The sequence below is a fragment of the Chiloscyllium punctatum genome, chromosome 9 (assembly GCF_047496795.1).
Source record: "Chiloscyllium punctatum isolate Juve2018m chromosome 9, sChiPun1.3, whole genome shotgun sequence".
Lineage (NCBI taxonomy): Eukaryota > Metazoa > Chordata > Chondrichthyes > Orectolobiformes > Hemiscylliidae > Chiloscyllium > Chiloscyllium punctatum.
This window is the reverse complement of record NC_092747.1, coordinates 51,927,755-52,173,047: the sequence shown is the minus strand read 5'-3', so window position 1 is coordinate 52,173,047 and position 245,293 is coordinate 51,927,755. Positions and strand designations below refer to the sequence as shown.

Sequence of the window (245,293 nt, the reverse complement as noted above, 5' to 3'; positions counted from 1 at the left end):
GAATTATGCTACTGATAATGTAAAACAGTTTTACAAAATCATTTGCTCATGGCAACATATTTTGTCTGTACTGGTAATGTACAACTGGTAAAATTTACGTTGGACAACTTGTAAACAAAGACCTTCCAGTTGGTGACTCTGTCAAAAGGTAACTAAATTGTCATCTTACACAAAATATGCAGGGTTACGCAAAGGAGGTGGGGTGTGGCACTAGATGAATTTTTCACTCAGACAGCAAGTACAGACATGATTAGACAAATAGCTTTCTCTTGTTCTGTAATGATACTGTGATACTGTGCCAGTTTGCTAAGAACCATCATAACAAACTGTAACATATCCAAACTTCTGTCACTTACATTCTGAACATAAGAAAAGGAAACAATGGTAGGTCACTCAGCCCTTTGAGGCTGCTCTGCCATTCAATATTAATGGCTGATCTGATTTTAATTTCAATTGTATATCCCTGCATATCTTTGATAATCTTTCACCCCCTTGATAATCAAGAATCTATCTAGCTCTGCTTTAAAAATATTAAAAGATTCTGAATCCACTGCCTTTTGAAGAAGAGAATTCAAAAGACTCTTATCTCTGAGAGAAACATAAACAGAAATTGCTGGAGAAGCTTGAGTGGGCTGGCAATATCTGTTGAAAGAATGAAAAGTCAATGTTTCAGGACTTCATGCACTAGGACCCTTCTTCTGAAGAAAGATCACTGAACTCAAAATGTTAACTCTGCTTTCTCTCCCCAGATGCTGCCAGACTGTTGAGATTCTCCAGCAATTTTTGTTTTTGTTTCAAATCTTCAACATTGCTCTTTAAGCTATATCTTTCTTTTTGTTTCTTATTCTTAAAGCTATTCAAAATGGCACTGGATCATGGCAACAGTGGAAACGCTTTTCACTATATTCACAAGTGACAATAAAATCATCCATTCATCTTTGTTTTACTTCATTGAGAGAATTTTGTTCCCCTCATCTCTGTCTTATATGAATGTCCCCTTATTTTTATACTATGACCCCTAATTCTGGATTCTCCCACACAGTCAAGAGCCCTCAGAATCTTACATACTTGGATTAACTCACCTTTAACTTTTTTAAACTCTCAAGGATACAGGCCTAGCCTTTATTCCCTTTCCTCAGAAGGTAATCTGTTCATTCCAGATATTAGTCCATCATACCTCTCTAAACTACTTCCAACACATCAACATCCTTTTGTATGATGGACTAATATACATATACTACATATATGGGTCTTGCTAACATCCTGCATAACTGAAGCACAACCTCCCTAGCATTCAATTTCTTTCACAATACAGCATAACATTGTATTGGTTTTCCTGATTATTTGCTGTAATTGCATACTAAACTTTTGTGATTCATGCACTAACCCTATTCTAGGGCACCCAGATCTCTCTGCATCTCGGAATTTTGTAATCTCTCACCATTTAATGTGCTTCTTTTCTATTCTTTCTACCAAAATGGACAATTTCAAACTTTCAGTATCCCCTTGTGGGGTCCTCAGCCTCTTTACAACTCACTTTTTATCTAGTCTTCTGTCATCAGCAAATTTAGCTACCATCACTTCGGTCCCTTCATTTACAAAACTGTAAAGACTTGAAGTCGCAGCACTGACCCTGTGGCACACCACACATGACATCCTGCTGGTTAAAAAACATCCACTTATTCCATCTCACCGCTTGCTTCTCTGCCACCCCTTTCTGTCTTCATCAAAGCTAAAAATCTTTTCTTCATTTACAAATCCCTCTGTGGCATCACCTTTAAGATCAGTGACTTTGAGTGAAAGGTAGACAATGCAAAACTTGATACAGTGTATGACTTGTGTGTGTTCATGCCAGAAGTGTATTACCAACATTTCTGCAGGTGAGCTGTATAGTTGTGATGAAACCTAATGCTTACTTTAGGCCTCAATCACCACATGACTATGTCACACAGCAGTTCTGAAGGCTCCAACTGGTTAGAGTTTTTCACTGGACTGAACATGGAATCAAGAGAAGCAGGGGTTTTCCTGCCAAGTTCAAATTAAGATGACACATACTGACAGCCACCATGAATCTTCACGACTCCTCACTTCCCTGTCTCAGGTCAGCTGTTATCTCAGTCAGCTTAGTACTTTCTCAATGAGATCGGCTGATCAACTTTCTTTGATCTTGCTGTCATCCTCATTACACGAGCGTTGAACCTGCTACTCCAGTATTTCATCTTACTGGACTAAAGTTCATTTTCAAGGCTTTTCTTCCAAAAGCTATCTGACTCCCAGGTCTAGCTGCCTTTCACAGAAAGAAACTCCTGAGTGGTGATGACAAAGCAGTTCACTGCCTAGTGTATCTTGTATTATTAGTTGTGGGAGACATTTCAGTGACACAAAACATGCATAAAGGCTCAAAATAACGTCCTTTTTGAAAATTCATGTTAAATGCCAGCTTTCTCTTTATCCTAACTGCATTGCTTGGTAAAGCTTTTACTAATTATGGAAAATTGTCCAGGAAACAGCTTAGCAAATAAAGTTGAAAATTTTAGTTTATTTTATAACAAAAAATAATCCTCTACAATTCCCTTTCTCAAGCAATCTTTACATTCCATCAAGACAAAGAGCACATCATAATTCTAATTATAATAATACATACAAAAAAATTAAAATAAGCTGTTTGAAATGCTATATATATATTTAAAAATAAGTTGCATTAAAGTATAAGAACTGCACTTTAGGAAATTGTGTTCTTATTACACAAGAGCAACATCAATATCCCAGGATCCTGCAGAATTTTTCTAAAGACCATTAATCCTTGCAGTACTGAATGAATACTGTAGCACAGCATATTACTAAACAACCCATAGGAAAACAAATGATGTCTAATCTTAAGAAAAAACAAATATCATCTTAAGAAAATCACTTTTTGTTTCTTATTTATTAACTTCTAAACGTGAATATGAATGAAAAATCTCAGAAAAAGGTGCTTTTGGATATGAATTTGAAAGATAATATTGCATTAATTTATAAGGTGCAGACAGCTTCATAGGTACATGATCTTAAGCAGGCAGTAAGCTTGCATGTAAATTCTTTCTGTGCAACCGACTCCATCAACCAACTAATTTGTAATTACAGTGCTCAAAGTTGAACAAAAGTTTTCACCATTAATTCTAAAAACTTTGCGTGATTCTAAATGGAACAGTCAAAGTTCAATAGATTTTAAAGTTACTCATAATGGAGTCATTTCAAAGTCTTTGAATTTTACAGGATTTTCAAATATGATAGTCTGTCACTGCCAGAAAGAAATATCGTTTTTATTTTTAAAAAAGTTGCTTCTCCACATAGTATGCCTTAAAGGTAATTGGCATTAACAATGGCGAGTTACTGTTGTGAGCACAAAATGGCATAATTGCTACTTATTATATATCACAACCATTAAAATGGATGTAAGTACTGACCTTATAAAGTAGCTAAAGTAATTGTTTGCTTCCCTCAGATTAAGATTTGAGTTTAACAGGTGAGACATAAAGACGTGGTGCCTTTAATGGACAATCATTGATTTGGATGTCTATTACTTGAAGACTATTGTAATTATAAATGAGAATAGAAAATATTAGACTAATTATGTTTTCCTACAATGGAATGAAATGGAATGATTTCAATTTAAAACATTTTGCTTCAAGCATTGTTTCATATAGTTATTAGCCACATTGGAGTGTATTCTATTGATCCACGAGGCATTCACTCCTTCTATTGATGGATATTCTTCATATTCATAAAAAAAACTTGAAGATCAAGGTATGTTTTACAATCAGGCCTCTTTGAACCATGGTACATTGCCAGTACTTTAATTAAAACAAACTTCATTTAAAGAAACAGGCTTTACCTTTTATGAAGACGATTGTGAAGGTAAATCATCATGTGTTACACTATGTATTACAAACTGAAACAAAAGTGATGTAACAAACAATAACAAAAAATTAGTTTCCTTGGACAACAATAAATGAAAGACTTGTATTATATTTCAGTAGACTTGCAAAGGGTTGGAAGAAAAGCATTTAAATATCATTTACATGAAAGTAATTGAAAGAAATCCAAGCATTAACAAACATTGCCTGAGAAACTCTTTAACCCTAAATAAACTTAAAATAGTGCTTTGCTTAAAGCAGTTTCACATTTAATCTGAAATAGTTGTTAAAATGTGAAACTTTCAAGGTGCTTCTGAAAACAGCAAAGCCATATCTGTGGTTAACTTCCTTCTGCAACATTCAATAATTACTCTATCCAAAAACATTGCTTTATGATTGACATGCTCTCAGACTTCAATCCAATAAACTGATCGAGATGATATTCTGAACATTAAAAAAAGTTGAAGATTGTCTTTGCATTAAAGCTGGGTCGAATTAATAAAACTCAGTTTTATAATGTTCTGACTACAATAAGCAAGGCATTATGAAGAAAGTCTGGCTGACCCAATGCTAGTTAAAGAATATATTCAAGCGTAGCAGTTGATTACTTGCTGTAATGTTGAAAAATAGCATCTGCCAACAATCATCTGTACACAAATGCAATTTTGTTAAAAATAAAGGTCCTTAACAGCCTCTATCAGCAATCCAGTTCATAATTTATCGAGGTGGCCTGGAACTGCAGATGCAGTCACAGCGTTCATGATGCTCCAATTGGATGTTGACAAGGCCCATGTTCTTGTTTCTGCCCCTCCTGCGTGTTTGACCCGGCTCAGGAATAAATCTCAACACCTGAAATAAAATCATACGGACTTTCAGTAAATACGACTGTTTGATTGCTTTAACATATTCATGAGAAATATTGATCCTTACAGTGAAAGACTACAAAGGTAAGTATTAAACATACAAAATTGAAAATAAAGTCATATTCTATTCATGGCTAATCTGATTTGTCAATCATCCCTTTTACTCCCTTGCTTAACAAGAAAATATTCTTCTCTAGCTTAAAAATATTCTCACACTGCTTCCACCGCCTTTTTAGGATAAAAGGGTTCGAAAAGACTTTTAACACTGATAGAAAAGAGTACTCTCATCCCTGTGCTAAATAGGCTACTTCTTATTTTTATACAATGACCCTAATTATAGATCGTCCCTCAACAAAATCCTTTCCACAACCACTCTGTCAAGACCCTTCAGATTCTCATATACTTCCGTCATGTCACCTTTTGTTGTTCTAAAGTCTTGTGGATGCAAGCTTATCTTGTCCTTTCCTTTCCTCACACGATAACACAATCCTGGTGAGTCTATTAAACCTTCTCTCAATTGCTTCCATGTACTTGCATTATTCCATGAATCAGGTGACCAACACAAGGTCCAGAGGTTGGTCTCACCAGTACATTGCATGCCTTAAGTATAACCTCCCTACCTTTTATTATAAAATTACCCTTGCAATAAATGTTAACATTTTACTAAATTTCCTAATAACTTGCTAAACCTGCATACCAACCTTTTATAATTCATGCACTAGGGACCTCAGCTCCCTCTAACTCTCAGAGTACAGCATTCCCTCACCATATTTAGATAACATGCTTCTTTTTATTCTTTCAGCTAAAATGGACAGTTCCATACTTCCCACGTTATATTCCATTTGCTGCATTATTGAGCACTCACTTTCTACATCCTTTTGTAGCTCCCTTATGCAATTTTCACAATTTACTTCCCTCATATTCTTGTGTCATCAGCAAATTTAGCAACAATATCTTTGGTCCCTTCTTACAGAGAGGGAACTGGGTTGAATGCTTGAAAAGAGCATGCGAGGAGAGCAGTCTGAGAGACAGAAAACAGCACAAGAGTGGAGTCTGAACAGGGAGCTTTTTCCTGTAGTTGGCTCTTAGCTTTGGTACGGGGTGAATATTAATTGGTGAGTACTTGTATGTTTCTATACTATTTCTTGTATGTTTCCTCCAAAAGTCCATAGATGTGCTGGTTGGAGGATTGGCCGTGCTAAATAGTTCATAGTGTACAGGTTAGATGGATTTCCCTTGGGAAATGTAGGGTTATGGGTATGGTGTAGGTCTGGGTGGGATGCTCTTTGGTGGGTGGATGTGGGTTTGATAGGCTGAATGGCCTGCTTCACACTGTAGGGATTCTATGATGGGAATGAAATTGAACAGGCTGCTCACTGTAAGGAAATGAGGCAATGGACAGCTAAGTTAAACATGAAAAGGCCCTTTGCATTAATCTCCCCAACAAGTGAAGCAGCTACCAGATCAATATTGATACCCTTCTTGTGCCTCTATTTCAGCATCTAGTTGTTTACCCAATATTCTATACCCTATATGGAAATTCAATGTTTGAAAAGAGTAGACCTTGTGTGAATAAAGAAAATTGCTGATCGCTATCTTAAATTTGTTTTTCAGACATTTAAAACTTTTTTCCCCTTGATCAGATTACATAATTTAAATAACATATTACAAAAGGGTTCAGAAAAGATTTACAAAGCTGCTGCCAGGCTTGGAGGGTTTGAGCTATAGGGAGAGACTGAATAGACTGGGGTCATTTTCCCTGAAGCATCAAAGTCTGAGGGGTGACCTCATAGAGGTTTATAAAATCATGAAGGGCATTGATTGGTTGAATCATCAAGGTCTTTTCCCCAGGGTTTTGGAGTCCAAAATCAGAGGACATAGGCTTAAGGTGAGAGAGGAGAGATTTAAAAAGGACCTAAGGGGCAACGTTTTCATGCAGAGGGTGATGCGTGTATGGAATGAACTGCCAGATGAAGTGATGGAGGTTGGTACAATTACAACATTTAAAAGGCATCTGGATATGTATATGATTAGGAAGGATTTAGAGGAATATGGGCAAAATGCTGGCAAATGGGACTAGTTTAATTTACAAAACACACAACACCAGGTTATAGTCCAACAGGTTTATTTGGAAGCATTAGCACAATCACCTGATGAAGAAGCACCACTCCAAAAGCTAGTGCTTCCAAAAAAACCTTTTGGACTATAACCTGGTGTTGTGTGATTTTTAACTTTGTCCACACCAGGCCAACACTGGCTTTTCCAAATCATAGTTTAATTTAGGGTATCTGGTTGGCATGGATGAAATGGACCGAAAGGTCTGTTTCCGTGCTGGACATTGCCATGATTCTATGTTGCATAAATAACACCCTTAAATATCTTGTGCTCCTCTAAGACACAACCTACATCCTCATTGAAATTTGCAAATGTAACTGCTTCTCCTTTTCCTGTGAACAGAATGTATGTACTACATTGCAATAATAAAATGAAGCGTCTAATTAATGCCCATTGGCATTATTTCAGAGTTATAGCATCAGAGAGGTCTATACCACAGAAAAAAAGGCCCTTTGACCCATCGAGTCCACACTGGAAAACTATTAACTATTATAATCCCATGTTCCAGTCCTTGGTCCATAGCTGTGTATGCCTTGGCATTGCAAACATACATCTAAGTACTTATTGAGGGTTTCTGCCTCAACCACTCTTGTAAGTAGTGAGCTCCAGATTGCCACTACCCTCTGGGTGAAAACCATTTTCCTTACACCCCCTCTAAACCTTTCGCCCTGACCTTAAAACTATGTCATTAGCCATTGGTCCCTCCATCAAGAGAATTGTTCCTTCCTGTAAACTCTGTCTATGCCCCTCATAATTTTATGCATCGTATCCTGATCCCCTCAATCTCCTCTGCTCCAAGGAGAACAACCCTGATTCATCCAATCTCTCTTCCCAGGTAAAACTCTTCAGCCCAGGCAGCATCCTGGTAAATTTCTCCTTCTCCAGTGCAATCACATCCCTCCTATAATGTGGATTCTAGAACTGCACATAATACTCTAGTTGTTCACTAACCAACATTTTACACAGTTCCAGAATAACTTCCTGGCTCTTAAACTCTATGCCTCAATTAATAAAAGCATCTATCCCATATGCTTTCTTTACCACTTTACCTACTGTCCATTATTTTAAGGGACCAGTGGACAAACTCACCTAGGTCTCTCTGATCCTCGAGGCTTCCCAGGATCCTACCATTCATCATGTAATCTCTTGCCTTGTTTGTCTTTCCCAAGTGAATCACCTCATACTTATCTGGATTGAATTCCATTTGACACCGATTAGGGAATCTGAGCAGTCCACCTATATCCTTCTTTAATCTAAAGCTACCCTCCTGACCATTTATCATCCCAGCAATTTTCATACCATCCACAAACTTACTGATCCATTCTCCTACATGTAAGTCTAAATCATTTACAAACAGCAAGGGCTCCAACACTGATCCCCATGGAACCCAACTGGACCCAGTCTTTCAGTCACAAAACAACTCGACCATTACCCTTTGGTTCCTGCCTCTCAGTGAATTCTGGATCCAATTAGCCAAATTTTAAGCCTGCCAGACCACTCAGAGCCTCCTCTCTAACTATGCTAATTTCGTTAAGTGTATCGCTGTTCTTTTCCTTGATTTCTATACACCCATTGACCCTCTCATTTGTGAACACTGACACAAAATATTCATAAAGAACCCTACCTACATCCTCTGGCGCCATGCACAAATTAACAATGTGGCCCTTAATGGATCCTACTCTTTTCTTGGTTATCTTTTTAGCTTTAACGTACTTGTAAAATAACAAGATTTTTGTTTATTTTACCAATGTTATACCTTATTTTTGTTCTCCTAATTTCCTTTATAAATTTCTCCTTGCACATTCTCCTGTTGTTTTGAGCACTTGATATGTGCCATAAACCTCCCTTTTCTCTTTATCCAGTCCTATATATCCCTCAATGTCCAAAGTTTACTGGATTTAATGGTCCCACCCTTTATCTTTATTGAAACAAACAAAGCTGGGTTAATTGTCACATGGTTGGCATGGACAAGTTGGGCCAAAGGCCCTGTTTCCATGTTGTAAACCTTTGTGACTCTATGTTGGCCATACAAAGGCATATTTCCTTCTTGCATACATCCCACTGCTTTATCATAGATTTACCTAAAAACATCTGCTCCCAGTCCACTCTGGCCAAATCATGCTTGATCTTATTAAAATCAGCCTTTCCTGGTTTCAAACTTTGGTTTCAGGCTCATCCTTGACCTGAAATGTTGAAAGCCTTCCCTCCTACACAACTTCTCAGCTACATATTCATCTGGACTAGCCTCCAATTTCTACACTCACTGGAATATGTCAACAGAAGTGATCCAGAGATTACTCCCATTTAAAATCTACTTCTTAGCTCCCTAAATTCTGTGGTGTTTCTCTGTAAATCCTGCTGTACATTTGGTGATGATGGCAAAAATCTAAGAGAAATTGAATTATCACATGTTCCATCATATTCCTAGGGTTTCAACTTGTTTTCTGATAGAATTACAGTAGAATATTGAGGAACCCATGTGGAAATTCGACCTGTACACTTAATAGATCGTGTAAATCTTAGAAGGCCTGAGAGTGCAAGGCTGATACCAGTGCGATCAACTGCATGTAAGTAAACACATATAAAGAGTTTGAAGATCAAGGAAAGGATAATATCTATACCCACTGCAACCTATTCTGGAATGTTGTTTTCTTGTTTACAAAAAAGCCTAGAGAGAAGTTCAGGCACAAATTCTCAAAGTGCCATGAGCTAAATAACATTGAGACACAATGTATGATTAATAAAATACTACAGACAAAACTTTATCCTCATCTTGGAGGAGCGAGGTGTTGATTCAACCTTAAGTCATCTGTTTCCGAACTAACCTGACAAATAATGCAGATTGTAATACTGCAGCTGAAGCTAAACTATCACATAACTATTTGGGAAGATTTCAATAGTCTTGCAAATTAAGTCACAATGAAGGAAAGGTCACGTAAAGACACTGCCATCAAGAAACCATGTCACCATGGCATTAATTATAGTTTCTGCTGTTTTACAGATCTGTTTCTAGTGCAAGTGATGAATGAAGTACAATAGATAAGGGTCACAGGACTTGAAATGTTAACTGTGCTTCTTTTGCACAAATGCTACCAGATTTGTAGATATCCTCCAGCACTTTCTGTTTGTGTACAATAGGTTAGGGTTGTCCATTTTGCACTTTTGAATCTCATTTCATATGGGCAGTTTTATTTAATATAAAACTTAAAACAAAGTTGAATATATACAAACATGTAATGACCTTAATTAGACATATCTGCTAAAAATGAACTTAATAAACAAAGCTCAAATAACAATATGATTCATGCAATTTGGGGAATGTATAAATAAGAACATGAAGTGCTTATAAATAGTGCATTCATTTACCCAGCTGGACAATTTGAAAACATTCCACGTTACACATAGTTACAGAAGAATTTCAAGAATGCCAAACAAATGTGAGTGGATGGCTTTGTTGAGTTATGGCCAATTTAAGTCAACAAACATGTTTACTAAATCTTATTGATGCTTCATGTGTTATGACAGCTTGGAGATTGTACAAGTGTTCTTTCTCTGACTTCTTTGAGGGCTGCTAATGACCAAAGAAATTCACATTAGTGAACACAATACCAGACAATACTATTATCATTAGAAAAGTATGCTTCAGTGATGTTGTATGGCAATCAGATGTCGTCTGTTAATTGTGGTCCTATCTAGTGTATGTAAGTTATGTATTTCACAGGTATTTATGTTGCTGTTGGATATGTACTGAGTCACAGAGTTACTTAAACCAAGTGCATGGGTACTAAGTGGAGAGCTAATTCTTTTTCGGCACTTTTAGAGGTACTAGAGGTACTTTAACACAGATTTCAACACTTGTACATATACATCTGAAAAGCTTTTTCTTAAATGAAAAAAAGAATTGATTTAATTGTCACATTTCTCCCCTTGCCATTTCAATGCAAGGAAGCAGTGCATGACCCAGCTGCTACAATGCAATAAGAATTGAGATTACTTGTTAAAGTTCAGAGGTATGGAGGAAATAAAACACCAGAAATTATACTGGGGGAAGGTTTCAGTGTACCATATATTTTTAAAAAAAGCAAGGCTGTTTGTCAATTAAAGGTTTAAGATTTTTTGAAATAAATATTTGCATGTAGGAAACCTTTTGTGCTACTTAAGATAGTGCATAATTATACTACCCAATAATTTCACAGCTTTACGTAAATTACATGTTTTTGTGCATCAAATTATTTATGTCTATATAATTAAGACCAACAAAGCTACTGTCTAAATGTGGTTGAAGTTATGAGGCTAAACTAGCTTCCTGCCTATGGGCACTCTAAACGTTAAAATACTAATAGCCCATTTTCTGTGAAATTAAGTGGTGCAGAGTCCAGAGATTCTGTGGAATGAACAAAATGCATTTGTACACACTTCTTATTACTTTCTTATTTTAATTCTTGTTTTGTACAGGGTAGTTTGAAATTGTTAAAAGATTCATTGGTTGATTAATAATTTGACATGACACAAACTGAACACTCCATCAATAGTTGCAATTATTATAATAGATGTTGATAAAGTTTTGTTTTAACATGCAGGTCAGCATATTGCATGAAAATTGTCAAAAACATTTATTTTCTTGTATTCAAAGTTCAGTTGTGTCAGATAAAAATGTCGATGGCTGGAATGTGTGATCTCCGTTTTTATACTAACATAGAATGAGAAAATCTTACCTAAATTGTTGGTCATTATGAGATCAATGTACTTACATTGTTAAAATTAACTGAAATGGCAAAGCTAAACAACATCCAGGATTGGATTGATAAATTGCAAATGCTATTCACACCACACATAAGTGCCAGATGATGACCATCTCCAAAAACAGAGAATTCAATCATCTCCTCTTGACATTCAAGAAACTGAACTAGACTACTCATATAAATGCTCTGAATACAAGAGTAGGTGGGAGGCCAGGAATTCTGTAACAACTAACTCACCTCCTGACTCCCTGGTGCCTGTCCACCAAGCACAAGTTAGGAATGCAAGGAAACACTCCTACATGCCTGCACGAGTGCAACTTCAACAAATGTGAGAAACTTGACAACACCCAGAACAAAGCAGCCTGCTAGAATGGCACCTTTAATATATACTCATGTCAACACTGACACAGTAACAGCAATGTACACAACGAACAAGATGTAATGGAGCAACTATCACAGGCTCCTTCAATAGCAACTTTGAAACCACAAATTCTGACCATTATAAAGGATGCAGGTAGCAAATACATGGGAACACAGTCACACGTGAGGTCTCCTCCTAGACATACACTACCTGATTTGAAACTATATGGAAGTTCCTTTACTGTCAAAATAGGATCAAAATCCTGGAAATCCATTCCCAAAAGCCCTGCGGATGTCCCTACACTACAAAGGCTAGTATTTCAAGAAGGCAACACACCATTTGGGCAGTAAATGCTGCTCTAACAATAAACATTTTTTTAAAAATCATTTAAAAGACAGGAATATTTTATGTAGTGATTTGCAAACCTCAGAACCAAATGTTTTTTTTATCAATTCATTCATATATGTAAAACAGGGAATGTAATAGCTAATTACCAAAAATCAAGGTCCATAAACAGAAATAAATAATGACTAAATAACCCCTTTATGTAAAGTTTGTTAAAGAACAAATGTTGGCAAGGGCACAGAGAAGAACTCACTTAGTCTTTGTGTAATACCATAAAATATTTCATCTGAGATAGAAGATGAAACCTTGTACACCAAGTATAGCATTACACCACAACAGTCCCTCCATACTCCATTGAAGTATCAGTCTATATTATGAACAGGACTCTCTGGAGGGGAGTTTGAGCCTATACCTTTCTGACTCAGAGGTTAACAGTACTACCACTGAGCCATAGCTTCATAGATTACAAATTAGAACTCTTAAGAACTATTGTGAACAGTCATGCTAACACTGTTGGTAAGCCAGGATAATAGGGGGGAGTTAACTTTCTGAATTAATCCTGTCCTCAGTCACCTAACTGTTCATTGAATTTTTGATATGTTGAAAATTGAAGTTCTTTCAGTCTCTTGTATTTAGGGTTTCGCTATTCTGATCTGTAATCACCATCTTTCACATAGATTTTCTAGACAGCTACTTTACATTCTTCTTGCATGATTCAGCAGACCTGGAGAACTACTTCTGGGTACATTGACAATGTATTTTTTATATTAAATCCAGTAGGTAATAAAAGTCTGATTTAGATCATTGGTGCTAACGAGGTAATTATTTTCATTTTCCAAATAACTGAATTGATTGTAGGAAGCCAAATCTGGCTCTGATTTGTATTTAATTATATTATTTGATTGCAAGCTGTTCAATTAAAGAGAGTTAAATGTTTCTGTTGGTAAGACAGTTATCAATCGAATAGAGAGACAATAATGTCTAAAGGAGGTCTGATGGCACAAAGCTCTTGAACATTGCCAGTAATCATGTCTTATTCTAGCCAATTTGTTAAAGCCAAATTTTAAATAATGATAATTTATTCTTGCTTCTCACAGCAACTAAACCAAAAGTTGTTAATTTTCATTCACAATATCACATTTATAAAATCACAACTAGAATCCTGTCTGACAAATTTATAAGGGTTTTTCAAGCAAGTCTCAACCAGAGTGGATACAGGGGAACTGTAGTTTTTGCTGTATTTAGACTTCCAGAAATGTTCAGTAAGATAGTTCACAAAAGGTTACATCATAAAAAAAGAGTCTACAGTGTTGGAGGTAGTGTATTGTCCTGAATAGATAATTGACTAACAGGCAGGAAACAACTAGGAGGATAAGGGCTTCTTTTTCAGAATGGTGACCTGTAACCAGTGGGGTTCCATAGGGATCCACACGAGGACTGCATAGGTTTACAATATATATTAATGATTTGGAGGAAGGAAGTGAATGTACCATAGTCAAAGTTGCAAATGACAGGAAAATAGTGGAAAGGCAGTTTATGAGACAGATACAGTTAACAGATAGATATTGATAGGTTAAAAAAGTGGGCAAAAAGTTGGCAAATGGAATATATTATGAGAAAATATGAAGTTGTTCATTTTGGAAGGAAGAATAAAAGAATAAGTGTATTATTTAAGTGATGCAAAACTGCCAAAAGTTGTAACACAAGGGGTCGTGGGGGTACTTAAGAGTCATAGAATTGTACAGCATAGAAACAGACCATTTGGTCCAACTTGTCCATGCTGACCAGATATCCTTTATAAATCTAGTCCCATTTGCCAGCATTTGGCCCATATCCCTCCAAACCCTTCATATTCATGTACCCATCCAGAGGCCATTTAAATGTTGTATCAGTAATTGTAAGTAATTTTATCAGCCTCCACCATTTCTTCTGGCAGCTCATTCCATATACGACCAACCTCTAGGTGAAAAGGTTGCCCCTTAGGTCCCTTTTAAATTTTTCCTCTCTCACCTTAAACTTATGCCTTCTAGTTTTGGACTCACTTACCCTCGGAAAACAACCTTGGCTATTCACCCTATCTATGCCCCTCATGATTTTATAAACCTCTGTAAGGTCACTTCTCAGCCTCTGATGCTTCAGAGAAAATAGCCCAAGTCTATTCAGCCTCTCTCTGTTGCTCAAAATCTCCAACCCTAGCAACATCCTTGTTAATCATTTTTGCCCACTTTCGAATTTAATAGCATCTTTCCTATAGCAAGGAAACCACAACTGAATGCAGTATTCCAAAAGTGGCCTAAACAATATCCTGTACAGCCACAACATGACCTCCCAACTCCCATACTCAATACACTGATCAATAAAGGCAAGTGTACCAAACACTTTCTTTAACACCCTGTCTACTTGTGACTCCACCTTCAAGGAACTGTTTGTACACAGATCACAGAAAACTAGTTCACAGATGCAGCAGGTAATCAAGAAGGTGAATGGAATGTTGGCACTTATTTCAAGGGTTTGGTTTATAAGAGTAGGGAAGTCTTCCTGCAACTGTACAAGGTCCTAGTGAGACCACAGCTAGACTATGGTGAGCAGTTTTGGTCTCCTTATTAACTAAAGATGTCATTTGATTGGACGTAGTTCAGAGAAGGTTCTCTAGGATGAGCAAAGGTTAACAGATTGGTACTGTACTCACTACAATTTAGAAGAATGACAGGTGATCTCAGTAAAATGTATAGAATTCTTAAGGGACTTGACGGGGTGGATGCTGAGACAATGTTTTCTCTTATGGGAAAATTCCGACCAGACGGCATAGTTTCAGAATAAAGAGGAGTCAATTTAGGAAGGAGATGAAGAAGAATTTCTTCTTTCACAGGACTGAGAATCTTCGGAAGTCCTTGCCATGGAGTGGTGTGGGGCAGAGTCCTTGTGTCTATTTAAGGTTGAGATACACAGATTTTTGATCAGTCGGGGAATCAAGGCTTATGGAAAAGGGCAGGAAAGAGGATGTGAGGTGTGTGCCAGATCAACTATAATCCTATTGAATGGTGGAGCAGGCTCAAGGGTCTGAATGGCCTACTCCTGTTTTGATTCCTTATGGTCTTATTGCTATCAACCTATTCCAGATCAATTAAACTATGATGATGAAGGCAATATTTCACAATGTTTGAATAATCTCTGAAATGATTATTTTAAATTTAAGAAAAAAGGGAGAGTATGCTCATAATATATCTTTTAGTTGGTTGAATCACTTGATGTAAACTGCACTCTGAAAGGGATCATAAATGTAGTTATAGGGCTGTAGAGTCTTACAGCATGGAAATAGGCCTTTCAGCCCAACTCACCTATGCTGACCAGGCTTCCTAAACTGAACTCATCCCATTTTCCTGCACAATATATATGGCCCAAATTCCTCTAAACCTTTCCTATCCATGTACCTGTCCAAATGTCTTTTAAATGTTGTCATTGTACTCAACTCTACCACTTCCTCTGGCAGTTCATTTCATGGACACAACACTCTCTGCGTGAGAACGTTGCCCCTCGGGTCTCTTTTACGTCTCTCCCATCTCATCTTAAACCTATGTTGTCAAGTTTTGGACTCCCGCACCCTGGGAAAAGGGCCCTAGCTATTCACTTTATCTATGCCCCTCATGACTTTATAAACCTCTATAAGGTCACCACTCACTAGTTTATGCGTCTTTTCATATACTCGGAATATAAAGTAGTTTCCAAACTGTACATCAGGAATATAAAAAACTTCTTTCAACTGAATGCCTTCCAAATTCATTATGCATAAATAGCTTACAGCTTAACAAAAAGGGCTTTGATTGATCAGGACCAAGGCTGACGCAATAACTGCTGTCTTTCCAGATTTTAAAATTAATTTACTCTGTCTGAGCTGTTTCATAATTCAAGAATAATTGGCCTCATGAGTGACTATAGACCCTCATATTAAAAGTTAAGCTTTAAAAGCTGCAGTTGGGCTTCCAAGTGAAATGAAATACAAAAGGAAAGCAGCCTCTAGTTCGAATTTTTATTCTTCAACTTCACAGTAATTCATGAATATAAATTAGTTTAGAGGTTTACTATGGTCCTGATATGATTAGATCTATGAGAACTATTTATGGACAGCATTTGATGTTTCAAAATAAGTATTCAAGGATTTTGTCAATCAATGAGATTGCAAGGATATAGCATATCCATTAAAGAACTAGAATTCTCAAGCAGAAATGTATATTTAGCAAATGTTGCAATGCATTGTCTCCACAATTTTTGACTTCTTACTGAAAGACAATTGAAGCAAAGAACATTATCATCCACTTGTATGTCTGTGTGACTTTCAATGTCAAAGAGAGGCCCATTTCAAAGTTGTGACCTAAATGTCCTGATCTTGAGTGTTTCTTCAGGTACATGCCTGCAATGCTAATGACTTAAAATTGTTAAAGGAAGAGCCAATCTTCTAATTTATGAAAAGAAAGCAACAGTGCTGTGGCTGAGATCTTATTCATCAAGTGCACCTCACCCTGCTGTTTCTTGAGTCTGAACTCAAGTTGGAGCATGCTCACTGCTGAGAGATTATTAGTTGGATAATGTGAATGTATCATATTCACGACTAAATGTGACTGTGAATGAGATTTGAATTAAATTAATGCACCAATTCCTTGCAAGTTGCTTTGGTGCAAGGATCTACATACAAATAAGAAGTCTTGATTTAAATTTGAGGAAAATTAGTGTAAGTTCTTATTCTGCAACTTTAAACTATTTAATTTAACATATTCACTTTAAATCAAATCATAAAATGTCTTTAAAATAACTTTATGAAAATAAGCTTGATCTATATAAGACTAATCTTTTTAGTTTATATTTTGTATCACAAACTTGTTATAATCCATATCTAAAATATTGTGCAATTTGGTAATATCGAACACAAAGGATGTCTTTTTTTTATATAATAGCCAGTTATATAGAGATATTGTTTACGACTCGAAGTGATAGAGGGCAGTGTTCTTCAGAGTATTGGATAGTGCTTACTGATACGAAAGAAGGTGTTTATTTGAAGTTTGAAGCACTGATACTAATATAACCAATCTGCATGCTTGAGAAAATACTTATATTTTAGCATGAAGACATAATTAGTTTGATGCAGCCATTTCATATATAAAGAAGATGTAAAAAGGAATATGACAAGATCTTCATTTAAAGATGTGTTGGTTCAATTTTTCTCAGTTTTCCAGATTTTTATGTACTGCGCACTAAATTGGTTAAACAGAGAAACATCAGCAATTGTAGGAAATGTCCCCCGCGATGTGGTGAGTATGGACAAAATGAAACTCAAAGTTCACCTTCTACTATGTAACAGCTTCCTGTACAGGTACAGATAATAAGAGCAAAGATGTATTCCTCTCAAGGTTCACATGTACCTTCATCGTAAGACAAGCTGCTATAGTCATATCTGAAGTAAGTACTGGAAGAAGGAATAAAGCCATCTGTGCATTCATAGCTAAAGACATGTCTTTACAAATGTGTGTAGAAATGCAGCCCAAATACAATATTGCTTGTACTACATTGAGAATTGTTGCTAAATGTGTTATTGATATTGTGATGCGACACAAGAAGGTAATGTGTTTCAGCTGCAGTGCTCATTCCCCTGAGAATTCACCCAGACCAGATGGGCTACACTTGAGTTCTGAAGGAGATAGCTGAGGAGGCCGTACAGGCATTGGTGGTGATCTTCCATGAATCATTGGAGTTAAGGAGGATCCTAGAGCTAATGTAACACCCCTGTTTAAGAAGGGAGGGAGGCAGAAACAGGAAACTATAGGGTGGTTAGTCGGACCTCCGTCACTGGTGAGATTTTAGCATCCATTACTAAGGAAGAGATTGCAGAGTACTTGGAAGTGCACAGTAAAATAGGGCTGAGTCAGCATAGCTTCGTCAAGGGGAGGTCATGCCTGACACATCTGTTAGAATTCTTTGAGGAGGTAATGAGCAAGTTAGACAAAGGACGACCAGTGGATGTGATCTATTTGGATTTTAGAAGGCCTTTGATAAGGCATTGCACAGGAGACTGCTAAACAAGATTCCATGGTATTAGGAGCAAGGTGGAATGGATTGACTGACTGATAGAAGGCAGGGAGTGGCAATAAAGGAGTCTTTTTCACTTTGGCAGCCAGTGGTTAGTAGAGTTGTCAGGGTTCCATGTTGGGACCACACTTATTCACATTATTTGAGTAACTACAGGTGGTGGCGATTTGAAACAAAAATGGAAATTGCTCAGCAGGTCTGGTTGCATCTATGAAAAGAAAATTCAGTTAACATCTTGAAATGAATGACCCTCCTTCACAACTTCTTCAGGACTCTAAACATTAACTCTTAAGTTCTTATTCTGCAACTTAAGTTCTTATTCTGCAACAAATCAAATCATAAAAGCCAGTGGTTAGTAGAGTTGCCAGACTTGCTGAGTTCTCCAACAATTTCTGTTTTAGTTTGTTTGAGTAACAGTATTTTATCTTTCAGTTGGGCACTTTGCAGTTTTCTGGACTCAACATTGAGTCTAACGGAGATAGGAAACAGGAAAGGCTGGTGGAAGGATTATAATGGAGTTATCAGGGATCTGTATTGGGACCTTGGCTTTTTCTGATAGATAAACACATGGACTCCTAAATGATTTAGTGTGCAGGGGACAATTTCAAAATTAGCAGATATAAAGTGTGAGAAGGACAGTGTAGGACTTCAAAAGGACATTGACAAGTGGTGGAATGGACTGATTTATAGCAGATTACATTTAATGCAGAGACACTTGAGGTGATGCACTTTGGTACAAAGAACATGGAGACACCATAAAACAAAGGTTATCATTATTCAAAAGCATGGGCAGGAGCCGAGAGATCTGGATGAATATAGACTCAGATATTTCAAGCACAGAGGAGGCTATTCACCCCACTGTCACCATTTCAGTCAACAAAGATTTACAACACTAATCTAATTTTTAGTCTCTTGGTCTATAGCCCTGGAGGTGATGGAAATGCAAGTGAATATCTACATACAGGCATTTCTGGTATAAAGTGATGGCTGTGTTTCTGTGCAACCTCACGCGATAGAAAATTGTGCAGCAGAAGATCACTATAGAAAATCACTATACCTGTTTGCAATATTCAAACAGTGTCCACTTTTCACAGCCAAGTTACATTGATGAAACATGGGTTATGCCAGAAATTCCTGTCATATTTACATGTTATGAGAGTTTCTGACTCAACCACTCTTTCAGGCAGTGGGTTCAAGACTCCTATCCCAATAATATTTCTCACCAATATTATTGTGACATGGTGGCATAGGGGTTTAGCACTGTTGCCTCACAACATCAGGGACCTGGGTTTGATTGCACTCTTGGATGACTGTGGAGTTTGTATGTTCTCCCCGTGTCTGCATGGGTTTCCTCTCCCAGTCCAAAAACATGCAGGTTAGGTAGATCGGCCATGTTAAATTGCCCTGTAGTGTCAAGGGATGTGTAGGCTAGGTGGGCTAGACATGGGAAATGCAGGGGTACAGGGACAGGGTGGGTTTGTGGTGGGGGGGGGGGGGGGTGTGCTTGTCAGAAGATTGGGGCAGACTTGATTGGCTGAATGACCTCTTCCTGCACTGTGGGAAGTCTGTGCCTTAGCCTTCAACCTCTTACTCAAGTTTATGCTCCTGATTATTGACCCCCTCCACTAATGGGAGAAGTGCTTTCCTATTTACCTTGCGTGTACCCCCCATAATCTTATACATCTCTACCCGGTCCCTTCTCAACCTTCACTGCTCTAAGGGAAACAAATCTATTCAATCTTTCCTCAGGTCCTCACACACATCAACGTCTTGATAAACTTCCTCTGTGTCTTCACTAGTGCAACCACATCCTTCAAATAATGTGGTGACTATTTCAGCCATGAAGAGAAGCTGGATAGGCTCTGTTATTTTCTTTAGAGTTGAGAATGCTGAGAGGCAGCTGGGATTGAGATGTATATGATTATGAGAGGCACGGACAAGGTGAATAGGAAGCAGCTATTTCTCTTAGCCGAAGAGCCAATAACAAGAGGGCATAATTTTAAGGTGAAGGACAAGAGGTATGGGAAGAGAAAAGTTCTTCTGGATGCAGTTTAACGATTTTGCTCCCTCACTACCTTGGACGCTGAAATTATCCCAAATAATATTTAGGTAGTTAAAATCCCCAAATATTATTGTCTTATTATTCTTACATTTCTGCAAAATTTGAGTCCAGATTTGATCCTTTATCACTGCTTGACTGTTCAGGGCCTGTGGTATACTTGCTCAAATAGAGCACTGTGTTATAGTGCTGAGTGCCACACTTTAGCAAGGATGTCTTTGAGAGTGCACAGTAAAGGTTTATGAGAATGATTCCAGGCATGAGAGACTTCGGTTATGAGGATAGACTGGAGAGATTGGGACTGTTTACCTTGAAGAGGAGAAACATAAGAGGAGGCTTGACTGACGTTTTTGAAATCATGAGGGCTCCAGACAGACTGGATAGGGAGAAGCTGTGCCCACAAGTAAACAGATCAACAACCAGAGGACATATTTTTGAAGTGTTTTATAAGAGTTGCAAACGAGAGGTAAGAGAAAATCATTTCCCCAGAGACTAGTTATGGTCTGGAATGCATTGCCTGGAAATGAGGTGGAGGCATGTTCAATTGATATATTCAAGCAGATATTAAATTATTATTTAAATAAAAACAAAGTGCACAGTTATGTTAAAAAGGTAAGAGACTGACATAAAATCAAAATGCTCTGGGAACTGGTGCAGACATGAAGGGTTCAAAGGTCACCTTCTGCAAGGTGAACAATGTCAGATCCTAATCTTTGTGTAAACGATTGCACCACAGCTATAGCAGGTGATTCTCCTGTTTTCCACCTCCAACATCTTTAGTCGCATCATCTTTTTTATTTAACATATTTTCACTTGTACCATCATCCACATAGTTTTTAACATCTATTTCTCCTCCCTTACAAGTTATTTGACTTTCCCTATTGTTCCTGCCTCCCCTATCCCATCCTCTGTACTTGTATAAAATCTGCACATTTAACTCAGATGCCAAGTAATGTTGGCTGGGCTATTACAGGGTGTCAGGAAATATGGAGAGGGTAGGAGGGCGGGGTGGGGTGGGTCCCATCTAGCAGGCTGGGGAGACTTGCAGCTATGATTTGGACGTCTCCTGATCAGGGACTTGTGCATGGAGGGACCCCCCCAGCAGCAACGGCCACCCTTGTTGACCATGTGCCCCTGCTCTCACAGACCCTTCCCCTTCCTCGCGCTTCCCCTGCTGGTCTTGGTGGTTTTGACCCCACTTCCCTTGGTTCCTGAGCAGCATCCATGATGGAACATTCCCAGTGGTTGCCCCAGCACCAACAGTTTACCAGCCCTGCAATTGGCCAGCAGGACTTGGAAGCCAAATCTCCTCCCTTAAAGGGATGAGTCGCTCAGGTTGCCAGACAGTAATTACCTGGTCAGGGTAAAATCTGATTGGGGATCCCAACAATAGCCAAGGTGACACCGCCCCCAACAATCAGGCATGTGGACTGGGCCACCAATACCTCATTAGTCATTACTCTTGGTTCACAGATGCTACTTGACTTGCTGAATATTTTTCACATTTTGATTTTGGTTGAGCTATTTGAACCAGAATATTGTAGCTCCAACTGAAAGCTATTGGAGCTGATATACATCTGAAGATTCCTGGAACCATTATATTATATCATAATTTCAATTCAGGATAATTTAATTACAAATACCTCGTGATATTTCATAATGCTTTTGGCTGGCATGCAGTTGCAGGATCGCCAGTGTTCAGTACCGCAGGCACAGTTACCCCCACAACGTTGGACAAGGAGGCAGCGAGGGAAGAAGACTGCATTCGTCTGCTTAAGCTCTTCTCGAAGGTTAACAGAGTAGTTTCGTGGAGTACAGCTGTAGCGTTTAACATCATTATTCATTCTGTTCAGGTCAGCTATAAAAGAAGATTTAAAGAAAATAAGTTCTTCTTTGCTATTAGACATATCATCAGTGCTTGCTTTCTGGGTTCAGAAAGTGTTCATTTGCAAGCTTTTCAGACTTGTAAAACCAAATAATTTTTCCTGGCAAGCACATCACAATTTAATTCTATTATTTCAGCTATTATGTTAAACTGTTTATTATGCTATTACATTTCTTTTGTATCAAACTGTGTAATGATCATTTAAAGTTATGGATCATATATAATACACTATATTCAAAATCTATTATCCAACCCCAAGATCATTCTATTAGTTCTGCTCTAGATATTTATTCTACTCATGATTAAAACCTGCTTTGTACCTGGTACAAAAATACTGCAAGCACATATTCCCCTTATACCAATCATAATATGTACAGTATAAATTTAAAACAAGGTGTGGTATTTTTATAAAGTGTATCCTTTTGGGCTGTAGGCCCTGCTTAAAGCACTTTGTAAATCTTAAATGGGTTTCAGCAAATAACAATGATTTCAGCTACTAATTACGCAGGCATTTACAAATAGTTACTGTTATTATCTTACCACTGCTGTGGAATCTAGTTTCACTCTTATTGTGTTTGGCAGTAATTCAGTGTAACATGCAAGAAAATAAGAAAGTATAAAATCTGTAAAGGCTAATCATACAATAGTATAGGAAGACAAACCATGAAAGAATTTGGATCACTCTGAAATATCTCCAATTATTTTATGCAAATAAAATGATTGTGCTGTGAATAGGCATCAATCTAGCTAAGCAATAGTCAAAACTTATCAGGCTACCAGACTGAAAATAATAAACTTATGTTTTGTTCTTTCATGGGATGTGACTGTCATTGACAAGGTGCTACCCATCATAAATTGCCATTGACAAGGAGGTGGTGAAGTGTCTTCTTAAAGTGCTGCAGTCCATCTGATATGGGAACACTTTTAGTGCTGTTAGGAAGGGAGTTATAGAATTTTGACTTAGCAACTATGAAGCAACAGTGATACAATTCCAAGTCAGGATGGTTTAGGTCTTGGGTGGGAACCTGAAGGTGGTGGTGTTCCCACGTATCCACTGGCATTGTTCTTCTGGATGGTGCAGGGCATAAGTTTGGAAGGTGCATTTGAAGGCTTAGTGAATTGCTGCAATGCATTTGCAGTATGCTGTTGCATGTCAGTACTGGATGGACTGGGTGCCAAGCAAGCAGGCCGCTTTCATCTGGATGGTATTGAGTTTCTTGAATGTTGCACCCATGTCGGCAAGTGCAGAGTACTCCATCACACTCCTGACTTATACTTTGTGAATGGTGGACAGATCTCTGGGAGCAAAGAGGTGAGTTACCTTGGAATTCCTAGACATATTCTTGTAGCCACAATATTTATATGGCTGGACCAGTTCAATCTCTGGTCATAATCCCTTGGGTTGACAGGGTTTTAGTAATAATAATGCCACTGAATATTAAGGGGAAAGGTTAGATTCTCTCTTATTGGAGATAACTATTGCTGGCATTTATATAACACCACATACCACTTGACATCTTGCCCATGTCTTGCTGCATGTGGACCCGAACTACTTCAGTATCTGAGGCATTTAAAATCATTCTGATCCTTATGCAAATGATTATTGCACACATATTTGTAACAATATAGTGAAGGTAAGATATTTGATGAAGCAGCAGAAAATATCTGGGTCTCAGATACTGCCCTGCTTGCAGCAATGTCCTGGGACTAAAATAATTGGTCTTCAATAACCATAAGCATCTTTGTTAGTCTTGAGAAGGATTCTAACCTGTGGAGAGTTTTCCCCTGATTTCAACTACTATAGTTCTATGATGCAATGTTTAGTCAAGTTCTGCAATAACGTCAAGGGCAGCCACTCTCACCTCATCTTGAGTGTTCAACTCTTTTATCAACACTTGGACCAAAGCTGTAACGAAGTAAGAGTCAAGGCAAAACTCAAACTGAGCAGCTTATTGTTGGGTAAGAGCTGCCTGATATCACTGATGACCACTACTTCATCATTTTAGGGGTAAATTGGGAGTTGATCGATGAGACGGTAATTGTTGTGGTCAGATTTGTCTTGCTTTTTGCACAGGGTATATATGGGCAACTTTCCACAATGCTGGGTAAATGTCAATGCAATGGACCAGCTGGTCGAGGAGTGTGCACAATTCTGGAGCAAAAGCCTTTAGTACTAGATTTAAGATGCTGGCAGGCCTCAGTGCCAATGCAACATCCAGAATTTTTACAATTACTTCACATTACATGGAGACAACTAAACTGCATGATGACTGGCAACTGTGATATTGGAGATCTCAAGATGAAAGGGAACAAATTAAGACATGTATATTACCACAAATCAAAACAGCTCAAATAAACATAACATATGCAAACTACATATCAACTTAAAATCTTCAAATAGTATTTTGTTAGTTCATAATATGCTCAGATTAATAGATTTAGGATTCAAGCCAATTCTTCAGAACAGAACCATTTGAGTCAGAAGCACTGTTTGTTCAATTATTCAAGTTTCTACAGTAATGTGATTTATTACTGATTACAATGTGATGTATTTTGTAACATTGATAAAACTAGTTAAATACCTAAAGCAATTTTTAGATAAATACAATTGTTTTAAGTTGTGCTTATAATTAATGAGCCAATGAAAGTCAGGCACTTAAGACTTTTGTCTATTTTAGCTATTTAGTCTATTCACAACTCAGATTTAATTGTCATTTGTACTAAATAGAGTATTACAGACTAGTAGAGAATTCTAAATATGTAACAATAGTGAGTTTAAACCAGTATTCATGAAATTGTTGTTGGCATTATTGATGAGTCTTTGTTAGATTAATTGCAGTCCAAAGAAGATCTGATTCAAGAGATAGCCATTTAGAAGTAACAGAGACCAATTCTAAGGGTAAAAAGTTAAGTTTGGCACAGATCATCTTCAGAATCCATTTCTTACAGCACAGAACCAAAAGGGCATGTCACAAGCCAATGTAATGGACAGAACAAACTCTAGACAGTAAAAGTCCTTGCTAATGCTATCGAGTGAATAAGCCTCATGTGGCGCAAACAGTGCCTAACTATTAAAAGCAAATACTTTTATTGTAAAACTACCAAGTCACTTCCAGAAAATGTGATGAAGCAGGATACAGCCACAGAAAAGCCAAAGACCAAAGAAATGCTCAGATGGAGATAGAAAGTTGAACAATTTGAGCGGAGGATGAACACAAAATGCTTTCTGGGGGAGTCAGTGACCCAGATGAAACATTTGGGATTGCTGACATATGTATCAAAATGCATGTCAGAAAATCTAAGTTAGACTCACATGCAAATATTGCAGTATTATCAGATAGTGCACCTTTGTTGACATAATATTGTTTACCCAACTTAACCTCAATTATATGGTGCACAGGCATTTTAGTTAGTATTAATAAACATGCTCAAAGCAATTCTCCAACATAGGGGGCATCAAATACCAATGGAAAAAAAAATGCACTTCAGACCAGGAACACTCAGTCCTAGGTAAAAAGACCTGAAATGTATTGACCTCAATCTTATTCAATAGGAAGAGGTTAAAGAATAAACCAGGAGTTAAAGGAACAGCCTGTCAAAGAACAGATGGTGGAAGAGTTTACAGTTCTCTGCAAGCTCATGGTGGTACCCAAACATTATGTAATATCCCTGGGGATAAATATTATTATTGTTTCATTTTGGTGAGATAGAAAGGTGTAACCACACTTGATTGTTGGAAATGGGCACCACAAAGAAGAGACAAGCAATGTTTAAAAATTCAAGATTTGACAAAGAAGTCTGCTCAGGTAGGGGGTGAGATTAAGGTCTTCCAGAGAACTTCAAACTGTCAGGAAGAGAGTCTAATACAACTATTTTCTAACCAACAAAATATCTTCTACCCAACAAAACTATCTGAGTCTGAGTCTGAAGAAAAAGCATTCAGGGAGAATAGTGAAATGTAATGATATAATAAATGTATAACAATAATTTCAGAATTAATTGGACAAATGATCCATCTGGGTGGAGAGAGTCTGGATGCGTTAATACTCGAGTACAATAAGCACCATCTATTGTGATGATGTCACAAGGACTTGGTGGAAAGCAGAGAAGGGCCTTGTGGGAGATAGAACTAAGGCTAGATCCTATAGTCTTTGCAGCAATGCATAATCTTCTCTTATAACTGTACATAATTGCAGACATACAATCAACTATGTCTTGTTTACTCTATGACTTTTCTTACCAGACCGCAAGGTGGCTACCCTTACACATATTAGAACAAGTAGGCCCCTAAAGAACCTACACATTTAGAAAATACAGATAGCAGCACACGCAGTACAGTGCTACCTCAAATTCATATTAAAAATGTGAGATCAACATCACAATGAATTTCATTATCACAGAACTATGCTTCTTTCTGTGTTATTACAGCTTGTGCGAGTGCGAAGCACATTTAAGTGTCTGGAATTGTGGTTTTGTACTTGTGAAAAAATACAGAAACACAGATACTATGAATAGCTGTGAGGTAAGAATGTCATGGTGAGTTGGTGAATACCAGGGTGCAGGAGTAAGGGATTTAGCAAATCAGTAGATTGTTTCTGTATCAGTTGAAGCACTCTGACCAAAATATTGTTGGCAGCCACAAATGGTTTCCTTTAGCTTGACATGACATGACTGGGATAACCTCATAATACATCTACAAGAAAATAACTAAAAGAAGAAAAAAACAAAGGCATTGGTCCAACATCAACATATCCAAAATTAGACAAAAAACAAAAATGAGACAGGAAAGGTTGTAGTTATGATCTTAAGGTTGAAGAACCATGGTCTTTGATCTTTGAATGTTTGGCGCAGCCACTCATCTCCATCTCCTAAACATGTGATCAAACATGTTGATAGAGGAATTGCAACTGGCAACAGCAATTAATTAATGCTGGCATTTAATTTATTTCAGTTATCTTTTTCACTTGTTTGATTTTTCTCAAGGAATAACTGTCAAGCCAAATTTGAGGAGCACATTCATAACTCTACAGTTATGAACTCTACATAATTCTGCATATTAATGTTATGCACCACTTACTGTATAACTGCAGAGATGAATGTAAAAATTATACCCAAGAAACTTAGGTCCAACTTCAAAATATTTTGCTAGGCAGTAAAATGTTCAGTTATTGGATGGGTTAGAAAAAACTCAAACCATTTGTTGATTTGTAATGCAAATTACAGCACATTAAAGGGAACAGGAGGAGACGGCTGCATAAGGAAAACACCACAGCTGGTTGTTGGAACATAACTGTGGGCATTGGAGGTCTTTTGTTTAAAAATAAGAAATCCAATAACTGGCAATAACTGCTGGCTTGGAGGGGTTCTTATTTATTTGGTTTAATTGAAGTAAAGGCTGTTCACAACCAGCTGAGTTGAACATGTTACTCAGCTGATCACTCCCATTTCTGAAAAGAAAACTCTCTACAACAGCTGGAGTGAAATCTATTTATTCATTTGAAAGTGTATTGAAGGAATATTATGATTGTATTACCTGAGCAGTTTCTGCCTGCAGGATAATCCAGTGCATGATCAGTAATTTGTCCACACGTATCATAACATTAAGCTCACAGACTCCAGTGCATCCTACATTTTATCAGCTTGCCTTCAAGAATAATACATGGGTCATTGTTTTCTTTTACAGAAAGTCAATCTCTGTAAATGTTTAAATAGTTTTTCCTTGAAGTGTCTGTGTTGTGTGTATATTTTGGTACTATTTAGAGAGATAAGCATTTATATGTCAATATTATTGACTCTGTTAACCAAACGTTGTATCTTTACTGAATCAGTTTTATCTTAATATTAAATCCATCATTGCATTTGTTAAGAAACTTGTTATTTAAAATCTGATATTGAGATTGTATTTAATTTGTCATCTTGGAAACTGGAAGAAGTATTTCTGATTTGATGCTGTGACCTATAGAGTAGTGGGACTAGCGTGACAGTGTACTTCACCGGTCTCGGTCATAACATGTGGAATGACGGGCTGAGTTTCCTCATGTTGCAATGAAGGAGCTGTGCACTTCTGACAGGAGATTCCAATTAGGGATTCTTCAGAAGTGCAGAACTGTGCCTCTGTTCTGGCAGATCCACTGGTAGCATAGAACATTTGGGAGAAGGTATATTTCATTCCTTTTATTACATTAGTCAAAGGTCTTATACTGCAATTTAATGGGTAGGGTGTTGGGAAATAGTCAGGTCTGGAGGAGGAGGAAGGGTGTCAGGTGAAAGGAGGAAGAGTTGGAGATGAGGTCAAGGAGTTTCAGTGAGTCCACTAGCCTGTGTGAAATATAGCAGGGAATGTGAGAAGTAAATCAAAACTTACTCAGCAATTCACTGAAAATTGCCTAGAATTCTAGAATTTAGAAAATGTCTAAATTTTGCTGAGTAGCAATTTATTTAACAGCAACAAACTCTCTGAGCTCTTCAATTTAAATGGAGACCTTTAGAGAGTTCCAGTGTAGAGGTACGGTCCAGCAAAATCTGAAATTGTCTGGACAATTCTTTCAGAATCTGCTCTAGTGCAGATTGAGGAATAGTTCAGAATAGGCATGTAGGCAAGGCACTATTACAATAATCACAGAGCACTTCAACATGCAGGTGGACTGTGAAAGCAGGTTGGTAGCCAATCCCGAGGAATAGAATCCATGGAATGTCTATGAGATGATTTGTTTTGGAGCAGCTTGTGGTAGAGTCCACGAGGGAACAGCAAATTCTAGAAGTGATGATGTGTAATGAGACAGATTTGATTAGGGAATTTATAGATGAAGTAACCCAATGGGACAGTGACCATAATATGACAGAATTCAACTCCTCTGCAGTTTGAAAGTGAGAAGCTAGAATCAGATGTCACGGTATTACAAATGAGTAAAGGTAACGACAAAGACGTGAAGGAGAAGCTGGCCAGAATTGATTGGAAGGGGATGCTAGCAGAAAAGATGGCGGAGAAGTAATGGCAAAGGATGGGCACAGCAGAAATTCATTCCAAAGAAGAAGAAACAGACTAAGGGGAGAATTTTGCAAACGTGGCTGATGGGGAAATCTGGGATAGCATAAAAGCAAATGAAAAACAATGTAGTGAAGATTAGTGAGAAGCCAGAAGATTGGGAAGCCTTTAAAAACCAACCAAAAAAGCAAATAGTGGTGAAGAAAATGGAACATGAGAGCAAGCCAGCAAGTAATATAAAAGATGATTGCTGTAGTTTTTTGATATACAAAATGTTAAAGAGAGGCAAAAGAGACTGCTGGAAAATGAGACTGGAGAAGTAGTACTGGGGACCAAGGACATGGCAAAGAAAGTGAACAGGTACTTTACATCAGTTTTCATGGTGCAAGATACCAGTAGTATACCTGAACATCAAGAGATTTGGGGACAAAGGTGAGTGTAGTGGCCATCATTAAGGAGAAAGTGCTGGAGAAGCTGAAAGGTCTGAAAGTGGATAAATCACCTGGACTGGATGGACTGCATTACAAGGTTTTGAAGGAGATAGCTGAGAAAATTATGGGTGTATTATTGGTAATCTTTCATACATCATTGCAGTCAGGGAGGGTCCCAGAGAACTGGAAAGTGGCTAATGTAGCATTCCTGTTTAAGAATGGAGAGAGGCAGAAGGCTAGAAATTACAGAACACTTAGTCTGATCTCATTATTGCTAAAGATTTTACACTCCATTATTAAGGATGAGGGATTGTGTAGTACTTCGAAATGAATGGTAAAAGAGAGTTGAATCAGCAAGACTTCACTCAGTAAAGGACATGCCTGACAACTCTGTTAGAATTGTTTGAGGAAGTAACAAGCAAGTTAGACAAAGGAGAACCGGTGGACGTGATCTATTTGGATTTTCAGAAGGCCTTTGATAAGGCGCTGCACAGGAGGTTGCTAGATAAAGTAAGAACCCCTCATGTTACGGGCAAGGTACTAGCATGGATAAAGAATTGGCAAACTGGCAGAAGGCAGAGAGTGGGAATAAAGGGTCTTGTTTAAGATGGTAGCCGGTGACTAGTGGTGTTTCGCAGTGATCAATGTTGGAACCACGACTATTCATTTATACATTAATGATCTGGAACTAAGTTTGCAGATGACTCTAAGACAGGTGGAGGTATAGGTGGTGCTGAGGAAGTGGCGAGGTGCAGAGGACATGGACAGGCTTGGAGAATGGGTAAAGAAGTAGTTGATGGAATGCAAATTGTGAAGTTATGCTCTTTGGCAGCATGAATAGAGGCACAGACTATTTTCTAAACAGGGAAAGACTTTGGAAATCTGAACCACAAAGGGGCTTTGGAATCCTACTTCAGGATTCCCTTAATATTAACATGCAGGTTTAGTGACAGTTAGGAAGGCAAATGCAATGTTAACATTAATTTGGACAGGGTGAGAGTACAAGAGCATGGTTTTGAAGCAGAGGCTGTATCAGACCACATTTGGAATATTGTGAGCATTTTTGAGTCCTGTATCTAAGGAAAGACATGCTGACATTGGAGGGGGTCCAGACAGGGTTCACAAGAATGATCCTGGGGATGAAGGGTTGGTAACTCTGGGAATGTACTCAATAGAATTTAGAAAGATGAGTGGAGATCTGATTGGAACTTACAGCAAATTAAGAGGCTTGAGTTGAATGGATATGGGAACATGTTTCCACTAGCAGGAGAGACTAGGATCCGAGATCACACCCTCATAGTGAAGGGACGACCACTTAGAACTGAGCTGAGGAGGAATTTCTTCAGTCAGTGAATGTGTGAAAGTCATGGCCACACAAGGATGTGGAGGCCAAGTCATTGAATTCAACACAGAGATAGGTACGTTTTTCATTATTAAGGGGGTTCAATATTAAGGGCGAAGGAGTAAGATAGGGTTGATAAAACAGGTCAGCCATGATCAAATAGTAGAACAGACTAGATGGGCGAATGGCCTAAATTTGCTTCTAGATATTATTGTCTTATGGATTATCCAGTCATTGGAAAATCTGATAATTTTTATTTTTGTATTCAATAATTTCATTGAACATATTGTATCTGGGATTGAAAAATGGGGGAATATTTGCTTTTTTCATAATTAAGTAATAAATGATAGAATCCCTACATTGTGGAAACAGGCCGTTGGCCCTCCAAAGAATAACACACACAGACCCATTCCCCTACACTTACCCCTTACTAATGCACCTAAGCAATACATCCCTGAATACTATGGGCAATTTAGCATGGCCAATTCACCTAGCCTGCATATCTTTGGATAGCAGGAGGAAACAGACTGGAGGAGAATGTGCAAACTATTGCCTGAAGCTGGAATTGAACTCTGGTCCCTAGCACTATGAGACAGCAGCACTAACCACTGAGCCACCATGCCACCCAAATCAAACTGTAGGAGGACATAGCTTAGAAATGTACAGCTTGAAAATGCTGTATTGTAGCAACATTTTGGAAATAAAGGGTATTTTCATGGTAGAGTTTTCTCTTAATTTAGAATATGCCATGTGTTCATTGCAAAATGTCCTATAATTAAAACATGTAACAACAGAGGAAATAGGAAAATATGGACTGAATCTTCTCAGCTCCTGAACACCAGGCATCAGTGGGTCTGTTGGGAAAATATTGCCAGACTGAAAAAATGAAATTTCAATGTTAAGACAAAAAGTCTGATTCTGCAATCAGCTTTTGAACAGCAAGATGAGAATCTTTCTAATGAGTACTGAGACACCTATTTGCATACATTTACATGTCATTAGTATCTAACCTTAGTGCATTGAAATTCAGCTCATGAACAGAAACTCTCCTTGAAATGCCCCGAAATTGACATTTAATGGATTTTTGGTAACATTCAGCTCTTTGGTTAATTTTGAATGCACATTAAAATGTGGATAGATTTTAGTTTGAGCTGCTGACGCAAGCGGGGTTGAAATGGTGATCAAATATGATCATCACTTGCTGGCCACGCATGCTGGCACTCCTTTCATCCTATGTACTACTGGACTGTTTCAGGTATTAGACCTTTTAATACAAAACACAGGACGTCAATAGAGGAAGCTAGTGTTTGCGCTGATGAGGATCAATTTGGCAACATTGAAAATTATATGTGTGGGAAACTGAAGGAAATCAGATGCTTCTCTCAGTATCGAAGGATTGCATAAGCTATGCACGCTGCCATGGGCTCGCTCTCAAATGCATACCCCAGGACTTACCTTAATACTGCTGTTAATAAGCTTGGAAGACAACAAAACTGTTTGTACAATATCTTTACTTACCTGGCTATAAAGGAGTAAGTGGCTCATGATATGGGCCACTTCACTACAGAGGGCCAGCTCGTAGTATTTGACACAATTGCATTTATATCTCACACACCAGCGTGGTGATGGCCAATAGGTCTGAATTCAGTGAAGTGACAGACAACTTGCAAGTCCTGCTTAAATGTGGCTCAGGCCTCAAAACTTACATGCTCTTTAGATTTCTCACCCAAGATTTAAAACTAAACCCAAAGAATCTCAGCCTTGAAATGCTATCTTCTACTCATTACTTAATGTGACATCAACCTGCTCAGACATAAATGGCTTAAACAACAGACTAAGAAGGTTAACATAAATTTATTTGCACAATAGGTGCAACATATTCTTGGCGTATGTGTTTAAAACTTTTCTAAATGTTGTACAAACTACTGTCACTCTAAATATATATAGTTAAATCTTCTGAACCTCTGCTGAGAAATGGGCCCTATTTTCACCCAGAATCTGCACTGTGTCCCTTATTCTGAGATTGTGCTCTCTGGTCCCAGACTCTCCACAAGAAGAAGAAACTATTGCATCTTCCCCTAAGTATATTCCATGTTTCAATAAAGTTGCATCTCATTCTTCTGAATTCTAATGAGTACAGGCCCAACTGAAGCAAAGAGGTGCTTCTGCAGCTGTACAGGACCTTGGTGAGACCACACCGGGAGTACTGTGTGCAGTTCTGGTCTCCAAATTTGAGGAAAGACATTCTGGCTATTGAGGGAGTGCAGCGTAGGTTCACAAGGTCAATTCCTAGAATGGCGGGACTACCTTACACTGAAAGACTGGAGCGACTGGGCTTGTATACCCTTGAGTTTAGAAGACTGAGAGGGGATCTGATTGAGACATATAAGATTATTAAAGGATTGGACACTCTGGAGGCAGGAAACATGTTTCAGCTGATGGGTGAGTGCCGAACCAGAAAACACAGCTTAAAGATACGGGGTAGACCATTTAAGACAGAGATGAGGAGAAACTTCTTCACCCAGAGAGTGGTGGCTGTGTGGAATGCTCTGCCCCAGAGGGCAGTGGAGGCCCAGTCTCTGGATTCATTTAAGAAAGAGTTGGATAGAGTTCTCAAGGACAGTGGAATCAAGGGTTATGGAGATAAGGCAGGAATAGGATACTGATTAAGGATTTTCAAAGTTTGGGAGAAGATTTGTAGCTCGGGTGCTCGTTGTGGTTCTGTTCGCCGAGCTGGGAATTTGTCTTGCAAATGTTTCGTCCCCTGTCTAGGTGACATCCTCAGTGCTTGGGAGCCTCCTGTGAAGCGCTTCTGTGCTGTTTCCTCCGGCATTTATAGTGGCCTGTCTCTGCCGCTTTCGGTTGTCAGTTCGAGCTGTCCGCTGTAGTGGCCGGTATATTGGGTCCAGGTCGATGTGTTTGTTGATAGAGTTTGTGGATGAGTGCCATGCCTCTAGGAATTCCCTGGCTGTTCTCTGTTTGGCTTGCCCTATAATGGTACTGTTGTCTCAGTCGAGAATTCATGTTGCTTGTCGTCTGCGTGTGTGGCTACTAAGGATAGCTGGTCATGTCGTTTCGTGGCTAGTTGGTGTTCGTGTATACGGATCATTAACTGTCTTCCTGTTGTCCTATGTAGTGTTTTGTGCAGTCCTTGCATGGGATTTTGTACACTACATTAGTTTTGCTCATGCTGGGTATCGGGTCCTTTGTTCTGGTGAGTTGTTGTTGAGCGTGGCTGTTGGTTTGTGTGCTGTTATGAGTCCTAGTGGTCGCAGTAGTCTGGCTGTCAGTTCAGAAATGCTCCTGATGTATGGTAGTATGGCTAGTCCTTTGGATTGCGGCATGTCCTCGTTCCGTTGTCTCTCCCTTAGGCACCTGTTGATGAAATTGCGAGGGTATCCGTTTTTAGCGAATACCTTGTATAGGTGCTCTTCTTCCTCTTTTTGTAGTTCTGGTGTGCTGCAGTGTTTTGTGGCCCTTTTGAATAGTGTCCTGATGCAACTTTGTTTGTGTGTTGATCACACACCAGATCATCAATGGTGGTGCAGGCTCGAAGGGCAGAATGGCCTTCTCCTGTATCTATTGTCTATTGTCTATCGACTCCTCATAAGACAGTCCTTCCATACTAGGGATCAGTCTAGTGAACCTTCTCTGGACTGCATCCAATGCTGATGTGTCTTTCCTTAGAAGAGGGGCACAGCACTATTCACAGTATTCTAGCTGTCTGACTAGTGCCTTATATAGTTTTATCAAAACCTCCCTTCCCTTACAGTCCATCCCCTTTCAAGTAAATGCTAACATTTTATTTACCTCTCCAATGAACCTGCTAATTTGGATGCTAGCATTTTGCAATTCATGGACGAGGACTTCCATATCACTCTCTTTTTTTAAATTTATGTTTAAATTAATATTCAACTCCTTTATTCTTCCCACCAAAGTGCATACCCACACATTTTACATTATCTTCCATCTGCCAAGTTTTAGCCCGTTCCTGTCAGTCTTCCTCTGCAGATACTTTGCGTCATCCTCATCAATTGCCTTCCTCACATCGTTTCACACAAGTGTAATATTTCCATTTCTCTCAATGCCTAAGACTGGCTAATCTATTTGATATATTCCATTTAGCACTATTTAGTGTCACATCACATGCACAGCAAGAAATGAACTGACACTGTCAAAAATTACTGTGCAGAGGACTGTCACAGAGGTTGGTTCTGGGTTTGTTTCCACATTCCCATAACCTCAATCATTCTAACTATTGGATCATTTGTTGAGCTGAAGTACATACTCACTGCAGAATGAAATAAAAAGGCCCTCGTAATAATTTATATTTTGGCCAATACTAATCTTCACAAAGAACGATAACATTTTACAAACAAATTTCAACTTCCAATGACTAACTGAAAGGAACACTTGGCAAGATTATGGAGTTTACAACTTTCACTGGATAAATAACAAACCAAAAGCAACATAAACAAACCACTATTCAGACTACAGAACAGAACAATCCCCTTTTACTTTTAGCACAACTGGAAACCCCATTCCAAACTTAAACAATCTACCGTTCATTAAGGCGACAATCAATTCTCAGAGTCATAGAGATGTACAACATGGAAACAGACCCTTCAGTCCAACCCGTCCATGCTGACCAGTATCCCAACCTAATCTAGACCCACCTGCCAGCAACCGACCCATATCCCTCCAAACCCTTCCTATTCATATACCCATCCAAATGCCTCTTAAATGTTACAATTGTATGAGCCTCCACCACTTCCTCTGACAGCTCGTTCAATAAAAGTACCACCCTCTGCGAGAAAATGTTGCCTGTTAGGTCTCTTTCATATCTTTCCCCTCCCACCCTAAACTATGTCCTCTAGTTCTGGACTCCCCCACCCCAGGGGAAAAAAAAACTTTGTCTATTTAACCTATCTTCTGCAATCTGTGCAAAGTAATTCTCAAATTCCAAGCATTTACTTCCTTAAGTTTTCTTTTGCAGCTAGGCAACTTTTAACTCTCGAGCTATTGTTTTTTTGCTATAGGATTTTCCTGAAGATCCTCCCAGTAGCTCTGATTAGGTGAATCTTCTAGCCTAATTTTAAATCCTCACAAATCTGATCCTTTCGATCCAAATGTGAGCTCCAAACTGCAAGGTGAACCTTGGAATCTTTTTGTTGCCAGTTGCTCCACTTGTCATAGTTCCGATCAGACTGCCCTGTCTGTATACTTCTGGCATACTGTTTAGTAGAAACACATAATCCTATCCTACAATGGCTTCCATTCTTCTTAAGCCCATGGCAAAATGAATCCTATGGGCTTTGCAACCAGGTTGCTGTGTTGATTAGATTTCCTTTAGACTCCCACTTATTTACATAGTGATATTAAATAGACAGCTAAAATACAAAACCTGACATTTTTACCACTTTCCTGAGATTTGAGATGAACAGTTTTTACTATCAGCACAAATGCTTTGGCTATTGCTTACAAATCTAAATACCATGCAGCTTCTTGTGAGTGGAATAATCTAGGCTCCTTTAACAAGGAAGCCACACATGTTTACTATCAATAGAATTCTGAGCATGTCACCATTTTATCCTACATTGAGACACAATTCCAAAGATACAAAATATTGTGTCTATAATGATATATATTCACTAAATCAAACATCCTTCCTGCCTCAGTGAAACCACCTTGAAAATAATTGAGAAGTGTAGGAAATGTGACTTATAATTAGAACTAGATGTAAACCAATGACATTGAAATGTAAGTTGACAAGATTATCTAAGGGTTTCATCAATTGAATATTCTGTAACAGGGACCCAAGGAATATTTAAAACAAGCTCATCATATTTGTGATGTAAAAGAAACTTTCTTCTCCTGAAAACATTGACTCCAGTTGACATACAGTTCCATGTGCACTCTCCTCTGACATCTTAACTAGCCATTATTCATACTGTGTTTTGAGCGAGCCCACTTCTATTAATTGAATAATAAAGTTAAATTGTGAAATTTACTTCTCACCCCCCTTGATTCACAAGAGGCATTGAAATTCCTGAGAACATGGAATATGTGACGAAAGGTTAGCCATTACCAGTAGGGTTCACCTGGATGTTTTGATTTTCTTCTTTATCGATCCATTGCAAATGATATCAGCTGCCAAAAAATAAAGTCAGATTCCTTCACGTGAAAGGGTGTGATATGTGGTTTGCTAGTCCACAGGTCCCCCTTGTTTACCTTAATTTCTCCAAAGCTTTGCTCAAGAAAGACCCCTGCATCAATTCTCTCAATAATATACTGATTATTGCTCATTCACTCTCAAGAGCCAATTCAGAAACATCCATGATATAGTTGAGAGAGAGGAACACACATGAACCAGAACACAAGTAAACAGATGTCGCTGGATGATGGAGCATGAGAAGACACATTTTTCAAATAAAGGCTATTTGTTCATAGGAAATGGGTATCACAGGCTAGAACATCATTATTGTCCATCATGAATTTTCTTGGAAAGGGAGGTGGTAAGCTGCCTCCTTGAACCACTGTAGTCTTTTCGGAGTAGGTAGACCCATCATGCTGTTGGATGGAGATCCAGGATTCTGACTGAGTGACACAGGAAGAATGACGATTTAGTTCCAAGTCAGAGTGGTGAGTGGCTTGGATGGGAAATTGCAGTGGTGTTGCCAAGCACTTGCTACCCTTCGTCCTTCCAGGTTTGGAATGTGCAGTTAAGTGAGCCTTCGTGAGTTACTGGAGGACCTGAGTGACACTATTGCCTCTGTACATTGCCGGTGGAGAGCTTGAATGTCATGAGGTGCAATTACATGAATTGCTTTCTTCTGAATGATGTTGAGATTACTTTGTGGTGCTGGAGCAACACCCATCTAGGCAAATGGAGATAATTCCATCATACTTTTGACATGTGCTTTGTAGATGCTGGATAGGCTTTTGGAGTCCAGAGTCATAGAGTCATAGAGATGTGCAGCACAGAAACAGACCGTTCAGTCCAACTCGTCCATGCTGACCAGATATCCTAGCCTAATCTAGTCCCATTTGCCAGCACCTGGCCCATATCCCTCTAAACCTTTCCCATTCATATAGCCATCCAGATGCCTTTTAAATGTTGCAATTATATCAGCCTCCACCATTTCCTCTGGCAACTCATTCCATACACATACCACGTGCATGAAAAGGTTGCCCCTTAGATCCCTTTTATATTTTTTCCCTTTCACCCTACACCTATGCCCTCTAGTTCTGGACTCCCTCACCCCAGGGAAAAGACAATAGACAATAGACAATAGGTGCAGGAGTAGGCCATTCAGCCCTTCAAGCCTGCATCGCCATTCAATATGATCATGGCTGATCATTCCTAATCAGTATCCTCTTCCTGCCTTATCTCCATAACCCTTGATTCCACTGTCCTTGAGAGCTCTATCCAACTCTTTCTTAAATGAATCCAGAGACTTGGCCTCCACTGCCCTCTGGGGCAGAGCATTCCACACAGCCACCACTCTCTGGGTGAAGAACTCTCTGTCCTAAATGGTCTACCCCGTATTTTTAAGATGTGTCCTCTGGTTGGCACTCACCTATCAGTGGAAACATGTTTCTACCCCGTATTTTTAAGCTGTGTCCTCTGGTTCAGCACTCACCCATCAGCGGAAATATGTTTCCTGCTGCCAGAGTATCCAATCCTTTCATAATCTTCTATGTCTCAATCAGATCCCCTCTCAGTCTTCTAAACTCAAGGGTATATAAGCCCAGTTGCTTCAGTTTTTCAGTGTAAGGTAATCCCGCCATTCCAGGAATTGACCTTGTGAACCTATGCTGCACTCCCTCAATAGCCAGAATGTCTTTCCTCAAATCTGGAGACCAGAACTGCACACAGTACTCCAGGTGTGGTCTCACCAAGGCCCTGTACAGCTGCAGAAGCACCTCTTTGCTTCTATACTCAATCCTCTTGTTATGAAGGCCACCACGCTATTAGCCTTCTTCACTACCTGCTGTACCTGCATGCTTGCCTTCATTGACTGGTGTATAAGAACACCCAGATCTCTCTGTACTGCCCCTTTACCTAAATTGATTCCATTGAGGTAGTAATCTGCTTTCCTGTCCTTGCCACCAAAGTGGATAACCATACATTTATCCACATTAAACTGCATCTACCATGCATCTGCCCACTCACCTAACCTGTCGAGGTCACCCTGTAATCCCCTAACATCCTCATCACATTTCACCCTGCCACCCAGCTTTGTATCATCAGCAAATTTGCTAGTGTTATTGCTGATACCATCTTCCATATCATCAACATATATTGTAAAAAGCTGCAGTCCCAGCACGGATCCCTGCGGTACCCCACTGGTCACTGCCTGCCATTCCGAATTGGAGCCATTTATCACTATCCTTTGTTTCCTATCAGCCAACCAATTTTCAATCCAATCTAGTACTTTGCACCCAATACCATGCGCCCTAATTTTACTCATTAATCTCCTGTGTGGGACTTTATCAAAAGCTTTCTGAAAGTCCAGGTACACTACATCTACTGGATCTCCCTCGTCCATCTTCAGAGTTACATCCTCAAAAAATTCAAGAAGATTAGTCAAGCATGATTTCCCCTTCATAAATCCATGCTGACTCTGTCCTATCCTGTTACTACTATCCAGATGTGCCATAATTTCATCCTTTATAATAGACTCCAGCATCTTTCCCACCACTGAGGTCAGACTAACTGGTCTATAATTTCCTGCTTTCTCTCTCCCACCTTTCTTAAAAAGTGGTATAACATTTGCCACCCTCCAATCCTCAGGAACCGACCCCGAATCTATCGAACTCTGGAAAATAATCACCAACGCATCCACGATTTCCCGAGCCACCTCCTTCAGTACCCTGGGATGTAGACCGTCAGGCCTCGGAGACTTATCAACCTTCAGACCTAACAGTCTCTCCAACACCAAATCCTGGCAAATATAAATTCCCTTCAGTTCAGGTCCTTCAGCCACTGTTACCTCAGGGAGAGTGCTTGTGTCTTCCCCAGTGAACACAGATCTGAAGTACCCATTTAATTCTTCTGCCATTTTTTTGTTCCCTGTAATATATTCCCCTGTTTCTGTCTTCAAGGGCCCAATTTTAGTCCAAACCATTTTTTTGCCTTGCACATACCTAAAAAATCTTTTACTATCCTCCTTTATATTATTGGATAGTTTACCTTCATACCTCATTTTTTCTCTGCGTATTTCCTTCTTACTAATCCTCTGTTGTGCTTTAAAAGCTTCCCAGTCCTCAGTTTTCCCACTTATCTTTGCTATGTTATACTTTTTCTCTTTTAACTTTATATGTTTCTTAACTTCCCTCATCAGCCATGGCTGCCCATGCCTCCTCCTAGGATCTTTCTTCCTTTTAGGAATGTACTGATCCTGCAACTTCTGCATTATACACAGAAATATCTGCCATTGTTCCTCCACTGTCATCCCTGCTACGGTATTGCACCATTGAACTTTGGCCAGCTCCTCCCTCATAGCTCCATAGTTCCCTTTATTCAACAGAAATATTGTCACTTCCGATTGTACCCTCTCCCTCTCAAATTGCAGATTGAAGCTTAATGTATTATGGTCACTACTTCCCAATGGCTCCTTCACTTCGAGGTCTCTGATCAATTCTGGTTCGTTACACAACACCAGATCCAGAATTGCCTTCTTCCTGGTCGGTTCCAGCACCAGCTGCTCTAAGAATCCATCTCTGAGGCACTCCACAAAGTCTCTTTCTTGAGGTACAATACCATCCTGATTCTCCCAGTCTACCTGCATGTTAAAATCCCCCATAACAACTGTAGTAACATCTTTGCGACAGGCCAATTTCAGCTCCTGATTCAACTTACATCCGACATCCAGACTACTGTTTGGGGGCCTGTAGATGACTCCCAAGAGGGTCTTTTTACCCTTAGTATTTCACAGCTCTATCCACACTGACTCTACATCCCCTGACTCTAGGACCCCTGCGCAAGGGACTGAATATCATCCCTTAACAACATGGCCACCCCACCCCCTCTGCCCGTCAGTCTGTCCTTACGATAGTACATGTAGCCTTGAATATTCATTTCCCAGGCCCTGTCCACTTGAAGCCACGTCTCAGTTATCCCCACAATATCGTATCTGCCAATTTCCAAAAGAGCCTCAAGCTCATCCATCTTATTTCTAATGATTCGTGCATTCATGTATAGTATTTTTAATTTGTTACTGCTCTCACCCTTCCCATCAACCCCTATTTCACTCAACCTTACAGCATGATCCCTTTCCAAAAAGACTTTGTCTATTTATTCTATCCATGACCCTCATGATTTTATTAACCTCAATGAGGTCACCCCTCATCCTTCGATGCTCCAGGGAAAACAGCCCCAGCCTGTTCAGCCTTTGCCTATAGCTCAAATCCTCCAACCATGGCAACATCCTTGTAAATCTTTTCTGAACCCTTTTACGTTTCACAACATCCTTCTGATAGGAAGGAAGGAGACCAGAACTGCACACAATATTCCAAAAGTGGCCTAACAACATCCTGTACAGCTGCAACATGACCTCCCAACTCCTATACTCAATGCTCTGACCAAGAAAAGAAAGCATACCAAATGCCTTCTTCACTATAGCCTCTGACTGCTCTTGTGGCCACAGTATTTATGGAACTGGTCCAGTTCAATTTCTAGTTCATGAGATAATTGCAACTTGGATAATTAGTCTGATGGTCCAGATTTCACTTCTCCTGCTTGTAGATCAATGAAGCATTTGTCTAAGAGGTAGCATGTTCACTGGAGGACTACACTCGCTCAGGATTTCCATAACTTAAAGCGATAGTTTCCCAGCTCAGCAATCTATCTGGGGGTAATTAACTACTCCTTTCATAAATCTGGTCTTAGCATCTGCTTATAGAAATGTGATTGTTATGTGATACCTCACTCTAACATCATGGTTACCCCCGACCCACAATAAAATATACTTTTGATCAGTTCCTTCCCCATTATAACTCCACTCTCTCCTCAACTTTACGTAAAATAAACACAGGTCTCTGTAGAGACACAGCATGAACCAAGCAGATCACCCAATTCATGTTAAGTCTGGCTCAGGATACAGACCTGAGTTTACACACAGGCATCAAATGCAGAGTTGTGAAAATTTCCAGCTCCATAGAATTTTCAAACTGTCTGTCCAGTTGTTAGATTTTTGTTGATGAAGCATGGCGCTGGAAAAAGCACAGCAGGTACGGCAGTATCCAAGGAGCAAGAGAGTCGACAGGAGTGGGGAGTAGGAAGAGGGCTGAGTGATAAATTGGGGAGAGGTGGCTAAGGGGAAGGTAGGCAATAGGTAGGCGAAAATAGGAGGTGACAGTGATAGATTGGTGGGAAGGGTGGAGTGGATAAGTGGGAAGCAAGATGGACAGGTATGTCAGGTCAAAAGGTGGATCTGATTCAAAGGATTGGATCTGGGATGGGGTGGGCAGAGGGGAGATTTGGAAACTGGCGAATTCAATGTTCATGCAATGTGGTTGCAGGTTCCTGAGGCAGAAGATGAGGTGTTCCTTCTCCAGTTTGACGGTGGCCTTGTATAGGCAGTGGAGGAGGCTCAGAATGGATATGTCCTCGGGGGAGTGGGAGGGGGAGTTCAAGTGGATGGCCATGGTGGGGGTAGGTTTGTACGTATGGACCAGAGATGTTCCCTGAACCATTCAGTGAGTTTGCATTTGATCTCGCCGATGTTCAATTACTTCAGCAGCTTACCATTCTTGTTAAGGTTTTGAATGGCTTTCAGCAGTGCATTAATGTGCACAGTGGAAGATTGATAGTGGTTATTAGTAATAGAGATGTAGAGATCAAAAATATGGCTCCTACGTTCAGGGTGGCTTGTAACCAGGGACAGTTGTTCTTAACAATTCCTTCAGGCTGTTGCTCTTTCTCCTGGTCTGAATGTGATTCAAAATCCCTCTAATTACATTTTCAGTATTGAGTGCTATACATCCCAAGTGCAGCCTTACCACACTGCCTTCAATTATTCTTCCTCCTTCTCTTCCCAGGAGAAAAGGTAACAGGGAATCTCCAATTGAAATTAAGCCAATCTTAAATTATTCTTTGAAGATTGAAAATTTTGCACACTTCCGTACTTCACTGACAGTCAAAAGATAAGCTACAGCCAGTTGCAGTTCATTGCTGAAAACATTAGAGTTGAAAAGAAAGTTATTCTTGCCTTTTCTTCAACACACTGTCACTCATGAATATCATTCATGCTTTTTTTTTTCTCCAGATATCCTAGTCATCTTCCTCAAACTAAACAAATGAAAGTATTACCCAAATGCATGAATGCTTTGGCATTTCCTGACAGATCTTTATCTCATTGCTTTATAAATCAGACATTTCCTTCTCTCAATCCTCATTTAGCGAGTGACTGCCTCAGTCCCCAGTCCCCAGCTACTCTCATCATCCTGTGACATGTGACCATTATTGCATTGAAGATAAAAACAATCAAATTTGATCGGACAGAGATTTAAAATAGAAGTCACAATGGAAATAATACTGATCAGTTTTCATTCACATCCTTACGCTTTTAAAAAGTTAGAACACAGTTTAAAAGCAAGCTATTAGGGCAGTGAAAATTAGAGATCTTAGTTTGAAAGCATGTTAGCAGAAAAATTATTATTCTCTCACTTCTGCTTCTACTTACGGTAGTGCCAAATTATTGTATCCTGACAATTTATGATGCAGTTTTTCAAATGGTTAACAGTTTAGATAGCAAATATTTTTATATTTTGATTCATGTTTAGCTGCTGATTTTCCTCCAGTATGTCATCAAGTTGTAATTTTTCAAGAGTGACCTTTGCCAGCAAGTATTGGCAAGTTCTATAAATATAGCTCCATTGGATCCTGCCATTATCTGACTTTTAGTAAAAAAGGGCCGGATTGAAATAAGCAATGAGAAGTCTCACTGATTTTTCTCTTTACAGTCTGAATCACCAAGTTCAATTATTTTGGTCTAATGATGTCCTGACAAAATCAATTAATTCAGATTGGGGATTGAATGAGTATAATACCCAATTATGAGCCATCAGCAAATCTTAGAAGATACTTCTTAAAGAGATTTCTTGTGTGAGTATATAGAGTGATTGTTTAGGTGGGTCAATGGACTAAGGGAGAGATGGTGGAGGGTGTAATGGAAAAAGTATGGAACAGTGGGTGAGGATGGTGGAAAGAGAGGAGAGAGGGTTAGAAGAATAGTGCATGCCCAATAGGAGAGTTAGGAAAGTGGGTAAGATTGTGTCTTGTGAGGAGGATTCAGGAGGTTTCAAGTTGGTTTAAACGAGTTGAGTGAGTGTCTGGATTAGTAGTGCTGGAAGAGCACAGCAGTTCAGGCAGCATCCAAGGAGCAGCTGCTCCTTGGATGCTGCCTGAACTGCTGTGCTCTTCCAGCACCACTAATCCAGAATCTGGTTTCCAACATCTGCAGGCATTGTTTTTACCAAGTTGAGTGAGTGGACAAACTGTTGACAGATGAAGTACAGTGTGAGTAAGTGTGAAATTGTACACTTCAATATAAAAAACAGAAAGGAAGAGTATTATTTAAAGTGCGATATGTTGAGAAGCGTGGATGTACAAAGGCATCTGGGCATTCTTGTACACCAGTCAATACAAGTAGACAGAAAGATGCAGTAAGTCATTTGGAAGGCAAATGGATTATTGGCCTTCATTGCAAGACAATTTGAGTTCAGAAGTAAGGATAGCTTTCTGCAGCTATATAGGGCCTTGGTGAGACCAGATATGGAATATTACGTGCAGTTTTGGTTTCCATACCTAAGAAAGGATATATTCAGTTCACTAAGCTGATAGCGGGAAAGACAGACTGACCAATGAGGACAGATTTGTTTTACCTGGGCCTGTATTCACTGGAGTTTAGCTGGATAGGAGGGGAACTGACTGAAATGTATAAAATTTTAATAGTCTGGTCAGACTAAATGTAGAGAGGATGCTTTCCCTAGTTTGGGAGTCTAGAACCAGGGGACGAAGTCCCAGAATACAGGGTAGACTATTTAGGACTGAGATGAGGTAACGTTTCTTCACTTAAAGGACAGTGAACCTGTGGAATTCTCTACCATACAAGGTAGTGAAGGCCAAGACACTGAATAATTTTGAGGAAGAGATACATACAATTTTAGACTTTAAAGGCATCAAGGGGTATGAACAGAAAGTGTAAAAAAGGTATTCAGGTTGAGGATCAGCTATGATCATGTTAAATGGTCAAGAGGATCAAAGAATTGAATGGCCTACTTTTGCTTCTGGTCTGTACGTTTCTATGTTAAAGGACCGGGAGAAAGTGAGAGAGAGCATTGAGAGAAGGTAAGAGAGGAATTGAAAGGGTGGTGAAGTGATGTATTGGAGAGGGAGATGGTTAGAGGAAATAGCTGAGATAGGAAAGGGAAACATTAGGTAAATGTTGACATTTTAAATGGTTTTTATTACCATCCTGGCATATGCACTTTCAATACATTGAAATAGAATCTTACAATTATATTGATTCTAATGTGAAATAATATTTGTATTACTTTTATTTAATCATGAATTAATTTCTGACCTTTGGTTTTCCGTTGATGGTGAAAGGTTCTGCCACGAAACCCAGTTGTTGCCTGAAAGATATTGTTCAAGTCTTCTTCCCAGAATTCTGGATCTAAATGCCTCAGAAGCTCTTCTATTGTCTCAAATCCAGCAATTGCCTCATCCAAGGACTCCACAGTCAGTGGTGAGGCAGTAGATGCTGAGCCATGCCATTGTGGCCCCTGTATTGAGGAATACAATCAAAGAATATTAAAGTATACCAACATCATTATCTAGCTTCAAAACCGATAGCAGCATGTCTAGCTATAGAATACTCTCGTGTCAAAATGTCTCAGTGGTTCACACAATGATTTATTTTGAAGTTAGGCAAATGGTTGTTCCCTAACTCTAAATGTTCTAACATGCGAGATACACAATGCAGCAACAACATTTGTGTTCTGATAATTACTACCAATGTATTTATTGATCAGTTAATCACTGTTGGCAAAGTCTGTGGGCCAATACTCAGCGATGAACCATACTTACTTAAATCCATCTTTTCAAAAATATATCATCATAGTCATAAACTTACAGGTTTGCACTCAAGTAAAGAACAAAACACCAAAATGAACTCCTGTAAAATCTTGAAGAAGGATTGTTTGTATTTGTAATTTCATTAATACAATATTATGCCTCTAAATTGACTAGCAAGGTTAAGAGCAGTAAGAAAACATACATAATTAATTAGCGGGTGTTTTGGTCAGTCTTTTTTAATGATGTGGAGGTATCAGTGTTAGACTAGGGGGGACAAAGTTAAAAATCACCCAACACCAGGTTATAGTCCAACAGGTTTAGTTGGAAGTGTTAGCTTTTGGAGCACTGCTCCTTCATTAGGTAGCAATAGGAAAGCATGTACTTTCAAATAAACCTATTGAACTATAACCTGATGTGATTTTTAACTTAGTCGTTTTTTTAACCAGTAAAATATGCTGCCTGTGGAAAACTGTTAATGGTCCATTTTCTTGGAAAAACAAATAATTAGCAGTGTATTCTTATATCATAACCAGGGCTCATTGTACCAGTCCTGCATTTCTTTTTTGAAAATGTTAGAATAGGTAGTTCCCATTAAACCAGCAGTTTGAAGCCTGCAGCTATTTGTATGAAAACACGAACAATACTCTATCTGTAAATACCTTTGAATTTAGATTATTAATTCACAACAGCCTCATGGTGTGAGAAATTCCCAAATGTTTTGGACAGCTTCTCCACTTGACCTCACTCAATATTGGAATGATTTCACAATGATCGATGTTCAAAATGGCCTGCAATTTATTTCTACTTTGTACACGGATTGAGCTGATAATGCTTCAGTGAATCACGCTGTAAAACTGTCTTGTAAAAATCTACGTTACAAAGTGGATGAGATGAACAGCAGTGACTTTGCCACACATGTTGCAGTAGTTCAGTGTATGAATGGTGAAATACCGAATTAAGATCAATAATTCTTCCGCAGCTATATATGTGGATTGCATTCTTCATGAGCTCCATTATCTTGGATTTATATCTTAACCTTTTCTAGAAGGCATTTGTGTTGATATTATTCCTGAGTTAAAGGCTAGTTAAATACAATTTAAATTGTTAGCTACTCTGAAGGAAAGTATTCATTCAAATTAGTGCAAAATATTCAAAATAAATAGGGAGTACTACCCAGAACTAGGAAAGCTTTAGTTTAATTATATTTTCAAATTTCAATGAAGAATTTTAAAAATCTGAAAAACACATAGGTATTTTGATTTGGTCTATTTATTGTAACGTGTATTGTTGGAAAACTTCAGTGAAAAGTGTTGTATGGTGTCGCTATGTCATCCTGAAACACAAAAAATAAACCAAAACATAGAATATAACAGCAGAAAAGTTAGGAAATAAAGAAAACGTGTTCAACTTTCCAGTTCTTTTTGCTAAGTACTCTGCCATGACCACTGGAACAGAGTTCGCCATCTTCAGTGCCATCTCACCTCCACCAACACCCTCAACACAGTGAGTCCTCGCTGGGCCTCACCAATGTAAAACCGTTGATGCCGCCCAGTACCACCCCAACTCGATTCCACCACCTCCATGAGTCTGCTTCAGGTCCCACTTTGCCGACGCAGCACCTGTTGATGCTGCCGGGTCTTATACTCGGTGCAAATTCACCCCCACTGCCACCTCCATGATTCTGTGCTGGATGCAGAAGCTGTTGGGAACCCAAACCCTCCCATGGACGCCATTGCCATGAGTCCATGTTGCTAGGTCCACTCGCTGCTGATGCTATCACTGCAAGCAAGCTCTTCACCATCAGGCAAGTACAATAAAATGAAAGAGAAAAAAAAAGAGCGAGGAGAGTGAAAAAAGGAAAAGAATCGAAAAAGGAAGTGGACGAGTCCCGGGCTTGGAAGCCCTACTCCACCACCATCTTTTCAACATATTCTGAACTATAATGTTTTGTACAATAATCCTACAATTTTGTTGCTGTTTGAATGCAACATCATTCTTCTTGTGCATTCTGGGGAATGTATCATCGCTATGCTAGACTGTCCTTTATAAATGCTACAAAACCAAAGTTCTGTCGATGTGCCAACTCCATCACAGGCTTAATTGACATTAATAAAGTTAGAAGGTAGCATTTCATTTTCATTGAAATGACGTACACAACTTTGTTGCTCTCACTCTAGAAAACTAGGTTGTCTAGCAAAACGTAGCCTTTTTATGGGGTGTGAATGATAGCTGTGTTGGAAAGGTGGAAAATGGAAATTAGAGTGAAGAGTAGAGTAGCTATTAATTTGTTCCTCCAGGACCGAGGGTGCTACATGGACAGCACAATCTACACACTGGAACAAGGCATAAAGTGCATAAGAAGTGCAAGATATGCAAGTTACAATGTAATAGAAGAATGATAAATAACAGACATTTTTCTAGCAGCAATTTGAATTCGTGCAAAGAATTTCAGATGGGAAAGAGTCCGATCATACTGTGTTAAGGAGCCTGATGGCTTGGGGGAAGAAACTGTCACACAGTCTGGCCATGAGAGACTGAATGTTCTGCTATCTTCTGCCAAATGGCAGGAGGGAGAAGAATTTGAGTGAGTGGTGTGTGGGGTCTTCCACAGTACTCCTAGCCTCTTGGATGCAGCATGTGGTGTAATTCTGCAGTGGCCTTCTGTACTGGCGATGAGGGAGAGTCAAATAGCAAATTAAACTAGCCCTTTATTGCACTTAATGATGAGAAAATAGTGCATGGCATCTGCCTATTTTCTGAATGAATAATGCCTCATATGGGGAAAAGTTAAAAAGAAGAAACATGGTACAAAATGTAATAATGGTCTCTTAAAGGCTGGGATAAGAGAAATTATAATAAGCAATGGCAGACAAGTTCAACAAATATTTTGTATCTGTCTTCAAAGCAGAAGACACAAAAAGCTACCAAACATGGTGCCAATCCAAATGCTAATGAGATTGAGGAACTTGAAGCAGGGGAGGAAAGGCATTAGAGAAATTAATGGGACCTTAGTTGTAATAGTTTGTTTTCTATGTGATAAAAGACATGCTGGATAGTGCTTTTATGATCTCCCAAAATTTGCCAAATTCTAGAATTGCTCCCTATGGATTAAAATGCTCCAACAATAATCCTGTTATTCAAGAAAGACAGCTGCGAGAAAACCAGAAATTAGAAGCCCATTCGCCTGGTATCAGCCATTGGGAAAATGCTGTGATCTAATATTAGATAGGCATTAAGATTAAGCAAAATGCTTTGTGATTTTAAACAAGCATGGTGTTATGAAATAAAAATCATGCCTGACAATTCCATTAGAGTTTTCAGAGGAAGTAAATGGCAAGGTAAATAAAAGGCAACCAGTGCATGTCACATACTTGGGTTTTCAAAAGACATGGGATAAACTTGGATTCAGAATTATTTACTGCAAAATCTGTTTCAAATCTATTTTGTTTTATTGCCTTTGTATACCACAAATCAGCTTCAATGGGCAAATAGCCTCTCCTGACATAATTAACCTATGATGGAACATGCCTTCCATGTGAAGATGGGACTTTGCTTTCACAAGGTCTGTTTATTGGTCACTTCTAGCATAGACAGGTCCAATTACAACAGTTAAACTGGTGATAGTAAGGTCAAAATCAAATACAAAAACAGAAGTTGGTAGGGAAACTCAGCAGGTCTGGCAGCATCTGTGGAGAGAAAGCACAATTAATGTTTCAGGTCCAGTGACTCTTCTTCAGAACTTCAGAACAAGATCAAGTTTTTTTCCCTTTTATTGGTTCTCTCACTACTTGTCACAGGCCAATTGGTAAATAAAGACAGGGGATATATCAAGCTGGTCATTAGCAGAAGGTTTCCTTGTCCATTTCTGGCCCAATGCCATGAGACTTCTTGGGGTTCTGATCAATGTTGAGGGCCCCGGACCACTTCCTCCTGACTGTAGATCACTGTGCTACACCTCAGGGATGGCAATGGTGAAGGACGAGACTGGGGCATTGAATGTAATGGTTCAGTGAGAATAAAAGTGAAAGCAATTTTTGTAGCTTTTGGTGCTAACTGTTGGTGAGGAAGAATTTGCAGGTTAAATTTGACAGGATTGCCTTTGACATTTTTGATGTCTATGTTGATGTCATCCATTTTTGTTTCATCCAACCTTTTTATGGATATTTGATACAGCTAAATGTTTTGCTTGGCCATTTCAGAGGACTGTTAAGAATCACTCACATTGGTGCAGGCCTAAAGATAGCAGCAGGCTAAGAAAGATATAACAATCGGTTTAGAATTTACAAATGAAAATGCACTGAACACGGTGAGTAAAGTTGGTGAGCTATAAGTCCTGCGAGAATAACTTCATAATGGTGAAGGCTGGGCACTTAATATATGTAAATAAAAATAGGTAAAATGTGGAAAAAGGGAGGTGAGATGACAGCACTATTCAGGGAAAACATAATGGTGCTGGGTAAAAGGATACCCTTAGGGATTAAGAACAGAAATTATTTGGTTCATGTGGAGAAACAAAAATGATGTTATGCTACTAGGGATGGTTTGTATCCTGCAAATTGTGAGAATTATAATAGAGGAGAAAGTCAGCGGCAAGATTACAGATAGACAAGAACATAAAATGGTGATATTGAGAGACTTTAATGATTAAATCTTGACTGGAATAATGTTAGAGAAAAGGGATGGGGTGGGGGAAAGGTACTCTTGAACTGCGTTCAAGAGAACTTTCTTGACCAGCTAGGCTGGGGACATTTCTGGACCTAATGCTGGATACTGAGGTAGACTAAGTGAAGCAGATGTCTGTGGGAGACAACTTTGATAGCCTGATCATTGTACCATAAAGTTCAGGTTTGTAGTGAAAAAGAGCAAGGCACAATCTAAAAGTTGAATGTCTAAATTAGAAGAACCCATTAGATCAATGGGTTGAGAGCAATTCTGTCTGGGGTAAGATCAAACTGATGTTTGACAGGAAAATCTGCAATGGAGCAGCGGGAGAGGTTTAAGGAAGAGATATTTCAGTTTCAGTACATTGAAACAAGAGGGGATGGGAGGGAACCAAAGTCAAGGCTCCTTGCATGAAAAAGGAAGGAGACAAAATTGTAAATAAATAAAGAATGTCTGATGCATGTCAGGTGAAATTCAAGAAATAGGTCAAGTACAATAAATGAAGAGGGGAAGAAATGAAGCAGAAAATAAGAGAAAAGAAAGCATGCAAATAGAACATCAGTTAAAACAAAAGCAGCCCGTTTGTGGATTATGCAGGTGGTCGGCATTGCTAATCCTCCCCCTCATCAGATTCATCCTCAGTCTTCTCAACAAAGGATAGGGCTTGCTCCAAAACATTCTCTGATGCTTGTTCTCTCTGGAGCATGGGGTTGTATATAAGACAGCATGAGACGACTTGAGCCGGAGAGTACTGAAGGGTGCAATCTGACCGATACAAACATCAAACTCTCAGTTTGACCAGTCCGATAATCTGCTCAGTGATGGAGAGAAAGTGAGGATGCAGTTGGTGGAGATCAGAGTCGATACGTGTGGCGCTGGAAAAGCACAGCAGGGCAGGCAGCATCCTTTCCCCTTCCGCCCCTGCCCCAAAACATCGACTCTCCTGCTCCTCGGATGCTGCCTGACCTGTTGCGCTTTCTCAGCACCAAATGTTTCAACTTTGCTCAGTGATGGCACGGGTGGAAGCATGGCTCTTATTGTACCTCCATGCCATCTCAATGGATGGAGTTTGGATTGGCTTCATTATCCAGGGGCTATCCTTGTCACCCAGTATCCTGAACTTCTGGAGCCCTATCCAAAAATGATTATGGTCATGTGGCCATCAATCTCAGGATTCATACCAAAGTGCAGGAAATTCACTTTACACCAATCTCCAGATACCCTTCTCTGACAAATAGGCTCAAAATGCTAAATAAATTAAACTGCAAAACTAGCAGGCTCAAGCACTTTTTCTGCTAAAGTCAGCTACATTCCTACTTCCATCTTTTTATCTGCTCCTACAATGCCATGAAATACTTGGCATGATTCCCTCTGAAGGTTTTTCTAAATGCACCCACTGGAAAATGGCACGGGCAATGTAAAATACAAGTTTGTTGGCTGAATTGCCCTTTAATTAGTTTATTTTTGAATGACAAGTTCACTGCCAATTTCACAGTGTACCTTACCTCTATATTGTCAGAAACCAGCAATGATAACAGCAAATCATGACCTAATGTCATGTAAACACGGTTGGGGGACAAGGGGGCAGTGATCTTAATTTTCAAACATAAAATTGACCCTCTGTCTCACCAATTTCAAAGATTTAGGGACAACATGTAAACAGAACAAAACATTATAGTACAGAAAGTAATGAAAATGTAATGAGATGCAGTTTAGAATACAAGGATGCACTTGGACAAATACATGGATAGGAAAGGATTAGAAGGATAAGGGCCAAGTGCAGAGAAATGGGTTAACGTGGACAGAAATTTTGGTCGGCATGGAGCAGTTTGGGTGAAAGGGCCTGTCTCCATGCTGTACGACTGTATGGCTCTAAGTCATGTTTAAGTTAAACAAAACCCTCGTCAGATCCCATGTGATTACTTGTGCACAGCACCCTCCAGGAAGGTGACAGATCTTGGAGCATGTACAGTATAATGAAACTCAACTAAATTGCAAGGAGTGATTATGCAATATTTCCTTAGAATCTTCCCTAAGGTGCAGTTTGATCAGAAGTTGACAGGAAAAGATAGGGGAGATAGACAAAAGCTGTAACCATGAAAGCTAGGACATTGGACAGAGAGTGAAACTTATAGCCAGGCTTTAAAGTACTGGAATTAGGAAACACCTTTACACACAAAACATGGTGGAGTTTGGAACTTCCTTTTACAAACAGCAATAGATTCTTGATTAATTATTAAGTTTAAGTATGAGAAGAATAGACTCATATTATCTCAACGACATTAAGGAATAATGTAGCTTCATAACATTAGGTAAAAGAGTCGCCGTGATCTCATTGAATCGTGGAACAAAATTGAGTGACTAAATGGCCTTTCCCTGATCCTATCATTTAGGTACTTCTGAATTGTTAATTTATTAAGTACTTTGTCACAAAACAAAGGTTAAAAGTGACTTACCGAAACAGAACTTGTTACTGCCTCCCAGTTTGGTTTTGAGGGCTGCGGCTGTAAATCATCCTGAAACAAAATGAAACAATTCCCCATTGATCACCTTTCTTCTTTATGTTGTTTTTATATCCAGCAGCTTTACAATAATCATGTTCTTTGCAGGTTTCCTAATATGGGAGCCTATTCATAGCACAGAATGCTAGCATTAAATTCATTAATGTCCCTCTAATGCTGTGATTTTGAAGCAGTGATGGCAGCTTTCATAGGATAAAAGGAAAATGTACAGTATTGCTTGAAATGAGATCGAATTATAAAGAAAGGAGATCTACCTTTGGAATTTCTGAAACATTACATAAAATGTGATGCTCTCAATTTTCTGGTTGACAGCTGATATTTTGATATACTGCAAGGCTCAATATATTCATGTCAAAACCCTCCATATAACCACACTGAAGTGTTGCAAAACTAATGCTTAACAGTTTCATTTTAATAAAATTAGCTATGAAGGGATTCATTGTACCAATGTCAATATCGGCACATGGATCATTACATTTATTATTAGTCTCAAATCGGTGTAAAATCTGACCTACATGGACTATATTGGGCTGTCGCAGGAGTTTGGTTGCACTGAATGTGATGTTGGGTTACATTTCAGAGGAATAACCAGAATTCCCTGTGGGATTAGATGCCGATTAATGGAATGTTGTAATTTCCTCAATTTTCCTCAGAACATTTTCCCACTCTCTCATAGCTGTTCCTTTAAAGTTCAAATATTTCACGGTTTCTTTTTCCTTTTCACAGATTTGCTTCGTACCCACAGCCAAGACTAGCCTGTCACCTACACGTTTTTTTACCATGTTCAGACTCTCACTCATGAGTGCAATTCCTGTATAAGAAGATCTTCTTCCAGAACATGTCAATGTCTAGATCAAGAAAAGGCATGATGTGCTTGTAGAAGCCATAGCAAATGGATTTGTGTCATTGGTTATCCAGTTACTGAATTCTCCTCAGTTACTGGCAATTGCTATGGGCTGTTTTTGTGTATCTTCAAGGCAACAGAAAGAACTGGAGCCAGTCCAGTTGACTCTGTAAAGTCTTTGACTTCCTCATGGCCATCTAGAGGCTTATGAACGGTTCTGCAGATTATAGTCAAGAAGTAAGTAGACATAATATTGCACACCAAATCAGACCTTGTTGCTTATATCCCAAACTCATTCATTGTTAACCTAGGGTATTTTGTGTCCCACTGACTGGAAGACTCACTCGTGGTATCTAGTGGTATGGTAGTATCTAGTTGGAAGGCAACTTCTCAGAGTCCTGGACATTGATTCAGGTCCCATGAAGTCTCATCATTGGGCAAGGAAATGGGCAAGGAAACCTCCTGACGATTAACATTTCCTTAAATTAATGAATCAGTAGGCCTCTATATTGGACACCACTTGGAAGAAGTACTGACAGTAGAAAAGACATGAAATGTACTCTGAATGGGGAGTTCAATGTCTGTTACCAACAGTAACTTTGTAGGACTGTTACCTAATAAACTGGACAAGTTATGAATGGCATATTTGTCACACAGGACAAATGTATGGACTCCCAGTGGAAAGTGGTGGGAGAGCCAACAAGAGAGGAAAACCAATGAGAGGAATACCCACCCAAGCCTACAAGCCGCAGATGCATCTTTCCATAACTATATCAAAAGAAGTGATAACAATACAGCCCTTGCAGAGACAATATCCTGTCTTTACATGAGGGAGGGGGCCCTCAGTCTCATGGGACATGAGCCTCATGCTAACTGGGATATATTTAGAAGTGATCTGGTAGCTCAAAACTAGGCATTCATGAAGCATGGTGGCTAACTGAACAAGTGGAATTGTGCTGAAGCCAATTTGGAATCTCAAGATCCTACAGGTTCCACCCTTCATTACCATCAAGACAGAGGACTCTGCTTCAGTAAAGGGAATAGGAGAGCATATCAGGATCAGCACTAGGTTTCCTAAAAATGAAGTACCAATCAAATGAAGCTCCAACTCAGGTCGAACTGTATTCCAAACAGCATATGCAGCATGCTTAAAGGCAGGAGTAAATGATCCCACAACCACAGATGAGAGTGAAATTCTGCAGCTCTGCTCCATCCAGTCATGAATGGTGATGTACAATTAGATAACTAGCTGGGGGAGAAGATTCCACAAACATTCACGTCTTCATTGATGGAGCATCCCAGCTCAATAGACAAGGCTAAAACAATTGCACCCATCTTTAACTAGAAATGCTGAATGGGTGATCCATCTTGGCCATCTTCTGAGCTGCCAACCATCACAGATTCCAGTCTTCAGCCAACTTGATTCACACCATGCCATAATTGAGATATGGCTGAAGGCACTGGATACAAGAAAAACTATGGGCCTGGATAACTTCCTAGCCAATATGCTTAAAAATGGTGCTTCAGAATTAGGTTTACACTCAGTTAAGCTGCTCTAGTCCAGCTACAATGTTGGTAATTACCTGATCAAGTGGAAATTTACCTGTGTAGATCACATTTGACCCGATAAAGCTGGATAAAGCCAATTTAGCCAATTACTGCCCCGTTAGTCGACATTCAGTCATTGGCAAAGTGCTGGAAAGTGTGACCAACAGTGTATCAAGTGGAACTTAGACACCTGTTCACTAATGCTCAGTTTAACTTTTGACTGGGCCATCCAGGTCTTACTGAAGCCATTATAGACAACAGAGTTAAATTTCAGAGGTGAGGGAAGAACAATTAACTTTGACATGAAGGTAGCATCTATGTGGTACCAAGGAGTCCTAGAAAAAATGGACTCAGTGGAAAGCAGGAGTCAGGGTACTTCTTGTGTGCTGAAAGCAAGTTCCTTGAGATCCATGTATGGCTTCTTCTTCTGGTGGGTGACTGCTGGCACCACCCCATCTCTCTGAGAGGGAATGGCCTTCTCCTACACTCAGCTTATAATTGATGCCAAACAGTTATATTATACCAATCAAATACAAGTCTGTGAACATATCCAGTAGACACCGTGTGCACTGAACCTGGCTCTTCATGGCAGTTAATCTCTCCGTGGACACAGTCAGACACATGCACGCTGTAGTCAACACAGTACTGATTGGTGGATTCCTCATTCTTCAATGCAGTTTACTGGCTGCATCTGACAAACCTGCCTGTTGTCCCTGTGACATGTCTTCTGTCTGAGGCTAAGTGGGTGCCTGGTCTCCAGCTAAGTGCTAAGGGCCTCAACCGGTTGCAAGGTTACTGGTGATGTACTCAGTGGATTTAATATAGATAGAGAATTCACTGAGCTGAATGTCTCTGAGCTGGGGAAGGGTGCAGGTGAAAACCTTGCATCCTTGAAGGGTTGAGTGGCTTCCTCCTGAGTGGTTCAGGTGGAGCTGACCCTCTCTGGTATTGGCCTCTTGGGGCAGAGGTTCTCTGACCTCACTTGTGCAGGCATTAGCACCATTCAGAGGGTATTAGTTGTGCGAGAGAGATATATATTTTACAGGTTAAGGCTAAGATTTTATTGGTGATAATGGGACAGCAGCACAGCACAACACAAGTAAAGTCTCGATAGTTGGTTGCCTATAGAGGTCACAGTATCCCCAGATGAGAGAGTGTGTTGCTGAAAAAGCACAGCAGGTCAGGCAGCATCTGAGGAGCAAGAGAATCGGTGTTTTGGGCCGAAGCCCTTTATCAGGAATAATGAAGGGATCCGGCCCGAAATGTCGATTTTCCTGCTCCTTGGATGCTGCCTGACCTGCTGTGTTTTTCCAGCACCACACTCTCTCATCTGGGGACAACAAGACCTCCATAGGCAACTCTGATCTCCAGTATCTGCAGACCTCACTGTCCCCAAATCAGAGGCCAAGTTCTCTTCCAGCTAAATCCAGGATTAGTTCCACATGACACAAGAACTCTTATGTTTGCCCCCACCAATTTTGGGCCTGTGTTTCCTGCAATGAGACAAAGGGAGGGACTGAATATGACACAAACATTTGGAAGTGAGGTTTGTAGTGATGCAGAAGAGGGAAAGCTGCTGTTGTGCCTCAGTGAGCGAGTAGGCAGTGCAGTGAACAGGAGGGTTAGTAGTTTCAGAGTGAGTGTGAGTGAGAACCACCAAGTAGACATGAATATTGAGAGCTGAACTCTGTGAGTCTTATTGACAAGCATGTGCAGTGGCAGAATTAGAGTGATTGGTCTCTGTGTATATGTGAGGGAACAGAACAAAAGATAGAGGCACTCATTATGGACTGCAGAAGATCATTGAGCTTCTTTCTACACTGCTATATATAGTTTTTTTTTAACCTGGAAAGCTGCAATGGTTGCACTACATTTCTGTCTGGCTGGTTATCTTTGCCTCCTTTTTCAGTAGCGATTCCCTCCTCTCCCAAGACCCTGTCCATCTGCATCTTTGACTCCCTTTTGACAAACTGAGGACCTAGGGTCCATTTTCTGGCCACGTTTATTTTGACTGGAGGCCAACATTGTGAGAGTCAAGGGATCGGGGAGCACATCTGTCTCCCCTATCCACCCAATTCCACAGGAATGGTGCTGTACAGCCTGGCTGGATAATTGACGTGATGAAGAGTGGACGATTGTGTGAGAAAAGTCACAAATCACAAACACCATGAATCTTAAAAAAACTGACTAAAATGGGGAAATTCAGCTCACAATTTCAAAATTGATGGCTGACACCACACTTGAGGGTATCGCTGATTTTAAAGGGGGCTGTGAATACTTAAAAGGTGCCTTCTGGCGTGTGATTGTGTAATTCCACTTAGATAAATATGAGGCGGTGTATTCAGGTTGGATGAATAAGGAGATTACTGGATTAGTGGTGCTGGAAGAGCACAGCAGTTCAGGCAGCATCCAACGAGCAGCGAAATCGACGTTTCGGGCAAAAGCTCTGATGAAGGGCTTTTGCCCAAAACGTCGATTTCGCTGCTCGTTGGATGCTGCCTGAACTGCTGTGCTCTTCCAGCACCACTAATCCAGTATTTGCTTTCCAGCATCTGCAGTCATTGTTTTTACCTGAATAAGGAGATTGCTTAGTCCTTGGAAATAAAAATGAGACAGAGTGCAAGGGGATCTTGGAGTGCAGATACACAAAATCATTAAAGAAGCAACACAGCTTAATTCCAAATGAAAAGGCAAAGGTAGCACAAAGGATTATTTATATAAGGATTAAACTGAAAAGTGGGGAAGTTATTTTGAATTTGGTTAGACCTTGGTCAGATCACACGTGGAAGTACAGGGCACATTTCAAATGATGATTTCTTCAAGCAGAATTAGAAAATCTGGAGAAGATGCAAAAATTTTGCAAGTATGATACCAGAAGTCAGAGGTCATATCCAACAGGAAAGAGAGGCCAAATCTTTCTGGAAAAGCCTAAGGGGTGGCTTGTTAGAGGCCTTTAAAGTTACAAAAGCATTTCACAGATTGGATGTGGATGAAATATTTTTAGTAATGAGGGAGGTAAACAGAAGTGAGCATTCATGTAAGATATTCAGGAATAAATCCAATAGGGTGTTCAAGAAAAAATTTACTCAGAGAGTGACTCAAGTATGGAATCCGTTGTCACGAGGAGTGTTTGGAGTGAATAACATAGATGTATTTTAAAAAGTATAGAATTAAATGCTGATAGGATTGAACAAAGACAAGTGGTTAAATGCTTTTGTGAGGCGTGAACACTGGATTGAGTCATTTCAGCCAAATGTTGTGCATTCTATGTAATGTTTTCTCCTCTCAAGCTAGCACAAAAGTGCACTTCCTATCCATCAGTCATTTAGGTTATTATTTGTGCATCTGGTGAATGGATAAAATGAACTACAAACACATACCTTTATGTCAAGGTAACTGATAGGCAAATATGAAAGCTAAAGCTGAAAATAAAGCTAAAATACCCAAAATATTTTTAATAAGTTAAATTGCATGTACATCTGTTGCTTTGATAACAATGCTACATAGAACAGTATTTTACAAATGACCTTGAGTAATGCCAAAAGACATTTCCAGAAAATTACATGATGTGTTTTCCCACATCATTTTTCACATGATGAACTCCAGTCCAAGCTTGACCATCTGGAGCTGATGTGAAAACCTCCCACAGGGTGAAGGAAAGAAACTTGAGGGTATGTTGAGTCTATGACTGACAATGCAGGAATGGCATAATTCCTGAGAACAGATCATCTGCCTCCTCTCTCAGCCATAGGAAAGATGAGTCATCTGGGATGGAATGTAATTGGGGGAAGACACACAAGGTAGGGTGGGGTGGTGATGGACAGACGGTATTTACTCCAATATTAAACTAATTTTTATTCAGACTGAGATTAAAGGTTATCCACTTACACAATGAATTTTGGCAGACTGCTGGTGTATGGCTTCTCTCACTGCAGTACAGTTTAAGAATCATGCATGTGAATCAGTGTACCCTGTTCATGACACTCCCAGTTTCCTTATAGGTACTTGTTATGTCTTTAAAATGAGCATACTGCAAAATAACTTTCATGACCAATTCTCTAAATCCCACCCACATTGATTAAGATTCTATTCCAGGAGCATAAAGTTTATCTTGTGGTCTTTCTGTATCTGACATCTGGCCTGACTATAAACCATTTGAATAGAGTCTAATTAAGAAAGCTTGTTATGACATATATAGTAAACATTGTCAAATAGAAGGATGACCAGAATTTGATTAAAATAGGCATGAGAAAGTGTATATTATCCAATAAATGACATGGCACTGATGCTGGGTTTCTTTAAGGGTAAGTAACCTGAACAGGGGTGAAAGCAAATAAAAGCAATATCACTTGAACGGCCAAATAATGGAATACTTTAACATATGTATGCTGTTTTGTAATACTGATCCTCTCTGCTTTAGGTCAGTTGTCAGTACGAGCTGCTCCTCAAAACTTTAACTCTTTATGCAACATTTTCGCAAACTATCATCCCAGCTTCAACTCCACTTTCCTTTCCAGAGTCATTGGGCATGATGATACCTCCATGATCATCTTTCTCAGAACACCATTTTTGCATCTCAGCCCTGGTACTATTATCAATGGCTCTTATCAAAATCACAAATCTTATTCATTGGAATTGGGACAATGGTAAATGTTGTCTCTTTGACCTTCTCAGCTCATATGCCGCCTTTGGCACATGTGACCATGCTCCCCCTCCAATGTGTACCCCTGTCATCTAGCTAGGTGGCACGACATGCACCTGACTCAAGGTTTATATATGCACCCTGCTCCTCCATGTCCACCTCTTTCACAACATTGGTAACTTTGGTAACAAACAAAAATGAAAGCTTTCACTGTAAACTGAAGACACAGAGTTCTTCCTCACTATCACCTCTCTCGACCACTCCATCATTCATAGTTACTAATTTGCTTGTCACACATCCAGTGCAGGACAAACAGAAATGTTCTTCAATTAAATATTGGGATGACCTCAACCAATGTCTTTAGTGCTTGCTATGAACTCCATTCTTGAGTTACATCTGTCTCCCTCATAAGAGACTGAACCAGAGAGTTCTTTTTAATTAATTCGTGTGACGTAGACATTTTTGGCCATGTCTTCTCTTTTCTCCCCAGTACTAATTGCACTTGAGAAAATAGCAGTAGGTCTTCTTCTTGAACTACCTCAGTCCATGCTGTTAGGAAATAGGAAGTGGTAATGCAGCGGTAATGTCAATAGATTAGTGCTCCAGAGACCCAGGCTGATGCTCTGGTGTTATGTATTCAAATGGATTTAAATCTAACCATGGCAGATGGTAAAATTTGAATTCAGTAGAGCATCTGGAAATAAAAGTAAAGTATCTTAATGGCAACAATATAGCCATTGCTGAATGTCAATTAAAAAAGATTGCCCTTTAGGAAAGGAAATCTGTTGTCCTTACCTGTTCTGGCCTACATGAGACTGCAGACCTACAGCAATGTGGGTGATCCTCAAGTGAATGCATCTAGGAAGCTACTCAATTCAATGAGCAATTAGAGATAGGTAATAAATGCAGGTCCAGACAGTGACACCTATATCCCATGAAAAAATAAAGTAAAAGTTGCAGATATTGACCCAGTGTTAGTAAAGAGACAGTAATATAAGGATGAGACTTTGAGAGGAACTTGCAGGTTGCGATGTTCCTATGCACCTTTTGTCCTTATCCTTCTAGGTGGTGGATGCCATGAGTGTGGAAGGTGCTGCTGGAGGAGTTATAGTGAGTTGCTGCAGAGCATCTTAGAGGTGGTACACATTGCTGCCACTATTCGTCAGTGTTGGAGGGAATGAATGTTGCAGGTATGGATGGCTTATCGTCAAGTGAGCTGCTTTGTCCTGGATATGTTTAACTTTTTGAATGGCTTTGGAGCTGCATTCATCAAGGCTAGTGGAGAGTATTCCATCACATTCCTGATTTGTGCCTTGTAGGTGCTGGAGCACAGCTTCAGTAGCTGTGGTGCCTTGAGATGGGCTACCACATAGCCACACCATCATTAAAACTCTCTATTTCCACTTCTGTAATATTGATAGCCTCTCTCTTGCCTTTGAATATGCCTCTGAACATTTTTATTCTCACACAGGCCCAGCTTGCCTCCCATATTCAACCTTCCCGATTCTAATTTTTGCCAGTGCTAAGAGTTCCACAATTGCTGCCATTGCCTTCGGTGTCTAGGTCCTAAGCCCTGGATTGCCTAAATCCCTCCTCTTTTTCCTAAAATACTCCTAAATGTTTGACCAAGCATTTATCAAGTGTCCTAATACATGTCACCTTATGGATTCGGTGTTGAATTTTGTGCCCTGTGAAATGTCTTGGAACAACATCTAGTGTTCAAGACATGATATAAATAATTTGATAAGCAAATAAAATAAGTAAATTCTTCTCTGTAAACTCTAATAAATCAATCTTCTTACAGAGGAGAACGTCTATTATTTTAGCATTAGCATTTCCTTGTTACAACAAAATACCGCCTGCTTATTTCATGTGTCAGGATCAAATGAGAAAGCATAAACAAGCTGACAGCAGTTAATGCTAGTTGTAAACACTCTCACTGTATAAGTCACTGGTTTTGCTCACCCAAGACATGCTGTATGACATACATTCACCTTTCAAGGTAATTATTCTGAGGAACATGGATGGTATGTTTTACATTTTTTGTTGCTCTTTGCATGAGAAATGCATTTGATTAACATATTTTACTTTTCAAAAAGACCCATGGATATATCTATGAAGTGATTTAAACCTCTATATTTACAAAGCTAACCTTCTCCATAAATTCCTGTGTATTTCAAGAGATATTCTATGAGAAACCTTGATACCTTTTCTTCTGGAGAAGAACAAATCTTTTCCTGAAGTGCTTGGCATCCGTTATCCCGTAGGATTCTCATTTCTCAGGCTGTCAGCTCCATCCACTTGTCCTCTCATTAACTCACAATGGAGACTGTCAACTCAGACTTGTCTGCATCATACTTAGACAAGCCTGCATGGACGTCTGAAACCTTCACTACATGGTTCCCTGATTTACCCCAAAACCACATATTAACTCTCGATCTAGCCCATAAGAAAGAGGGGAATAAACAATTGCAGTTACCTCTCTCCTCATAAAAGGTGGAATATAGGTCTTATCTTTATTCCAGTTTTAAAAAATGATACTACTAATATCTGATAAATGTAGACCTGCTTTGTCAATTAATATTCTGATTTTCTATAAATTGCAGATAAAGTTGATAATCAATTTTTGTATCAATCAACAACACACATCTGTTTTGTGCCTTTAAAGTAATAAACCATTTTCTTTTCAAATCTACACAATAATACATAAAAGGCAGGGCACAGTTAGGCACGTTACAGAGATGATGTGATATAATTGAAAGCTCATCTTGGTGTCAATCATGATCTCGGGGTGAAAACAGTCTAATTTAATATCAGACATTTGTGATGGAGTTTAGATTGAGTAGGTCCCTACATATAGAGTTTGGAACAGGGAACAATAATAAAAGCTTTAGTCTTCATAATTATTTAATTATGCACCAAATTGCTGCTCATCCTGTACTGGTGTTGGCTGAGCGATCAGTTAATTTAGCAACAGATTAGGGGGTCAATGGAGAAGTTTATGCAGTAAAATTGTGCATCATTAACATGCCTTCAATGTTCTTTGAGGTCAAACTGGAGATGCAATGGGTCACACTTGCAGCTGGGGACCTATTCATTGAAATAGATTTGACACCTCTTCAGAGGACACCAGGACATAGATGTGATGGTCCATTTGTCTCTTACAGCAGCAATAACCACCTGTGCTGGTGTGACTGCTGCCCCTTACACTGACACAGATTCTAAAATGAGGTGGTGGATCAAAGGAACCCACTTGTCTTCCTCAATTAGATAGTACACCTGGAGATGGTTCTTAATTAGCTATCTCTGAGAAGATCTTGGTGGTCATGCCAGCAGCTAGAACAGGACCAGGACTGATCTTTAAAGAAGACACAATTCTGCCCAATGAGAACTTGATTGGTTTTGGGAATTACTGCCATAGAAAATCATGAGGTTTAAATGCTTTCAAGGTTAATTTTAACATTTGTTGTGAAGTGAAACATCACCAGTTAGCAGTGTTAGGACAACAGAAAGACAGAAATTTTCTATATTTCATATTTCTATTTCCTTCAAACAGTCCTTCTACCCCCCTTTCTTCACCCTCTTCGATCTGAATCCTTTAATTTTTCTCTGAGAAAATATTTCTATTTCCACTCTCTCAAACTTTACACCCAGGCTTCTGAAGACAGAATACTTCCAACTCATCAATTTTGTTTGATTTTCTTAAATGAAACACTTCCACACTTCGTATTACAGACAAAATAATTCCAAACCCCATCCTAGACAAATGCAATATTGTGATTTTTATGTATTGCCAAACAGATTCAGAAAGAATTAGGAGAGAATGGGTAATTTTTTTAACAGTATTGAGAACAGACAGAATATTTTGACTTGTAATGTTTTCTCTGGATGGTTTATATGGGATACTTTTGGATATGATATTACCATATGAAGCATTTGAGCATCAGACTGCAGTATAATAAAATTAACAGTGTCGCCACAGCATCCATCTCAACTATATCATGCAATCAAATTGTGAAGTGAAGGACTCACTGATGAAAATAAGATTCATAACTGTGATTTGAAGTAACAAATTTACTAATGGCTATTACTTACCACATCCACTGGAGAGTAATAAATGCGAAATCCAGGTTTGGCCACAAAGTATTCATCCGATTTAAAGGTTATCCTTAGTCTATTGCTTTTCGATATTAGTTTTGGGGGAACTTCTTTATTCCCACACCACCTTCCACGAATAATTCTGTTTGTGTCAGAGATGTCTTCCACCTCTACAAAGTCATACCTAAATAGCAGAAAGTGCAAAAACTAGTAGTTACTTTCCTAATTAATGAACTTCCTTGAAATATAAAAAGTATTTTCCCTTGTGGATTCTGTGGGTAAATAATACATTAAATACAGTACTGATTAATACAGCCAAAAATGATCCCACCTTTGATCACTGATCTATATTTAGCCCCCTGATCTTAGGTGGGTTAGCAATAGACTTTAGCAGTCCATTGAGTTAGAGAAAAGAAAGCAGCCAAATTTCCCATCCTGTCAAACTTGATGGTAAATTGGTTTGTGCCTATGTCAAGGAAGGATAGAGTTGGACTGAGTTATGATTGCTGCTTCCCATCACCCCCCCAAAACAAAGCTTGGGTTACAATGATTCACCAGCTCTTGCGTTTTTCAGGCTGCAGCATCCAGTGGAACGGAGATCTTGGAACATTGCTCTTCAGGTCTCACACACTTACCTGAAGGTCTCAGTCTAAGATCTGTGCAGCTGCAGGGAGGCCAGAATTCCTAAAGGTGATGGGAAGAGCAAAATGTCTCCAAAAAAATCAGATTTGGTGAAATAGACTAAGGAACTATGATTCCTCCATCCTGAAGAGGGTCCAGATTGTCAGGAGGATAGGACAGGTAATTCAGAGAACAAGTGCCAAATCCCATGCTCTGACTTCCTTAACATTGTCCATCAACCAATCCTCAGGGCAACACATCTGATAGTTCTGCTTATTCCTCTCTGTGAAGGCTCCTTGCAGAAATGTGGATCAGCACAGTTGGGATGGTGAGGGGATGGCCACAGGCTGGTGAAGCTGAAGGTGAGCAAATGCTAGATAGATTAAAAAAAAACCTCCAACAAGTTGGCAATCATCTGTATCATGGAAGGAGCTCTTCATTGTAACTGTTCAAAGCCATCTCGGTTTGTCAGATTGACGAAAGTAATCTTGGTGAATAGCTGTTGTATCACGGATCATAATCCCTGGCTGGGAAACCAAGCATTATGGATTAAAGGAGCTTTTTTAGGGATCTTAATTAGAATTAAATAGCTTTTTAGGGATCTTAATATCGCAATGAACAGGTCAATGTGGGTTCCCTGCTCGTCTTCAATTGGAAGGAACCTGAGAGCGGGTACGATGTTGAGAGGATCCTGACCAATCGTCAAATTCATGGGCTCCATACATGAATGTAAATCACTGTGAGTTTTTGTTAAGTACAGAAACCTGATCCTTGTTTACCATTAATCTGAGTTCATTAGACAGATACATTGGGGAAGTTGAGTACTTTGATTAAACCTTTCACTTTTGTGATGACTCCTGAAATAATGGAGTTTGAGAATCAGTGAATTTTCTCAAGTGGGTTATGTCAATTTGAAAGAAAAATCTTATATATTCTTAAATGGGAAATGCTTCTTACTAGAAATATAGGAAAAATACAGTGCACAGGAAAACACTTATGTCTGCAGCTGATAAGCAATGGACTTGGTGTAGGGGTAACATATTGGTATAGATAGAAAATTGACTGGTTCACAGGAAACATAGGATAATAAATCTTCTTTTAGTTGACCAGAAGCAATAAGTGGTGTGCACTCACACAAAAGGTGGTGAGTATGTGGAACATGCTGCCAGAGAAGTGGTGAACGCAGACATAATAGTAGCATTCGAGAAAAACCTGAACAAACACATAAATATGAAGGGAATAGAGAGAAAAGGATCCTGTAAGTGAAGATAGTTTTAGTATGGAAGGACAAAATGTATCGCACAGGCTTGGAGGGCTGAAGGACCTGTTCCTGTGCTGTATTGTTTGTTGTTCTCTTTGTTCTTTGTGCTTAAGAATCAGTATTGGGACCTCAATTGTTTAAAAATTATTTAAATAGCTTGGTTGAAGGGACTGCAGGTATGATTGCTAAATTTGCTGATGACACAAATGTAGGCAGGAAATTAAGTTGCAAAGATGGTATAAGGAGGTTAAGTGAATGCAGAAAGATCAAGCAAATGGAGTATATTGCAGGAAAATGTAGTAGTGTTCATTTTGCCAGGAATAAAAAAGCAGATTACCTAAATCATGAAAGACTGAGAGCTGTGAGATTCCAGGGACCTGGGTAGCCTAGTGCTTTAGTCACAAAATGATAGTGTGCAAGTACAGTAAGTAATTAGGAAAGCTAATAGTTAATATTCATTGTAAGGGGAATTTAATACATACGTTAGGACTGTTATGCCTCACTTATGTATGGTACTGCTGAGACCATATCTACAATACTGCAGACAGTATTGGTCACCTTATTAAAGAAATTATCGAAATTCATCTGTGGTTCCACAAAGGTTAACAAGATTAATACAAGAAATGGGTCTTGTGTTATGAGGAAAGGACAGGTTGGGCTGTATCAAATGGAGTTTAAAATAAGAGGCAAATTAATTGAAACATGCAAGATCCTGCAGATTACGTGAATGTGGAAAGGATGTTTCCTGGTCTGAATGAAACTTTCTTTCAACCTTCTCTGCTCCAGAAACAAACCTCAACCTATCCAATCTTCCTTTGAGCTATAATACCCCAGTGCAGCCAACTTCCTAAGAGTCTTCCTTATAAATTGTGTGTTGTTGGAGCTGCATTCATTCAGGCAAATGGGAAGTATTCCATTACACCCCTGACTTCTGTCTTTTAGGCTCTGGGCACTTAAGTCAGTGCAGGATTCCTAGCCTCTGGCCTGCTCTCTGGTAACTATAATGCCTGTAAGGCTATTCCAGTTCAATTTCTGGCCCCGTGGTGATAGTGGGTGATTCAGTGAGGGTAATGCCGTTGAATGTCATGGGGAGATGGTTCAATTCACCCTTGTTCATGATGGTAATTGCTTGAAACTGTGTGGTGTGAATAATACCTGCCACTTTTCAGACCAAACCTGGGAATTTTCCAGGTCTTGCAGCATTTGAACATGGACTTTTTCAGAATATCAAGGAGTCATGAACAGTGCTTAACATTGTACTTAACATAAAAAGTGAATATTCCCACTTCTGACTTTATGATGGAGAGAAGGTCATGGACCAAAGTAGTTGAAGATGGTTGGGCTTAGGACACTACCTGAGAAAGTCTAGCTCAGATATCCTGGAGCTGAGATGACTGACCTCCCACAATCACAAACATCTTCCTATGTGCTAGATATGATCCAGCAGAAAGTTTTTTCCCCTACGATACCCATTAACTCTATATCTGCTTGGGTTCCTTGGTACCACACTTGATTTGAATGCATCCTTGATGTCAAGGACTGTCACACCTCTGGATTTCAGCTTTTCTGTCCTGGTTTGAACCAGGAGCCTTGGCGATTCCCAAACTGGGTATCATCGAGCAGTTTATTGCTGAGCAGATACTGCTTGATAGCATTGTTGATGACACCTTCCATTTCTTTACTGATGGTCATGAGTAAACAGTGGTCAGTAATTAGCCACATTGTATGTGCCCTTTTTGTGTAGTGGACATCCAGGTCCATTTTCCATATTGTTGGGCAGATGCCAGTTGTTGTAATTGTACTGGAAGAACCTGTCCAGAGGAGTGGCAAGTTCTGGAACACAACCCTTCAGTACTATTGCCAGAATGTTGTCAGAGCCCATAGCTGTGCCTCCAGCCATTTCATGATATTGTGTGGAGTGAATTGAATTGGCTGAAGACTGGTATTTGTGATGCTGAGAATCTTTGGATGAGGCTGAGTTGGAAGATCTACTCAAACACTTCTGACCCGAATGCTTTAGCCTTATCTTTTGCACAGATGAGTTGGCCTTTCACTGTATTTGAGGATTGTAATACTTATGGGGACATGTCTTCCACTGAGTTGTTTAATTGCCTCCCACCATTCACAATTGGATGTTACAGGACTGGACAGCTTAGATCTCATCTGTGCAAGTAGTCCTGTCTTGTAATTTGACCAGGTTGACAACTCATTTTTGGGTATACATGGTGCTGCTCCTGATATGCCCTCCTGCACTTTTCATTGAACCAGGGTCGATCCTCTGGTTTGATTGTAATGGTTGAGTTGGGGATATATTGGACTATGAGGCTGCAGAGGTGTATGATTCTGCTGCTGCTGATGGCCCATAACACCTCATAAATGCCCAGTCCTATTGGATCCTGTCCCATTTAGCATGATGAAGGGCTTTTGCTCAAAACGTCGATTCTCCTGCTCCTCGGATGCTGTGCTTTTCCAGCACAACACTCTCCATTTTGATCTCCAGCATCTGCAGTCCTCACTTTCTCCCATTTAGCAAGGTGTTAGTGCCATACAATGTAAGGTACTCTCAATTTGAAGGCGGGACTTGATCTCTGCCAGTACTGTGCGATGACCAGTCTTACAGATGCTGTCTTGGACGGATGCATCTGAAAATAGCAGATTATAAGCATGAGGTCATATATGTTTTTTTCTTCTTGTTGGTTCCCCCACCACCTGCTGCAGGCCTAGTCTGGCAGCTATGTCCTTTAGGACCTGACCACTTGCCAAGCCACATTTGGTGATGGACAGTGAAATCCTGATACTCAAGAGTACATTTTGTGCCCTTGCCACCCTTAGTGCTTCCTCCAACACAGAGGAGTACTGATTCATCAGCTGTGGGAAGGTTACCTTGTGCATGTTTGACTTGTTGCTCTCAGATATCTATCCTGCCGGTGGGACAGCACATATCCAGGGATGGCGATGGTGTTGTCTGGGGCATTGTCTGTAGTGTATGATCCTGTAACCATGACCATGTCAAGCTGATGCTTGACTTGTCTGTGTGACAGTTCTGCTAATTTTGGCAGTATGTTGGTAAGGAATGCCTCTCAGTGTTGGCAGTGCCGTGTTTGTTGTTATTTCTGCAGCCTTAGTTGATGCCAAATAATCCATCCAGGTGCATCCCCTTCCAGCAGTTGATACAACTTAATGGCTTGCTTGGCCATTTCAAGGTTGTTTAAGAATTAATCACATTGGAATGGGTGTGAAGTTGCTTATTCTTCAATTGAATTGATCATTTTCTACCATCATCCTAAACCTTATGATAAAGTGATCAACGTCCACTAAATGATATCAACTGTCATTTGATCTGAACAGCCCACCTTATTCCCAAGAACCAGTGCTAGCAATGCCTACTATCTTGTTGGACTGAACACAAACTGCTGTGTGATACTGAGTCATAGAGTCATAGAGATGTACAGCAGGGAAACAGACCCTTCGGTCCAACTCGTCCATGCCGACCAGATCTCCCAACCCAATCTAGTATCACCTGTCAGCACCTGGCCCATATCCCTCCAAACCTTTCCCATCTAGATGCCTTTTAAATATTGCAATTGTACTAACTTCCATCATTTCCTCTGGCAGCTCATTCCATACATTTACCATCCTCTGAGTGAAAAGGTTGCCCCTTAAGTCTCTTTTATATCTTTCCCCTCTCACCTTAAAGCTAAGCCCTTTAGTTCTGGACTCTCCCACTCCAGGTAAAATACTTTGTCGATTTATCCTATCCATGCCTGTCATGATTTTATAAACCTCTATAATGTCACCCCTCAGCCTCTGATGCTCCAGGGAAAACATCCCTAGCCTATTCAACCTGTTCCTATAGCTCAAATCCTCCAACGCTGGCAACATCCTTGTAAATCTTTTCTGAACCCTTTCAAATTTCACAACATCTTTCCAATAGCAAGGAGACCAGAATTGCAGGCAATATTCCAATAGTGGCCTAACCAATGTCCTGTACAGCTGCAACATGACCTCCCAAGCTCCTGTATTCAATACTCTGACCAATAAAGGAAAGTGAACCAACGCATTCTTCACTATCCTGTCTACCTGCGACCCCACTTTCAAGGTGCTATGAACCTGCACTCCAAGGTCTCTTTGTTCAGCAACATTACTGAGGACCTTACCATTAAGTGTATAAGTCCTGCTAAGATTCGTTTTCCCAAAATTCAACATCTCACATTTATCTAAATTAAACTCCATTTGCCACTTCTCAGCCCATTGGCCCATCTGATCAAGATCCCATTGTAATCTGAGGTAATCGCTGTCCACTACACCTCCAATTTTGAGACTGGTACAGTTGAGAACAAAGGCGAGTCATACAGTCAGGGCAAGCAGGGACAAAGCAGAGAACAAGGTAGGACTGATAAATTAAACTGCATTGATATCAATGCAAGAGGCCTAACAGGGAAGGTAGATGAACTCAGGGCACGGTTAGGAACATGTGACTGGGATATCATAGCAATTACAGAAACATGGCTCAGGGATGGACAGGACTGGCAGCTTAATGTTCCAGGATACAAATGCTACAGGAAGGACAGAAAGGGAGGCAAGAGAGGAGGGGGAGTGGCATTTTTGATCAGGGATAGCATTACAGGTGTACTGAGGGAGGATATTCCCAGAAGTACATCCAGGGAAGTTATTTGTGTGGAACTGAGAAATAAGGAAGGGATGATCATCTTATTGGGAATGTATTATAAACCCCCTAATAGTCAGAGGGAAATTGAGAAACAAATATGTAAGGAGATTTTGGCTATCTGTAAGAATAATAGGGTGGTTATGGTAGGGGATTTTAACTTTCCAAACATAGACTGGCACTGCCATAGTGTTAAGGGTTTAGATGGAGAGCAATTTGTTAAGTGTGTATAAGACAATTTTCTGATTCAGTATGTGGATGTACCTACAAGAGAAGGTGCAAAGCTTGGGAAATAAGGCAGGGCAGGTGACTGAGGTGTCAGTGGGCACTTTGGGGCCAGTGACCATAATTCTGTTCGTTTTAAAATAGTGATGGAAAAGGATAGACCAGATCTAAAAGTTAAAGTTCTAAATTGGAGGAAGGCTAATTTTGATGGTATTAGACAAGAACTTTCAAAAGCTAATTGGGCGCAGATGTTCGCAGGTAAAGTGATGGCTGGAAAATGGGAACCTTCAGAAATGAGATAATGAGAATCCAGAAAAAGTATATTCCTGTCAGGGTGAAAGGAAGGGCTGGTAGGCATAGGGAATGCTGAATGACTAAAAAGATTGAGGTGTTGTTTAAGTGAAAGAAGGAAGCATGTGTCAGGTATAGACAGTATAGATTGAGTGACTCCTTAGAAGAGTATAAAGGCAATAGGAGTATACTTAAGAGACAGGGCAAAAAGGGGACATGAGATAGCTTTGACAAATAGAGTTAAAGAGATTCCAAAGGGTTTTTAAAAAATACATTAAGGACAAAAGGGTAACTAGGGAGAGAATAGGGCCCCTCAAAGATCAGCAAAGCAGCCTTTGTGTGGAGCCGCAGGAGATGGGGCAGAATACTTTGCATCAGTATTTACTGCAGAAAAGCACATGGAAGATACAGAATGTAGGGAAATAGATGGTGACATCTTGAAAATTGTCCATGTTACAGAGGAGGAAGTGCTGGATGTCTTGAAATGCATACAAGTGGATAAATCCCCAGGACCTGATCAGATGTTCCCTAGAACTCTGTGGGAAGCTAGGGAAGTGATTGCTGGCTCTTACTAGGATATTTGTATCATCAACAGTGAGATGCTGAAAGACTGGAGGTTGATTAACGTGTTGCCACTGCCCCTAATACTATCCCAGTTGATACACAGTTCATTAAAGTCTCCCATTATAAATAGTTTCCAATATTTACATCTCTCCATAATTTCTGAGCAGATTTGTTATTCTATTTCCTTTCTACCACTTGGTGGTCTCAGTATTGCATCGAGCATTGTAACTGCACCCTTCTTATTCCTTAGCTCTGTTCTTGAACCTTCTATGGCTCGGTGGCTCAGTGGTCAGCACTGCTGCCTCACAGCACCAGGAACCCGAGTTTGATTCCAGCCTTAGTGACTGTCTGTGTGGAGTTTGCATGTTCTCCCTGTGTCTGTGTGGGTTTCCTCCAGGGTGCTCCGGTTTCCTCCCACAATCCAAAGATGTGCAGGTTAGGTGAATTGGCCATGCTAAATTGTCCACAGTGTTCAGGGATGTGTACGTTTGGTGTATTAGTCAGGGGTAAATACAGGATAATAGGGCAGGGGAATGCGTCTGGCTGACTTACCCTTTGGAGGGTCGGTGCGGACCTGTTGGGCCGAAGGGCCTGTTTCCACACGGTCGGGATTCTATGCTGTCCTTAACTTAAAATACTGCTGCATCACTTCTTCTCCTTTCCAATCTTTTCTGAAAACTTTGTAGTCAGGAGTTTTAACACCCAGATGTGTTCTTCCTTAAGTCATGTCTTCATTATTACCACAACACCATGTTTCCACAACACAAATTGTGCCTATAGCTCCCTAAGGAAATTAAGTATTCTCTATGCATTCAATGTGCAATCTATCCTTAATTGAGACTTCATTTATTTGTCCTTTACTTCCACTCTACCAATTTACTTACTGTTCTCCAATTTAGTGCTACCTACATCTCCCAGAATTTCATACACCTGGTATTAAATTTCAATATTCTCTCCTGGTTCATACAGACCTGTTGAGTTAGTTTTAACCAATCATAACAGCACTAGAAAAACCCACAACTCCTCTCTGAATCTGCTGTCCACATAGTTCTCTGTGACATAGATACATTCAATGACTCTAGCCACTGCTAGAGCTCTCAAACCCAGACCCCAAGCTTGTGCAGTCTGTCACCTTTCCTGTTTACTGGTTTGTCGAGGTCACAAGAATTGTCCACAACTTCTCACGTGCCACAGGATTAGCATTCTGTGAGCTGAACTGTCCTGCCATACATTAACATTGGAAACCAAGTTACTTACTATGACTTTAATTACTTTAACCTCACTTTCGTACTATTAACTAAAACATGGAGATTAAAGCAAGTAAAAATTCTTCATCCTTAAATACAAATCAGGTCTACCTCCTGTGCATATAAATTCTTTCTCTCCCTACGCTAGTTGAGAAATGTATGTTTTTTGAAATTACAGTTGTTGAAACAGTCCTTAGCAGCTTCTCAACAACCAATGAATTGATGAATTTTCTGTAACGTCACTCTTAAACATTTTCCTTCTCCTCACACTTTTCTCTGGTGCCTGCTTCCAGTCTCTGCGGCCTGTTTCTTTAGGTGTCTCCTCCTCTCTCCTGCCTTCCCAAAGTGGGACCTTACACCACCAAACATCAAAGCAAGGTGTAATTTTAGAAGTTTAAGCAATAACTGTGTCTTTATTCTTTTTAAATGAAATTTCTATTGCGAATACTTATGCAATCTCAAATACAATCTCATTTTCTAAGTCTCTAATTTGATATGCTAAAAATGTGGATGTTAAATTGTTTTTGAAATAGATAGCAGATTCTATAAGCTTCAAACAATAAAATTAAGCTTTTTTCCAATGTGGACACCAATTACTCCATTCATTGATTTTATTGAATACAAGTCGAACCAGCAGTTGACTTAATGGAAGTTTGATGCTAGTTTGAGGCAATATAACTACTGTTAAAAATGAGGATGAAGGAGGGATACACATGCAATTTTCTGTCTTTAAATTAGTGCTGCATCTTACACTGTTAGTCTGGATGTCTGTAAAATAGTATATCGTCACCTAATAGTATTCACATCCAAATATATTCACTTTTAGCGACAGTGTCCTTCAGAGCAGCCTGTGACAATTAGCTGTCTTTAATGTCAAAGTACATTTCAAACAGCTTTTTAAACTTTAATTTTAAGCAGAATAAAATCAACATGCTTAAAAAATACATTGAAAGATTTAGGGATCAACTAATTGATAGTCAGAATGAATCCATCTAAATGGGGAATATAGGGGAATTATTTATTCAAATCTTAACTAATTACATTCATTTGTGGGTTTCTGTCCACCTTCAGATATTGGAAAAATGCACATGAATATTCATCCTGACTAATTTTAGCTAATGTTAAAATTAATTGGGATGAATATTCATCTGCACTTTCCCAATATCTGAAGGCAGTCAGGAACTCACAAATGAATATAATTTATGCATTGTCATATTTTCTCCTGTGTTGCCGTGCCTGAAGACCTTGTCATACTGAGCTGTCCACATGGGTCAAGAAGGCATTAGCAATGAATCTGCTTTCAAAGTCCAACCAGTCACAGCATAACTGCTGTCTGTTACTAGTGAAAAATTACAAGAAGCTTGCATGCCCATTCCCAAAGAAAAACATAAACATTAATAATAGCTTGTTGAAAAGTAGGCAGAGAATAAGTGACAGCATGTATAATCAGGCTATGGCAGATTGTATGGCACAAATAAATATTTAATGGCCCACCACAGGATAACATTCAAAGTGCATGAACATATTGCATTTCAAAAGACGGGGCAAAAGAAGAACATCTAATTATTGTCAGGAATCAAAGTTTTTTTTAAAAATTAAAACAGTATTTTCAATGAAATCAAAGAACTGCCTGCTTAAAATGTGCCCTATTTTATTTCTGTGATGTTGATGTGCATCTAAAGGTCACATTTAGCAATTAACTATATCAGAGTGATTAGTGGAGCAATTGAATGTGCCTGTATTTTCTCCTCCTGAAATCATATACTCAAATTTTAAAATATTTGTATAGATTATGAAATGCTACTGTAAGGACCTATATATTGAAACCAGTATGGATTGAGAATTGGTTCACAGACAAGAAACAGGGTGGTAATAACTGAGTCTTTTTTTGAAAGCTAGGCTGTGTCTAGTGCTGTGCCATAAGGTTCTGTTCTTGGACCCCATTTATAAATTACTTGAACGAGGGAACCAAATGAAATATTTCCAAGTTTGCTGATAACTCAAACTAGATGGGATTGTGAGTTGTGAGGATGATGCAAGGAGGCTTCAGGGTAATCTAAACATGGTCAGTGTGTGAGCAAACATCTGGCAAATGTAGTATAACATGGATAAATGTGAAGTTTAACACTTTGGTATGAAAACCAGAAAGGTTATCAATTAAAGGTTATCAACCAGAATATCAATTAAATGGTGATATAATAGAAGATGTGGGAAAATGTGGAAATAGAAACATGTCTTATTTCAGAGGGTGGTCAGTCTATAGAATTCACTATGACAGAAGGTTCTGGAGGCCAGGTCACTCAGTGTATTCAAGACAAAGAATGATACATTTTCAGATATTTAAAGGCATCAAGGAGTATGTAGATAAAGTGGGAATGTGGCGTTGTTCTAGAGGACCATGATCATATTGAATGGCGGAGCAGGCTTAAAGGGTTGAAGAGCTGATTCCTGCTCTTAGTTTTTATATTTTGATTGTTGTAATGGCATGTTTTGTATTTTCCTACAGTAAAATCATGTAGACACAGTGTTCTTAAGATGACGAATTTCCAGATTCTCTTCAGTTCTTTTCTTGTACTGTTTTCTGGCAGGCATCAATAACAGGAAATTATATTTGTTCGTAATTGTAGACAATTTAATGAATATGCTGAAAAGAGCAAACAGTGTGATTCTTGTTCTTTCTGTAAACAGGAAAATGGGGTCTATTGAAGTAAGCCAACATTCCATTGGAGAAAAGATAAAAGATCAGTAATTACATCATCAACCTTATTCCATTTCTGAAATAGTTTCTCAACATGTCCTGTCACTGCAGCTGAGATGTTGTGTGTTATCAGTTTGGAGAAAGTGAGGACTGCAGATGCTGGAGATCAGAGCTGAAAAATGTGTTGCTGGAAAAGCGCAGCAGGTCAGGCAGCATCAAAGGAACAGGAGAATCAACGTTTCGAGCATAAGCCCTTCTTCAGAAATGAGGAAGGTGTGTCCAGCAGGCTAAGATAAAAGGTAGGGAGGAGGGACTTGGGGGAGGGGCGTTGGGAATGCGATAGGTGGAAGGAGGTTAAGGTCAGGGTGATAGGCTGGAGAGGGGGTGGGGGAGGAGAGGTCGGGAAGAAGATTGCAGGTCAAGAAGGTCCGTTATCAGCTTGAGCCAATGCTCTTCAAACTAACTTCACTGCTTTCATCTTCTATGATTTTTAACTCACTTGGAATTTTTGAACGTTACTCAGGATAGCGAAATTTCTAAGGGAAAAGAAATGTCAATTTAACAGCAGTATGACCAATGAATACAATGATCACTCCATTGCAAACTCTGTAAAATGAGTTACCCATGAGTGTGTGAGCATATGTGGGTGTGTTAGCTTCAGAGGCATCTCACATTTCCATGGGAATACTATGGGTATTGCCACTTTGAGCTCCCCAATGTTCTTTTAGACTGATTGCCCTTTTGTGCCTCCTTGAAACTATGTCTTCCCGTTTTACACTTTCAGTTCACCATATGTATGCTAAAGAGGCTTGGTTCTCAATTGGACCAGGGTTGAGCATACAATAGTGAGGAAGGCATTCAATGCGCTTTGTTCATCAGTTAACTAATAAGTAAACTCTATACCCTAGACTTCACACTACAGAATGAAATGCTGATGACACAAAGTTAGGGAGGAAAGCAAGTTGTGTTGATGACATAAGGAATCTACAAACGGATATAGATAGATTTAATGAGTAGACAATCATTTGGCAGATGCAGTATAATGCAGAAACATGTGGAATTGTATATTTTGGCTGGAAGAATAGAAAAACTGCATTATTTAAATAGAGACAGATTTCAGAGCTCTGAGTGGGATATGTATGTTCTGGCACATGAATCACAACATTAGTACGCAGCTACCTCAACTAATTTGCAAGTCAAATGGAATATTGCCATTGATTGCAAGGGAATGGAATATAAAAAGAGGAATGTTTTATGGCAGTTGTATAGAATTCCGCTGAGGCCACATTCAATGTACTGTATATAGCTTTGGTCTCTTCATGTTAAAAAACAACGTAGATGTGTTAGAGGCAGTTCAGAGAAGTTTCACTCAACTGACACCTGGAAATGGGGGGTGGGGGGGAAGAGGGGAAATTATTTTATGAGGAAAGGATGGGCTGGTTGAGCTGAATCCATTGAAGTATAGAAGAATAAATAGTGGTCTTTTGAGACATGTCAGATTCTTTCAGAATCTTATCAGGTGATGTGAAATCAATGTTTCCCCTTAAATGCGAGTTAAAAACGAGAGCACACAGTTTAAAATGAAGGGTTCTTCTGTTTAAGAAGGAAAAGAGAACTTTTTTTCTCTCAGTAGGTTCTCAAGTCTTTGGATCTCTCAGATTTAATCTATTTTGAGGCAGGGTTGGATACTCTTGACTAATGAGGGGTTCAAAAATCACCGAGGTGACAATATGATGTTGCGGCCACAGTCACATCAACCTTGATCTTACTGAATGGCAGAGCAGGTTGGAGAGGGTCTTATGGCTGACCTCTGCCTCTAATTCATCTGTTCATTTGTTTTCCTGGCTAGTCATTCACTTTCAATGACTTGGGTTTCACCTTAGATAATGCTTACAGTCCCGATTGTAAAACAAATCAACAAATAAAAGAACAATTTGATACAATTTTCCCCAGTGTTTAGAACAATATGCCTTTTTTGTGAAGTGGTTAGCATAAACACAGAGATGGCCATCAAAATGCTCACCTGCACATGTGTGTATGGTCCTGATGATGTAAGTTATTGGCAACAGGCATCCTTAAATGTTAGTGCATCTGCAGATGACACCACATCCTAGTCACACTGGCTGCGGAAGCACAGACAGTGCTGAGGCCAAAGATTAAAGAATCAGCAACAGAGGCCATGGATGGGGACAAAGGTCACGAAACAGCACCGGCTGTTCAGTTGTGTAACTCCTCATTGTGGGTGAGAGAAAGATTGAAACATCAGGCCGAATGTGGGCCTCGGGCGAGGGTGAGGGGTGGTGGAGCATTAAACAGCACCAAGGACTTTACTTCCACTTTACTGAACACTGGAGGCTAGTTCAATACGTTAAAACTCTGATTGGAAGGGAATTGCTTCTGTCTCTAATATCCAACATTTCCTGTTTGCAGATGACACAAAACTGGGTGGGAGGGTGAACTGTGACGAGGGGGCAGGGGCGTTTCGGTGTGACTTAGAGCAGTTGAGTGAATGAGCAAATGAATGATAGATGGAGCATAATGTGGATAAACTTGAGTTTATCTACTTCGTTTGTAAAAACAGTAAGCACATTAGATTGGAAAAGGGGGAGCTGCAACAACACCAGGGTGCCCTTGTATATCAGTTGCTGAAAGTAAGCATACTGGTCTTCACAGTGAAAGGATTCAAGTGAAGGAATAAGGATGTCTTGCTTCAATTTTACAGCACCTTGGCCTGACCACACTTGGAATATGGTGTGTCGTTTTAGTCTCCTTATCTGAGGAAAGATGTTCTGGCTATGGAGGGAGTCTAACAAAGATTTACTAGACTGATTTCCTGGGGTGGCAGAACTGAGGATACTGGATCTTTACACTGGAGTCTAAAATAATGATAGGTAAATGCAGGAAGGATGCTCCCAATGACCAGGGAGTCCAGAACCAGGGGCCAGAGTCTAAGGATACAGAGTAGGCCATTTAAGACTGAGATAAGGAAACATTTCTTCATCCAGAGAATGGTAAGCCTATGGTCACAGAAAACAATTGGAGCCAAAACACTGAATATTTTCAAGAGGGAGTTTGATATAGTTCTTACGACTAAAGGGACCAATGGGCATGAGAAGAAAGCAGGATCAGGATGCTGAACTGAAAGATCAGTCATGAACTGGCTTTAAAGGCCAAATAATCACCTTCTGCTTCTATTTCCTGTTTCTTTGTTACGTGGTAGAAATACAGCCCTTTCAGATCGAGTTACTGTGTCCCTAACTGATCATCCAGTTCAGCATCCTGATCCTGCTTTCTTCTGGGTGGTGTTGTGACAGAACACACCCTTTATTTGTGATATGTGCCAGAAAAAAAAATCAAAAGATAGGGACAGAAGTAAGTCATTCAGTCTCTCGAGTCTGTTAGATTTTTGCAGGGGATTGTACCTCAACTCCACCTACTCAATCTTGTTCCACATTATTTGATACAGCTGCCTAACAAAAATCCATTGATCTGAGTCTGGAAAATTTCAATTGATCCACAATCCGCAAGCACAACCTTTTGTCAGAGGGAATTCTAAATTTCCATAACTCTCTATTTGAAAAGTGTTGCCTGGTTGAGTCGAGAGTGTGGTGCTGGAAAAGCACAGCAGGTCAGGCAGCATCCGAAGAGCAGGAGAATCGACATTTCAGGCATAAGCCTTTCATCAGGAATTAGGCTTGTGCACTGGGGGGGGTAGGGGGAGGTGAAAGGTTTTCATTCTTTTGACTCTTATCTTCAACATCTGCAGACCTCACTTTCTCCAAGTTGCCCGATTGTGTGTACAGCTTGACTCTAATTTTAACATTGCCCCAATTGTGTGGAATTCTCCCACCAGAGGCAGTAGTTTATTTGTATCTACTCTAACAAATCTCTTCATTATTTTAAAGATCTTAATTAGATTACCCTTCATTTTCTATATCAAGAAATTCAAACTGATTAGGCTCACCTCTACTTTGTCAAAATACTAATAGTATGGATGAAGGCAACAGCGGTTGCTTCTCATTATTGTAACATTAAAACAAGTGTCAGAAGATAGTAGCAGTTAAGGATAGTTGTGAAATAACCTTCCCTTACTGAGTGCTTTTGAATTTGAAGGATCTACTTAACAAAAGCTGATACAAAAAAGCAGAGATGAAAATTTGGATAATTTGTTTCACATTTACAACTGCACTTCCCAGATAATTTAGTCAATTATTCCCTTTAGATAAGCTATGTTGAGTACACCTGCTTTAGATACAGTAATAAATGCATATTCAGTCACTTTCATTTGAAATATCTAGCTTCTTAACATATAATGAACATTTATCATTAAGTTCACAGAGTATAAGAAACTAAAAATGCAGGTCTGTTCAATTAAACGTGAACCATTTGAAATTACTACCATATCATTTTGCTTTGAACAGTAGCATGTCATTATACAATTTTTTAATATAATTGTCCAAAATTCCTTTGTGCTATTTTAGTGCAATTTACATTGAATTAAAATATCCATTACATGAATGGAAAGACGGGAGTCAAAAGAGAGTATTATGTGTTCAGAAGTATGTAATTTCTAACCCATTTTTAAATTAGATTCCATTCTTTTTTATCTCTCAGTCAAATGACAATTGAATCTAGCCAAAAATGTTTGGCCATTTAAAAAAAAATTAAATTTTATTTACTTAATCTGATGTTTTGAAAAGAGTAATGAGGTCTGATTCTCATCTCTGTAGTCATCACTTTCGGAAGCATAAAGTTAAACACATGTCTGTAGAGATTTTCAAAGTCTGGCTTATGTACTTTTCAACATCATAATAGTCTAATGGTTACACCAATAACACTAGAAACATTTATTGACCATTTAATAAGGCACTTTCTGTAAAGTGTTGAATATCTTCAAATATTTGATGCAATAACATAATTGGAGTCCAAATGCATCAGTGTACACAATACAATGATAATGAAAAAGCCACTGCTCTTCGTTCTGAACAATTCCAGCAGTAGTTTCTGAACATACTCGTGAAGGGTGTTAGTGCTGAGAAATAGAGTTTGATGCTGAGCTGAGTTTACAATCCCACAGAGGGAACTTTTACTTTAAAGCACAAGTGTGTTTGGGAAATTGTAAGTGAGTAAAAGCACTGAAACTTACAGTGGGTTGGGGGCTGACACTAACCTGCTGACTACCACATTTAACAGCAGTGTGATTGACTGCCTATGAGTGACCACAAGAAGCAGGTTGTCAATTTAAGTACTGCATGTTGATAACTCAACAGCTATTTTAAGCAGGGAACATTTTCACTTTAACTGAGGCTGTAAGGGTTATCTTGTGTTTCCCAGCACTCTCCAGTGGAACAGACATGGAAGCACAGTAGCAACTGAGAAAACTGGAGAAATAAGGGGCCAAAAAAAAAGTCCAATCAGAGGTGAAATCTGTCATCTTCCTCCTTGCTTAAGTGATAGATTTTTACTAATGGCACTTATCTGCAGTGTGCCTCCACAACTTTGGAAGTGATTTCCATTACCAGAAGTAACTTTCTCTACATGGGAGGATTGCATTTCTGATCTCTGCTTTCTGCTTCTCATGTAGCAGTTTATCAGGGGTGCTGCTTAAGCTGCTTTACCTTGGACCTCAGATAAAAGGGCCAAAGATGAGTTGTAACAAGAACAGCAACAGTTGGGGAACAAGGGCAGCACCAACAACAGCCTTTCCTTCATTGATCCACTGTTCTACAGGAAAGTAATAAAGAGCACTGAGTGTAGCTCACAGGAAACTATACCCGTCACACAATAAAACAAATACAAGTAGAAGATCAACTTTCTCATGACGATGAATACCAGTACCTCAAGAGACTCAGGGAACTGTTAGGAGGTCACAGACATTTGTAGCCTGCTGCCAATTGTGTCTGGTGGCTATGATTTTCCACTGGCTATCAAGTTAGAATCATAAAATCACTACGATGTGGAAACAGGCTATTCAGCCCATCGAGTCCACACTGACCCTCCGATGAGAATCCCACCCAGACCCACCCCATCCATGCGTTTCCCATGGCTAATCCATCTATCCTGCACACTCTGGGCAATTTAGCATGGCCAATCCACCTAACCTGAACTTTGGGAGGAAATCCACATAGATATGGGAAGAATATATAAACTCCACATACACCATTGCCTGAGTGTGGAATTGAATGGGTCCCTGGCGCTATGAGGCAGCAATGCTAATAACTGAGCCACGGTGCTGCGTTCCTTTTGGCTCTTGTTCATTCCAGGTATCTGAGAGTGATACTTGTCAAATATCATTGTTAACTGTAAACAAATGCTTCACCTGATCACCAATGCCAAATTTGTACAATATTACTAGATAATGTACACTTTCCCACTGAAGAGGTCAGTCAGAATGATTGGGCACAGAGGTCTGTGGCTCTGATTGCCCTCCCACAGATACTGATCAACTGCACATGTTGTATTCAAGATTGTCCACATCACCCAGGAAGCTGTGTGAGGTCTTCCATTTCAAAGTGTAGCTGGTGAATAGTCAAAAAATATTGAGCAAGGTTTCCAGGGAATTGCCATGATTCAGTTGTCCAGCGCCTGAGCTTTTCAATATCAGGATAGACACAACCACTGGCAGAGAGAAGAAGGTTACCCACTTAAAATGTCCTTATGAAACTTGTGGGGAGCCTAAACAATGAGACATGAGAGGATAACTACCAAAATCACATGACAAAATGCAAACACAACAAGCTAGTGGCATGTTGAAGAATGTTTCAGATTGTGGGCAGCTCTGGAAATGTCCTTCAATGTCGTTTCTTTTTTGTGATATACACATTGCTAGCTTGGACAGTATTGTTCCCCAAACATAAATGCTGTCCAGAAGGTGTTAATGAGCCACCTCCTTAAACCATTGTAGTCCATGTGATACAGGTTGAGCCAATATGCTGTTGAGAAAGGAGTTCCAGAATTCTGACCCTGTGACAGTGAAGGAACATCAATATATTTCCAAGTCAGGATGGTGTGTGCCTTGAAAGCATCTTGCAGATTGTGCTGTTCCTTTATGCCATTTGCCTTTGCTCTTCTATTGAAGACATGGCAGAGGTTTAGAAGATGATGTTTCAAAAGTATTGGTAAAGTGCTGTTGTACACCTTGTACACAGCAGTCATTATGTGTGGTGATGGAGGTAGAGAACGTTCTAGGTGATAGATAAGGTGCCTTTGAAGCAGACTGCTTTCTTCTGTTGATCTTCAAGCTGAAGCAGCAATGATTGGGGCAAGAGGAGAGTATGGGTCATGTTCCTAATGTGAGTCTTGGAAATAGGAGGGAAGCTTTGGAAATCAGCAAACAATTCACTACAGAAATCCCAGTCTCCCATCTGCTCTTATAGCCACAGTTTTTCCATGGCTGATCCAGTTAGGTTTCTGTCACTAAAAACCCTGGGATGATGATGGAGGAGGATTCAATGATGGTAATGTCATTAAATGTCAAGATGAGGTTATTGGACTCTCTTGTTGGAGATGGCCATAGCCTGGTGCTTGTGTGGTGTGAATGTTACTTGCTCAAGTTTGCATGTTCTCCATGTCTCATTGCCATATCTTTTTTCTTGGTAAAAACAATGACTGCAGATGTTGGAAACCAGAGTCTAGATTAGAGAGGTGCTGAAAAAGCACAGCAGTACAGGCAGCATCCAATAGACATCCTTTTTCTTTCCAATAAGCCTTTTAAAGCAGATATGATTCCTCCTATTGTAAATCATTTGTTGATATCTATATCAAAGAAAAGCAGGGAGAAACTTCCTAAATTGGAAGCCCATCACTACGAGCATACAGATGTTCATTGCAATAAATACCAAGTTCAATGTTAGCAAAGGAGATTGAAGGTATCAACCATGCTCTCCCCTATAGCAAAAAAGTTATTTCCTGCATAAAGACATGGATGGCTTCATTACCAGTGGAATAATGAATAGAAGTGAGCACTACATAATCAGCGAACATCCCTATGTTTGACCCTATAATGGAGAGAAATCATTGATGAAACAACTGAAGATGTTTGTGCCTAGGATACCACCCTGACAAACACTTGCAGAGATGACCTGGACTGAGTTACACTTCTTTCAACAACCACAACTATTTCCTTTGCATTAGGTTTGACCCCAATCGGTGGCGAGTTTTCTCCAACTCCCCCATTTTCAGTTTTATTATGACTACTCAACGATATACTCAGTCAGATGCTTGCTTTCAAAGCAAGGAAATCAACTATACTTCCCTATGGAATTCAGCTCATTTCTGCATATTTAAACTGAGACTACTTTGGTAGCATTCCTACCTTTGATACAGTAGGTCTAGGTTCAGGTCCCACTGCACTGAAGATGTGCCACGAAATGTTTCAAAATGATGATTAGAAACATCCAGATGATGTGGTGTTTATGGAATCCCAAGTATCTCTGGGTCGATTATTGCAGTTTAAGTACTGCTTGCCAGCACTTTTGCTGACCCTTTCCCATCTTTTTGCTGTTGAATGAGAGCATACTAATGGGGCAGTGATCTGCTATATTGGATATTTCCTGTTCTTTTTGTGAACAGAACATAGCTGGCAATTTCTCTTCTTAGAGAGAGATGCTAGTGTTGTAGCTGAGAAGGCACACAAGTATTTCTGGAGCACTAGTCATCAATGCTTTTGCTGAATTATGTGGGAACCCATTGTCTGAACGCAAGACTCAAATCGAGGCAAAAACTGAAACTGCAGTGGTTAAGAGCTGAAAGGGAGATGCTCTTTCCCCCTAATGGGAAATAATAGCCGAGCTCAGACAGCAAGAAAGAAAGGCAGTTCTCACTGAAGGCGGTGTAATCTTGTATTTTTCACTCACGTGCTGAGCTCCTCAATTATCAATTGTAGAGATGTTCAATAAACTTTCTCTTCCTCTGTTTAATCATCCACTACCAATCCAGACAGGGTAACTTTGGACTGATCTGTTGGTTGTGAAATTGCTTCGATCTGTCTACAATAAGCTGCTTCTGCTGTCAGCATGAATATTGTTCTGTGCTGTGGCTTCACCTCAGATTGACACCACATTTTTTAGAGTAATTGACTGAAATATTAAACATGGAAGTTGCATGTGCTATTGAACCCATCATTCCCATTCAAATTTGGTCATTAACTTGTGCTGACACTGTATCCAGAAGAGCTGCTACATTTGTTACTGGTCTCCTAGCCATGCTTTTCTTTCTTGCTGTCTGAACTAGGCTTTTATTTCCCATTGGTGGGAAAGAGCATCTCTCTTTCAGTTCTTAACCACTGCAGTTTCTGGTCCAGGGAGACATCTCTGAATTGTGACGCAGTCTTCTTGTTTTGGGAATCCACAAATGCAGATTTTTTTTTTCTGTTCTGACAATTTTCTGATTCAGTATGTGGATGTACCTACTAGAGATGGTGCAGAACTTGACCTACTCTTGGGAAATAAGGCAGGGCAGGTGACTGAGGTGTCAGTGGGGGAGCACTTTGGGGCCAGTGACTATAATTCTATTCGTTTTAAAATTGTGATGGAAAAGGATAGACCAGATCTAAAAGTAGAAGTTCTAAATTGAAGAAAGGCCGATTTTGACGGTATTAGGCAAGAACTTTCAAAAGCTGATTGGAGGCAGATGTTCGCAGGTAAAGGGACGGCTGGAAAATGGGAAGCCTTCAGAAATGAGATAACAAGAATCCAGAGAAAGTATATTCCTGTCAGGGTGAAAGGGAAGGCTGGTAGGTATAGGGAATGCTGGATGACTAAAGAAATTGAGGGTTCGGTTAAGAAAAAGAAGGAAGCATATGTCAGGTACAGACAGGATAGATCGAGTGAATCCTTAGAAGAGTATAAAGATAGTAGGAGTATATTTAAGAGGGAAATCAGGAGGGCAAAATGGGGACATGAGATAGCTTTGGCAAATAGAATTAAGGAGAATCCAAAGGGGTTTTACAAATATATTAAGGACAAAAGGGTAACTAGGGAGAGAATAGGGCCCCTCAAAGATCAGCAAGGCAACCTTTGTGTGGAGCCACAGAAAATGGGGGAGATACTGCATGAATATTTTGTATCAGTATTTACTGTGGAAAAGGATAGGGAAGATATAGACTGAAGGGAAATAGATGGTGACATCTTGCAAAATGTCCAGATTACAGAGGAGGAAGTGCTGGATGTCTTGAAATGGTTAAAGGTGGATAAATCCCCAGGACCTGATCAGGTGTACCCTAGAACTCTGTGGGAAGCTAGAGAAATGATTGCTGGGCCTCTTGCTGAGATATTTGTATCATCGATAGTCACAGGTGAGGTGCCGGAAGACTGGAGGTTAGCAAACGTGGTGCCACTGTTTAAGAAGGATGGTAGGGACAAGCCAGGGAACTATAGACCAGTGAGCCTGACCTCGGTGGTGGGCAAGTTGTTGGAGGGAATCCTGAGGGACAGGATGTACATGTATTTGGAAAGTCAAGGACTGATTCGGGATAGTCAACATGGCTTTGTGCGTGGGAAATCATGTCTCACAAACTTGATTGAGTTTTTTGATGAAGTAACAAAGAAGATTGATGAGGGCAGAGCAGTAGATGTGATCTATATGGACTTTAGTAAGGCATTCGACAAGGTTCCCCATGGGAGACTGAATAGCAAGGTTAGATCTCATGGAATACAGGGAGAACTAGCTATTTGGGTACAAAACTGGCTCAAAGCTAGAAGGCAGTGGGTGATGGTAGAGGATTGTTTTTCCGATTGGAGGCCTGTGACCAGTGGAGTGCCACAAGGATCGGTGCTGCCCCCTCTACTTTTTGTCATTTACATAAATGATTTGGATGCGAGCATAGGAGGTACAATTAGTAAGTTTGCAGATGACACCAAGATTGGAGGTGTAGTGGACAGTGAAGAGGGTTACCTCAGATTCAACAGGATCTTGACCAGATGGGCCAATGGGCTGAGAAGTGGCAGATGGAGTTTAATTCAGATAAATGCGAGGTGCTGCATTCTGGGAAAGCAAGTCTTAACAGGACTTATACACTTAATGGTAAGGTCCTACGGAGTGTTGCTGAACAAAGAGACCTTGGAGTGCAGGTTCATAGCTCCTTGAAAGTGGAGTCACAGGTCGATAGGATAGTGAAGAAGGCGTTTGGTATGCTTTCCTTTATCGGTCAGAGTATTGAGTACAGGAGGTGGGAGGTCATGTTGCTGCCGTACAGGACATTGGTTAGGCCACTGTTGGAATATTGCATGCAATTCTGGTCTCCTTCCTATTGGAGAGATGTTATGAAACTTGAAAGGGTTCAGAAAAGATTTACAAGGATGTTGCCAGGGTTGGAGGATCTGAGCTACAGGGAGAGGCTGAATGAGCTGGGGCTGTTTTCCCTGGAGCGTCGGAGGCTGAGGGGTGACCTTATAGAGGTTTACAAAATTATGAGGGGCATGGATAGGATAAATAGGCAAAGTCTTTTCCCTGGGGTCGGGGAGCCCAGAACTAGAGGGCATAGGTTTAGGGTGAGAGGGGAAAGATATAAAAGAGACCTAAGGGGCAACGTTTTCACGCAGCGGGTGGTACATGTATGGAATGAGCTGCCAGAAGATGTGGTGTATACTGGTACAATTGCAACATTTAAGAGGCATTTGGATGGGTATATGAATAGGAAGGGTTTGGAGGGATATGGGCCGGGTGCTGGCAGGTGGGACTAAATTGGGTTGGGATGTCTGGTCGGCATGGACGGGTTGGACCGAAGGGTCTGTTTCCATGCTGTACATCTCTATGACTCTATGACCTGCACAATCCTTTAACTATAACCTATCCTCTTTCTGTGGTTCAGCTTAAAACAAGTTCCCATGGGGTGGTGTCATGCCCACTCACGCTAATTGATCAGGAAACTTGGAAATCAGATACAAAAGCAGTGGCTGGCTTTAAAAAAACACAGAGTCTTTGAGCTGTACAGTATGGAAACAGACCCTTCGACTCAACTATTTCCTGCTGACCAGGATTCCCAAACTAAACCAGTCCCATTTGCCCGCATTTGGCCCATATCCCTCTAAACCTTTCCTATCCATGTACCTCTCCAAATGTCTTTTAAATGCTGTAATTGTACCCACCTCTACCATTTTGGCAGCCCGTTCTATAGAAGCACCACCCTCTGTGTGAAGAAGCTGCCTCTCAGGCCCCTTTTAAATCTTTCCACTCTTAAACCTATGCCCTCTAGTTTTGGACTCCCCTACTCTGGGGAAAAGACCTTGACCTTATATACGCCCCTCATAATTTTATAAACCTTTCTGGGTTCCCCATTTGTTCTCCAGCTTTCAGAAGGGCCAAACAAGGACAAAGAAATAGGAGCAGGACTGGGCCAAATTACCATTCCAAAACACTCCACCATTTGGTATCATTATGTCTGATTTTTGGCCTTAACTCCATTTTCCTACTTACTGTCCATGAACCTTAATTCCACAAGAGGTCAAAATCTGTCCATTTCAATGATAAATATTTGTCCTGACATTTTGTCCTTGTGTTCTAGAGTCCCCAGCTGCGAAAATAATCTCTAAAACATTTACCTTGTTAGACACGCTAGCAATCTTTTATGTTTCAATACAATCACCCTTCTTTCTTCTGATGTTCAAAGTGAAAGCCTCATTAAACTTAATCTCTCCTCACAGACAGTCCTTTCATCACAGGAATCAATCCAGGAACTTTTGTTTTGCACCCCTCCCAAATATCTTTCTGATGTCCAAACTGCACACGTATTCCAGGTGTGGTCTCATCAGAGTCCAATACAATTCCTTGCTGTTGTCCTTTAATCATCTTTCAAAAAGGCCAACAAACCACTTGTCCTCCTAATTGCTTCTAATATCTACATGGCAACGTCCTCATTTCCATGTAGAAGGACACCCAAATCCATCTGCACACCAATATTGAATAGTTTCTCACTGTTTAAAACATATTCTTGCTACCAAAGTGAATAACCCTGTTAGTTCTTGCACAATGCATTTTATCTTATGGCTCATCCATTTATTATGTCTTCATCCCTTTGCTGACTTGTGTTTTCGCAGCTAACTTTCCCATGTAATTTTCATTTCCGGTCGTTGTAAATAGCTGAGCCTCCAGGCCTGGCTCTTGCAAGACTCCACTGGTAACTACCATTTTCTGTTTAAATCATCCATGGAATATGGGTGTCATTTGCTCTGCTAGCATTTATTGTCCATCCCTAATTGTCCTAGAGAAGGTTGTGGTGAGCTAACTTCTTATTCACTTGGGCAAGTGAATGTAAGTTCCTGGATTCTGTCCCATCAACGAACCCATGTCAATGAAACAACTCCAGTACATTCCTTTGACTGATGAGTCAAAGCTTGTCTCTCCTACACTACTCCCTGGTTGGTTTGATCATATATCAAACTGTGCATGATTCTAGGGACTAAACTAAGATCATTACTTTTGAGGTTCTGTTTATTACTTTTGACCATATCTCTTTATGATCCCTCAGCAGAATCTCCTTTTTATTCTACTTACATCTTTGGCCTAACTACCCTGCCAACTTTGCCTTCATTCATATGACATCAAGAACCTTGTAACTATTGCATTAGGGCATAGTCTGATGTTCCTCCATCTACAACTAAGCTGCAACTGGATGCCCATAATTGACTGACTCTCAGTCACACCCACCTTTTCATGAACACTAACTAGATTTATACAACTTCCTACTGTAAAGAATGTGATTACCTCCTGCACCAAAATGTTCAGGTACTTCTCCATCTCCCTGATGTTTACACCCGGGACTCTGACTTATCAACTCTTGAGCTGGACTTCCTTATGATGCAGACACCTACCATAAATGTGGTTGGCTATGGCTGCAATGCTCTCCACAAGCTCCCATCAATTGTAATTGTGGTGCATGACATGTATATATCATTCCTATATAGCCTTGTTTCATTTATTTAAGGTTTGTGTATTGAGTTATGAGCCAAATTGATTGAACCAATGATTTGATCAGGTTTAATTTATATATATAATATATATATATATATATATACATAGAATTAATGAAAATGTAGCTTTGAAACAAACCACAACCAGTATGGGAGGCAGGAAAAAGCATTTTTGCCCTCCGCATAGTTCAGTTTAAACACAATGAATGGGGTGGGTTCTTCATAGGAACGGAAATTAATTCCAATTCAGGATACAAATGTTTCTGGAGTGCTGGAGTTCTAGGACTGGAGTGCTGTACTTCTGCACTCTTGTCAGTCTTAGCATGTAAAATAGAAAATTCAGAGCTCCCATTTGCTATTGACAGCTGCAAAATGTGCAATGTCAAACATCTTATGCCATGCCAGTTTGGAGTTTATACCCATTTGAAGCCCTTCACCATCTGTGGTCATTTGATCTTGTAAATACATTTACAGCTGTACCATTCATATGCATAGTGATCTCAAGTCAATTTGACCCATAAACAGGCACCCTCCATATGACAATCAAGGATCATTCCAGGTTATCCTCCGAATATAAACCACAACACAAATGGTCAGTTTAAGCATAAATATTTCATAACTTACCCATTTACTCTGCTTACCTGCAAATATCATTTTCTGGTTCCTCCAGTCCAAAACGTGTATCGAACACCAACTGTATCCTTGTGTTTTCAGGAGACAGCAACTTCCACGTCAATAAAATACTCCTTGGATAGTTGAGAGGAAATCGTGGACTCTGTACAAATCCATTATTCACGACATTGATTGTATCTTCTTGCCGATAAATTGCTGTGAGGTGATTGCTCTCTGTTAGTAGTCACAACTTGTACAAATTAGTTAGCTGTTTAATTATTGAAGAACAATGCAAAATAAAAGCACCAAATATAACAGTGACTGATAAATCTTCAAACTTTTAATGCTTCCTGGAATTAATGATGTTGCATTAGAAACAAATGTTAGCAGTCAAAGCTGTTAGCTTTTAATGATGCCTTTTAGGTACCGATACATCAGGCTCATGTCATCAGCTGCTACTCAGAATTGTGGCTTAGGTTTCAAACATAAATACATTAAAGGGCCTGTGGGGACTGGAAAGAGTTAACTGTTCATTATTTGAAGTAAAACAAAATCATGGTTATGCATGGCTTAATAATAAGTACTTCATGCCTGACAAATCAGAAGGCTACTGTGCAGAAGTAGCTGAAATTCTATCACAGTAGATGCTGTGACTTCCTCACATTGAATCCTTACAGTGTGGAAGCAGGCCATTCAGCTCATCAAATCCACATCAACCCTCTATGAAGCATCCCACCCACACCCAGAACCGTGCATTTCCAATGGCAAGCATTCCTAACCCACACATCCCCAGACACTACGGGCAATTTAGCAAGGCCAATCCACCATACCTACACAACGGGTGGAAACCAGAACACCTGGAGAAGATCCACGCAGACACCGGGAGAATGTGCAAATTCCCACACAGTTACCCAAAGCTGGAATTGAACCTGGGTACCTGGTGCTGTGAAGCAATAGTGCTGACCACTAAGCCACTGTAATATCTTTACAATGTGTTTTCTATTTATGTTGATTCTTTGATAAAATTTGAAAGTATACAGTGATGTTGGTCATGGCATAATCAAAACAATGAATTGCATAAGTATTTGAAATGCAAGAGTGAAAATAAAATATGGGACTAGGGCAGGAACTGAGATTCAAGAAGACAGCTGCAATTGAACAGCTAGTATTGGCTCAGGTATGATGAAAGTGAGGACTGCAGCTGCTGGAGATCAGAGCTGAAAAATGTGTTGCTGGAAAAGCGCAGCAGGTCAGGCAGCATCCAAGGAACAGGAGAATTGAATTTTTCTGGTATAAGCCCTTCTTCAGGAATGAGGAGGGTGTGCCAACCAGGCTAAGATAAAAGGTAGGGAGGAATCTCAACCTGTCCACCCCTCTCACCACTCCAACCTCTCACCCTTGCAATGTGCAGCCCTCCACTCCCTCCGCTCCAAACCCAACTTCACTATCAAACCGGCAGACAAGGGAGGCACGGTGGTAGTTTGGCGCACCGATCGTGATATTGCTGAGGCTAAACGCCAGCTCGTGGACACCTCCTCCTACTGCCCCCTTAACCATGACCCCACCTCCCACTACCAAACCATCATCTCCTAAACCACCTATATCCTCATCACCTCAGGGGATCTCCCATCCACCATCTCCAACCTCTTAGTCCCACAACCCCGCACCGCCCGTTTCTACCTCCTGCCCAAAATCCATGAACCTGACTGCCCCGGCCGACCCACTGTCTCAGCCTGCTCCTGCCCCACCAAACTCATGTCTGCATACCTTGACACGGTCCTGTCCCCCTTAATCCAAGAACTCCCCACCTACGTTTGGGACACCACCCACACCCTCCACCTCCTCCATGATTTTTGCTTCCCCAGCCTTATCTTCACTATGGACATCCAGTCCCTATACACCTCCATCCCCATCACGAAGACCTCAAAGCCCTCCGCTTCTTCCTTTCCCGCCGTACCAAACAGTACCTTTCCACTGACACCCTCCTTCGACCGACTGAACTGGTCCTCACTCTGCACAACTTCTCTTTCCAACCCTCCCACTTCCTCCAAACCAAAGGAGTAGCCATGGGCACCCGCATGGGCCCCAGCTATGCCTGCCTCTTCGTTGGATATGTGGAACAGTCCATCTTCTGCAGCTACACTGGCACCAACCCCCACCTTTTCCTCAGCTACATCGATGACTGTATCGGCGCTACCTCATGCTCCCATGAAGAGGTTGAACAGTTCATCCACTTTACTAACACCTTCCACCCCGACCTCAAATTTACCTGGACCATCTCAGACTCCTCCCTCCCCTTCCTAGACCTCTCCATTTCTATCTCGGACGACTGACTCAACACGGACATTGACTATAAACCGACTGACTCCCACAGCTACCTAGATTACACCTCCTCCCACCCTGCCCCCTGTAAAAACGCCATCCCATATTCCCAATTCCTTCGCCTTCACCGCATCTGCTCCCAGGAGGACCAATTCCAATACCTAACAACCCAGATGGCCTCCTTCTTCAAAGACCGCAATTTCCCCTCAGACGTGGTTGACGATGCTCTCCACCACATCCCCCCCCAACTCCCGCTCCTCCGCCCTTGAACCCCGCCCCTCCAATCGCCACCAGGACAGAACCCCACTGGTCCTGACCTACCACCCCACCAACCTCCAGATACATCGTGTCATCCTTCGTCAATTCCACCACCTCCAAACAGACCTCACCACCAAGGATATATTTTCCTCCCCACCCCTATCAGTGTTCCAGAAAGACCACACCCTCCGTGACTTCCTCGTCAGATCCACACCCCCCACCAATCCAACCTCCACTCCCGGCACCTTCCCCTGCAACCGCAAGAAATGCAAAACTTGCGCCCACACCTCCCCCTCACTTCCCTCCAAGGCCCCAAGGGATCCTCCCATATCTGTCAGAAATTCACCTGCACCTCCACACACATCATTTACTGCATCCGCTGCACCCGATGTGGCCTCCTAAACATTGGGGAGACAGGCTGCCTACTTGCGGAACGTGTCAGAGAACACCTCTGGGACACCCAACCAACCCAACCGCCCCGTGGCTGAACACTTTAACTCCCCCTCCCACTCCGCAGGTCCTTGGCCTCCTCCATCGCCAGACCATGGCAACATGACGCCTGGAGGAAGAGTACCTCATCTTCCACCTAGGAACCCTCCAACCACAAGGGATGAATGCAAATTTCTCCAGCTTTCTCATTTCCCCTCCCCCCACCTTTTCTCAGTCCCAACCCTCAGACTCAGCACCGCCTTCTTGACCTGCAATCTTCTTCCCGACCTCTCCGCCACACCCCCTCTCCGGCCAATTACCCTCACCTTAACCTCCTTCCACCTATTGTAATCCCAACATCCCTCCCCCCAAGTCCCTCCTCCCTACCTTTTATCTTAGCCTGCTTGGCACACCCTCCTCATTCCTAAAGAAGGGCTTATGCCCGAAACGTCGATTTTCCTGTACCTTTGATGCTGCCTGACCTGCTGCACTTTTCCAGCAACACATTTTTAAGCTAAGGTATGATGAGACAAATCATTTCTATACTGCAGTTCCTAATAATTCTACACATAATGGTGAGGCAATTATCTTGCCCTCATTTCACTCCTTTATTTACAAAACTGCAATTGCGAAGTATTTTAGACAGCTTCAATCTGTTTTGGTATTTATTATACTGCAACTGAGGCTGAATGTGTGAGGAACAGTCCACGAGTAATTGACCTGAGCTCAGCAAATTGATACAATTTACTATTTTACATCAGATCACTGTAATTGTACAACGGCAGAGATTCTCCTTCAGATCAAACCTAACCAGACAGAGCCTGACCTCCATTTGTCTTCATAACAGAAACTGTTGGCTTGGTTTTTTTTCCCTCCATCATCAGTGAAGGTTGTTTCCACTAGTAACAAATAGGAATTCAAACTAAAGCCAGATGAAAAAGTGCAGGTTGGAAATTTGGGTTTAATATGAGCCTTGCTCGAAAACATTAGTGGTTTGAATGCAACGCTGCAAATTCCATCAACACTTTGCTGCTCTGATGACTTTGAGTTCAGGATGTTCAGGAATGTGCACAATCAACCTTATGGAAACTGTGACAATGTTTTTGTGCTCTGATTGCGATAACAGAGTTATTTTTCCTCATAGCGACAGCAGAAAAGCTCGCTTTGTGCAAGCTTCATGATTGTTTTTCAAAATGTTTTGGTCTTTGTCTTTCTTTATGACTGATCAAAGTGAGTTCTGGAATGCGGGCCATTTTTCTTTTTAGACACGCAGTTTTAACCTTAAGCAACCTCAAATCAAGTGAAACAATAATTGGAATTTAACTTGTGTTTTCCATGTTGGAAAGATATGTTACAATGTGAGAAAGGACTCTGAACAGGAAGGTAGAATAGGTACACAGAATTGGTATTGGGACCAAAAGAATGTTTGAATAAAAGATTGATGTGCTTCAGGAGGGACAGTTAGGCAGAAGAATTAATGAGGTACTGTAGCGTGGCATGGTTGCTGAAATAGCAGCTCTTATTTCATGGCATGGAGGTATTGTTATTATAAGTTGATATTTCTGAAGGAGTTAATGTTCGTGTTAACATTAGCTTCACCTATTCTACAGTCCCTGGGTAGAGACAAGGAACTGTACTCTAGCTTTTGGAAGGAACAGATATGTCTATACCAGCTTCACAGGTTCAAAATTTGGAGATGCCGGTGTTGGACTGGGGTGTACAAAGTTAAAAATCACACAACACCAGGTTATAGTCCAACAGGTTTAATTGGAAGCACACTAGCTTTCGGAGCGACGCTCCTTCATCAGGTGATAGTGGAGGGCTCAATTCTAACACACAGAATTTATAGCAAAAATTTACAGTGTGATGTAACTGAAATTATACATTGAAAAATTGATTGTCTGTTAAGTCTTTCATCTTTTAGAATACAGTGCAAGTGAAACTATCACTGTATTCTAACAGATGAAAGGCTTAACAGACAATCAATTTTTCAATGTATAATTTCAGTTACATCACACTGCAAAATTTTGCTATAAATTCTGTGTGTTAGAATTGAGCCCTCCACTATCACCTGATGAAGGAGCGTCGCTCCGAAAGCTAGTGTGCTTCCAATTAAACCTGTTGGACTATAACCTGGTGTCGTGTGATTTTTAACTTCACAGATTCAAGTTATTCAACCTGATCAAATGTAGTTGTACTTATTGCTATCATGTGAAAAATCTACTTGTTATCTCAGAACAGTGTCTCTTCTGCAGATTCTCTGTGGTGGTGTATCCTTGACTACTAATAAATTAATAGGCCAAGGCAAAGCAAACAGACAGGAAGGTGAGGCACAGAACTATCTCAAACAATGCTTACCCAGTACCACATAGCAGTCGAGATGGAAAATACCACAAGGCACAAGAAGTAGCCATTTAGGAAAAAGAAAACACAGGTTATTGCCAGCAAGGACAGCATGTATTGTCCATCCCAAATTGTCCTTGAGAAGACAGTGGTGAGTCATCTTGTTGGACAACTGCAGTCCATCTCTGTAGTGGTTTGGTACAACCAAATGGCCTGCTAGGCCATTTCAGAGGGCAGCTAGGAATCAACCAGATTGCTATTGATCTGGAATCCCATATAGGACAGCAGATTTCCTTCTCCAAAGAACATTAGCAGACCATTTTTTAATCATTACTGAAACTGGCTTTCATTTCAGATTTATGAATTCACTTTAAATTCAACCAGGTGCAATGGAGCAATTTGAAGCTTCTCCCAGAAGCCTGGGCCTCTTCTTGGATTACTGATCGAGTGACATTAACATTGCATCACTGTCTCTTATGTATCTTTGCATCTTTCTGTTTTGCTCTTATTTTGAAGTTTAAACTATTACACATCTCCCTTGCTTCTGCCTTCATACTCTATTGTCAAACACATATAGGTAATTTGAACTTTAAGTTGTTTGATTTATTTTGGTTTGACACATGATTTTACAAACTGCCTTGGGTAGAATTTAAAGTGGGGAATACGAAGACCTGTCACCTACTATGAACTTTGGTGATCACCCACTGACCCAATCACTGGAAGCCCTGATGAAATAGAATTCCAAATTGGCAGCGAAAGTACCCCAGGTTGCTAGTCATTTAATTGCTGCATTGCCCTCTCTTGGACAAATATTGTGCTATCTAATCTGGGGGGAGGGGGCTGTCAGAATGAAATTCCCAGGGCAGGGCTGTAGAATAGTGGTGCAGGAGTGGTAGAGGAAGAGTCAACAAGTTTTTGTAGGACCTCTCTTCCCAATGCTGGGTCCCTTTATTAGACAAACTGACAACTGCCAATCTCCACATGAACTTCTTTGCCAGCCTCACCTCTGAAGGCTGAACAGCCTCCCCAGGTGGTAAAACCTTCTGAACACTTGTCATCTTACCACCAATAGAAATTCTTTGCCCTGACTATCTTTTTTGTAAAATTCATTTGTTGGACATGGGCATTGCTGGCTTGACCAGCATTTATTGCCCGTCCTGAGTTGCCCTAGAGAAGGTGCCTTCTTGAGCTGCCTTCTTGAACAGCTTGTGTTATTGGTAGACCCACAATATCTTTAGGGAAGGACTTCAAGGATTTTGACCCAGCACTAGTGAAGGAACAGTGACATATTTCCAAGTCAGGATGATGCATGATTTGAAGGGGAGCTTGCAGTTGGTGGTGTTTCCATGTATCTGCTGCCCTTATCCTTCTAAAAGGAAGTTTGAAAGGTTCAGCCTGAGGACCTTTGGTGAAATTCTGTAACGTGTAGCTAGTACACACTGCAAATAGTGTCGGTGGTGTAGGGAGCGAATGCTTGCAGATGAAGTGCCAATCAAGCTGGCTGACTTTTCCTGGATGATGTCAAGCATCTTGAGTATTGTGAGAGCTGCACCCATCCAGGCAAGTGGGGAGTATTCCATCACACTTCTGACTTGTGCTTTGTAGCTGGTGGACAGACTCTGGGGAGTCAACCTGCTTTTGTAGCCACTTTATTTGATGGGTCTAGTTGAGTTTATGGTGAATGGTCACCTTGAGTATGTTGATCATGAGGGATTAGGTGACGGTAACACTATTGGATGTCAAGGGGTGGTGGTTAGTTTGTCTCTTATTAGTGATAGTCATTGCCTAGCATTTGTGTAGTGCGAATGTTACTTGCCACTTGCCAGTCCAAGCCTGGATATTCTCCAGATCTTGTTGCATTTGAACACGGACCGCATCAGCATCTGAGGAGTCACAAATTGTGCTGAACATTGTGCAATCATCAGCGAACATCCCCTCTTCTGACCTTATAATGGAGAGAAAGTCATTGATGAAGCAGTTGAATATAGTTGGGCCTAGGGCAACTATTTGAAGGAGTTCCTTCTGAACTGCCTGACCGCCATCAACCACAATTATCTTCCTATGTGCCAGGTATGACTCCAACTAGCAGATGTTTGCCTCTGATACCCATTGAATTCAGTTTTGCTAGAGCTCCTTATTGCCACACTCAGTCAAATGCAACCTGGATGTCAAGGGCTATCACCCTTACCTCACCTCTTGAATTCAGCTCTTTTGCCTATGTTTGAACCAATGAGGTCAGGAGTGAGTGACCTTGGCATGCCACGGCATGCATTTGCAGAAGTTGTAACTCACTGTCAAAGGGCCCAGATGAAGCAGTGATTGATTTGTATTTCTTTCAATGTAGTCTAATGTGTTCACTGTTCAACAACACGGTCCCCTTTGAATATTCAAACACAGACTGGGTGACTGTTTTGTAGAACTCCTCATCTCTATCTGTAGGATTGACCCCAAACTTCCAGTTGTTTGCCATTTCAATATACCAGCTGGCTTTCAGATTAATATTTCCAACCTGAGCCTGTTGCATTGTTTAAATGAAACTCAACACAGACATAAGGAGGAGCACCACCTGATTTTCCATTAGGCACATTACAGACTCTAGAACTCAATATTGAGAGCAACAACTTCAGAGACTCTGTCCTGCACTTTACTTACATCCCTCAATCCCTTGGCTGAGTCTTGTTTGTGTTTTGTTGACTTTGCTGTCAGCAGAGTGACCCACTTTCTCCTTTGTGCACCTATCACTTTCATCCATTTTATATCTCTATCCCTTAAACATTACCAACATTAGCACTCACTTTGTCTTTTCCTCTGGGCACCCTCATCATATGTTCTACCCTCTCTTACATTTCTCTCTCTGCAGCATTTTTAAAAATCCATTTTCCAAACCCTTTCAGCTTAGATGAAACATCATATTAGAGTTGAAATGCAAACTCCGTTTCCCTCTTCACAGGTGTAGCCAGATCTTTTGAGTTCTTGCAAAACAAAATTACCAAGTTCTGACCATATAGTCACTGTTGAATATTGCAAAGACCTATCTGGTTCACTTTGGGGAAGGAAATCAGTTTTCCTTATCTTGTCTGGCCTACATATGACTCTAGATGCATGGGAATGTAGTTGACTCATAACTGCCTTCTAGGTAATTAGGGATGAGCAATGAATATTGGCCTAGCCAGTGAAATCCACATTTCACAGATACATAAGAAAAATTCCTTTTATCTTCCAATGTACTTGCTGAACCTGCATACTAACATTGTGGCAGGCTACCCAGGTTTTAAAAAATATCTCACAGGTCTCCAAACTCTCTTCACTTAAGTAATCCACTGCTTTTTTATTTTTCCTCCCAAAGTGGAGAAGTTGATAATTTCCTACACTTACATTCACATTGGCAAAATTTTGATGACTCATTTAACCCATGTGTATCCCTTTGCAGACTCCTTGTGACCTCTTCACAACATATTCTTCTTCCAAGCCTTGTGCCATAAGCATTTCACTCACTTGTGTAGGGTCTAGGGTAGACACTTTCACGATCAGATGCCTATCAAGCACAACACATTGACTGCTAAAGCAGTCCTTGTCCATTTTGAGGACCAAGCTTTATTAATACACATGTAGTGGACTGCAAGCACCATGAAGGCAATATCAGGAGGCACAGAAGGATTATCAATTGGATAATGAAGGGTGGGGAGCTCAAAGTGGTAACACCCACAGGTCTTTTGTACAGCTTGAAGATGCTTCTGAAGCTAGCACACCCAATGACGCCTCCACACTCATGGATTTCTCACTATGTAGAAGCCTTCATGAGTTTGCAATGGGACCAAAGCCAGTGTAAATTGGCCATCCCACTCTTAAATTGGCATATTTTTAACCTGAGAAATAGGCACACTTCAAACCAATTTCTATATCCTGATTTCCATTCAACAAGTTCAAATGACTTTAAATTCATTGAGGATGAGAGCAGTGAGGTTAGTTTGGAGAATAAAATATCAGACTCAAAGTGATGAACACATAAGATCTCAGCATGATGGAAGGGTAAATTGATGGTTGATGTCAAAGAAAGTAAATTCCCAATTAAACAACACCTGAGAGTCTTTATCACTAAGGTGGAACTGGGCAAGCTCATGAAATCAATAGGAGAGACACAAAGGGGTTGACAGAAACTGAAAAGAGATAGCTTATGTTTTTTCTGCATTGAGGAAATTTTCCAAAATTTGTTGGACAGGCAATTGATTAAACAACAGCCAGGGAATAAAGGAGAGACAGAAAGGTAAAATAGAAAATAAGCCAAATGCATATGGAAACTAATCCACCATTTTCAGATTATGTTGCCAACAGCAGCCTATTGACAATAAAGAGGACAATATAAGAGACTTGAATTACGAAAGATGGAGGTTATATTGATCCCATTTAGGATACTAGATCTTAACTCATTTATTGTGTACAATTCTCAGTGCAGCACCTCAGGGAGGATGCTAATGCGTTGCAGATAATGTAGAAGGGATAATGGTTTCAGGAATTAGAAACTTCAGTTGTGAAAATCGACTGGAGAAGTTGGGGCTGCTCTTTTTAGAGAGAAGAAGGCCATGGTGAGATTTGATATAAATGTTCAAATAATATGGCCTCCAGACTAAGTAGGCAGGAAGAAAATAATCATGCTCAGAAATGGATCGTGGATCAGAGGGAACAGCTTTAAAGTGCTTTGGAAACAAAGTAAGTGTGAGGTGAGAGAATTTGATTTTCATACAGCAAGTGGTTAATATATATTATGTGTTACCCTGAGGTAACCGTGGCTGAAGGACCTGAACTTAAGGGAATTTATATTTGCCAGGAATTGGTGTTGGAGATACTGTTAAGTCTGAAGGTTGATAAGTCCCCGGGGCCTGATGGTCTACATCCCAGGGTACTGAAGGAGGTGGCTCGAGAAATCGTGGATGCGTTGGTGATTATTTTCCAGAGTTCGATAGATTCAGAATCAGTTCCTGCGGATTGGAGGGTGGCTAATGTTGTACCACTTTTTAAGAAAGGTGGGAGAGAGAAAGCAGGAAATTATAGACCAGTTAGTCTGACCTCAGTGGTGGGAAAGATGCTGGAGTCTATTATAAAGGATGAAATTATGACACATCTTGATAGTAGTAACAGGATAGGTCAGAGTCAGCATGGATTTATGAAGGGGAAATCATGCTTGACTAATCTTCTGGAATTTTTTTAGGATATAACTCTAAAGATGGACAAGGGAGATCCAGTAGATGTAGTGTACCTGGGCTTTCAGAAAGCTTTTGATAAAGTCCCATATAGGAGGTTAGTGAGCAAAATTAGGGTGCATGGTATTGGGGGCAAAGTACTAACTTGGATTGAAAGTTGGTTGGCTGATAGGAAACAAAGAGTAGTGATAAACAGCTCCATTTCGGAATGGCAGGCAGTGACCAGTGGGGTACCGCAGGGATCAGTACTGGGACCGCAGCTTTTTACAATATATGTTAATGATATAGAAGATGGTATTAGCAATAACGTTAGCAAACTTGCTGATGATACTAAGCTGGGTGGCAGGGTGAAATGTGATGAGGATGTTAGTAGATTACAGGGTGACCTGGACAAGTTAGGTGTGTGGTCAGATGCATGGCAGATGCAGTTTAATGTAGATAAATGTATGGTTATCCACTTTGGTGGCAAGAATAGGAAGGCAGATTACTACCTCAATGGAATCAATTTTGATAAAGGGGCAGTACAGAGAGATCTGGGTGTTCTTGTACACCAGTCAACGAAGATAAGCATGCAGGTATAGCAGATAGTGAAGAAGGCTAATAGCATACTGTCTTCATAACAAGAGGGATTGAAAAGCAAAGAGGTTCTTCTGCAGCTGTACAGGGCCCTGGTGAGACCACACCTGGAGTACTGTGTGCAGTTCTGGTCTCCAAATTTGAGGAAAGACATTCTGGCTATTGATGAAGTGCAACGTAGGTTCACGAGGTCAATTCCTGGAATGGCGGGATTACCTTACACTGAAAGACTGGAGCGACTGGGCTTGTATACCCTTGAGTTTAGAAGACTGAGAGCGGATCTGATTGAGACCTATAAGATTATTAAAGGATTGGACACTCTGGAGGCAGAAAACATGTTTCCGCTGATGGGTGAGTGCTGAACCAGAGGACACAGCTTAAAAATATGGGGTAGACCATTTAGGACAGAGATGAGGAGAAAGTTCTTCACCCAGAGAGTGGTGGCTGTGTGGAATGCTCTGCCCCAGAGGACAGTGGAGGCCCAGTCTCTGAATTCATTTAGGAAAGAGTTGGATAGAGCTCTCAAAGGTAGTGGACTCAAGGGTTATGGAGATAAAACAGGATTAAGGATGATCAGCCATGATCATATTGAATGATGATGCAGGCTTGAAGGGCAGAATGGCCTACTCCTGCACCTATTGTCTATTGTCTATTGTTACCTGGACATATGGTGGAGGAAGGTTCACTGGGGCATTCAAGAGATTAATGAGTGATTATTTAAAAAGAAACATTATGTAGGGTTATGGGGAAAAGGCAGCAAGTCAAAATGGTCAGACAGCTGGTGCGGACATGATGGGCCAAAGAGCCTTCTTCCATACCTAAACAGTTCTGTGATTCTGGCAAGATAATGAGGGTTAAAGCATTGAGCTGTATAGATAACCATTGTTCTTTATTCTTGTTATAGCAGCAGGGAGGAGAATTGAAAACATTCTATATTTGGGAAAAATACAAATAAATGTGAGGCACAGCAGGTGGAGTATTGAGGAGACAATTTAGAAGAGGGTAGAATGAATCATGGTATCAAGAGATATCAGAGAGATCGAAAATGCTAAGGATGGGCAGTGAACCACAGTCACAATAATAGAATGTATTATCAGTTTCTTTGTCAAATCACTCATTTGCCTGTTTTATGAATGTGTTACTTAAAGACTTTGTTTGCTGCCCTGCACATCTGAAAATTGGTGCACTGCTCACAATTTATCATCATCTGTTAAAATTAATGGGCAAAAAAAAACATAGGGAATGCCCATGGGTAAAACTACTTGCTGGTGACTTGCATTCACAGAATTGTCAGACTGCATGATCTGAATCATGGGGAGTGCAATTTTGCAACATTACCACATCGGAACTTTAAGAAGGAGTGAAAACTGGGCAGAGTAGAACTTTCTAGCCTTCTTGAGGAGATGATGATGATGACTGTTTTGATGGAATTTGAGTTGAAGCCAAAGGTTAGTGGTCAGTTGTTGAAGGCTGAAGCGAGGAATTCGGGTGGTTATGTCTCTCAGAGAGGAGAAATTCAAAGGAGCTTGACATTGGAGACATATTGCAAGTTCTCTTTATGTAGTCCCAATACATGCCTTACCCCTAAATTTAAAAATAAATCACCATATACTATACTTTTTTGGTATTTACATTATTCATTCTAGCAGCTGTGACTTTTCTGATGTTGTGCCAGTTTTGTTATTCTAATCACTGAATACAAAAGGGATGAATATAAAATGGTAAATTCTCCAATATTGTTATATTGCTCATATATGGTTTTCAATTGTTTTGTAAATTTATCTTAACTGAAATTATCATACTTTGGTTCGCTTCTTTTCAAAGTAAAATAATAATCTTGATACACAAATAGGATGTGGAAAAATGTTGAACCATCCCAACAAGGATCTGAAAACGTACCATCCTTTGGACAACATATATGATGCTGACAGGGAATTCTTTTAAAAATTGATAGTGCCAAGGTTGTATAGATGTGTTAAAATATAAATACGCAATAGTGTAAGCATATAGGTACCTTCTGAATATATTGACTGAGGTTATTCCTAAAACCCCACATCTTACAACAATTACATTTGTTGCTTGCATTCATTCTACCACTTATCACTTCAGATCAGTGAAGTGATTATAAACAAAGTACATCACTATTATACAAGCAGAACCTTTTAATAGTGACTCTAAAATAAAATAAGATTTAGCCAAGAACGATGTTGTGAAACTTGAAAGGGTTCAGAAAAAATTTACAAGGATGTTGCCAGGGTTGGAGGATATGAGCTATAGGGAGAGGTTGAACAGGCTGGGGCTTTTTTCCCTGGAGCGTCGGAGGCTGAGGGATGACCTTATAGAGGTTTACAAAATTATGTGGGGCATGGAGAGGATAAATAGGCAGTCTTTTCCCTGGGGCTGGGGAGTCCAAAACTAGAGGGCATAGGTTAAGGGGAGAGGGGAAAGATATAAAAGAGACCTAAGGGGCAACTTTTTCACACAGAGGGTGGTACGTGTATGGAATGAGCTGCCAGTGGAAGTGGTGGAGGCTGGTACAATTGCAACATTTAAGAGGCAGTGGGATGGGTATATAATAGGAAGGTCTTGGAGGGATGTGGGCCAGGTGCTGGCAGGTGGGTCTAGATTGGATTGGGATATCTGGTCGGCATGGATGAGTTGGACCGAAGGGTCTGCTTCCATGCTGTACATCTCTATGACTCTATATAAATCGTAAAGCGTAGTGCACACAATTGCACTCATAATCTGGTAAAATAGTTATTCAGGCAACATTCTCTTTATTCCTGGAACTAAACCACAGTAATACCTTTATTAAAGTGATTTTTTTTGCTAATTAAAGATGTTATCGTGGAAACGTACTGCTTACACCAGTTACAAATATGCAACAAATGCCCTGGTAGTAATGTGTTAAATTGTAACTCCATGACTAACAGTGTGTTTCAAATTTATACTTTTCCAATTACATTTGACCCTCCACCCACCCCTCCTTTTAAAATCTGTCCATTTATATTCATGTCACAGACTAAGAGGAAGGGATTACATTTTGACTGCCAGCAGAAAGAGATCCATTCACTTGCTTCATCTATGATCTTAAACCCCCATTGGAGGTACAAGTCACTGGTCAACCTCTCAAAGAGGGAGAATTGGTTAAAATTTGGAGCTCGCTGGAATGGATCTTGAATGTATGAAATACTGTAAAACAGATTTAACAGTTTAATAGAATCAGAGAATCCCTACAGTGTGGAAGCTGGTTATTCAGTCCATTAAGTTCACACTGACCCTCCAAACAGTATCCCACCCAGACCCACCCCATTCCTACATTTCTCATGGCTAACCCAACTAGCCTGCAAATTCTCAAACACTATGGACCAATCTATCTAATCTGCACATTTTTGGACCATGGGAGGAAACTGAAGCGCCATACAGACATGGGGAGAATGTGCAAACTCTACACAGTTAGTTGCCTGAAGGTGGAATTGAACCCAGGCCCCTGGCGTTGTGAGGTGGCAGTGCTCAACACTGAGCCACCATGCCCCAAAGTTTGGCAGAATTTTACATCTCTTGATTTTTTTTTCCACTGGACATTTTACATGATATAAATTATATCACCTTGTCATAAGAACACATTGAAGAATACAAGGAAAACGAATTAGTCTGTAGGGCACACATTCATATAGAAAGCCTAACATTTTTTAGTATGTAGTCAATTATATGTTTTAAATTTAGCCATAACATCATGGATTTGGTAAAACTCTAAAAGTCACAGATAATAAAATTGTATTAATTTGGCGCTATTTTTCCAATTTTTAATGTTAATCTGTGTAAGTACTGAGATGAAACCACATTTATTTAAAAAATGCATTTTTTCCAGTTTAATTCTGCAGGTTGATTAGAATGCAAACAGAGGGATCATTTAAAAGATCAATCCACCTCACCACTCCACAATGACCTAATTTTATCCTACAACCTCTCTGCATTTTGATATCACCTGGAAGCAGCTTTATTTAGATTGCTGCATAATCGACCAACACTAGTCTAACCAAAGGTTGTTGGAAATTGTTATAGTGAGAGTAGTAATGTTGAGAAAGACAAATTCATGGTTGTGCCATGTGCAACATGGTCTGAAAAGAGCAGTTGTTGTTGTAAAATACTTCCTTGGGAAAAAGAATTTCATAGGTCTCAATCTTTCAAACAGTATGTTCTGCCCTTCACCTGGAGGAAGGATTGGAACATGTGGAAGAGTCTGTATTCGAGTCCAATCTGTCATGGAAGTGTCCTTTAATGTGGGAGAACAGATTGATTAAAAATCATTTATTGTGCGGAAGGTGAGAATGTGTGTGGGATCTTACTGCTAATTGGTCAGGCCATTGTATTTGTGATAGATCACTTCTTGTTAATGTCCTTGCTGCTGATAGGTCAATTGCTTAAAATTGTGGCTATTGTGCAAGGGTACACATGACACCGACAAGAATGTGTCTTGGGGAATTGTGTGGCGACGATAGATAGCTAAAGCCTTCCTGATGTGTCTTGTATGTTGATGTGTGATGGGTGAGTTAAGTTTAGAGTCAGACCTTTAGTTATCATGGTTACAATATTCAATGTGTTTGATATGATTCATGCAACACATCACCCACTCTGAACATTTTATTTAGAAGATGCAGCAAACCACTATAGATGTTATGACTTTGAGTTCACCAATGTGCCAATCCAAATAGTTTTTCTCATCAAATAACATTTGGATGAAGAGGTCTCCTTATCCAACTGAACTTTCATCTGATCAAACTTATAGCCTTCTGCTGATGTGCCTGAAATCAAAATAATTCAAATTTCAAGACTCCTATTTCAAACAGACAAATAATGCTGCTGTGGGATCTTCATTGTCACCAATCATCACTGAGACTTTTATGGAAGAGTTCAAACAAGCAGCTCTTCAACCAGCTTATTTTAATCCGAAACTTTGGCTTCCATATTTTTGACAACACTTTTATGCAAGTTTTAAGGAGACGACAGGAGGAAACTTCCTGGTTTCCTACAATGCCTTAACAAACAACATCTGAAAATTGATTTACAATGGAGAGAGAATCAGAATGTTCTATACAATTTCTTGATATTTTTGATAGACGTTTCATGGTGGCACACCATTACATTTAGTATAATCCACTCATGCTGACAGATATCTGACTATCAATCTTTCCACCATCCCTCCATTGATCAATGGGTTTTCAACAGCCTCATTAAAATAGCTTACTCCATCAGTAACAAAAACATCCATAGCCATAATTTGCCATGCATTTCAACTCAGTGAATTTCTTTAAATAAGACTTGACACATGGCCAGCTGTACACACATTATAACAACAACATCCACTGAGACTGGGGTCAGTCTCCCATACATTAGATCCATCTCAGACAGATTGCTAAATATAGTCAGCAAATACAGAAGTTCAACACATCATCTAAGAAGCTCCATTTCATTCTTCATACTCACAAGTTACCAAATCATTTATAATAAAGTATAGCCTGCAGTTGTGAGTTCATATATATTGAGGAAAAGGCTACAAATTACAAACTGCATGAGGCTCAGGAAACCTACTTAAACCTACTTGAATGGGACGTGTCAGCTTTCATCGAACACGCTTAATTTCGTAGCCACCACATCCAATGATCCAGCTCAAAACCTCTCTTCCATTACAAACTGGCTTTCAATAATTTCATGTGGGCTGAACCCCCCTGACTCTTTCGCCTCCCCACTCATGCTTGAACCATATCCGATGGTTAAATTTTGGCTCAGTTCTGGAGCTGGTTACTTTATCGCAACTATGGGAAAAATACACTGTAAATCCAGTTACAACGCCAGAAAATTCAGCTAGTTCTTCAAGAAGGAACTAGACATAGTTTTTAGGGTTAAAAGAATCAAAGGCTATGGGGAGAAAGCATGAACAGGATACTGAATTGGACAAACAATGATGATCATATTGAATGGTGGAAAAGGTTCGAAGGGCCAAATGGCTAACCCCTGCTCCTGGTTTCCATGTTTCTATGTTATATAATTTAATAGCAAGATTAAGGGATTTTATGGACCCCACAGTGGGGTTTGGGGAGAAACTGACATGCGTGGCAGCAGTGACTTAATTAGGCAGGATTAGAAATGTTGCTTTCCCAAAGAGATGCAGAGATAAAATCAGCAGGCTGTTTATTATTCCAACTATTATGCATGTCCTGTGGTGGGTATATACTTGTAATACATTTCCATGCCGTGAATATCATTAGTCTAAAACTCTTCAAATTACATCTTTCAAGATAAAGTCAGTGACACATAAGAATCCCTTGGCAGTTCATTCACAATTGTTTAAAAGTAATGTGCGCCTGTTGGCTTTTTGCAGTTTTATGCAAGTGCTGTGCTGTTTCTTGTTTAATTTCATAGCACAGAGAGATGAGCAAGAACAAGGTGTGGCAAGGGTATTTTTTTGTGGTGAGGGAGGTTCTGAATTGGGGTCAGGGGTATGGAGGAGTGGAATGGGAACAGCGTTGTGTATTTGGTAGGAGGTGGTGGGAAAAGTCAGTTAGGCAGGTTAAGAAAATGATGGGTCTAAACAGCGATGCTGGTACCACCCAAATGTGTTTCTATTTCAGGTTACTGGCTGGCTGGAATCCTTGCAGGGCTTTAGGTTCACCGACAACATTTGAATTATACCCCATGATCGTGATCTTGGATAATGTTCTTTACAATGTTTATAAAGGAGGGCCAGCTGACACTACAAGTTCAACCATGCCCTCAGAGGATGGTGAGTACAACACTGGGAATTAAGATAAACATTTAACAAAGAGTGAACAGAACAAAATACAACATTGTTTCTTTCACAATAACGAAAATGATGCTAGCACTTCTATAACCATTGATGCCTGCCAACAATGAGCCGTGCCAGTGCATTTCACATTCATACTAAGCTAGTCTCAACAAGTAATGAGTATACATGCATGAATAACGTGAAACAAACTTGAAGTGAAATATTTACAAGTGAAATCTAATTTAAGAACACCTATACCAGCTTTGAACCCTCAAGTCTTATATTAATGGCAATGCAATTTGGGCAGGAAATTTGTGATTGAGACGCAGACCCTCTGTTTGACAGCAGACGTTTTAGTTGGCCTCAGGTAGATACAGTATTGCGAGCTGATGGCAGGTTTCAACAATAAAAACTTCCCTCCAATTGCTGAACTGAACATGTCAAGCCCCTGGAAGAATTATGATTATAATTGAACGGGAAACAGCAAAGAGAGACAAAGTGGAAGAGGCACATGGTTCTTGTTATGATGACAGAAGTGGCACATTATTGACATCATCCCAGCCAAGTTCCTGAAATCTATTTAGAGTGCATAGATAACAATGATATAATTTAAAGATCTGCCCTAAGGGTAGATAATGGCCTAGTGGTATTATTGCTTCGCTATAAATCCAGAAACCCAGGTAATTTCCTGGGGACCCTGATTTGAGTCCTGTCACAGCAGATGATGGGAATTTGAATTCACTAAAAATTTGGAATTAAGACTCTAATGATGACTGTGAATCCTTTGCTGATTGTCAGAAAAAACCCATCCGGTTCACTAATGCCCGCCAGGAAGCAATGAAGAAGTCCTTACATCCCATCTGACTGTACTCCAAAATGGCAGTCAAACTCCTCAGTGTATCTCAGAACTCTAATTTGCATTTTATGGGTTATCTTTTCTAGTCATCCATGTTAGTGCCCTACTCCAGGTGGCAGCAGTTGAACGCCAGCTTAAAATAAAGTGGTAATTGATCTAACACTATTTTCAAGTATTGCAGTCCCTTTTATGACGGAAGCGGGCATTTAAAATCCATCCCAGTGACTATGTTTGTCAGCCAGCACTCTTTATGTTTGTGTGAATTGGGAGATAAGGTAATCTTACCTCATTCATCTAAGATCATGAGCATATATCTGCACTATGTAGCTGTTAGTCAATCACAGTGGGTGAATATTATCTTTAAAAGAAAGCTGTGTTCAGATAATAAGTGGTGTTTCTTAATGTTGGCCCATTTTTTTATCAAACATATGATGCAACAAGAATGGAGAAACTAAGGACTGCAGAGGCTGGAGATCAGAGTCGAGAGTGTGTGGTGCTGGAAAAGCACAGCAGGTCAGGCAGCATCTGAGGAGCAGGAGAATCAACATTTCGGGCAGGAGCCTTCATCTTTCCTGATGAAGGTCTCCTGCCCGAAATGTCAATTCTCTTCCTCAGATCCTGCTGCACTTTTCCAGCACCACATGCTCTCGACTCTGATGCAACAAGAATGTTCACTCTTGGGGAAAAAAGACTCATTGTCATCTCAATATGACCAGAATCTTCTCAGATTCAAAATCCATAATTCATGTCTCCCTGTGTTAATTATTACTACAGCATTTGATCACTTTTAATGACAGGGAAAAGATTATGCAGAGAAATTTAAAATCAAGACACTGTGTGATTGCTGTGCTGATAACATATAGCTGTTTAAACTTCTAGCTTTAGCTGAATTGTGGTTAATTGATGATTATCATGGTTTAAATCTGGAAAAGCACAGCAGGTCAGACAGCATCCGAGGAGCAGGAGAGTCAATGTTTCAGGCATAAGGTCTTCATGAAGAATTGGGTGGCGGGGGTGTTGGGGGGGGGGGGGGAGGGGCATGCAGCTGAGAGATAAATAGTTGGGAGGGTGGAGCTGGGGGCAAACATTGTTTGGAAGACGATAGGGAGTTACAAGTGGGAGTGATGGTGATGCAAGTGGGGGTGATGGTGATAGTCCGGAACGGAGAGTGGAGCAGATAGGTGGGAAAGAAGATGGACCAGTTGGACTGTTCAAGAGGGCGGTGTCGAGTTGGAGGGCTAGATCTGGGATGAGGTGAGGGGCGGGTTGTTCTAGGACAAGGTGGGGGGAGGGGAGACCAGGAAATTGTGAAATCATAACCTTCAGTTCTGACCTATCACCATCATCTCCACCTGCATCTACCTATCGCCTTCCAAGCTACCTTGCCCCCCAGCTCCACCTTGCTCTTATTTATCTCTCAGTCTCCTCGTCCCCCGGCCCCACCTTCCTGATGAAGGGCTTATGTCCGAAACATCGATTCTCCTGCTCCTCGGATGCTGCCTGACCTGCTGTGCTTTTCCAGTGCCAAACTTTTCAACTCTGATCTCCAGCATCTGCAGTCCTCACTTTCTCCATGGTTTAAACCTGCCAAGAAGTGTTAAAGTGCATGGTTGAGGGCTTTTGTGATTTAGTGGTATTGCTTCTGCCTATCGGTCAGTGTTGTCAGTGCCTGTATGTTTAATAACATATCTGAACACTTTGATTAAAGATATCTAAAATTGGTATCTGCATGTTTGGGTATCTGCATGTTTAACACATTGTAATATTTCTGGAGAGGGATATGAAGATTTCATACATTTAAGCCCACTGAATGTATGGAGCACCCTTGCTGACTCAGGCACTGAGGAGTGCTCTCACAAATTGACAGATGTAGCCCTGGAGTTCTGCACGGAGGTAAGGAATTACCTGCACCTGCAAGGGCAGGAGGGAAGAGAGCTACATAATGCACTGCATGTGGAAGAGTTCAAGGAGCTATTTCACTTTTAGCTGCCTTGCCCCCAACACTCCAATGTCACAGTGCATTTAACTATTTGACTTGAAGGACCAAGTTAGGATTTCCATTAAACCAACACTAGCATCAAACCATAGCACGTTTTACACACCATCAACTTTATACGAACATTCAAAAGTCCCATTCTGCTGCATCCTTCACTAGCAATATTCAAACTTCAGATACACTTCATTGCTCTTCAATACTGTGAAACATTATACAAGGCCACACATACAAACAGCTGTTAATACACACATACACAATTGCCATTCTGTCTTCCAGAGCAATATTGCACATCACAGATACAAGAAGGAACTGACAAGGATGAGGCATGAAGTCTGCATGAAATGAATTCTTTAAGAAGGCAGTGCCATGGTGACTGGGCACAGAGGTGCTCTGAACACTGTTTGCATACAGGAAATATCACTTACAGGTACGTGGACACTTTGGTGACACATACTGATAAAAGCTCTGTACACTGTTATCACCAATGCATCTTCTTACAGTGACTGCATGCACTATACTTTGAGCCTATGCTTCTCAAATGTATTCCTACTGTGACTCCATTTCAAGGCTTAAAAGTCATTGTGACTCCTCAGGGAGACCTGTAAGAGTGGAGGTGGGGTGGGAGGGAATCTTTGGAGAGTGGGTGAGATGGACACGTTGGGAATTGGCAATCTACCTGTTAAAGCAGAAGCACAGCCATTTGAACTCAGTCAGCGCTTTACCACAGCCATTGCTGCTGTGGAACTCTCAACCCCAAAATCTCAAGTCATGACAACACTTGGGGGATTCAACTCCTGCTTTGGGAAGCAGTGCTCTAACCCTTTATCTTTTCAGCTTCCAGGAACAATCACCACACTGGAGGAAGTGAAGGAAAGTCAGGGTGACAGTAGGACATCAGTCACTATCATTGGCACAGGCACTAGCTTGAGGATCTACCATGGGAGGCCAACAGCATAGCAAAATGGCTCTTGAGAGTGTATTTACAATGTAAACTGGTCTTTCTGATTTTTGTCCTGTTGTTGGTAAAATCCCCCAAAGGTTGGGGAGTTGACCAGACATAGCACTCCAGCTCCCTTCCTGTCTAACATGTCATGATCCAATTCTGCCTGTGTGAAGGGGAAAGCTAGAACTTTTCACATTCATTAAAACAAACTCCTTTAATAAATTTTCTGGATTACGCTTTGTTACATTGTTATAATATTAAGATTGCCAGTTTATAGTTTTCAAGCTAGTATAATTTTATCAATTTACTGCATTTCTCCAATGTTGAATTAGGAAAAAGCATGTGAAAAGCCAGACCTTGTTCTGCAGAATCCCAGATTATATTGTTACTCTGGAAATAAACAAAGGCCATATTGTTTTGTGTTGAAGCTAAAAAAGCATATAAGGGAGAAAGAAGGTCCGCACATGACCAAGGAGCTTCTTGTGATTGGATCAGTTTGCACACCATCTTGAATTTGCATATAACCTATGACATTTAGGTCAGTTTGGTGTTGAAAAGCCAGGTAGAACACCACTGAAGTAAAGTGGCAATAACACAATGACAAAATGATTATAATATAATTGGTAATTATAGTTCTAAATTACTTGAGCATTGTCATGTATTAAATTTCATTTATGCTGAAATAATATCATAATTATTCCCAACATGGAGTCAATTTTGATTGGCTGAGCAGTCCAAATCTTTTCTGACAATAGAGATTCAGTTAGTAGTTGATAACCATTATGGGCATAATTCGATGCATGTGGGGTCTTCGGGCTGGTGTGATTAGTGCAGCTTAAGACAATTAAAAGAAAATTCTAGAGTCATGGGGGCAGGGGTGAGTATAGTGGCCATTGCTAAGAAGATACCAGGGAAGTTGGAAGGTCTGAAGAAGGATAAATCTCCCAGACCAGATGGACTGCACCTCAGAGTTCTGAAGGAGATAGCTAACGAGATTGTAGAGACACTGTTGTTGATCTTTCAGGAATCACTGGAGTCCCAGAGTGTCCCAAAAGCCTGCAAAATAGCTAGTGAAACATCCTGTTTAAGACAGGAAAAGGGCAGAAGACAGGAAGCTATAGTTTGGTTAACCTGACCTTGGTCATTGGTAAAATTTTAGAGTCTGTTAATAAGAATGAGATTGTAGAATACTTCAAAGCGTATGATAAAATAGGGCTGAGTCAGCATGGCTTCATCAAGGCGATGTTATGTTTGACAAATCTGTTCCAATTCTTTGAGGAGATAACAAGCAAGTTAGACAAAGGAGAGCCAGTGGACATGATCTATTTGGATTTCCAGATGGCCTTTGACAAGATGCTGCACAGTAGGCTGCTAAGTAAGATAGAAGCACAGTAGGCTGCACAGTAGGCTGCTAAGTAAGATGTCAGGGTCAAGGAACTGGCATAGATACAGGATTGGCTGACTGGCAGAAGGCAGAGAGTAGGGATAAAGGGATCTTTTTCATGAAGGCAGGTGGTGACTACTGAAGTTCTGCAGGAGTCTGTATTGGAACAACAACTATTCATATTAAAAATTAATGATCTGGATGAAGGAACTGACGGCATTGTTGTTAAGTTTGCAGATGACACAAAGATAGCTGAGGGACAGGTTATGTTGAGAAAGTGGAAAGCTGCAGGGTGAGCAAGCAAATAGCAGATGAAATACAATGTGAGAAATGTAATGTTCTGCACATTGATAGGAAGACTAGAGGTATAGTCTGTTTTCTAAATGGGAAAGATTTTGAAAATCTGAAGCACAAAGGGACTTAGAGGTCTTGGTTTGGGAATTCCCTTAAGGTAATGTGCAAGTTCTGTTGACAGTTAGGAAGGCAAATGCAATGTTAGCATTCATTGCAAGAGGGCTAGAATGCAAGAGTAGAAATGTACTGCTGAGGTTATATAATGCTCTGGTCAGACCACTTTTGGAATATCGTGAGCAATTTTGGCTCCCTATCTAAGGGAGGAAGTTCTGGCATTGGAGGGTGTCCAGAGAAAGTTTACAAGAATGATACCGGGGATGCAGGGCTTGTTATATGAGAAGCAGTTGAGGTCTGTATTTCATAAGAGTTTAGAAGCATGAGGGACGCTCTGTTGAAACTTACAGAATACTGAAAGGTTTAGATAGTGTGGATGTGGAGTGATTCCACTAGTAGAAGACACTAGGACCTGATGGCACAGCCTCAGAGTGAAGTGAAGACCCTTTAGTATTGAGATGAGGAATTTATTCAGCCAGATGGTAGTGAATCTGTGGAACTCATTCCTGCAGAAGGCTATAGAGGCCAAGTCATTGAGTTTATTTATGATAGAGATAGATAGGTTCTTGATTGGTAAGGGGATCAAGGGTTATGGGGAGAAAGCAGGAGGAGATGATTGAGAAATGTATTAGCCATGATCGAAAGGCAGAGCAGACACAATGGGCCAATAGCCTATTCTGCTCCTATATCTTAGAGTCTAATGTTAGTCCAACTGCGGTAGGAATTGCACAGAACTTCGCAAATGAAGGAAAAATAAGTAAGTAGTTAGAAACCATAGGAAGTTCCAGAAATTACGTTTAAAAAGACATCAACAAAACATAAAATTGAAACAGGCACAAAAACCAACAGCTTCTGTGCTGATAAAAATGAAACATAAAAATTATGGAGTGAAATGAAACATAAAAGCTGGTGAAATAAGAGGTGACAACATTTCTTTGTTTGTCTTACTAAAAAGGCTCTGAGTTTGACTTTACTGTCAGTGCTAATTGGCCAAAGCCATTTAACCCTCTATTGTCTTGCTTTTGATGGAAGGACTTGAAACATTTTAATCTTCAACTTTTCTGAAGACCATATGCTGCTTTAAGGGTATTAGTTGTTTTCTTAATGTATTTGTACTGCATCGTGCAGTATTTGTGAGATACCTAAGGCATTTAGTTAGGTTGGAAGTGATTTAAATCATGAGAATATTTCCTGGACTTGTGGCCTGGGAATATCCCAAATGTTTGCCATTGAGTTCAATATTTCCAAGTTGTAAGATAGCGTGAATGTGATAATTAAGTGTGCTAATCTCAAGTTAAGATTTGTGCATCTGGAGTTTGATAAACCTTTTGAATCTACTTTAAGGGTTGGTTTGCAATTATTTTGATTAACTCGCTTGACCGTGAGAAATACGATTTTAGATCAATGTCAATGTCACAAAGCACTTTGATTTTGCTGGAGTTCCGATAAAAGCTGTTATTGATTTATACAGTTTCTTGTGCGTTTTGCCTCCCAAAAGGATGTTTTACCTGATACAGCTATGCTTGTATTATTCCTTGTAACACAAGAGACATTGATAATGTGGTATTTAAAACTCCAACACATTCATTGCAGCCTAATGAACTCAAAACAGTAGCAGTATTTTCTCTCTAGTGGTGCTGTCAGACCTGTTACTCCAGCACTCTGCTTTTACTTAGAGTTTAGGTTGGACCAAGTCCCTGCGAATGGCAAGGCAGATGGGTTTGTTAAAAGTCTGGGTTTGTTCAAGAACTGTGAGACCCACTATCAAGCGTGATCAGTGAAACAATATTAAAAGCATAACACCGCCTTAAATGTTTGAGGACAGGGTAAGATCTTCGATTATATCAGATCGGGTGACCATCAAATTTGAAGATTCATGGCCCAAAGATACTTCAACAGATAATTTTTTGTTTAAACAGAGAAAAGGGAAATCAGTGTTTTATCATGATAACTGTGTGGCCCCACTTTGTAATGACGTGATCTATTGAGCCACACTTTCAGTGAGCAGTACAAGAGGTGACAGAAGGCCATGAACTCCAGTGAATACAAGCTGTTTCTTTGGACACAACTATTAAAGAAGAATACAAAAATTATAAAATAATTTAAGATCAATCTAAATTGCTGTCTTCCTTGGTATATTTTTAAAATTAATAAGATTTTAAAGGTTTTTTGCTGTTTTAATAGACCTTCACATTTGATGTTAGAAACATCAAAACTAGGGGCCTGAGCGGGCTGCTCAAACCTTCAAGCCTGCTCCATATGCTCAATATGATCATGGTCAATCACCTCACTCAGTATCCTGTTCCTACTTTCTCCCCACACACTTTGATCCCTTTAGTCCTAAGAACTTTACCTGACTCCTTGAAAACATTCACTGTTTTGGCCTCAAAAACAGGCTCATCACTGCTTAGGTGAAGAAATTTCTCATTTCAATCATAAATGACCTACTCTGGTATCCTTAAACTGTGATCCCTGGTTCTGCTCTTCCCAGTCATTGGGAACATCCTCCCTGCACTTAGCCTGACTAAATTATTGAGTTTTAAAAGATGCAAGGACTTGTGGGGGACAGACGTAAAATGGTATTTAATCGTTAATTGAGAAAATTATTTTTAAATTTATATCAATTGATGCAATTGTGTCTGACAATAATTTCTTTATATGTTTACAAGATTACCCTGTCAGTTTGGTTTTCAATTCACCAAGGAATAATGTTTGTTTTGCTGATTACAAATTCAGACAGATGGTTTTATTAAATGGTAAATTTATAAATTGACTGGAAATTGAGTTGACAATTTAGGCTGTTCAGCAGCGCAACAATCGATTCTGTTTACCTTTCAAATATGTGACCGTGGCTTTCTGGACCCTATGAATATTGATGATCTAGCAAGAGGGCGCAAGTTTTAATAATTTAATTGTTCCTTGGAGACATTGGCAGAGATCAACTGTGAAGAAAGTACGGTGATGATTTGAATTTAGCATTTTGCCTTTTTAAAACTTGACCTCAAACCATTCAGAATCATTTATTATCTTCCAAGACAGAATGCTTGAAACAAAGATATATGGAAGATTTCGAAACCACCCATCTCTAAAATGTCTAGGTATTTTTAAACAATGAAAGAGGGAAATTTTACCTGAAGTTTAAGATGGGAATCAATTTTTCATCGAAATAAATTGGTGGAGAGTTAGCTAGGTGGTTGTGCCAATTCCAATGCTTTAAAGGAAGTTGTTTTTGAGGGACAATATGATTAAACATGAACAAATCCTGTCAGTCAACAAATAAAGATATGGAGTCCATGTAAGGGAAAAATAACTGGACAGTTGCCAGTCACTTGATAAAATCATGTGAAAGTTGAAGAATGTGCATAATATTGAAGCAATACTACATATGCAATTACATGGTGAAATTTAATGGAAGAATAGGTCTCCCAGTTTCATGAAGAAGATATATTATCATAGACTTAAACATACTAGTGCCTGTTAAAGGAATTAAAATCAAAGAGATAGACATAATATTTGAATTGGGACAATTAAGGTCTACTGGGAAATAATACTGAACAAAGAAAATAACCACAAAGTAAGAGGGGAGGGGGGGGTGGGGTGGGGGGGGGGGGGGGGGGTGGAGGGAGAGAGAGAGAGAGAGAGAGAGAGAGAAACCGCCCAAATCCATGATTTTTTGAAAACTGTAGCTTTCTTTACAACGGCATTATGAGTAATTTTTCCAAGATCTATTCATGAAAATATATGTCAATTGGGGGAATTACTCTCATCTTAGGCCTCCTACAAAGGAATCAGGAATAAAATTGAACAAGTTCATCAAACGGTTTGTCTCACTCATGTCTGTTAAGAATATGAGCTTTTGAGAACATTGAGGAACAGACATGTCAATAGCTAAATTACACTAAATTTTTCTCAAAATCTATACCCATTTGGCATTTCTGTTACCATGAGTAATTGGACACTTTTAGTCATCATTCACCTCCTGAGTTATTTTCACTAACTTCTGTATCACTGAGATGACAATGTTTGTTTAGTTAGTACCAATGGCAATCTTCCTTGGACCAACATTTGACACACCAACCTGTTCACTCCACATGCATCACATGTGTATGAAGGAATGATTACCAATTAAATATAGCTGAATTTGAAAAGCCATTCTTCATGTATTGCCCACTCAAATGTCATAATGTCCAGTAGAAGTGGACCCCACACTTCTCTCATTACAGAATGTCTCCCAAAACCACTTTTCAGTTTAATAGTCAGAAGCATACCTCCCAGGTTATCTACATGAAAGTTTCATCCCTAGTTCCTGTTCAATTTCCTACTCCTCAAATTTAACTTTATCTGCCTTCCTCCTCATTCCTCATGTGCCAGAAGGTCAAACTCAAGAACCGCAATTGTATTGTCTTTCTGGGTATCAAAAATTCTTTTCATATATGACGTAGTCAGCCAATCCCAGCAGCAAAGGACAGTCACAGCTGAGTCTGCCTTGAAGTGGAACCTTCAATTCTCCTGGCAGATTTCTTTCCTCCTGTTCAACTGCTTGCTGTATTAGGCATAATCATTAAATACAGCACTAGCCAGAAAGTTGACATTCAGTCTCTTTAATTTAATTTGGGAGTTAATTTAATTGATTGTCAGCTTCTTAACCATTCTTCAGTTGGTTGATTTTATTGCACACTTCAATTCCTTTTCAAAGGTAGAGTCTTATACAAAAGGAGGGCTCCAAAACCTGCACATATTTTCATTGTTGTTGGTGACTAACATTCATAAACTATGAGATAAGATTTTTTACACTTCAACTCAATTTTCATCTCAATACTTTTCTGACCTTCTGGATATTTTTCTAGTTTGTCATGATCTGTACTGACTTGTTCAACTTCCTCAAATATGCTTCATTGTCTGATAATGATTGTTAATTGAATAGAAGAGCATTTTGTCCTGTTTATGGCTGTATAATACAGTCTGCACTTTCTATTTTTCCCAACCCATCAATCCCTGTTATTTTAAAAAGGCTCCTACCCTAACAGACCATTAAATGCAGGAGCAGAATTCGGGTATTTGGCCAACTGAGTCTGCTCTGCCAGTCAATCATAACCAGTATGTTTCTCAACCCCATTCTCTTAGCTTCTCCCAGTATTCTTTAATCCCCTTACTAATCAAGAACCTATCTATCTCTGTCACAATGACTTTGCATAACCTTCTGTGGCAATGAGTTCCACAAATCACCACCCTCTAGCTGAAGAAATTCCTCCTCATCTCAGTTCTAAAGGTTCATCCCTTCACTCTCAGTTTGTGCCCTTGGACCTTAGTCTCTTACTACTGGAAGCATCATCTTCATATCCACGCCTCTTAGTATTCTGTAAAGTGCAGCATGATTTTCCCCCTTATCCTTTAAAATTAATGGAACACAGACCCAGAGTCCTCAATTGCTTCTCATATGACAAGGCCTTCATTGTTGACATCGTTCTTGTGAACTTCCTCTGGACCCCCTCCAATGTCAGTGCACCCTTCCTGAGATAGGGCGCCCAAAACTGCTTTGTGCTTCAAATTTCGGATGTCTCTCCCCACTTAGAAAACTGTGTACACTTATATTCTTCTCAACAAACTGCATAACTCACACTTTTCCATATTGTATTCCATCTCTCATTTCTTTGCCCACTTTCCAAGCCTGTTTATGTCCTTATGGATCCCCATTTCGTCTATACTACCTGTCCGTCCACCTATCCTTCTGTCAGCTACAAACCTAGCAACAATGTCTTCGTGTAGATCATTAATGTGTAACATGAATAGTTGTAGTCCCAACACCAATCCCTGTGGGCTCACTCTCTGCCTTCTGCCAGTCAGCCAATCCTCTATCCATGCCAGTACCTTGCCCCTATCACCATAGGCTCTTATTTTATTTAGCAGACTCCTATGTGGCTCCTCATCAAAGACTTCAGGAAATTCAAACAGATCACATCCACTGGCTTTCCTTTGTCTAACTTGCTTGTTACTTCCTCAAAAAGTTCAAACAAATTTGCTTACTCAGCCCTATTTTACCATGTGCTTCCCAATATACTGCAATATCACTCTTCTGCCTCTCGTCCTTCTTAAATAAAGGTGTTTCATTAGCCATTTTACAGACTTCTGGGACCTGCCCTGATTCCACTGATTCCTGAAAAATACCACCAATACTTCAACAATCTCCTCAGCTATCTCCTTCAGAAATCTGGTGTGTAGGCCATCTGTTCCAGGTAATTTATCTACCTTCAGACTTTTCAGTTTCCGCAGCACCTTCTCCTTGGCAATGGCCACTACACTCACCTCTGCTTTCTGACCCTCTTGAAGCTCTGGTATACTGCTGGTGTCTCCCACTGAGAAGACTGATGAAAAGTACAAATTAAGTACTTTCGCCATTTCTTAGTTCCCCATTACTGCTTCTCTAGCCTCATTTTTCCAGCTGTCCAATGTCTACTTTTGCCTCTCTCTTACTTTTTATATATCTAAAAAGAATCCTCTTGTAATCTCCTTTTACATTAACAGCACATGCTAAACTCTTTCAATAAGTGTCCTTGAATCATTCAGTACCTCCAAGTGGTACTGCAGCCTTCAGCTACTCCTCAATACATATTTTGGAAGATTTTACTAACTGAAAAGGGAACATTAAATTATCATTATTTTGAAAGATAACACAAGCTAAACATCTTCCCATGGCAAATGGACAGTGTCAGTGGCTGAAGAAAGACTGGCACTTAGCACCATTATTTGAGTCTCATCTTACAATGTGCTCCGTTGAGTAGCTTCCAATCTGACTTGCCAAGCTTGGCTCAGAAATAAGTTGCAAAATGGATCAGCCATTTTCATCCGTGAAGATTATACAATAACCTTGATTTATTTTTATTGTTGTGAATTATCTTAGCCAACTGAGCAACATGAGGCATTAGTGGCATCAACAAGGCAGATTTCAGCCATGAGGGAAGGAGTGTTTCTTCAGACTAATTCCAAGTGATCATGCTGACATCTACATTTTGTCACTTGATAATGCTCTTGAAACAGCCAAGAACCTACAGCCTGAACACAAGTAAAACAGCAACACATTGATGTTGCACGAAGCAAGTGCTGAAAAAAAATTGCCAGAAACGTCACCTTTCACAATATATCATGTTAGAGCAGTAGAGCTGAAATGTGATGGTAGGTTAATTTATCCACCCCAACAGTAAACATGCATTGCACCGTCGGTATTTTCATAAAAACATGAGACATTGCCTTCAACTTTGCACTTTTTACTTTTGCATATAATTGTTCCCATGTAAATGCCAGCCCATTAAAAAAAAATTATATGGGAAAGATCCAAGGAATCAAAGTTAGGAATCAAATAATCTTTCAGAGCCTGACAACCCATATAGCTCCACCTAGCCATTGCTATGCATGTGATATGTTCTTGCTATTTTTCAGATCGTCTGCCTCTTGACATGCCAACACTTGATGCTGTTGATATTCCACAAATATTTCTGTGCCTTTATTTGATCACTATGCTGTGCGATACAGAGCAAACCTTTGCCACTCGATCAACTCTTTCTAGAGCACATTATTGTGGGTTCCTTTCAGGCATTTTGTAAATCTCATGTCAGAAGCATTTTAGGTAAATGCTCAGTGTGTGCTGAATTATGAGTTGGAACCTTACCAGCTCTGAACAACGTGGACATTGAGTCAACTGGGAAAATAGAGGGAGGTCAGGAGAAATTAGACTCTCAAAATCAAGAGTAAAAGGTCAGATCCTCCCACTAGGTTTTGAATGATGAGGCAAGAATCAGGTTATCGAGCGGTGAAAGGCCTACTTGCATTATTACTCGATATTCTCTCATTGATATGTGGTTTCCAATTCTCCTATCTGCTGGATAACAGTTTAATAATGATCATGCCCATCATAAAAATCAGAGCGGATACCTAGTAACTCTAGCTTGCTGCTTGCTCCTTCAAGCCAATATATTACCCCAGAATCTCAGGGCATGCTCCATGGGTAGCGACTGCTGCACTCCCCTTGAGGGACATTGCCTTGTCTTCAGTGAGGGAATACAGTGCAGTATACTGGCTGACATAACAAATCTGTACTGAAAATGTGTTGCTGGAAAAGCGCAGCAGGTCAGGCAGCAGCCAAGGAGCAGGAGAATCGACGTTTCGGGCATGAGCCCTTCTTCAGGAATTTTCTTTTTAATCGACGTTTCTTCAGGAAGGGCTCATGCCCGAAACGTCTATTCTCCTGCTCCTTGGATGCTGCCTGACCTGCTGCACTTTTCCAGCAACACATTTTCAGCACTGATCTCCAGCATCTGCAGTCCTCACTTTCTCCAAATCTGTAAGATACGCTGAACACTAGGGGAAGGGTAGCACTTCCTTAGACAGAGTTCCTAACTGGAATGATACAAAGTACAGGAGACCTGTTAGTCTGGCTCTTAAATAGCAATGCATTTACAAATGTGCACAGGTATCGGCAATGGTTAGCCATGCCACCTATGGGCCCCGAAATTGTTAGTCTTTGGTGCCCTTCCGGCGATTTGCAGAGTGAAGGGCAACTCTTGGATGGTTGCACTTAACCTGGTGCATGGCTAGGCTTTGAAAATAGCCCCAGGGATCTTGGGAAGTCTTGGCAGCTGAGGGCACTGTCATTTCCATTAAAAAGGAAAATACGATGGGCAGAATGCCATAGATGCATGAGACAAAGGTGATCAGACACGTTTCAATAGCATGAGAAATCACACTAGGGCTTACTGAGGGAAACCTTCCATGACATTTGCCAGAATTGACACTTAGCCAAATAAAAGTCAGCCTAAGATCTTCAAATATACATTCACGCTGATAGAATGTGCATTGTGCATTGTTATTGTGAATCACGTTTTGTCAACCATTTCTTTTACAAGCTAACTGTGTTCCTCACTCCTTCCAGAATAAGAGGGGAATCTTTAATGTCCTCATGCTGTACATACATTGTGGGCAGTTGTTACCACTCATCCTGTGGGTGATATGTTGCTCAACAAATTCTGGGGACAAATTGGATCAGCAATCTATTTCACAGTTGATGTTTATCTTCCACTGGCTTCTGTAAAAGGGTGCACTTTCCAGTTCCATTAATTTTCCAACATACAGAATAGTCTCCATATTAATTCTCATCTCTTTCCCCTTGTTGCAATCATGTACTAAAAGTATTTTGATGTATTTGCTAACATCCTGAAATGGCATCTATGCCCTGTGTTTAACCTGATGCCTTCTACAGTGATCACAAAACGCCTGTAGCAAAGCAACTGTGTGTGCCACTTTCATTTTTAATACTTCTTGTCAAAGTGCTTTTTGGTTGCAAGTTTAGTTTCAGGATTTGTCACAATATATTATAGCTAGTTGATAAAATGTAGCAATCTCCTACATTTCTCCTTGAGGTTCGGTAACTTGTCACTGGTGATAACAAAAGAGAGCTTTCATTTGTGGAGTTTATCATGTCCTCAGACTTTTATCTTGTGGTTTGATGCCACACTTTAAGTTTGAGTTCTTTACAGACTAGTAAAGGAGAAGTCAAAGTCAAGAACTGTCTTTAGGCTTACACTTATGTTACACAATTGATTATACATTAAGACTAAATACCACTGTAAACGGTATTCATAAATATATCAGACTCTGATTTATTATTACATAAGATAAGAATTCTTCTGTCTTCCTCATGTATTCATGTCGATGTTGCAGTCCACTTCCAGAATGTCTAAAGTATGACCATGTTCTAACTTAGCCCATACTGTGATATTTATACTCAGTGATGTCTAGCTCCACATTATCATATGGTTGCTCCAGGGTATCGAAAGTCCCTTCACAACACTTGAGATGTCCCAAAGCATTCCAAGGGCTATATACAGCTGTTAATATATAGCCATTACTGTCAAGTAAGTAACACAGCAAACAAAAAAGAAGCTAATTAGGTTAGCAACCACTTAATCTGTTTCCCAACGGCATTCTTTGAGCGACAGATATTTTTAGGGTGTCAGGCGAACCCCTATTCTTTAAACAGTTTCATGAGGCCTTTTCACAGTTTGCCTCACTGTGATGTTGACTATAGATGACTCTATCCATTCTGTCTCATTGCAATGCTGACTACAAACCACTCTTCCTACTCTATCACACTGCAATTCTGACAGCAGACCACTCTTCCCAGTCTGTCTCACTGTGATGCTGACTACAGGCCACTCTTCCCAGTCTGTCTCACTGTGATGCTGACTACAGGCCACTCTACCCAGTCTGTCTCATTGCGATGCTGACTACAGGCCACTCTTCCCAGTCTGTCTCACTGTATTGCTGACTGCAGGCCACTCTTCTCAGTCTGTCTCATTGTGATGCTGACTATAGGCCACTCTTCCCAGTCTGTCTCACTTTGATGCTGACTACAGGTCACTCTTCCCAGTCTGTCTCACTGTGATGCTGACTACAGGTCACTCTTCCCAGTCTGTCTCACTGTGATGCTGACTACAGGCCACTCTTCCCAGTCTGTCTCATTGTGATGCTGACTACAGGCCACTCTACCCAGTCTGTCTCATTGCGATGCTGACTACAGGCCACTCTTCCCAGTCTGTCTCATTGTGATGATGACTACAGGCCACTCTTCCCAGTCTGTCTCACTGAACTAAAAGATAGTATAATTGAAGATAGGTTTGCATTTGATATAAGAGATCTCACATTGAGGATATTGACAGAGAGGAGAAATTTACTGTCAGGACAGAAACCAAATTTGCAGGAAGATCAGACCAGGCCTTGCATTATGCTTGCAAACACTCCAGGCCACAAAGACCAGAATAGTCATGGATAAATGATAGGATGCAAATAATCCACACAAATGAAAAGGTGGCATTCCAGTAAAGGGAAAGTGACAGGGTAACACAACAAGCAGTAGAGGTGGCAACTGAAGAGAAACCACCTGAATGTTATAACAAATCACTCTACACCACACAACAGATTGGTTCAGTCAGGTCAATAGGTGTTAAATACTGTGGCAGTCAGAATATTGACTGCAGAAGGAGGACAGCATAATAGTCCTCCTTCTGCAGGACTATTATGCTGTTGGTGATTCATGCAACATGTGACCTTCACAGACCTGTGTGAAGTTACTCAAAATGGCAATTCAAAACTGAAGCCTTCGAAAGTAAAGCTGACTAAGTTTGTGCCAGGATTAAACCCTATGCTAATTGAAGGAATTTTGCTACAACTTGCAAAGGCAAAAAGCTTTACTCCCTTTGATGTGAAGGATGGTTCTTAGCAAATGAAGGTGGGTGAAAACACTCGCTTTCTAACGACATTTTGAATGCTATTCAGGTGATACAGATAGCTTGCATGTCATTTGGCATTTCCATGGCTATAGAAGAATATCAATGCTGACAATATGAGACAGTTGGCGATCTTTCTGGAAGAAAGCTATGGCGGATCATCTGCTACTCTGTGGTCAGCAATAATCATAATCTAGTGTCATTGTGAGACAGAAATTAGCAGATAAACCAAGTATACCCTGCAATTAAAGATACCCAGTGCCAAGTAGATTGATTTTGTATCGACAGCAAAAAATTCTAAAATACTGAGAGCTATAACAGTGACGTACAATCAATGGATGTAAAACAGTATTGGAATTTGTTGGATTTATCAACTACTTAGTGAAAATCTTGCTCAATTTGCTGTTGGGAGTGGTGCCATTACTCAAATTCTCTGCTAAGGATGAGCAGTGTTGTTAGGGCACAGAAAAAAAGCACAACATTGATTAAGTTGAACAATTAATCATGGAAATGCCAGTGCTAATATTCAATGAAATAAGTAACATAACACCAACAAGTCAGGACTTGGAGCATTCCCAGTGCAGTAAGAGTAATTGTCTGTATTTACATCCAGGGTGGTAAAGAAAATAGAATAACCCTCTGCTCAGAGTGGGAAAGTCTGGTCATTGTACCTTTGTGAAAATTTTCCTCAATACTTACTTGGAAGAGATAGAGTGACAGTCAAGTCAGTCCACAAGTAACTTCAAAGTGTCTTTCTCAAGCCGTTGTTATCTGCAAGTAAGTACCTGGAAAGAATGTGATCCCAGTTACAAAGTTGCCACCCGCATGTTAAAAAAAAGGGAGAGACAGCAGCATCCACTATGAAGAAAGCAGAGGACACTACAACAGAGTGTCAAATCTTCCAGATACAACGCAAAGCAGTAGCCGTGTGTTCTGAAAGCAATCAATCCAGCAGAAACATTCAATTTAACAGACAGGCATTTTGCTCAAAGCAAATAAATTACCCCAAAAGATTCAACTGTCCAACTGTTGCAGAAAGAAGTGATGAAAGAATGGCCTGAAAGCTTAGGACACTCCTTTGGTCACAAGTGTGCATGGACAAACTGATAAACTGACAGCTCAAATGGCATCACGCACAAGTGAAGCAGAGTCATTATCCTGAAGGAGCTGGGGGAAGAGAAGCTAAAATGCATCCATACAGGCCTCTGAAAATTGAGTTAAGACAGCGGAAGGCAAGGGATGTATTCTTCTGACCAAACACAAGTAACATAATCAAGGACCACATCAGCCTGTGCAGTGTTTGTAACAAATACAATGTTAATCAATGCAGAGAGCTGCCAATTACACATGACATCCCAGACAGACCATAGATGAAGCTGGAAGTAGATTCCTTCACTCTTGCAGGAACTGATTATCTTGTCATTGCAGCATCCTATCCTGACTACTGCGATATAGATTATCTGACTTCAACCACTGCTGGTAAGATCGCAGAATGCCTGAATGCACACTTAAGTCATTATGGCATTCCAGACATTGCAATGAGTGACAGTGGCCCTTAGTTCATAGGTGAAGCATTCAACTGTTTTATAAAGGATTGAGAAATTCAATACCATACATCATTCCCACACCATTCACAGTCATATGGAAAGACTGAGGCAATGTTGAAAATTGCCAAAGAAATCATAAATAAATCAAGCAAATCCAACACAGATGTATAGAAGGCAATCTTGAGTGTAAAAACATGCCTCCTGAAGGCATGGAAAGTACTCCAGCGCAAAGACTAATTCCACATTGCATGCAAGCCATTCTCTAATAGCAAAAATGCTACGGAAAGCAGACATGGTAATCTGCATGAGCGACAAAATCAAGGTGAAATGACAAGAAGTCAAAGTTTATTTTGACAAAACTGCCAAATCATTACTATAATTCAGCATTGGAGAGCCTGTCAAAGAGTCATAGAGTCATAGAGATGTACAGCATGGAAACAGACCCTTCAGTCCAACCTGTCCATGCCGACCAGATATCCCAACCCAAATCTAGTCCTACCTGCCAGCACCTGGCCCATATCCCTCCAAACCTTTCCTATTCATATACCTTTTCAATATTGCAATTGTACCAGCCTCCACCACTTCCTCTGGCAACTCATTCCATACATGTACCACCCTCTGCGTGAAAAGGTTGACCCTTAGGTCTCTTTTATATCTTTCCCCTCTCACCTTAAACCTATGCCGTCTAGTTCTGGACTCCCCGACCCCAGGGAAAAGACTTTGTCCATTCATCCTATCCTTGCTCCTCATAATTTTGTAAACCTCTATAAGGTCACCCCTCAGCCTCTAATGCTCCAGGGAAAACAGCCCCAGCCTGTTCAGCCTCTCCCTGTAGCTCAAATCCTCCAACCCTGGCAACATCCTTGTAAATCTTTTCTGAACCCTTTAAAGTTTCACAATATCTTTTCGATCAGAAGGAGACTAGAATTGCACGCAACATTCCAACAGTGGTCTAACCACTTCTCAGCCCATTGGCCCATCTGATCAATATCCTCTTGTAATCTGAGGTAACCTTCTTCGCTGTCCACTACATCTCCAATTTTGGTGCCATCTGTAACTTACTAACTGTACCTCTTATGCTCACATCCAAATCATTTATATAAATGACGAAAGTTAGTGGACCCAGCACAGATCCTTGTGGCACTCCAGTGGTCACAGGCCTCCAAATGACTAGTTCTCTCTGTATTCCATGAGATCTAAACCTTGCTCACCAGTCTCCCATGGGGAATCTTATCGAACGCCTTACTGAAGTCCATATAGATCATATCTACTGCTCTGCCCTCATCAATCTCTTTGTTACTTCTTCAAAAAACTCAATCAAGTTTGTGAGGCATGATTTCCCATGCACAAAGCCATGTTGACTATCCCTAATCAGTCCTTGCCTTTCCAAAAACATGTACATCCTGTCCCTCAGGATTCTTTCCGACAACTTGCTCACCATCGACGTCAGGCTCACTGGTCTATAGTTCCCTGGCTTGTCCTTACCACCCTTCTTAAACAGTGGCACCACGTTAACCAACCTTCAGTCTTCTGGCACCTCACCTGTGACTATCGATGATACAAATATCTCAGCAAGAGGCCCAGCAATCACTTCCCTAGCTTCCCACAGAGTTCTTGGGTACACCTGATCAGGTCCCGTCAAGGTACAAACATGCAATACTCTTAACAAAAGACATTCAAAGTGGCAACTTGGTGACAACTGCTCCACACAGGTCAATGTACGACACATAGTGAATGGCCAAGTATGTCATCACAACTGCTACTGTGCAAACTAGAGAAGCTGTTTCTTCACTGTGGGCTGTGGATCTGGAAGATGAGAACTCTCATTGCCACAAGCCATCGATCACCTGTCAATCCCAGAAGTCCACAGCACTCCAACAGCAGAATTGCAACAACAGTTACCATGGCAACAACAAGTGACACAGATGTGATACTTCCCATAGAAGGAAAATCAAACAGATGAAGAGCCAATGACAATGCTGGCATGATGTAACGACTTTGGGGACTTTATTCCCAGCTGTTGAATGATGTGCACAAGTCGACTTGTACAATTTAGCAAATTCAGAAAAATAAGATTTTTGATCCTAAGAAAAAAACTTCCATTATCCACCCAAGTTCCACCCCAGAATAGCAAGAAGCCTACTTGCATGCGTTATCATTTCTTTGTTACCTAATCTCACTTCATTGAGATACAGTTTCTTATTCTCCCTTGCAGTGGGGTGAAACTACACAGTTACAATTCCAGACATGAAAATCAGAGCAGGTATCTGGCAAGTCACCACTTATTGCTCCATTGCTCCATCTCAGCTAACACTCCCTAATATCACAGGGCATGTCCATGGCCAGTGACTGCCTGCACATCTGACCACAGAATTTGGCATCAGACATGCACCACGCACATCACATCATCACCTCATATCTCTTATTTAGAATATAGTTATCCAATTTAATGCCACACTTTAGTGCACATTGACCCCTTTCACTGTAATGCTGCTGCCAGGAACACTGCACACAAGGGTAGGCATCCATCTCATGCAATAAGCAAGATGCATTTCAAGGCTTTTTGCATTTAGTCACTTCACACCTACTTGAATACTCACAATATCTCTGCCTTGCCTTCTTTGCCTTTGTGTGCTTTGACATGATTTATTATTGTCACATGCACTGAGATACAGTGAAAAGTATTGTTTGTGTGATAACCAGACAAATCACACCATAGGTAAGTACATCAGAGTAATGGAACAGAATGCAGAATGTAGTGTTACAGCTACAGATAAGGTGCAGAGAGAAAGATCTACTTTAGTATATGAGAGGTCTGTTCAAAAGTTTGATAACAGCAGGGAAGAAGCTGTTCTTGAATCTGTTGGTAAGTGTTTTCATGTCCATCTTCTGCCCAATGGAACAATTGGAAAAAAGTATTATCAGGGTGGGAGGGGTCTCTGATTATAGTGGCTGTCTTCCTGAGGTAGCAGGAAGTATAGATGGAATCAATAGAAGGAAGGCTGGTTTGTGGACTGGCTTGTGCTGTGTGCACAACTCTCTATAATTTCTTGCAGTCTTGCAGCCTCATTCAGAACTTGCGAGCTTGAAGTATCTCTGCCTTTTTGCACAGATAGAGAGCCAGGGAGTTTGTCATAGCTGTCAGTAGGATTCAGTCAAAGGTATAGACATGTTTCTGTATGGCACCATGCTATATCAATCTTACACTTACATCATGTGTCAGCAGCTTCCAGCAACACACTGCTTGTGCTTCAACCAAACAGACATGTCTCAAATGTCCAAGAGGGGTAGTAGTCCTTAGTCAAGCCAAGGGTACTGCCATCTGATCTCAGAATAAGAGTTTGACATGGTCACTTGGCTAATAGAATGATCAGGGTCAGGAATTTTCCATAATTAGAATCATAGAACCCCTACAGTGTGAAAGCGGGCTGTCGAGTCCACACTGATCCTCCAACCAGCATTCCATCCAGGCTCACCTCTGTACTAAAACCCTATAATCTTGCATTTCCCATGGCTAATCCACTTACCTGCACATCCCTGGACACTATGGACAATTTAGCACGGCCAATCCACCTAACCTGCACATATTTGGAGTGTGGGAGGAATCTGGAGCACCCAGAGGAAATCCACGCAGACATAGAGAGAATGTGCAAACTGCACACAGACAGTCATTCAAGACTGAAATCAAACTGGGTCCCTGGTGCTGTGAGGCAGCAGTGCTATCTACTGAGCCGCCATGCTAACCCTGTCCAGTGAGTGGGCTACAGTCAGTCCTACAAGTCGAGTTAGGGAATCAGCAGGAAGTCAGTTAGGAAGATACAAGGATTGGTCAAGTCTGGTGAATCATAATCAAATCAGATCTTCCAAGCTGGTCAGTGGGTTGGACCATGATCATGTGGGTTATTAGGATCTGCTGTTATGGTAGGCAAGTTGATGAAATGAATTGTGGGGATTGGAAGCAGTGTTCTGGGATGCAAAGGGGACAATAATTTTAATGGGCAAACTTGACATATAAGAATGTGAGATGAGAGTACATTGGAGCACATGGGTTACTGCAGGAGAACTCATTGGTTACCATCACTCTGACTTTAAGAAAGGGTCAGTACATCACAATGACTAAGCTGTAGACCAATGGCTCAAGGGGAAGTGCTGGGAGATGACACAGTATTTCAATGATAAGTGTGGAGGGGGGTGGCAAAGCTTAGAATTGTTGTGGAAAGGAACACAAAGGTTGACAGGGTCTTGCAGTTTGCCAGGCTGAGCCTGCAACTCACTCTGTCAAGTGCAACCTGGGTTACATTCTGTCCTCATCAGAATCACAAATGCATGGTTGGAAATAAAAGATGCCACCATACCCAGAGAAGATGGAATAAGTGTTTCTTATCTGTCCGGGTGGTGGAAATATGGGATGTTGCCGGCAGTGGTGAGTAATTCAGCTGCTGGTGAGTGTACCACAGTGTGAGCTTATTGCCACAGATGCATAGTATATGTATAATGAGGTGAGCAGCAGATAATTGCGTGAGATAACTCACAAAATTGACAGTTAACCATTTTTTTGATTTAAAAATCCGCTTGTGCACAATTCATGTGCAGAAACTGATGAGAGTAACCAACTGCTAATGCATGAGAACTCTGCATTGTGGATAACTTGGGTAACTCAGTGTAAACAATAATGCATGCAAATTATCATTTTTTTGTATGAAAAGAGGAACATTTGGGATAGAAATTCATTACTGTACTAAAGTGCCGTGTTGCTTGCTGCAACCATGTGACCTGTCATGAAGCACTCAATGCAGATATCCATCTTCAGCCAGTTCAGTCCCGTGAGCTTAATATATTGCTTCTCCATTTCTTAAGCTTTCTGTCAATACTTTTTGTTGCCTTTGAACAAGCTTCAAACCAACATAATTAAAGAATGTTTGCAGCAAGGTGGGAATTTACAAGTTTGCATGTTTTCTTTTAATAAACTTTATTTGTGACTTGGTGCACTAATGTATACTAAATTGCTTCCGTCTTGGCTGGAATTTTTAGAATATGGCCAAAAATTTGCAAATGTGCTATGAGTGCGAATGTACCAAGTTACTACACCTTGAGTGTAAGTTAATCAAGAGTTTAACAGGCAGTTGGGAAACAGATAAATGTGTGGACATTTGCTAATTTTTATTTATGCACTGTCTTAAGATGTTTAGCCTAACGAAAAACCTGGGGAATTCTCCATCTGCTTCAGTACTGACTGGAGAGCTGATTTTCATAGATGGAGAGAAAATATCCATCAAAACATCAATGCCTAAGTAAAACAGTCCTTCATTAAAATAAAATTGCATAACTAATATATACAAAATTGTTTCTGAGCCCTTCTAGACTATTATAATGTTCTTAGTTTTGGAATGCACTATTCAAAGCACAACATTACTTTTAGCTTTAAGTTGGTCCAACAGCATGACAATTCTCTTATTTTCCAAGAGTTTTGGGATAAGTTATGGCTTCCAATCAGATCTCCAGTGTTTTGGGATGATAGACGTGGCCTAATGATAATCTTCAAGCCTGCTATGCAAGACCTAGCACAAAAACAAGAGAAAGTTTCAGAAAATGCTCCAAAACATTTGGGCCTCACGAAGCTGGAAAAAACCTCAAAGTAAACTTGCTGGATTTGCCAAGTCTGGCTGCCAGGAAGACTCAGTTTAAATAAATGTATTTGGGTGGCTGGCCTTAGCAAAACTAGTAAGCTTTTAATTTAGATTACTGCTTGATGTCTGAGACTGGCATATCGCAACCCCATGTACTCTCCCTCATCATTCTGAAAATTCCTTGTGATTTGTAAGATTCCACTCGAACAATCACACTGGAGTATATCCAATTAGAGGAATTGTTGTTTAAAGGTTGTCAGTAACCTGTTTGATTCAGGCTCCAGCTGTAATGCAGTTTGGTCACTGAAAATGGTTTCTCAAAACATGGAATAGTTCTTGCCATTAAATAGCTGTGCTGGGGCAGAATAGGGAGGTGAAGTCTTAGGATAATACAATTGCAACTGTTAGGAATATCAGTAACTTCATAGCATGCTACTGGTAATCTGTCAAACACATTAATGGAATTAAAGTTCTTGCAATTCTTGAAGTTGGACTCATATCAAAATCCCTACAGGACGACGCAGAAACAGTCAATGATTCCATGGAGCCTGTAACTCCTGTGGCTTCTATTATGCTGTTTCTTGTTATCCACTGGGAAAGTGATGAAAGTATCCAAGTAAACAATCAAGTGAAGTTCACAAGATCTGAAACCAAATGCTGTATGCACAATTAATGTTTGCACTGCTTAGAGTCAAAGAGTCATCGAGATATATAGCACGGAAACAGACCCTTTGGTCCAACTTGCCCATGTTGATCAGATATCCTAACCTAATTTAGCCCCATTTTCCAGCACTTGACCCATATCTGTCCAAATCCTTCCTATTTATGCACCCATTCAGATGTCCTTTAAATGTTGCAATTGTATCAGTCTCCACCACTTCCTCTAGCAGCTCATTCCATACACGTACCACCCTTTGTGTGAAAATGTTGCTCTTAGGTCCCTTTTAAGATTAGATTACTTACAGTGTGGAAACAGGCCCTTCGGCCCAACAAGTCCACACCGCCCCGCCGAAGCGCAACCCACCCATACCCCTACATTTACCCCTTACCTAACACTACTGGCAACTTAGCATTGCCAATTCACCTGACCTGCACATCTTTGGACTGTGGGAGGAAACCGGAGCACCCAAAGAAAACCCACACAGACACGGGGAGAACATGCAAACTCCACACAGTCAGTCGCCTGAGGTGGGAAATGAACCCGGGTCTCTGGCGCTGTGAGGTAGCAGTGCTAACCACTGTGCCACCATGCCGCCATAAATCTTTCCCTTCTCACCCTAAACCTATACCCTCGAGTTCTGGACTCCCCGAACTCAAGAAAAAGACCTTGTCTATTTATCCTATCTATGCCTCTCATCATTTTATAAACCTCTATTAGATCACCCCTCAGTCTCCAACGCTTCAAAGAAAATAGTCCCAGCCTATTCAGTGTCTCCCTATAGCTCAAACCCTCCAACCCTGGCAACATCCTTGTAAATCTTTTCTGAATCCTTTCAAGTTTCACAACATCCTTCTGATAGGAAGGAAACCAGAATTGCATGCAATATTCCAAAAGTGGCCTAACCAATGTCCTGTATAGCCACAATATGACCTCCCAACTCCCATACTCAATGCTCTGTCCAATAAAGGAAAGCATAGTAAATGCCTTCTTTGCTATCCTATCTACTTGCAACTTTACTTTCAAGGAACTATGAACCTGAACACCATGGTCTCTTCATTCAGCAAAACACCCTAGGACCTTACAATTGTTCATATAAATGATAGCGGCCATATTTTGAGTGGCTGCCCACCGAGGCTGGAGCCTCAATATTGGGAGAGATGAGTGTCATGACATAGTGTGATTTTAGATCTTCAGATGACCAAAATTGGCATGTCACGGATGTGTTCTCTGGAATTGTCTAGAATGCATAGAATCATTGAGCCATACAGCATGGAAACAGACCCATCAGTCCAACAAGTCCACACCGACCATGTTCCAAAACTAAACTAGTCCCACCTGCCTGTGTTTGGCCCATATTCCTCCAAATCTTTCCTATTCATGTGCTTATCCAAATGTCTTTTAAACATTGTTACTGACTTGCATCCACCACTTCCTCTGGCAGTTCATTCCACTCTCTGTGTCAAAAAGTTGCCCCTCATGTCCTTTTTAAATCTTTCTCCTCTCATCTTAAAAGTATGCTCCCTACTTTTGAACTCCCTCACCTTAGGGATAAGATCTTTGCTATTCACCTTATCCATGTTCTTCATGATTTTATAAACCTCTGTAAGGCCACCCCTCAACCTCCTATATTCCATTGAAAAACGTCCCAGCCGATCCAGCCTATTTTTATAACTCAACCCCTCCATTCCTGGCAGTATCCTAGTAAATCTTTTCTGAACCCTCTTCAGTTTAATAATATCCTTTCTATAAGAGGGTGACCAGAACTACACACAGTATTCTAGAAGAGGCCTCTCTAATGTCCTGTACAACCTCAGCATGACACCCCAACTCCGAGACTCAGTGGTCTGAGCAATAAAGGCAAGTGTGCTAAGTGCCTTCTAAACCACCCTGTCTCCCTGTGGTGCAAATTTCAAAGAATTATGCATTTGGTCCCCTTGGTCTCTTTATTCTACAACACTACCCACTACCTATCATTAATTGTATAAGTTCTGCCCTTGTTTGTTTCACTGAAATGCAATTCCTCACATTTATTCAAATTAAACTCCATGTGCCACTCCTCAGCCCAATGATCCAATTGATCAAGATTTCTTTGTAATCTCAGATAAACTTCTGCATTGTCCACTATACCACCAATTTTGGTGTCATCCACAAACTTACTAACCATGCTTCCTATATTCTCATCCAAATCATTTGTATAAATGACTAACAAAAGTGGACCCAGTACCATTCCCTATAGAACACCACTGATCACAGGCCTCCAGTCCAAAAACCATCCCTTCACCACCACCCAAAATACCTGGGTAGATTCACTATCACCAATCCTTCTTCTTGGAGTTAGTCTACATTATTATGACCAAATGGGGAAGGTCGTCCACAGAAATTCTTCAGTAGAAGATAGACAATGTTGATGAAACAAGTTTATCATACAGTTCTTCATAGCTAACGATGTTAATTGTGAGAAACTTGGTAGTCCCTTGAGGGATTTCAAACTCATCTTAAAAATAAATGCACATTACTGTTTCGGACCCTTTCTTAGAGACAACTAAATGACTGGACTCAAAGTACACACTGTAAACTAGTTAGCTTCTCCCAGGATCAGTCCTTTATATCCTGATGATTAGAGATTATCAAGTGATGTTAATTGGTTAGTACTAATTGCCTCATACAACAATGAGCATTACTAACTCGAATAGAATGCGCAGATGAAAGTATGATACAGATGGCAGAGGACAGGCTTCAAGATTTACTTAGGTTTTAGATTTAGATCACTTATAGTGTGGAAACAGGCCCTTTGGCCCAACAAGTCCACACCAACCCACCGAAGCGCAACCCACCCAGACCCATTCCCCTACATTTACCCCTTCACCTAACACTACGGGCAATTTAGCATGGCCAATTCACCTAACCTGCACATTTTTGGATTGTGGGAGGAAACCGGAAGAAACCCTCGCAGACACGGGGAGAGTGTGCAAACTCCACACAGTCAGTCGCTTGAGGCAGGAAATGAACCCGGGTCTCTGGCGCTGTGAGGCAGCGGTGCTAACCACTGTGCCACCGTGCCGCCCATTTGATAACACTGGAGCCCTTGGTCAAGGAGTTACAGAGGGAGAGAGATGTGATCTATCCAGAGGGAATGGGGTCCTCCAGATAAATTCTCAGAAGGCATTGGGATTAGGCTGTTATAGTGATCAATGGCAGGAGTTCAGTCTCAAAGAAGTGCATGCAGAACCATAAGACATTCAATGGCCACGTACAAGTAATCAAGATAATTAAATGCATCTTAAAATTGCATAAACAATCAATTGCAACATTAGCCTCAAAGACTACTCAATGCATCATTTACCATCACTCATCATCAGAAGTTATCAGTAGGGTTAAAATCAACGAGGTAAAAACAATGACTGCAGATGCAATCATGATTCACAAAAGTCATAGCCTCAACTCCTCACACAAAGCTGCTTAACTCATACTCACATTACCCAAACATATTACGTCACATCACTAACACACATTCTTCACTCTCACACAAGACAAAGTGGTGAATAAGTACAGGCAGTATGTAACCCATAGGGTCAGGCTTAGCCACATTTCCCCACTGGGATGGGAGGAGGCAGTGCTTATTGTCACCAAAATAGCCATGACTGAGGCTGTGAACAACAGTAGGGCTAGAACCATTGAAAACGATGATACCCTTTCCTGCTTCTCAAATTCTATATCCCTCCCAATGTGACCAGCAAATCTTTCAAATGGCTTAGTGTCAAACCAGAAATGCAATTAAGAGCAAAATATTGTGAATACTGAAAATCTAAAATCATAAACACCAAATGCTGGAGAAACTCAGCACGTTTGGGATCATCTGTGGAGAGAGAAACAGAGTTAATGTTTCAAATCCATTATGATTCACACTGGGCTCAAAACATTAATTCGGTTTCTCTCTCCACAGATGCTGCCAGATCTTCTGAGTTTCTCCAGCACTTTGTTTTATTCCAATAGATGCAAATTTGAGTCTGAAAGCATTAATGCTAAAGAGTTATCTGGGGCACCACTCACAATGATTACATGACACGGATTTGAGAGAAAAATGTCTTAGGATCTTGAAGTAGTAACAGCTACCATCTGCATCTTCTTTGTTGTCTCTATAGCAATATCTATCACATCAGTGTAGCCCATAACATAGTTGCTGCCACGGAAAACAAACTACATCTTGTTTAAGACAAGAGACTTTTCTCATTAGACTATTAAGTGGTTTTGCTCTCCCACACTCGACCAAGCGGGACCTGTAAATCTCTTCCAGGAAAGACGACAGTGACAGGAAATCTACCAAAGAGCTTGGCCAGTTTAGTAGTTTTGAGTATGTACCTGGATGGAATCCAGAATAGAGGGCATAGGTTTAGGGTGAGAGGGGAAAAATATAAAAGGGACCTAAGGGGCCATTTTTCACACAGAGGGTAGTACATGTATGAACTGAGCTGCCAGAAAATGCGGTGGAGTCTGGTACAATTACAGCATTTAAAAGGCATCTGAATGGGTATATGAATATGAAGGGTTTGGAGGGATATGGGCCAAGTGCTGGCAAATGGGACTAGATTAGGTTGGGATATCTGGTTAGCATGGACGAATTGGACCAAAGGGTCTGTTTCCATGCTGTACATCTCTATGACTCTATGGCCTTCTTATCTACTGTTACTCTGTTCTCTGCTTTGCACCTCTCACAGCCCAGTTCCAGTTTTGAGCATTTGCTTTTTGTCACCTCTGGCATCTGGCACCAATTATAATGGCCCTACTCCCTCAAAGTTCCAATTCTGTCTCTTTGCCCTGGCTGCTTGTTTCCACTCCTCTCATCCCAACTCCAGGCCTGACACTTTGTTCTTTCCAGTGTGAACTATTCAGCTGTTTTACTTCTGGTCCTATTATGCGAATCCAGCCCAGGCGTCCCACCTACCCTGTTCGTAAAACTCTTGACTTGTAGATCCTACTCCCACTTCTTTCCTGATCACCTGTTAACTTCAGTCTCTGGTTTCTTCCTGGATGCTGCAACCCTATGGCAATATCTCTCTTGCCCCTAAAATCAGATGATCAAACTCTTTAACCATTCACCTTTAGCCGCAACTGCAACCTACAGTGTCCACCAGTATCTACCTTCTGAGTTGTTGTGTGCTCTCACACTTGCAGCACTTTACTTGCATCCTGGCAGTTAAGATGTTCCTTGCAGGCACATCTAGTTGCTATCTTAAGCTTTATAAGTACTAGTTCAAGGCAGATCAGGAACAAAATTGCCTTTGAGATGTCCTGATGTTTTACCCTGTAACTAAAGGGTAACTGTAGAAAAATAAAATTAACATTTTGGATTAGTTTGTCTACATAATTGATTGACTGTAGTTTCTTAATGGAATTAACAAATGAAGATGGGTGATAACAAGACAAGATGGTAAATAATCAATCAAGGTGGCTAAATACAATAGGGATATCCAAATCAAATCTCTTCAGTTTTTGATTGGATGGAATTGGTAGGAATTGTCTCAAAATGGAGTCAGCTGCTTCCATTTTGAAGGTGGACTTCTCCTGGGTGGCTAGAATGCCTTTTTCTATGATTCCATGATTCCTGTGATTTTGCCAACACTCCGTCATAACTTTGAGGTACCTGGATGGACTTGGTGAGCCCAAGCAGCGGTATTTACTGAGACTAGAATGGCAAGAGTGGTAGGCAATTTTAGATGGCAATGTGTGGTGTTCATAAAGCGTTGCAGATATTGGATCTGCTGCCTGCTTAAATATCACTCGATTTCCTCACCCAATGTCTGCAGTTGAAGTATGAGTTTACCATTTGGTATCAGATAAAACCACCTCCAGGAGGCGGTCTCACACCATAGTGGCTTTGCATAGAATGTACCAGTCAAAGCAAAAGCAATTATATTGACAGATTCCTCCTTTCTCGACTTGAGAGTGATCGGAGTGGGCATTCTAACTTAGTGCTGACAGATTAGATCACTCCGAAATCAGATAGTACTGTCAAATACTCTCTTTAAAAGCACATGCGTTTATTTAAAGGTTCGAAAGAAAACAAGTGTAACTTTAAAACTAAAATGTGCTCATACTACACAGTATTTTGAAGTATCTGAAAGTAAATAATTGCAGTCTGTGACACTGGAAATGTGTGAAGTGAAAGAAAATCTTATTCTTCGTGTGTAATACTCAATGCAGTTAACAAATTAAAAGCAACAAATCCCAGACACTTCTCATTGTCACTGCTCGTGTGACAGCATTCTTTTCTTCAATATTTTGAGTCATCAATTAGTCATAAGTTAGAACATCAAATTTTATTTTTATTTTGGTAAAGGCTACTGTATCTCCAGACCTACATACAAGTTTGATTAAAGTCCAATATCCAGATGTATAAAGTGATAAAAACATTTCTGTAATCTGTCAGTAAAATCTAATGGTGGACTGCAGAATATCTGCTGCATTTCTTGTCAATAAGATATTTGGAGCGTATTACAACACTGTGACTTACGCTATGCAGCACATTCCTGCAAGGAAACAGGAATGAACAGTCAGCTTTTTTTTAAAAAACCTCATTCATTATTTATTGCTTGAGCTAATATAAATGGTAAAGAATGTCGGGATTGTTTTAAAATATTTAGGAAAATAAGAGGCAACCTTTGAATTCCATTTGTTGGAACACATTAAGCAGCCAACACTTGTTTTTACACCCTCCTTGTAAAAACAGTGTGTAATAACTGCACATATTTGACTAAAATTAGTCTCAGTTGGTCTGTTCTTCATGAAGAATGCAGTCTGTGGCACCTTAACACACTCTCCCACTGTCTAGCAGGATCTATAGAACCTTGTGTCAATGTTTCATCCAAGGAGTTTTATTCAGCTCTGTACAATATTCTTGGCACATATGATATTGTTCCTGTAGAGATAGAGATCCCACTGTACCAGACATGGTTTCCGGGACCATGACATAAATCCCATAGGACAGCAAAAAACAAGAATATCTTCTGAATGTTCCACCAGAAATTTGTCAATTGCAAAGGACATCACTTGGTTTGAAACTGAGCTTAACAGGCGAGAGACGTCCAGGTTTGAAGCATAGGTTTGCTTAGATCAGCAGGAACAGTAAAACTGATTCCGGGGCTGGGCAGTCATAAAAATCCAGCTTAAACCAAGTTGTGAAGTACTTCCACAAATGGTTAGCCTGCCAACGCTCACTATCTAGACTCACTCCTGAAGAATGATGATTTAGTAGAGTAGCACACACTGAAATAACTCCACAGAGGCTGGTATCCCATCACCAAATCACCCTTTATTTACATGTGGACAGTCCTTGACACTGATCCAGTTCCCTCAGAGCCAGCTCTTAGAGTGAACAGAGCCACTGACACTCCTGTTTATATCTGTCAGCCAGGACTCCCTGATCAGGTTAAAATCCCAATAAGGGAACTCATATTTTCTGAGGTCTGCCTGGCTGACCTCCTTACAATCACTACATACACTTTGGAACCAATCCTCAGCATGAATCAGCATCTTCATGAGTGATTAGTAAAACCTTCATATCAGCATGTATTCTGAATAAGGAATAGCCTGACTTCTGATTGGGTACTCATTGAGTTTTAACTAAATCCTTCTGAAGAAATTTCACCCAATTAAGGCTTTGTTCTAAATTAGCACATAAACTATATGAGATATGCACTGGTTGCAATGATTGTCCCTCTTCCCGGCCACTAATATCAATTTACAAAGCCAGTCTGTCCAAATCTATTTCCATACATTAGATATTAGGTCATATTTATTCTCAATAATTCTTGTGAAGCTGTTTTGAAATAGAAACTTGCCAATTGGAAATCAATTGGAAACACCAATGTTTCCAAGAGGTAGGAGCTGCCTGGCACCAGTAGCAAAGGCACACAACTACCATACTGGAGGATGAAGCAGCCTGTGAAGCAGTCTGGGAAGGGTGTCCTGCAGTCAGCATTGCAGTAAAGCAGTCTGGGAAGGGTGTCCTGCAGTCAGTGAAGCAGTGTGGGAAAGTTGCCCTGCAGTTAGTGTCACAGTGAAGCAGTGTGTGAAGGATGTCCTGCAGTCAGTGTTGCAGTGAAACAGCCTGGGAAGAGTGTCCTGTAGTCAGTGTAACAGTGAAGCAGTGTGGGAAGAGTGTCATGCAGTCAGTGTTGCAGTGAAGCAGTCTGGGAAGGATGTCCTGTAGTCAGTGTAACAGTGAAGCAGTCTGGGAAGGATGTCCTGCAGTCAGCAACAATAAAGCAGTCCAGGAATAGTGTCCTGCCATCAGTTCTTGTTGCAAAAACACAACTAGAGTGACAGAAAATATAGAAGTTATTGACAGGTAGGAAACTGCTATTAAGGACTATTTGTACATTGTTACAAATTAGAAAACTCTTTTTTAACCATCAGAAATAAGTGAAAGTAAGAAGCAGGGCAGCGATGCACAGGTCGAATCACATCATCAAGTTCGCTGATGATACAACTGTCATGGGTCTCAACAGGACGAACGAGAGTCTGCATACAGAGAGGAGGTGCAGCGACTAACAGACTGGCGCAGAGCCAACAACCTTGTCTCTGAACATGGACAAAATGAAAGAAATAGTTGTTGACTTCAGGAGGGCACGGCGTGACCACTCCCTGCTGGATATCGATGGCTCCCTGTGGATATCGTGAAAAGCACCAAATCTCTGGGCATACACTTGGCGGGGAATCTCACCTGGACCCTCAACACCAGCTCCATAGCCAAGAAATAGCAGTGTGTATTTTCTGCACAGGCTGAGGAAAGTCCACCTCCCAACCCCCATCCTCACCACATTCTACACAGGGTTCATTGGAAGTACCCTGAGCTGTTACATTAGTGCCTGGTTTGGAAATGGCACAGTTTCGGATCGTAAGACCCTACAACGGATAGTGAGGACAGCTGAGAAGATCACCGGGGTCTCTATCCCCTCCATTACAGACATTTACACCACATGCTGCATCCAAAAGGCTAAGAACATTGTGAAAGACATCACACACCCCTCACTCAAACTCTTCTCCCACCTGCCATCTGACAGAAGATAACGGAGCATTTGCTCTCTCATGGCCAGACTGTGAAACAGTTTCTTCCCCAATGCCATCAGGCTCCTTAACACTATATGATTGGACTCTTTCCCATCTGAAATTACTTTGCACAACTTTGAATTGCTGCAAGAAATATGTCTATTATTTATCATTCTTCTATTACACTGTAACTTGAGTGTTTTGCACTTCTCATGCACCTTATGCCGTGTACAAGTGTGTAGTTTGTGCTGTCCATGTAGCACCCTCAGTCCTGGAGGAACAGTGTCTTGTTTTTAATGCATCATAGACATAGAACAATACAGCGCAGAACAGGCTCTTCGGCCCTCGATGTTGTGCCAACCTGTGAACTATTCTCAGCTCGTCCCCCTACACTCTTCTATCATCATCCACGTGCTTATCTAAGGATTGTTTAATCTCCCTAATGTGACTGAGTTAACTACATTAGCAGGTAGGACATTCCACGCCCTTACCACTCTCTAAGTAAAGAACTTGCCTCTGACATCTGTCTTAAATCTATCACCCCTTAATTTGTAGTTATACCCCCTCATACAAGCTGATGTCATCATCCTAGGAAAAAGACTTTCACTGTCTACCCTTTCTAATCCTCTGATCATATTGTATGTCTCTATCAAATCCCCTCTTAGCCTTCTTCTTTCCAATAAGAACAGACCCAAGTCTCTCAGCCTTTCTTCTAAGACCTTCCCTTCAGATCAGGCAACATCTTGGTAAATCTCCTCTGCACCCTTTCCAATGCTTCTACATCCTTCCTGAAATATGGTGACCAGAACCATACACAATATTCCAAGTGTGGCCGCACTAGTGTCTTGTATAGTTGCAGCACAATATTGTGGCTCCAGAACTCAATTCCTCTACCAATGAAACCTAACACACCGTATGCCTTCTTAACACCACCACCTATCCACCTTGGTGGCAAATTTCAGGGATCTATGTACATGAACTCCAAGATCCCTCGGCATATCCACACCACCAAGAATCTTTCTATTGACCCAGTACTCTGCCTTCCTGTTATTCTTCCCAAAGTGCATCACCTCACATTTAGCTGCGTTGAACTCCATTTGCCACCTCTCAGCCCAATTCTGCAGTTTATCCAAGTCCCCCTGCAACCTGTAACATTCTTCCAAACTGTCCACTACTCCACCAACTTTAGTGTCATCTGCAAATTTACTAATCCATCCACCTATGCCTGCATCTAAGTCATTTATAAAAATGACAAACTGCAGTGGTCCCAAAACAGATCCTTGTGGCACACCACTACTAACTGGACTCCAGACCGAATATTTTCCATCAACCACCACTCACTGGCTTCAGAAAGCCAGTTTATAATCCAAACTTCTAAATAACCCTCAATTCCATGCCTCTGTATTTTCTGCAACAGCCAACCATGTGGAACCTTATCAAAGTCTTTACTGAAGTCCATGTATACCACATCAACTGCCCTACCCTCATCTACTCACCTTCTCAAAAAACTCAATAAGTTTTGTGAGACACAACCTGCCCTTGACAAAACCATGCTGACAATCTGAAATCAATATCAGTTGTAAATGGTAGAAATGACAAATAAAAAGCTACCCTATTCTAAATATGATAAGGGAAGGAGAGTAAAATTAACCTAAGGGAAGTATGTTTAAGATGAAGATAAGGTACAGCTGGGGTCCTCAATCCCATGGATTGCTTGACCTGCAGTGTTTGGGGAAGCTTTGGATGCTCCTGGCAGTCTGAATGACCACCTCTGCAAGAAGTGAATCTGGTTTAAACAGGCTTGAGAACAGGGTTTAGGAGCCTGAGTATTGGCTGGAGGCACAGCAGTGTAGCCACGAGGTTGAGAGTTACATGGAGTGCATATATTTCGATGTGATCATCCCATAGTTTAAGGAAGCGCTGTCTGAGAGGGAATGGATGACCATTAGACAGAAGAAGACTGCAACTCAGTCAAGAGTAGATTTTCTGTGTTGGGAAACAGTGAGATTGTTAGTTGCTCTGGAGGGTGCAGCCTGGACCAGTTGCGCAACAGCAGGAACTGGAGAAAGAGACAGACGACAAAAATTGGAGACGATTCAATATTGAAAGGTACAGATAGGAGTTCCTGTTGTCTCCCTCGGGCCAGGATCAAGGATGGCATTGAATGGCTGCAGGGCAATTGGTGGCGGAAGATGAACAGTCGAAGATCCTGGTTCACATTGGGACAAACAACATATGTAGTGAGAGGGTTGAGATCCTGCAACAAGAATTTAGGAAGTAAATTTAAAAGCAGGACCTCAAAGGTTGTTTTCTCTGGATTAATCCCAGTACCACATCCTAATGAGTATAGGGATAAGTGGGTAGAGTAGAAAAATGTGTGGCTGAAGAGTCAAAGTGATAGTCAGTCACTTCAAAACATGTCTAATTGAAGTATACAAGATAATGAGAGGCATAGATAGAGTCGATAGTCACAGACTATTTCCCAGGGCAGAAATGACTAACACGAGGGGTCATAGTTTAAAGCTGGTTGGAGGAAAGTATAGAGGGGATGTTAGAGGCGGGTTCTTTACACAGTTGTGAGAGCATGGAATGCGTTGCCAGCAGCAGTTGTGGAAGCAAGGTCATTGGGGACATTTAAGAGACTGCTGCACATGCACATGGTCACAGAAATTTGAGGGTGCATACATGAGGATCAGTGGTCGGCACAACATCGTGGGCTGAAGGGCCTGTTCTGTGCTGTACTGTTCTATGTTCTATGTTCTATGTTCTATTTTTCTCAATCTGCTACTTCCTGCTCCATAGCATCTGCTGTAGGGTGACTTCATCACTTTGTCATAGTATTCCAGCAGTGGCATTGTTATCACTAGTTGTTTGATTTTTGAAAATGTTTATTCTAGTTCTGCACCCAATACCACTGCATGTCCTTATTCTAACACAATCACCAATCATGTCATACTTATTGACATGACTTAATCAACCTGTTATAAGGTATCGAAATGATTTGTCAGAATTTTCAGTTGCTATCTCTCCAGCGGCTGGCTGTGTCTTGTTGTGCTTTGTTTTAGCCAGTCATTGGTCTGAAAAATGAGACAGAATGAGAATACTGGTTTCCTGATGCAGGTCAAGCCATCTTCTCTTCTGCATGATGTCTTCTACAGTATTTGCAGCCTGCCCTTGGTCTATGATTGTTCAGCCCTATGACCTTGGTGTATTAGTCAGCACAGTGCGAAACCTGTTAATTCACAACCTTGGCACTTCTGCACAGGCTAATTGCTCTCCTTAGTATAAGCTTGTCTTTTCTCCGTACTTTCACTTCTGAGTCTCCCAAATGTCCAAAACAATCCTGTCTCGAATTAATTCATCCTTTAATTGTGCAAATTCACAAGTTTCTATAAGTTGAGTTAATGGTGTTACATATTGATCAACAAAATCTATTTCATCTTGTTCCCTAATATTGAACGCACTGTTCAAAATTAATGTTCACATGGGGATGAAAGCAAGCCTTCAAAACAATTCAAATTTCAGCCATGGGCTTTCTTCAGCTTTTTGAGGAAAATTAGGTTGGAATTATTTTGAAACAGATTTGAAACTTTGATAAAAGTAGAACAATTTGTACTTATTTTAATTTGTCCAACAAATCTATAGCTATTGCATAATTCTGCCAGTGTTCATGGAAGAATTCTGAGTTTAACTTCAGAGAGACCCAGTAATTTCAACAGGGGCTGGTAGAGGAAACACTGCAATCGTTTTCACTTAAATCAGTGTTTTCATTGTGAACTCCACATTTTGCTTTTTCAATAGCACCTCACAGCTCCGCGGCTGTGCTTTTTATTTCACCTCTGGATAGTCTCCACTTCTGGCACCAAGTATATAATATAGCAAAGTGTTCAACACAAGGACTTTATTGAAGTGAAGCTTAAGATGTCCACCGACAGGGTGTATGCCTCATGGTAGAGGTCATATGAATACAGCAGACTTGGGTCGACATTTGTAAATGATTGTGTGTCAATCCAAACAGGCTTGAAGATATTTAACTGTAGGACTTCCAAAGTTAATACTGTCTTAATCCCAATATTTCCATGCTGTGGCACAGGAAAACAAGTTTTTTTTTGTAAAAGCAAGTTATGTTTTCATTTTTTCCAGGTTCCTTGTTAGAAGTGTTCCTCCTGACTACAGACTTTCTCCTCCCCCAGTCTGCATTAATTCCCAGCTCATGCATGTTCTTAGGAATCATTTCTGTGAATCACCCATCGGAACTTGAGTCTAAACTTCTCGTTGACCTTCCAATCCCACCAGCTCCCACTCTCCTGATTCTCACATCAAATTAAAATTGACACCAAAGTATCATTTGTTCAGAAACTGAACAAGTTGTCTGATTCCTGAAATGGCCTTATAGACGTTGAAGAGTCCCAGCAGCTTTAAATTTGAGACCAATTGTGATCACACTGTTAATTTATTCCAGGTGACTGACTCTTCCCTGACAGGACATCATCAGTTAGCATGAGCTTGAAAATCCAAGTAGCGTGTGAATATGTGCCTTTATCAAACCAATGTAGCTAGCTGCTTTTTTTTGGAATAAACTGACTTCCTGAGATAACATCTGCTAGACATTTATGGCTGAAAAGTGACAAGTAGTACGTTTGCCACAAAAATGCCAGGCAATGACCATCACTAATAAGAGACAAACTGTTCTCTGCCATTCAATGGGATTACCATTACTAAATCCCTCACTATGAATATGGGATTATCATTGACTAGAAACTGAACTGGATTGGTCATATAAATACCGTGGCTACAAAAGCAGGCCAGAGGCTTGGAATACTGCAGTGAGTAATTTACCTTCTGACTCCCAAAACCTGTCTACCATCTACAAGGGACAAATCAGGAGTGTGATGAAATACGGCCCCTTTACCTGGATGGATGCAGCTGAAACAACATTCAAGAAATTTGACACCATCCACGATAAAACAGCCCATTTAGGATCAAAGCATTCCTACTGTGTGGAAGTAGGCTATTTGGCTCCTATGTTATCCCTGTAATCCTGCATTCCCCATGCCTAATCCACCTAGCCTGCACACCCCAGACAGTATGGGCAATTTAGCATGGCCAATCCACCTAATCTTCACATCTTTGGACTGTGGGAGGAAACTGGAGCATCTGAAGGAAACCACACAGACACCAGGACAATGTTCAAACTCCACACAGATGGTCACTTGAGGGTGGAATCAAGCATGGGTCCCTGACACTGTGAGGCAGCAGTGCTAACCACTCAGCTACCATGCCACTTGATTGGCATCACAACCAAAAAATCGACTCTCTCCACCAATGACACTTGGTAGCAGTAATGTTTAACATCTACAAGATGCACTGCAGAAATTAACTAAATTGCTTGGGAAGCTTAGAGTGGCATGTTGGCTCAGTGGTTTGCACAGCTGCTTCACAGCACCAGGGAGTTTGATTCCACCTTCAGGTGACTATCTGTGTGGAGTTTGCATATTCTCCATGTCCATATAGACTTCCTCTGAATGCTCCTATTTCCTCCTACAGTCCAAAGCTGTGCAGGTTAAGTGGATTGCCCATGCTAAATTATCCATAGTGTCCTGCGATGTGCAGGCTAGGGAGTTAGCCATGATAAGTTTGGAGAGGGGCTAAGTCTGGGAGGGATGCTCTTCCGAGGGTCAGCGTGGACTCGATGGGCTGAATGGCCTCTTTTTGCACTGTAGGCATTCTATAAGCACCTTCAGTTCCCAAAATAAAAAGTAAACATGTGTATTGATGCTTTCTCCTGCCATCTCTTTTTTTGCCAACAAACTTCTGACCCGAGGTTATTAAATCTGTTTGACAAAACTTCGATCTGCAAAATTGTAATGACAGCCATTGTGGGATTGCATCACTGGGGAGAAACTGCTCCTGTGGCATGGCTCACCAAGGATGGTAAGACTGGAACTTCCTCCTGAGTGCAGTAGGTTGTCAGAACTTGGAAATGGGTGCTGGGAAGAAGAACCAACATTTGTCAATACTACAAAAATAACTGGTAATAATGCCAGCCATCACATCACATCACATCACATCATAACAGCTTAATGCCAAGGAAAGGTTATAGGTTGTCGGGGGTGAATGCGACTATATACTTTCGTCAAAACAAATGTGATTTCTCAATTTCTCTCAGAACAGACATGGGACTTTCCAGAGTCTAATGACAGCAGGCCACATCAATGGGCTACTGAATTCCCTATTTGATTTGGACATCAGGAGAACTAGAGGCACAGGTCACCAAAACAACACGGGCTTCTTTGTGAGAATTCATTAATACAACTGCTCCTTGGCAACAGAATTGACGCTGGCTGGCAGCACAGCGTCTCCTTGTCCATCTTGCTTAACTGCTGTAAAGAGCACCACTCATCCATTTGGGCATGCACTCAAAATCTCAATCTATCATCACTCACATTTCCTGTATGCAAAATATCCAAGGTGCACAGTAACATTTCTTTACTTGAAGTATGTTCCCATCGATTCTTACTTATTAATATTACATCATCTCCCTTACACTCAATGTAGATAATATATAATTAAACATTAAGTCGGTTAAAAAAGATTTTGTTCAAAATAAGCATATAAATATGCTCAGCTATCACGTCAATGTGGCAATAACATATTCAAGTTTCTTACTAGCAGCTGAAGTAACCTAAACCGCTTGTTTGAATTACTGGTTTGTCTCTCATATCTGCTATCTTTAGAGACATCATTTTCTCAAATTAAATTATTTATATTTTTATGTAGAATCAAGCATGACTGAAGATGCAAGGTTCAATAATCCAAGACAATAATTTAAAATACTTTATCTACAATCTGTATTTTCATTACTTTACTCATGTTCTTAGATTATTAACAAGTTTATACTAATAATCAGTCAACTTTTCTAACAATTATGAGTTACAACAATTAATGTGTCAAACACCTTACCTTTATTGTTATTCAGTTGACGAAAACTTGCTCTCCTTATTGGGTCCTCATCTATCATTCAAGTTGTACAAATTTCTTTTTACTACAAATCTTCATGTACATTTCAGAACTCTAACAGCCTTTCCACAAGCATTTTACAAATTCACCTCAGTAAGTGTCATTGATGATCATTGTGCAAGTTTATTTGGAGGTTTGTCTGAATTCTGATTGTTCTAGCCATGCAGTTTGATGTGTTGCTATATCACACAATGTGGAAATTTAGTTATACTGCATGTCAAGAAACTTTATGGACATAAAATGTATGGTGTGAGCATTCTGAGACAAAATCTCACATATCTCCGTAAACAGGTTTTTACACTTGGGTTCACAAGAACAAAATGATAGGAGCAGGAGTAGGCTATTCAGTGCTTCAAGGCTACCCTGCCATTTAACTAATACATGACCCTGGCCCTTGGCCTGAACTCCTCTTTCATGCTCACTTTACACAACCCTTAATTCCTCAATATTGCAAAAATCTACCTCCTTTAAATAATTTCAATGATCTAGCCTCCAAACCTCTCTGGAAAGAGAATTTCAGATATTCAAGACTGTCAGAAAAGACGTTCCTTTGCATCTCAGTTAGAAATAGGTGTCCCCTTATTCTGTAATTATGATGGTTAGTTTGAAAGTCCCCCAATTCTTCTCAACATCGACCCTGTCAAGCCCGCTCAGAATTTAATGTGTTTCAATAAGAAATATTCAATAATTCATCTAAACTCAAAAGCATAAAGGCTGAATCCATTTAGGCAATGCTTCACCTCAGGAATCGGCCTAGAGGATCTTTCAAGCAGCCTCTAATGCCTATATATCATTTTTTAAAACACAGGGACCAAAACAGGCGTACCTTCACCAGCACCCTATACAGATGTAATAAGACATCCTTATTTTTTAAGTTCCAACCCCCTCTAAATAAAGCCCAAAATCCAACTGCCTTCTTAATTACTTGCTGTGACTGCGTGCCAACATTTTGTGTTTTATGCACAAGAAAACCCATATCCGTATGTGCTGAATGCTTTGAAATGTTTCCCTATATAAATTAAGGTTTGCATTTTGATTTGGAGGTGATGTAGACAGCGTCTTTGAAGAAGAGAAAAGCTTCAATTTTCATTATGATGTAGAGGGTCCCCAACTTAGCCAAACTGCTACTGGGCACCTGAATCTGGATTTCCACCCCTTCAAGGGACACACACCTTTTTTCACCATGGAGGGCAGAAAGTGGGGTGTAGTTTGCATATCCCATGCAAAAATGCAGCTACCTTCAATCTCTCCAAAATTTGCTAAAAACAAAGCATGACTTCTACATTTTAAACATATCAAGAGAAAGATTAAAGTTTGCAGAGTTCTTGGGAGGGGTGAGGTACCCTTTTGGACAATTCCTGCATTATCTTTGGGAGAGGCAAGTTGCCCTTTGTGATTGTTAAAAGTATATGAATGCGCATAAAAAGAACAGATAACCTCAAAGCTGTCAAACTGTGAAGGGAGTTGCCATTATATTTAAATCTTTGACCTTTATGTTTTTGTAAAAACCATCTCCAGTATGTTTTCAAAAAAATATCTGTCCTTACTATGTCACACTATCCATTGCTTTCATCTTGAAGATTAAAAGGTTTGTGCTGCATGACCTACTTCATAAGTTACCATGTCAGTTCACAGGCAGTGTAAGTCCTGTCTGAGATTGATTGGCAGCTCCAAGTATTTATAAAATCTTTGATTTTGATAAAATCTAGGAATACAAATGCTTGTTCTAAGTGTAATTGAACAAAATTAAGTTTGGTGGATATTACATTTAAAATCACTGAGATTTTTTTGAACATAGTGAATCAATAGACAAGTATTTCATACTGAGGTTGGTTTGCGGACAGTTGATACTGGACAAGTTGACATGTAGGGATTGACAACATAGGGTGGATGGGAAGCTTGGGGGGTATGTGAAATGACTTGACTTAGGCTGGTATCCTGTCATCAAGACAAGCATTATTTACATGTGAAAAGTCCTTGACTCTGGCATAGTCTCAACAGAGCCAGCACCTGGAGTGTCAGAATCTGTGACACTTTTTTAAAATCTGTCAGCTAGGGCTTTCTGATTGGCCCAGATTAACAACCCCAATCAGGGAACTCATATTCTGAGTTCCATCTGACTGACCTCATTACAATCACGACAGCATGCATTAGAAGTAAATTAGCATAAGGAGCATAAAGGGCCAGAAGTGAGGCGTGTGGTGGATGGACATGAGGTAACATGACAGTCATGGATGGGAATTAGGGTGTAGGTGTGGGCTGAGGGGTGCAAGATATGAGAGATGTGATATGAAAGTGTGGTTTTTTTCTTTTTTATATATATGTGCAGCTGGAGAAAGTGTCGGATAACCAAGGTAGGCATTTTCTGGCAGCCCGCCTTGAGACTTGTAACCCCCCCTCCCTACCCTGACTACAAAAAACTGACTGTTCAGGAGGACACTTCTTTTGGAATTTTCTTGACTCTGTTCCAGGCCAAATTAGAAAAGATCCAGGTGGCTTCTGGCACAATCACAGACAAGCAGGACAAATGGCACGTAAGGACATGTATCACCTTTCTGAGTCAAAAAGAAACATTTGAAAATATCTCAAGTCATGTCAGCAACAGATTGCTGATGCTGATACAAAAATAATTCCCTTGGCTTGCATGCACTTGGCCACAATACCAGAGTTTATCGCTTGTTTTGCTTTTTAAAATTCTTTTCCTTTACCAAGTCCAACTCAAAAGCAATCTCACTCACCGATCTCAAACTGAAACACTGCCTGGGAAACATTCCAGGACATGCACCACACTGAGTTCGAACTTAATTTTGTTTTGCAGGGGGCAAGTTATCTTGTAAATATTTTTGTTTCCTGTCTCTTCTTCCAATGCAACATACCACACCTTTCTGGGAAAATAACCAGTTTAAAAGAGGTGGCTTTACTTCCAATCTTCCCTCCTTGCCTCTCTGTGGGTAAGGTTATTCCTGTTGCTTGGCGTTTTGCCGTAATGGGACAATTCTAAATATAAACCATGAAGCTAAATTGCCTATTCATGTAATTCTCATACTCAATAAATTATGCTTCAAATCATCCCAGCTCTGAAAATTAAATTCAATGAAGCAGTTGAAATTCTTTGCTGTTGTACTGCACTGGCTAATCTGGAAGTTGCTGTATTATGGTGCAGGGTATAATGATATTGTTATGTTCTGATTGCTCAGATAAAGATGATGACAAAATTATTAAAGCATTTCTGAAACTCATACAGGACATTGGTTCAGCCACTTTTGGAATACTGCAGGCAATTCTGGTCACTAAAGGAAAGCTGTTGTGAAACTTGAAAGGATTCAGAGGAGTTATACAAGGCTTTTGATTAGATTCCTTACAGTGTGGAAAAGAAGGCCTTCAGCCCAATCCATCCACACAGACCCTCCAAAGAACAACCCACCCAGACCCATTTCCCCTTTGACCAATGCACCTAACAGTATGGACAATTTAGCATGGCCAATTCACCTGCCCTACACATCTTTTGACTGTGGGAGGAAACCCACGGGAGAATGTGTAAACTCCACACAGACAGTCGCCCAAGGCTGGAATCGAACCTGGGACCCTGGTGCTGTGAGGCAGCAGTGCTAACCACTATTGCAGGGATTGGGGGCTTTGAGCTATAGAGAGAGGCTGGGGCTATTTTCCTTGGAGTTTTGAAGGCTGAGGGATGACCTTGTCGAGGTTTATAAAATTATGAAGGTCATGGATAGAGTGAATAGACAAGGTCTTTTTCCTGTGATGGGGAGCCCATAATTAGAGGGCATAGGTCTAGGGTGAGAGGGGAAAGATTTAAAAGGGACCTAAGGGGCAACGTTTTAAAGCAGAGGGCGCAATGTGTATGGAATAAGCTGCCAGAGGAAGTGGGGGGGGGGCCCTGGTACTATTACGACATTTAAAAGGCATCAGGATGGGTATATGAACAGGAAGGGTTTAAAGGGACATGGGCGAAGTACTGGCAAATGGGACTAGATTAATTTAGAATATCTGGTTGGCATGGATGAGTGGGCCAAATGGTCTGTAACCATGCTGCACAGCTCAATGACTCTATATTTCCTCTTCCCCCAGCAAATTGCTTTTCTACATCCCAAAATGAAAACAGTGTCTTTCCACCCCACTTATATTCTGTGCCAAATTATATCTCCAAGTTTAATTTAAGGACAAGTATATCTTCTATTAATTATTCTAAACGCTCCTTTTGTAAACTGAAAATATGATGGAAATTGCTTACTTCATAATAAGGTAAAAACAATGACTGCAGATGCTGAAAATCAAATACTGGATTAGTGGTGCTGGAAGAGCACAGCAGTTCAGGCAGCATCCAACGAGCAGCGAAATCAACGTTTCGGCCAAAAGCCCTTCATCAGGAATAAAGGCAGTGAGCCTGAAGCATGGAGAGATAAGCTAGAGGAGGGTGGGGGTGGGGAGAGAGTAGCATAGAGTACAATGGGTGAGTGGGGGAGGAGATGAAGGTGATAGGTCAAGGAGGAGAGGGTGGAGTGAATAGGTGGAAAAGAAGATAGGCAGGTCGGACAAGTCAAGGAGACAGTAACTGAGCTGCAAGTTTGAAACTAGGATGAGGTGGGGGAAGGGGAAATGAGGAAGCTGTTGAAGTCCACATTGATGCCCTGGGGTTGAAGTGTTCCGAGGCGGAAGATGAGGCGTTCTTCCTCCAGGCGTCGGGTGGTGAGGGAGCGGCGGTGAAGGAGGCCCAGGACCTCCATGTCCTCGGCAGAGTGGGAGGGGGAGTTGAAATGTTGGGCCACGGGGCGGTTTGGTTGATTGGTGCGGGTGTCTCGGAGATGTTCCCTAAAGCGCTGTGCTAGGAGGCGCCCAGTCTCCCCAATGTAGAGGAGACCACATCGGGAGAATTCGTTTAACATTAATCTGAGTTAATGTTTTGCGATCCATAATCAGAAAAACAAAATCAACAGGCACTTGGCAAAGTTTGAGTTTAAGATAGCCAGTACAAATTTGGAAAATGAAGATTATGCTCATCTGATGGAGTTTGGAATGTAACGTAAAATATCAAAATTTGTCAGTAATACTAAACTTGTATCAGTGGCTAACTGTGAGGCTGATACAAGTTGCCTGAAACTGTGCCTGATGATACACATACATCATTTTTTGAAGGTGACAGGACATACTGAGAGAGATTTGTTAGCAAAGCAAATAAAATCCCGGAATTCATAAAGAGGCATTGCAGTACCTCTACAAGCTCTGGTTTGGCTCTAATTGATCTTCATGCTTTAGGAAGGATGTGAAGAGCCTTGAAGTGCACAAAAGTTGTTTACCAGAATGGTTCCAGGGACCAGAGGGATTTCATTGCAAGGTTAGATAGCGGCAAAGAAAATTGACAGAAGATTTGATAGAGGTTTACAACTAATAATTGTCTTAGATCAGACACAAGGAAAATGTCTTTCCATTAACTGATGGTACAAAGTCCGGGTGGGGGGTGGTGGAGTTGGTTGTGGTTGTGGGGTGGGGTGGGGTGGGGGGGGGGTCGGGGCTGGTTGTGGAACAGATTTAAGGAGCATAACCTTATTGGAATCTGAATACCATGGTGTGAAATGCAGCAGATTTATGTCAGAAGGCTTATCTCAATGTCAAGAACAACTCGCTGCATTTTTGCACTAGGTTCTGGGCATTCAGGTGAGCTTCTCACTCAGCAGCAGTGAGTGCCTTTTACTCACTGTAATAAGTGATAACAATGGTAATAATGGGTGATTATTACTTGCTAACGACCTCATTAACATCTCGCCATATTAATATGAAGTTTCTTCTACGACCCACTGCAAACAACCAAAATATTGAAAATTCTCAAAATGGTACTCAGAGTGGTGTCTGGCAACATCAGCACACCACTGGCTGTGAAGAGGTTCTGTGTTGCTCAGCACAACAGCATCTCAGGGTATGATCACTGGGCACCAGCCACACATCCCGTGTTCACTGACATTGATATCTGAAAATTGACATCCCTCAAGGTTCTCATAACCCCTCTCTGAACATTTTGCAAATCTCTCTCAATATGGCCTGTCACCTTCAACAAATGATTTATGTGTATTATCAGGATGCTTAGGAAGTACAGACCTGCAATGCATGGTGTGTCAGAAACTGCATCGAAAGACTGCAGCAAGAACATTTTTCAATAACGGACAGGCACACAGTTCTCAGATTGGACCAGGCTGCTTGCTTGCACTCTTAACATTCACTCAATTAGCACCTACTTCCATGTTTGCAGCATCCATACCTTACCTTTCCTTGCCTATTGGAGCACTTACATTCCTGAAGAAGGGCTCATGCCCGAAACGTCGATTCTCCTGCTCCTTGGATGCTCCCTGACCTGCTGCGCTTTTCCAGCAACACATTTTCAGCACTTAATGTCAGTCAGAGTTTAAGGGATGTCAGCATTGCTGTACTTGTTTTGCACTCTCACAGAAAAACTGCTCATTATGCTTGTCAATGGGGCTCTGTCCATATTTGACAGGATTTTTTGATGTACAGCTAGCAAGTGGCCAATCTAAACCCTAGAGCATGTCCCAGCTGTTTGCATGGCAAACACGCTGTTCATTTACTCAAGCAAATGTCCAAACGTGGGTGGGGAATGGTCCTCAGTCCAGAAAAGGTTTGGGGGGATTGGTCAGGGGGTCCGAGTATTGTTGGTCGTAAGCACACTTTGAGGGGGCTTTGGGGTGTGGTGAGGCCAATAGCCTCATGATATTATCACCTGGATTGTTAATCCAGAGACCCAGATGTTATTCTGGGGACCTGGGTTCAAAATTCCACCATTTTACAAAATCTGGAATTAAGAGTATAATGATGTCCATGAATCCATTGTCCATTTGTTGGAAAAACTTCATCTGGTTCACGAATGCCCTTTAGGGAGGGAAACTGCCATCCTTACCTGGTCAGGCCTACATATGACTTCACACCCACAGCAATGGTGTTGACTCTTAACTGCCTTCTGGGCAATAAATGCTGCCTAGTGAACGATGCCCTTATCCCATATAGAATAAAGAAAACAGTCTGCATACAGAGAAGGGACTTGGTCACAGTCCATCACCTGCTCGGTCTGTTCATGGTCAGAGAATAATTCTAACTACAATGCAGAGTGTGGGCAATAGTCAGTTCTAAAGGGCCATCATAAGCCATCAGGGAACTTACATATCGTCAGTTGAGGGAGCTGCAAAAACAACGGATAGTGGTTTGGTCAGTCATGTCTATTGGCTATTCTTTAAAGTTAGTCAAAGTTCTGGGTCTGTGATTTAATTATTGAGGTGTGTGCTCGAGGGGACCTGTAGGGAAAGAGACAAAAAGGCGGTGTAGCATTCAAGGCTGATTTTGGTGGAAAGCTGCAGTATGTGTTGAGGTAAGGCCCAGGACAGTGATGGGAAGGGGAGTGGAGAAATGGGGGGTTTACTGACAAAAGTGAGCACCACTGTGGTCTGCACAGGGTAGGACGTAGAGTATCAGGCTGGGGAACAATACATTGTAATGTCAAGAGGCAGGGAGGAGAATTGGAGGCAAAGTTCAATGTCGTGAGGATTAAGTGGAAATGGGCTGCATGGTAAAAGGTGACATGGAGGTTGTTGTGTTGAGGTGGAGTAAGGGGTTAAGTGGGATCACATGGAGCAGAGTCAGAATGGTGCCCACCATGAGCTGTGTTCCCGGGGACCATTTGCTATTCTCTAGATGTTAAGTGCAACTGGAAGGTGGCTGGCACAATGCTAAGGGTGGGTGGAGTCAGTGTCAGTTTGATGAGCAAAATAACAGGATCCATGTTTACTGGATGCTTGGACAGTGAAGAAGCAAAAACATGAAACAAGTGTTTGCAAACTGTAGCTACGTTTGATTTGCCATCATTATCGAGTTGCGTGAAGTGAAAAGCTGGTCAAAGGTGTTTTGCATAATGCCATACTGGTCAAAAATTGAATACTGGCAGCTCAATGCTGCTGAAGTTAGCAGCAATGGCTTAGAAAGGGGAAAAAGCTTGCAAAAAGTGACCCATAACTTGTGAAACTTCTAAGCATACTGTGAGAAGTGGAGACAGTCACTTCATCATCTGTCTTGTGAGTATAGCAATGGACCCTACTAAATCCAATGCTACGTTTCATGGTTAATATGGGTCTGGGATGGGAAGAGTGTTGAAACACAGCAGACACTACTTTTTTGATGTAATACGTTTGTCATTCAGCTGGCACAGCACCTTCACCCAGTTGCTTCATACACTGTGCTTGAAGCTGAATCATGGAGACATGACCCTTAATGTCGAGGCATTGCAGTGCCGCACTGTATGGAGGAGTGTGTGCTGCCTTCATCTGGAGGGCATGCCACCACCTACTATTTTCAGAGCTAAGAATCTGTTTTTTCCTGATGTTCCCAACACAGATGATGTCCAGTAAGAGTCATACACTCAGCCTCTGGTGAGATGTTGGTCATTGTGGCTGCCTTCCAGAGATGGCAGGGCAGGTGAGGGCAAAAAGATAGTGAGTAGATGTAGGCAATAAATTGACAGATGTGTATCAGGGACAATGGCAGTGGATTATGGGCATTAGGTTGGCATAGGTTGGGTATGAGGAATAATGGGGGGGGGGATGTTAGTGAGGGCTGGAGGAATGTTTTACACTTCTTCCCTTTCATTGCAGTTTGCCAAAACTGCTTGTTGAATTAAAACATACTGGCTTAGGAAGCAGTCTGGATGAACACTGTAGTTCCACATGTTTTTATTTCAATGAGTGCGGGAGGTTTCAAACCAACCAAAACTGTCATATTTTCCTTATGGTCTTGGAATTGACTGTAGACCTCCATTAGTATCTCAGCCCTGTCATTTAATGGCTGGGAATGTTACTCTTTGCCTCCATAGTTCTTAATTCTTTCAAATGTGAGGGTATCCATCCTTGAGTATACCTTGACTTTTCTTTTTGTTTTAGCATTGTGTCACGATCTTTCACCAGTCCCTAAGCCTTTTACTCCCATTGCTCCTAAAAATATCTAACTGCTGACTATCTAAAGTACAAAATGAGGAAACATCTATTTAGCGTTTTACTGAGTCAGAAACATTGTACTGTGCTCTCAGACAATTAATTACATTGAAGTGCTCTCATTGTTTCAGTGGACAGAATTACATTTGAAGTTATTTTCAGTTTTCAGTTTGTATCCTGGCGGTGGAGGGGATTAAACTTGGGTTGAAAAATCTAAAACCATAGCTTTAATTTGGGCAGAGGAACGAGTGTGGGACTGATGGTCATTTTCAGTCCTTAGCCTTATTTAAATAAACCAAGCTTAATTCCTGTCCTGACTTGCCCAGTTGGCATCAGGCCACTAAAAGAGGAGACTACAGCCAAGGACTTGTAGGAACAGTTCCAATAAGATAAGTGAATGGACAGGGAGGTGCTGGTGTTACGGGTGGTAAGGGTAGATTTCTGATGGAATTGTAGGAAACTGGATACTGGGGAGATTCCAAGATTCCTGTGGAGTGCCCCTGCACTTCCTGACCCCTGGGGATAATAAAAATTAAGAAAAAACAAAATTAATAAACTGTTACAAGTCCACTTCCTCTGGGCTTGCTGATCCTCAGCAGTGGGTTTCACTGACGAGTCTGACTAAACTCAGTTCAGATGGTTGAAGTGTGATTAGGCTCTAGTATAATCATCACATCCCAACTTTTTGAGTTCAGTGTGATCCTCATTGGAACTTGGCCTCATCTGCTTAGCATAACTGTTACTTAAAAGTTAGCCCAAGATTTAAAAAAAAATGTAAACAGTACAACCCTGAGGAAGTTCCATACTGCCAATAGTGTAACTTGTCTGCTACCACCAACCACTGCCATTCCACCACGCCCTGTTTGCATAGAATATGGGTGATAAAATTGGAAATTAAATCCTCATTGAACTTGTAAGTCAAAACGAAGCTTCCATTTACCCATTACCGCAATACAATTGGAAGTGGTCTCAAGGGCACAATTGTGTAGGGGCCTTAACAACATGGACTATGGAGCAGAATGTGGCAGTATCAAACTTGCTGCATGTTTGAACTAAGTTCCAGGCTTCCAGATTCCCAGTCAAGGTTCTTGTAGGGTAGTGGTGAGTTACCTATTAGGGAAGTTTATTGCTTATTAACAACCGTATTAACTGCAGATCTCATTAATATGCACCTTTCTATTGTACCACCACCATGAGCAAACTAGGTGCTGAAATTTCTCAACAGGGATGTCAGAGCAGATACCAGGTAACTTCAGCTTGCCGCTTGCTCCAAAATGTCTTGTATGTTGGATAGCAAGCATCAATGTGTCAGACATGTTCCACAGGCACTGGTCATACTCCAACAATGTCCATGGACACTGGCAATAAAACCTTCTTGATGCATCTCCTATCCTCTTATAGTACGCTTAATGCACCTCAGGGTTCAATGGCAATTATCATCGTAATGCTACCTTAAGAATACTTTGTGCTCAGGGATACGTGCCCAACTCATGAACTTGACCAGATGGTCTCTCCAGTCTGCTTGCTTGCTCTCTTAGTGCACATTCACTTTGACCCAACCTGGATGCTTACAGAATCCCTGCCTAGCTGTTTTCCCATCTGTGTGGCTACTTTCCCAACATATTTCAAAGGTTGAATTGAGTAAAAAAAGGCTCCTAAAGTCTGCTTTTTACTTTTCCCTTGAAAGTCCTAGAGAATTGCTTGCAAAGTCTATGACCTACATTTCCCACAATTACAGTAGATCCATCCATTCACTTAACATTTGAACTTGGAGATCAGAAGGATTTAATCTGGCAGCTGCCAGTTGGGAACTCCACCACCTTATGATCTCTCTCCTGATTAACTCCAGAGCAGGAAGGTACATGGACATCCTGCCTGGCTACCAAGCTGAGGCCCTTAAATGGGAAATTAATTCATTACAAAGGATTGCAACATTCTGATCCATTGTGTGCAGGAAATTGGTCCACCTTCTCATCACCGGGAAGTCTCCCTCCTATTAGTCTGGCAAATCAGAATGGAAGAAAACATAAAAACATTCACTTAAACACAAGGTTTAGTCATTGCTTTAATTATATCAGTACTTCAAAGACCCATTAGCCCAACAATGGGAAACATTCTTCAGGATAAAGACAGAATGCATTGCTTATATTTGACAGGCATTCTATTTTTCTACTCAGGGGTGTTGCCAGTTTGTTTTGTGAAAGGGAGAGGCCATACCTGAGTTCTTCAAATCAAGCCAAGTTTGGCTACATAGTGCAGTAACTCACACTGACCCCCATTCAGCTTGTTCAGATTGGACAGAGTGTAATTTGGCACACAAAACTGCAATATAGTTTTGTTTATTTTTTTACAAACTGTATTTATTTTGCACACATGTAAAGCCTCACACACATAACTCTTTCTTCATCTGGAATAGAAACTGGAGTTGTATTATGTGTATGTATAAGGTGTACTGATTGGTGGTCCATTAGTAAAAGAATGAACAAAATCCATTTGTTCCTGGAAAGCTGTCATTTTCTTTAAGAAAGTTTGGTCAAGTTGTTATTGTCTGTCATGGTGAAATGGGGTATGCTTTGAGGCAGAAGTCTATTCTTTAGAAATCTACAATTTGCAAAACCTGATGTCTCACATTGTGTTAAGAAAAGAAAACATTGTACTTCTATAGCATCATTTATAACAGCAGGATGTTTAAAAGTACTTTATGTTTCATTAGGTACCTTTAAAATGTAATCATATATCAAACACAACCAATTTTTGCATGACAAGTTCTCACAACTAGCAATAAAGGAGATGCCCGGGTAATTTTTGTTTTGGAAGTGTCAGCTGATGAATAAATATTGTTCAAGTGTTCAGAGAACTGTCCCTGCCTTTGTTAAATAGTGCTGTGGAATCTTTGATATCTATTTGATGTTAAAACAAAGCCTTATGTTCTATCTGAAAGGCAGCACTTTCATTCATGCAGCATTCCCTCAGTATGGTACTAAAGTTCAGATGGAAATCTAATTGTTTTCTTTTCTGATTCATTCGAGAGATGTGGGCATCACTGATTCCAACTGAATGGTTAACTAGGGGCACTTCAGAAGGCAGTGAAAGAGTCAGTCTCATTGTTTTAGTTTTGGAATCACAACATACTAGGTAAGGAAGACAGATTATAAGTGAACCAGATGAACTTCTATGAAAATCTGATAGTTTTATGGACATCATTACTGATCCTAGTTTATTTTTATTTGCAAATTCATTTAATGAGGTCAAGTTAATTTCTCTAGTGCTGTGAAATTTGAACTCATGTGGGATTTTTCCCAGACAAGAGGCAGCAGTTTGCATGTATACAGACAGCTAAATCCCCTGAAGTTAACATTGGGTTAGGATCCAAAATCATTCCATCCTCTTCTGGCATTCTGTTGGGCAAATCTAAAAGTGAGCAGGGAACTCTTTGGACATTTTGAGTAGGTGATTCAAAACTATTTTAGCCCACAACTCTGGATTTCTCAACCAGGGCATCTGTTTATTGACCTGCCAACAACTCACCAGTGTCCCTGAGGTAAGTGCACAACAGGAAGAGCTTTTTCAGTGAAACTAGCAAGCTGTGCAGGTTTTCATCAGTTGTATTGAAGAGCTCCAGTCACAGCCATTGAGACTCTTCAGAACAGTTCTCTCTGCATGTGTTTTCACTGTTTAACAGGTAAGTGCCAACTTCGTGGTAGGCACTTTCAAGACTTCCAGTCTAGCACTTTACTGATGTTCAGCAAGACTTCTCTGCTGAATGCTTTCACCTACAGCATGCCACCAGCTTTTTCAGCTCCATCTTCTACCTCTGATGAAGAACAACAGCAGAAACAACATTGTCAATTACTTCAGCAACAGCAGCAGCAACTCTAACAACAGCACCTTTTCCTTCTCCTCAGTCACATGTCCCTCCACTAGCCAAAGGGGATGGACACAGCTTGAAAGAGGGAAAATCTTCAACATAGAGTCCATAGGCAGCAATTCAACTCCCTCAACATGTGAACACAAGTGCCTCAGGATGCTCAGGCAGATCAATGCTGACAAATGCAGCCTCCTATAATAATCTCTTTTCCTGTGGAGCAGGTGGGCTCACATTGTCAGTAGCCAATAAGGTGCCTGTCATTTCATCACTATCTCTGCCCCTTTCCAGATATGTGTTCTCTCTTTCTTTCCTCCTGCAAAGAGTCGAAACACAATTATGAGTATTTACAATAGCATATATGAAGAGAAGGAAAAGACAACAAGAGAAAGCAAGGTGGGTGACAGTGAGATATGGGTGTGAGAGGGCAATAGGCTAGATGTAAGTGTTCAGATGGGAATGTGAGGTACTTGGAAAGAATGGAAAGTGTGTTGACTTGATTAGTGTAGTGCAGGGAATGCTGGGTAAGTCAGACAATGGGGCCTGGCAGGTCATCTGGTTATATCACTAACTTGTCATGCCCTCCTGAGATGGATTAGTGGTGCTGGAAGAGCACAGCAGTTCAGGCAGCATCCAACGAGCAGCGAAATCGACGTTTCGGGCAAAAGCCCTTCATCAGGAATAAAGCTAGATCCTCTTGGGTGCACTGTCTCTCCAATTGGATAAACCACACTCCTGATAACTTTGCTGACCACTTCCATCAATGCCTGCTTATTTGGAAAAGTTGTCCTCTTCCTCTCATCCTTGATAAAGATCACTTCACTGCAGCCCTCTGTTCATTCAGCAGGAGTTCCAGCTAAGAGTGAAACATGTGGAGAGCAATCTATGCAGGTCTGAATTCCATTCCTCGGCTTTTTTCCCAGTCCAGGAATCCATGTACTGGTGAGCACTTATAACTCATGTGGTCCCTTTGACTGAATCCCTTCCTTTGAAGCAATAGGCACATTGTCCTGCCTGCCATCCTTGAATGGTGCAAACTTAATACTGTGACTCTGGGAAGGAGATCACTTAAGTGTTTCCTTCACCATTTAGGTCTCAATTTTCAACATGTTTTGACAAGGATTGTGCACCAAAAATTATATTCAATATTTCAGGCGTCTGAATTGCGAGTCGAGTAACGTAATTATTTTGCTACCTTTCCTCCTTGACCCTAAACTCTGTAGTAATCTGTACAGCAGAATTGTTTTAAGGTGAAAATAAAACTGAACAAAACAATAGAAAATCTTGGACATGCACAACAAGTCACCGAGATCTGAAAGGAAAAGATAGCTTAGCCTCAAGGCACATATTCACTCTGCTGGAAAGTCATTTCTGAAACACTGATTTTTATTTACTTATTGACAACACTATTGTCATTTCCAGCATTCTCCACTTGGACTCCAAGCAAGACTGAAATATGTTGTCTCATATTCAGCTTTGGCTTTGACCAAAGTCACTCTTTATTATAAGTGATAAAATGTTCCATTATGTGGTGTTAGAATCTCCCACTTCAACAAATGCCAATGAAAGACTTTGATGTTGAGTGCAAAATTCCAGAGTTGACAGCTATGCACACTTGGGTCATTATAACATTGCCATCTCATTGGTTCTATTAGTTAATTGTATGACCCATCATAATGATACATTTCAGTAAGTTGACTTTTAAGAGCAGGCCAGTAAATCCACATTTAAGACATCTGCTTGACAATTCTCATTGAAAATGTCAACATTTGATTTAAAATGTTAAGAGTCTTTAGTCAAATTGGTGATGAGTTTAACCTTGATTCTAAAAACAAATTAAGGATGGAGATGAGAATTTTTAGAATTCAGTTATCTCCATAAATCAATGCTTAAATAAAAGCTGCATTGTCACCATTAAACACAACATAATTCTGATGTGAGACTAAGCCATGAAAGCACAAAAGGTGCATTCATTGATCTTTAATGCTTTTATTGCTCTCAACCATGACAATGGTGGGACATCTCATTGTTTGTCATGATTCACTCGATACCTGCTGAAAACATGCACAAATGAATGTGGGCTCAGCTATAGGATTAAATAATTAAATAGCTCATCCAGACTCATTCATGAAAAGAGGGGCAGCAGAAGAGCTTCCTGCCCAGACCCGTCCCATCCCCATAACCCTACATTTACAATGGCTAACCCACATATCAGAGCCTATAGAAATGTACCCCAACATGACTTATAACCTTTAAGTAGGGGAGGTATAAAGAGCGGGGATGTGATGTGGAACAGAACTGTATAACACCATAATTGACAATACTATCTTGTCATACTTGAACAAACTTATATTTTATAAGCTCTGAGTTGATGAACATAGCTACAATCTTATTTGCAGTTCTTTGTGAGCAAACAATACAGGAGATTATGGGTATCTAAAATTTTTAGATTGATTGTAAGCAAGCTTTTTCATGATCTGTAATCAAAGTGCGCATGGAAACAAATGGAAAACAAATTTCTGTGTGCATTCAGACAGTGGACAAGAATTATTTCAAAATTTTGATGAAACATCCTTTTCTTGTCATTGACTATTCAGATTCCAGGGGCGCAAACACATCCATTTCTAATATTGGGAGAAAACATTCCGTTTGTCACAAGCAGCTTGGCAGAAAGCCTTGTGATGTTTCTGAATTTGTCTGTGAAAGGTGGGCTGAAACCAGTCCAAAAGGGATAGGCTTGTTGAACCAAATGACCCTTTCCTGTTTCTAAACTTTCCTGTCTCCCTACACAAGCATCACTGGAGAAAACAACCAGCAAATTGTGCGGATTACATCATTTTATAATAATGTCTGCTTTGAGAGTGTAAGAAAAAGCTTGAGTGGTCAACAGAGTCAAGCACATGTTCATGAGAAAAGTGCTTGGATAATCTTAATCTAGTCTATGGTGACACGGTGGCTAGCACAACTGTCTCACTGTGTCACGGACCCGGGTGTGATTCCACCCTCCGGTGACTGTCTGTGAGGAGTTTGCACACTCTCCTCGTGTTTGCATTAGTTTCCTCTGGGTGCTTGGGTTTCCTTCCACAGTCCAAAGATGTGTGGGTTAGCCATTGTAAATGTAGGGTTATGGGGATGGGGCGGGTCTGGGCAGGAAGGTCTTCAGAGGATCAGTGTAGACTTGATGGGCCAAATGGCCTGTTTCCACACTGCAGGATTCTATGATTCTTATCCCGAGCACAAAATTGGCTCATGGTAGTTCATAAACTCACAATCTCATAAAGGATAATTAATGAAGGGAATTGGTCAGTATTTATATATATCTAAGTATGTCACTAATTTGATTACTGGAAGAGAGTTCAGAGGTTTTTGGCTGTGTTCCTGATTGGTGTTATTTCAGCACAAGGTTCTACTTTATGTCACCTCTGCTCATTTTTCCTGTTATCCTGCCAACCAGAGGGAATGCAAGTTACTGCACCCATTCTCTGGGAGTATGTTGTCAGTGTAGAATCTGAAAACATGAAAACTGCAAAGCTGTTGTACACTTTGGTGATCAGCAAAGAGTGACATTGTTGAAGTCTTAGCATCAAACCACCTGCAAAATTGTTTCTCAGTGCTGAGGGTATCATTCTGCCACCACCATGGCATGCATTCACTCCTCTAGTGCCCGCTCCACTGGATACCATTTCGATGAGGATTTTATGAGGTAGCATCTAAAGTATGTCCAAGTGAGAACACCATGATGTCAATCAGTGTTGATTGGAAAAATTAAAGTCAGCATGGCCATTTTGGGGCTGAAAACTCCATGCAGCTGAACATGTATTTAGTGACAGGAAAGAACCATGCTATTTTAAAAGGGATCAACCCTGTTAATTGCTGATTGCACTCTGCTGGTACTTGCTGGGTTTTTAGAAATATTGGTGGTTTTCAGTGTTGATTTCTGACGGTGAAATTTACAAGAAGTGATGTGAAGAAACATGTTGGAGGATTAAATCCTGCCTTCAAGGATTCTACACTGACAACATACTCCCAGAGAATGGGTGCAGTAACTTGCATTCCCTCTGGTTGGCAGGATAACAGGAAAAATGAGCAGAGGTGACATAAAGTAGAACAAACTGCTGGAAAGAGAGGGAGGAAGTCGTATCTGCAGTGTTCAGGGAATAATTCTGCGACCTAAACGTTAGCATGGGACAATGAATCAGATGCTCATAAAGAATGTCCTCACTGAAATACCCTATCTGTTGCAGCCACATCTGCAGTCTCAGAACAGGGCAGGAACGGCACTACCAGTGGCTGAGGAGGTGATAATGACAATGCATCTGATTTCTCTCAGGCTGAAGCTGGTGACCTTTGCAAAATCTCCCAATTCACCCTCCACTATTGTGCTGAGGCTGTATAGGCAAAGAAGCTGTACATGCAAAGAGTGATGAACACAAGCTGCTCTCTGTTACCCTAAAGAATAAGGCACAGCATGTCGCTTTGAAGGGATGGCTGGCTTCATCCAGGCTGCAGCGTGCACAAACACTGCTCTTAGCATTGCATATTTACACCCCAAATGGGACTTAATTCACTCAGCATGCAGCTGGTGGCAGCTTGAATGTAGGGCATTACCCAGCTCAATTGTAGTATAACAGCAATTATCATGTCCTCCTTCCACCATGGTCCATTGTGCTATCTGCATTTCAGACACAGTAACAAATGAGGTGGCAGCTACTGGGCAACAGTGATGTTGTGAGGCCATTGCAAAGTTACATTTACTTGGTGGGAAATGGCAATTTGACAGACTTTGTTCATTCACGCATGGTCATTGAATTTCACTACATTCAGTTCCTCAGTTAAATTCCTGCCACTGACTGCCAGGGCTATCTGATGCAGTTCCATTTTGCAAAATTAGTCTGATGGGTCTCCCAGCATCCTGGAGATAGATGACATTTTTTGTACATTCCATCTGCTACACCGAGACCACCAGCACGGGCATGGAAAGTTGCTGAACTTGCTTACTGCCATGTTTTTTTTAGATTAGATTAGATTACTTACAGTGTGGAAACAGGCCCTTTGGCCCAACAAGTCCACACCGCCCCGCCGAAGCGCAACCCACCCATACCCCTAACCTAACACTACGGGCAATTTAGCATGGCCAATTCACCTGACCTGCACATCTTTGGAGTGTGGGAGAAAACCGGAGCACCCGCAGACACGGGGAGAATGTGCAAACTCCACACAGAGAGTCGCCTGAGGCGGGAATTGAACTCGGGTCTCTGGCACTGTGAGGCAGCAGTGCTAACCACTGTGCCACCGTGCCGCCCACCATTCTCATGTCCTTTCCAATCAAACATGTTGAAAGTGTTTTCCAGTACTTTCTTCAAGCAAAAGGCACATTATCTTCAAGAGATGCATGCTAACATTAAGTAGCGCAGGAAATTTTCAATTTCAATTTATGCTAGCGTTTCATGATTTTATGTCCCTCCTCAGCATGCAGCCACTCAACAGTGCATTTAACATTCGCAGCACACCACAATCATTTAAAGGAACAGGCTGCATACAGGTTTCCCCATGCCTGCATTAGTTGCAATAAACATAGGTTAATCAGAAACTGGGATCCCTATGTCCATTTTCAGCCATTACCAAAATTTGTAGTATGCCTTCTTAACTGCAAATGGTATGTATAAAAGCAAAACCATAGTGAAGGAAAATTACACAAAAATAAACTTCAAGTTGAAGCGTACCATTATCTAAGGATTGGACCACACTTATGTCCAGATTAGAACATAATTTATTAATTATAATTATAATTAAAATTAATAGAGTCATAGAGTCATAGAGGTGTACAGCATGGAAACAGACCCTTTGGTTCAACTTGTCCATGCCGACCAGATATCCCACCCCAAACTAGTCCCACCTGCCAACACCGGCCCAAATCCCTCCAAACCCTTCCTATTCATATACCCATCCAGATGCCTTTTAAATGTTGCAATTGTACCAGCCTCCACCACTTCCTCTGGCAGCTCATTCCATACATGTAGCATCCTCTATGTGAAAATGTTGCCCTTAAGTCTCTTTTATATCTTTTCCCTCTCACCCTAAACCTATGCCCTGTAGTTCTGGACTCCCCCACCCCAGGGAAGAGACTTTGTCTGTTTATCCTATCCATGCCCCTCATGATTTTATAAACCTCTTTTAGGTCACCCCTCAGCCTCCAACACTCCAGGAAAAACAGCCCCAGACGATTCAACCCCTCCCCATTGCTCAAATCCTCCAACCCTGGCAACATCCTTGTAAATATTTTCAAACTTTCAAGTTTCACAACATCGTTCCGATTGGATGGACACCAGAATTGCGCGCAATATTCCAAAATATCTGACTTCAGTTTGACAAATGAAGGGGTAAGAGTTACTCTCCAAACAAATTTGGTCATCTTATCTGATGCAGTCAATGCTGCCACTCAAAGATAGTTGAACATTTTGAATGCAAGTATTACTGTCATTTACTACTGCTTGTAATTTACTAAAATGGACCAAACTAGTATCTGTTCTGAAATTAGAGTAATTACATAAATAAAGCTCCTTTTTTCCTCTTGTGGTTCTTTAAAATATATAAAATTGAACAAATAAAATTTTAGTACAATTTTATGTTCTTTTTTAGAAAATCAAACAGTTGAATGACAACTAATTATTGCAGGTAATCTTTAAAGCAGAACATTGTTGCTTACAATTAATAGTCAGAAATCAGGGGTTAAAAATTCCAGATTTCTTTGAACACTGGAAACATTGAATCAGCGAATTAGTCTGCCATTATTGCTGCATTCCTCGTCTAAGCCTTGGATGAATGATTCTCTGCTGGCCGCTCTACTGAGGTGGAACTACTACTTGGAACCATCTTGAAGAAGATCCTAGAGTCGATTCCCAGACTATTATAATTTCCACAGGGAAGAGTGAGGAATAGCAATTTTAAAATGTTAATTTCAAAGGCAAGATTTTCTGCCCATGTTGACAAGTATTCCATGTTGGAAACAGCCATACTTGTGTTGCAGTGGGCAGGATCAGACATGATTATGATGATTGACAGACCAAATGTTTTCCAATGTTCCAGACCTAAGAATCCACAGAAAATCCAAAGTGCTAAGAAGTGGTGATGCAATAGTATTGTCAGTGGATTAATAATCCAGTGGCCATTGGTAATTTTCTGGGTACATGGGTTTGAATCCCATCATTGCAGATAATGAAATTTGAATTAATAAATTTGGATTTAAACAGGGGTAAAGAAGTCACCTGCTGATTATCACCAACCCAACCACCCCGTAGCTCAACACTTCAACTCCCCCTCCCACTCCATCAAGGACATGCAGGTCCTTGGACTCCTCCATCGCCAGACCATAGCAACACGACGGTTGGAGGAAGAGCACCTCATCTTCCGCCTAGGAACCCTCCAACCACAAGGGATGAACTCAGATTTCTCCAGTTTCTTCATTTCCCCTCCCCCCACCTTGTCTCAGTCAAATCCCTCGAACTCAGCACCGCCTTCCTAACCTGCAATCTTCTTCCTGACCTCTCCGCCCCCACCCCACTCTGGCCTATCACCCTCACCTTGACCTCCTTCCCGTTTCGCATTTCCAACGCCCCTCCCCCAAGTCCCTCCTCCCTACCTTTTATCTTAGCCTGCTGGACACACTTTCCTCATTCCTGAAGAAGGGCTTATGCCCGAAACGTCGATTCTCCTGTTCCTTGGATGCTGCCTGACCTGCTGCGCTTTTCCAGCAACACATTTTCAGCTCTGATCTCCAGCATCTGCAGTCCTCACTTTCTTCTCTCTCCCCAATCCTCAGCTGATGAATCAGTGCTCTTCCATCTTGAACATTACTCAAGGTAGCACTGAGGGTACTGAATATTCTTTGTGTAGGGCAGCTTAAATGCACATTGCTAACAGTGATTTGGTAGCACTGCTACTGACTGAGCTATCTAAGCCCTAAGGACTGAATGACACACTCTGTCTTTGACAAGTGATGAAGAAAAACATACTTGACCTCATAACTGCCATGACCATTGTGGTGAATGGGGCAGATTTCAAATAGATCTAGCAAATCAAGACTGGGCACCCATATGATGCTGTAGGCAATCAGCAGCAAATACATTCTGGAGCCTCATGACCACAGATTACAACGGGATCTTGATCAGATGTGTCAATGGGATGAGGAGTGGCAGATGGTCTGTTTCCATGCTGTACATCTCTATGACTTTCTGACTCAATGACTCTAAACTCCCACATTCTGCATTCTTGCTATCAAGCCAGGAGATCAATGTTTCTTCAGGGAGGAATGCAGAAGGGCATGTCAGGAGCAGCACCAGTACCAAAAAAAAGGTTCAATGTGGTGATGTTACACCAGAGAATTATTAGGATACCAAACAGTATAAATTACAGATCTAAGCTCAGTAATCCTACTGTATCCAATCACGAATATATGCCCATTCCCAATGATGGGGAGCCCAGCATATCATTGTGAAAGACAAGGCTCCATCAATTGCAAGCATCTTCAAGTCATAAGTGCTGAATGGATTATATAACTTCATCTCCTTTTCAAGACTCCAACAATCATTGGTATCTGCATTCAGCCTGGTTCACTCCCAGTGATATCAAGAAATGACTGAAGGAAATCAATACTACAAAGGCTGTGGGCCCTGACGGCATTAAAGAAACAGAGAAGTTATATCTCATGTACAGAGAACTTTTGTTGGACCAGCTGTTTGGAGTGCTGAATATGGATCTGTCTCTATATTATTGAAAAGATATGCAGGGATTGAAGAAGGTGAAATGAAATTTCTATGATAAAAGGACTGAAAGGGTCTTCTCATCAGGATATACTGATCAAGCTGGGGATTTGATTCTGTTGGAAAAAAGGCTGAGAGGTTGACAGCTCTTCAAGGTAACTAAAAGTACAGTAGAGCGAATAGGAGAAATATTTATACTTGTCAAGGAATCTAAATTAGAGGCTGTAACTGTAAGATAGTCACTAGCAAGTCTAAGAGGTAATTTTTACCCAGTAGAACATGGAATGTGGTGCCACAAAGAATAGTTGAGATAACTAGCTTAGAAAACAAGCTATTTATGTGCATGAGGGAAGAAAGGAAGAGAATGATAGGCTGATAGAGTTTGGTAAGGTACACTGGATGGTCAACTGAAAATACACAGAGCTGCTGGACGAATCCACCTCAAAGTTCTCAAAATGCCCAGGACAATTCACTCACATGAACAACCAAAGAGAAGTCCGACTTGCAAGTTGATTGGAAAGAAATGTGGAAGGAGCTGCCCGATGCATCAAGGTCTGATACTTCCCATGCTTTCCGTGGGGACCATGAGCTAGGGGTTGTGTGCCAGGAGTGGTCGGAGGTGGTGGCCAAGGTTTGGGAGCTCGCAGCCATTTTCTGAAGGTAGCTTGGGGAACTCAGGCTGACAGCTATTTTAGTTAGTCAGTCATGCTGCCTGCTCGCTGGGAAGAAGATTGGGGTGGGGAAGAAACTGGTTGGTTGCAAGGGTAGCTCTTGAGAAATTTTCAAGGGAAACCTTCAGGTGAGAAACACATTTTGTGCCTGACAGGTGAATACATAAAATTTCCTGTTAGGCCAAATAACCTGGTTAGGGTCAACATTACTCATGTAAACCTGGTGCCCTAAGTAGTCTTCAGTTCTCTGTTCTCATAATATATCTACTTCCAATTTATTTTTCCTCCCTCAATCCTGGAATGTATGATTTTCCCTTCTATATCATTTTTTTATTAATGGGTGGTATCAAGGGTTTTGACCCAATGGACCCAATGCACAGATCTGTCATGATCTAGTTGAGTGGCAAAGCAGGCATGAGGGGCTTGAAACTCATGTTTCAAATCTGCATTTGCAAAATTACCTTAATTTAAGTTAGAAATCACATCATAAATGACATTATATTGTCACTGCTTGCCCACTGCAGTCTTTGACATAGTTTAAATCCCTATCTAGCTTCAACCTTGTTGTCCAGTTTGCTGGGACTACCCTTCCATGGTTCCATTCTAGTCTCAATGATTCTCTTCTTGCCTTTGCAGGTTACCACCAAAACTTTCCCAAGTTCTATTGTTGAATTTCCAACCCCTCCAAGATAGGCAGTTACCCTTTGATTACAATATCTCATACAAAGTCAACTTTCTCAAGTATGTAAACAGTATCCAACTCTTTCACCATTAACTCATTGGATTTTTCTTTGCATTTGAGTTGGCATGTTCTTTGTTCAAAAGTAGCCATGCATTTGTCATACTTTTTTCCAGTTACTTAAATATCAGTAAGACTGAATCGCCGCAGTTCCAACACAGACACTGTGCATTTTCCACTGATTTTGCAGCCTTCTTGCTCATTCAGGTTGAACCAGGAATTTTGGAACCTGATTTAATCTCAAGCAGGACTTCCAAAATCATTTCCTTTTCATTGTAAATAACTCCCACTTCCCTGGCACTGTTCCCACCCCTATCACTCACTACCTCTCATCTCTGTCTTTTTTACTTTTTAACTTGCGCTGTTCCAATAGACCTTTGGTTGATCTTTCAACCACCACCTTTCAAGACTTCTGCTTGTGGATCGTCCTCTAGGTTATTGGTAGCACCATCACCACATTCTGAAGACTGTGTGTTCACACCAAAGTCCCGAATCTCGAACATGTAATTTAGACCAAAACATACCATACTTCAGTGCTGTGAATGGAGATGCTACTTTCAGATGAGATATGAAACAATATTTATTTGCTCTCTCAAGCTTATAAAATTCAGTATAAATTTAGACTATGGTTATTCTTTGAAAATGTGACTGAAATAAAACATTCAGGGGCATAAAGCAGAGATAGCGCCTCAGATCATACTTACATTTATTTATATTTTAATACTGCTGATAATAGAATATAGGAGCAGCATCTACTTATAATAGTTGATGGTGCAGAAAAGTGTCAAAGGGATAGTTTTGGTTTTGTACCTGCTGTAGTTTAACTCGGTATGAAGGGAACGATTTTTATTTATGTTTAAGTTTCAAATGTTCCTTTATGTGTTGCCTTTACATTTTCCAGTCATCTGTTCACCAAAGTGAACATTTCACTGACATTGAAGTGTCAATTTATCATCCAGCCTAAACGTATTTAAGTATCATGCATAGTAACCTTTGATGTAGTTATCTTACAGTATTAAGAAGTCAACTCACTACTGCTGCATTGAAGCAAATATCAAACTGAAACAGATAGCTGCAGTATAATAGCAGCACATTACATCAGTTACTGCAGTGCTTCAATCTACAGAAAATTACAGAGGACTGCTTGTGAGCTTATATCTTATTGAGACATTTCATCAACAATTAGATACCACTAATTTTCTCTTCAGCATGAATATACTTAATCAGGTATCTATAATGCTCCACCTATGGTATTATTATTTGATAAACTACAAATTGCATACTGTGCAACAAGCTCACATAAGTTGTGTATTAGATTTTGTTGAAGCACATCCTGCAGTGGTTTGGCAGGCGTTTTCAACACATGGCAACAATCTGTAATCTCAAAATGAATTGGAACTCTGCCGAAACAGGCACGTGTTTGGTGTCAATGCAACGTGGTGAGGGTAAGTGATCCATTTTGCAACACTGGGTCATGTTTGTGTTTCTAATTTCCTGATTCATGGTGTTCTCAGGACTTATTCTTCAACATGTTTGTGAACAACAGTAGGGAGTGCAATAAGATGATAATAATTGGATTAGTAAAGCATGATTCAAGGTGGTGCCATTTCATAAAGCTGCTCTGACAATCTAGACAAAGCAAATAGTCTTGAAAGGAATTAATATTTGTGAAGAATGCTTGCCAGCTATTGCCACCAGCTTGATCCTGATAAAATATGCATTTAGTATATAGAGTTATTTAATAATTCAAAATATTCCATTCAGTTCTTGAGTCATTTGACCATGTCCACATGTGCACTGTTGAATCTCTGGGATTGATTCATTTAAATAGAAAATGGTGAACAGCTGATAAAGATTCACCAGTCTTAGATCTAAGTGGTGCGAGACCTTGTATTGCTGCAGGATTTTTTTTTTTAAATGGCTTTAACCTGAAATCTATAGAGAAGAAAGAAGAAGGAAGTCAAAATGCCTGTAGGTCATCATTGCGCAAACCTTCAACAGAGTATTGAAGTAGAGATTCTACGTTTCTATGATTCTATTTGTTTCAAGGGGCTCGAAGGAAAAGGGAGAGCTTTATAATATGTTTGAACAAGTACTAGGGAACTTCAATTCTGTTTAAATATTCCTTTGGAAACTTCTGAGGTCAGAGATGTTTCCATCCAGTGCCAATGGTTTTAGTGAGTCTTTCAGTTAAGATTCTCACTTGGGCCCCATTAGGAAAGTTGAGATTCACAAGATCCTTTGAATGGGAGAGTGAAGTGGAAACAAAAGCAGAAGCTGTTCAAACATACCCAAAAAATCAGGCAGAAAAAGTTTAAGAAACCATTTGTAACCAGCAGCATATAGATTGCAGTAATACAGATATGCAATAATGTATAACAACAGCAGAAACTGCACCTAAAGTAATAAATTAGTTGTGGTGCTCTGCAGGACCTTCTGAAGGTATTACATTAATATAAGTCGATTCTTTTACTTCTTTCTCTTTCTGTCCAATTCCATTTAAAAAGTGTAAATGGATATGAGATTGGAATTGGCAGGCTGGGCATTTACACATCTTGAAAAAGTGGATTATACGGAATGGGATTGTCACTATAGATGGAGATGGACCAATATCAATGTGGCCAGCATTGAAGTTCCTTCATTTCTAGAGATATCGTACAGGTTTTCAGATTAGTATATAGCAATGCTCACTCTCACACAATTAATTTTCACCTCTTCCCCAATTTAATCTTCCCTCAATCATTTTTACGCCTCAAAACAACTCATTCAGTATCCACTTTATAAACAGAACTCTGAAACCTAGAACAACAATTAGAAGCAATTGAACATGAACCTTCCAAAATAAACAAAAATTACTTAAATAGGTATATAAAAATGATCCTCTTCATAAGTTTGTAAACTTTTCAAACTAACTAACATCATTTAAGTAGGTACTTGAAAACCATTTGCTCTGGCAGCATCAGTGGGGAAAGAAACAGAATTAATGTTGAATTGAAAGAATGAATCATACTTGACTTGAACTGTTAACTCTGTTTCTGTCTCCTCAGTTGCTCCTGGACCTGCTGAGCTTCTCCACTATTCTGTGTTTGTTTCAGATTTCCTGTATCCACAGCATTTTGGTTTTATTTGAAAACCACTGTCCTCTTTAGAATCTGAAAATGTTGTTGATGCCATAAGCTCACATTGCTAGAACAGTAGAATAAGGGAATTCTGCATTTTTAAAACCAAATGCATTACTATTTTGGAAGGCAGCCACACCATCACACCCCTATTCCCTGGTTTAATTGAATGTACAGACTTATGCTTGTAAAGGCAATCAAAACTTTAAACAGCTAAACAAATGGCTGAGCTATTCTGCAACAAAGGAATGAAAGCACATACATTTGTCAAAATTTTAAAACAAGCAAACTATTTTTCCAGGAATAAATAAGAGCAATGGAGACAATTGAAACAATTAATTCTGGACCACACACTAGACTAGTCTTTCAATATTGTGCAATGCAAAATAGTGATTTATTCATCAAATCATAAATTCTCATGCACTTGAAGACCTTTCTATTCTTTCCATGCTGTTCTTTCACTTGACAGCTGTCAGAAGTAACAAGCTGGACATTAACCTTTTCAATCAGTGCACTGTCATCACTTACCTTAGCTAACATAATATAACTCAGGCTACAGCATTTAAGGGTGGGATGGGAGTTAACATCATTTTTATTCACTTCCTATCATGAACAGTGCTGACAACATTCACATCACAGCACATAGGGTCTCCACCTCACTGCTTTTCCTGTGCCAGTGAAAATGGCAGCCATGGGAGTGAGGGCTGAACTTCTGGCTTCATGCCCTGCTGTCATTACCATTTCCTGCTTGATTCTATTCAGCCCCACTTTGGATCCTTAAATCCAGCCTCATGTTATTGAATCAAGGCTAATAACAAACCTGAAAATTTCTCGTATCCTCTGTTTCTTGTTTCCATGTTTTCCTGATCTATAATTTAAGCAGGTGAAAGAACAACAATCTCTCTTAACTGCTCTATTTGTTCAGTCAACACATTTAATCTAACTTTGAATCAATTTTGGCACATTGTTATCTAGCCATCATAGTGTTCCAAGCATTTCTAAACCAAGGAGAGAAAGCTTCAATAAAGTTTGCTTAAAATGTTCAAGTGACATTAAAGTAGGTCAGATAAACATCTAAATTCCAAATTCTATCTTGTTTTTCTCTTTTAGATACTGAACAACCTGTTGTTCATTGCCAAAATTCAGCATTCTTTTACCTCAATTAAAATATCCCGAGGCTTCTGAAATCCTGTGCATTCTAGCACTGAGTCTCTGAGTCATTTTTTCCAGTTATTCTTTCAAAAAGAAACAAAATATCTTTTGCTGTAACATACTGAAATACATGGGTGCAATTACTATATTTCTATTTTCTTAAACATGCCTTGAAATTATGTCAAACAGGGTGTGGTTCATTTGAAAGCTATCAACAGCTGTCACAGTTGTATCCACAATTGTATCCTTATATATCAAATTGTGTATTTTTTGTTATGATCTCATTGAAAGTTGGGCGAGATCGGCTAGAAACAGCATAGACATTCAAGTGGAGAAGTATCTTGCTCTTTCAGGTATTTCCCCTACTTCCACCTGATTCTACTGATTATGCCTTGCCCCAATCTCGTGCTAATGCATTGGAGTCAAACCTGTGAAAGTACAGCGTGAAACTAGAGTGTCTAGATATTAATAATTGTTTCCCTGCAGCACTAAATGCAGAGAGGATAGATCTGCATTTGGTCATAATACTGATATTGCAGGGCAACCACTCATTGATTTCAGTGGGAACTTTAAAATAATCGTTCAATTGTGATTTTCAGTACAGAATGGGGATGGCCATTTTGCAAAGCCAGCTCCAAACCTGGGAAATAAGAAGAAATTCTGCTGAAGAGGGGCAAAAGCAAGGGCTGAATTCTATCAGAAATTAGCTGTGTCAAATTTGGGATTTGAAGATGCCGGTGTTGGACTGGGGTGTACAAAGTTAAAAATCACACAACACGAGGTTATAGTCCAACAGGTTTAATTGGAAGCACTAGCTTTTGAAGCATTGCCCCTTCAGCCACCTGATGAAAAAGCAGCTCTCTGATAGCTAGTGTGTCCAATTAAACCTGTTGGACTCTAACCTTGTGTTGCGTGATTTTCAAATTTGAGAGAGTTTCACGAAGGGTTTCTCCCTATAGGTCCCATCAGATTTTCCTCATGCCCCCTTCCTAACTGGTTCCATTACCTATGCACCATACTCCTATGGCACCAGCACACATTTCATTCTCCCACTCACCATGCAGAGAAATACTGGCCACTGTGGGACCTCTTGGTATGGCACTGATGCCATTTTAACACCCAGTCAAGTGTAGTCCATCCGCAGTTGCCCTGCATCGTCTCTCTCAATTGCCCCAGACATGTCAGACATGGAGATATTGACACCCAATTTTGGCCATAAGACCATAAGACATCGGAGTGGAAGTAAGGCCATTCGGCCCATCGAGTCCACTCCACCATTCAATCATGGCTGCTGGGCACTTCAACTCCACTTACCCGCATTCTCCCCGTAGCCCTTAATTCCCCGAGACAACAAGAATCTATCAATCTCTGCCTTGAAGACATTTAGCGTCCCGGCCTCCACTGCACTCTGTGGCAATGAATTCCAAGGCCCACCACTCTCTGGCTGAAGAAATGTCTCTGCATTTCTGTTCTGAATTTACCCCCTCTAATTCTAAGGCTGTGTCCACGAGTCCTAGTCTCCTCACCCAACGGAAACAATTTCCTAGCATCCACCCTTTCCAAGCCATGTATTATCTTGTACATCTCTATTAAGTCTCCCCTTAATCTTCTAAACTCCAATGAATACAATCCCAAGATCCTCAGCCGTTCCTCATATGTTAGACCTACCATTCCAGGGATCATCCGTGTGAATCTCTGCTGGACACGTTCCAGTGCCAGTATGTCCTTCCTGAGGTATGGGGACCAAAACTGGACACAGTACTCCAAATGGGGCATAACCAGAGCTTTATAAAGTCTCAGTAGCACAATGATGCTTTTATATTCCAACCCTCTTGAGATAAGTGACAACATCGCATTCACTTTCTTAATCACAGACTCAACCTGCATGTTGACCTTTAGAGAATCCTCGACTAGCACTCCCAGATCCCTTTGTACTTTGGCTTTACGAATTTTCTCACCGTTTAGAAAGTAGTCCATGCTTGTATTCTTTTTGCGCAAGTGCAAGACTTCGCATTTGTTCACGTTGAATTCCATCAGCCATTTCCTGGACCACTCTCCCAAACTGTCTAGATCCTTCTGCAGCCTCCCCACTTCCTCAGTACTACCTGCCTGTCCACCTATCTTTGTATCATTGGCAAACTTCGCTAGAATGCCCCCAGTCCCTTCATCCAGATCATTAATATATAATGCGAACAGCTGTGGCCCTAACACTGAACCCTGCGGGACACCGCTCGTCACCGGCTGCCATTCTGAAAAAGAACCTTTTATCCCAACTCTCTGCCTTCTATCAGACAGCCAATCCTCAATCCATCCCAGTAGCTCACCTCGAACACCATGGGCCCTCACCTTGCTCAGCAGCCTCCCGTGCGGCACCTTATCAAAGGCCTTTTGGAAGTCTAGATAGACCACATCCACTGGGTTTCCCTGGTCTAACCTGCTTGTCACCTCTTCAAAGAATACCAGCAGGTTTGTCAGGCATGACCTCCCCTTAGTAAATCCATGTTGACTTGTTCTAATCAGACTCTGCTCTTCTAAGAATTTAGAAACCTCATCCTTAATGATGGATTCTAGAATTTTACCAACAACCGAGGTTAGGCTAATTGGCCTATAATTTTCCATATTTTGTCTTGATCCTTTCTTGAACAATGGGGTTACAACCGCGATCTTCCAATCATCCGGGACTTTCCGTGACTCCAGTGACTCTTGAAAGATCTCAACCAATGCCTCCGCTATTTCCTCAGCCACCTCTCTCAGAACTCTAGGATGTATCCCATCGGGGCCAGGAGATTTATCAATTTTAAGACTTTTTAGCTTTTCTAGCACTATCTCTTTTGTAATGACAACCATACTCAACTCAGCCTCCTGACTCCCTTTAATTGTTGGGATATTACTCCTGTCTTTCACTGTGAAAACTTACGCAAAGTACCTATGGCGACTATGATGTGGAAGGAAGGGCTATGAGTAGCTGTTGCTCATGGGGGTGGGGGGAGGTTGGGGAGGAGAGTGTGCCCTGAGATTTTGGTGCTTAGTATCCATCATCACATTCTGGAAGACTAAACAGTGAGCTGGAGTCTCCAGGTTATCGCTCTGACTTTCATGCCAGGAATTGTCACTGTCTGGTTTCTATGTGGGGGCTAGGAAAATAGGAAATTGCACAACAAAGCCACATGGTAACACAGTAATGAGGATGTTAATGCATGCAAATAGGCCTCTCACCACTCACTACAGAGATTCTTGTCTTGCCGTTCATCACTTGGTTGGAAAATGGAATGTTTTGTTCTTGATGTCAGGAATTTCCTTACTGCCCATTTCCTACGATTCTCCCAACTTTTCCGCCAATGCCCATCTCATTCATTGACTGAAAAGGTCTTTGCCCCAGGTGTTATCTTCAGGTTAAGCGAGGTCAGAAAGTTGAAGAATTGGGTTGGGAATACCAAAATAATTCAGACCCAAGAGTAAAGTCATCCAATATGTTTTTATTGTAAATTCTTGTCTTTTATATTTTTAAAAATTAAAAAATACTAAATTGACAGCAATTTGGTCAGCAGAGAAGTAGAACTTATTGGAGCATGGATGCTTTTTCATCATGCTACTCAAGTACTGAAAACAAGACTATTATTATGATGGGAGAATATGAGCATACTGAATATCTGTATAGGCAATTTTAGTTTTAAACATATTCAGGAAATTATATTGAAAAGAGATGACAGACAAATGCAACAAATATGGCAAAAGTAATTAAAGTTCTAGCATGGATTGCATGTTCAGGTGTAAGTTTTTTGATATACTATTAAAGAGATAAATTGTTGACTGAATCTTGCAGGGTTAGTGAATGCAATGTTTTATTTGAAAGGTAAAATCCTAAATCTATCATTTAGTCAGAATGTAATTTAAATAAATTTAAATACCATTTGTCTGCCTTATTAAAATATATTAAGTACAAAATATAATTGTTCAAATTTATTTTGCATAAGATACTTCTGTTACTACCACCACTCAGCCTGAGGAAAATAGCTTGATCAATTTAAAAGGAAAGCAAGATCCGCCAAAATTATTCAAACTTCCATCAGAGCTTTACCAAGTACAATAAGGCAATTTAAGCCATAAAGCTTCAGCTTTTTTCACTGTCAGAAGGGATTCTTTTTATAATTAAATATTGACTTAAGAGTCTAAAGGTCATATCCAACAGGGACAAGAATATATGTTTTCACAATATACAATATGTGACAATAATAGGGTTGATGTTATGGGACAAACGTAAACATTTTGCACACTGGTGCTGAAGTGATATTGGCTGCACTCTCTATCATTTGCTTTGGGAGACCATGTACTGCCAGATACCTTTCCATCAACTACCTCCAGACCAATGTCAGAAAATAATGCCAGCTGGCTCACAACTTCAAGTTGACTCAAGTCTTTTCTAGTCCAAGTAAAGTATTCTCCACCCTGGTAAGAAAAAATAATCAGCTGTTTAACAAGTGCTTGAGTGTCTGTTGTTAGGTCAAGAAAATATCTGAACCTTTGTTGCAATCAAAGCAACACTTCAAGATGACCTTCTGAGGGGCAATGAGAGATGCACAATAAATGCTGACCCAGCCAGCAATACCATCATCCCACAAATGGGAAAAAAAAGATATCCATCCTTCCGGTAGTATTTACTCGAAGTGGAAGGTTAGATTCCCTTAGTGACATTTTAGTCAGCATCCCATTTTTAAAAGTTTATTCAGAGGATGACGGTGTTGTGGGCAGGGCATGGTGAACATGCAGTCTATTTGATATGGGTTGACCCACAATGCCATTAGGAAGGGAGTTGTAGTATTTTGAACCAGAATCAATGAAGGAACAGTGATATAATTCCAAGTCAGGATGGTGAGTGGCTTGGATGGGAACCTGAAAATGCTGGCATTCCCATGTATCTCTTTCTAGATGGTAGTGGTTGTGGATTTGGAAGGTGCTATCCAAGGAGCCTTGAGTCTGCGGTGCATCTTGCAGACAGAACACACTACTGCTACTGAGCGTTGGTGGAGATACTGGCTGAATGTTTGTGATTGTGCTGCCAATCAAGTGAGCTACTTTGTCTTGGATGGTGTAGGAGCTGCACACCATCCATGGAAGTAGGGAACGTTTCACTTCTGAATTGCACCTTGCAAATGGTGGACAGATATGGGGGAATTGGGAGATGTAGGATTCCTAGCCTCAGACCTGCTGTTGCAGTGATGGTAATTATGTCGTTAGTCCAATTCAGTTTTTGGTTAATAGTAACTCCCCATGAAGTTGATTTATCACAAGAGGGCCTGCATCCACTTCAGTGCAGCCAGCATTTAATTGAATTGAACATTGTGCTTGCAAGCACTAACATAAAGTAGACGTGTGTGTGGTACATATGGGTTTTTGGTATGTGACCAGTCAAGGACATAGAAAAGAACATTTATCATGCTTATAGCTTTCCTAAAATCATACATATACATATTTATCATGGATAAATTATTTTGATGGCTTGTTATTATACATTGGAATATGTATTAATTGTATATTGAAAGTGCTATGAAACTTTGATAGACTGTTATAATAATGTCAGGCTTACCGAAACCCAGGAATATGCAGTGAAATAATAACAGCTGATTGTGGCTTTCTTGGTGTATTTATTTGGCTTGCAATTTGAATAATTTTTTTAATGATAGAATATGGGTGTATTTAAAAGGGTCAAGGGAATGTTTAGAGTAACATGGCAACAGAAAAATTAGTAACAAAGTAATTTATGAGGCATGCTATTAAATTTAACATCTGAGGTCTCAAGTTTAAAAGTTTTCATTGCAATGAGTGCATCAATAGAATGACATTGGATGTTTTCCATGCTCAATATAATGTTTACTTTATTCTGCAACAAATAGTTCTCATGCTCCAGTTATGGACCAGTGGGTGTGGAGCAGAAAACACGGCCAGCAACACTCAAGTTTTGCTCAAACTTTGAATTAAACTCCAATTGCTATGACAGAGTTGCATGTGGAAACATCAATTTTCTTCTACAATAAAATATTCTGCTTAAATGTATTATAAGTGTCCAATAGGTTTAAGTAATTTTTAAATCAACTTTGGTACCACACTGGAAACATTTTACAGTAATGATCATGGCACATGAACATCCTTTTGTTGAGCATAGAAATATTATCCAGACTGCATAGTGGTGATTTTGTAGTTAGGAATTCTTCCATCCAATGCCCTGTAAAATTGTAAGTGATGCTAATCTACACAAAGAACATTAAAGACTGCCACTGTCTACTACACTTTGTAAAGACTAGAAAAAAATACTTTATGCATCAAACCATCACTTGATTTTAAAAATCGGCATCTATATGAATTATTCTGGCATGATTCAAAAACAAAACACTTCTTCCTGGATTATCTGAATGATATGTGAGCATGATCCAAGAAAGTTGACTGAGTTTCAGTTTTACCAATTCATTGGACTGAATTTTCTGTGGTACTGATCAATGTGGACAACATGTCAATTACATATTAGTTGAAGAACAGAGTTCCTTATTCCTTTGTGCATATGACATTGATTTTAAACAGGGGATTGTGTGAGTGAAAGTATAGAGGATCAGGAAGTTTGATATCTACAGACACATTAATTGAATGGGAAAATCTGCTGGTTTGGAGCTCAATGTGAGGAAGTGTGAAGTCATCCAATTTGATCCAAGCAAAAAGCCAAATAAGCATATATTCTTAATATTGAGAGGTGAGAAACTGTGGAGGAACAAAATAACTTTTTTCACAAATCGCCAAAATGTTTGTGTGCAGGTGCAAATGTACTACAAAAAAAGGCTTTTAGATTAGATTCCCTAGAGTATGGAAACAGGCCCTTTGGCCCAACAAGTCCACACCAACCCGCTGAACAGGAACCCACCCGACCCATTCCCCTATCCCATGTTTAGCTCTGACTAATGCACCAAACACTGTGGTCAATTTAGTATGACCAATTCACCTGACCTGCATGTCTTTTGGATTGTGGGAGGAAACTGGAGCACCCGGAGGAAACCCGCACAGATACAGAAAGAATGTGCAAATTCCATGGAGACAGTTGGCTGAGGAGGAATTGACCCCGGCTTCCTGGCGCTGTGAGGCAGCAGTGCTAACCACTGAGCCAACATGCCACCTGACATTTAAAGTTTTGCTTTTTCCACAAGCAGACTGGAAGACATTTGCAAAGAAGTGATGCTTCAGTTGTAAAGAGCATTGGTCAAAGCCTATCTGGTGTACTGAATTTAATTTTGGGTAACATGCATCAGGTTGGAGTCAGCTTCTGAATTCAGTTAGATCATCGTTAACCAATATATCTGTGTTAACACTATTTCCCTGGCTTGCATCCATAATTGATACCCATAGCTTCAAAACAATCAAGCACTTTCTGTGTTGAATATCTCAATTGACCTGGCATGCAGCTGTAATTCAAATTCAGTAAAATGGCACAGAAGTGTAAAGGATTATATTACAAGGACAGATTATGTAAACATGACTTGAATTCCATTTCCATGGTTGCACAGCAACCCAGTTATATAATCTTACAAGATATTGTAAATATGAACTGATCTACTATGAATGCAGAACATGGGATGCAAAGGAGATGTTTGTTGATGGCTAGTCATCTCAGCCCCAGGCCATAGCCACAGGACATCCTAGAGTTGGGTCATAGTTCCAAGCATCTTTATCCGCCTTAGCACAGACTTACCCTCCATCATAAAGGTCCAACATGAGATGTTCAATGATGATTTCACAATGTTCAATACCATTCTTAAAGCAATCTTTATGCAATAAGATTTGATAAACATTCAGACTTGGGCTGATAAGTGGGAAGCAATGTTCTTATGCACAAGCTTCAGGCAAATACCATCTCCAAAAAATAAGAATCTAATCATCTCTCCTTGATATTGATGGCTTTGCCATGGCTAAATCTCCCAATATCAAAAATCTGGCAGTTATCCTTGACCCAAAATCTGAACTGGACTGGACTGGCTATATAACTCCTTAATGGCCTTAAGAACAGGTCAGACTTTGAGAATTCTGTTGTGGGTAATCCACTCCTTGTGTGTCCAAACCCTGTCCACCATCTTGAAGGCTGAAGTCAGGAGTATGATGGTATACTCTCCATTTGCCGAGAAAAATCCAGCTACAGCAACTCATATTCATGGATGCCATCAAGGGTAAAGCAGCCACCAGACTGGCATCCTATCCACTACATTAAACATTCACTTTCGCCACCACTGACACACAGCAGCAAGAGGAATTGCATCAAATCACTAATTCTCTTTTGACAGCACTTTCCAAATCCATGGTCACTACCAGCTAGAAAAAGACAAAGGTAGCAGATGCATGGAAGTCCCTTCCCATCCAAACACCATCCTGATTTGGAATATCGCTGTTGAATCACGGTAGCTAGGTCAAATTCCTGAAACTCCCTTCCTAACATCATTGTGGACATACCTACATCACTGACTGTAGTGATACAAGAAGAAAGCTTGCCAGCTTTTTCTCAAAGGCTTTTGAAGATGCATTTCAGATTCTGGCCTATCCAATGACACCTACCTCTCATGAAAGAATATGCTTTTTAAAAAAGTCTTGAAGAGAGAGCTAGACTATTCTGGATTTTATAAAAAAGAAACATTTTCACAAACACTCATGCAAATTTATGATTCTATCCAAGATCAATTAAGATCTCCAATACAGACGTCATTAAACATTACTGACAAATGGTGTCAAAAGTGGTGAAAGGCAGGTAAATGGAATTTACAGGTACAGATGACCCATGGCATACATTAATGTGGGAACAGAGTCCTAATTCTGAGTACATGCCTTTATCAGTGAAAGAAACAAATGCATAATTACACTTGCATTTCTCTAAGATACTGTACCATTCAATTGAATCTTACAGTCATTTGAGTAGGTAATACAGAGTTTGAGTACTGTTGTATAAAGACACAATTTGTCAAAGTTTTTTGACTTGCAGTCATTAAGACAATAGGCAAGAAATACCAAAACAAAGGGAAATTATTTAAACTGTATGAGAGCAATATGTTATTTGGCAGACAAATGGATTGACAGATGTTGCCATGGAAAATGCACCAGTTAATAATGACTAACAGTCAACTGCTAAGCCAGATACGTTATTCTGATTGCTTAAACTATTGTCCTGTTAAATGAGCCAGAGAATGGGTGTCACATGTCATTGGGTTGAAACAGGCACAGTTCGTGCACATGTTCTGTCTGCCAGGAACAGGGCTCTTTGTATGATTATTTGTAACTTCCACTAACTCATGTACCACATTGCAAGTCACACTAACAATCTTAAATTGGTCGTCATTGTAATTCTTTCTTTATTTGGGATTATTTAGCAAGAATCACATCTAATGTTGGGCACGTGTTATGAGTTTTACATGTTCAGCTTAGTAGTATTGTCAGTACCTAACTTGTTGCAAACAGCCAAAGAGATATGCTGTTTATGAATGATCCACTAGAGTATGGTGTACTGTATGATTCTATATATGAGCTACATATCCAACATCACATCATCACTGAAATTTACATAGCAAAATTACTCATTTGTAATTATAGGCAAAACATATTTCTGACTTGATAGCAGCTTTTCAGGACCAAAAGTGATGTCCATAGTTTGTTCATGAACCTGTCTGATGTACAGCAATAAGTTATCTCATCACAGTAGCCAGTATGCCACAGAATGGCTTTGATATGTTCTATTTCAGCATTATGTTTGCATGGTGAACAATTAGCACAGGACCTACTTATAAGGTTGTCAATATGGCCAATCTTATTCCCACATAAATTCCAACATACATATTGCCCAGCGAAGATTATAGTTTGTGGTAAACCATAGTAGAGAACCCCAGCCATCAAGGCAAGGGAGCTCATTTGATTGTTCTACGTCAAAGGTGAATTTGAGTGTAGAATGGAACCCACTAAGACATGGAAAGAAATGTTTACAAGCAGCTGCAGATTCAAAGGTAGTAATCAAGTATTGTCGTATGTAAATTTATTGCCGAGGTGATGTTAGGTATGTAGGCAAACATACCAAGGTTTGCTGTGTAATTTCAAACAGCATATCTTGTTGATTGTCTGCAATAAACAAATTATTGACTCTATCAAACTAGTCTGTTTTTGTAAAATTCACAATAAAGTGCCTAAATTAGATGTAATCTGTAGCTGGACAACACTTACTACAGAATCCTGACTCTGCAACAATGATATTGAAAATCAATTTGAAATTGTTAGTACAACTTGCAATGTGACAAGTTACTGGATACTACAAATATTTGCATGCAGAAAGAAAACTTACTGCACATATGTGATACTCATTCACTGGCAATTTCTGAGGTAAGTGCCATGAACAATCAAAGTCAATCTGCTTCAATTAAAAATTAAACAAAGCTTGGTAGTTAACTGTCAGTTATCGTTGACTGTTACATTCTCTATGACAACATCTTTGCCATTCAGAGTTTACTTATCAGGAGAAAGAGAGGACTGCTGATGCTGGAGAGTCAGAGTCGAAAAATGTTGTGCTGGAAAAGCACAGCATGTCAGGCAGCAACCGAGGAGCAGGACAGTCAATATTTTGGGCATAAACCCGACATCGGAGTTTACTTATCAGTCAATCAATCAATCAATCAGCACTTTCCTCCTATACAGTATAATTTTTGTTCTCCCTTTCGCAAATTATCCTGATGAATGCAAGATGAAAAGCTATAAAAACATTGCCATTATCATCAATACTAAAATGTATCTTTCTGAAAGGGCTTAATATTTGGAGGGTAATGGCTGAACATATGAGGATATGGGGGAGCTGCTGGCAGTTTGTGAGGAAATCGCTTGCAGTAATCTTTTTGGCAGTAATTTTTGGCTTTGTTGGCACTGTGGGCACTTGGATGGCACGATGGCTTAGTGGTAGCACTGCTGTCTGACAGCACCAGGGACCTGGGTTTGATTCCACCTTTATGTTACTATCTGTGTGAAACTTGCATATTCCCCCTGTGTCTGCATGGATTTCCTCCAGGTGCCCCAGTTTCCTCTCACAGTCCAAAGATGATAACTGCCACTTCTGGTTAGGTAGATTAGCCATGCTAAATTGCCCTTAGTGTCCAGGGGGATGCAGGCTATGTGGGTTTGCCATGGGAAATACAGGGATATAGCAGGGTGTGGGGGATGATAGCAAGGGCGTCTGGGTAGCATGCTCTGTGGAGGGTTGGTATGGACTTTGGACCAAATGGTCAGCTTCCACACCATAGAAATTCTACTTTTTCCAACTCACTAAATGTTAATTGTGTGAACACAGAAAAAACTCACATTTTTAAAAAGTTTTCCCACATTTCTAGCCTTCGCCATACATTATGTGTACAATGCATTGGTACTCTAACAAATGTGCCCCAACAACTACCGTGGTCTAGCTTAATGCACATTTGGCTGCTGGTCCAGCAATACGTAAATTTTAGTATCTTCATCGTTTGTTTTGTATTCCTCTGAAATCTGGGCATTTAATTTCCCAGTAACCTCCTCTAGCCCTATAATCTTCCAAAATAGCTACACATCTCTGAGTCTGACCTCTAATACATTCTAGATTTTCTTTTCTCCACTATAGACAATAGTGCCTTCAGCTGGCTCAGCCCTAAGCTTGTCAATTCCCTCGTTCAAACTCTCTACCTCATATTTTTCCACCTTCCTTAAAGAAGAATCTTCCTTCAAAATCCATGTTTTTCACAAAACATTTATCACTAATATCGGCTGAAGAGGTTTGGTGTTAAATTCGATGATCCTCAAGTGCCTTCGGATAATGTGATCTGTTAGAGGTGTTCTATAAAATCAATAGAAGCAAAGAAAACTAAGACTGTGTAACACATCGCACAGCATCTGTGGTGATAAACAAGAGTTAATCTTAGAAGTTTGTGACCGTGAAATGTTAACTTGGTTTCTCTCCACAACATACTTCCAGCAGTTTTCTGTTACTACTGCAGAAACTGGACATCTGAACTATGTTGCTTTTTTATTGTGTAAATGCAAGTTGTTGTGGCAAGCAGCCAAATTTCACTTCGACACAGGTTCAATCTTTCACATTACTTATTTCCCAATCTCTCCTGTGAGACAGGGTACAGCAGTGGTAGTGGGCAGTGCTAAGTAAAATGAAATGTATACTCCTCACTGAACTGCTCTCATACTTGTTTGAGCAGTTGCCCAAAAGCAGCATTAGTGTAGGGTTTAGGAACAGAATTCCATTCCTGTTTTGACAAATTCAGGAGATCTGTGGCAAAGGAAGGAAATTAGTAAAGCAAAATAATTAGAAGAAATAAAGTCATCTGTTTATTTGCCTGGATTTTTTTTCTTCCTTTACAATTTTTAACTAGAATTAGTTGCATTTTATGATAGCTTTTCTTAAAGATTTTCTTCCAGTACATTGAAAAGTAGGTCCAGTAACTAAAAGCTATTGATATGGAGACTCAGAAGGTTACCAGCAAACTTATTTGCTCTCATTGAACTTCAAAATTAATTCTAAACCACCAAATAGATTTTCTTCTAGTGAGTAATTCCCAATTATCTCACAAAAATTCTCAATTTAAATGAAGGCAAGCCACTTAAGTTAAAAATTACTTTGATAGCAGGTGGTACAATTTAGGATATGTTGGTTAAATGGAAGGCACAGCTCGACTTTAATTAAATCATAGATTAATAAAGAATGTTTTTAATGTTGGAATTCAATTTACAAGCATTTGAATAAATAAGATTAAATTAATTTAAACAAATTGGTGACGACAGCTGTGAATCAACTCAAAATGGTAATATTTGTAACAAATATTCTTTATAATTATCTTTCTGCATTGGGAAAAATGAAACATTTTTGACCATATAAGCAACCAACTAAGCAATGTCTGATGTTTATGGTAACAGCACTAAGATTTTAGTTACCGGACCAACGACTACATAGCACTGCAAGATTTCAGAACAGGATCTTCAGTCATGAAGATTTCACCCACAGTCTGAAGTTAGATTCTTCCCTTGTTTTGAATCATAGAATTTTACAGTACTGGAGGCTATTCAACCCATCATTTCAGTGTGGTCACCCAAAAGAGCTACCCAGCTAGTCCCACTCTCCAGCCCTATTTCTGTAGCCCTCTTTTTTTACCCATTTCAAATATATATCCAGCTCTCTTTTGAAGCCTCCGATGGAATCTGCCTCCATCAGTCTCCCAGGCAATGCATTCAAATGCTGACAACTCTCTGAACAGAGGTTTCTCCTCATCTTACTTCTCGCCTCCTTTGCTGACAATCTTGAATTTCTGGAAGGCATTTATTTTCTTTCTTCATTTCCCTTTCCTTTCCATCACCCTCATTCAGCACATCCTGTAGGCATTAAGGTTAGGACAGGAATTTCCTGCGCCACAAATGCTTATTTGTAAACTTTTTTTTTCAAAATAGAAGTGCAAGCAGCTTGAGAAATCTGCTTGCAGCAAGGCCTGAGAAAGGCGCTTGGCAAATGCAGCAACTCCGAGGCAGAATGCAGAGAGAAAGGGGTCCGCAGCATCCTGACGTCTCAATCCGCATGACGTCACAAAGGGTTGGAGCCCCGCCCCCTCCCCAGTCGATTTCCAACCGGGGCAAATGGAAGGACAGCGGAGCGCGGCGCCTTTAAGACAGATTGGCGCAGTTTATTGCACTCTTTGCAAATGAGAGTATGGCCTTGAAGGAGACAGATCCTCCCTCTCTCGCTGTAATTTGTACAATGGTACTGATGAGGTCATGCTTTGCTCCTTCCAAATCTGACAGCCGAGTAATGTGTCTTCCCGCAGAATAATAAATCCTGCTGCCTCCAATAAAGCTGACACATTCTTCTGGCTGCTGGAAGACAGCGTGCTCTGAAACCAGAGTCCTGCACAGTGGACACGCATCTGTCAGCATTAACACGACAGGCCAAGGCAGCAAACCGCCCTCAGGCAAAACAACGCCAGCCGCTCTTACAGTTTATTCCACCGCTGAAATTTCATAAGCTAGAGCACAATAATTCATTGGGGTGGAGGGGGAGTGGAAGAAGGCAAATTTAGTAAGCGGGAGGCTGGTGTCTTCTTTGTCCAGTGAAGACTAATTTTTAAAAACGTTTAAAATATGTGAATTTGAGAAAGTCGTGTCCTGCTGAAACTGACTACTCTGCCGAAACTGACTAACATTAAAATGCATGAATGTACTAATTGTTCATAGTTCTTTATGATCACATATAGATCGTGATTTCTTATTCTTAGAGATATCGGGTGTATGGTAAATCAGTTATACATCTTTCAATATATCCTGAAAAAAAAATATGCTGCCTTGCTGTAAACTGTAATGAACGAATAAGGCCCGAATAAATATGCCAAAAAAAAGCCGAAGCACTAAATATAAAATGTTTTAAAAATGGAAGAGTTGGAACGTTTCAGCGAGATAAACTAAATGTTCGGCCAAGATCTTAAAATGCTGCTGTATGTACTTTGGGGAAACAGAAAGTTTTGTAGGTTTTTTTTTGGATTTTCTTCACCATACTGAGCCCAACAGGAGTCGCTAAACAACCCAAACTTACCCAATTAGCTGGAAAACATCAACGCTCCAACTTTTAATGCTAACATTTGAAAGGAAAACTGCAACTTACCATCTCTCTGTACAGTAGAGGATCGCAACGCTTTAATTGATCCACCTTGAGCTTTGATGCCATGAAGGCGAAAGTCTCCAAATACTGTAACCAATATAAATAGCAATAACATTGGGATTTATTACCAAACTCCACTGCTTATTTAATACCGAATCCACTGAGGCGACTTGTACTCTTCACCTACAAAGCGTTCTCGAAAGTTTAAAGTGTTTTTTTTCCCCTTTTAACAAACTTTCTGCATCATTAATGCGGCAACAGAGAGTGACTTGTCCGTCTAAAACCGGCAGGAAAAGAAACCCCGTGACTTGAAATATGTAACAGGTTGATTCTTCGAGTCCCCGATCAGGAATAACCAAGCGTCCGGATTTCACCCAAAGACTGTGTCCTGTGGCGATCTCATCTTCAAAGAGCGCGAATGCATCATCAAAGCTTTCAAAACGCAATAAAAACAGAATCCCTGTAAGTGTCTCCTGGCAGTGCGACCATGTGTGTGGTTTATAAATGCAGAGGCAGTGATCGGTGTAAACCGCGCGTGTACTCCCACAGTCCTGGTGAGGAAATACGCCGGCTGAAGCATAAGGAAACAGCAGTGTAAACAAAAGGCAAACGCATTGCAAGCTACAGCTGAAGCTTTCACGTTTAAAGGAAAAAGTCTACACGTAGCAGTTTCTGTTTGACGCTGGGAATGTCATCCACAGTGCACAGTCCTTATATGACTCAGACTTGGCAACAAGTTCAAGTTTTTTTTTCACTTTATAGGATATGGAACCAGTTGTAGGATGCAGCTCTTATGTTGCACCAACAATCCGTGAACTATTTAATGTAGGTCAGTTGCTATGCACTATCCAGTTTTACAGCTATCAGATTAGCAGTGTGTTTGAATTAGCCAAGCTGGTTATCTTTGCATCCTCACCGCATACACTTTCCTCTTTCTCAGAGTGAACGCCCGGGGCACCTAGATACACCGGGACTTCTCTGCATCGGTTTTAACAATTCAACACCCTGAAATAATGATGGTTGGCGTTTTATTCTCTCTGCAAAAACCCTCTCTGCCCAGTGGTAGTGTCCCTAATTCTGAGCCAAGAGGCCTGGGTTCAAGTCCTATCTTCTCCACTGGCTTGTAACAACATTCTCTCTACAAAGTAGTGTTGGCGCTGCCTCTGTGCCAGCGAGGCTGCTCCCATACCGTAGGGATGCTGCGATTCTGTGATTCAAGTTCCCAGCTGTTCCAGAGGTATGGCAGAACATCTCTGAACAGATTGATTAGAAAACTAGGTTAAATACAAAAAAACTCTCTGCAAGCGCCTTGTATCCCTAACTCTTAGCCATGAGGCCTTGCTTCAAGTCTCACCTCCTCTGGAAGTGTGTCATACCATTTCTGAACAGATTGATCAGAAAATATCTCTATTTTCTCTGCCATAAGCTTTTGACTTATTGTTTCTGAAACCTTATTGCATAACATACAGTCCACTAATGACTTGGGTGGAGGAGAGGTGTGTAATAATTGCATGAAGTAGTGTAATTATAAGTGGCAGTTATCTCTAACTACTCTGAGTTGAAATTATTAGAAGGTATAGCAAGAAAGAGATCATTTGGCCATCACACCTGACTTGCCTTTTCAAGACAGCATAAGGTCTAGGAGAAGAAGGCTATTTTGCCCATTGAGACTGCTACCATTCAATGACATCATGGCTAATCTGACAAACCTCAATAACAACAACAAAAACAGAAATTGCTGGAAAAGCTCAGCAGATCTGGTAGCATCTGTGCAAAGAAATCAGAGTTAACACTCCAGTTCCAGTGACCCTCAGAACTAAATCCTCAACTTCACTTTCCTCCCTCATCTCGATAATCCTTGATTCCCTTAATGACTCAACATCTATAGCCCACTGTGGTAAAGCATTCCACATATTCTCTAGCCTCTGAGAGAAGAGATTCCTCCTCATCACTGATTTAAATGGACACCCCCCATTTTGAGATTTTGCCCTCTGGTCCTAGATTCTTCCACAAAGGTAAATATTAACCATGTCAAGCCCTTGAAGAGTCTTGAATGCTTCAATCAGTTTGCTGCTCATTTTTTCTAAATTCCGATGCAAATAGGCAAAGCTACTCAAAATAATCTCTCAAAAGAAAGTCCCTTCATTTCCAGTCAACCAAGTGAAAACTGAAAGAATTGCCGAGTGAACCTTCCTGATACTGCCTCCAATCCTAGTACATCTTTCCTTTGATATGGGGGCCAAAACTGTCCACAGTATTCCGAATGTGGTTTGACTAGTGCTTTGTATAGTTTTAACAAGACATCCCTATTTCCTGTTTTCGGAAGAAGAAATGTTAACTCTGTTTTCTCCCCAAAGAATTGATAAAGCGTGGTGCTGGAAAAAGGACAACCGGTCAGGTAGCATCCAAGGGGCAAGAGAGCTGACAATTCAGGATTGGGGAGGGGGAAGGGGACTGAGAAATAAATGGGGGAAAGAGGGTGGGGCTAGGGGAAAGGTAGGCGATAGGTGGGTGAAGGTGATGGTGATAGGTCGGTGGGAAGGGTGGAACGGATAATTGGGAAGGAAGACAGACAGGTATAAAACTTTCAGACTCCATCTTACAGAGCTCAACCCTCTTGAAGCATGACATGCTGAGGGAAACCTGATACTCTACATCTGAATTACTTAGCTTGTGCCCAGATAAGAAAATACCTATGACTGTAGTGTAGATATATAACAATATATATAGAACATGTAAAAAAATTCATTGAATTCTTCAGTACTATGTTATCTATATCTCATATATATGTTGCGGGAGCTTACTTAAGTATCATTGTATGAATTACAAGCCACTGGATATTATAGCTGGCCATAGAATTATACAAGTACAGAAGATGGCCATTCCACCAATTATATGTGTACCAACTCTAAATGAGCACCTCAGTGGGTTCCACTCTCCTATCTTTTTGAAACTCTATAGCCATGCAAGTTAATTCACTTTAGATAATAAATTTTCTTTTCAGAGCTTCTATTGAAACATATATTCAGGGAGGGCATTCACATTAAAAAAAAATTCCTCATCTTGGAGAAATAAGCCAGGGAAGGTGACTGAGGTGTCAGTGGGGGAGCTCTTTGGGGCCAGCGACCATAATTTTATTAAATTTAAAATAGTGATTGAAAAAGATAGACCAGATCTAAAAATTGAAGTTCTAAATTGGTGAAAGGCCAATTTTGGTGGTATTAGGCAAGACCTTTCGAAAGCTGATTGGGAGCTGATGTTCACAGGTAAAGGGACGGCTGGAAAATGGGAAGCCTTCAGAAATGAGATAACAAGAATCCAGAGAAAGTATATTCCTGTCAGGGTGAAAGGGAAGGCTGGTAGGTACAGGGAATGCTGGATGACTAAAGAAATTGAGGATTTGGTTAAGAAAAAGAAGGAAGCATATATCAGGTATAGATAGGATAGATTGAGTGAATCCTTAGAAGAGTATAAAGAAAGTAGGAGTATACTTAAGAGGGAAATCAGGAGGGCAAAACGGGGACATGAGATAGCTTTGGCAAATAGAATTCAGGAGAATCCAAAGGGTTTTTACAAACACATTAAGGGCAAAAGGGCAACTTGGGAAAGAATAGGGCCCCTCAAAGATCAGCAAGGCGGCCTTTGCGTGGAGCCACAGAAAATGGGGGAGATACTAAATTAGTATTTTGTATCAGTATTTACTGTGGAAAAGGATATGGAAGATACAGAATTTAGGGAAATAGATGGTGACATCTTGCAAAATGTTCATACTACAGAGAGGAAATGCTGGATGTCTTGAAACTGGTAAAGGTGGATAAATCCCCAGGTCCTAATCAGGTGTACCCGAGAACTCTGTGGGAAGCTAGAGAAATGATTGCTGGGCCTCTTGCTGAGATATTTGTATCATTGATAGTCACAGGTGAGGTGCCGGAAGACTGGAGGTTGGCTAATGTGGTGCCACTGTTTAAGAAGGATGGTAGGGACAAGCCAGGGAACTAAAGAACAGTGAGCCTGATGTCAGTGATGGGCAAGTTGTTGGAGGGAATCCTGAGGGACAGGATGTACATGTATTTGGAAAGGCAAGGACTAATTAGGGATAGTCAACATGGCCTTGTGCGTGGGAAATCATGTCTCACAAACTTGATTGAGGTTTTTGAAAAAGTAACAAAGAGGATTGATGAGGGCAGAGTGGTAGATGTGATCTATATGGACTTCAGTCAGGCATTCGACAAGATGCCCCATGGGAGACTAGTTTGCAAGGTTAGATCTCATTGAATACAGGGAGAACTAGCCATTTGGATACAGAACTGGCTCAAAGGTAGAAGGCAGTGGGTGATGGTAGAGGATTGTTTTTCAGACTGAAGGCCTGTGACCAGTAGAGTGCTACAAGGATCGATGCTGGGCTCTCTACTTTTCATCATTTATATAAATGGTTTAGATGTGAGCATAAAAGGTAGAGTTAGTAAGTTTTCAGATGACACCAAAATTGGAGGTGTAGTGGACAGCGAAGAAAGTTACCTCAGGTTACAATGGGATCTTGATCAGATGGGCTAATGGGCTGAGAAGTGACAGATAGAATTTAATTCAGCTAAATGCGAGGTGCTGAATTTTGGGAAAGCAAATCTTAGCAGGACTTATACACTTAATGGTAAGGTCCTAATGAGTGTTGCTGAACAAAGAGACCTTGTAGTGTAGGTTCATAGCTCCTTGAAAGTGGAGTCACAGGTAGATAGGATAGTGAAGGCGGCGTTTGGTATGTTTTCCTTTATTGGTCAGAGTATTGAATACAGGAGTTGGGAGGTCATGTTGCGGCTGTACAGGACATTGGTTAGGCCACTGTTGGAATATTGCATGCAATTCTGGTTTCCTTCCTATCAGAAAGATGTTGTGAAACTTGAACTGGTTCAGAAAAGATTTACAAGGATGTTGCCAGGGTTGGAGGATTTGAGTTATAGGGAGAGGCCGAACAGGCTGGGGCTGTTTTCCCTGGAGCATCGGAGGCTGAGGAGTGACCTTATAGAGGTTTACAAAATTATGAGGGGCATGGATAGGATAAATAGACAAAGTCTTTTCCCTGGGTTGGAGGAGTCCAGAACTAGAGGGCATAGGTTTAGGGTGAGAGGGGAAAGATATAAAAGGGACTTAAGGGCAACTTTTTCACGCAGAGGGTGGTACATGTATGGAATGAGCTGCCAGAGGAAGTGGTGGAGGCTGGTACAATTGCAACATTTAAAAGGCATTTGGATGGGTATATGAATAGGAAGGGTTTGGAGGGATATGGGCCGGGTGCTGGCAGGTGGGACTAGATTGGGTTGGGATAACTGGTTGGCATGGATGGGTTGGACCGAAGGGTCTGTTTCCGTGCTGTATATCTCTATGAGTCTATCTCGCATTTCTTCTTGAAATCAGTTCCTCTAATTTTTGAAAGTTCTGACAATGTGAACAATTTTAGACTAGCACGGACACGATGGACCAAACAGCCTTTTCTCTGTGCTATAGATCACTATGGCTCTATGACTCTTCTCTCTGTCTGCTCTTTCCACTTCTTTTGGAACTGCAAGGCTCATGGGATTCTTATACTTTGGGTCTGTAGTTTTCAATTTAAAGTTAATTAAGATGTCATACGACCTGTTCTGGTGCCTGCCTGACGTAAGCCTGGACAGTTTGAGTGTCAGAAATCAAAGAAAAGTTCAGATTCTTTTATTAGGAAGAAGGTGCAAGGTATTTATGACTGGAAACAAAAGGTAGGCTGTTAAAGTACCAGAAAGGTACTCGGTCATACAGAGTTATATAGTGTACTATCCATTTCCTTCTAAGATAAAAGAGAGTTTGGATCTAGGGTATCTAATCAACATTCCTCTCTGGATTCAAGGATCTGGGGTATCTAATCAACATTCCTCTCTGGTTCCACATTGCCATGGAGAAAAGAGCAGAGGCAGCCATTTTGAAGTCACATTTCAGACTTCCTGACAAATCAATGATTATCATAAACAGAGAGCTGCAGTTCTGTATATTCAGTGGAGAAAAGTCTTCGTGATCTGCACAGTTGGATGCAAGAAGGAGATGGTCTCTAGTCAAAGAACCATATTCTGCAGTCTTCTAAGAATTCTGAGAGATTATTCCCAGTATGGTCATGGGAAGAATTGTTGGAACAAGTTGTACAGTTGATGGGGAATTTTAGAAACACTTAGAAAACTGAAGAAAATGCTTGAAAACAGATTGTACTTTGATGGAGAGTGTGATGGATGATAAGTATAGAAGGAGACTGTAGTTTAAAGATTCTCTTTAAAGAAATTTGAAATCTAGTCATTCTTTCAGATAGTAACGGACGTCTGAATTTCTTCTAAAAGACATTGGTCTCTTTTAGATTACTTACAATGTGGAAACAGGCCCTTCGGCCCAACAAGTCCACACCGCCCCGCCGAAGCATAACCCACCCATACCCCTACATCTACGTCTACGTCTACCCCTTACCTAACACTACGGGCAATTTAGCATGGCCAATTCACCTAACCTGCACATCTTTGGACTGTGGGAGGAAACCCACGCAGACACAGGGAGAACGTGCAAACTCCACACAGTCAGTCGCCTGAGGTGGGAATTGAACCCGGGTCTCCGGCGCTGCGAGGCAGCAGTGCTAACCACTGTGCCACCGTGCCGCCCATCAAAGATCTTTGTATAGCCATGGGTAGAAGAATTGTAGGAACAGGTTTTACTGTTTGTTAACAAACTTCTGGACAACTGAGGAAAATATCTGGAAAGAAAACCTTGTGGTGTCTTGTTGCACGCTTCATTTTCACCTTTGCAGGGAATCAATAATATTGTATTGCGTGGCAATTGGTGCTGCCCAATATAAAATGTGCAAAATAATTGCAGTGTTAATTGTGATAGTGTGTTCCTGGTGGGAAAGAGATAATTATCCCACAATGTGAATTAGGTAATTTAACCTCAGGATAGATACAGTCAATTAATCTCTCTGTTTTAGCATAATTGTGAAAATTAATTAATTCCGTCAAACAACTGTGCGCTGTACCTTCTAATTACTGATATCTCCCTGACCTGTGTTTAAGAACATGTATTTCCAAATGCCAAGTTAAATTCAGAACCAGTCATTTATAATTCTTCATTATTTGAAAAACATATTGATGGTGACTTTTCCACTTTGAGCAATCATGATTAATGCAGTTGTTTTGGACGGGGAAGAAATGCTGAGATTAGTTTTCCTCTCCTCCAACAGTCGGTGTATTTTCTGAGGTAAAGTCCTTCATTCTTAACAATGGTGAGGCATGCGCTGTCCTGAAACAGGTCAGAATGGGTACCTGGTGATTTCAGCTCTCTGCCTGCTCCATAGACTTCCTGGCAAATCAATGATTGTCACAAATAGACTGCTACAATTCTGTACATTCAGCGGAGAAAAGGCTTTGTGGGCTACACAGTTGGATGCAAGAAGGAAATGGTCTCTAATCAAAGACAGCCATGGGAAGACAAATTGTTGGAGCAGGTTTTACGGTTGACAGGGAATTTAAGAACCTTCAAAGTCAACAACTTTGCAGAAAATACTCTATGGACACCAACCACATGCAACCCACATCCAAAATGTGACAGCCTCCAAGAATCCTCATGGTGCACTTCTAATCCGCTTACCGAACACATCTGAACTTCAATGTTGCACCTTAGGCTACACCTTATGCTGCTGCAGGGACACTGTGCTCAGGGACATGCACCCCGTTCATGGACTAGATCAGGCTACCTCTCTGGCCTCTTCACTTGTTCTTATAGTGCTCACTCACTCTGAGCCTGCCAGGATACTCATTGAATCCCTAACATGCATTGTGTTGTTTTGCTTGACTGTGCTTCACCCCCTCAGTGCAGACGCAAAGTCTGTAATGGATGTCAGCAGACCTTGGTCAAGTCAAGATTGCTGGCCTTTGGTCAGTGGGTCCTTTGGTACCAGTGCAAGGCCATGGACACAGTCAGTCAGCCACTTAAGGTGGTCAGGGATATTCTCCAAGGAAAGGGTGAGAAACTGACTGTTGAAAGGCTTATTCCTGAAATGTCCATTGTCCAGCTCCTTGGATACTGTCCCATCTGCTGTGCTTTTCCAGCACCACACTTTTGACTTCTCCTGACTGTTGTGCAGCTCAACACTCATCTCCTTGCTCACTACCCAAACATGGGCTTTTTCCTTCTTGGAATTAGAGAGAGACAGGTATTAAGGAAGATGAAAGTGGGTGGCACAGTTGTTACTTTTGGAAGAGAGGAGGGCCCTGGACAGTGCAGAGGGGATGTAGGGTTAGTGGTATGGGGGTTGGGATGGGACACAGCAAGAGGGGAAGATGTTGCAGCCTGTATTGAGAGTGGTAGAGCATCAATCATTGATGTGCTTCCCACAGAGCTGTGCATTCCTCCAGATGGCTGAGACTGTTTTATCATAGGTGGAAACCTTGGACAAGCTGGGATGGTCAGGTGTGTCCTCCACAAATGGCCCTGGGGAAAGGGGGCATCCTGTGTCTGCACTAGCCTATCCAGTAAGACCTCCAGGTCCTTGTCCACAAAGAAGAATACCATTTCCCCTTAACTGTCATGGAACCATGTAGAGCAGCTCCAGACTGACAGTGATTGTCTGGGTGCACATTAGGCTTTTAAAGATGGTGTGAGTGCAAGGGATCCTGGTCTTTTGGCAGATGTCTGTTGAGTGGCAAACTGTTCCACAAATGGTGCATGGTAAAATGGGGATAGATTCAGATTGAGAGATATCGTAGGGACATGTAGGTAGTTATTGAGATGATGTTGGTAAGATAAGGGGTAAATGTAGGGGAATGGGTTTGGATGGGTTGCGCTTCGGCGGGACAGTGTGGACTTGTTGGGCCGAAGGGCCTGTTTCCACATTGTAAGTAATCTAATAAGGCAAGAAATCCTGACAGGCCTCTGTGACAAAAATCCTATCAATTTGCAATTAGCAAAATAAGTAAGATTCAGCACTTAATCTTGTAACATCAAACAGTTCAAAGCACTTGAGTACTGAAAGAAACAGTGTGCTGTCATCTTTGCAAATTTAATGGTCGCAAAGCATACAATGACTAAAATTTCCTTGGAATTTTTGAGTTTAACTATACTTCTACTCTGCTGTAAATTGCTATAATTAGCCTGTAATTATAGCACGGAAACAGACTCTTCAGTCCAGCATCTTGGGTATCCAAGATGCATCTCGTCCTATTTGCCAGCATTTGGCCCAGATCCCTCTAAACCCTTACTATTCATATACCATCCAGATGCCTTTTAAATGTTGTAATTGTTTCAGCCTCCATCACTTCCTTTGGCAGCTCATTCCTTATGCGCACCACCATCTGCATGAAAATGTTGCCCCTGAGGTCCCTTTTAAATCTTTCCCCTCTCACCTTAAACCCCTTTGGCTTCTTGGTTTGAATTCCCTCACCCCAGGGAAAAAGACCTTGTCTATTTACCCTATCCATGCCCCTCATGATTTTATGAACTTCTATTAGGTCACCCCTCAGCTTCTGATGCTCCAGGGAAAACAGGCCCAGCCAGCTCAGCCTCTCCTGAGAGCTCAAACCTTCCAACCCTGGCAGTATCCTTGTAAATATTTTCTGAACCCTGTCAAGTTTCACAACATCCTTCCTATTGCAGGGAGCCCAGAATTGCGCATAGTATTCCAAAAGTGACCTAACCAATGTCCTGTACAGCTGCAACATAACGTCTCAACTCCTGTACTCAATGCTCTGACTAATAAAGTAAAGCATACCAAATGCATTCTTCACTATCCTATCTACCTGTGACTCCACTTTCAAGAAACTATGAGTCTGCACTCCAAGGTTTCTTTGTTCAGCAACACTCCCCACCTTACCATTAAGTGTATAAGTCCTGCTCTGATTTAGTTTTCCAAAATACCTAAATTAAACTCCATCTGCCATTCCCCGGCCCATTAGCTCATCTGATCAAGATCCCGTTGTACTCTGAGGTATCTTCTTCGCTGTCCTAACATCTCCAACGTTGGCGGCATCTGCAAACTTATAAGCCATACCTTTTATGTTCACATCCAAATCATTTATATAAATGATGAAAAGCAGTGGACCCAACACTGATCTTTGTGGCACACCACTGGTCACAGGCCTCCAGTCTGAAAATCAACCCTCCTCCACCTCCCTCTGTCTTGTACCTACACGTTGATGCAAAATTCTTCATTGTTATTTTGACAGTAAATTATGAACTATTCTGTTTCTAAGTTCATGACTAGGTTTCTGATAGATTCAATGTAGGATCATAGTTGAATTTTCTCATTGGTTGAGAGCAAATTTATTGTTCTTCAGGAACAAATCTGGTACCTCATTCCAGAATAATTCAGCCAATGATACACAGTTAAAGAAATAGTTCTTAATTGTTGGTCTTCTCTTCCTCTTCCAACCTCCTACTAAACCCAATCCTTCTAACCTCCTCATCATTTTCTCACGAATCCCACCCTAAAGTTGCTATTCATTCCTTGCTCTTCTACAGTTCCATCATTTCACTTATTTCCAGACATTTACATCCACTACAATTATCCAAGCTTTATACATATTCCAGTCTTAATGCTGCAGGAAATTATAAGAGTTACAGGCACTTTTTCCTACCTTTAATTTCCCTAAAGATTATAACTTCTTAGCGATTTTTGAGAAGATTTGTTGGAGCAGCTATTCAGTACTTTGCCAAAGTGGTCATTTCACTATGTGAACTGTGCTTTGGAAAACAGTATTGGCACTAATGAGTACCAGGCTCAATCTTGTCTTTTTCATGTTTAATGTCTTAATATGAGTACTTTAAGCAATGGTGATTGGAGAGCAGTCTCTAGTAAAACTGAGTTTCTTGGACTCAGAATTTTAAAAGCCCTCATTATTGCCCCAACAGAGACCAGGTAACCCAACTCAGCTAAAGAAACCTTACTGGTTTCTGGATTTCTAGTCCGTATGATCATGCCGTGCTAACACAGAAAAATGAATAGAAAATGAAAGATTATAAAGTAGAATTTTCCTCCTTCAGCAATATTGAGAAATTATGTATGAATTGAGGGGGTTCAGTTACAAGTATCCAACAAAATCAATTTGCATCATCAACAGAATAGTGCATTTGGGCTGTGTGATAGGATCTAACTTGTTTTTTTCTCAAGTGTTAAACTGCTGACCATCCAAATTTCTGTCGTAGCTGTCATATTAGTTAATGATTTCTACAGGTTCTCCCTCCAGCTTTTTCAAAACTGCATCATTACCCTCTCTTCAAAAAAGAAATATATTTGACCTTTCTCATTCTTCACAAACTATCCTCCTCCTTTCTTGTTCATTTACTTTGATGCCCTTGTATTCAATAATCTTCCATCTCTGTTTTTCCTACATTTATGTCTTTGTTACATTACAACAATGACTGCACTTCAGAAGTATTTCAACAGTTGCAGGACTTTTTGAGACAGGCTTTGGAAATCAAATTATCAATCATGCTCGTGGTGTGATTCAGCTACATTTACTCAAGTGCAGAGGCCTATTTTTTGTGAGCAAGTGCAATATATCCACCTATTGCTCAAGGAACAGCTATGGAAGCAGCTAGTTCTGTGCATCCCTAGGACAATGTCCTAATTGATCAGAGTTTAAACTTTCTTGATTTGAATTTAAGATTGTCAGTTAACATTTGCTGTTGCATCTTCATGTCAATCATTGTCTAACCAACAGCACTCTCTTCTCATGCACGTATAAATTATTTCTTTCATAAAGTTGCTGTTCTTGCTTTTCAATCCTGATGAGTCCAAAACGGAAAGCTGAAATCAGATGTTTCTTTAGAAAAATGTGATGTGTTTATTCCTGACAACATTGATGAATCTGAACTTTTACTAATGCAAATGTGAAATCTCATTTCTTCAGATTTTAATTGTTGCCAGAGATTTTGAAAACATAACTTTTTTCCTTTCTTTTGTTATTTTTCCCTCTTTTAATCCAAATACTCTCCCCCTCCCGTTGATCTTCCTGAGCCTGATTTGACATTGACTTCATCCATTCTAACATACGTTTTTCTTAGTTCTTGTGTTGTTAATCACACAATCCTTCAATTTAAGAACATAAGACTGAAGAGCTGAAGCAGGCCATCTAGCCTCCGATCATGGCTGATCTTTTCATGGAATCAGCTCCACTTACACGCAATCTCACCATATCCCTTAAATCCTTTATTGTTCAAAAAAACTATCTTAGCTTTAAAAACGTTTGCTGATCAAAAGTCAACTACTTCCCTGGGCAAGGAATTCCATAGATTTACAACTCTCTGGGTGAAGAAGGTCTTTCTCAATTCAGTCCTAAATCTGCTCGCCCTAATTTTGAGGCTATGCCCTCTTGTCCTAGTTTCACCTGCCAGTGGAAACATCCTCTCTGCTTCTATCTAATCTGTTCCCTTCATAATTTTTTCATGTTTCTATAAGATTCCCCCCCACTTCTAAATTCCAACAAATATAATCCGAATCTACTCACTCTGTCCTCATAAGCCAACCCTTTCAACTCTGGAATCAACCTAGTGAACCTCCTGTGCACCCCCTCTAGTGCCAGTGCATCCTATCTCAAGTGAGGAGACCAAAACTGCATGCAGTACTCCAGGTGCAGTCTCACCAACATCCTATACAGCTGCAACACAATCTCCCTGCTTTTATACTCAATGCCATAAGCAATGAGGGACAAAATTCCATTTCCCTTCCTAATGACTTGTTGTACCTGCAGACACAGGTCCCTCTGCGTAACAGCATGCTGCAACTTTTTACCATTCAAGTAATCATCATTTTTACTGTTATTCTTACCAAAATGGATGACTTCACATTCATTAACATTGTATTCCATCTGCCAGACCTATGTTCCTCTGCAAAGTTTCACATCCTCTGCACACTTTGCTCTGCCATTCATCTTAGTATCATCTGCAAACTTCAACACACTACATGTGGTCCCCAACTCCAAATCATCTGTGTAAATTGTGAATAATTGCGGTCCCAACACTGATATCTGAGGCACACCATTAGTTACTGATTGCCAACCAGAATAGCACTCATTTATCCCGATTCTTTGCTTCCTGTTAGTCAACCAATCCTCAGTCCACACTAATACTTTATCTGTAACACCATCTATCTTTATCTTATGCAGCAGCCTCTTGTGTGGCGTCTTGTAGAAGGCCTTTTGGAAATCTAAGTTCACTGCATGCACTGGGTCCCCGTTGTCCACCATGCTCGTAATAGAATTCCAAAAGATTTGTTACGCATGACCTGCCCTTCATGAACCCTTGCTGTGTCTGCCCAATGGGACAGTTTTTAATCTAGATGTCTTGCTATTTCTTCCTTGATAATAGACTCGTGCATCTTCACCACTTCAGAGATTAGCCTAACCAGTCTATAGTTCCTGATCTTTTATCTATCTCCCTTTTTAAATGGTACTGTCACATTTGCTGTTTTCCAATCTGCTGAAACTGACCCAGACTCCAACAATTTTTGGAAAATTACCACAAGTGCACTTGCTATTTTTCCACCAACATCAATTTGATTGATGAAAGGACACAGAATAGTTGGCTCTATTCAGTCAGGTCCCAAATACCCAGTTTCTCTTGTTGTAATGTGATCAGCTCTCTCTTTCAGTCACTTATCAGGCAAATGTTTTCAATATCTAAACAGGCAAGTCTGGCTAATTGCAGATATTGCTAGGTGGCAGGCTATAGAAAATTCAAATCATAATTTATAATTATATTATTTTGTAGTTTTCTTTATCTAAATGATGATATCGTGTGTTATTGGCTGGGGGCACCTTAATAAATGCAGTAATAAATTAATCAATAGACAATAGACAATAGGTGCAGGAGTAGGCCATTCTGCCCTTCGAGCCTGCACCACCATTCAATATGATCATGGCTGATTATCCTTAATCAGTATCCTGTTCCTGCCTTATCTCCATAACCCTTGATTCCACTATCTTTGAGAGCTCTATCCAACTCTTTCTTAATCCTTGAATAGATATGGAAATGCCACAAGTTGATGTCACTCTTCCTTTGACATATACATTGTTCCATGTTCCATGGAACTGAGAATAGAGCAATTTAATATCTGTTCATAAAAGGAGAGGATAAATCTGTATTCATAAACACACCTTAGGTGAACATTAATTAGGGGTAAGTTTTAGAATTCAAGAATAAAATTTGTTGGGGGTGTAAATTGTATGATAGCAGATTGGCTGCTCAATGTACTCCCTATTTGCTTTTGGGTTCCATTGCCAAAGTTGATCTCTACCTGCAAAGGAGCACAATCAATGACAACCAAAATGAATGTGATAAGGGTGAGTCATGACTGAAAAATATAATTTATTTTTTGAAAATGTTTTCAATTTCTTAGCAATGAAGCATACTTCAGATACAGAATCTTTGCAAGTCCATATTAGGAACCTCACAGTAAGCTGGTGAAAATAAAATCCAGCTGTAAGGATATAAGAGAGAATATAGCAGCACAGGTCAAAAATTGAATAACATACAGGGAACAGAGAACACTGGATGGAAGGTTTTCAAAAACATAATACACATTTCTATAATTTCTACCATTGTATACAGTTCAATATTGCTAGGTGGCAGGCTATAGAAAATTCAAATCATAATTTATAATTATATTATTTTGTAGTTTTCTTTATCTAAATGATGATATTGTTAGCTTCGAGTTAAAACACAGACAGAAATCAAACCATTCAACTTCATACATCCGCACCCCATCTTAGAATTGTAACTCACAATTGTCAAGAACTGCCAAACAAACTACAATTCTAAATATATAAACTGCATTGTTCGCAAACTAACTGTTGTCATCTGAAGCGTATATCCATACAATAGCTGGAGACCAATTAAAGAATAGATCAAATGATCAATAGAGGGCCACCTAATTTCTGACACAATAGATACTTTAAAAAGCAGTCACGCTCACCTTCAGCCTGTGAACTGAAATTCATGGATAAGGAAGCTAATTTATAGAAAGATAAAAAATGCAGTGATGCAAACTACAGACTTTATTTTAGTGAGGATAAATTTATGCATATGGAAGGCATTACAATTCTTGAAAATTTGGCAATTGTTGTCATGACCTAATGGTTTGAAAAGATTTTTACTGCACATCTAAATAGCAGTCTGAGGAACATGCCTGCAGAATTTTTGAATTAAAACTTCTCAAAATTCTCTAAATAGGTAGGTGTTCAATTTTTAAATTCTGTCTAAACAAATATTAGCTTTCTGCTGAGAACAGTATGTATGACAAATATTATAGGGTGTTGAAGGACTTCCCAGATATCTTGCCATATCCTCAAAATTCATCATGGACACCCAATCCCTATACATCTACATCCCCTGTGATGAAAGTCTAAAAGCCCTCTGGTTCTTCATCTCCTGTTGACCCAACCAGTTCCCCCTCTACCAACGCTCTCATTTGATTGGTTATACTGGTCCTCACTCTCAACAACTTCTCCTTTAAAACCTCCCACTTCCTACAAACAACACGGGCAGCCATGGGCACCCGCATCGGTCCCAGCTAAGCCTGCCTCTTTGTAGGATATGTGGAACTGTCCATTTTTTGGAGCAACACCTGCACCACTCCCCCACCCTTCCCACCGCTACATTGATGACTGTATCGGCGCCATCTTATGCTCCCATCTGGAGGTTGAACAGTTCATCAACTTCAGCAAACATTCCACCCTGACCTCAAATTCACCTGGATCATCTCCAACACTTCCTTCCCCTTCCTGGACCTCTCTGTCACCATTAACTGATGCAACATGGATATTTATTTCAAACCTGCTAGACAGCTACCTTGACTACACTTCCTCTCACCTTGTCCTCCCTGTGAAAACATGATCCATAACTCCCAATTCCTCACCCTCTGCTGTATTTGCTCCCAAGAGGAACAATTCCACTCTAGGACATCCCAAATATCCTCCTACTTCTAGAACCACAATTTCACCTCCCAGGTGATTAACAATGCCCTCCATCATATTTCCTCCACTTCCTGCACCTCCACCCTCAAGTCCCACCCCCCACCAACCTCAACAAGAATAGAACTTCCCTGGTCCTCATATTCCACCCCACTAATCTTCAGATACAGTGCATCATCCTGTGCCATGTCCACCAGCTATAACCAGACCCCACCACCAAAAATATATCTCTCGCCATCCTTATCTATGTTCTGCAGAGCCCATTCCTTCTGTTAGGTCCATGCTCCACACCAACCCACCCTCCACACCCGTCACCTTTCTCTGTCTCTCCAAGAGATATAAAACCTACGCTCACACCTTCGCGCTCACCTCGGTCCAAGGCCCCAAAAGGATCATTTTAAATCTGGCAGAGATTCACCTGCATATCCTCCCACCTCATTTACTGCATCGGTTGCTCTCGCTGTGCACTTTTTCTTTATTTAGCTGGCTTCCTCCAGGGATCCACTGAGGACTTCTCAATCTTCAACTGCAAATGTATAAACACTGCTGTTGATGCAATTGTTTAGCAATGTTACCACATTCTGGAAGCTGCCATAAAGCATATATCCTTGAAAGTTCTCATGTTCAAGCTTCATTTCAGGGACTGAATGCCTGACAAAGATGGTTACTAGAAGGCAAGAGGAGGCAATGCAATGACGGGTTGGACTGAAGGGTCTGTTTCCATGCTGTACATCTCTATGACTCTATGACTCCATTACAAAACCCCAGTTATGACCAAGTATAGATACAATGCAGTCCATTCTTCCACCAATGCCACAGTGGAGCAAATGCTATGTCTTTTGAAGATATGGTGTGGTGTGTGCAGGCTGGGGGAGGGGAGGTAGTTGGTAGTTTTGGTAATGAGACAGTCCGGACAGATTGTGCTATGTAATCCTTGCATGCTGTTTTTGATACAAGTGGAACAGGCAAAGATGGGATGTGATGAATGAGGAAGAGTTGGGAGAACAGCAGCAATTGTCTAAGGAGGAAGATGAAGCAGGAGAAACAGCACCATCATCGTAACAGAATGGCACATCATTTGACATAATAAAGCAGGCAGGACCTAAAGGAAACCTAGTTCTAATAGATATAAGCTGGGTGAAATGAGGATTTATTCACTACAATTCTTTATTGCTCAAAAGGCAAGCAGCTCCTGAATGCTCCCAGAAGCAAATACAATTTCTGCTGTTTATTTCACCCTTGGTTATCTTGTTGTTCGATAAAAGCTAGCATTTTTAATTGTTTGAACTCTTTGTGCTACACGATGTTCCCACATTGAACAATGACATGAGGTTGTGCTATGTTGGGCATTATGGAAAAGGTAGGATTCCCTTAGATAGATTTGAGCATTGTGTGGTGGTAGGGACAGGGTATTTATGTAAAAACATAAGAACACATGAAATAAAAGCAGGATTAGGCCATTCAGCCCATTGAGTCTGGTCCATCGTTATATGAAATCATGGAAGATCTGTCCAGACTGAACTCGCCTTTCATGCAGGCTTGGAAAAGGCTTCAACTCTTGGGTATTTCAAAAAAAAACTCTACCAACCTCCTCTGTAAATATTTCAGTGATTTAGCTTGCACAACTCTCCAAGGTAGAGAATTTCAGACATTCACCGCTGTCTAAGAGAAAAATCTCCTTTGCATCTCAATTATAAATGACTGTCCTCTTGTTCTGCAATTATGTCCCCCAGTTCGAGATTTCCCAAGCAGAGGAGATATCTTCCCAACATCTACCCTGTTAAGTCCCATCCAAATCATATATGTTTGTATAAGATCCACCCCTCATTTTCTAAACTCTAATGAGTAAAGGCCTGACTTGTTTAGCTGTTTTTGATAAAGCAAGTCCTTCATCCCAGGTATTGAATCTCTTTTGAACTGCTGCCAATGCCAATATATCCTTTTATTCATTAGCAGGGACCAAAGCTGTAGGTTTACTCTAGGTGCAGCCTCACGAGCATCCTGTATGGTTGGAACAAGAATTCTCTGTGTTTAAGCTCCTACCACCTAGCAATAAAGGCCAAAATGTCATTTTCCTGCTTAATAATTTATTGAACCTGCACACTAACATTTTGTTTCATGCACAAGAACACCCAGATCCTCCTGCACTGTACATTTTAGAAAATTCTCTCCATTTAATTAATTGTCTACCTTTGATTCTTCATGAACTCACCATTTCCTTCATTAAACTCCACCTGCCAAGGTTTTGCCCATTAACTCAATTTACTAATCCCCTCTCAGATTCCCAACATCCTCTTCACAACATGTCCCCTGTATAATCAGAAAATTTGAATACATTACTTTGTCCCTCCTTTAATAAAAAAAGATAACTAATTGAGTCTCAAGAACTGATCTTTGTGGCATTCTACTAGTTACATCTTTCAAACCTAAAAAAAGGCCTATTAATCCTACCTCAGTATTATATGTGCTATTGAATCCTCAACTTATGCTAATATATAACAAGATTGTGCTACTATGTGGCACCTTATCGAATGCTGTATGGTTCATTCCCGGTAGTTTGTCAAATGCTTCGCCCCTTCTTACAGAGACTGTGATGAGATCTTTACTCCCATTAGCATCTTGCTTATCTGATACCTTTGAGATGTTTACAAGGCCCTTCACCATGAAGACCAATTCAAAATTTTGATTTATCTGCATTTCCTTTGTCCCCAAGATCAATTCCCTGGTTGCTCTTCTTCAAGGGTCCAACACTTAAGCTATTTTACTTTTATATACCCGTAGAAGCTCTTGCTATTTTTATATTTTGTGTTAGCATACTTTCATAATCAATCTTCTCCCTTTAATTAACTTGTTAGCCATCCACTGCTGCTTCCTAAAACAAACTTTCAAATCTTTGGCCTACCACTACTTTTTGCCACTTTCTATGTCGTTGTTTTTGATTGGATAGTCTCCTTGACCATCTTCTCATGGAGTCCTTCCTTTTGACCAGAATAAGCTTTTGATGTGTATCATGAAATATCTGCTTAAATGTCTGCCACTGCTCAAGTAGTGACCTTCGCCTTAGTCTATTTTTCCACCCCTTTATAGACAGTTAGCATGATTCTTATAGCTGCAGTTACAATGATGGTTGACTGGATAGGTGACAGGAAGAAGCAACACATTTACAAATGTCCACTTCTATTTCTAAATGGAGTCACGAGAGCCACCTATGTGCCCTCAGAAGCTGTTCTTGTCTATTTTCCTCCGTCTATGTACACTTTTCATGGTTGGCAGCAATTGACCTGGTGCATGTCTGGGCTTTAAATATGGCACTGGCAGTGGAAATTGGTGAGAATATCTGCCATTAGTGACGACATGATGGAGCAAGCACCAAAGAAACATGATGCATAGATAATGAAGTGAGCAGCAGAGAATTATGTGAGATAACTTGCTGGAACTTAGAAAGTGAAACCCTTCACGCAAGTCCACAAAATTGGCACGTAGCCATGTCTTGGTAAAATTCAACCCAGTCTCTGTACACTGTCTGTTTAGACGGTCTCTAGCCTCTTATTAATGGAGAAGCTCTTATCTCCCATATACTTTCTACACTGAGGCCTGCAGTACAGATTCTCTTCCATTCATTGTTCCATTCTTGTGTCTTTGTCAGGTATAGTTTAATTTTGAAATGACTTCCAGAACCTGCTTCAGTCAATTCACACCTCTCTTTAAACAGTACAATCTGGAGTCTGTTTCTCTCTACAGATGCTGCCAAACTTGCTTAGTTTCTCTAGCATTTTCTGTTTTTATTTTTGATTTCCAGCAACCACAGTCCTTTGCTTCTATCTGCTTCATGTTTAGCACTGTTACACTTTATCCAGGTGTACAGTCACTCAATAATATCTTTGACACTGGCTAAATTATTTAAGTAAACAGGCAACGTGAAGTAAATGTGATGCTACCTTAGAGCAATCATGATCCCAGCTCCTGTTTTCAAGCCTTATCAAATTTCATAATTTAAATGTACAGGTTCCATTCTAATGTACTTGACTTCTTGTTCATAATCTGTCTGTTTTCTACTGTGAAACAAATACTGATTAGTAAATGCTTTGAAAAGCATCTTCATTCTGCCTGCAAGAATTTTCCTGATCTTCTGCATCCGAATTTCAAAAGTCCTTCAAATTCCCACTCTAAACTTTGTACATTTGGACTTTTCCATTGGTGAAGCCCAGTTTAACATTAACCTCGGGGATATTAGCTTGTTTTCTTCTGAGGCGGATCCCCTGGTCAGAATGTTAACTTTAGTATCTTCAAGCCTTAATTGTCTCTCCAATTTCACATCTTATTTTCTTTGGCTGGCTGAAATTTCCAGTCATTTACATAATTTCAGACTTTTAAGACAATCGGTTCACAGTCAATTAAATTATTGCTTCTTGGCAGTTGTGACAAAGTCTTTATTTCTCATTCCTCCACCCATTTTTGTTGTAGCCATTTCAACAAAATGAACTGTCCTGCCTTCCTTTCTCCAGTTCTAAATAATAACTCGAAATTCAGTTCCAATTCCCCTGTTCTTTAGCTGCTATGCATGCACACAAGACAGAAAGCCCAGGATGCCAGGCTGGATTCACAATTCCTTGCAGACAGTCGATAGTACACACTAGTGTGACTTAAAGTCATGAATGATTTATTCAAATGTGTTTCTTGGAAGATGCTTTTCCAATTTTGATGTGCACCAGTGCTAATTTGCTCCATTTTAAGCCTGTCTGGCAAGGAAGGATGGTCCTTTCTCGTTCTTTGAGATTCTATGATGTGTTTGAAAAATGTGCCTGTCATGGAAGAACAATTGGGGAGCAGTGTGTAAGATTAGCGTGTGGATAAGTTAACATTGCAATAGTAAATGGGAAGAAAAGAAGGTGGAGTGAAATGTGAAATAATTGTAAGAGCATTAAAGGAACATAAGAACTAGGAGCAGGAGTAGGTCGTCTGGGCCTTTGAGCCTGCTCCACCATTCAATAAGATCATGGCTGATCCCTCATGGACTCAGCTCCACTTAACTGGCGCTGCCACCACTCCCCCCCATCATAACCTTTAATTTCTTTACTGTTCAAAAATTATCTATCTTAGCTTTAAAAAAATTTACTGAGGAAGCCTCAACTACTTCACTGGGCAGAGAATTCCATAGATTTACAATCCTCTGGTTGAAGATGTTCCTTCTGAATTCAGTCCTAAATCTACTCCCCCTAATTTTGAGACTTTGCCCTCTTGTCCTACATTCACTACCTGCCTCCCCCCCCATACACACACACAGTGGAAATGTCCTCTATATACCTATCTTATCTATTCACTTCATAATTTTATATGTTTCTATAAGATCCCCTCCATTCTTCTAAATTCCAATGAATATAATCCCAGTCTACTCAGTCTCTCTTTATATGCCAACCGCCTCAACTTCGGAAGCAACCAAGTGAACCTCCTCTGCACTCCCTCACCTGCACTTCCTCTACATCCTTTCTCAAGTAGAGACCAAAACTGCATGCAGTACTTAAGGTGTAGCCTCACCAGCACCCGATTCAGCTGCAACATAACCTCCTTGCATTTAAACTTAATCCCTTTAGTAATGAAGGATAAAATTCCATTTGCCTTCCCAATAACCTGTTGTACCTGCAGACCAACGTTCTGTGATCCATGCATAAGGACACCCAGGTCCCTCTGCACAGTGGTGTGCTGCAATTTCTTACCATTCATTAATAGTCCTTTTTACTATTATTCCTATCAAAATGGATGACTTCACATTTATTAACATTGCACTCCATGTACTACACCTTTGGCCACTCAATGTCCCTTTGCAAAGTTTCACAGTCCTCTGCACACTTTGTGTTACCACTCACATTAGTGTCATCTGCTAACTTTGACACACTATACATGATCCCTAACTCCAAATCATCGATGTAAATTACGAATAATTGTGGCCCCAACACTGATCCCTGAGACATACCACTCGTCACTGATCACCAACCAGAATAGCACTCATTTATTCCCACTCTTTGCTTCCTGTTGGTTAACCAATCCTCTATCCATGCTAATACATTGCCCAATAATGCCTTGCATCTTTATCTTATGCAGCAGCCTCTTGTGCGGCACCTTGTCGAATGCCATTTGGAAATCTAGATACATCACATCTATTGGGTCCCTATTGTCACCGTGTTTGTAAAGTCTTCATAGAATTCAAAAGATTAGTTAAGGATGACTTGCCCTTCATGTACCCATGCTGTGTCTGCCCAACCAGACAATTTCTATCTCAATGCCTTGCCATTTCTTCTTTGATAATGGACTCAATCATGTTCCCCACTATAGAAGATAAGTTAACTGGTCTATAATTTTCCATCTTTTGTCTACCTCCCTGTTTTAAACAGTGGCATCACATTTGCTGTTTTCGAATCTGCTGGAACTGCCCAGACTCCACTGAATTTTAGAAAATTATACAAGTGCATTTGATATTTCACCCCCCCCCCCCCAACTATTTTAGTAACCTGGGATACATTTCATCTGGGCCAGGAGACTTGTCTACCCTTAAGTCCATTTACTTGCCCCACACTACCTCTTTTGTGATAATGATTGTTACCAGGTCCTCACCTACCTTCACCTCTTTGTCAATTACCGGTATGTTATTAGTGTCCTCCATTGTGAAACCGATACAAAATACCTATTCAAATCCTCGGCCAATTGCTCATATCCCATTACTAAATTCCCCTTCTCATTCTCTAAAGGACCAATGTTTACTTTAGTCGCTCTTTTTCGTTTTATGCATTTATAGAAATCACTGCCTTTATATTCTGAGCTAGTTTTTTTTCTCATAATCTATTTACTTTTCTTTATAGCTTTTTTGTAGCCTTCTGTTGAGCTTTAAAGCTTTCCCAATCTTCTAGTTTCCTACTGATCTTGGCCACTTTGTATGCCTTCTCTTTCAATTTGATAGCCTCCCTTATTTCATTAGACATCATGGGTAGATTACCTGTTTTTTTCTACAGTCCTTCCTTATCACTGGAATATAATTTTGCTGAGCACTTTGAAAAGTTACTTTGAAAGTCCTCCACTGTTCGTCAACTATCCCACCATAAAGTCTTTGCTTCCAGTCTACTTTAGCCAACTCCTCCCTCATCGTATTGTAGCCTCCCTTGTTTACGCGCAGGACCCTGGTAGTGAATTTTATCCTCGCACTTTCCATTTATATTCTAAATTCAACTATACTGTGATCGCTCCTTCCAGGAAGATCCCTAACTATGACATTATTAATTATTCCTGTCCCATTACACAGGACCAGATCTAGGATAGCTCGCCCTCTCATTGGTTCCTTAACAAGAAAACTATCGTGGATGTACTCAATGAACTCCTCTGCAAAGCTACACTGTCTGACCTGATTCGACCAATCGACATGTAGATTAAAATCCCCTATGATAATTGCCATACCATTTTTACAGGCATTAGTTACTTCTTTGTTTATTGCCCGGCCCACTGTGATATTATTATTTAGTGGGCTACAGACTACATCTATCAGTGACATTTTCTTCTTGGAATTTCTAATTTCCACGCAAATGGATTCAACCTTCCTCTCCATAGAACCAAGATCATCCCTCACCACCACCCTGACGTCATCCTCAAATATCAGAGCTACACCATCTCCCTTACCTCCTTGTCTGTCTTTCTGAATAGTCTGATAGCCCCTGGATACTTAACTCCCAGTTGTAACCATCCTGCAACCTTGTCTCCGCAATGGCTACTAAATCATATTCATTCACGATGATGTGGGGAAGGTTGATGTTTTTGTTTGAAGAATATGGTGGTGGTGTGAGCAAAGAGGAATGGAGCACCAATCTTACTTTGTTAACTCTAACCTCTTTCAACATTACAGCCAATCTCCTCAGAACGAAGCTTCTGTCATTAATCTTCTCATTGATGTCCTCCAATGAGCAATGGGGTTGTTACCTGGAGGGCTATTTCCCTCTGGCCAAAGAAGGTTTCTCTTATTCTGTCCTCTATCCTCCTAGTGCTTGCTGCAATAATTTTTACACTGAGTGTTTTTTTTTACCCTGGGGCTAACAGCCAGTCTGGACATTACTTTTAAGAGTTCCCGGCTGTCTTTAAGTGGTGCCCGGAAATGCTTGATAACTCTCCTTCCAAACAGATATGCAGCCAATGAATGAAATAAAAAACATTTGTTCTGTGCCCAATCCACAATGACTATAAAGGTGGCACAAATTTGACAAGCTCAATGTTAACTAACTGTTAAAATACTGCCTTACATTTTCCCCGGAGCAACACTAACAGGCATAACTCTCCCTGTGCATGTCTAGTTTTGGTTGCAATTGATTTTCTATTCCAAATGTTTCCATTTGAAATATCAACTTACATTTTTACCTGTCAGCAGCCTGATGGATTCAACAGTTTCAGATTTTTTTTCCACATTCAAATCTTTTTTTTCCTGACAGATACTGTTGCTTTGCCTTTTTTTTTCAAAATAATCTATTGTGTTATCTTGTGGTAGTTTGTTTATTTGTTTCTAGCTATTTTCACTGGGATGATGCTGTGTGGCTATCAGACATATTTTCCATATGGTGATGATGTGATCATGGTCAACATCTGGTGTATTTGCCAACAATTGTGTGGAACTGGGAGTAGCCAGACAGAGTGTGACAAAGACATCATGTGGTCAACATGTGTCAGCTGTAATTTTCCGTCTAATGTTCTCATTATAACCACAGAACTTTCATTTGAAACCATTATTGTCACATCATATACGCCCAATCTTTATTTCCAATAACCTCATTACTTACACTCCTCTGTCTAGAGTTAAAATAACTTTGAAAAAACAAAGCTTTCATTTAAGCATTGAATCATTTCTTCAGGGTTTGGCAAAAGGTAATTTTGTTTCCCATCTGTTAGAATGTTGTGGAAATGACGCATTTAGGCTTAGGCAACAATTATTGTAACTTTGTTATTTATAATATAGCATATGATACATGTCATATGTTACCTTCAAAAGCACAATAATAGAAATAGCCAAAAGATGACACCTTACAGTTGTTAAAATCCTCATAAAGGCTAATAACTTCCAAAAGTAAATATATTAATTCTCCAATGACCAATGCAAAAGAATTGTATGAAAACTTTTCACATTTTAAGATTTTTCAGGTAAGAAACAAATCAATATTGAATAAACGTGACTTAATAGGCAACCAATGAACTTCAGCAAATGTATTTTCCAGTAGATTCTTAACAGAACAAATATGCCACACCATGTTTATACATTTTGTCACATTCCCAACATGTGTAGTATTACATTTGGAGTCCCAAATATCTCCCAGCAATACACAGGCTCTTTTCTCTGCCTCAACTACAGTGAATCTCTCACTATTCTTTGAAGCAGAATCCCCTTTACTCAAGCTGCTGAGCATACCTGAATAGTCTTCCAGCAGCAAGGCACCTGTTGATGGTTCCTCTTCAACTTTTCCCATATGCTTTGCTCCCTCCGTCCTCACCAGCACACTGATTAATCTAAAAGCAGGCATTTTCTTCTCTCTGGCATAACAGCACTTACTTGTTGTTTTCTTCCCTCAGTTTAACAGACTCTAAAGGTCTATAAAAGTGTCAGCAACAAGAACATCTGCCTGCTCTTCAGTGTCCAGGTGATCAAATTGAAATCTTACTTTCATGCATTTAACTGGAGCTGCTGTCCCATGACAACCAGGTTATGTTTTAAATTGTCTTTTCTTTAATTCCAAGTAAAATGGAGTGATTTAGAGACAGGGCAGGTCACCTCATATGAAACCTGCCTGACAAGACCAAGACTTCAGGCACAATTCATATAAGGTTATATGCCCTGCTCAATTTAACTTTGAATTAAAGGAAATAGTTTAGCATATATCTTTGAAAATGCAACGTCCCCCAAGCTGTGTGGCTGCATGGTCACAGAACACAATCATTCCATCGCAGACTGCACAAATTGATTCCTTTAAGTTATTGAGTGTGCAAAAGCATTTAAATGAACAAGCAGCACAAAAACAAAACAACAAATGAGAGGAGATTTTAGTTGCAAATCATATGTAGTTATTATGGTGCTGGGTACTGCCGATTCTGGGATCAGTGATGATCCTGCCATTTGATAATGGATCCACACAAAATTGAAAGAGGACTAGGCAGGAAAATTATTGCTTCTGCCACAGCCATAGACTTTTAATGTCTGTCTCTGCTATACAGCTGAGGCTGGAGGTGATATTGGGTGGAATAAAAAGTATAAGTACTGTTTTCCAACATAGAACTATGTGCTGCTGGTGGTTATGGAAAAGAAGAATGCATGCAAGTGAGCATAAATTGAGAGAGACAGAGAGAGGGAGAATGTAAGTGTGGAATAGCACAAAGTAGAAATTGGAGTGAGGGTGAAAGAGACAGCAATGAAACAAGAGAAGGACAGAGCACAAAAGTGAAGTGGAAAGGATGATGAGCATGAGAGAGATTGAGATGAAAGTGTTTGAGAGAAAGTCCTGAATAAGTACAATTTGCATTTCAAAAGGAAATTAATCATGTCCTTTTAGATTGGTGTGTTGGCTTTCAAGGTCTTTTGCACTTCTGATAAGAAATTTCAGTGGGTGGACTGTGTAGTGCATAGTTTAAGTTGAAGAACTAAGACTCTGCTTTTTGAAATACAGCATGCAATCTGTTTGACCCTCCTGAGAGAGCAAAGGAATCATGGGTTTATATCTCAACTTAAAAATAGCACCCTGGACACTACAATTACTTTCTTTTTCTGCTATGGAATGTCATTTAGGTATTAATGCTCATGACCTGGATCTTGTGTCCATATCTTTTCTGTCTTAGGGATCAGGGTGATGTTAGTGAGGCATAGCTGAATCCTGGAAAAAGTTGCCAAGATAAAAGCATAGAAAATGGAATCAAGCTGAAACGGTGTGATTGAACTAGGCAATAGAAAAAAGTTACTGAAAAGGATGGTGCGTTCAATCAATTCAAAAACTGCGGAGAGTTGAAGAAGGATGAGAGTGGATAATATTCATTGTCATTGGGATTCCTGTTTCTAACTGTGTTAGTGGGTTTTTGACAGCTATGAAAAAGGTAGAAAGCTGATTAGAAGCATTGAAACAGACTTGTGTGAGAGATGAGAACCAATATAAAAGGAAACAATACATTCAGAACTTTTAGAAAAGGGATTGGAGATGTTGGAATAGTTGAAGAGGACAAAAAGATTTGAGAGTGGGAATGGGCATGTTGAGGAGAGAATGATGATAGACTGAATAGTTTGGGTGATTCAAATTTTGATTGATTTTTGAGCAGAAGTTGGCTCTCATGGGTAAATGAACTTGGCATGGACAAAATGGGAGAGAAATTAGAAAGAGATGGATTCAGGATGAGGGTAAAGGGAACTTATGGAGAGCTTTGGCTGACTAAAAAATCAAGAAAGACAGCTGAATATTGTGATGATACTTTGATTTTGAGAGGTGTATTTTGTCATTTTGTTTGAAGAGAAGTTTTAAGACCACCTAATTGAATCCAATAAATTAAACAGCTTGTGAGGTCTTGCTTCTTTTAAGTTGGAGCAACAGAAGCAGCTCCCCCAGAGCTAGGATTTTACGTTTTGGTTTTTCTGTAACAATTGCTGCTGTAGTCTTAAAGCTGGGTATGGAAGCTGCAGTACATATCTCCCTGTTAGTCTATCTCCCTCAAAGTTTACCCTTGATGTTTTTCCTCCTGGACTGGAGAATTACATGTGAGATAATCTATTTTACTGAATTTGTCTTTGCCAAGAGTGTATTTTTGGGAAATTACTAAACTTGATCAGGTACTGTTTAGCAGTTAAATAATCTATGATTCTGTTAAGTTTTCCAACAGAGTTAAATTATTCCAATTTCTTCTTCCTTTCATTGTGTTTAACTATAGTGTGTGAATAAAGTGTACTTTGCTTCAAAACTGGTAGCTTGATCAATCAAATTGCATCCAGGATGCAACACCTGGCACTTGCCTTTAAAATAAGAATAAGTCAGGTCTAGGCTATCTCCTGAAATTATTTTGAGGGAGTTTGCCATGGTCCATAAGAATATACATTGTCCATAGATAGTTAAGTCAGCTGAGTGTCAGATATGCTCAATTATGCAGCCCTTCTAAGTAATGGAACATAAATGGGGTGATTTTTCAGGAAAGTAACAGGTTTGGGATATTGTGGGGCATTTTTCTGGGCACTAAAGTATTAATGGTGGAGGTGAGAGAGATAGTGAGCAAATGTAGAGTTGCAGATGAACCGCAATGGTAGGAGAATAAGGAATTAGGGATTTAAGAGTGCAATTTCGGTGATCTGGAAACCTTCTTTTACCCAGGACAGATGCAGCATGAAGTAGAATTGAATAAATTTAGAAAGTTAAAAATTATGGGGAATGCAAAGGTAGTTTTGTCAGTGTTTGTGACCAGTGTAGCCTTTAGTTTTCTTTTGGAGTACAGTGGTAATTAATTTAAATGTGCAATCCCTTTAGATTCTTTAGGTATATATGCTCTATATGAAGGAAAGTTGAAGGAGCTAGGGCTTTTCTCATTTGAACGAAGAAGGATGATAAGTGATTTGATAGAGATGTGCAAGATAATGAGAGGCATAGATAGAGGGCAGAAATGACTATCATGAGAGGGTATAATCTTAAGGTGATTGGAGGAAGGTTTAGGGGAGATGTCAGAGGTAGGTTCTTTATACAGAGAGTGGTCGGTGCGTGGAATGCACTACCAGCAGTGGTGGTACGGATATTTAAGTAACAGTTGGATAGGCATATGGATGATAGTAAAATGAAGGGTATGTAGGTTAGTTTGATCCGAGAGTAGGATAAAAGGTTGGCACAACATCGAGGGCCAAAGGGCCTGTACTGTGTTATATTGTTCTATGTCCTATGTTCTATGTAACTTAGATGGTGACTTTTACACAGCCTGTGTGAGGACTTGCCATTGCTATACATGTTAGAAGGAACATAGGTCCTTGGGAAAGATAATACAGTTGATTGTGTCCCTGCTCAAATACAGCGAGATGATTAGAAAGTATTGGAAGGTGATGAATTCAGAGCAGCTGGGGGAAACTGAGATAGATATTCAAATGACCAGGAATAAGAGTTGTCTACTGCAAGAGAAGGAAGGGAAGATTTCTTGAGGTAAAATTGTCTGGGCAATAGAGATTTTCACACAAGAAGTGGTCAGGTTCCCAGTGCAATTCTGAAACCAGCCAATATCACAAGGAATCAATTCGAAGGTGTTATAGGTTAGGACAACCAGATTTGACACACTGCCAAGTACCAAAGGATAGCATCACCACAATCCAACTGTCAACATTTGAGCACTATAAGAAAATGAAAAACATCCTCTTCTGCTGCTCAGTGACCACTGTTTGTAATTAAGCAGGAGGACTGCACAAAATGATCAAAGGTAGTACCTCATTTCAAAGAGGCATTGTAGCATTGTATTTATAATACTCAACTAATAACCAAGAGAACTAGAAGAGTCTGATAGTGAAAATAGCTGAAATCCCACCATGACAGAAAGAAAAATGGAAATTAGTGGATACTGCTGTATTAATATTGAGGATTCAAAATCAGCCAGGTTGAAATCAATCTGAAATCAAAGTGAACTCTGCTTTCTCTTTACAGATGCTGTCAGACCTGCTGAGTTTCTCCAGGAATTCCTGTTTTCATTTGTTTCAGATCTCCAGCATCCATTGTTCTTTGTTTAGTTTCATTTTATTAGTATGAAAACAATCTACTTCATCGAGCTCATCCAATTACCTGAACATTCTTTTTGTACATCACCAGTGCAATATGCTTGCATTTATATTCTGTCTCCAGGATGCATGATGGCAAACGACCACAAATTTATTGTCAACAGCTCTCAAACCAAGGGCAAGTACCATGAAGAACAAGGACAGCAGGAGTATGGGACTGCCATCATTTTCAAATACTTCTTAAATCCTGTTTTATTTTATTATTGGGCCTTCTTGTCCACAATTCCCTTATGGGTGGAAAAGGTTTCTATCTGCCCCATCAATTCCTTTCAAAATCTTAACATCTTTAATTAAATTACCTCCTAAACCCCAATATTCCTAATTTAACTTGGTGAATCTATGTTGCAGTCCCTCAGAGATGTATTTATCATTTCTAGACGGTAGTACTCAGTCCTGTTTTATAATCCAAGGGAAGAACTTTCCTTTGACAAGTTTACAATGTTACATTCCTTCATATAAAGGGTATATGTCCATTCAAGGGAGGGAATTTGTGCCGGGATGTGGAAGAAGCAAGTAAGATCCTTAACATCAGTAATCACAAATGAGAAGGATATGATGTACAGTCAGTCTCAGGAGGGGTACATTGTTATTCTGTTGCATGTCAATATGATAAAAGGAGGCATTGCGCGTTTTGAAAAACATTAAGATAGACAAGTTCCCCAGAACCTACTGGGAACTTTTCCAGAATGCTAATGGAGGCAGGTGAGGAAATTGCCGGAGCCTTGTACAAAATCTTTGTATTCTCTTGAGAGGTCCCAGAAGCCTGGAAAATAGCCAATCTTCTTCCGTTGTTTAAGAAGGGCAACAGAAATAATGCAGGAAACTACAGGCTGATGAGCCTTATGTCAGTGGTCGGGAAATTATTGGAGCCGATTTTTAGATTAGATTACTTACAGTGTGGAAACAAGCCTATCAAGGCCACACCGACCCTCTGAAGAGCAACTCACCCAGACCCATTCCCCTACATTCACCTAAGACTACAGGCAATTTATCATAGCCAATTCACCTAACCAGCACATTTTTGGACTGTGGGAGGAAACCGGAGCACCTGGAGGAAACTCACGTAGACACTGGGAGAAAGTGCAAACTCCATACAGACAGACGCCTGAGGTGGGAATTGAACCCGGGTCTCTGGCGCTGTGAGGCAGCAGTGCTAACCACTGCACCACCGTGCCACCCACATGGACTTCCAAAAGGCTTTTGACAAAGTTCCTCATGGCAGGCTGATGCAAATAGTGAACTCACATGGGATCCATGATGAGCTGATAAGATGGAAACAGAAATAGCTTAATCGTAGAAGACAGTGTGTAGCAGTGGAAGAGTGTTTTTCTGACTGGAGATCTGTGACATGTGGTGTCTCACAGGGATCAGTGCTGGGAGCCCTGTTGTTTGTGACATATAGAAAAGATGTGGAGGCAAATGTAAGTGTTCTGATTAGTAAATTTGTAGATGACAAAAGATTGGGGGAGCTACAGATAGTGAGGAGGATTGCCAGAGGATACAGCAGGATTTTGGTAGGCTGGAGACTTGGAGGTGGAGAAATGGCAGAGGTGATGTGGCAGAACCTTAGAAGCGTTCATATACAGTGGGATTTATTGTACAGGTTCACAGTTCCCTGAAAGTAGTAACACCAATGAAGAAGGTGGTCAAGAAGACATATGGCATTCTTGTCTTCATTGATTGTGGCATAGAGTATAAAAATCGGCAAGGCATATTGCAGCTATATAGAACTTCAGGCTACATTTGGAATATTGTGTACATTTCTGGTTGCCACACTACTGGAAGGATGTGGAGGCTTTAGAGACAGTACAGAAAAGATTTACCAGGATGTTGCCTGGCTTGGAGAGATCGGGCAATTTTGGTTTATTTTTATTTGAGCATTGAAGAATGAGGGGTGACCCGACAGAAGTTTACAAAATTATAAGAGGCATGGATAGAATAGATAGTCAGAATCTTTTTCCCAAGCGAAAAATGTCAATTAATAGGTAAACGGGAATTTAATGGGAATGTGGGGTGCAAGTTATTTGCACAGAAGATGGTAAGTGCCTGAAATGTGCTGCCACAGGAGGTAGTAGAAACAGACACAACAGCAATATTTAAGAAGCATCTTGACAGATACATGAACAGGCATGGGATAGAGAGACAAGGAACCACGTAGAGGCAAAAAGTCTTTCGTTCACAAAGGCACCCTGTGTTTCTGCAGACTTAGTGTGCTGAAGGATATGTTCCTGTGCTGTTCTGTTATTTGTTCTTTGATCTTTGAGTTGCCAATGTATCTCTCCTTAGATAACAGGCCCAAAATGTTTCACAGTATTTCAGCTGTGGTCTGATTAGTGTCTTCTCCAGAATGAGCAAAGCCTTCTTAATTTCATACAAGGCCAACTTGCCATTCACATTCCCTATTACCTGTTGAATTGAAATGCTAGCTTTTTTGTGATTTATTGATGAGAAGTCCCAAATTCTTCTGTTCTGTAGCTTTCTGCCATGTTGCACCATTCAAATAATATTCTTCCTACCAAGGCGTCTAACCTGACATTTACCCTCATTATATTTCTAATAGAAAAGTTATTGCCATCTCACTTAACCTGTCTTTATCCCTCTTTATTAGTAGATAGACAGGAGGCTGGAAGAACACAGCAAGCTAAGTAACATCAGGAGGTGCAGAAGTCAACGTTTTGGATGTAACCCTTCTTCAGGACTTGGGGTGGGTGTGGGGGGAGCTACAGATAAAGGGGGAGGCAGGGGCAGGTTGGTGAGGTGGGTAGTCTAGGTACACCACTTCCTCCCACCCAGTATCCTTCAAGAACTCCATCCTATTCTCCCAATTCCTCTGCCTCTGCCTCATCTGCTTGATGAGGAGACATTCCACGAGTGAGTATCCCAGATAAAGACCCAAACTTCCACCTCCTGATGCTGCATTCTGCCAGCCTCCTGCCTGTCTACTTTGAATTCCAGCATCTGCAGTTTTTTTGTCTCTATATCCCTCTTTATGTCATATCCATCACTTGCCTTCCTACCTATTTTTGTATTATCCTACAAACTTGGCAAACGCATATTCACTTTCCTCATCCAAGTCACTAATATATACGGGCGGCACGGTGGCACAGTGGTTAGCACTGCTGCCTCACAGCGCCAGAGACCCGGGTTCAATTCCCGCTGCAGGCGACTGACTGTGTGGAGTTTGCACGTTCTCCATGTGTCTGCGTGGGTTTGCTCCGGTTTCCTCCCACAGTCCAAAGATGTGCAGGTCAGGTGAATTGGCCATGCTAAATTGCCCGTAGTGTTAGGTAAGGGGTAGATGTAGGGGTATGGGTGGGCTGTGGGGCGGTGTGGACTTTTTGGGCCGAAGGGCCTGTTTCCACACTGTAAGTAATCTAAAAAAATACTGTAAATAATTGTGGCCCAGCACTGATCCCTGTGGCACATGCTGGACGTACAGGAGGGCCCTAGTTATGCCTGCCTCTTTGTCGGGTATGTGGAAGTCCAGCTACACCGGCACCACACCCCACCTTTTCCTCTGCTGCATTGATGACTGTATTGGTGCTACCTCGTGCTCCTGCAAGTAGGTCGAACAGTTCATCAACTTCACTAACACCTTTCACCCTGTCTTTAAATTCACCTGGACCTTCTCGGACAGCTCCCTCCCCTTCCTGACCAACTAATCACAGACATCTACTACAAACTCACTGACTCCCACATCCACCAATACTACACCTGCTCCCACCCTGCCTCCTGTGAAAACTCCATCCATTATACCCAATTCCTCCACCTCCACCGCATCTGTTCCCAGGATGACCAATTCCACCTTAGAAAATTCCAGATGGCCTCCTTCTTCAAAGAACACAATTACCCCTCCCATATGGTCGATGATGGCCTCCAGCACATCTCCTCCACTTCTCGTACCTCCACCCTTGACCCCCACCCCTCCTAATGCAAAAAAGACAGACCCCTGGTCCTTACCATCAACCCCACCAACCTCTGAAAACGCCACATCATCCTTTGCAACTTCTGCCACCTACAAACAGACCCCATCATGAGGGACATATTTCCTTCCCCACTCCTATCAGCTTTTTGGAGAGACAATTCCATCCACAACCCCCTCCTCAGATCCATGCTCCCCACCAGGTCACACCCCACCCTCTACTCCCGGCACCTTCCCCGCCACCGCAGGAATTGCAAAACCTGAGCCCACATCTCCCCTCTCACCTCTGTCCAAGGCTCCAAAGGATCCATCCACATCTGACAGAAATTTACCTGTACCTCCACCAACGTCATTACTGTATCCGTTGCACCCGATGTGGTCTTCTCTACATCGGGGAAACTAGATGCCAACTTGCAGATCATTTCAGAGAACATCTCTGGATCACCCGCACCAACCAACTCCACTGCCTCATGGCTGAACACTTCAACTCCCCATCCCACTCTGCCAAGGACATGCAGGTCCTGGGTCTTCTCCATTGCCAAATCCTTACCATCCAACGCCTGGAGGATGAACACCTCATATTCCACCTTAGGACACTGCAACCACACAGGATGAATGTGGATTTCACCAGTTTCCTCATTTCCCCTCCCCCCACATGTTCACAGTTCCAAGCCTCTAACTCGACACTGCCCTCCTGATCTGTCCATCACCTTTCCCATCAATCCGCTCTATCCTCCTCTCCAACCTATCAGCTTCTTCCCCCACTTTCATCTATCGCATATTTATCTCTCAGCATCTCCCCCCCCCCCCACCCCCCGCCCCCCACCTCCCCCCGGCCCACAAGTCTCATTTGTGATTAAGGGCTTATGCCTGAAACATTGATTCTCCTGCTCCTCGGATGCTGCCTGACCTACTGTGCTTTATGAGCACCACACTCTCGTTCCTGGAGTACACCTCTCTTCCCAACTCTCAGCCTTCTACTTGTTATTCATTTCTCCATCCATGCTACCTTGTCAAACATCTTCTGAAAATCCAAATAGTACTATTGCATGACAATGCAGGTATACTGCTAATCTCTTTGCTTCTGTAGCTTAACCTTGGCCAGGCCAAATGGAAAATCTCAAGTATCTACAATCAGTCCAGTAGCACCATCATCTGACTGTGGCTTTAAGTCCATTGTCCTGCCTGTTCTTCAAAACCTCTGACTCCCCTGTTGATCAAAACATCTGTCTAACCCAATATGGAATATAACCAGTGACCCAGCCTCCCATGCTCTTTGTGGTAGAACATTCCAAATACTAGTAACATTTACTAAAAAGATGTTCTGTCTAATCTCTGACTTAAATGGGAGATGCGCTGTTCTGAAACAATGGTGCCTTTTGCATTCTGCCACCAATAGAGCAGCCTCCTCTGCATGTTCAAGCCATCAGCTCAATGGAGGCACCACATCTGAGGCAAGCTTCATCTTCAAGTGGGGGAGCTGCTCTTGGAACCCAGATTGTTATTGTCATAAGGGTTTCCCCAATGCTCTGAAACCTCTGAAGGTTTTATTTATTTTTATGCCTCTAAGGGTGCCTCCATTTTGAGGCACAGCCATTGTTTTAGCACCACCCAACTTTCTCTGAGGGGCATTTGAGCATCTAAAACTTCCCACGCTATGATTTGGCCAATGGTATTGGGAATCTCTCACCATCTTTAACTGGATGGCAAGCAAGGAGGTGACAATTAGGAGACATTCCCGAGGGATGGTTCCTTTGGACTGCTTCCTAGCAGCTGTGACTTTGGAACAGCCGTTGGGTCCCCAATCCGCCTCCCATTCCCTCCAGTTCCCCTTGCTGATGTTTTCTTTTTTTCTAGAGAATACTGTCAGAAATTCTTCCTTCTCCCTTATGTGTTGATGTGTGTTCAACTAATATTCCAGCTCAAGGTCCCTGTGCTGCAGGATCTCAAGGCAGAAGCAGTACTTATAAATGTGGCAATCCAAAACAGCCACAAAGATTGCCATTATTACAGTCTCAGTACATGGCTTGCACTGACATTTCTAGTTTTAATAATTCATTTATTGAAAGCAATTTAATTTGTGGCATCCTAGAATTACTCTTGATCTAGGTTATATTTAGTAGATGGATTTAGCTTGATTTCATATTAATTTAAAACCAATTAGTTCTTTATTTTTGTTTATCGTATTTTAGTTCTCTCATAACTACAATTCATTATTTACAAGATGAGATTTTCATTTAATGCAATTCAGAATCCTCAATGTTGGTTTCCTCTACTTAGTTCATCTTTATTATATTTGCTTTGCTTTAATGAAATAATGTTATTATTTATTTATATATTTACATGTTTATTGCTGCGATGGTTGAAATGACTTAGCTGTTTGTTTACTCTCTACGCTGGATTTCATACTCACTAAATTCTTGTCTTTGCTCTTTCATGACACATTCCTCACCACAATCTTTTGGGTAATTCTCTCAGTTCAGTGCTGCAGCTAGTTCTTTCACAAATGTTCCACACGGACACACACACAAATACATATCACACGTGTATAGACACATATAGATATATATGCACAGACACATACACACACACAGCCACACACACACATACACACACACACACACACACACACACACACACACACACACACAGACACACAAATCCCCAGACCCAATCTTCCTCCTGGAATCTTTACCTCTCGCCAAATCATTTGCTTTCTTCTCCTGCAAAGAGTAAAGGCACAGATGTATGAAATTTCAAAAGGGCTTTTGTCAGGTCAGTGAGACATAGTTGTGAGAGGCTGAGGATGAGTGTGAACATTGTTGTGGTTCAGCTCGCCGAGCTGGGAATTTGTGTTGCAGACGTTTCGTCCCCTGTCTAGGTGACATCCTCAGTGCTTGGGACCCTCCTGTGAAGCGCTTCTGTGCTGTTTCCTCCGGCATTTATAGTGGCCTGTCTCTGCCGCTTCCAGTTGTCAGTTCTAGCTGTCCGCTGCAGTGGCCGGTATATTGGGTCCAGGACAATGTGTTTGTTGATAGAATCTAGATGAGTGCCATGCCTCTAGGAACTCCCTGGCTATTCTCTGTTTGGCTTGTCCTGTAATAGTAGTGTTGTCCCAGTCGCTTTCATGTTGCTTGTCATCTGAGTGTGTGGCTACTAAGGATAGCTGGTCATGGCGTTTCGTGGCTAGTTGGTGTTCATGGATATGGATCGTTAGCTGTCTTCCTGTTTGTCCTATGCAGTGTTTTGTGCATTCCTTGCATGGGATTTTGTACACTACGTTGGTTTTGCTCATGCTGGGTATCGGGTCCTTTCTCCTGGTGAGTTGTTGTCTGAGAGTGGCTGTTGGTTTGTGTGCTGTTATGAGTCCTAGTGGTTGTAGTAGTCTGGCTGTCAGATCAGAAATGTTCTTGATGTATGGTAAAGGGGCTAGTCCTTTGGGTTGTGCCATGTCCTCATTCCGTTGTCTTTCCCTTAGGCATCTGTTGATGAAATTGTGGGGGCATCTGTTTCACCGAATATATTATAGAGGTGTTCTTCTTCCTCTTTTTGCAGTTCTGGTGTGCTGCAGTGTGTTGTGGCCCTTTTGAACAGTGTCTTGATGCAACTTCTTTCTATCAACAAACACATCGACCTGGACCCAATATACCGGCCATGGCAGCGGACAGCTGGAACTGACAACTAGAAGTAGCAGAGACAAACCATTATAAATGCTGGAGAAAACAACACAGAAGCGCTTCACAGGAGGCTCCCAAGCACTGAGGATGTCACCTAGACAGGGGATGAAACGTCTGCAACACAAATTCCCAGCTCAGTGAACAGAACCACAACAATGAGCACCTGAGCTACAAAGCTTCTCCCAAAGTGTAAACATTTATTGGGCATATGAGGTTCCTGCAGAGACAGCAATCAATAAATGGAGCTGCCTGCTGTTTTGTCTTGAGCACGGCTGTGCAGGCGAATGCTGTAAAGGTGACATCATCCACTTTTCTGCCCCTCTCCGGTCCTGGATCCTGTTGGTGCACTCTCCTTAAGTTGGAAAAGCCAGACTTCTGTTATTGACTTCCTCAGCTCCTGCCATCCACACCTAGTTGATTGGCATACTTGTTCTCTTCTACCTGCTTTTGGCAGAGTTCACCTCATTTCAGCTACTCAATTCCCACAACAAGATCTTCAGGCAAGAGTGAGACACCTGGAGAACAACCTTGCAAGACCCCCCTCTCCAAAAGTCCAGGTGCTTTTGAGTTGGTGTAATGCATGATTTGGCCCTACTAATTGGAAATCTTCATTTTGACAGAATGAATATGTTATCCCACTTGCTGTTCTGACTGGTCACGGAAACCTGAGCTGGAATGTTAATGCCTTGGCTCTTAGGAAGAACCTCCACAGAGACCTCTCATTCAAAATTCAGGTCTCTGAATACATTCCGGGCATTCTGGTAAGAACTATTCCATTAAAAGCCCCTCAATAACATTAGAAAGTGTAATCAAATGTGAGCATTTTGCACATCAAAATATCATGCAAAACCTCTCTCCAATTTCATATTGAAATGGACATTAAATTGGTATTGACTCTACAGAATTTCTTCAAGTTAGGAATTTGTGAGAAAATAAAAAGAAACAGGCAGATGTAAGCAGTCCCCACCCACCCTTTCAATTGGGAAGTTTAAGCAAACAACAAACTATTTTTGTTATATTCTGGAACTATAAATGATAATATAATAAATAGCTAATAAATTACACTTCTCTCCTTTACCACAGATTTTGATTTCAGATGACAAAAAATTTTTTGCACAACAACAACTTGCATTAATAAAACATGTTTTATATGATTAAATATCCAAAGACTCTTCACATAAGGGACATTAAATAAAATCTGGCATTGAACCACTTAAGATGGCAGGACCAAGTCTTCATCACGTGGTTAGGTTTTCAGAAGCATCTTAAGTGAGGAAAGAGAGGTAAAGAGTTTGAAAGGCTAGAGTAAACATTATGAACTTTTGAAAATACAGCACCAATCTGCATACTAGAAAGTGTGGTTGAGTCCTATTCACCATAGGAAATAAAAAAAACAGCAAGCCATTCAGCCCCTTGAGCTCAGTCCACCTGAACTCAGTCATGCATAGTGCATAGTTTCTTTATTGTCAGGTGTACTTGAATGAGTGCAGTGAAATGTTTGTAATGTCGCCTCTTGACACCATCTTAGGTACAATGTACTTAGATACAGATACTTTGTATTGTTATAGAATTGAAATAGTAAAAAATGAGACTAGCATGGCAATGCAGAGTTTAAGAAATCCAAAATGATAATAAAGTGTAACTTTAAAGTACTCAAATTATTGTCATTTTTCACTCGGTCCATACCCACCAGCTTCAGAACATGAGGCCTTGCTGCGTCCGCGCTCTGGCCTCTGCCACTGACTCGCTTCCAGGATTACTCCCCCCTCCAGCCATACTCGTTCTGCTTCGCACTCTGGGCTACGGCCATGACTCACTTCTGGATCTTGGCCTGTGCTCACTCTCTGCCACTCCAGGCTCCAGCCGCAACTCCACTCCCAGCTCGGCCCGTGTTCACTCTGCTCCCCCTCCGGGCTCCAGCTCTGGGCTTCAGCCGCAAACCAGCTCCCAGCTCGGCCCGTGTTCGCTCTGCTCCCGTTCTGGGCTCCAGCCACAACACCATTCCCAGCTCGGCCCGTGTTCACTCTGCTCCTGCTCCAGGCTCCAGCCGCAACTCCATTCCCAGCTCGGCCGCTGTTTGCTCTACTCCCGCTCTGGGATCCAGCCACAATGGGGATCCCAGTTCGGCCCGCATTCACTCTGTTCCCATTCCAGGTTTTGGTTGCAACTTGCTTCTGGGACTCACCTCCCAGGTTGGTCTGGGTTTAGTCCGCTCCCACTCTGGTCTCTGGCTGTGACTTGCTTCCCATGCTGGTTTGGACTCCAACTCGTTGCCCTGTGCCGGGCTAGTCTCGGAATCTGTTCTCTATTCCCTCTAGGTAGGCTAGTTTAAGAAGTTAAATGTTGTGGGGGCAGTAAAGAAAAACTGCAGCAAGAAGGGAAACAGAAAAACAAATGAGGAAAAGGAACTGGCGAGCTGAGGAACTCTGCTGCCATCTTGCAATAGGGTGAGCCAACGTTCCTCTCATCCATTTTCCTGCCATTTATCCATAACCTTTGATTCCCCTATTAATCAAAAACCTACCAATCCTAGCCTTGTTCCCACAGCTCTCTGTGACAATGAGTTCCAAAGACTTTCAGTCCTCTGAGAGGAGAATTTCCTCCTTATCGCAGTCTGAAATTGGCACCCTTTTATTCTGAGACTATGCCATCTGCTACTAAACCCTCCCACGAGGGGAAACATCCTCTCAGGATTTGCTATTACAAGTTCCTTAAGAATCCTATTAGAAACAGATTCCAATTTCTTAAATCAAAAGGTATACAGAAATTTGACAACTTCGTGGAATGAAGCAACGTGTCAGTAATGATGATTCAACTGCTGATATTACTCTGACATCAGTGGAGCAGAGGAGAACAGAGATTTGAAAACAGCAGGCCTTGAGGGAGCTGCATTTATTGAGTAAAGTTGCATAGTCTCATGCCATAGTCTCAGCGAAACATCAGGCTGCATTCTCATTACAGAGAGATGACAAATGGTGAGTCTAACCTAAAAGTCACCACGGCAATGGGTATGGTTGGAAAGGCAGAGCCTTCATGGTAAGCTCAGTCGGTATGGTGTGTTAGTAACCCGTGAATATATAAATGTAAATAAAGAGTGTTATCACATTGATTTAAAATTATTTAATATTGTCACTTGTACCTCTGTACAGTGAAAAGTGTATAATGTCACCACATTCTGGTGCCACTAAGGGAATAAGAAACCCTTACTCTAAGATAAGGATGAAGTACTGAGGTGTGACATCAAGAAGAGTGGCATTAAAAAAGAAGCAGCTTCCAGGAATGTTTTTCTCATCACCAAACATCCAGTAATACATAGAAATATATATGAGGCCATGGTGAAAACATGTGAAACCAAACTTGTACAAACTCAGTCTTTTTCCAATTATTGTCATTAGTGCTTTGATGAATGTGTCACAAATTGACCTCCAGTACATCTGACAAGCTGACTGAGAGTCTCAGGTTAATATTATCTTATATCTGAGATTATTTAGGTCCATGTGGAGCTGATTCAGCCAGATTTTGATTATATGATGTTACTTGAACTGACAACAGCAATTTATCAAAGACTTAATTACACAAAGGAAATTGTCATTCATCATTATGGAAATGTTATTCCTTATTATTGAGCATCTTTAACCTTAAGGAGAATCAACCAGGGCTTGCACATGAACAGATGATGCTAGAAAAATTAAGATTGTTTTTCCCCATTATGTAAAACTTACTTGCCTTCAGCTCAATGACTACATAAGTCTGATGACTCTGATGATATGTTTCATTGCGTGACATGAGGGTTGTGTTTTATTGGGATACCTTAATGTAACTGAATGAATGCCTATCACTGATCATGAGTCTCGTAATCCACGAGTGCAGCCCAAATTATATATCATTTATATGTCTGTCTTGTTTGTTTAAAATACGCTGGCTGCTATGTTCCACTTCAACTTCCACAATTACAAGAATATTGTTGAAAAGTATGCCATTAATATTATAATTTATATTTTATAATGCACATTTATTAGAAACTTGATTGATTTTAAAAGGCATGGTACATTTTGCAATAATTTTGTGGAATACTTGTGCCTGTCCATATATGCTCATGCTGAAACCATGCATTTAGAGTCCCTGGTTCATGGTGCTTTACAAAGTCTTCCTAAAATGTACCTTAAAAATCCATAACAGATACTACAAGTTTCATCATATCTCAGTGACATGAACATATAATACAGTCAATAAAGAGACAGGCAGAGACTTGGCCAACAGTACTCCGAGTGCAGAGCTATCAGTCAAAACGGTTTGAATGATATAAGTGGAAACCTTGAATGTGAGAATAGAATAGTGTGGATGCCCAGAAATCTAAAATAACAGAAAATGTTGAAAAGACACAACTGGTCAGGCAGAATCCTTGAAAGAGAAATAAAGTTAACAATTTCGGTTGATTGCCTTTCATCAGAGTTACAGTGAAAGGTTCATCAGTCTGAAATATTAAGTTTAGACTGAATTTTACTTTTTTGAAGAGACAGTTTTGTAAAGTTTTCTGGGGAATTTCTCACCGAAGGCCATAAAACATTCTCACAGTTTCGTACCAAGCTGGCCTCATTAATTACCTACCTACCTACTCCACCCTTATGATACCCTTCTTGTCCAAGTCTAACCCTATTTTACCACACACTGTTCCTGAAACAAATCATCACTGCTGTGATACCCTGATGATATCCCTAGTGGCAGCATCTTCTTTAAAAGGCCAACGTGAACCCAGGTACAGCTGTTAGTCCATAGCTGTCCTGAATAGTTCTTGATATTTACCCTGAATATGGCAGATGAGGGAAATTTGTGGAGGTCCTGCTGGATGGCAAGTGCAGCCATGGGACATCCTCCTCCCCCAGGACCAGCAAAGGAGGCCATGAAATAAAACGGTGCCAATCTTCTCCAAGGTTGCTACCTAGAGCACAGATTTTATCTGAGCTGCTGAGCATTTCCAACATTTTCTGTTTTTATCTTGATTGTGATACAATTTACAGTTTTCGGCCTTCTAATCCAAGACATGCTAAATGATGAAATAAGACATCACCTTTCATTTATACGGTTAATGTTTCAATCAAATCATTGAACCTGCTTTCTTGCAGACTGCCTGGCTCCTTACTAAAGGTTTCTCTCTTATGAGCAACTTCTCCCTCCAAATTAACCTTAATGATATTTCTTTCTGTGCAAAAAGATACTCTAGAATATCATTATTTTATTGATTACATCACAATGGATTTTAGCTTCTGTTACAATTAAACATTTATCAAATTCATTCATGCAACATGGAATCTATAGACAATGAAAGAAGGAAAAGCTGGAAATATTGGAGATCTGAATTAAAATCAGATCATGTCCTCAATCTATGATGATTGCTTTCCCATCCACCTGGACCATGCTCTATAACACCAAATGAGAAGACCACTATTGACACCATTTTACCAAGATATACTGTGATGTCTGGATACCCACCATGGTGAATTGTGATTGAGGTAGAGTTCTGCCATCAGTCTTAAGTTCAATGCGAGTTTAAGGGGCCATTCCATACTTTGCAGTGGAGAATGGCCCATGATTAAGTCTCAGCAGAAGAGGCCTTTGTCTTTGATAACAAGATGCATTTTATTACATCTCAGGTTGTGTTAACTCTTAAACATATTAATAATTACTAACAAGAGGCAGAGAGGACACATATGACTCCAATAGGAGATAATACCCAACTCCAGCTACTGTCTGCTCAAGCTCTTCAAACTGCTTCATGCACCACCCAGTTATATAAAGGAATGGGCAAAATTTCAGCTTAGCTCAGTGCCCACCATGTGGAGTATGCACACTGTGGAGTATGAAAATTTCAATTCGGAAATAATCATAAATCAGGAAATGTCACAGGAAGAAGAAGTCAAGAAAATTACAATCACCAGAGAAATGGCACTGAGCAAACTGTTCAAGCTACATTCTGACAAGTCCCTGGGTCCTGACTGATTTCATCTGAGGGTTTTAAAGTAAGTGACTCGTGAGATATTTGCTGCATTGGTTTTAACTTTACAAAATTCTCTAATTTAAAAAAATAATTTCTATTAGATCTAAACATAAAGAACTAACTCCTTCCTTGAAAGCAAATAGGACACTACAGAACCGTGAGTTTAATACTTGTCATAGGGAAGATGTAAGAAACATTTATTAAAGCTGTTCTGGAAGGGCATTTGGTAAAGTTCAAGGTGATTGATAGAGTCAAGATGGTTTTGAGAAAATGAGATTAAGCTTATTCAATTTATTTTATGGAAGTTTATGGACATAACCTGTGTTATGAATAAAGGGGAATTGGTGGATGTAATGTATTTAGACTTCCTGATTGCATTCAATAAGCACCACATCAAAGATTATTGTGGAAAATAAAAGCTCGTGGTGTAGAGGGTAGAATGGTTGGAGACTGAATGACTAACTGGAAGCAAAGAGTAGGCATAAATGAGTAATTTTCTGTTTGTCAAGATGTAATGAGTGGTGGTGCCTCATCTTTTTGCAGTTCATGTAAATAACTAAAGGGACGGACTGAGTGTATGGTTGCCATTTTACTGATGATACAAATATAGATTGGAAATCAAGTGGTGAAGATGTTACAGATAGTTTATGTTAATGAGCAAAGATCAAGCAAATGATAAATTATGTCAGAATTTTGAAATTGTCCATTTTGGCGGGAAGAATAATAAAGAAATGTATTATCTCAATGGGTGAGAGGTTGCAGAGTCCTGAGATATAGATGTATCTGGGTATCCGGTGCATGGATTACCAAAGGGTTAGTATTCAGGTACAGTAAGTAATAAGGAAAGCTAATAGAATAATAATTTATTGCTAGGAGAATCATATACAAAAATAGAAGGTTGTTATGGACCAGGCCAAACCCCCTCAAAATATTTAAAGGAGGTAGCCTAGACCCTAAGTTTTTCTTATTTTAAAAGAAGATGTGAAGTAGGTGTTTAGGTATGATGCAACTGGTCAAACCACTTGGCTTTAAGCAAAACAGGATATACTTAAACACTACAGATGAAACATAAATGAAAGAAAGCTGAATTTAGAATAACTACTGTAAAACTTAACCAACCCGACACAGCAACTTAACTAATTATGTGTTCCAGTACTGTAACATCCCATAAACACACCCCTTGGCAAGAAGATAAATTCAAACACAGATTCTTATGGACAGGAGGAACAACATCCAAAGAGAGATTTCAGAGAAAGTTGGTGGAATCCTTTACTGAAGCTTGAAACTCTTCTGGACTCACACATCTTGTGACTGCTACAGCTAAAAAACAACTAGAAAGAAACTGACTTGCGAGTACTGGCCACTCTCCCTCGATTGTTAAACTAGACCCTTCGGCACCACTGCCTTACAACCTCTTTTCAAAAAAAAAACAAGGATAAAACAACCTTTTTAAAGTGGCAGCATCATCACAAGGTTATACTTCAGTTAAATGGACCATTGGTGAGACCACATCTAGGGTATTGTGTAAAGAATTAAACACCTTACGTAAGAAAGAACTTGAGTACATTTGAAGCAGTTCACAGCAAATTTACAAGACCAACATTTGAATGGTACATTGTCTAATAAAAAAAAAGGGTTTGACAGGCTAGTCTTGTATCTTTTGAAGTTTAGAATAAGTGGTTACTTGAAACATAAAAGATCTTGGGCAGTCTGATCAGAGTAGATGTAGAAAGGATGTTTCTTCTTACCTGAGAATCTAGAAGTAGGGGGTCACCCATTTAAGAAACAAAGACGATAATTTTCTTTCTTGTGCAGAGAATCATGAATCTTTCAAACTCATTTCCTGGAGGTGCAGACGAAGCAGAGTTTTTTGAGTATCTTTCAGGCAGAGGCTGATGGATTGTTGATAAAAATAGTCTTGAAGAGGTAGTATGTATACCAGGTCAGATCAGTCATAACCTGTCTGAATGGAGGAGCAGTTTTGAGGGACCAAGTGGCCAATATCTGCTCCTAATTCATATGTGTGTAGAATTAACTTTTCATCTCCATCATGTTATACATCAACCCTATTCACTCTGATGACAGCTTGATGGGGCTGCTTTGAATTTTCAATTTCAGAATTGTAATTGTTTCTTTGAAATAGTGTGGATATGTTGAACAGCAAATAATAAAGACAGCTGTTTTGAATAAATGTCTACCTCCAATAAATCAAGGCTGGAAAAGATAACAACTGGAACTATGCTTGAACACACAAATGCACAATCAAAACATATTTTTGCCTCACATTTTCATAAAATATCTTTAAAATGTTGCCCAACTTCTTCTCACTCATTATTACTAGTCATGTATTACAAGGACCCAACTTCAATCCCTACACTGACCCACTGTGGAAAGCTGCTGTAGCCCAGTATGAACCTTCAATAGCTCCTTCAGAGCAGAAAGTCACGGGCAAACTGGAAGTCTCTATTGTGGAGGTACAAGATAATCCCCAGCAGGTAAAATAGTTCTGTTATGAGTGTCCACATCAAAATGCCAAGAAACTCAATAGAGGATTTCTAAGAAACTGTGCCTGAAGAGCAGTGCGAGTTTGGAAGTTGCTAACATTGAATGAGTTTGAAGTGAATGGTATGCATTTCAGGGAGAGCTAGCCAAGCATATGATGGAGAAGGGAATAGAGAGTGAAGATTATAGATTTGGATAAGGAAAGATGGGAAGAGGCTTAAGTTGAGTATAAACTTTTGAATGAATTACTTTGCCTGAATGATCATAGAGTCATAGAGATATACAGCACGGAATCAGACCCTTTGGTCCAACTCATCATGCCGACCAGATATCCCAACCCAATCTAGTCCCACTTTCCAGCATCTGGCCCATATCCCTCCGAACCCTTTTTAAATGTTGCAATTGTACCAGCCTCCACCACTTCCTCTGGCAGCTCATTCCATACACGCACCACCTTCTGTGTGAAAAAGTTGTCCCTTAGGTCTCTTTTACATCTTTCCCCTCTCACCCTGAACCTATGCCCTCTAGTTCTGGACTCCCCCATCCCAGGGAAAAAACTTTGTCTATTTGCCCTATCGATGCCTGTCATGATTTCATAAACAGCACCAGCCTATTCAGCTTCTCCCTAAAGCTCAAATCCTCCAACCCTGGCATTTTGTGTGTTGTGTTTAATGTAGTCTGTGTAAAGATGCTTCTCTTGTTCTTTAATCTCTATCTTTGACATTTACTCATTATCAATAGTCACTCAATCTAGATTGTTCAATCTCTGTCTGTCCTTTGCCATGCTCTCATAATTATATTAAAACACTTCTATATCCCATTGTTTGTGTTAGTCTATGAAAGATACAATTTTTGTACAATTTTTCAGTTTTGCCCTTGAATAAACATTCCCCTAAAACCATCCAAGTAAGTCCAGTTATACCCCCTTTAAAGTCTCAATATTTTCATATAATTTGGACCCAATAATGCAGACAATACTCTGTATATGATTATAGTATTATGTAAATTCTCAATCACTTTTGGATTTACCTCCTCTCTAGTAGTCATCTTTGATAAAGCCCCCAATGCAAGATGCTAACAAAATATCTCTGTCATGTCTGCTTGCTAATTGAGAAGGTTGTTCCTATTTTTTACAGTTGTGAATCACTGATACGCTTTTTCCCTTGCTCTCTTTTTTGGCATTTTTAAATTATTTTAACTTGTTTTACTTATTTCATTCTCCTTTAGTTTTTCATTTCTTTTCTTGCACATTATAAATAATCTTCAGTTGTTGGTCCCTAACCTCTTTTTGTCTCTTTTCTTGTTGGATCTTATTGTATTATGCTTAGCCAAATTTAGCTCAGATATTTGATACATTTCATTATCAGAATTTGCAACTCTATTGCCCTTATGGGCTTACTCACGTACTGCACATATTTTAGGAATTCTATTCCCCTTTCTGCATTTATTTATTTTATCCCAATTGATAAGCAGATAATGTTTCAGGGCAATAACTTTGTTTTTCATAAAGTACCCTTCTCTATAAGCTGTCTTCAGAATTACTCTTTCATTTCTTTTCATGATTTGGAGATATGTTATATGCTTCCCTGAAGCCCTTTTCTAAGAGTTCATTTGACATCCATTTTTAATGACTTTACTTGCATTCCTGCTCACATCAACTTTTTCTTAAGCCTGTGTTTTCTTTTTACCTAATATTACCATTCCAACCCTTCCTTATCATTTCCATTTTGGGATGTCATGTTGAGGTTGCACAGGATGTTGATGAGGTGTTATCTAAAGTTTTGTGTGCAGTTCTGGTTGTGCTGTTATAGGAAGGATATTACTAAACTAGAGAGTCTTCAAAAAAAAAGATTTACCAGGATGTTGCCAAGACTGGAGTTTGAGTTACAAAAATAGGTTGGATAGGCTGGGACTGTTTTCATTGGAGCTTACAAGAACCTTATAGAAGTTTATAAAATCATGTGGAGCATAGATAAGGTGAATAGCAAAGGTCTTTTTCCTAAGGTAGGGGAGTTCAAAACTAAAGGACACATTTTTAAGTGAGAGGGGAAAGATTTTTAAAGTGCATGAGGGGCAAATGTTTTACACAGTGTGTGGTTAGTGTGTGGATGAAGTGGTGGGTACAGGTACAGTTACAACATTTAAAGGACATTTGGATAATTACATGAATAGGAAAGGTTTAGAGGGATATGGGCCAAATGCAGACAGGTGCAACTGATTTAATTTGGGAATATTGGACCAAAGGGTCTGTTTCCATGCTGTGTGAATATGACTCTATGACAAGGAATCTAAGCTTCCACGTACGTTTAACAGTACTTTGGCCTATGTTGTACAGGTCAATATTGCTTAGCACAAAAAGATATCCATGGGTCTATAATTTCAGAGAAAAGGGATACATGGTGATAAAGCTTTTTGATATCCACATTTATTCTGTTGCTAAAAATAATGAACAATGGAAAATGTATCTCATATTGCTTATTGGGAGTCCACTTATGCTTCCACAATTGTAGACAGCAATTTTCCAAATTCCTGTGTTCTAAAAATGAACACCCCCCTCATCAGTCCCTTATGAATCACCATATTCTTTAAATAACTGACTGAATCAGTTCCTAATCTCATAAACCTGCTGCCTGGGAGTTCGTGTCAGCAATCTGTACTTTAACTAATGTTATCCTAAACCTCTGGTCCCACAATACCGATTAGAAACATGGAAACCAAGAGTATGAGTGGCCATATGGCCCATCAAGTCTGTTCCGCTATTCGTTATGATCATGGTTGATCCTCTGTCTCAGTGCTATGCTCCCCCTTGTTGAATTTAAAATGAAAAACAAATGATTAATGATGAAATGATTTAGTTTGCTTCATTCTTATTTCTATTTATCCTAAACTTTGGCAACTAAGCCAAATGATTTAAATGTAATACAACAATGCTGCATGGTATCACCTCTCAGCATCATCTTGAGAAAAATAAACCATTAGAAAACATTTTCAACATCTGACGAGAAACAATAGGCATAATTTTCCAAGTTTACTTCTAAATGTGATGATGACCGCCAAAGAGTGAGACATACTTCCGGCCATTGTGAATGGGAAAGCCAAGAGGATCTTGAGTCTATTGGCGGCAGACCATATCTTGGGTCATTGATCACCTGCCTTCTCATTCAGAGGTTGGCAGTCACCATGAACAGCAGCACTGCTTCAGAGGTTGAGGCTAGTGGTGACACATTAATACCAAAGTCCAGGAACAACGAGCAAGGGCAGGTTACTCTGGGATGATAATCACAGTATGGAAGTCAAACGTGAGCAGCTTCAGAAGAGTTAGAAGCAAGACTTGGCATGGTGGCTTTGAATGGTCATGCCCTTGGTCTCCATTAATGCCCCTGATACCTCTGTTTTCACCTGATGGGAACAGAGGTAATGATCAGGGTGGTGTAAAGAGATCCTTTCATGGCTGCCAAGTGACCACTTAAGGGCCCCAATTGGTGGCATGGGAAAGAATGACCAGAATGTCATTCCTGTGGAAATGGGAAGCCAGTGCATATTGCCCCGAAATCAAACTCCCAAATCTCTGCCCCCTTCTCCACTTACTTCACCTCTTCACAAAACAAGAAAGCTTCTGCCGACAATACAATAGCCAGTAGAGGAATAGCACAGCGTAATGCGCAACATTAAAGTTAAAGCAACAGCTTCAATGCTTTGCAAGTGATTCAAATCTCATATCTTTTTGAAAAGGAGTGAAGTACTTGACACGTGCCAATAAACATTCTACTTTATGCTGGCAGGATTACATAAAATGATAACCTAATTGAAAGAGTAAAGATAATTGTGTTGTTCTGAAATTGGGCTGTTTATAATTTCTAAACAGTTTCAAGTGCAAGGACACTCTGTTCTGCATTACAGCTACATTTACAATCAATCTATTCAGCTGAGATAGTTTGGAAGTTCTGGGCCCAATCTCTGCCAGGGTCAGTTTGCTAATCAGCACATAGTGAAATTATGTCCTCAATCCACATTGTTTTTCTGCACTTGGCCAGAATGAATTATTGTTCTAATTTGATATTTCCACTGATATTGTCACATCTTCAGTGCATGTTCAGTGCCAATTCCTAATTAATCACATAATGTTCTTTATGTTCATAATTAAATCAGAAAACCCAACCTGGACAATGATTTTCGATGCGTTCCATTTGGCATCTCCTGTAAAGTGGGTTTGTCAGCAGAATTTTGGTGAAAGGGGAATTATTTTCTAATTGACTGCCTTATTAGACTTATTAAGTGTTGCGATGCAAACACAAGTTTATGAAGTGACATCATATGATGTCTTGTTATGACATCACAATACTTAAACATTCCTCAATTTGTCATGATGTTATAATGCATCATCATGACAGCCATGGCAAGCATAGAATATTGACACCCCCCCACAATGTCATAATTACATATGAACATACAAATTGGAAACAGAAACAGACCATTTGACCCTTGAATCCTGCTCTGATCTTCAGTAAGATCATGGCTGCTTTGCTTGCGCTTCTAATTCCACATTCCCATCGACTCCCATCTTGATTCACTTGCCAACAGGACCTAGTACTTTGCCTTAAAAATATTCAGTGATCCTGCTTCCGTTATTTTCTAAAACAGAGAGTTCCAAAATTACAGAAGTGTCTGAGAAAAAAACTCTTCCCAGCTTTGTCCTAAAAATGCAACCATTAATTTTTACACAATCTAGTTTTGGACTCACCCACTCGCGCTTTCAACTTGTACCTTTCTGGATCATATATGTTTTGATTGAAACACCCCTCTTCTAAATGAGAGGAAGACAAAGTGTAATGAAATAAATTCAAGAAAGTTGGCACGCATTATTGAGATACAAAACTAAAATGTTGGAGCAACTCTACATGAGATGCTCAATAGCTTGTTAAAGCTGCTTGAGAAAACAACTTAACAACTACAAAAGACTGACAAAGAAGTCAGTAAACAGCTGAATAATAGGAAGGATCTCTTTCTTCATCCATCAGAGGAACATTGCTTGTTCATATCATACAATTTAGATTATCTGCAATAACATACAAGAGATAAATTATGGCCATTCAAAAAATAAAACACCTTTTCAGAATTTATTATAGAAAGTTCTCAATTGCTTCACTAATTGGTTGACAATGTCCATAAAAGCTTAGTTGCATTTAGATATCTTCCTTGTTTGATACGACACAATTGCGCCAATGTACATTTATACAGTTGTTTAGGTGCAACAAATTGTCTCTCTGATATCAACAGAACTCTATCAAGCCCCTCCCAAAAACATTGTTTACTCTACATAATTTGCCTGAGTTTTCTGAACTGTGATTCCTGCCTCAAGCATCTACTTCATCCATATGGCTCCTAATTCATTATATCACCATGTGGATGACCTTTCAAGTGTTGGGTTCTCACCAATATTCTAGATAGCATTTTGAAAGCTTGTAAGTAGAACAGAGATTTTCAGAGCACATCCTGTACCAACAGAAAACAAACATCCATGAAGCAATTCATATTTATTTATCATTTTATTGATGTAATATTGTGTCATATTAGATTATTGAAGGATAACTACATTTATTTTAAATAGTTTGATGCTGCCTAATGAAATAAATAAGCTGTGTATCATTTCGGATGCTATAAGCCAGGATCTGTTCCTTACCTCATGGCCTTACACCAGTACCTCCAGAGAAATTACCCTGAAAGACATGTTGGGGCTTGGTTTACCCACAGGGACCTGGGAGTGTTGGCGAATGGAATGGTGGAGAGGAAGGCAGTGCTTTCTCCTGCTGGCCAGTCAAGGGGACTACATAACCAAACTCAGCCAGCCTGGACCAAGAGAGCAGCCCAGGTTGGTGCAGTGTCCTGAGTAAAAATACAACATATTGCAAAGTTAATGAATTTCCATACTGCACAAGGATAACTGCCAGCCTCTTGCAGGCTCACACTTGCATCAGGCATTCCCACTCTGCCACTGGCCCCTCATCTATGGTGGCACGGTGGCTCAGTGGTTAGCAATATTGCCTCACAGTGCCAGGGACCCAGGTTTGATTCCAGCCTCGGGCAACTGTCTGTGTGGAGTTTGGACCTTCTCCTGGTGTCTGCGTGAGTTTCCTTCGGGTCTTCTGATTTTATCCCACACTCCAAAAATGTGTAGGTTAGGTAAATTGGCCACGATAAATTGCCCATAGTGTTAGGTGCATTAGTCAGAGGGAAATGGGTCTGGGTGTTTTACTCTTCGGAGGGTCACTGTGGACTTGCTGGACTGAAGGGCCTGTTTCCACAACGTAGGGAATCGAATCTAATCTAACCTCACCAAGGCTCATGGACAGCACTTCTCATATTCCATGCAGCATGTCCAATCAATGGCTCTTATCCTCCTCATTCTCCAAAAACATGAAACTCTTCCTGCCCTTGCACTTCCTATTTATTCACTGTTCCTGCTCATGCATCATCCCCAACTGCTCTTCCACCCACTTCAAGATTGTATACAATTGTCTCCATCTCATTGAGGAAAAATTGGCCCATCCCTGACTAATGTCACCATAATATCATGACTGACTTAGCTGTAACCCTCAACTGTTTGCACTTGGCCTTCAGGACCTTACACCACCTGGACTGAGACCCCATGAGTCCCTTGACTGCCTATGGCAGTATCCGTGGACTGATCGTAATACCTTTTGACCTCAATAAGGACTGGTCCCCTTTTTCTTTCAGACATGGTCACTTACTTGAAGTGCATGCAGTGTGTTTTCTCTGTAGGCAACTAGTACATGCTGTGGGTGTGGCATTGAGATATATCATGCAGCAATATGTTCGTCCCTTACTCTTCAGTGCTCTGAACTGTGATAAGTGGCCCACCTATCCTTCTTCACTAAAAAGCAATAATTGCCACAGTGACTGGCAGCCTCTAAGTGCAAGGTGAGTGAGTGCCAAGAAAATAAGCATAAGATGCATACTATACAGATTAATCTGTTTATCCCTGCAGGCACAGTGACATGGCAGAAGCATGCAAATCATAAGTGTCCCTGTGCTCCAAAGTGAAATCCTGAAGATCTGAAATGGTGTGAGTATGAAATGTTGTGTAAGTTGATCCAAAAGCCAACCTCCCCCCCCCCACCCCCACCATCCCCCCACCAACACCCAGCAATCCCTCCCCCAACAACATTGGTAATGCTATATAAATTTGATTTCATTTGATTTATTATTGTCACATGCACTGAGGTACAGTGAAAAGTGTTGTCTTCCGTGCTTTACAAGCAGATTATACTATACAAGTACATTAAGGTAATAGAAGTGAGTGCAGGATACAGTGTTACAGCTGCCAAGAAGGTGCAGAGAGAGATCAACATTAACATTAAAGGGGTCCAATCGAAGTTTGTTAACAGCAGAGAAGTGAGTTTTGCCAAAACTTGAAATGCCGATGCATGGAAATAAGCTTGTTATTGCTCATTACTGAGATTCAGAACTCACCATTTAAACCTTAATTGCAAGATTGGATTGTTTTTTCTCTTTTTCACAATGTTTTCCTAACTTGCTCACTGTTGCCCACAATACTCAAGGGAGTGGGATATTCCATCCTTACTAACAATGGCTATCATACCAATGTAACCTGTGTGGCTGAGTGCTATCATGGAACAAACTTCATTTTGTTTAAGACAAGGGCACCTTCTTGTCAGAGTATCTCGTGGTTTGCCTCTACCAGACTAGACCCATTAGGCCCTTTATCCCAATCTAAGGGGAGAACAGTAGCTGAAAATCTATCTTATTGTGACCAAGAGGCCAGTTGGCTCAAACATCAGAGTGAGTTATGATGAGGATTTCAATTAAGCATTCAATATAGACACAGTGGTGGGTATTACTTCAGCTTACAACAAGCTCAGTAGTTCTGCTAGAACAATACCTTGGATGGTTTCAAACTGGGTTTTTCTAAATTCTGCACCAGCCCCATTTAAAGATGTTGAAGGATGACTTCTACTTGTTTTTTTGAAATCTGCTGTTGCTGGCCTGATTGCTGCAAACTGCCAAAGTATAAGACTCGCTGAGCAACAGGACTGTATGGATAGAGTGAGTGAAAACTCACCCAGTGACCTTCATTTCGACAAACTGAATTTGTTTTCATGGCTCTGAAATTTGTAGGGACTATTTACTAAACAGTAGATATTTATTCAGCCAT

The 245,293-nt window shown here is 40.4% G+C and overlaps 1 protein-coding gene across 2 annotated transcripts; it reads right to left on the bottom strand.

The window, feature by feature from the left end:
- Positions 1–2,519: 2,519 nt before the first annotated feature.
- On the bottom strand, positions 2,520–191,890 carry pdgfd (platelet derived growth factor d). 2 transcript variants are annotated; one of them, XM_072577506.1, is made up of 7 exons: positions 191,256–191,890; positions 90,625–90,811; positions 64,501–64,687; positions 53,306–53,365; positions 45,694–45,895; positions 22,103–22,317; positions 2,520–4,745 (listed from the first exon to the last, which is right to left on the bottom strand). In XM_072577506.1, the coding sequence occupies exons 1-7, from the start codon at positions 191,365–191,367 to the stop codon at positions 4,614–4,616; spliced, it is 1,095 nt and encodes a 364-aa protein (XP_072433607.1). In that variant the 5' UTR covers positions 191,368–191,890; the 3' UTR covers positions 2,520–4,613. The 2 variants fall into 2 exon arrangements, with proteins under 2 accessions (XP_072433607.1, XP_072433606.1); XM_072577505.1 differs by having other exon boundaries at positions 90,625–90,829; positions 191,256–191,889.
- Positions 191,891–245,293: the final 53,403 nt, after the last annotated feature.

Bases quoted from the DNA above. Each gene is read 5' to 3' on its own strand.
- pdgfd (XM_072577505.1), bottom strand. From the start codon at position 191,367: ATGTTATTGCTATTTATATTGGTTACAGTATTTGGAGACTTTCGCCTT. The intron at 45,896-53,305 runs GTAAGTCACTTT...TCCTCAATACAG, and splicing joins CAGTAACAAGTTCTGTTTCG to GGGCCACAATGGCATGGCTC. The intron at 4,746-22,102 runs GTATTTGTAATT...ATTTTATTTCAG, and splicing joins GCATTATGAAATATCACGAG to GTGTTGAGATTTATTCCTGA.